The sequence below is a fragment of the Chenopodium album genome, chromosome 7 (genome assembly GCF_948465745.1).
Source record: "Chenopodium album chromosome 7, dcCheAlbu1.1, whole genome shotgun sequence".
In the NCBI taxonomy this organism is placed as follows: Eukaryota; Viridiplantae; Streptophyta; class Magnoliopsida; order Caryophyllales; family Amaranthaceae; genus Chenopodium; species Chenopodium album.
The window spans coordinates 77,553,084-77,775,654 of NC_137840.1; the positions used below are offsets into that span (position 1 = coordinate 77,553,084).

Genomic DNA, 222,571 nt, shown 5'->3' on the forward strand with positions numbered 1-222,571 from the left:
CTGATGATGGTTAAAAATGATTTTATAATAATGGTAAGTGCGTGCACTTCTTTTTTTTTTTTTACATAATTGAATGAAATTAACTTAAATTATACTCTTGGATTAGTTAAGAAATTCCATCCCTATATAAATAAAAAGCTAAAATAGGTTAAGAACTTTAATTTCATAAAGATTTGGATTACAAGTAGAAAGATATATATGTAGCCATATTTGTTTTTTGTTTGTTTTTATATATTGAAGTATTATATATAGTGGAATGTATCTTGAATTATATAATAGTGTTTTTTTTTCAAGTATAACTTAATTATACTTCATAGAATATATATATATATATATATATATATATATATATATATATATATATATATATATATATATATATATATATATATATATATATATATATATATATATATATATATACTTACCATATAATTATTTGTAACACGTACACCAATGATTTAAAATTTCTAAGAACAATAATATTTAGGAGACAATATAATGATACCGTGTTAATTAATATAATATAATGCATATATGAAGGAATAATCGGTTAAACTTTTCATTTTAGTGTACATTATTTTTCGCTTAGTATACTATTATCAAGTAAAGGATCCCTAAGCTACTCCAACTATGGAACACATAACTATTCCTTAAGATATGAATCACTACGTACTACTACTAAGAATAGTAATAGTATATATGATTATAAAATATAAATATAAATAAATTAAATGACTATATTAATAAGTGGGATAGATGGAAATATTTTGCTTTTAGCTAGGAATCTTCTATGTTTCTCAAATTCGACAAGCATAATCATAATATATATGGTCATAAAGTTATCACTTTCTTGACTAGTTGTTATTCACTGAGTGATCAACTTTATTTCTTTGTTTTGTTGTTTTAATTCTATTTTAATTTCTCTTATCATGGTCTCCATGTTTATAAATTATAATGTAATAGTACATGTTATTTTATTAAATAATTCTCTTGATCTAAAGATTTAAAATTAAAGGTACTTAGGTGTAAATAATTCACCAATTGCCGCCAATAATCACAGTTAGTTATACTCTTTATGGACTTGCTCATAGTGACGAACAAACTTTTAGGGCTGCTATACTGATCAAAGAACCGTAATTGAATTGCTTCACTCTTAATTTTACAAATATTTACCAAAATCTTGAGAAAGATTAATTCCCTAATTAAGCACAAAATGTGTCTTATAATATAATATTATCCCACTTCCACCCGATTGAAGCTCTAGGTACTAGAATCGTACATACATGACATAATTTTAATTTATTTTTATTAATTAAACTAATTTGATAAAATCGTAGTGAAACTTATATAAACTTGTTAAAAGTTATCATTAACTTAATTTTATGAAATAAGTAGTAGGTATGAAGGGAAGTGAGAATAGCTGAGTATTCAAGTATGATGCAACGTCAATTTAAGCTTGATTAAAAATTATGAAATTACAATATCATCCTTGGAACGATTCTTTGGCCAGCCTATATGTATGATGTTATCCGATTATGATGCATGCATGTCGCACGTGAATACGTGGGCAGTTCACTAAATTTACAACACTTTCCATAATAAGTTACAACCCCTCTATAAAAAAGAGTTCAACAAAATTGGATCGGATAAAAAAAATCAAACATACGAAGCATATTAGTATTATAGCATAATAAATTCGGAGAATTGGCCGACTAGTCAATAGTATTATTACTCACATACTCATATGCATGACGTACATCTCTTTTATGTTCTTCCTTGGATTGAGGTTCTATTGCAGAGGAACCCTCCTTTGTCAATTTATCGGGCAATAAAACGGTCAATTTACAAAATATCCAATTATCATAATATTTTTTTTAATATTCTAACTATTACAGGATGTATAATATATTATTGATTTATTTAAAGTTTTGTCACTTTAATAAACAAATTTTTTTAATTAAAGTAATAGCTTGTATTTTCACTATTATTGCATAAGCTTTGACTGTATATACAAAGTGGCCATAAACTTGAGAGTCTTGACCAATTTGAAAGATCTCCATGATCTTGAATTTGAAACTTTCTACACCAAAAATATTGTAAATTAACTTGAAATAGTTTTGGAAGCTAAGGGTTTGTTCTCATTGACTGAACTGAGTTGAACTGAACTGAATTGTACTTATTAGAGCTGAACTGAACTGTACTTATTAGAGCTGAACTGGACTGAAATGAAATGAATATTTTATAAGCAAAGGAAATTAGAAGCTGAAATGAACTGAACTGAACTTATTAGAGCTGAACTGAACTGAACTTATTAGAGCTGAACTGAACTGAACTGAACTTATTAGCGCTGAACTGAACTGAAAATAATCGTACGAGAACAGGCTCTAAGGGCCTGTTCAAATTTACTTTGAGCTGAACTGAACTGAACTGAACTGTTTGAAGCTGAGCTGAACTAAATTGAGTTGAAATGAATATTTTATGAGAGAAGAAAATTAGGAGTTGAAGTAAACTGAACTGATTGGAGCTGAACTAAACTGATTAGAGCTGAACTGAAATTAAGTAAATGTGAACAGAGACCCTAAGTCTGATCTTGGGAAGTGAAGAACCTCATAAGTCATAAGTGTTTAATGATACTAGCTAAACAAGATTGACCTATGACAAAAGACAAGAAGAGGATACTGTGGTGATAATCATATCTGACAATTCTAAGCGTCGGTAAAATTATATCATATTCTTAATTAAATACGATTTTTTTAGAGATATAGCTAAGCATTTGATCACAATTTCAGAATTGCATAGGCGTATAGCAATTAGCAACAGTATTTCTCAATTATTATACAGTTTTTCCTCAATTATTATACGGTGACTTGTATAAAACTATGTACGTAGCATGAGCGCGTTGCATGCATGTGATTTGACGACGTGGGCTCGCTGAATAAGGGCCACATTTCATACAATGATACAACTCAACAAATAAACTTCAATTAATATCTTGTAGTCCTGGGCATTACGATATTTTTATTTTTATGATACACACAATATATCGATTTGAGTAAATATAAACTTGGACCAAAAAAATATGGACCTTGGCCCATTAGGTTATATTAAAACATACATAAAATCTCATTTTCACGTTTCCGAATCCAACCACACACGTTTCTTGCCAGATGAATATCGATGAATGACACCAGCCCATTAATGTTTTGAAGGCCCAATTTACTAAATGCCTACTTAATGGGCCAAGAGTATGTATTCAATTGGGCTCTTACCTCTAAAATTGTAAATGAGCTCATTTCAAGAAATTGAACTTGACATCACCTTTATATGGATTGCCTCCTTGCATAATTGAATGGGTGTAGACGTATAGTCATGTATTTAACCTGGTTAATGTTGTCTTGTACTGGATTCACGTTACTTATTACTTGAAAAGTAAGTTAAGGTAAAGATAAATTCTGATAAGTTTACACAAATTTATATAATGTTCCTTATACCTTGTCCCAAAGAGAAAAAAAAAAAAAAAAAAAAAAGCAATGTAGCTTAAATAATAAATAAATACCACGTAAATTAAGACGTATAATTGTGTACAATTGTATTTTTTATGAACTAATTGTGAAAAAATGATTTAGAGTTTGCAATCCAAGTGATGCGCCTAGTTTATATACTACTTCTAGCTCATTTTAAATGTCCCATAATGTGATTGGCTTATTTTTTTTTCTGTGGGAGTACAACAAAAGATTTTATTTATTTATTTATTTATTTATTTATTTTTTTTTTTAAAGGTAAGAAAAAGAAAAGAAATTTTTTATTTGGTTTATACTTTTTGTTAGTGTATTTTTCCAATCATAACCATGCAAACTAATTTGGTATCTTAGAGTACAACATGCATGAGAAGCTGGAAGCATGTGATTGGTCCGATTTCTACCTCAAAATTATACATACGTTTTGTTCGAGTAATAAGGCATGTTTGGGCGATGGACATGGACCCCCTAGATTAAACATTCTTCAATTAATAACCATTTTTCCTACCCATAGTTAACTAAACTTTTAAGGAGTATAAAAATCAACTAACATAATTAGCTAGTAAGGGTATAATCTGATTTACTGAAGTAAAACTGAACTGAATTGATTGGAGCTGAAATGAACTAAGTTATACATTAGTGACACTGACAGCCAAAGTATGAGATCAATCGAATCTCGTGTACACATCTATCTTTCCCAAATCCATCTATTGGCCACAATCATTTATTTTGGATAATATGCATGTAATAAAAGCTAATCGTATACAGATGAGTGAGTAGTCATTCTGGTGATAGCTTAGTAACTTGGACACTTAACATATAATTATCAAGCTTCTTTTTTGGTACAACGACTACTCACTCCATACAAATTTTTTTTATTAACAATGTTAAATAAGGCATTGTTTAAGAACCATCTCAACTAAAAACTTAAATTATTGGTTAATATGATTAAATTCCAAGATTAATTATGTATACTATTATACTCTTTCAACTTTAAGCTGAAGTTGAACCCCAAGCTAAGGTTAATTTATATACTTTATCAGGATTCAGGTACACTATTTCACTAAAAGATCTATATATATTTAAGTAATATGTTGAGTTTTGTCACACAAAAAAATAATAATAAAAAAAATCCTTCTATTGCTACAAAGTTCAGCTTCTAATCTGATCCTTCATCCAATTAAATAAATAATTATATGTTAATGTATGGTATAGTTAACCTGTTATTAAAATTTGATTGCTAACAAGAAACTATAACCAAGTTGTAATTATGAATAAAATTTTAAAATAGTAATTCAATCTAATGTAGACTTTACACAATATCTGTAAAAAGACTTCTATAACAAATAGCACCTTCCCCAAAGCAGTATTATAAATTTGATTATATGTTGAGAGTGGATCTAACGTTTAATTAATCTCTGATATTAACGTAAAGAGCCACAAGAATAAAATGTTAGATAATATTCCTTATTTTATTTATTGAATTGATTAATTAAGCAAAGGACGAAACAAGTTAGGTAAGTGTAACATGGGTTCGTGCCTGGACTTCTAAAATTGGGGGTCATCTCATCATGTTGACTATCTTAGCTTTCAGTTCATAATGTATGTTGACATGCATGTTGTCATCTTTTATAACTCGTATACAATAATACCTCCGTTTTTTAATTACCATCGTGTCATACCTATGATATTTCTATTTAAAATTCTTTTATGTTGTTGAATGTGGAAATTTTACCATAAAGAAAATGAGTCAAACTTAATGATATGAATTGAATACAATTAGAGATGGCAATGGATCGGATTTGGATCGGGTGGAGCTTCACCCGCATCCATCCATTATCCTAATTGCTTCATCCACATCCATCCGTCATCCGCTTCACCCATCATCCATATTCGTCCGTCCATCATCCACGGATGAACCGGGTGGAGCGGATGACAAATGGATGAGTACTAAAATGAAAAAAAAACTCAGATAAACTTTAATTTTCGGTTATTTATATAATAATTTTTTTAATTTATTAATAAAAAAGAAACAATAACAACATATTGTTTGAAAAATTAATTTGCAACAAAAAAAAGACAAGTAATTTTCTTGCACATTCTATATTTTATTAGTAAAATTCTTTGATTAAAAATTTAATATATGTTAAACGGATGGGTGGATGGTTAGCGGGTGAAAAAATATCATCCACATCCGATCCGATCCATCATCCGCTTCATCCGTCACCCGCTTCTCATCCATTTAATTCGGGTTTTCGTCCATTTATTTTAAGCGAGTGGAGCGGGTTAGCGGATATCCACTTAATATTGCCATCTCTAAATACAATGCATGTCATGCTCATTTTGAATAAATAACAAAATATCTAAAAATTATTAAAGCAGTTTGTTAACGTGACACAATATGTAGTATCATCTACAAAAGATTGACATGTATGAACTCAATACAACGACAACATATTCTTAACCTTATTTCAGGCACAGTTAAATAGAGCTCGAGGCCCGCTAACACTACACAGTACATGGGTCTTGATAACCCGGCCCATGTCCAACTCTAGACAGGAGGGAGTAGTAAGTCGTACGTACAACTGTACAAGTACCCAAAAAAAAAAAAAAAAAAAAAAAAAAAAAAAAAAAAAAGGCCAATAAATGACGAAGGATATGGATATAATGAAAAGAAATAATAAAATAAAGATAGTAAAAGGGCCGACATATAAGGGAATGGGAAGAAGAAGACAAAGTTAGGTACACTATCTGAGCGTAACCCCAAGCTACCAACCATCACCCACCACTCTCGATCATCACTTCCAAATCTACTCTTCTACTATCATATTTCGTAGTACTTTTTTTTTTCGTACTTTTAAAATTAGAGTAGATTTTTTTAACGGGCAATTTTTATATAGTAGTATTACCTTTTGACTTTCTAAAGTGTTTGATTCTATGGAGACATGGAGTAGTATATTAACTAAGTATAGTATGGAGAGGTGGATCGAATGAGATTCAAATCCGTGATCTTTGTGTCATACTGACTCTTAAAATCATGTTAGTGGACTAAATCAACCAAAAGTTTAAGCTATTGGTTGAACGATTTATATACTCTATCACATTATTATATATTATTGAAAAAATAAGGAAAAGGTATATTTCAAAAATTAAGGATAAGTATTGTATCCAAAAAGCAAGAAATAGTTTATAAAAACGGTGTGTTTGAGGTGATAATACTAATATCAAATAGAGTTTATGCTGAGTTGGCTTTTAAATGTAAGAAAAGCCGATATATATCTTGGGTCTTGACTAGTAAGAGCTAAAAGCCTAAAGAAAATATTTTTAATTTCATCATCATATGCCTTTTAGCAGATTTCATGGGGTAATTACCTCTACAACATACAATTATTATGAAAAACAAATTTCGATCTGTTCAACTTACAGGTTTCGATCAAATCTTAGCTTGAATCATTCTTTCGGTGGCTCAAGTACACTAGTAGAGTTAATTTCCTTCGTTTGACGTGCATAAAATAGTTAAATTATTGACAAAAAATTGAAAAACTCCCTTAAATTTTAGCAATTTTTATGAACAAAAATAGTTAAGAAAGAATTCGAAGTTCATCAAATTTTATCAAATTCAACAACAACATAGTATATTTGATTCATTATTCATTTTAAGTGTATTCCCCATTGATACAAGCAAGGATGTACATGTCTTCTATAAAAGTTACATACCAGTACAGTCTCATAAAGTCATAAGATCTCTATCTCTATTCGAATCTAATAAATTTCAATCGAAAGAGTGCCTTGATAATATAGAAGGTGCCCTTCTTGTCACAGAAGGGGTAGGGCACAGAATGGGTAGGGGTGAGAATCAAACCCTGACCACACCAAGAGGAGATGGAGGGATCGGACTCACCATCCTTCCACTCCTTGATCCTCATCTTGGCCAACAAGATGTGTAATGAACTTAAATTAGGTAATTTAATTAAGAGTAATGCTATATGCAGCCCTTAGGGCTGCATATAAGCATATAATATACTTCCTTTTTAAGTATTAAGTTGGGAATTTTCTTTTCATTTTCACCTTCTTATATGCAGCTCTAAGGGCTGCATATATCTTTTTCCTTTAATTAAAAAGAACAAACAAACCCTTAAAAATTTTCGTGATTTGACTTTGTCATTTTCACCATGTGATATGCTCAGAGTCTTTAGTCTCTATACCAAGAATTAATTAGTTAATTAATTAATCATATTAGTCTCTTCACAAAGAATTTAATTAGCTCACAAACCAGATGCATGCATGCTAATAATTACAACCCTGAATTTGTCTTAAAATGTAAGATACTCCAAAGTCTATAAACTAATCTTAATTTTCTAGCTAGGCAAATGGGCAGTAGTAGACCGTATTAATAACCTTATTAGAGTTCATATTATTGGGCAGAAACTTCAAAAGAATTTAATTGCATATTGGTCCCACATGTCATATATATGAATGATAAGTTTTATCTAAAAATTACTTTATCTGTTTTAATTAATTGCTGATGTTTTGATTATGACTATTAACCAAACTAATTATCTGCATGCAGCTGTGTTTTGTATGTGAACATAATTGCTGGATTTTAATTAATTAACGCGGAGGGTTAAATTAAAGCAACATAAACAGTATAATGTAATCAAATAAAAATGAATGGTGATAATACATTTAAATTGCGGCTAGGAACTTGCATATTATATGGGATACATGTCATTGAACTTATCATGCAGCATAGTTTAATTTGTTGTTCTTAAAAGTCTAAAGGATGGCATCAATTTGATTCTCCAAAGCATGTTGCATGAATTGAGCTAAATGTCTCTATTAATGTTAAGAGTGATAACTATATACACTTCACTTTTCTTTTTGTAGTCTTTATCATCTTAGGGTCTGTTCTCATACGATTATTTTCAGTTCAGTTCAGCTCCTAATTTCCATCTCTTATAAAATATTTATTTCAGTTCAGCTCAGTTCAGTCTATGAGAACAGACCCTTAAAGTTTTCAAATTAGAGGGGTTCAACAATAATAGCCTAGACTTGAAAAGTGCAGGTTTAGACAATCTTAAAAGTGTATTTTTAGTCCAAAACTCGAGATTGGCCTATAAAGTCCGATTTAATTTGACAAATCCGTCACTATTGTGGATTTGGGCTTAAAATGTTATATATATGCCCGACCTAATTAGATCAAATCATATCATTTATTCCAGTTTATACCCAAAATGTTATTTTTAATTACCTACTCCATTTAATTACTAATATGCAAACTTAAATGTTATTTTTAATTATTAAATCTAATTAGATGATCGAACTTATTATAAAAACAGAGGAAGTAATCCGTAATTTTAAGTAGGTTAAGATAGCATTACCAATTAGTATGAGTAGTTGCAAGGAATCCAATTCCAGAATCCACACTGGAAATGCACATGACAAATGACAAATGACAATCTTTCTCTCTCGATCGATCCAAAAGGGTTTCCCTTAGTTGTGAGTGTTGGTACCCCACATTATTACACCATCTCATCTTTAACTAACCAACTGTATAGTATGCTTTCTTTCTTTCTTTCTTTGTTTCTCAATCATTCTTTTGTTTTATTTAAGAGCCCAGATTTGGTTACCTACCCTCCTAACATGTCACATGTTTCCTCCCTTCTCTATTCTCACCTCCCCTCTTTCCTCTTTTTTCATTGGAAGTTGCTTACTCCTTTTTTTAATCAATATCTTAACTACCTACCACCTTTTCTTATCATCAAATACCTTTTTATTACTAATTAAGGAGTAACCATTATGCCTTTTAATTACTAATTAAGGAGTAACCATTATGCATGCCTATGTTGTTACATTAATTAATTAATCGTGTCTTCGAATAATACCCTACCTTATTTCATTCTGCGTAAGAGAATACATTTCATCTTAACATAATGCAAATTAGTTCAGCTTATTTCTGGTTATAATAATTTATTACATTAGGCTGATTACCAATTATGCATGTCTAATAAATAACCGTGTCATCATTGTTACTTTTATTACTATAATCATGCAACATGTACAATAATAAATTACATATGGGCTTAAAGTCTCAAATGATCGATATTAGGTATCTTCAAAGCTACATAATTATGAGAAGAATTAACAATAATAACTTGTACTTAGGAATATCACTAATTAAAGTGAGAAGGTATAAAGTTAGGTAGAGAATAAGAGAAAGACCTGCCATTGTTTGTGTAAAATTAAATACTAACATATAAATAAAATTTATATAATAAGATTGAATATTTGATGCATGTGGAATTATATTGTAGGCAGATGAGATGGATAAAATTGAAGCTATAATTCTTATAAAGTTTGGTAAACAGACAGTTTTGATCAGAATTTGCTGGAGCTTCTCTGTCAATATTATTTTTGCTTTATTTTTCATTTTTTTGGGAGTTTACTGATGGAATTACTAGCTGATTAATTAATGCAAGAATAATTAAGATTGTTCAAACTAACTATAGACAACATAGGCACTAAACTCGATGTCAGGTGTCTACTTTCTTCAATCATTTATTGTCCAACTTTTTTGTTCGGTCAGTACTAAACTCTAGAGGTTTTAAATTTATTAGGCCGCTTATTAGTTGTTTAAATTTAATGTAGAGATAATAAGGGGTAGTACTTTTTATTAATCATTCATAATTTCATATATATTCTTTATATTTTTACTCTGTAATATACATTCGATCATGACCCTGATATATGTATCATTCTCTTGATTTCGTTTCAAAAAAATCATACTACTTGTATTAATCATTTATGGGTAATGTTATACATTGTCTTTAGGGCTATATATAAACATTAAAAATATTCTTGATAATTATAGATCAGTGTAATTAGTGTGTTTTTGTCATGATTTTTTAAATTTAAACAATTTTTAAGAGTGTTTTTAATGCTTATAGGTAACCCTAAGAGTTATGTACATTTTCCGTCATTTATATATACTTTGTATATATCTATTCTGTAATATACAATAATCCATCATGACCGTAAAGTCTGTTTATCGTTTTTGTATTGTAAAATAATATATAAAGAGAAAAAATCAAAATTGAATAAGCAACCGAAGCACACAATAATGCATAAGGTTACCAAATATACGGGGAATTCCAAATCCGAAACCAAGAGAAGTAAAATATTGATAGGTGGATCCCTAATAAAATAATAAATTGAATAATTCAAATAGTGTATTATTCACGCACGGTTGCTCTAATAAATAACCCCGTGTATAAAGTTAATAAACTATGGGACATGAATATCCGAAAGTAGTACGTAGTCATATTTATAACGGCATTCAACCTTAGAATACACAAGTGTGATACAACACATTAATTAGTGTTTACGTGAAATTAACATTGTAAATGTAATTTACGACTCAATTATTTACGGAGTAATTATTCATATCTAATTTATGACTCAATATTTATTTTATTTTCATCGTCACATTCGCTACATAACATTTTACAAGCTAGAATCCTTGATCCAAAAGTACAATTAATAAAGTAATTAAAGTTCGTTTAAGAAAAAGGTGTTAGTTTTACAATTCCATCAAAGCATAAAATTAAAAAAGTTTAAATACAAATACAGTCTTAGTTAAAACAAATACATTGGTTATATATTTTTGTTTTCTCTTTGTCTCTCTTTCTTTAATTATCAATTTTACTTTAGGAGGAAGGAATCAAGATTTCACACTTAATCTTCTTTGTTGAGTCAGCATAATCTGTTATCTTACGAATACTTATCTATCTTTGGATGAAAATCAAGCTAAATAGTATAGTAGTACTTCTATAATCTATTACCTTCTTTTTTGGACGAAAGCTAGTTACAAAAGTTATAATAATATTGAACTCATTTCTAGTCATTTGGGTCAAGATGATCCTTAAGCCAGATATGTATGTATGTTGTCTTTTATTTTCAATACTCTTCTAATAAGAGGTTTGCTTGCAATGTTAATTTTACCATATAATTTTTAAATTTAAAAAGGTGATACAAGGTACTGCATGACCAATCATAAAAAAAAATTAAAAAAACTTATGATTATAATTAAACATACTATAATTGGCAATACTATTCAATACATCACTCCATTAATATTGGAATGGGAAAATTGGTGATCTTACAAAAAAAATACAATATATAAGACATTATTTTCGAAAGAACATTATTCACATATATATCTCAACATAAGAGCATTGTTTAATGTCAAAATAGTGACATAAACTCGATTAAACATTAAGAACAATAGTTTAATCGTAATGTGTGTGAGTACACACCAGATCGAGAATTTTCTTATAATCAAACTACAACAAAACTCGATTCGACGTTCTAACGCCGCAGCGTCTACATCAACAACAATATATATATGGATAAGATAAAAACAAATTTTAAGAAAAACACAAAGATGTGAGTGAATAAAAGATTTTCTTGAATTCCCATTGTGATAAGACAAAAGATAAAAATCAAAAGATTTGGGACCCCCCAATTTAATACAATTTGGTAGGGGGAGTTAGTGAAAGCATTTATACCAAAACCTAAAAATTAAAAAGAAAAAAGGGGTACCCCTATTAATTCAATTCAATTTCTATGAACCCAACGGCCCAATGTACCTAGAATAAAAATACCCATTTTTTGTCTCACAATTACTACAACCTCTTCCATTATTTTTAACTACACCATTTATTTGAAACCCTAATTCACAACACGAACATTTTGTTTCCCCATTTTGCCCTTTATAAAAGAACTCAAACGGGCCCGAGACCGGGCCTGATCTCGGGCTTTGACCCGCCGCATTCGACTCCGCGCTACTCGCGGTAGAATTACGGGCCTCGCCCTGAAACTGTGTAAGCCCGATGGTCAGCTCCAGATCAATTCCATCCTGACCCAATCGGGCCTGACCCGAACCCGAAACCCGACCCGTTGGCCCGTCGTCCGTGGTGGTGCCACTGTTGCACGAATCACTCTTCTTCACCAAATTGTTATCAATCACGGCAAAATCTGGGCAAGGGTAACCTTTCTTGAAGTCAATCGTGTTAGAAATCGGTCCGAATTGCGTGATTATTGGCGGGATTTTAGCCACATTAAAACCCCGAATTACCGGCGAGTTTTTCACAGGCACGGTGGTTGTTGCGGCGGCAGAGCCACCGTCAACGGCGGCGGTTGAGTTCAACGGGCGGTGGGTAGTCGGGTCAAGGCCCCGGCTAATAAGTTTACGCTTAATATGGGTATTCCAGTAATTTTTAATCTCGTTATCTGTTCTTCCTGGTAATCTGCCAGCAATTAGGGACCACCTGTCACAAAAGAATTAAACTAAATATTGTTATTAAATTTATCCAAACAAAAATATAATGATAATTTTAATTTTGGGGTTAAATTTAATTAAAATATGGAGAAAAAGAAATAAAATGAGAAGTTGAATTATTACTTGTTGCCAAGCAAACTATGAAGTTTAATGATGAGTTCATCTTCTTCTTCAGTAAAATTGCCACGTTTTAGGTCGGGTCGAAGGTAATTTATCCACCGTAATCTGCAACTTTTACCGCATCTAAGCAAACCTGAAAATAAAAAGGTAATTCATTAAGGGCTTGTTCGTTATCATTTTTTTAAAAAAATCGTAGAAAAAAGTAGTTTTTAATTTTCTGTTGTCAATTTGTCATTAAGCGGTATTAAAGTGATAGATAGATAGATAGATAGAAAGGGACGTAGACGTACCGGCAGCTTTGGGGAGGGAGCGCCAACAGCCTTCGCCGTGGAGACGGATATAATCGATGAGACGTTGATCTTCTTCTTTGGTCCAAGCACCTTTGTTAGTGTGAGCTTTCTCACAACAAGGGGAGCGTCCCATATTTTAAGTTTGTTATAGGTTTTGTACGGTGTTTGTTTGTATATAAATTGGTGGGGAGAAGAAAGGGAAAGAAAAAGAGAGGGACTTATATAGTGAGGAAAGAGAGAGGGAGGAAAGAGAGGAGTAAGAAATGGAAGATGATTGGAGGGTAACCCAATACACTCGATTTTTAGGTATTTGACCACTTTTTGGTAATAATATTATTAAATATAAATTATTATTTAAAAAAATAAAATATATTTAATGGTTAATAAAACAACAAGAGGTAAAAGTAAAACAGTAAAAAAAATAGGAGTATAAATAAGGAAAGTAAAAAAGGAGGGATTTGGTAGGTAGGTCTAGTTTTACGTTGGATATGGACAAGTGGGGCACCATTTTAATGAAGTACTATTGTTGTAGTTAAATAATTGTTGTTAATTGTAGTTAGTTGGTTAATTAAATAGAGAATAATGTATGTTAAGGTAAGATAAGAGAGAGAAAAGGAGAGAGAGTCACATGTAAGATATAAAGATGCAGTAAGTGCATGTGGCATGAAGGTTGTCCCACAAGTTAAGGGGCACGTGGTATTATGTTTTTGGTCATCCTATCTTCTTTTGCTTCTTCCTTCCATCATCTCTATTACTCTAATCATAACATTATCATATTGGTTAAATAGGAAGTATAATATAATCCTCTTATGGAAATTATATTTTACTTTTCATATAGATAAATACTTGCATAATTTATTTAATTAGTTGGTGAATTGAATGATTCAATTGATCTAAGGGTCTATTCACATTAACTGAATTGAAATGAATATTTTATGAGAAAAGGAAATTACGAACTGAACTGAGTTGAAGTGAACTGAACTGAAATTAAGCTGAAATGAACAGACCATAAGAGAAACTTTAATGATGAATAAATTAGCTTATTATGTCAGCTAAGATTGCAAAACTAATCTTCCTTCTAGCTACCAATATGTTCGCAATGCCTCTAAGAGGCTAAGAATTGATATGGACTTATTGTAATATTTGAATTCATGACCTTGTAAAAATATATCGAGCAACTTCTCAATACAAATTAAATTGCATGCTCTTTGAATTTTCCTAATTTCAAATTAAACTAAAAGCAAGACTACCAACCAAGTACCAACACAACTTCTCAATTTGAATGAAATACAGTAATATCATCAATTCTAAACGGAAGTTTTAGTGGCAGGAGACATGTAACCCGCCCAAAAGGCGGTTCCTCGGGTTGGTGGAGGACAGGCTAGGCTGTGGAATCGCCAGGGCCTCTAGTAAAATAGTGGCGAAACTTAACCGTTTCGTCAGTTCGACCGGTATTCATGCATGTAAGGATCAATGATGCTTGGAGATGCTTCCAAAGTCAAAAAGACAATGCAAAAATTCCACAAAGTAACCGATTGCTAATTGATGACGATCAACAAATATTAGCGTAATTGCACAAGAAACGAAGAACTCTCTCTCCCATCAAGTGGTATACAGACAATACACTATTCTTGCCTTAAACCAAACCATGCATATAAATACACCCGCCGTTTATAAATCCTAACGTAGATAACTTTGTTCATACTCTGTAACAAATATAACACCATTACACCAATGCATACGAAGTCAAAGTTTAACATCAACTTTTCTTTCTTAAAATTCTCAATTTGTTAAAACATTGTATCTTTTGAACTTCATTACTTCTCACATAACAAAACTCATCAAACAAGTATAAGTGTATAACTAATCGTTTTATGAATACTAAGAAACTGAAGTTCATACAAACTCCGCATTATACATTGTCTATGCATATGATTATATAAAGTCATACTTATAAAAATAACTACTACGTATAAAAAATATACATTGGTTGCAAAAAAGAAATTCCTATAAGTTTTTTATGTCAGTAAAAAGTAATCAAGATGTCCCTAAAATAGAAAGAAGCAACTTTAACAATAAACACAACTATACCTAAATGAAGGGAAGTATTAAAGGCAATCTTACACCAAATTTTACCAACCTTAAACAGTGCCGATATAAAATGGAAAAGTACCAACATATTCTTTAACAATACAATAAAGGCCAAAAAATTGGTTAGATCAAGATTCAAGAGTCTATTTTCCACTTCTTTTAAAAAAAATAAAATAAAAATTGATTAAACAATTAATAATAATTCTGGAAAATGGTCACTCACTAAAAAGTTTAGTCAAATAGAGATTATAATTAAGACATAGGATAACAGACATAAATATTAGCAAGTTAATCAACATTATTAAAGTCAAAAAAACAACCCAAATATTAGTAGTTATTTAATCAATGTTATTTGTAAAAAGTCAAAAAAACAACCCAAAAACAGGGAGATTGAACAAGGTTTACAAAAATACACTGGGTTGGTAACCCACCTCTTAGCTAAGTGATAGTCATCCTCTTTTTATGGAAGTCCAAATAGCTAGATCATCTCTATTATCAATCAACTTTATTTATTTAATACGTGATAGCTGCCTAGTTTATAACAGTGAACTAATTTAAATTTTGAATAACAGATTCTTCGAGTAAAGGGATAATTTTTTTTTTATTTATTGGTAGAACATTGAACTACTTTGGATTATATTCTAATCAATAATTTCAACTGTATAACAATTTTAAAATTATGACATTTCATCTGTTTTATGAAACTGACACACTTCGTATTTGAACTTATTTGCATTATTTACATACGGAGTACTAAATGTGGCTAGATAGATTTCTATATATATATATATATATATATATATATATATATATATATATATATATATATATATATATATATATATATATATATATATATATATATATCAAAACAAGAGATATAATGCAAGTACTTCAAATAAACACTCAATTGGCTAGATAGATTTCTTTAATCGATCCATATTTTCATAAGATCAACTTTTTATAATTAATTAATTAAATACTTAATTAGAAATAAAAATGACTAACTTGTATACAGTATACTACAAAGTTTCCGTTCAAATTGTATCAATAATTTTGAAATGAAAAGAATACTTATTTTGTATGTATAGTATTTTTTTATTCTTGGACCTACCTTGTTATCCCTTGTAATAAGTTGATAACCCACAATTTTGAAGCATAGTAAAGCCAAGGAATAATGAAGGGGTAAAAACAAATAGTACTGTATTGTTAACCCCACTTAAATACTTAATAATAATAACAAATAAATAAAAATGGGGTGATTAGGTGTATTATTAGCAGAAGTATATTTTCAATGACAGTTGTTGGGCTATAATGATATAATTCTGTTTAGCACCGAATAATGTCAGAGTCATGGCTTTTTCTGAGATTCCATCTCACCAAAATCCAAAAAGGTTTATGGAAAGGAGACAATCTTCCACGAACATTTGACTTATAATTACAATGGAGAATCATGGTAGATTAAAAGTAGATAACTTTTTAAACAAACATAAATTTGAATTAATTAATAAATTAATTAATTTACATTGTAGCAGCTCGAATTTTACAAGGAATAATTCGAATTCTAGCACCTATATATCAAAGAATTAGTAGCTAATTTCTCATCTCAACTAAAGCAATTAGGTAACTTAGTTTAGTAAATTGAATGAAATTACTCGGCTAAAAAAATTAACTATATATTATCGAACCATATACAAAAATGTATGGCGATCATTTTGAATTCTTGGTAGAGTTGTAAGAATTGGTGTGGGTCAAAAAAATTTCAAGATAAACTAAGCGTACCATTTCCGTGCATTGCATTTGCATCAGCCTCCTGACACATACAATCTGGCATGGGGAATGTGTATAGTGATGCCGTAGGTTTTTTCATCTCACGTCCCTTTGAATCACTACGGTTCAGCATATCTTGCATCTGGTACTGAAAAGTTTCCCATCTGCATTAACATATTAAGTAGCATGTAAGCAAGCCGATTAAAAAATGATACATCATGTGATTACTGCAAGAAAATTCAGTTCATCAATCCTGTTTTTTGAACATTGTGGATTACTTTATAATCCCAAGAAGAACATTACGAATTAGTTTAAATGCCAAGAAGAGGGTATTCTGATCCAGAGTCCATTAACTCAGTTCCAAAGTCAATGTCCTAAACTTTAGATTTAAAAATATTTGCCTTTTTAGCTTCTTAATAACAGTAAAATCTTTTTACTGATATAGAAACTCCACCTATTATCCGATTGTCGGTCTGTCACAAACTGTATAGGATTATAAACAATAACAATGATTTTGCGATTACCTAACATCAGGGTTGTCAAACAATAGAACTAGTTTCCTTTTGTCAGGTATGATTGTCTTCGAATGCCCTCCATAGATATAACGCCGATGACCCATCAAAAAGTGGGGAAAATTTCCTCCCTGGGTAGTGATGAACACCTCGCTGTGAAGGCAAACCGTATAATCAAGGGCGGCCAACCTGGACAAGTGACCCTGCAATAAAAAGTTCTCATGCTTTCAACATGGCTATTCTACCAGACAGATTTCATACAGTAGTACCATATTAGTACCTGAAATGGGGCAAGTTCTTCAGGGGTTGCTAACGTATCTTTTGTCTCCAAAAGTGGGAAAAGCTTTCTAAGAGGTGCCATGAACTTATCCGCTTTATAAATCATCCCAGCAGCAACATACACTACAGTGGTATTGTCAAAACCCATACCTCTAAGCATCATTCCTACCTGAGCAAGAAGAGAGTACTATATTACAAATGATATTTCAAAAAGTAGGGAGAGAACCTAGCAAGAAAAAGAAAGAAAGAAATATATCTTTTTCACATTGTTGGTTTATAGTTAAGGAAGAAAGGGGAAATGTGTGGAATCAACAGACAGGTGTTTGTCATCAAACTGTGCCATACCTCTATTGGAGTTAGTGGGCATTTTCCATCCCTTCTTATTGCACCAGGCCTTATGACTCGACCCCTTCTACGAAATTTTCCTCTCCAGCCTTTTTCTCTAGCAATATCCATTTCCTGCTTTTCTTCTTTTCCTCCATCATATATACAGCAGGAAAATGCAACCATATCCTGGAAGAAGATAACTTTTAGATACAAATATGGAAGGAGCTTGATATATCATAAATTCACAAGGCATCTACTTTTCCTGACTTCAAGTATCAGAGACATTTTTAATGTCTGATCTTCTTGCCTACCTTTTCAAAGCGCAGATGCACTGAAACATACTTCCCCCCACTCCTTGAGCTTCGCTGAATCATTCTTTGAACCATGACCTCTGCCAGTGATCGTATAGGCTGAGAAAACCGCAGGGCTTCAAAATTTGCCAAGCATCGTAGCCCTTGAACCTCTGGAGGTACTGTGTTAGCCAATCTATTTGAAAATGGTGCTACACGTACAGCCCTGCAGAGAAGAACACAAATTAAGGCTTATGTAGGATAAAGTTATATATTCTGTAATTTTGTAGTAGAATGTTCAGAGGACAGCAGAAGAGAACAGTGCACTAGAGTAAATTCATACCCCAATGATAATAGTTTTGGTAGCACCTTTTGCAGGTAATATGTAGGACTTGACCAAGCCTTTAACCTCAGGTTCACAATGCTGCTAATATTATGGTTATACCGCTGGAGAATATCTTCTGGGAGCTGCCTTACTACATTCACCTTATTTCTAAGAGCATATATGAAGAAATCTTCATCGAATATTTCACCAAATTTGCTGAGATGAGGGAACAAATACATGAACAACAAAGATGATGAAAGCCTTAAATCATTCCAAGTTAAATGGTGACCACATAAAGTATAAATAAAACAGCTAATGATCAAAGTTTTGATGCTAACCCATAGCCTTGATGGGATCACTAACATCAAAAAACACAACCTGTATCTTTAATAAATGCTCAAGACTCATCAATTTATAAGGAAAAAAAATTATAGTTAAATGGAATTAAATGGAATCTTGTTAGATTCATCTCAATGTGAACTTTCATAGGTATAACTAGAACACAAGAAAAAGTTTTTGTGAGTATTATCTGGGAAGGAGGGAGAAAAACATTATTGGTTTACTACTTCAGCTTAATTATCGTTAAGAAACAAATATGATCAGCATCTCAATACAGGATAAATGGGTGCTCAATCTGTCCATACTGCCATCGATACAACTACAGTCATCCTTAAATTCCACAAAATTCTTGTATGAGCTGGTTGCACTTTTATACTCCAAAAGCTATCCTAGGGCTTCAGCACTAATAATTAATGCATCATAAATAAATTCCCAGATAACAAACTATCAGATTGAAAAAGGCATGCACCTCCAAATGGCAGTGCATTTTCCATTTATCCATAACTTAATCGTAAAGCACTTAGAGATGGTACCTGGAATCTCGCCAAACACTATTTAAATGAAATATTGGAATAACAAGAGTTGCATTCAACAGCCCTGCCACTGCTACTGCATCACAAATCTGAAATTTGAAATTACAGAGAATATAAGAAATAGCAACTAAAACTTTATGAAATTACAGAAAACATATTACAAATATTATCTACCAAGAAGCATTAAACCGAAACATCTAGGAATCATACATTTGTTTAATCATATATCACATATGCAACCGAATCAATAACATGCATGAATTAGATATGAGTTAAACCAATACCGTGACGAACATAACTTATGTGGAACATTATCAAATGGCATAGGCCTTTGGGTACTCCTTCCACGGCTCCATGGCCCACTTCCATGAGTTACTTTATTGGGTATACTTCACAAAGGAGGAGGTTCTATGAAGAGCTAAGAGGTACTTCTTTCTCTCCTTCACAGCACATTCATGGGCTTTAAAACATTGAAAACAAGGTTAACCAATAGGCATTGCCTATGGAGTCAATGTCGCTTTTTATCCCCCTTTGGAAATATTTCCGTCAATTCCATAAACTGCACAAGGGTCTATTATCTTTTTATCTCCTAACATCATCTACTTCAAAGGGGCTGATTAAATAACTCTTGGAGGTTGCTCAAGAACCACAGGTTTTCCTCATATTCCTATAGATTTTTCACAGGTGTCTAAAAAGGTCTCCTACACATAATCCTCGGCATAGCTTTCTTGGGAGCAATTCATGGGGATATGTTAGATGATTTGAGGTACTATTTGTTTAGGAAAGTCTTCCATCAACTGAAGGACTCATGCACATGAGCTATAGCTGCAATTCTTAGGGTGACCTTGGTAACCTTAGGAAGTCACTTAAAAATCAAAACACAATGCTAAAGAGCTTTGCCACCGGAAGAAGTCTCACAAGAATAAATTCTTGGCTTTTGCCAAGGGCTATTTTACTTTGACCTTTCCATTTTGTCTTAGTATCGTGTTAAGCTCTCAATAGTTTTCACTCTACATGCAGGAACACAGCTGATTTTGAATCAGTATATGACTCTTGACACGATTATGTCATAAGTGAGATAAAGGATTCCTTCTCATAGCATTTTCACATTCTAGTCGGTTCAGAGTTTGGTGCTCCACATGTCAGCCTTTGTCTATGTTTCCCTTCATCTTTTTGCTTAAGCTACCCTTATATTTCCTTGCTCTCTATCTACCTATGTGCACTTTTTTGCGTTTCTTACCTGTTTTGTTACTACTAGACTTCTCATATAGTCATACATATTTGGCATTCTGAAATTCTCTTCACCAAAGCAAGCTTACCTAATAATTTGTCCCCATTTTCTATTTGAAAACAAACAGTTTGTAATAGTGTAATTAGAGAAACTTTGCTAGCAAGTGAGATAATTTTCAAGTAAAACTGGACCATGGACAATTGTTTTCCAGCTAAAACACCATGTCATCTGAAAACATTCTGTTTTAAGGTTGTTAGTGTTTTAACATTGTACAGTTGTATTAGCCTATCAAACGTATTATATTCTATGTAAAGAAGCCATACATAATAATTAAAATAAATTACAAAGTGAGAAGCAAACATACCGAAAGACGTTGCTGATTAAGCCCACCATTTGCTTCAATTATAAAGTATCCATTAGATTTTGGCAATTCTGAAACAAAAGGAGTAGATGAGGTGGCAAGGGTGAGGCAAAAGTTCAGGGACTCAAAAGCAAAAGATAAAGGGGAGAATACTTAGGTTCTGTTCTCCACAACTTATTAATATAAGTTTCAGCAAAAATGAGCTAGTTCAACAAAAATAAGTCGGCTTTTAGAGGGGGGGAAGGCAAATCAAAGCGAAAAGTTAAGTTCAGAAAAAATAAGCTAAGGAGAACAAAGCCTAAATAAAAATTGGGATATTTGATGTCGCCTCAACTCATTAGCCATAAAATTAGGCAATGGAATTAGAGAATGCTGCATCATACACGTATTATTTGGTTTAAGTTGGAGGTACATACTACTGTGTACGTAGAAATAATGAGGAAAATCATTAATTTAGGCTTCATAAGGGCAGTGAAAGTCAAACCTGTTTCAACAGCACTGTTATTTGTGCAGGGTTTCCAGCCTCGCTGATATCTTGAAGGCCACACTGTTGTCAACTGCATTATTTTGACAAAGAAGCTCAAATATAACACACGCAACAGAGAAAGAATCAAGGGCCTGAAATATTTGAATATGCTGAATGGTGAAACAAAAAATGTACCTAGAATTCTAATTCGATAGATCAAAATTGAAACCAGGTAAATAGAACATAAACATTAAGTACATGCATTGATTATAGCAGAGTTTTTATGAACAACTGAGACTTCTATAGCCATAAATTATATTCCGTATTAGTTAAAACTTACATATGCTAAAACTAAAGGTCAGCCTTCAAAACAATCTCATGAATCAAATATCATCGCTCTCTCCAGTCTGTGAGGAGACAATCTGGCATGCAATCCACTGCATTTCCTACACGAGCCTCCCAGATTAACATGTTAAAGAAGGAAGTCAGCAGTCAATACATGCCCCTTATGATACTGATTTTGTCAGCAACTTAAAGCGTTGTCAGAGCATTATTGTTTTGGTTTTTTAAGAGTCTTTTTTTTAAAAAAAAAATAAAAAAAAATAAAAAAAAAATCCATCAACTTGGATAGTTATTGTTCTCAAAATTTGGTTGTTCAATTTACCATTAATACTCGATGAAAAATATTCTCTAGATAAGCTTCCTAACCTAAACTAATGCTGGGCGAGAAAATGAAAACTTTAATCATTATCCTACTTTAGAAAGCAGTATTTGCTTGGTGAATTGAAGCTTTGCTCCCCTACTTAATAGGTAAATCATATGAGCAACAGGACTAGACACTTGTATACTAGTTTAGCTCTTCATAATATGTTTGAGCTAGTATAGATGTTTCTCATAGTACAGAGGCTAGCAGCATGTATATAGTGCATTCCATCCCTCGAGGCTTGACAAAGATTCTTTCTTCATCCTAATAGTATCAAAGAAGAGGAAATCCCTAGCATAAAGATTTTGTTTATCCAAACCTCCCCTTGCTCCCACGACACTCATTTAATCCCATGCGTGATGCCATATAGTAATCTCATGAGTTTAAGGTACAAATCAAAGAGTTCAACTATTGGTCTACTGGAATTTAGACCATTACACCGAACCAAAAAGCTATACTTCCATTTACCCAATTTCTACCTCTTCATCATCTACTTAGAGAAAATACTTTACTAAGTACTTTGCAGTAATACTCTAATAGAGTACTATAAGCTAACTAAAAATCCAATATATTACCCAAGTGTTACAACTAACCTCTCATCCTTGCCCCTTAAATCTTTCTCGGGTTCACAAGAAATGCAGATATGGAGCCCAACAGACACTGAGATACCAACAAACTTAACTGATGTCCACATCCCACAAATACTTTGCTGATGAAGCTAGGTCCAAGTAACATAACCCACCTCCATGACTAATACGAGACCGCCTCACATTTTTTGAATGTGAGATAATGTGAGATAATAGTATAACTTCATAACTTTCATGGGTGTAATTAAATCAGTATGATCCACTCTCACCTAAACATTGCTCTAGCTAATATACTATCAACAAACTACACTAGTCACTAGTCAGTAATTGTCACCTTTTCAGTTTCAAGCTACACCAAACACTACACATATCTTTGCATAATAATTTCTACCAACCAAACTAAAAGCTAACTACTCATTACATAAACAAACCAAACAATTAAATGCACATTTAAAACCCAAATATTCATAAAAAAACAATAATTGTAAATGCAAAATTAAAGGTAGAGTATGAAGAACATACAGCATTAGAGGAGTGATTGCCTTGATCAGATTCCAGAAAAGGCCAAAGTCGCTCAAAAACCTCAGGACTTCTATACAAAGAACCCGGCAACCTCGGCTCATCAAGAACAAACCCACCACTATAATCAGAATTTCCCTTTTTAATCTTCAAACCCCCAATTCTCTCTCCTCCCCCAACTTTATTCTCCAAACTCAAAGAACCCATATACAGCAACATCCCAGTAATATACAATACAGGAGCAAACAACAACACCCCTTTTCTCCTAAAAACTGATGCAATCACAATGCACACCAACCGTTCGACGAAATTCCCAAGCTTCATCGACCCACCAACTCCTCCCCTTCCGATTCCTGGGCCGGAGATCAGCCCATTGGGCTTCATTCGGGACGGCCGGAATCGGGGGGACGACGGCGGAGAAGACGACGGCGATGATGGGTTGAAATTCGGCCCAAGTCGACTGTAACCGTGCATCAAATCAGGGGAAAGATTGGAACTTTTAATCTTTTTGGGGTGAATGATGAAATACCCAGAAAGATTAACAGGGTATTAATGATGAAATTAAATTGGTTAGCATAATTACCTTTAATGGTGTGAAATATGATGGGTTTTTTTGGTGATTGAGGAGAGAGAAAGTGAAGGTGAGTAACTATGGCGTTAAACAGGAGAGAGAGTGGAAGTGAGAGAGTGAAAAAAGGAAGAAGAAAGGGAGATACAGCGTGTGGGGACAGCCACCGACGAAGCAAAGTGGAATTGAAAGCTAAAAATGATTAAAAAGATTGATTTTGACAAAAACATAAAAACAAACCATCTTAGATTTTGTAGATTAAGATCCCTAATTTGGGTTTTAGAGAAGGATAATTGATTATTTAATGTGAATCTTACCATTGTTATGATTATCATGATTGATTGGTTTATTTGTTAGTTTTTTTGGGTCAAAGTTACTCATTCAACTTTAGTGTTTGGATGTTGGTAAAATTTGTTTCTTGTATTTGGAGGTAAGATTTCATGTAATATGCATGTGTGTTGTTTTTATGTGATATAATAAAGTATGTAATGGTTTAATTTAGTTTGATCGGTTTGATTCTAATCACACTATATTAAATGGAGTATAATGGGTAAAATTATGGTTAACTAAGTTTGAAATCGCTGGATATGGGTTATTACACGAAAATTGATGGAGTTTAGAATTAGTTGTTTACAATGTTGTGCTAGCAAAAGTAGAAAACTTGAAAATTGAAAATTATTGACATGATCTATAGTACTCGTAATATTTAAGTAGCTTTTAGTAGTTGGACCAACTCCTTAATATAATACGTAGTAGAAAAAATGAGGGATTGACAATGTAGTTGTGGAGGGCTTGTATAACACTTTACCCAAATTTTGACAAGATGACAAGTGAATGTATGTATATACTATATGAAGGGGAAATATAGGCACACAATCGGACACCAAAATGAGATGAAAATGATAGCATGAGAACCAAGTCTAGTGCATTGTTCGCTCTTCATAAACCTAAAATCATCTTAAGACATTTGTTTTTTTTTTTTTTTTGACAGAACATTTGATTTAACTTAATGCTAAATCTTCGAATTAGATTGCTCTTTACACGAACCAAACATTATTATAACTGCTTAAAAGTTAAAACACGACAAAGTTTCTTAATACAAAAATTCTCCATATAAGGTTCGTTTGGTTGCACATATAAAATAAGGGGAAATGCAAAAATGAAAAATTCTAAATACAGGAGAATTTCTCAATAATTTTTCCATGAATTTTATTTGCGAATTATTTATTCATTAAATTTTATGCACTATAAGAAATTTTTTTTTTTTTTTTTTTTTTGAGGAAAAAAAAAACTTTTTTTAACAGAAAAAAAAAAGAAAAAAATAGTTAGATTCAGTTGCTGGTGATGATTAACGGTTATAAATAATTTAATAATTTGACATAATAACAAATGCTCTTTTTCTTCCCCTTTTATCACTTTTTCATATTCAATTCAGACAAATTACGGTCTCAAGGAAATTCAAATCCACTTACTGTGAGTAATCTTCTTAACTTGGTATTTTGTTTATAAATTTTTCTTCTGATTTATATACTGTTGATTTATATTAAAAATAATTTTATATATGATTTCACCCAATTTGAATTGGAATAATTTAAACCTAATTCTGAAATTGAAATTGTTCATTATAGCATGAATTATACTGGGGTTGCGTTGAATCCCATTTCCCAGCTTTGAATTATTTGGGTATAATTGTTGATATGGGTGAGATTGATCAAATTTTAATTTCTAAAGATTGGATTTTTTTTTTTTGTTGGTTGATTAGTGGGGCAGGTTTAGGAGGAGTGATTGATGTTCAACTGGGTTTTGTTTCAGAAAATGGTGTTGAATTGATTTGAAATTTATGCTGCTTTAATGCTTTTTGTTATTCTGGAATTTGAATGACCAGAAAGTTTGGTTGTCACATTGGGTGTCTAATAATGAAATAATGTGCTAGACTATATATTATTTGTGTTTACTTTGTTACTTGGACTTGAGTACAAGGGTTAGACATGGCCCCACCCACGGGTTACATTGATAGTTCTATGGAGTATGGACACGGTCACACGGGTTAGTTTCAAGTGTCCATGTATTCTTGTGTTGTAGTTGTCTATTGTTGGTTATCTAACACGGGTAGATAATAGGCGAAATAGAGTAAAATTACATAAGTGATCAATGATCAGGTTGCTTCAATCGTTCTGTCTGCCCACGGAACTGATTACTCGTTTTGTTCTCTTTGAATTATCATTCCGGCCTTAGATTATGTAGCTTTTATTCATTTCATCGAGCAAACAGGGATGAAGTCATGGCAAGATTTATGTAAATGAAAGGGAATTTTTGAAAACATCAATATCTAGTCATGTATTTGTTACTCCACAAACCTTAACAGATTTTATAACATCCCTAAAGAGTTCTTGTAGGCTTGATACAAGTCAGGATTCTGGTAGTTTGAAGCCTTTATTGAATGAATTTGTAATTGAATTATATTTCGCGTATAAGTTGATCAGATTGGTCTGAAATTCTACAGGTCATATGCATATTATCTTCTTCTCAACTCTTGTCTTTTGTTGTTTCAGGTGAAGCTGTTGCAAATATGATTAAATTTACATTTTAGTGTGTGAACAATCTAGTGGTACAACAGCTTCTCCCGAATTGAAGAAATTCTTTGCATGATCATTGGTAAAAGATGATCATTCGTTAAGGATTCAATATAATATATAATCCAATGCAGGATTTCGCAGGTAAATTCACCTTATTAATCTGGAGTTTTTTACTGCTGAATTTAGTATGAAGAAAAAGGTTGAACTTCTTTTTTTCCTTTTTTCTATACTTTGAGTTAAATGTATATATGTTCTTCACAATGACGGTCTAAGGCTTTTTATGGACTATATACTACTTAGACTTGTCAAATGTGTTGGACTAGGGTATTTATTTTGCTTTCTTTTTCAAGGATTGTGTATGACTAAGATATCGTAAGGTAGGTGAAGGATCTGAGTTGCAATAGATTGGCATCTTTCTATTAAGTCGTTGCCAACACATCGAAATTTTCGAGTGTTCAATTTATGTCAACATCCATTAATAGGCAACTACGCCGGAATTTTTAGATAAAAGGGGTTTGAGAAATAATATTTGTCACCCCTTCTAATGTTGGCAGGTCATTTTTACTTAATTTTTTTTGGGAAATAGTACTTTTTTAGTTATTTGCATTGTTGTCTGTCTGTTTTTTGGTTGTAATGTTTGCTTAAGTACTTGCTATACATTGCAGATATCGAATACCCTATCTTGACTAGAGTCAGAACCCAAATTGAGGTATCACCAATTCTGAAGCTTACACGAAAACGATGGTGGATGTTAGTGGCAATCAATATTGCCTTTGTTCTTTTAGGCCAAACTGCAGCTGTTCTGCTAGGTAGATTTTACTATGCTGAAGGCGGAACAAGCATGTTTTTAGCAACTATTGTACAAACTGCAGGATTCCCCATACTCTGCATTCCACTGATCCTTATTCCATTACCGCCAAGTTCTTCACCTCCTCCTGATCCACGTACAAAGAAGCACATTGTTATGATCTATCTTTCTCTTGGTGTACTCCTAGCTGGTAACAATTTGCTTTATGCTGTAGGACTTTTGTTTCTCTCAGCCTCTACCTATTCTCTCATTTGTGCAACACAGCTAGCTTTCAATGCAGTCCTCTCGTACTTCATTAACAATCAGAAGTTCACCCCATTGATACTGAACTCGGTGGTTATTCTCTCCTTCTCTGCGGCTCTACTTGCTGTGAATGGTGATTCTGACTCACCAGCAGGGGTATCTAAACTGGAATATTCTATTGGATTTATATGCACTCTAGGCGCCTCAGCAGTGTATGCCCTTCTTCTGTCTCTGATGCAGCTTTCCTTTCAGAAAGTGTTGAAATCTGAAAGTTTTGCCGTAGTTATGAAGATGCAAATATACACTTCACTCGTAGCAACTATTGTTTCAATAAGCGGACTCTTTGCAAGTGGGCAATGGAGGACTTTACATGTAGAGATGGAAAATTTTAACTCAGGACCTCCGTCGTACTTTATGACCTTGGTTTGGACTGCTATATCTTGGCAAATTTGTTCAGTTGGTGTAGTTGGCTTGATCTTTTTGGTATCCTCTCTCTTTTCAAATGTTATTAGTACAGTAGCTCTCACTGCTGCTCCTATTGCATCACTGATAGTTTTCCGTGAAACATTGAATGGAGCAAAGGCAATCGCAATGCTTCTAGCATTATGGGGATTTGCTTCTTATTTGTTTCAGAACTATCTGGATGATAGTAGAACCATGGAAACCCAGAAATCCACAGAAACCGATAGTAGCAATGAGATCCGTAAGGAGTCTTCTTGCGTTGTATCTTTAGCATGAGTAAGCTAGTGGCAACATTCTTTCGGATTTATTCCCTCTGTTTCAAGATTTAAGTCACTGATTGAGTATCTGAGTGTAATCTTATACAGTATTATTTTACTTTATTTGAAATTATTGTAAACAGTGAGTGTCTTGTATAGTTGTATATTAATGAAACTGAGGGAGTAAATTAAACAGACAATTGTAGCGAGATCCCTAAGGGTTTTATCTTGCTGTATCTGTAACAGAATTGAATGATTGGTAACATTTTTACTTTGTTGCTTCAACCTTTGATTGTTAACACTTTATTATCTAAGGTGTCGTTTGGTTGCTATGGGAAATTACTTCCCATAGGAATTTGTATTTCATGGGAATTAAATTCCTACATCAAAATCATGGGAATTGTATAAAGTTGTTTGGTTGGCATGAGGGAAGTTGTAAATCATGGGAAGTTTGACTTACCTAGGGGGGGTTAGGTAATTAACTTCCATGTTTTGTGGGAAGTCACAATTCCCATGAATTTGCAATTCCCTCATTTACACTTTTTATTGTCAACCAAACAACTCATGTATTTTCAAATTCCCATGATTTTCCACTTCCCCCATTTTCTTTGTGTAACCAAACAAATCCTAAAACTTATCCCTTGTCTTATTTTTTTCGAACTTGAACATATTAGTCCTAGATGAATTTTCAAATAGGAATGCATGTTGGGTGTGGCCCCATTATTTTGACGGATAGAACAAAAAAAAAAAAAAAAAAATCAATAAAAGATGAATAGAATCATGAATGTCATGTACTTCCTCTGTTTTCTTTTACTTGCAACACTTCCCTAAAAAGGAAATGTCACAATACTTACAACATACTATAAAAGGAAAGTTACTTTAGGGAAAAACTATACTATTTCCCTTATTTAAAGCACATGGCCCACTAAATTACACTCCTAACAACCACTCATCCTATTTTAAAGTTTATTATATCATGTAAACCCCACATTTCTAAATTACCGCGCTAAAGGGTGTGTTGCATCTAAAAGAAAACGGAGGAAGTACAATATATGACAAGTTGACAGCCCATATATAGACAATTAGATATTGAAGTACAAGACAAACAAAAATTGTTGCAATTTTCCTCTCTTGATATCCTTGTATTGCATTTGAACCACAAAGTCTAAAGCAATGGCACAACCTCTAATTCAACAAGGCTGGATTTTCTCTCAAATCATCTTAATCCTATGGCCTCTACGGCATCTCCTCCATCTCCAGCTTCCCTCTTCGTCGTTGGTAGCATAATTGGTTATCCAACATGGAAGAACCAAACTAGTACCCTGATACAAAATAAAGCAACAACCAGGAGGAAAAACCATGCTAAACTCTGCGTTTTTGCCGCGACACAAGATTCCGGTAATTGGCAAAGACCACCCCCTGGTGTTGACACAAGGATTCATTGGGAGAATGATGATGAAGGTTGGGTTGGAGGAAGCAGTTCAAATGCTAAACAAGAGCCACTTAAACCTGAAACTGAGCAGAAGAATTTACTTGGTGAAAAATTTTCTGACCTGCTTTATTCTTCTGATTCTCATTATAAGTAAGTAGTATTACAGGTTTATGTACAAACGTTATCAACTCGACAACTCTCTAGTACGTATGTTTAATGTTTATTATGCATTTATGCTGATTAATTAGGATTTTCTGTTGTTAATCAGGTTCTTAGGAATACCACCAGATGCTGATTTAGAGGAGATAAAAGCAGCTTATAGAAGATTATCAAAAGAATATCACCCTGATACAACTTCGCTTCCTTTGAAAACAGCATCAGAGAAGTTCATGAGACTAAGAGAAATATACAATGTATTGAGTGATGATGAGACCCGGAGTTTCTATGATTGGACATTGGCTCAAGAGGCAGCTAGTCGCCGAGCAGAGAAGATGAGGATGAAGCTCGAAGACCCTTACGAGCAAGATGTTATGAACTATGAACCAGTCCCTGATATGGTGGATAGGCTTGGTGGGAGAAATTTAGAATTAAGTGATCAAGCAATGAGTGCTCTTACATTTGATGCTATCATACTTGTCTTCTCAATATGCTGCATTGTTTATGCTATATTCTTCAAGGAGTACTAATAGATGTAAATCAGTATTATACACTTGTACAAAAATTTAAGATATATTAGTCTTGATTATACAAAGTGGTTATTGTGTTACTGAGCAGAGTTCTCTGTTGTTGAATGGTTATAGTCTTGTCTCAATCTTTTGTGGTCTTTAGATATGTCAATTGAGAAACAAGAAGTGAGGAAGTCATCAGAATTATATGTTTTAGAATTTTAGCTTAAAACACGTCACAATGAGCTTCTAATAGTTTCATCTATATTTATTATGTCAAAACGATTGATCACTAGTTAATTTTAAAACTTGTTGAAAAATAAATTACACATATATCTAAACTATGAATGATATATTGATAAATTTAAATCACATAGATATTTAAAGAGTCATGGAATTATAGCAAAGGTCTAGCTCAAAATCCTTCTTTAGCTTTTGCTTCTTAGTTCTAATTTATTCTTCGTACTACATAGTACATACCAAGTACAAAGTGCTTATTCTTGACAAATTATAGGAGGGATTCAAATTAAAATACACCTCAAACCTCCATACCAGTAAAAGAATTTGGTAATATCAATGACAACAAAGTTAAGCCATAACATAATCCAATATTGCCTAAGTTGAATAAGTTATTACCTTGACCTAAATCAAACTGAACCGACACATTCGACATGTTCCTAAATCCACCACCCACAACATCGAACAAAAACTTTTTCATTAAAAAGAATAAAGAGAAAGTTTTTATGTTTCACAAATAATATTTCTATGTAAAAATGAGGGATAGCTAAAAAAAAACCTCCCGATTTAAGGATTCCGAGGAATATCCCTTAAAATCGATTCTCATCGCTCGTCCTTATAGCTCAGAATTAAATAAACGAAAACGAATGGGTCATTGATGTTGGGTCGAGTTAAAAAAGAAGACTAACCGAGGCCCAAGAAGAAATTAATACTAGGGTATACTAGCGCGTGAGAGATAATCTCTTGGTCCCTTACAGCTTTACTGGGTCTTTTCTTTCTCTCGTCTGCTAGAAATTTCAGCCATTTTTGTTTTCGATTCTCTCTCTTCATTTCTCTTTCTTTCTCTCTCTAAAGCCATGGCGTTGAACAATGGGTTGCGATCTTGTGCATCAAAGCTCATGAATTCTTCTGGGTCAATCTTATCTAAGCCAGGTTAGTCAGCCTTACAAATCTAGGGTTCTTGTAATTTCCCCAATTTCAAACGAATAAACTCTGAAATTATACGATTTTTTTTAGATCTGTTTGGTGGGTATTACTCATTTTTTATGTGTTTCACGCCCCTCTTCGTATTTTATTACTTAGCTTTTGTTGCATCTGGAAATTTGACTACTTTTGATTTATTAGGATATTGAATTGTATCTGTTTTTGATGTATGGTAATTAGATGTTGGATTTCTATAAATTTCTCTTGAAATTTTCAATTTTTAGAACTTGTAATTGAATGCTGCTTAAGTTTGATCATTTTTTTTTTGAAGGGAGCTTTATTTTGATCATGGCTTTATGCAGCTATATGAATTTTATTGATCATTAGAATGCAATCCTTTTTTTTTTTTTTTTTTTTTTGTTATAATGGCACATTCGTGTTGAGAATCTGTATTACAGTATAATTTACAATGGAGATTATGTAGGTTTATGGATAGGTGAACTCATTGTTTATTAATGGATTAGTTTATCTGATTTCTGGCTTGTGAGGGAGTTAAGGATTTAGATATGTGCATAACTTGGAGGTAGGTGAATGAGTTTGAAGTGTGAATTGGCGTATTAATCTACTGAGGTTATTCAGAGCTGAATTGAATGCGCTTTTATGGATAGTTAGACCAAGAATGGGAATGTAAAGTTGGTCGTATTTATCATGGAATAGGTTGTGCTAAAATATGGGGATATGGTGATTCCTGTTCCATCAAGGAATGATTTCATAACACATATGTTTAGTAAAAAAGTAATAGTTGATGGCTAACTTCTAGCAAGAGTTCACTGCCTTTTTGTGTGGATTAGAATGATTGATTAAATCTTTATTTATCGATGTTGCTTATTCTGTTGATAATTAGGTTAGAACCATATCTGAGATATTATTATAGGGTAAAGAAGTCTGAAGCTATTATTGTTTTTAAAGACAGCTATTTAAGGCTTAGGCAGTTTACGTGGCTGTTCCAATGTCCCATATATGGGGTATATTGCAGTATTGTCTGTTTTTAAAAAAAAATCCGTTGCTCTCTAAGTGCTACCAATAAGTCATACCTTATGCTGGTTGAAACAAGAAGGTTGAAGATGCTGTCAGGTTATTTGATCTTAAACCTGTTGGGGATGATTGTATGCCTAGATTTTGGATCAATTGGATGTTGTTGGAAGGAGGAAGTTTAGTGTCACTCATTTTTGTCTTCTTGGGGTGTTTTCCCTCTATATCTTTAATGTACGCAATACACCTTAGCATGTGAATTATTCTGAGTGCTGCAAAAGGCTGATTTGTACTTGTGATTGTTGTGAAGTCTGAAGCTGATGCAGTATTTTTTATGGACTGGAGCTGCCTGGCTGTCAGTTTAAGGCAGAGAGAGGTTTGGGTTTTGGGAGGGTGATTTCAAAGATCATTGCTTCCATGGGGTGCATGGTGGTGGAGGGTTGCCTCCATGAACCTTGGTCTCTAGTATTATGTTGTCAAGAGCAAGTATGGATGATGTCAAAAAGGGTGGGGTTGTGGAATTAAATTTCAATGGAGTTGCTTCTTCTCAAGATAAACAGTGTCAGTATCGTTTTGGGTTAATTCTGTTGGGGCTTTTTGGCTACATTCAATTGTAGAGATACAAAGAGTCTGGGTTAATATGGTTTTTGTGTTTCTTTATGAGGACATCTTGTCCTCTGGCCTCTGCTGTATCCTTCTGTTTGAGCTTTAATACAAAGTATGTTATTTTTAAAAAAAATAAAATAAAATAAAAAAAAAATTAAACAAAAAGCTTTGTACATGTGAACTACTGCTTCCTGAATGTGGAAGTGTACACCTCCTTCATTGGAGGATTGACCTGAAGTCCTGAATGCTTATTACTTTATTAGTGGTGTACCTTTGGTGGTTATGATGTCAACATGTTTTCAAACTTATTTTCAATAGTTTGTAGCTTTGTTTTCTTATAAAACAGAGGATTTGTGAGATTGTGTGAGATGGAGCTATCTAGCCTTTATGCAATTATTTTGGTGCTTGAATTTTGTGGAGTGTGATCAAGCTGGGTTAGCAAATAAGGTGCTAAGCACCACAAAGAGAGAGGGGAGGTGGGGTTATTAAGTCCAGACACTCCTGATTAGCCTCCAATTCTGCAACTCTTGAAACGTCATAGATGGTTGAGGATTTACTTTTTTTGTGCTGAATGAATAATCATGAAACCATGGGATATAATGGCACGAAAGTTGGATATTGTCTTATTTTAGTCATCCTATTGTAAATATGTGCTCTTTTAGTTTCTTTTGTTCTCTTAAAATTTTAATGTCTGATGGTACAAGAAATATTCAGTTTATCTAAGTTATGTGTTTTGTACTCACAGCAAGCAGAGAATTTCACTCAAGTGGGATGAAAATGATGGGAGGACATGGTCATGATGAGCCATTCTACCTTCATGCAAAACACATGTACAACTTGGACAGGATGAAGCACCAGAAGTTGAAGATGTCCCTTAGTGTATTGGCTGCCTTTAGCATCGGAGTCTTTGTCCCTGTTTATGCAGTTGTTTTCCAGCAAAAGAAGACTGCATCTTAACTTCATTTTAGCTCCTTTTTTCCTATTTTGTTGGAAGCTATACAGACTACCTGAGTTGGCCTTGTATTGTAAGATCATGATGGCTTTTTTCATATCACTTTCAGTTTTCTGCTTGGAATCTTACCTTTGCTAGAACTTGGAAAGGTACATTTGACAATAAAATTTTTGTAATGATTTCTGCCGAATCAGCTACCATATATCATTGATTGTTAAGGTTGTGGTTCAATGAAGTTCTTGTACATTGCATTTGTAAGATTTCACATTAGCCTTCTATATGCATTTTGGCAAGTTCTTCAATGTTGATGGCACGTCAAAAGATTGTAGTGGTAATAGGGTAGCGCATAATTTGGCCCATCTCCAACCTTGGGATCTTGGCCAAAGAGTGTGGTTTTCTGATTTTCCCAATCATGTTATTTCTGTAGCTTCTCTTGATTTAGTTAATTAATTCTCCCTTTGAGGAGTGTTTCCAAAAAAAAAAAAGATTGTATTGGAATTCAAGATGAGACGTAAATTGAGACAAATGACCCAACTTCCCAACACCTCACGAGGGTGGTTTTATATAGCTTGAAATATTGTGAGTTATATGCTTTAACTACTAAATAAAGATAACAATGATATGTAATGGCTGACTATAATGGCATCTCGAAACAAATCCATTTTGAAGCAATCTTAATCATAATTTAAATTTGGCTTTGATCGAAAAGCGAATGCAAAGGATTGAATACGCAGTATTAAAGCTCAAGTTTGTTGCAATACCATGCTGGTTTAATTTTATGACAAGAGCAGTCTTCACATTCTACGATTGATGTGGAAATTGCGAAAACATAACATAGAGCAACTAAATGCTTCGGAACTTGATTTCAACATTGGGAAGTAACCATTTGATTATGAAATTTGGAGGAAAAAAGAAGTTATTTGTGAAACAAGAAGCCAGCAGACACTATTGTACACAACCAGACCTTGCAATCAGTCCTGAGAACGGCAAGAAAATTGCCAAAGAATGAACATCGCCAGAATTACGATAACAATTACTTAGCATTTTTAAGCCTTGTATTTTTTTCAATACTACCTCCTACTATTTGCTTAGGCTCAGCACGTCCAAGAGGATGATCGCTTAATCAATGGTTTCATTAACTTGTCTTCTTCCAAGGAGATCATACCCAAGTGTGATGGATCTTCTAGCATCATTTTTGCCACAAGGTATCCAGCAATTGACCAAGTTTGGAATTTTCGTGCTTGTTTTCCAATGTATCTGCCTTGTTTACCATCATAGTATTCTGGCCAGCCGTCTTTGAGCAAACGGGACTCTGCCAGATCAATGGCTCGTCTTGCAATCTGTGGTCTACCAGTCTTGATGCACGCAGCCGTTAACAACCATAAAAGAACTGCAAGCAGCACAGAAGAAGAGATGGGAAAACAAGAGGAAAGAACATAACTGTTCAATTCTTCAAACACAAGGTAGATATAATAAATGTGATGCAGAGTTGCTATTTCATAGAAATGACCAATAACGATATCAGTAAGAAACTTGAGTAATTACTATTTTACTACTAATAAGAAATTCTGAGGCTTATAGAGGTGTCCTGACCCCGTGCAGCCAGGGCTGCTAGCCTGCTACTGAAGTATACTACTTCAGATAGAATAAAAATCCAGCGCAACCCTAACTGAAAATGGACTGCTAATTTGACCACTTTGTTTGGATAGGAAGAAATGAAAGGAAAAGAAGAGAAGAGAAATGAAGGGGGACAAAATCTCTTGTTTGGGTAAAAGATTGGGGGAAGGAAGGGGAAGGAGAGAGAGGGATCCATTTTCCCTCTCTCTATAATAACCATAATCTCTCCAAAATTGGAGAGATTTGGAGGGAAAATGAAGCTCACCTCCCCCTCCCTTTCTTTTCCCTTCCCTTCCTCCATTTTCCCTCCCCTTCTTTTCCTTCCTTCTTTGCTATCCAAACAAAGCGTATAAGAAAATCCCAAGCATTAGCCATTAATTCGAGTTTATTAAATCTCGTTCAACAAGTCAGAACTCACGACAGTGTACTGGTTAATAGCAAAATCACTAAAAGGTGCAAAAGAGAAATATTGAATGAATAGGCATGCCTCACACGGAGGCATAATTAAATTGCCAACCTATTCATTTGGTATGTCCTATTTATTTCTGTAAAGCAACCTCATGTAGCAGGTGTAAGGGATAATGCAAGTCATCAAAATACGAAGAGAAATTCTTTCTACATAACCATCAAGAAGAAAGCTAAAATAAACAAGAAAAAGGGCAAACCTGGCCAAGATCCTCCATTGTGGTAGCTCCATCTGGTATTCTTGGGATCACATCCTGTGACAATCCGCCATTCATGACTTTCTATGGCAGGATAAGAGATTTTTAGAGGCATTTCTCCCACCAACTCTTCCCAGCGCTCTTCAATGAGATCCATAATAGCCATAGATTGCTCTGGAGTTGCAAGAGAACAAAGGATGGCAACACAATTGCCCAACGCAAACCATCGGAAATCCATCCTTGCTGGACTGACGTTTCCAATGAAGTAACCACCACGTGTAGGCATGAAATCAAAAACCCAATCTGGTATTGAATCGGGAATGACATTAAACTTATTCACAGCTGTATGAGAATATTCTTCTGTTTTGTAGCGGTAGACATCATTTAGTTGACGGAAATCAAGCCAAAAATAGTTTCTCATGTGAAAACTCAATGCATGCAACCGCTTCACTATTCTTTCGATAAATTCCTTCCCTTCTCCATCATGTTTAAGCATAGCCAAAGCACATCTCAGTGACATGAAGAAGAGCGATTGAATTTCAATAGGATAGCCATAAATCCCCTGGAAGATGATCATGTCTCAGAATACAAATGTGGATATTAAGTCAACAGAACAATTTTAAAAGATTGTTATATGGTGAAACCAAAGACACAATGCTCAAGTCATATTAGCATGTAGTTTGACGAGTAGCAACAACCCTTGTCATCAGATTTCATATACAAGAGATGTATTGAAAACTATGTGAGATAAAAAGTCACGTTCATGCACAGTCATTAAAGAAATGATGATTTTAGGTTTGGTCATGTAAAAATATATCATTCTTTGGTAAACTTAGCATGGATTACTTACTTCTGTTTGAATCAAAGGAATGGGCAACCTTTATGGCGATTTGATCAATAGATTTTATCAGGCAACAACTCGTATATGGTGATGGAGCAAGTTAAACTATGACAGTAATGAATTAATGATGATACATATGGTGGGGTTGTACGTATCAATATCATTGGCCAAATCAAATCATACCAATTAAGAAATCAGCATAACAATAAAGATTCAACGACAAAAAAAGAAATAAGAATTTTTGGGATAACATAAAATTTTGAAATTGGAATTCCCTGCATGCATTTGACACATTTTATATGACAGTAGAACAGTCAAAGTCAATGCTCTCTTAAAACTGTAAAAGGACTTATATCCACTCAGTGACCTTTTTTTTATGGTAACCTTAAATTTTTGATGATGAATATCATATGAAAGAATCAGAAAATTTACAGCAGTAAAGAGTTATAGAGAACATCTTACCATTCTCCGATCAATCATTGAGCAACCATCTGCGCAAAGTAGGGTAGGAAATGTGTCAAACCCTTCCGACAAACACAGAGTCATTATAAGCCTCATCCCCCTCTGACATTCCGGCGACTCTGCCAAAGACATATCTCCAGTAGATTTTGTATATGCACGCAACAGAATAATCCACCAGAAACCTGAGTCAACAGGAGCTACCCTTCCGATGGCACTCTCACCAAAGTCCGCAACAACAGTATCTGATTTCCGAACAGGATCATGGAGCACCTTGAAGCTTGCTGGCATTGCCCCTTCCCCGAGCTTAAATCGGTCAACTCTCTTTTCCCAAGCCTGAAGTTGCAGGGTCTTCAACAGGAAATTCTTGACTATATCTGGCTCACCATTCATAAGAAAAGCTAGTGCACTAGGCACAAAATCCCTTACAAACACCTGCAAAAGGAAACATCGTCTCATATTGTTGGAATCAAAACAGTAACAGGTAATACGATAATAATTACAGCGATGTGAATTGTGAAATGAAGATACCTGATCATAATTCAAAACTTCCTCAGAAGCATGATCATAAGCAGCAATGGTACCCACGGGCTGACCTCTAAAGTACACCAAAGATCGTCGAAGAGCTTCCCAAGCTTCGGCAACCATAGGATGTGGCTCAAAAGAGTTCCTAGTCGATGAAGCAGGGGTATCGAAACCAGACCTTGCTCCAGGAGAGTACATGTGATCAAAGTTCTCTACACTCCCTTTATTCAGACCTACGGACAACTCACTCAACGATCTCTCATCGAATGATCTCTGCCTTTCAATATTGAGCCTAGGCTTATCAAGAAGCTTAGACAGGTCAAAATCATCCATCTCGGAAATCGAGCAATGAGAGCTCACTTTCCTTAGCCCAACTCCCTCCATTTCTTCCGGTACCGATAATTCAAACAAACACACACCACCCCCTTCAATAACAACAAAAAGTCCTACAAAAATCCAATTACTTGAAAATCAGAAAATAAGGCAATATATAGGGATCTCAAAGAAAATTCTCCGATAATAAAGACCTAAAATAAACCCTCCAAATTGGAAATACAAGATCTTCAAAGATTCTTTTATGTTAGCCCCCACTACCCCACATAAATATTATCCACAACTATGACTCTAAGAACACATGTATCATGTCTTCTTCACATATATCTTTATTTTTTATTTTATTTTTACAAAAATCAACCTAATCCATAAACATACCTCTAGCACACACTATATATAAGTTCTACAAAATCCGTGGATGTCAACTAACTTAGTTAGTATACTCGAGACCTTAGATCAAATCTCGTCTACAACACTACCCTTTAACTTCCTAAACTCCAACAAAAATTACCAAAACAATCTGCATAACATTAACAATTGCCATTAATTTTATCTAGTATAAACTATATGTAACTCACAAATATCACATTATAACAAAATAAAGCTCCTATATTACAGATTTTAAATAATATAATTAAATAAATTAGCTCATAAAAGCAGATCCATCACAAAATTAAAAAAAAAAAAAATTAAAAGAAAAGCTAAAAAATGGCACATTAAATCTAGCAGTAAAAAAGTACACTAATAAAAGCCTTAAAATCAAAGCAATAATAATAAAAAAATGATGAAAAAATAAGTGTTGGGAAGAGAAAAACATCAGATCTGAAAAGAAAAATGAGAGATCAGAGGAGAGAGAAAGTACCTGAGAGACGGAAAAGTAAAAGTTTCCGGCGAAATCGACGGTGAACGGCCGCCGGAAAATGGAGATGGACGGCGGAGAAGAGAGAGAAAAAAAGGAGAAGGAAAGGAAAAAAAAGAGCATTGTTAGGTGAAGCAGGGATATATAGTGATAATGGAACAGAAAACTAGGAGAGAGAAAATTATTATTTTTTTATTTTTTTAATTATTTGTGAGTGAGTAGAGTGAAGGGAGTGACCGGGAACAGGGGATAGCCGGTGAGAAATGGCGCACGAGGGAAATAAGGGAGACTGGGAGAGTAGGTTGAGGAGACAAAACGACACAGTTTCAGATGGGTTAATCCACTTGGTTTGGTTTTCTTTAGGGTGGTTGGGTCCGTTGACAGCCTGACACCTTAGCTGTTACTGCCATTTTTCGATTTATACTTTTTTGTTTCTAAATACTCCGTATATTCCTGTCCAAAAATATATATATATATACTCCGTATATTACTTCAAAAAAAAAAAAAGTATTGTATACAAAATACAAAGGAAAGTGTAATTAAAATACAGTATAATTATGGAGTATGTTTTCATTGATTATTTATTGATCGTGTTTAATATTACTTTGCAGGAGTTTAACGCGTATATTCTAAGGAGTATTTTCCTATATATTATACTACGTACTATATAATACGTATCTATAAGGTTGAATCTTTGATATAAAAGTAGTTCATTTGTTTATAAATAATTGTTTGTGTCTAACTAAATTTTCATTATTAAGAAAGAAATCGTGTAACATACATTTTCATGTTTAGCTTTAAAAAAATGCATAATACGACATAAAATAATTTAAACGTCAAATTTGTTACTCCGTAGTTGTTACCAAACTTGAAAATAAAATCAACATATTTTCATAGGAATTAAAAAGTACGGAGCAATTATTTCAAGCAAGTAATGTGTGGGCTCGTTTGGAGATTTGATATATCAAGCGAGTACCCACGCAAATAAATACTCAGTAGACAATAAAAGAAAAAAATGTTGTTAAATTGAACTCTACTAGCAATCAATGTCTATTTCATGTGAAGTATGATAATGCACGCCATACAAATGAGGATTTAATTTTGTTTGTTTACCTTTCTATTTTATTTTGGTTACTATTTATAGATATGTTGTTTAAAAATATATATATATAAAAGAAAACCTATTATGCATTGTGTATATATAATATTTATATGCATTGTGTATAATATTGTTGATTGATAGGCGAATGATATAATTTACGGGTTTAAAGTATTTGTGGTACTAGAGTAGATTAGTAATTTATATAATTACAATAATGTATGTATATCAAATAATTTCTCTTTAATTTCCTCATATTCTCAATTAGTGTTTAGCTAGCTCACTAAATTAAATACTAGATCAAGAAATTGTGAGTAAGTTGATACGTATATAGTACGTAGAACCATTAGATAAAGGTATAATATGGAGTGATAAAGAATAATAGTGTGATAAAATATCTATTTTTGGACTATGCACATAAAGTATGTGTTAGAACTTAGAAGATGTACAATAGTTTAAGTAGTATTATTCCTATAATGTGTCACATTTATTTTCCATGATGGAATATAAATAGCTAGCTAGCTAGTTTCGTTTTTAGAACGTAACTATAAAGTGAACTATTGAAGAATTTCATTATGCAATGTATGAATTGAAGAAGAATATGATCAACTTAGCTTGCAGACAAAATTGAATTTTGATATGAACTTTTTTTTCCTTTTGACGAAGATGTGAGTATCTAAAATAGAAGATTATGTTAAATGATTAATAAATATGCTTTGAAAATTAATAAGCAATCAATAGCGATAATATTATATATTGCATGGTAGACAGTTTACATAAAGTTGTTAATGGACGATATCGAACTAACTCCCATTATTTGAATATTTATTAGTGATTAGTAAAACTAATTATAGTTTTATATTTTGAGAATATTATTTGAAAAATAATTCTAACTACTTTTCACATTAAAAACATTTTTTTCTATATAATAATAAAGAAAATATGATCAAATGTGATACAATTAATTATTAAATTATATAGAAGTCGAAACTTTGCAACTTAAAGATAATGAGGATTTTTGTTTTTTTTTTTTATTTGTTCTTAAGATTATTTGTTCTTAAGATGTACACATCTTTCTCTTTCAAAAAAAATAAAATAAAATAAAATAAAATTGTACACATCTTTTTCAAAGTTGAAAGCAAAGGGAAAGATATAAGGTAAGACGAAAGAGAACTATGAAATTAAATATTGAAAGAATGAAAGGTAATACCACTACAAGAGTTTTGATGAAATTTTCACGTCATACATCAAAGGAAATGAATTCGTTGAAGCAGAAAAAAAAAAAAAAAAAAAAAAAAAAAAAAAAAAAAAAAACCATTTGCCTTCCAATTAGGAATCCTTCCTTAATCCTTGGCCCTTTGTTTAAAGTTGGATTGTTGGAGTCAATATTCCCACTCTATCTAATTAAACTTGACCTTGACTTATTAACACACAAGGTTTGCATGTTGCCTTTTTGTACTTTTCTTCACATCAATAGATATTATCAATCTATGAATAAAATCGATCATACGTAGGGCCTGTTCTCATTGACTGAACTCAGCTGAACAAAACTGGACTGAATTGAGCTGAACTGAACTGAACTGAAATGAATATTTTATAAGAGAAGGAAATTAGGAGCTGAGCTGAACTGAACTGGACTGAATTTCAACGTAAAAGAACAGACCCGTTGTATTTGTTATTGGTATAATTAATGATATTATTAATTTGTCATATTATTCTTAAGGCCGCATATATTTTTATTTTTATTTTTTAAAAAGAAAATATTTATGGAGTTCCGTCAAAAAAATAATAATAATAATATTTATGGAGTAAAATTTACATTGAACCCTTAAATAACGCATATCTGATCAATACCTACCGATCAATGTCATAATTCAGATTTCAGAGAATGTAATACTGTTGATATAGGGAAGCAATTATTCGTCCCTTCCCTTGTCATCTAAACATCTACCACAAAAGATTAGCTAGCACTGCATGCATGAATATTTGGTTTTTGTTTGATTATAGAATAAGACAATCAATGAATAGTCCGTAAAATGAGAGGTCCCAATACAAGATTCCGTGCCAAAAATCAGCAGAAAATTAAAAGTAAGGACTATTGAATATTGATGTGAAAAAGGGTCAACCATTGGATTATTCATTTATTTAAAGGCATAATGCGCCATACATCGTGGGTTAACATTACATTTTGTTGCACGGATCACTTCTCACGAGACCACCCCACTTGCTCGTATAGACAGACTACTAGAGTACTTTCTCAAAGTGATCGGATTTTTAATTCTACTTCCTATTTTTGATGTTTTTAATTAAGCTTGATTTTTTCAATTCAATAAAACTTTTTTTTTTAAAAAAAAATTTTAACAGTGAGAACAATAAATGAAAAACACAAACTTAAAAAGACCAACAAAGAAACTCCCGAACCCAAGCCTTCCCAGCCAACCAACGCGCTGCAGATACCCACTGCTTAGGAACTTTGCGAATGTTGCAGGCCTCAACATTAGTCAAAAGAGCTCGAATCAACCAGCAGAGAAAAATGTCGGCACGCTGTTGCCGGGCCAACATCAAACAAAGAGGTTCGCAATCTGAAAAAATAAGGATCTTACAAAAACCCTTTGCGTGGACATGATGTAACCCTCAGAAGCAAGCTTGTAACTTGGAATGGAGAGCTGAGGAGGAGAAGGAAGCACAAGCACCCCCCTCCTCCACACTACAAGCGAATCATACTCGAAAAATCCAACCCGCACCAGCCGAATTGTCCAAGGACGACCATGCCCCATCACAAATAAAAAAAATATCAAAAACTGAAGTAATATTCACACAAAACAGTGGCCGCAAGTCCGCAACACGTGAATTAAGCATCCTAGGCCATAAATCCCCCGAGAAAGGACGCCTACGGAAATTCTGAGCTTGTTGACTCCGCATAAACCACTGAGAAGCAAGAAGCATAACATCATCCGGAGAGACTACCTGTTGTCGAAACCTGACTTATTACACGAAAGCCAAATAGCCCACAAAAGAGCGAAAATTCGCACCAATTTTTTCTAGTCCTTATCCACCCTTAACAGTGAAATCATCGAGGAAAACCATTGAGAAAAAGGCAGGCGAAGAAGACCCTGACTATTAAACCGATGCAAAACGAATTACAGACCCATAAAGAGACAACAAAGTCTCAATCTCTGAACAAATGGTCCACCGTCTCCAGTTCCTTGTGGAAAAAAAACAAGCAGGATCAACAGAGAGGCCATGAACAACTAGAATTGCCGCTACCGAAAGACCAGGCTGAAAACTTTTTCAGCAAAAGATATTCCATTTAGGAAGGAGAGGAAGCCCCCAGAATTTCCCCCACTAGGAAGAGGGAATAAACCCCCCAATAAGGACGATTAGAAGTCTGCATAAGCAAGAGGGCATAATCAGACTTCGTAGAAAAGGAGTCGGTTTTATTAAATTTCCAATACACACAAATCGTCCATGAGCTTCAATGGACGATCCACATAAACTTAAAATCCGACTAGCTGTTGGACTATTATTGAAAACCCGATGGACCTTCGAGGGGTCCCACACACGCTTTAGAACGCGGATCAATTAAATTAGACACATGAATCGGTAGTTCCGACTGGGATAAACCATACTTAAACGAAACGGGAGCATCAAGAGCACAATCGTCAGCTATAATACGAACACTCTTACCACAACCTACCTTCCATCGGATAGGAGCTATCGCAGACAGCGCCAGCCGTAAGATTTCGTCTTCAGTTGCTTCCCAACTTGAAATTTAAAAGTACAATTGTTGCATATAGTGTACGTTAAGTCATTAATGGTACAATACAAGATTGATTTTTAGCTTTCAGGCAATTTAAATACTTCACCCCTTTTATAATAATTGATGTATCTAATTTTACTTCATAGTTTTAACTCTACATATTTACCATGTATTTTAAAATAAATCTAATAATAACTTGCTTATAATAACACTCCGTAGTAAAATAGATAGTCAAAGTTATGATTAAACAGTCATATTTAATTTTATGGAGCAGAAAAGAGTATATTCTACATGATATGATACAAGAATAATGACAGTTTTTATGCATTTGTTTATTTATTATCATAGTTACATAAACAGTCATAGTTACATTGTTGTTGCTGCAATGTAGTTTTAAAATCTTGTATGCGGTACTATAATATTTTTGATACGGAGTAGCTTTGATGATAACGTAAAGCTTGTTCTTAAAATTCCCACTACAAACAAACATCATTAAGTTGAGTTGAGAGTTAATTATTAGAAAGAATCAGAAGATAATAATTAAATAAATGAGTGAGAGGTGGAGGTCTTATCCGGGGAGAATATTGAAAATTTCGCACTCATGCATGCTGATGGCATTATTGTTGTTTGTCATCGCAACTATATTATTAAATAATTATTCTAAACAAATCACAGAAAATACAAATGTATTATACATTAATTACACATACCTGCTTAGCTTGGAATTTCATTGCAGCTCATGCCATGCCAATGCAAAAATGCCAGACTTTTTTTAAACACTTATTACTCAGATCCGTATTACTATAATAATGAACCATTGAAAAAAAAAAACCAATCACATACTCCGTATAAAATATATGAAATACTTCTTATCAAGATTCTCTGTGATATATTTAATTGTCCCTAAAGTATTTAAGTTTGCATGAACGATATTTGTTATATTAGTCTATTATCAATCATCTATATATCTCTATATTCGTTCGAGTATATACGTTATATTACATCATTTTGATCCTATCAAAAAAAAAAAAAATCATTTTGATAGTAAACTTTCTAAATTTGGTCAAAATATGATTTCAAAAATACAATACTAATTAGTAATGAGTCATTGATGTTAATGATGTACACTCTAATCATCTAATAGCCTAATGGGATATTATATTACTGAGTATCGTTTTTACTTTTACGAAGTATGGAGTATTATATAAGGTATTCTTAATCATCTTTCATAGATTAAATGAAAAATGCTTTGTATGGACTGTGGAGTACTGGAGTCCATCTTAAGTTTTCACCAGAAAAAAAAAGGAAAATAATGAAAGAATAAAGTCAAACATATAGATTTTGGAATTTAGTGCTAAATAGTTGGGCCATGGCCCATGGGCCCTTGGAGGCATATATCAGTACACCACAGCCATACGGTCATACGTACGGTTCACGTGACACATCAATTATTTTATATTCTTTAAATAATTATTGACAAAAATAAATGCAAATAAATATTTTTCAGAGAAAATAATATTTTAATACTACCTTCGTTACATGTTATGTGCAACGATTAAACATTTTCCTTCTCTACTTTATGTCAAATCGTTGCACATAATCTGTAACGGAGGTAGTAAATTCAAATCAAATATTTTTAAGAGAAAATGAATCTTTTATCAAAATTTAGCATAAGAAATCTATTGCAATAAGTTGACAATTGGTATATTTTAATTTGTAGATAACGATATTCCGGAAAATTAGTTGCGCAAAAAGTACCATGTGAATCACAATAACAAAGATTGCTTCAAAGCTTAGCTTAGCTTGATAAATAAAATAAAATAGGTGACCTTGATTATATTGGTAGGTCGGCTTAAATGAATAAGCTAAAAGAGCATGATTGTCGTAATAATTATGTTAATTATGTATTTAAAAATGAAAATGAAATCTCGACTGTAGTCTGTAGCTGTTTGTTTAATCATGCATGATTTTTGCTGTTAACTTACGCCAAACTAAACTCGATATACTTTTGAGCGTGTTCCGCACTTTAAGTTTTCGTGCTTCACCCTTTACTAGCCTATATTTATAAACTGTCTAATTTTTACATAATTTAGAATCAGATAATTTTTGGTGTAAATTTGTTTGTGTGTGGGAAAAATTAATTTATAATTATTCTTATAAACTACTCGTAGCTAGTTATCAAGATGTTAATATGTGACCTCGAGTTCAAAATGCATGCACTAATCATTAGGCCAGCTACTTGTGATAAAAGTATGATAACCATAATTTAATTTTGATTATACATTAAGTATATGGTAGAAGCTATATGTTACTCAGATCATGGTACTCTTATTGGATCATGGTACTCTTATTGGACATGCATGCTTCCAACTTGACTATTTGTAAAAATATAATACTACTTATATTGCATATTTTTGGCAAAGAATAATGGAAATGTTCAACTTCGGAGTTCATTATCCATTGCTATATATGATATAAGACTAATAAGAGTATTGAAGATAAATTGGTGTGGTATGATTTTTGAGGTACGGAGAATGGCAAATATATAGAGTAATAACAATTGCGGAGTACGTACTCTGTATAACATATAGTGTGGAGGCACATGCCCCAACTTGCTTAAGTTAAGAGTGGATTCACCAAATAATCCACATTTGATACAGACGTAAAATTTTAAAACTTTTGATTTTCACATACTTTATTTTTGACTTTTAAAATTTTCATAAAACGCTCATAGCGTATATAATGTTATCATAACCTATCTAGTATTATATGTATAGCATTATGACTTTTGTACGCAAAAATAACCATGCATGCAAATTACTTGTAATAAACAAAGAGATGTCATGTCATATTTTTTGGATAAATTTCAATATAATGTACAAATTAATAGAATCAAAATTACAAAGTTGTTCGATCGTAATATATATACTTGAATTGATATATAATTGAAATGCAATGGATTACATGCACATCATGGATGTCTTGGTTTATAATACATGTATGTATGTTTGTTTTAAGTTATTGTGCACTCATCACTTGAGCAGTATTATTGTTACCATTGCATGAACATGATTAAAAGTAAAAAGAAAATCATGATCACATTCTATGTGATAAAATATATGTGACAAAGGAAAAAAATGAGCATGAAATACATACTATAGGATCGGACCATATATATCATCATATTTCATACACGCTCAACAATATGTTCGACTATTTTATCGTGCCATAGCCCATACACAACGGCTAATATAATTAATTAACTAAAGATACATGCATGTTATATGTAATTTAGTTATTAGTTAATTGGATTAGATAGCATGCACTAAAGATTTTAGTTCTCTAAGAGTATGATGTATATCGATCATGACCTTTTATCCAAGGCGGCTATGATACGATTGAAGGTATACTCGTCACAAGGAAGCACAATCTTCTCTTGGCTACCAAATCCATACTCATCGGCGGAATTCTCTAACAACTGTTGAAAAATCGCGTTTCTTAAGAAGTATGTAGGCACGATGTATCTTGTCATCTTGTTTCCTACGTACACCACAAAGTGTCCCTTTGGTGCCCTTAAACTCCCTTCTGCCTCTACTCTTTTTGGCATAGTAATAGCAAATAAATTTTGGATTTCTTAAACAAACTATATAAGAGAAACTATATTGTTTTGAGGAGTGTGCCTAAATGATAGGTATATAAAACGTTATCATATGTTATATATATACGTAGTATATGACTAGTTAGATATATAGTGGTAATTTATATATATATGAAAGCTAAGATAAAAAGGCCGGTGCAGAAGGCAGGAGATGGAAGTAACGTGGAGATGTTCATGGCCATGCAAAAGTGCAGTGCATGAAGATTATTGAAGGGTAGTATGTATATAAGTAATTAAGGAGCTGAGATTTATTTAGAGATAGATAGAGAGGATATGATGTGGGTGATTCAATATTTATCCCAGGTTTCACATGTATAGTGGCAGGCCCAGGGCCCTTCCATACTTGTGAAATAAATCCATAACGACTTACCTTTCGTTGATTGACTTGTACATGTACAGTTTGTTCTATATTTACTCCCTCTATCCTGCTAGAATTGTGCCGTAATCCTTTTTTGGATGTCCTATTAATCTAAAAATTTTCAAGTAAGAGGGATGTACTACCACTTTTAGTTTACTAATTTTGGACCTCATCAAACTACTAAATTGGGACTATATATATAATTATTATATTTGGGACAAAGGGAGTACGGTATATGGCTATAGCCAGGCTACTAAGGTGTTGCGAAAGGTAGTGGAATTTAATTAGTTTTCACCAAACATATTGTGGGTATTTATGTTTGGAATATGTATGTATGTACTTCTACTAGAAGATGTACTCTGCTAGATAATACAAAGTACTGTAGGATTTAGAGTTGCTAGCTATAGTAAAGAGATAATTGACTACATATCTAGCTTCTTTCTATCATTGATAGGGTTCAATGAATACGCATGTGTTTGTATGGGCATGTATGCATGACTTCACAAATTAAGGGCCGATAGTGATTAGTTGAAATAAGGCCCCGTTCACTTTATCTTAGTTTTGTTGAATTGAAATTATTTTTACTGAAATAAAATTAAATTTGCTGAACTTAAATCAATTTTCATTGATTTTTTTTAATACTGATTGTCTATTATAATTCTTCTTAAAGAAAACTGAATTTTACTGAACTGAAATTAATTTTACTGAACTGAAATAATTTTTACTGAACTAAAATAATTTTTACTTAATATTATTTTTGTAAGGTGAAGTGAACAGGACCTAAGTAGTTACTCCGTCGTATATGAGGGTTTTAATTCTTTCAAAATTATAAACTAAATTATGCATGTTAGTTGTTATGAGAGTTAATTAATAGACTAAATTGTGAGTATAATTTAATTTTCACTTGATATACTTGGTCAAATATATATATATGGAATCTATTAATTACACTAATAAAAATATAAAAAAAAAATCAACAAATAAGAACACATATTTTACAAGCAATAATGAGTTAGCCACTACACATCGATGATGGACAAGTGCGAGGAGAGTTTTATTGACCATGATAAATTGCAATAGGTTAAAATCTATGGAGCTTATATAGTACTCCCAAAGCAGATTATAAAATGGGCAGAGATAATATAGTCTCAAAAGATTATGACCTACATAATAGATACCATATAAGCTCAAAAGTAAATGACGGATTCAAAATATTCTAATATTAATTATTTTTTTTAGTAAAAAAACTCTACATTTTCGGTTATCCGTTTGGATTATTCCCATTAGGAGTATGTGCATGATCATGACTTAAACTCAGGTCTGATTTGTGACGAACAAATTGATGAATTCATGTGTGAACTGCTGCTAATGCATAGGTTTAACCTCATATCATGCACTACATCAAATCAAATACTACCATAAAATTTAAAACCAACCAAAGCAATTGAGTTATTTATGATTCATATCAACATAGAAAGGGGAGTTGGGACCTAATCTAGACGATATGACACATATACTATACGTACGTACTACTATGTCCTTTGAAGCCATTCCTCACCCATAATATAGGCTTATTACTTAAATAATATTTACCACCCTAGACTATATACCACCCTAGTAGAAGGTGATATTTACGAGCGAGTAATATTTATGGTATCGAAGTGATATCTATCAATATATGCATGTCTATTGGCATGGAGCAAATTAAACTACAAGTTGTGCTATTACACAACTCTTAGAGTAGGGGTTGAGCTTTATAGAGTATAGCCATTTCTTTAGTTGGATGGCATGCCGATGAGGCATGAGACATGTATGGACATCACTTTCAAATTTGGGATGAGCTCGACGAATCGACACACTTATCAGTGACCGTTTTTCCATAATGTTCTATAAAATTCATCATGGGGCCTATTGAGTATTGACACATCACGTGTGTCAAGCTGTGCATAAACTTCTTTTTTTGTGAAAAATTGACAAGAGCCTTACGTGACACTACATTTCTTGTTCTGTTTTAGACATAAACCACTTAAACTTGAGACACGCTGATCTAATACATGACCCTACATGACACAGCCAGACAGTTTGTGCCAACCTTTGGATGGAAGTAGCTAAATCCAGGTCCAACTGAAAAAAAAGACTATAAGCCATAAGTTCATACTAATGTTTGCCTGTTTGGGCCGAATGTTAAACGGACATTTCGCATATAATTCTGCAAATTACTACGTACAAATAATACGAGTACTAATCAAGTGACCATTGAGTAAAAGAAATAGAAGACAGAGAAAAAAAACAAAAAAAAAGAAAAAGAAAAACAGCAGCAGAGACAGAAGAAAACTTGAAAATTCAGCATTACAGAAAACACAAGCTTTCTCTCTCTTCTCAAACTTCAAAAGTAAGGGAGGAGAGAGAAAACCTGGAGAATTTTTGTTCGTCATGCGCTCGAAACCTCTATTAAATCCAATTACCATAACAATTATGCTATCAATTTCAATCTTCTTCCTTCTCTTCTTTTCTGGATTCTTCCAATTTTCATCTTATGCTTCTTCTTCTCTTAATGACTTATCAATCAAATCAAGTAAACCCGACCCATTTACCGACTTGTTGAGTGCGTTCAGAAAATGGGATTCTGAAGTGGGTTGCCCGAAATTTAGGGAAAAGTTTGAGAATTGGGGTTTCTCCAATGTTTCAAATTCGTTGCAATTTAGTGATTTGGAAGGGGGAAATGGGTGTGGAAAAGAGTTGAAATTGAAGCATGTGAATGTGTTAGTTAAAGGGTGGACTTGGATTCCTGATAATTTGGAGAATTTGTATGAATGTAAATGTGGGTTAAGCTGTTTTTGGACTAAATCTTCTGTTCTTGCTGATCCTCCTGATGCCCTTTTGTTTGAAACCACTACTCCTCCTTTGCAGGTATACCTTTTCAAATTTTATTGTATAGTTTATTATGTTTATATTGTGATGATTGTATACATATTAATTTATAGTATTGGAAATGTATACCTTTTCAAATTTTATTGTATAGTTTATTATGTTTATATTGTGATGATTGTATACATATTAATTTATAGTATTGGAAATGTGTGTGGTTCTTGTGATTTGATGTTTATGAATGTGATTTGTTATGCATTTGGTGTTAAGAGGGGATTATCAAGTGTTGTGACAGGAATTTGGGATTGTATGGAAGATTTTTTTTCTGTCTTCGGATCGTGGGGCGGGAGAGAATGTTGTGTATGTTTGGTCTTGTTTAATCATGGTTGCATCAGGAGGTAGATATGAATATTGAGATATGGTATAGTGTGAATAGTTAGATAAACTATGATATAGTGATGTAATAATGAAAACGTTAGGCTTACTCCTTAGACTGCTCCTTTCTTTTGGGAATCAAATTAGCCTGTTGTTGTTAAAGCTGGCTAATGAAATTTATAGTGTCAAAGAGTGCAGTTCTATGGTAAGTAAAGGGTTTGATTTTTTATTGCAAAGAAATAAAATGACTGGTAACATTGATAAGCATACACGCTGACACGTTGTAATAGGACATAGACATTGAGTTTTTGTGGCTGTATCTATTCAGAGACAGTGAGATGCTTGGGATTTGGGAAAATTGTTGATTTGATTTGTGCTTTTGGGGAATTATTTGATGAAGAAGAAAGCATACCTGATACAATGTTGTAGTTAGTGTTTTGGTGTGTTGAATAGGTTTTGATACTGTTCTCTTAGTGCATCAATCTTTAGGGGAGAGGGACTTTAAAGTTGAACATATGTCTCATGCTGTTTGAATGCTCATCATACAATAATTACCGTTAGTGTTGATTTCTATTAGAGAAGAGACTTAAGGGTTAAGGCCTCTGTTATAGTGGTACTGTCGAATGGGCAATAGGTGTTCAGTTGTTCATTTAGGTGTGAATCATGTGATTCTAATGAAATCTGTTTTTAGAGATATTTTATTACCCGAACTTCTGTAGGTAATGTTGCTTTGTAAAGAATTGAATGTGAAAACACCAAATCAGGCTAATGATTCCAAATTTTGCTTTCCTTGTCTAGGCATTAGGTTACAATTTGACTTTGAGATAGGTTAATTTAATACTTACAAGGTGCGTCCCTTATCTTGCTGTGCTTATCCCCTGTTCTCCTTGTTAGAAATTGGCATGTTTTGGGAATTAACTTGCTAAATGTTAAATTGTTAAGGTGATAGCAAATGTTAGATGTGACCTTAGCAATATTGTGCATCTAGCTTGTGTCACCTTAGGAATGGTTGAATGGTATAAACCCCTTATTTTTGAACTTCTTTATTTTGAACCTTATTAGTGAAAAATGAGCTATTGTTCGGAAAATTAACCTTGGCAATGTGCACAAGTCAGGCTGAGTAGTGAATACATGACAGTTGTGCAGTAGGTGGGTTCAATCACTTAGAATTTTTTGACTGCAGAGAGCAATTATAATTTATAAACCATTACTTGTTGGGTGTTCAGTAAACTATACTGGTATGGTCTTCAGAGTTATAATTGGAGGAGTATGTAGTTTATGGGAGATTTGTCATTGAATGAGTGCTCCATATCTATGAATCTATCAGGCTTTTGGGATTTGATACAGTTGTGAACTTGTGGTATGCATAGCTTCTTATCAATAGTCTTTTGTTATAAGGGGAATGTTGGGTTTCAAAGGTACATTAAGCATGAGTTGTGACAGGAGTTAGATCTTGGGCCTTTTTGTATAACCAATTAAGAGGGCAAAAGATATCTAAGAAGGAGGATTGTTTCTGTAGTTTGATATGTGCTTGTGTTGGGTTATCTGAAGATGCTGCTGATAGATATCTAGGAAGTAAGATTGTTTCTTTAGTTTGATATGTGCTTGTATTGGGTTATTTGAAGATGCTGGCATGCTTCTGAGAACATATCTCTATTCAATATAGTACTTTGAGTTTCGGCATACACATGTTTTTATGCTCAACTCTCTGTTATTATGCTTTGGGGGTTCCAAGCTGGACAAATGTGCGGTGTTAGAAATTCATCATTATACCAAGGCCACCATAACATGTGGTTCTGTTTACGATTGTAGATGAGAATTAGAAGTTGGAAAGTTGATGATGCTATCATATGACTGCTGAAAGGCCAATAGGTATAGTTGTGATAAAATATGTATTTTTTACAAACATTGTAGTTCATCATTTGTGAGCTTGTGACTAAAGGCATTTGTAAATAGCAATCTGTGTATGTTCTGAATTTCTGAGTTTTCTGACAATCGAGTCACATGATTTTAAATTGACATTGATGTTGTGTGTTCACGGCATGATTCATCTAGCTTTTGTCATCCCAGGAACAAATGTTTAATGGACGTGTTAATGTGCCCTTGAGCAATGTTATTCATCAGCTTATATCAATTAAGAATAGATGTATTCTAGCCTTTATGTATGTACCTTGGGAGAGTTCGATATTAAAACGGTCATAATTCCTTTGTTTCTAGTTAAATTATGCGTGTGATACTGTGATATATTTAGCTCCCGAATTAAAAATCCTCCAAGTGGTTTTACTTTCAGCCATGAGTAATGAATAAGGTTCCATATCTCTGTTCTCTATCAACTAGATGCTATAAAGACTTGCTCATTTCTTCAGAGACGCATGGGCGACCCACTACGCATCTACATGGATCTTGAGGCTGGTAGGAGACGGTCAGGACGTGAGGATATTTTTATTAGCTATCATGCTGAGGATGATGTGCAGGCAACATATGCTGGAGGCCTTTTTCACAATAATCGTAATTACCAAGTGTCTTCTCAAAAGAAGAATGTAAGTCTTTTATTTTATTTTTTTTAGCAAAACTAAGGCCACCATATTTGATCCCCACCCCCTGCCCTTAAACTCTCTATTGCTTGCCTTTATGCTTTACGCCTTTACCTGATGTTGAGTCTCTGATTTCAGGACACTCTTGTATACTGGTCATCATCTCGTTGCCTTCCTGATAGAAATGACCGTGCCAAGAGACTTCTTGCTTTATTACCTCATCATTCTTTTGGGAAGTGCTTAAACAATGTTGGTGGCCTGGACAAGGCACTTTCTATGTATCCAGAATGTATGAAGGACCTTACCTCTGCTCCGAAATGGTGGGATCATTTACATTGTGCCATGTCTCACTACAAGTTTGTCCTTGCTATTGAGAACACTATGACTGAGAGCTATGTCACTGAGAAACTGTATTATGCCCTTGATGCTGGATCTGTTCCGATCTATTTTGGGGCACCAAATGTATGGGACTTTGTGCCCCCACATTCGATAATAGATGGTAGTAAGTTTAGTTCATTAGAGGAACTAGCGTCTTACATCAAGACACTTGCTAACGACCCTGTTGCTTATGCGGAATATCATGCTTGGAGAAGATGCGGTGTGCTTGGTAACTATGGAAAGACTCGTGCAACGAGCATTGATACGTTACCCTGCCGCTTATGTGAGGCCGTTAGTAGACAGGGTGGAAGGAGTGCCAAAGCTTAGTGATTTGCTTATCATCTCCAATGGTGGGGAGACACCTGCTGAATTTTTTCCTTGAAATTTTGGAATTTAGAATTTGCTGTAAATGTATGTCCATTTGTTAGGTGTTAAAGGGAATACGAATAGGTTGTATGATTTTGAGAAATACTATATTTATTATAGTGAGAATGAGAGTCACTAGATAAAATTTTTTTGGTTGTCTTTTTGGAATTTCTTCGCCTTCAATTACTTCACCTTATAATGGCCTATGTTTGGTGGCCTGACCTGTGTGTTGATTAGATTTGCCTTGTTTATAAGTTTGTAAGGTGTAACTATCTTGAAACAAACAGCTATGAATCAAGAACAAGTTTTGACATAAGCTGGCATGGTTGCTCAAATTTTTTTCCGATCTACTGTTGTAAAGCATATATGTTCAAAATCGTCCAAAACCTAGCCATTTACTAAAAACTTAGAAGTAACAGTGAAATGAACTTGTTTACTAACAAAACTTGACTTGATTTTTTTTATTATTTTTTTTTTTCTCTTTTCAAATTAACAGGTAAATCAACAGACGTTTATGTTTTAATGGTCTATTCTGTACACTCACTCTCTCGATGAGATAGAGGGCTAGCTCTCAGACTTTTTCTCGATGAGATAGAGGGTTAGCTCTCAGACTTTTAGGCATGACCGCAGAAGTTAAATTTCACCAAATTAATTTTAGGAGGGATTTTTCTAAAGTGTTCCCTTATGATATTCATCAACTGACGGTAATTAAACTCAGTATCGGTCGAGGATGGATCGGGTCCAAAAAATTCTCAAACAAGGGTTAAATATAAAACAATGCACTAATCTTCAGTATACATCAAACGGTCTACTGGTGAAAGGCTTGGCTATTTTAGACAAAAGGAGTGAAATCACAGAAAGCCAAAAATGGAGAAAGAATGATGAGAGTACTGGCGCCAAGTGCAAACCGGTTTATAAGCTACCCAAAATATTCATTCTCTCTCCTCCATCACCCTCTTCTTCTTCTTCCTCTGAAAACTCCATTTCTGTTGAACCCTCCTAAAACCCTACGTTGCAGAGCAACCATGGCGTCGGAACCCCACTTGCCAATCCAAGTCAAAGACCAAATTCATCTCACTGAGAAGGAGTCTCTCATTTTCCAACGCCTTAAAGGTGTCCTTCATCACTTCAATCTTGACACCCAGCTCCGTGTTGCTGGCGGTTGGGTCCGAGATAAGGTCTACTTTTTGTTTATATTTGATAGATTAACTGTTATTTTGCTCATAATTTGATGATTGTGTAATAATTTGTTGAGTTTTTTGGTAAATATTTATGGGTATTTTTGAAGAGTTAATTTTTATATTGTTCGGAATACTCGTGAAATTGAAGTAAGCATGTTAATTTATATGCTTTGTTTTCCATATAATGGTTGAGAACCCTTGGAGAATGTTTGGAGAACTGTTCAATTGGTGTATGGTTGATTGAATTGATTTTGATTGAGGGCTGTGAAGTTTATTAGTGGGTTGCAAAATTTTAATTTTGATTGAGGGCTGTGAATTTGCATCTTATATATTGGGAACGAAAGGAAAAGGCTCAAATGGGGTAGTTTTGATTTGAATGTATGCTCATTTTGGAGGGATTTTAGTTTAGATTGAGTATATTTTGGATGCTTTGTAGGCATGATGATCATCTGAAAGTAAGCCTGTTAATCTTTGATGAAATCAGGGCAAGCAAGTCTAGTACATTTGCTTGGTGAACTTTATTAATAGTAGATTTGTAGTGACTGCCATATCGTGTTGTTGTGCTCTCTCGATCCTACTTTGATTTTCTTTTGTTTATGAGGGTTAAATTTGGTGAATCTGGATGATTCTTGAGCTGCATATCATTGCAGAAGGTTAACGGGAATCGGGTCATAAAAAAACAGGTGATGGCCAAAGTAGGATATAACATATGTGGAGGGTAGTAGATTATCCTGTCTCTAATTCTCTATATTGTTCACTTGCATTGATTCTCACTTAATTGTTTTTATTTATTTATGCAGCTTCTAGGAAAAGATTGTTATGACATTGATGTTGCTATTGATAACATGTTGGGTAGAGAATTTTGTGAAAAGATCAATGAGTACCTATTGAAGACAGGTGAAGATGTTCAGGGAATTGGCGTGATTCAATGGTATGTGCATATACACTCATTTGATATCTTTTTTCTGTATCAGTTCTCTCTCTCTGTTTCTCCCCCCCTCCCCCCAATATGACCTCAGTTTCATCTTAGCTTTCCCTTATACCTCTTGCATTTTTCTCTGTTGCTTCAATTTTGCTTTCTTATTAGCTGGTACAATGTATTTTACTCCTTCCATGGGGATTTTTCTTTAGTAAATGGACTTTGAAAAGATGAATGCTAAGTGATACTGATGTAGTATATACATACCATGTCCAAACCTTTTCTTTTTCTCCTTTCTCTTTCTACAAGATATGCAAGATGCACAATCTTTACCAAGCTTTGTCAGATAATTTCAACTATTTATCAACAGTTATCTTCACTCTTAGGTAAAAATTTTATTGTCAGGAATAGCAATCTTTGCATAAATTGAAAGATAAGCAATCCATGCTTACTTACTTTATAAGGTAGGTGTGCAGCAGTACTGGTTTTGAGAAGAGATAATAATTCTTATAACTTAAAAAGTGATGGTTTCAAATTAGGGGATATATGTATGGAGCAAGTAAATATTATTCAAGGCTTTGAGAATATATGCTAATCCTCCCTTTATGAGTAAGCCAAATACCTGGAACTGGTTTCTGTTTGTAAATTAATTTGAGGTTCCAAATTTATTGAATTTGCCACCACCTTATAATGCAGTTACTGAAATTACCTCTTATTTGTAAACTTGTGATACATGGTCAATAGTTCAAAATACTTGCTGTATATTCACTGTTACATGTGTGTGTATGTGAATCGATGAAGATCTTTTCTTTGCAGTAACCCTGATCAATCCAAACACTTGGAAACTGCAAGGATGCGCCTTCTTGATCTTTGGATTGATTTTGTAAATTTAAGGGCTGAAGATTACTGTGAAAACAGCCGCATCCCTACCATGGTAAATGAAAATCGTTATACTACTTATTGAGACTATATTTCCGGTCATTCAACTATATGCTCAGCTCATAGGGAACTCACATGCGAGATTGTGCGGGGTTATATTTAGACTTCATACATCTATGATCATTTGAATTGTTCTAAATTGTGAGTTGTTGTTTCTCCCTTTGGATGAAACCTTACTTGAACTTGTATGTGGTTGGAAGTAACCACATATGTCTAGGTGTTGTTTCTCCCTTTGGATGAAACCTTACTTGGACCTGTATGTCGTTTTAATTCTCCTTTTCATGATTTATCCAAAGCCTTTTTATTTTTTGAAATTTTTTAATGAAATTGTCGTAGAAAGGTCAAGTTCTGTTCCATCCCCTCCCAAGTCCCAGCGACTGAACATTATCCTTTAGAGAGTTATAGTAATGCCATAATGCTATTAGATGACATTTTTACTGGAAGGTTGAGGTGGACATGGGCTAGCCTCAACTGGTTCAGGTGCATTATGGCCCTCACTGTAGCCGGTCTGAGGCAGGCCATGGTCCCGTTCAGTAGTTAATGACTAGAAACCCAGGTTCAGGTTCCGGGCCTTCTCATTTTATCATCAGTATTCAAAGTATTATTGATGGAAAATGTTAGATAAATGAACCATGCCAATTGGTAAAACTATAAATGTGGATCTGCAGCTCTTGGTAAGCCAGTTTGTTGCTTAGGTTTGGCCAGTTATGGATGGCTAATGTAGTTGTTTCTGATTGACTTTGGTTTAAATTACAGAGATTTGGCACCCCAGAAGAGGATGCGTATAGGAGGGATTTGACTATAAACAGGTAATTCATATTTTGCTTCAATTTTCTTTATTCAAGTTAAATTACGGAAGAAAAATGAACAATTACTTTGGTCAAAAAGTTGAATCTTCATTTCCTCTCACTGAGTATGCTTTGGTGTATGTTCTCTTGGGCTTTCTGAGACATTGGGAATATTTTGAAAGAGAAGAGTATATCTATCCAATCTAAAAAAAATTATAATTACATGTTGCTTCATCTTTAACCTTCGACATTTTGTAGGATGTGATTATGTGAACCATTATCAGAACTGTTCACAACTTCACATAATTTACGTTGAAATGCAATTTTACTTCTTTTCATTTAAAGGGGAATTTTTGTTGTAATAGCTTGTAAATTTCTATTCAGTAGTCAGCAAATATTGCATATATTCTCTGAAGAACTTGATCTTAATTGATGTCTTCATACGTGTCTCTTAAATCCTTTATTCCTGTATGCTAAGTCTACAATAAGAATTTGATCTTGTAAATTTCTTTTTATTTACATTGACATTTTTTTATGTGACAGCTTGTTCTACAATATCAATTCTGATTCTGTGGAAGATTTTACTGGAAGAGGTTAGTTTGGATGTATAAATTGTGGGGTTCACATATTCTAAGGAAGATTATACTCCCTTTTAACCATCTATCTATCTGATACTTTGTTTGCTGCATCTTATTCTGATGGCAGGCATTACAGATCTGAAGTCAGGAAAAATAGTCACTCCTCTGCCCCCAAAGGAGACATTTTTGGATGACCCATTGCGTGTTCTTCGAGCTATCCGCTTTGGTATGTATCTCTGATCAGATTGCTTTCTTCTAATATTTATGCTCTCGTATCTCGTCCTTGCATGTAATCATTTTTAATTGTTTTGATCATCTTTTAGGTGCAAGGTTTTCTTTTGTGCTAGATGAGGGACTAAAGGAAGCTGCAGCTTCTGATGAAGTTAGAGATGCCATCAAAGAGAAGATAAGCAGGGAAAGGATCGGTCATGAAGTATGTTTAAAAATATTTTTCTTGATGCAGAATGGTCCTTTGGCCTTCTGTTGCTCCTTTCACCTGTTCTGATCAACTAATTCATGTTTTCATATATTTTTGGCGTTTTGCAGGTAGATCTCATGATTGGGGGAAATGAACCTGTTAAAGCCGTGACCTATATCCGTGATTTGCAATTATTTTGGATTGTTTTTAATGTTCCTTCAAATGTCGAGCCTTCACTACCAGAAGAATGTGATAGGTTTGATCCATTCTATACTTCGCTAACCTCATCCTAAGTTAATTCATTAGCGTTAGAAGCTTTCAGCTCCTATTTACCAGAGCACATAATCTGGCTGAGATACTGTCATCAATATTGTTTGTTACTTAAAAAAGTTGTTATTGGCAACATCTTAATTGATTTATCTTGAAAACCCTTTGCTAGTGGCTAGTGCAGTTGTCTCCCTTTAGAATCCTTATCTTTGGATGTTTATAAATTCTCAAGTATTTATTTTCTTCAATCATCAACATGAAATTATTAAGCTGAATAAAGGGTATGTATTATTGGCGTGCACTAGAAATCAAAATAAAATGATTAAAATGACGTGAATGATTTTTTTTTTTTTTGGTTACTTATATTATATTGATATTATTATTATTAAAATAAATAAATTATTATTAACAAAAGCTTTGTTGTTGTTGTTGTATGCTCACCATCTCTTTGCCTACAGGTTCTGTCTTGCTTTTATGGATACAGCACTGAGACTTATTCAGTCACTGGAATCTCTTAACTTAAATGTCAGTTTACATTTATCACATCTCTTTCATGCTTATGTGATGTAAATCCTCTGTTTTTGATTATTAATGTTTCCTTTTGTATTATACTAGTAATAGATATCATTTTGGCCTATCTCGTGGTCGAGTGAATTATAGCAACTTATACAATATAATGATTTGGAAGGAATGGTGGAGCTTGACTTTCTAATTAAAGTATTAGGAGGGACATTTAAAGATTTAATTGGCCATGTTAATGAAAGCACAGCACAATCATTGATAACCTGAAATCCTGATTTCCCATTCTGGCAAATTTTTGCCTTGCCAGAAGCTCTCTCTCTCTCAGGATGAATGAAAACACCTCCAAAAGTTATCTTACCATAGACCTCACATGCAATATTTAAGGAAGAGATTAAATCAGACCAAATTACCATAACTTTTATTCTATGTTGTTTTAGGCTTTAACCTTACTAAACAATTTTCTGAAAGCTGATCTTGAAGAACAGTTTATTTGTTGTAACAATATACATATATTTGAAGGCTGCATGCATTTCTTGTGTGTTGTTAGGATGGTGGTGATTTTGGTTTGAATTGTTATGTCTTAATAATTTCAGGATGAACAGAGGCGGTTGTGCTTATATTCTGCTTTATTTCTTCCACTAAGGAGCATGGTGTACAGAGATAATAAGAAGAAAAAGGTAGCCTTTAGTTAATTAGCATCCCTGCCCCCTTTGTTCATAACACCCAGTTCTATGCTGTTCTCAAGAGGTGATGAAAGATTTTTTACCTGTTAAAAGGCTCTTTTGTCATACTTAATGCTTGTTTTGCTTTCTTAGATGTTAATGTTCAGTTTATGATTTTACCCTTAATATTACTTGTTAGTACTATTTTTTTTCCTGAAAATTATGCTCAACTGAAAAGTAAATATTTGGATAGGTGGAAATTTGGTTATATCGGCTTATGATAATATATCATCAGAAATTATCATGTAAAGATATATTTCATGCTTATAAATTATATTATTGGACTGTGTTGTCAACTGTCAAGTGATCAAAAGCTGATGATTTGTCATCTTCATGCCTGTAGTTTACTGTTTTTTTCCCCTGGTTTTGCAGGTCCCTGTGGTTGATTTCATTTTTCGAAATTCTCTCAAACTTAAATCTAAGGATGCTGAAACAGTTAGTTCTGATTCCTTGGGGCTCATGATATTGTTAAGGCTTTGTTACTTTGCTTTCTGGGCGACCTCCTTATGATATGATAATTTTCTTCCCTTATTAGGTTATAAGTGTACACCGTGCAGCCGAGAAATTTATTCCATTAATTTCTTGTATTACGTCTGAAAAGGATGTGCAACATGCTGAAGCTCACTGTGGGAAAATCCTTATTGATGTCCCTGAGACACTGAAATTACGGATATTAGCAGGTTTTATTTTTTCCTCTTCATTTTGTTTTTATTTTCCCCCAAAATCCAAGAGTTACCCCTGGTTGTATCTGTTTTCTGTAGTATAATTTTAGGAGCTGGGTAAGAAAAGGGATGTTTGCTTTTATTCCTGAAGGTGGTGAATAAACTGAACAAGGCTGTAGGATAGTTGGTTCTGGTCTTTCTGTGACAGTTGAGACTTGTTGCAAAATCTATTACATGGACAGAAATCTCTTAAATGTATTATCTGTTCTGCTCTCCCAGGCTTGCTTCTCCGAGAAATCAAAGACTTTTGGCCAGTTGCATTGCTTGTATCCACGTTATTATATCCTAATGGTGATTTATGTGAGTCATTAGCTGAGGACTTGAAGTTGGAGAAGAATAGAGCTTTGTTTAAGCAGGTGAAGGATGTTATTTTGAAACTAGGTAAGAATCTTACTAATCATTGAAATTTTACTGTTGTGATTGCTAGCTGTTTGCAACAAACTCATTGCTATGAACTTTTTATTTCAATCCATAGATTTGCCTCTTGACTATCTGCATCTCTGGAGTTTTGCAATCCTTTTTTTTTTTCCTTTCTTTCTTTTAACAGAGATATAAATTTATACGACTTATGCACAATTATGGTGTCTGAAATGTTTGATTGTGCAGATCTGGAAAATATTTGGGAGGCAAAGCCATTAGTCAATGGAAAGGACATTATGAGTATCTTAAACCTCAAAGCTGGACCAAATGTGAAAGAATGGGTGAGACATTCATCTCCTGGTATAATACTGGTTTTCTTTGAGATACTTGCCCCTAATTTATTTTCCTTTGTTATCTCCAGCAACAAAAGGTTATTGAATGGCAACTTGCCCATCCTACTGGAACTGCAGATGAATGCCAAGAGTGGCTTAGGGAAGCAGGTGCAAAACGTGCAAGGATGGACGATAATGTCTAAGCAATTGTTTTTTCTGCATTTTTGAGACATAGGTGTCTTATTTAAGAGTAAGTATGCTTCGCAATCTTGAAGTACTAACGCTCGGAATGATGTAGGATAACATTGCTAGACTTGGTGGAGCCTTGCTATCAGACATATCAGTCTTTCACTCTTTCATCTTTCATTGTCAACGATCATGCAGAGTTGGTCCGCTGAAGTTACAGAGTTTGAAGAGTTTTTCTTTCCCTTTTTTTATGACGGGGTGGCTTCGATGAAAAGATTTTGTGATTAACACAAAAATGATGCCAAATTTGTATGGATGTTTGTACAGTGCTTTGAACCTTAAAATGATTTATAGCTACCCTAACTATTTTTTTTGCTATGTGGTAATGAATTAATCGAAATTGTAGAGGAAAAAAAGTTGTAGATTTGGCATTTTTTTTTTAATTTTATTTTATTGTTTAGCTTATATTAATGAGTGATTAATTTTAATAAGAATTGAAAATTATGTCCCACACTCAAGACCATGATTTGTATCAGTATGTAATGGTTCCGGTTGGTAGATAACGGATTAATCCGACAGTTAGTTGAACATATACGTAGTATTTCAAAAATCATGAGCAATTACTGCAAAGTTACGAACATAGAAAACATTTACAAACATTAAGTTCATATAGTATGAACATGTACTTGCACAGAATTTGAAAACTAATAGGAATAACAATGTGCTTAGCAATCTCTGGTGTATGATACAACCATCTCGTTATAACTACCAAAATCCATCTAATTAAGTTTATAAGTCATTCATACTTCGTATACAAAGCACAAGTACCAAATTGTTATGAACTGAATCAATGATTGATAAGAAAATGCACAACCATTTCATTAATCTGCTGGCTACTGTTACTAGTAATTACTTGTATTTCGCCATTGATGCATAATTTCGCTGCATTACTGTGCAACCTCCTCATGAAATCTCGATTGTCTACATTTAATTAAGTACTCCCTCCGTTTCATATAAATATTCGAGTTAAAGACATAGTGCTATTCCACGATGATTTAGTGTTATAGTATTTTGATTAGTTTGTGGCTTTCATCTCCATTATGACCAAGTTATGCACTTCAAACCAAATCTTTCACCATTTTCTTTCAATTTACTACACAAACCCATCTCTCTGTTTTTCTACTGCACACAAAAATTCATCCCAGAAAACCCAAAACCTTTCATTCTCAAACAATGCATTGCACTTTTGCAATCATCTGCTTCTTCCAATCCCAAACTCAAACAAATTCATGCTTTTTCTATCAAACACGGTGTTCCATTAAACAACCCTCTTCTTGCAAAACACCTAATCTTCTTCTCTGTTTCTCTTTCCAAATCCATGGATTATGCCCAGAAAATCTTCTCCCAAATTCAAACCCCTAATATTTTCACCTGGAATACCATGATTAGAGGTTATGCTTTCAGTGAAAACCCTAAACCAGCCATTGATTTGTATACCCAGATGAGAGCAGTTCATCTTGTTGAGCCTGATACACATACTTATCCTTTTTTATTGAAGGCAATTTCTAAGTTATTGGATTTGAAGTTGGGGGAAAAGGTGCATTGTGTTGTAATTAAAACTGGGTTTGATTCTTTAGTTTTTGTGCAAAATGGGTTGGTGCATTTGTATGCTACTTGTGAATACCCTGATAGTGCATACAAGGTGTTTGATAAAATGCCTGTTAGAAATCTTGTGACTTGGAATTCTGTGATAAATGGGTTTGCTTTGAATGGTAAGCCTCATGAAGTTCTGGATTTTTTTAGGCAGATGACCTTGAAAGGTGTTGAACCTGATGGGTTTACAATGGTGAGCTTGTTATGTGCTTGTGCCGAGCTTGGTGCATTGGCATTGGGTAGGAGAGTACATGTTTACATGTTTAAGGTTGGCTTGATTGAGAATTTACACGCAGTGAACGCGCTTTTAGATTTTTATGCAAAATGTGGGAGAATTAGGGAAGCAGAAATGGTTTTCGATGAGATGAGAGAAAGAAGTGTGGTATCTTGGACGTCTTTGATTGTTGGGTTAGCTGTGAATGGGTTTGGAAGTGAAGCAATTCGGCTTTTCGAGGAGATGGAAGTGCAAGAACTGGCACCAACTGATATCACCTTAGTTGGAGTCTTGTATGCTTGTAGTCACTGTGGAATGGTGGATAAAGGATTTGATTATTTCAATCAGATGAAAGACAAGTATGGAATTACGCCGAGGATTGAGCATTATGGTTGTATGGTTGATCTACTTGGTAGAGCAGGAAAGGTGAAAGAAGCGTATGAATTCATTAAAGACATGCCAATGCAACCAAATGCTGTTATTTGGAGGACATTATTAGGTGCATGCTCACTGCATGGGCATCTAGCTCTTGCACAAACTGCAAGGTCTAAACTTTTAGAATTAGACCCTAAGCATTGTGGCGATTATGTGCTTCTCTCGAATCTCTATGCATCCGAGCATCGTTGGACTGATGTCCAGCAACTGAGGGCCAAAATGGTGGAGGAAGGAGTTAGGAAAACACCGGGATTCAGCCTTGTTGAGTTGAGGAATCGTGTTCATGAGTTTGTTATGGGAGATCGATCTCATCCTCAGGACAAAGAAATATACGCGATGTTAAGAGAGATCACAAAGGTCCTAAGATTGGAGGGCTATGTGCCTCACACAGTACATGTGCTAGCTGACATTGAAGAGGAAGAAAAAGAGACTGCCTTGACATATCACAGTGAAAAGATTGCTATTGCTTTTATGCTCATTAATACTTTGCCAGGAACTCCAATAACAATAATCAAGAACCTAAGGGTGTGTGCTGATTGCCACCTTGCTATTAAGCTCATATCCAAGATTTTCGACCGTGAAATCGTTGTTAGGGATCGAAGTAGATTCCATCATTTCAAACATGGATCTTGCTCTTGTAGAGATTATTGGTGATCATTTGTAAGACATGAAATTTTCAATATTACGTAGTAAAAATCTTGTGCTACTATTTTTTTTTTTTAATTATTATTTTCCCTTTTAGTTATATGGCAAATGTCAATAATCAATGTGGAATTATTCAATTGTAAAATTAGATCAAATAGGTTTAGGTCATATATGGACAATTCTTGTATTTTCTCTTGTTATATTTATTTCTTAATTGTGTAAGTTTAGAATTATTTTTTCTAAAATTTTAGATATGTACCAAAATTGTTAATCTACGATTTAGCAAAAACTTTCTATATTCTCGTGTAATACGAGTAATAGTAGTAGTCATACACTAATACTCGACATACTCAAAATTAGCTTTTAATAAGACGGTCTCATTCTAACCCATTACGAGACATTAAAAATATTTATTTTTCCGAGGATTATATTTAAATCCATAAACCCGAGTAAAGGAAACAAAACAAGAATCCGCGAACTTAAACTCCAGAAAAACAAACACAAACACAAACAGTTCGAAAAGAAGCAGCCATGCGAATACGATCAGTAGCAGTTCAACTTGTCATCTTCTCGATCATCTCTTTCTCTCTCCTCTCGATCTTCGCCGAAGAACAGCAATTCGACATTGATGGAAAAGTGATTGATTTGGACGATTCAAACTTTGATTCTGCGATTTCAACCTTCGATTATGTCTTCGTCGATTTCTACGCCCCTTGGTGTGGTCACTGCAAGCGTCTCTCTCCTGAGGTCCTCCTTCTCTCTCCTATTGTTTTTCTGCTTTTTTAGATCTTCTTATTGTACTCTATTATTTCCTTGATTTTTCTTAATTTAGTTATAATTGGTTTTTTTGAGTGTGTTTTGATAATTAGGGTTTTTTCTGTTTGATATCGAGTATAATTTTGTGGATAATTGGCGAAAAGTTTTTACTTTTTATTATTGTGTTTTTCTTTTACTGAATTTGATGCAAAATGTCGATTATACATGTCTGATTTGAGTGTAGTTGAGATCTATTAGGAGCAGAGGTTCTGTCTATTTGAGATAATCTTTATCAATCTTCAAATTTGTGTATCAGTAGTTTGTTTCGAGGCGATACGATTTGTTGCTTGAATTGTTCATGCTACCAATTGTTATATATTAGCAATTTCTAATGTTTTCTGTTTCCCTTTGAGTTTGGTAGAGTTTTGTGCTGATGTCGTAAATTCGAATAGTGCAACGATTGCAAGTGACATGATTCTACTTATGCTTAAGAAAGCTATCCTACTATACCGAAGTAGTAGTGATGAATAATGATTTAGGATGCCTAGATCAAAATTGTGAATGTTAATTAACTAGTTAGATTAATTAGCTATTTAAATTGATTGGACTTTTCAAGATATTCTTATTCTATATAAGTGATAGGGACCGGAGAATGTTGGAATGGAAACTTCAAATTTTATTATGGTTTTATATTAGAATTATGTCATATCCTTGATCATGGGTAAAATCAATAAGGGAACTTGTATATCTGTATGGAGGGGATAAATGGATCATATAGAAATAGAATATATACACTTTTTAATACTAATCGATCAATTCGATTTGAATGAGAATCATTTTGAACTTTAAGAAGAGTAATCTGTGGAAAAAATCTGTATGTTTGCAATTTCGCATTATAATTTACGGAGTATAACACTAGGTGAGTAGATGCACCTTTCTTCAATTCTTCTGTTTGTCCACCCCCAGCTTGCCCCAAATAACAAATAAATCTACAATTTGATTCTTAATCTGTGATAATAATTCTAACATATTCAATTTTGTCATGTACTCGTACCCAATTAATACTATTATGAAAACAGAAGTTGATCACTTAAACCAAAGATATTCATGTTTCTGAATTTTATATGCAGTTGGATGCAGCAGCTGCTGCCCTTGCTGGACTGGAGAAGCCCATTGTGATTGCTAAAATTGATGCTGACAAGTACAGACGTGTTGGTGATAAATATGAGATTGAGTATGTAATTGGTCTTTTTCAGATGAACACCTTATGTAATTTTTGAATTTAGTAGGGCTTATTGTACCGTTTACAACTTTACAATATGCAATTGCAAGTTGTATATTACTATTCCGTCCAAAAACTGTGTTTAATTCTCTGCTCTGGATCTGTCAGTGAATATTTCTGGGATAAGTTACTCCAGCTAATCTTGCATAATTAATTTATTAAGGTGATTTATTTGGTTAGTAATAATTCTGCTTTTCATTGTTATTCAGTGGCTTTCCAACTCTGAAGCTCTTCATGCATGGTGTTCCTGTTGATTATAATGGACCGAGGAAGGCTGATTTACTTGTCCGTTTTTTAAAGAAATTTGTTGCTCCGGATGTATCTATTCTCGATTCAGACACTGCTATTAGTAACTTTGTTGAAGAAGCTGGTTCTCATTTTCCCATCTATGTCGGCTTTGGAATGGATGAGTCTGTCATATCCAAGTTTGCCATCAAATACAAGAAACAGGCATGGTTTTCAGTGGCAAAGGATTTTTCAGATAGTGTTATGGAATCGTATGATTTTGACAAAGTACCAGCTCTAGTGTCTCTCCATCCAGCTTACGATGAGAAAAACATATTCTATGGGCCTTTTGACGGTAGGTTCTTATTCAGATCATCAAATTGACCAAATCTTTTTATTTTTGTTGGCAATATCCCTTGCTTTAAATAAGACCATGGAAACAGGAGCAAAATTGCTGAAAATTGTTGGAATTGCACATCAGTGATTGATCTGTGAAAATTGTTGGATTTGCACATCAGTGACTGATTTAATGCCTGATCTGTGATTTTGGTTGAGCACCTTTCAGATCCATTTTCCATCCCTTTTCTTTTGTTACAGTCTTTATAGCGTGCAGTGTTTAGGAATTGGGATTATAGGCTAGTAAAAAAAAAATATTTAAAAGAGTTTACTCTATAGGTGAAGGTGTTGTAGTTGTATTGTTTATTTGTTTGGTTCCATTAGCATCAGGTCCCTTTGTCTTACTTCTACAATTTGCAATTTGCATTTTAGGGGAAAAGAAAAAGAAAAAAAAAAAGGTTTGCTTTCTTGCTATGTGTAAACGTGGAGTTTTGGAACTAACAGATGTGAACTTTAATGTGTACATATCAAGAAAATGCTTAGTTGACCTGTTTATCATGTGCAGATCAATTCATGGAGGAGTTCATTAAGCAAAATGTATTGCCCTTGTGTTTGCCTATAAATTCTGACGCATTGAAGTTGTTGAGAGATGAAGATAGGAAAATTGTTTTGACTTTTGTGGAGGATGAGAATGATGATAAAACGAAACAGCTTGTAAAGTTATTGAAGGCTGCTGCTTCTGCTAATCGTGATTATTTATTTGCTTATGCTGGTCTTCAGCAGTTTCCGGACTTCGTTGAGACATTTGAGATCAGTAAAAAAACTAAATTTCCAAAAATGGTTGTTTGGGATGGAAATGAGGAGTATTTCAATGTAAGTTATCGTATAATCTCCCTTATCTGCATCTAGCCTTTGCAAAGATCATGCTTCTCAAAAAAAAAAAAAAATAATAAAAAAAAAATAATAATAAATAAATAAATGTCATGCTTCTCAAAATATAACAGCAATAATAGCTATTATAAACACTATTAATGGCTTGGTTGCAAGCTTACATAGTTACATTTACTTAGTTTGCGGGACAATTAGTGAGACTTACTATTCTTGTTATTATAGATTTTGGATTCGGGTGATGTAAGAGTGCAGAAATCCTAACACCTAATCCTTTTCTGTCCAGGTAATTGATTCAGAGAGTATCGGTGATGATGATCAGGGTTCCGCCATAACACACTTTCTCGAAGGATATAAAGAAGGAAGGACAGTATCAAAAAAGATTAGTGGCCCATCATTCATGCAGTTCCTGAATTCCATGATTGGCCTCAAATTAGTTTTCCTCATTGTTTTCCTGGTAGCTGTCATGATGATAATACAAACTCTTGGTAAAGAAGATGAAGATAATGCTAGTGCACAGCCTTTGAGACCTGATAGCAGTGAAGCACAAAGATCAGGTGACAAGGAAGACTAGGAAATATATGTAACTTCAAGATTATCTCTTCAATCGTGATTGGACTTAAAGTTGGAGCAGGATTGCTTAGAGAAAGACAGACGAGTTGCTAACAGCTTCACCTAGTGGTTCCTCGAGCTTTTGCCTTTGGTATCAGAATCTGCCATCACGTTTGGCGTCAAATTATGAGGTCACCCCCATTGTTGCTGCTAACTTATGGCGTCAAATTATAGGTCATCCCAGTGTTGCTGCTAACTTATTGTGCTTTGTAACATTTTTCTTGGTTTTACCTTTGTTCATTTTGTACGAAGTATCATTAATGGTTCTGCTTCCTTTTTTTTTTTTTTTTTTTTTTTTTTTTTTTTTTTTTTTTTTTTTTTTTTTTTAAATTACAGTATCAAATGCAAGTAAAGAAAAATGAAACAGAATTTTGATCCATCCAATGTTTAGATTTGTTGTATGAGTACTTAATAAAAGAATGAAGTTAAATCTATTAAGTAAATTATGCAATAAAGCACCGCTATATAATTGTATTCTACTTGCAAAGTTTAGCAGTTTTTTACTAGCAAAGTTGTGAGTTCGAACCAGTTTTGTGTGTTGGGACTAAGGAGGGAGTTCAATCCACAACCCATAAACTAAGTAGACCAGTTTAGAGTGGGTTGTATTTGGGGCAAATCCAAATAGTTGTGTAGGGCTTAGGCTGAGTCGAATTGAACCAGTGATCATATGTAGATTAGTAGATAAGATTATCAAATACTCCGAACGTTACCATTTGTATCTTTATCGAAACCTATGTTGGATCAATTTGCCACAAGATTACATCAAATTAGACCAGAAAAAGAAACAAATACTATTCGGAAGTTGTAATCTTAATTAAAAGCAACTAACTTATATTGGGTATTTAGAGGAGGTGGATCCCATAAACAAAAGTGGTCCAAGTTCAAGAGACATTTAGTTAACCAAATACATCTGCACAAAATCATTTATTTGTACAGATAATGTTGATGAGGTTTGAGGACCGAGAATAATCTAGTACTCAATTATTTCATTTTTTTATTTTGGGATAAACATGTTATTTTTTTTTTTATTTTTTATTTTTTTGAAAGAAAACTTGTTATCTCTGTATTCAATTGGCATCTTGGCATATTCATTATCCAATCATTATTTTAATTTGTACAAAATAATCCAATTTTCCCTCTAAAATAATAATAATTACAGTAAAAAAAAAAAAAAAAGACTCAAAATAATAATAATAAAAAAAAAACGGAAGCACATTGTTTTGTTTGTCTAGTGTCCTCTGTTTTCTTCCCTGTCTAAATCTTCAAAATCTGCAAACAATCTAAAAAATTCTGGCAATTCCCTTTTCAATTTGCAGATGGAAGCTGATGTTTCCATCCTTAGAAAACCTAATTTCCTTTCTTCCTAATTAGAGAATCTGCGGTTTAATTAGGTCAAAATTAGAGCTTTCCCTTTCTGGGTTTATTTGCAAGCTGATTCCTTTTAAGTTGACAATCCTGTTTTTTCTTATTTCTTGGAACCCGAGACTTGTGAGTCAACCTTTTTAAGTTAAACCCTCAAAAAAAATTCCTCAACTTTTCTGGGTTTCTTGTAAAAAAATCGTTACAAGATCAGATTTGGGTATTTTCTATTGAATAATAATTGATATGGGTCTTAAGATTTCAAGAGAAATCTTATTTTGTTGTATATATTTCATCATGATGCTGAGTTTCTCTTCTGCTTCTGTTGTTCTGATTGGAACAAATTTCACAGTCAAATTTGATGATATTGAAGCAAATTTTGGTGAGTTTTAAATCTTAATCCTTGCATTACAGTTCAAAATAAACAATTTTTTATTTTTATTATTTTTGGGTTTATTGATTTTATGTTAGGGAATTCTAGTTTGATTTGAAATTATGCTATCTGGGTAAGTTCTAATATCATGAATTTATGATTGGTAATTTCAGCACAACCTTTGGGGCTTACTGGTATGTGTGGAAGATTGTCCATGGCAGAGCCAATTAATGGTTGTTCACCATTGAAGAATAGTGTTGAGCTTGATGGAAATTGTTCATCTCCGATTGCATTGATTGTTAGAGGTGGATGTAGCTTTGAGAATAAGATTAGAAGGGCACAGAATGCAGGTTTTGAAGCTGTAATTATCTATGATAATGAGGATGGTGGTGGTTTGGTTGCAAGTAATTCTCTTTTTCTTTTGTCTAATTTAATTGAATCAGTTTTTATTGTGTTTGTTGTATGAATTACTTGCTCGAATCGAACTCGAAAACAATGGATTGGGGTTTTGTTGAATTTTGCTCCTGCTTATGTAGTTGATTTTGATGGCATAATTGAGTTTAGGAGGCTGAATTAACACATATTGATGTCGAATTTCCAACCATTGTTGATAGTTGGAATTGAATTGTGGGAGTCTTTGCTTATCTGAAACTAGGTAGAGTTAAAATACAGTAGTTGCATTGGTCTTCCGGATTATCGGTTCTTTGTTGTAATTTCCCTTTGGAATTGTGTATCGAGGACCGAGCTGCGAAGAGTATAAGAAAGTTTTGGAAATTATTGACTGGGATTTTCACTTTTATGCTTGTAAACCATATGTTTATGTTATGTATCTGTTTGTATATTTTATTATGTGATGGAAGATATTCTTCGGATATATTTTAGGGGTATATAAATGTATTTATGTAAGTAAATATTCGCTTTGATTTAGGTTTCCTAATGACTTGTGTTGTATGTCTTGTAAGTTATAACCCTACCTTTGTAACCCTATATATTGATGATCAATTGTTTACATTCCTCAAGGGAGTTTACACAATTTAACATTATGTTGCAACATTTTAACGAATTGTTTTCTGGCAATGCAGTGGCAGGAAATTCTGCTGGTATAAATATCCATGCTGTATTTGTTTCAAAAGCAACCGGACATAAGTTGAGGACCTATGCTGGCCCTGATGTGGAAGTGTGGATGTTTGCTAGCTATGAAAGTTCTGCGTGGTCGATAATGGCAATTTCTTTCATTTCTCTTCTGGCAATGTCTGCGGTGCTGGCTACTTGTTTCTTTGTTAGAAGGCACCGTGTTAGGCGGGAAAGACCTCAAGGTAGGGTTCGAGAATTCCATGGGATGAGTAGCCGTTTAGTTAAAGCTATGCCAAGCTTAGTATTCACATCTGTAACGGAGGAGAATTGCACAGCATCAACATGCGCTATCTGCCTTGAGGACTACAGAGTTGGAGACAAGCTCCGGATTCTGCCATGTCGCCACAGTAAGTTATGCCTATAAAGATGTTCCTTTGTATATGTCTTTGCTTGTGAGTATTTGCTTTAGGTATTATTGCACCCTAATTCTAATTCTTATGGAGATTCTGTATGGTATATGATACACCGTATATCACAACATCAATAAAAGCTAATTTGAGTATTTTCCACCACATTGATGCACAAGAAGCGAGAATTTGGGATGTATTTATAACTAATATTCTGTTAATCTTTAAAAACATAGCGCTACATGGTACCCTATAATTCCTTTGTCCAGTTCTATTCTACTTTTTTAAAAATGGGTTAGTATCGGAAGCTGTTTTTGCCTAATATGGTTCTTGTTACCCTATTAGGAATTCTCTTGAACGGTTATTCTGATTATTCTGTACCAATCATCAGTTCTGACTTTTCTGAGAGATGATGGAACGGGAACTTGTTTCCCTTGCTCATCATACTGAAAAGTTTTATGGGTTTGATGGTCGTAACACCAAGGTTCATAATAGGTCTTGTAAAATTACAGAGTGAAAAATTAAATTAAGCTGATTATGCTGATTTTACAACTTGAGTATGTTCTACGGCTACTACCAGATTCGTATGATAAATTGATAATAGGGTAATTTTACTTATTTGCTTGATTTGCTTTCAAGTATAAATGGTAGTTTTCTTTGGTGGTCACGGAGGATCTAACTGTGATGTTGTGAATTTTACAGAATTTCACACATTTTGTGTGGATGCTTGGCTCACTTCATGGAGAACATTTTGCCCGGTCTGCAAACGAGATGCAAGGACTAGCACTGGTGAACCTCCGGCGTCAGAATCTACACCATTGCTCTCGTCCAATCCATCATCTGCTGCTTCTTCACCGTTTTCTTCATTCAGGTCATCATCTGTGCGCTCCTCTGCTATACAAATAGCTTCACCAAGTCCAAGATCCCGTGCAACATCTCATTATCCTTCTGTTTCAAGTAGCCCTCAAATACCTCGTCCTCTTAACTCATATCATAACCAACAATCTCCTTCAATGAGTTTGAGTCGAAGTTCATTAGACCTTAGGAATATGTCCTCCCAAAGGTCATACGCCTCTCAGTATTATTCTCCAGGTTCTCTGGGCTATCCGTCTGTATCACCTCTCAATACTAGATATGTGTCTCCTTATGTTCCAAGTCCTAGTAATGCTTCATCAAGCTATCTTGGATCTTCTTCTATGAGATACCCGACTCCATTGCATTACAGTGAATCTGCAGCAAGTTTTTCACCATATAGTTCTGCACAATCCCTTCCTGGATGTTGATTTACGAGTGGTACGTGAAAGTAGTGTACTAGTTTGTGAATTCTGCCATGTAACTGTCATTTTAGATACTGAAACTGTGCAGATCTTTCTGACCTCTAACTTATACCTGTTTGATCCTTGCCATGGTGCTGAATTCTGTGTATATCGTAGCCTAGGGTAGAGTTGAGTTTTGCTCCCTTTTATTTTAATCCTTTTAGCCCCCGCTTGATGATGAGTTATCTTGTGTTGGTTTCCAGAGTTGAGGCTCCAATGTTTGCACAAACTATTATACAAATTACCATTAGTGAATGAAGATTATTATTTTGTTCATGTCTTTGTCGAATAAGCTCATTGATTACAGTGCTTGTATATGCTAAGCTCCGGACCAGCTTACTGTTTATTTTTATTTTGTTATTTTTAAGGTTCATGTTAGTCTTGTTCTGTAAACAACAGTTTTTTTGCAGTGTAATTGGAAATAATAAGGTACTGGATTTGGTGTTCTTTATTGTATTTCCAGTCTTTCCACATAACAGGTTAGATTGCTTCTATTCAGATTATTTTAAGTTAGCATTCTATTGCATTTAAAATCTTATGTTAACAATTTCGAGCAAGCAATCTGGGTTACACAGGCCGTGTTCCTGCGTGCATTTTTATATCTGAATTGACCATCATCAGTATAACAACAGTACATATGGTATGCATGAATGATGGATGATGCTTGGTGTCTGAGCTGATGAGATCCAAGCAGTCATTACTTTGTTTTTCATGGACATTTCAAGAGAGGAAGTAGGGTCTGTGATATTCTCATGGCTGTGATTTGTAGACGTAGAATGCTCGATTCACGAGCTGCTTCTGCTGCCTTGTGCTGCGCTTCTTGTTACTGACCCCTGAAGTGGGTGGTGTTGCTGCATTTTAGTGTCACATTCTTTCCCTGCTGGCTTTTAGGACCCCAAGAAACTTAACCATATATTTTTCAATCAACTTGGATTTAAAGTGGAAAACGACATAATTGGCTTCCTTTCTTTTGGACTCAGCACCATTAAGATAATTTTGTCTGAGAATGGTATATTTACTATTACTATATTAAAGTTTTACAGTTGATTTTTGTATGTCGGTCTCTATTGGGTTATTCACGCTTTTCCCAATTTTGGACTGAATGAGACTATTTGGTACTTGGTACCAAACTAGCAGTGTAGCACAAGTACCAAATAGTCTCATTCAGTCTCACAAGGTCAAGATATATTTTTTATTATTATTATTATTAAAAAAAAAAACCCCTACAAAGTCAATCAATTTACAAGAAATTGGTGGGGAGCCGAGATACAATCTGGGCCCCCACCCCTCTAGCTATAGCGAACCCGATCCTGCTGAAGATGTGAGCAGCTGCACGAGCACCAATATCCTTAGTTTTAGCGAACGCCTGAACCCAGCATCCTTCTCTAATTCACGATATCGGTCAATATTTTGAAGTTATGCATCGATGCAAATATAGCAAGATTTGATCAATAGGGATTGGTGAAATTTGTATCTGTAAATAATGTAAAAATCAACTAAAAATGGATTAAAGAGATTTTGTTTTAAAATTATTTCAAAATTCCAAAGAAACTGTTTGTTGTTATTATGATTAGTGAATTCAGATGATCATCTTATCACAAATATTAATTTTGCATTGGCCAGTAATAAATTATCCAAACAAATGCTTAGAATTGGAAATATGAGATAGTTTAGCCTCTTGAAATTGGGCCATATGAGATGGGCTACCCAAAAACGAGTTTCGCGCTATGGGCCATTGAATAGAGGCTATGATTGTGGGCTTGGACGGTTTGGACCCCATCCATTAAAACTTGATGCTTAGAGCCTTGTTTTAGTATAAGCGAATGGGCATGATTAGATGAGCAGACTTGAACACATTATATCTTTAGAGGAAATCACAAATTGCAAATATTATAGGCGAAATGTGATCGCATGTCTTTGATACCACCTCCATTACATTAACCCTACACGCTTATGTATATAATTAATGCTTAGTTGCATTGATTATATTACACATCAAGGTACAAACTTATCACTTTCTTTAATTTTATTTTGATGATATTTATAAAGAAATGAACTTTTACTTATAATGAACTTATGATAATATCAACAGTCTACAAGTAAACAAAAACTTAATGATGGAAGCATGGTTGGTAAGTGCTTGATGGTGAGGATGGACGTGAAACATTCATACGTGTATAATTCTCGTATTTAGTTGCGTATTTATTACTTTATGCCTTTTTCTTATTAAGGTGACAACGATTAATACAACCATTATGTATTTATTTATGTATTTATGTATGTATAAAATTATATTTCTTATTTGATTTTTATTGGTACGATGTTAAGTTTTTGTTGTCTCCTACTTCGTATTAAGTACGACTAGGAGCTCTGCCAATGTAGATGAAATCATGTACGTACTTATATTTTTTCTTTGCAAGTTTGTTGTAGGCTGCTATATTAGTTTATACCATACAATTAAGTAATATAATCAACAAATTAAGTTGATTAAATAAATGAATTCATATTTGTCCCTCTCAACTACACAACTCAACCTAGAGGAAGAAAATATATGATACAGATTTATATATAATTAACTTATCACCAATACTCACAAAACATTCATTTTTAAGCTTGCATACTCGTGTCTATATCATAGAAGAGTTTGATCAAATACAAGTCTTGATGCGGTCTAGTTTGGTAGTGGGTCGAATCTTATTTAAAGGCATGATAATTCATAGATTGATTTATAGATGTCTAATTTGGCTCTGTTTGAATACAAACTACCACTTATTTTATTTGAATTTATTTTGTTTAAACTCTTCACTTAATTTGAAATAAGTCAAATATAAGTTATAATAAGATGAAACAAATATGTCCAAATCAGCTATTGTAGTTCTTCTCATCAGATCAATGAGGCCGGCAACAATAGTAGGTTCTTAGTTAATAACATGATGATCAATTAGTTTAAATTAAAGACTAAAATTTTTTAGTCATATCTAAACTAAATCTAAGGTGGCACCTAACAGAAATACATACCTTATATATGAAGTATATAGTGTATTGGAATATAAGATTAGATATGGATTATTTAAACCAAGATGCCACTAATTAAGATACTCAATGTATAATATATATATAAATCTAATATTTTAAGCAAAATATTAGCTATAGTGTATGTATATATATATATATTGGTAAGAATATATATAGATACTCAATGTTTAATATATGATCGACAATTATAAATCTAATATTTTAAGCTTGATCTAGTGGCAAAAACAACTAAAGTTCCCGTACGATAATCAATATTACAAGTTCTACAAGTGGAAAAGTTATATTTGAATTGTTAAGTTGTTGCCCTTAGCTTGGTTGTTGACTTGATGAACAAAGTTTACAGTGACAAATTATATCTCGAGTAGGTATGCAATTTAGGTCACAATCAAAGATTAAAACGTACGTACGTAAATATATTTATTGAAAGAATCTTCAATATTAGGTCCATAATTTATGACGTTTACTAGCTGTACTGCATGTTTTATGAAGCAGTAAATTAATTAATGTTGTCTCCAATATAATATACGAGTATTATGTTGGGTTTTGTAGTGTGTGGAGAGTGGTTCAAGGAGGCAAAGGAGAGCATAGCTTTGGATGTTAAGCTATGGGTTGTTTGCTTGGTACAAAGCAACAACGAAAGGCAAGGGTTGACTTTAAATGGGCATATCTCAAGATCTAGAAATGATATTGAGATGATTCAAGTTGGAGGTGATAGCTCGTCTCAAGAGCTTTCCAACGACTGGTCATAAGCTAAATTTGGCCAAGAAACGAGGAAGATATGGCTGTTTTACGAGAAGCTGTCTTGCAGGGGAAATCGGAGCGGCCGCTCCTCTTTAGAGGAGCGCCCGCTCCGTAGAGGTTTTTTGCCATTTTCTTCCAGTTTAATGGTGCGTCCGCTCCTGTTCATTGGAGCGCCCGCTCCTGTCCAATGGAGCGCCCGCTCCTGCCCAATGGAGCGCCCGCTCCACTGGGTTTCACGGGGCTCTGTTTTTTCACGCTTGAGCCTTGGTTTTACGGTCTTGTTTTCTCCTTTGCTATTAACTTATAATCTTAGCCCTTGGATTATTTGCCTTGTATTTGGACTATATATACTCATGTATATCATTAATTAGAGGATGATGTTAGATTGAAGAGAGAGAAAAAGCCTCTTGAGATTAGTTCATCTTCTTAGGGTTTAAGAGAGTGAATTAAGAGAGGTGTGAGCTTTCATGGTGTATTGAGAGCTTGTAATCATCATCATCAAAGTTACTCCATAGTGGATTGGTGGGTTTCCTCCCGGCACTCGGGTTCCCACGGTAAATTCGTTCTTGTTTCTTTGCTTTACTTGTTTCTCGTTCTTCGTTGTTGTTGATTGTCGTTAATCATAAACTTGTTAGCACATTCGTAATCCTTTCAATTGGTATCAGAGCCAAGTTTAATTTGGTGGTGTTTTTGGATTAGTTTGTGTGGAATTGCTTGTTGTTTGTGATTGAAAATCCAAAATTTGATTCTTTGGTGTTAAAGTTTCAATTTTTGGTGTTGTGGGTGTTCAAAATTTGAGTGGTTTGTTGGAATTTCAATTGTTGTTATTGGAATTTGAAATCTTGAATTTTGGGATTGATTAACAATGGAAGACGGGAAAGTAAGGATTGAGAAGTTTGATGGAAAAGATTTTGGGTTTTGGAAGATGCAAATAGAGGATTATTTGCACCAAAGGGATCTTTATCAACCTCTTGAAGAAACAAAACCCTCCGGTATGAAGGAGGAGGATTGGAAGGTCTTAGACCGCAAGGCACTTGGAGTAGTGAGATTGTCATTGTCTAGGAATGTTGCCTACAATGTCAAGGATGAGAAGACAACGGCGGGTTTGATTAAAACTCTATCAAGTATGTATGAAAAGCCCTCGGCGGTGAACAAGGTTTACTTGATGCGCCGATTATTTGATTTGAAGATGAGCAATGGTAGCTCGGCCGCAGAACACATGAATGAGTTCAATTCGATATTGAGCCAATTGTCTTCGGTGGAGATTAAGTTCGATGATGAGGTGAAGGCATTGATTTTGTTGTCCTCCTTACCTACGTCGTGGGAAACGGTGGTGGCCGCTATTAGCAACTCTTCGGGGAAGACGAAGCTAAAGAGTGATGATGTGAGGGATTTGATTTTGAGTGAGAGCACTCGAAGAAGAGAATCCGGGGAGTCATCCGGTGAGGCATACGCGTTTGAGAGTAGGGGAAGGGGAAGACAACAATGTGGGAGTGCTAGTCATCATGGGAGGTCGAAGAGTAGAGGGCCGAGAAGATCGAATGCCAGTGTGTTGTGTTGGGGATGTGGCGGTGAGGGGCATGTGAAGAGAAGTTGCCCCAAGATTAAGAAGAAGGGGAAAGGCAAGAACCAAGGGAGTGATGAGGATGAGGATGCATCCACAAACTCGGTAGCGGAGTATGATTCAGATGCTTTGTGTGTAAGCACGGAGTGCTCCGTGGATGCTTGGGTTCTTGATTCCGGATCTTCGGTTCATTCCACTCCATGTAAGGAGTTGTTTCGGAGGTTCAAGTCCGAAAAGCTTAAGGATGTTCACCTTGCAAACGGTGAATGTGTTGAAGTCATGGGGAGTGGAGATGTGAGTGTGAAGCTCATGAATGGTGGCTTGTTGGAGTTGAAGGATGTTATGTACATCCCAAAGTTGAAGAAAAGTTTAATTTCCGTAAGCAAACTCGACAAAGCCGGCTACAAGGTTGTGTTTGAGAGAGGGTCTTGGAGGATTGTCAAGGGAGCTCTTGTTGAAGCTCATGGGACATTGAATGGTTCCTTGTACACCTCGGAGAACACATGTGTAGGTGTTGAAGAGGGATGTGTTTCATTGAAGATGGTGTCGTTTGTTGAAACGAGCCAAAAGAAGGGAGCTCACATGGGAGTTGTGAGTGATGTGAAGAAGTCACACAAGGATGTTGTGTGGGTAAAAAATGTGCACAAGGGTGTTGTGCATGAAAAGCAAGCTAAGGGTGTTGTGTTTGGGTGGGAGCATGGTCGGAATTCTCCACAAACAAAGGGAAAGGCCAAAAGCTCGTGTATTGTCATGGATGGTGTCAAGTTCGGGTGGGAGCATGGTAGGAGTGCTCGGAGAACAAAGAAAAATTCCATTGCTTGTGATGTTGAATTGGGGTTAGATGAGACCTCGGTTTTGCTTCCTTGGTAGAAAGGAAGTGTGGGTTGGTGCTTCCTCAGTTGAGAGGAAGTGATGGTGCTCTCTTGGTTGAAAGAGAGTGTGTTTTTTTTTGTGAAGAGAAAGTGTTTGTGTCAAGGTTGGTGTAGACCTTGGTGTTTTGTCCTTGGTGTAAAGGATGTGCCTAGCTTCCTTGGTATTTAGGAAGTAGATGGTGTGCTTTGGAGATTGATGATGATGATGATGTTGTGTCCATTGATTGTGTGTGATCTCTTGGAGATAACCATATTTCCGGGTTGGGAGATTGAAGGGTTATAGAGAGATGTTGTTAAAAAATTGAGGTGTTTTGAGCATATATGAAGTGCACACTTGAACCGATCTCCAGGTGGGAGATTGTTGGGTTTTGTAGTGTGTGGAGAGTGGTTCAAGGAGGCAAAGGAGAGCATAGCTTTGGATGTTAAGCTATGGGTTGTTTGCTTGGTACAAAGCAACAACGAAAGGCAAGGGTTGACTTTAAATGGGCATATCTCAAGATCTAGAAATGATATTGAGATGATTCAAGTTGGAGGTGATAGCTCGTCTCAAGAGCTTTCCAACGACTGGTCATAAGCTAAATTTGGCCAAGAAACGAGGAAGATATGGCTGTTTTACGAGAAGCTGTCTTGCAGGGGAAATCGGAGCGGCCGCTCCTCTTTAGAGGAGCGCCCGCTCCGTAGAGGTTTTTTGCCATTTTCTTCCAGTTTAATGGTGCGTCCGCTCCTGTTCATTGGAGCGCCCGCTCCTGTCCAATGGAGCGCCCGCTCCTGCCCAATGGAGCGCCCGCTCCACTGGGTTTCACGGGGCTCTGTTTTTTCACGCTTGAGCCTTGGTTTTACGGTCTTGTTTTCTCCTTTGCTATTAACTTATAATCTTAGCCCTTGGATTATTTGCCTTGTATTTGGACTATATATACTCATGTATATCATTAATTAGAGGATGATGTTAGATTGAAGAGAGAGAAAAAGCCTCTTGAGATTAGTTCATCTTCTTAGGGTTTAAGAGAGTGAATTAAGAGAGGTGTGAGCTTTCATGGTGTATTGAGAGCTTGTAATCATCATCATCAAAGTTACTCCATAGTGGATTGGTGGGTTTCCTCCCGGCACTCGGGTTCCCACGGTAAATTCGTTCTTGTTTCTTTGCTTTACTTGTTTCTCGTTCTTCGTTGTTGTTGATTGTCGTTAATCATAAACTTGTTAGCACATTCGTAATCCTTTCATATTAGTCTTAAGCAACTACTTACAGTGCACGGTACGCTGGTCTGAATTGAAGCTTTATTTAATTACTTTGCTTTACTAATAAAGTTGTTTTGGATTTCAATTTGGTAAAAGAAGATAAATTTTCTGAACCCTTTTTTATGTTATCGAGCCTAATATAGTTATATACCCTTTGGTTTAGTTGTGTTGTGTTAGTTAGTAGGAGACAATAAAGTTCATTGTTGTAAATGTTGAAATGATCTTGTATGGAGTTGTGTCGTGATTTTGATCCCATCTAAATGGGACAAATATTTAGGACAAAAAATGTTTAATCTAAAGGGATCGGGTCTATTAACCCTCGTTCAAATCTAATACTTCCTCCGTTCTATTAATATTGCAACAATGGACTTTTTGCACTATTCATCACTCTTGTTTGACCATATAATATGAGTTATACGTTAAGCAAAATATAGTCAAGTGAGATCTCGTTGGATTCGTCTCATAAAATACTTTCACAATATCAACTTTTTATAATTTTTACTCTTACACAATTATAGATATTTAGCATATAAAATGTGTTATGGGATGCGTAATTTCCTCCTTGTTGCAATATTAACAGAACGGAGGAAGTATATGGTTTAACTAGCTAGTCGATGGCTCGACTAAGAAATGGAATTAACCTAATAATAAAGAAATATATTAATCCGTCTAATTTAATTGATGGAATGAAAAAAGTAGAAAATATATATTGTCGAGTATAAAATAAAGAAAATATAAAGAGTTTAAAAAAATGAACATACATTAACGAAATTATGGAAAATAGGAAAATATTTGTGAAAGAGATGAAGTAGTGACATTTATTTGTAGGTCTACTGACTACTGTATGTGTATAGTACTAGTATAAAACGAATGACAATTAATGAATTATTGCTTCATGATTTATTTTTTCTTTGGTAGGTAGGTAGACACGTTATACTTTGAGGCGGCAAAGAAAATAGGCATGTATTTTTCTTCTACGAATACTTCCATTTTGTAACTAAATATTAATTTCAGTGACAGGTAATAGTTCCCTTTCGATCACAACACCAATTATATGATTAGAAGTTTAATGCACTAGTAGTATAATTTAATAGCTAGTTAGGGAAAAAAAAGTCTTTATATAGTGTTAAAAAATAAAAGTCTATACACAATAAGCCAAGCTTTCGAAATTTCCCTCTTATCCTTATTTGTAATTTATACAATAAGTTAGTATTCGAAATTTCTCTCCTATATATCCTTATTTGTAATTTGTAATGCTTGTTATTTATTCGTACCAAATTGGAAATAAATAATAGAGAAACCATAATTTAATTATACATCAGTAACGTATATGGTTGAACAATATATATATATAATTATATAAGTGTTGCCTTTTTGCATTATGCAAGATACCCCTTTATATAATTGAACAAAATACACATGTAACAATGTAACATATATAACTATAGAGGAGTGGATTTTGGAAAAAAAAAAATGCAATTACAATATGTTATCAGATCAACTCATCCATCAATAATAAAATGAAAATGATATAAAGATTAAAGAAGGAAGAGAAGAGTAGTAACAAGTCAATTTAGTACTAGCGATTTAGGCCTACAATGCAACCATCAACAGTCTATTTTTGTGAGCTTGACAAACACTCTCTTTCATATAATTTTTTTTTTTTTTTTCTCTAAGAAAAATTGATGAAATTTGACAATTCAGAATGAATGAATTAATTACTGCTAATAATGATTTTGGAGTCCCTGAAAAAAAAAATTCCTCTAAAATAAATAAAATTCAAAATTAATAAAGTCCCTTAGATATAAATTTGCGTCGTCTATGAATTGATGTTGATACATTTGTTAAAATTTTAGTCATTTTTAATCAAAATTTTAGTTTCATTTTCATTTTAGTTTGTCTCATTTGTTATCCCTATCATATGATACAAGTATAAGGATTAAGGAGTACATTCTTGACTTAGTATACATAATGTACCCAATAGGTAGATTACCTCCTTATCTTGCTATGCTCCCAATTCTTACAAAGAGCATTTATGTGTTTTTTTTTTTCCTTATTTTTTTTTGGGAGATATTTTTGCATGCTTTACCTACTTTAACTTAATATTTATTGACCCTTGTTGAGAAATAAATTGACAAAGACATTTTCACATCACGAGGTGAAGAATGTTTAGTGGCCTTATATGGGCTCATGTCGACCATGTTGTGTTTAATATTCAATCTGTCCGTTTCACAATAATCAACCCATTGTCTTAGAGATCGAACAGTAAGTTAAGATAACAAAATGAGTTGTTTTGATATAATTAGTTTATACCATTAAAAAACGAGGACATATATGTGAGTGTGGGAAAAGTTAGTGGGTTATGTGAGTATTCTACGCATGTGTGGTAAAAACTCCGTATAATTTAAAAGTGATGGTCTTTTGTCATTTATGATAGTATACCGATTATTATGAAATAGGGGGAGAGACTGAGAGAGGTTAAGTCATAGCTTTCACAAGGCTATCCTGCCTTTGCTAACTAAAAAGCTAAGCGACTCTAGTGTCGTCGGCGTGTATGGGTATAATAGCTACAAAGGGTAATCAACGATATTCATGAGAACTTTAATTAATCCCACGTCACTTTTTTATTGGAAAAACCCTACAAAAGAAAGTTAAAATAGGGGCATATAGTACGTGAAGTCATAAATTATTTACTTTATTTTTTGTATAATGGAGTAATTATTTTGATTAGTACTTCGTATATAATTATACTGTATACATTAATACATGTACTTCCTAGTTACTTACTCTTTACTGAACCTCCTTATATAGTTATATGCACTCTTTAACCCTTTATTTATAGATTTTAGTAAAATAAATAAATAAATAAATCGACCCTTTTTTTATTGTTAGTGCAATTGTAGATTAATACTCGGTAGTATTTGCTATAGCCAAATGGGGATTTGTAGATTAATGGCCTAGTTAGAATTTTTTTTTTTTTTATTTTTTTATATATATATGCAAAATTTGAAAGTAATAATAATACTTGTAGTGTACACATACATATATCTTTTAAGCGACAAATCATATAAGTTAAGCCTTAGTGCGTGTTCGGCAAAATATAGCTGTGAAGGTAGCTTTTAGCTGTGTAGGTAGCTTTTAGATGTCAACAAGCTGTAGCTGTGAAAATAGAGCTTTCCTCTAAAAAAATTCCCATACGGATTACTCCGTAGTATATTTCGTGTATCTTCTTGATGCTTTGTAAATGAAAGGTGCCATTATTAATTATTTGATACAAAAATCATATTTAACATATTTTGTGGGGAAGAATGATTAAATAAAACACACGCTAGCTTTAGTAACTTTCATAATCATTTTCAGAGGCCGAATTTGGGAGCCACTTTGGCTCGAAACAAGGAATTTGTGATCCATTATTGGGCTACAACTTTAATGAACAATGTGGCTCATTGTACTATGTTTCCCTTGTTTTACAAGATTGTTCATTTCTAATCATTACTTTGAATCATAGTAGTAGATGATTTTTTTTTTTTTTTTTTTTTTTTGAGGCAGATTACACTATAGTTTATACTACTATATTATAAAGGTGAAAATAATCCATTCTTTCCATAATGGCTTGTCTATCTTCCTCGATTAGTCCTAATTTTGACCTATACGACTATAATCTATATATTTTATGATAAAAATTTTAAAGTTTGAAACATAAGTACTATATTATGCTTAATTAATTTAGTAATTTTTGTTGCTATTCAAAAAATAAAGTAATTTTTGTATAGACTATCATTACCTTTGTCTCAAGATATATGGTAATCCATAATTAAAGTGGTGAATGATGAAAGGTTTTCTTAGGCCTTGAATTAGAGATGCGCACCTCCTCTCCCACTACTAATTGCTTTAATAGTCTATTTCGAGACTTTATTTACTAGTACTTTAATAACATGTTTATTTAAATTGTGTGTACTGTGTAATAACGGGTTACATACTACATACTATATACTAAAAGAGAAAAAAAAAAAAAAAAAAGAACCTTTTCTTATAAATTAAACATTACTGTAATTTATTTATGTGTCTTGTATGAAATTACTAATATAATAGAGAGTAAAGGATATTTAAATGGTTAGGATCGATTCAATTCTATCTCATCCCTGTCCTTTGTGACTTTCTAAACAGCAAAAAAAAAAAAAAAAAAAAAACAACAACAAAAATTACTAGTATAATAAATCACGAGTGTGCGTGATTAATTATGTATAAACAAAAACCCTTGCACTTTGGATAAGAATCACATAATAGAGGCCATATATATGTAGTGGGATGGGGGTATATGTTACATCATCACTTGCTTGTTTGGCCTAAACAATTGCCTTGGGAGTTAGGAGTTGTCACAAGCTTTCTGTAGCTCGTGCATTAGAAGACAATACTACATATTAAAACTGATTTGATGGATGAATAGACTAATTTCGAAGCTATTAGCTCATACATGTAGGTGATCTGATTTATACATAAGAAAAAAAAATTATTACAGAGTATATTCAAAATTTGATCAGCACAATTTTGACAATTAATATCGACACAAATTGCATTACTTGCTCGCATTGATGATTGTTTACATAGCATCCAGGTTCGTCATAATTAACCAATATAATCGAAGTAAGGAAACTCATATAGCCATGGTTGTTTAATTACATACACCTCGCTCTACCTAGGCGGCTGCTTGCTGTATCTAGCAATTAAGCATGCTTCATGAAAAAACCATGATATATATAGTCAAAGAAAACATGAATACATAAATTTATCATAATAATAATCTAGAAAACTACAAGTTAACAGCTATTGTACGTGATATAGAATAATAGATAGTGGTCCAAACAAATATATAAGGAGTAGTACATACATTATCAAGTAAGGAGCAAGAATATATATATGCTTCATGCACGAAATTATGATAATATAGAAGCAATAAGATAGAATGATGTGCAATAATTTATAATATGGTACAACTTGTGAATAAAATTGTGATCATATTTATATAAAATGTCGAAGAATATTAATGTTAAATTATTGGCCTCAACTAAGACAAAAATATGAAAAGATATGTCTGCTTGCTCAATTGTTGTTGCTTCGAGACGTAATTAACTCATTTGTTACTCTTTATCAGTTATCACTAGACCTGGCAAATGGGTCATTCGGGTCGGGTATGGGTCGGGTCATTTCAGGTCGGGTCAATTTCGGGTCAAAAAGTTATCGGGTCAAGTTCGGGTCGGGTCGGGTCATTTCGGGTTTCGGGTTGATTTCGGGTCGACTGATAATCGGGTCGGGTCGGGTATCGGGTCAACACTTCGGGTCGAGATCGGGTCGGGTCGAGTTTGGGTCGGGTGAGTTCGGGTCGGGTCAATTTTCGGGTCGGGTCAGTTCGGGTCGGGTCAATTTTCGGGTCCAAAATTCGGGTCAACTTCGGGTCGGGTCATATTCGGGTCGATGCATTGGGTTAAATTCAACTCTGTATATATATTTATTTATTTTTTGACGAGAAACTCACTATATTTATTATTTACTATTTAGTAAGGCTACTTTTTTCATGGAATATACCAATATAGTAATTGTTAGACTTTTATTGACGTTTTTTTTTTTTGGTGTTTAGATTGAGAATCAATTTCAGGATCTCCTGAAACTAAGAGGGATGCTCTAACTAATTGAGTTATACCTCACTCTCTTATTGACCTTAGTTTTAATACTCTTATTATCATTGTCACTGTTGTAATAATTTCTTTGTATTATTCTTATAATAATCTATAATATAATCTATGTTTTTTAAGTGCTCCATTAATTTTAACTGGACATACATTGATACATGTATGCAGGCATGCCAGTGCAGGAAATTGATCAATAATGGACTTCCTATTATAATTATCAGTAATTTACATTATAAAATTTTACCAATTGAATATTCTTAAAATATTTATTGTGGTGGCGATTTCAACAAGTACACACAATGACACAAGAGTGACAAGACTATATTTTTTCTAATAAAGACTTAAAGAGTAGTAGCGTGGATGGACACCAAGTACACTTACTCGCGTTGTGAACTTTTCTTAACCAATTCGATCAGATATATGTTATGACATGCTTCGTTTGAAATTAAATTTACTGCTAAATTGCAAATTAGGAGGTCAAACCAGCCAACATATACTCAATTTTATTTTTGTGACCGATTCAATCAAAAATAGGTTATAACATGCTTCGTTTGATAAAAAATTTATTGTTAATTAGGAATTCAAGTCAACTTAAACTCAGTTGTAATTAGTTCTTAAAATTACATGCTTTAATGTATAATAATATATGTGATCAAGTACTTAAACATAAGGGTGGAAAACGACACAAAATTTAATTATAAAGTTGATTAACAACATTATTGTAAACATATCCGATTCCAATCAATTTTTTTCAAACGAAACTCATAACAAGGTTTTTCCTGTTCAAGGTAATTTGATCTCAAATTCAAACTTGATAAGATTAGATTAAAGCTTTTTCGGGCTACTTAATAGCTCAGTCTCCGACTCTCCGGTCTAAATTACTTCATAGGATGTCTCATCACTATTAGTCTATTATGAATTAATGAATTATGAAGTATTGCAGTTATCAGTTATGCAACTATGCTTGTATCTATCTACTAGTCTACTACTCAATTAAACAACTAAACTAATGTAATAAATGAATATTACTTTTTGATTGAATATAAGATTTATCGTGCATTATATATTGATGTTTATATTTATAAAAAGAAAAAATTTATTAAATTATAAACTTATAATGACTGAGTGTTGGGTAATTGGTGCACAGTTGGCCAGTTGCACATAATATGATACTTCCTCTGTTTCTTTTTAGTTGACACGTTTCTTTAGTCATGTTTGCTGATGCATAACTTCAACCATTTATATCCTTAATCACCGATAATAAAAAATTATGAAAAGTTGATATTTTGAAAATAAATATCGTGACGAATGTTACAAGATCCCACATACTATATTTTTCATTACATATAAAACACAAAATACGGTCAAAGAGGAGTGTGTGAATAAAGTCAAAACGTGTCAACTAAAAAAAACGAAGGTATTATTAATTAAGTGAAATATTCTCATATTCAGATAATCATATGTAAGATTACGAACACACTGTTGATCAATTAAAAATTTTCAAAATTTCAATTTTAACAAAGTTACAACTTAAAAGTGAAAATTTAAGAGGGAAACAAAAATAAACATTTAACTTGGTTAAAAATTGTGGGAAATTCTTCCCCCCCAAATGGCTAAAACTCTAAAAGTATTTCATTATGAGGATAATTGGTAAATTATAAGCGGGAATACTCCCTCCAAATTTCCACGAGTGAAAGGATAATTGGTAAAGTGACGAAATTAAGTAAATTCTAAAATACAAAAAACAAAAATAAAGTAAAACAATAAGAAAGAAAAAAAAATCTACAGCCCTAGAATCTTCCTCACTTCCTCAGCCGTTTTCATTTTTCATTCCATCCATTACTCCATTGAAGTCCAATCTCTCTCTTTTGTGTTCACTGACTTCACTCTTCTCTAATCTCTATTCTCTACACACTTAATCTCATTTTCCATTCAAGCGTTTTTTACTCAAGTGGCCTAGAAGATTTCGTATTCCCAGAATCTCAGGTAATTTACTTCTATTTCTTAGATCTGATATAATGTATATTGAATTAATCTCTGATGATTCGGAAAATAGTTTATCTGCTTAGGTTGACTGCTTTACTTTTAATTTAGAGATTAATGATCAAATCCTTTCAATTCTTTCATTATCTTTGTTTAACTATGCAAAGCATAAGTATCTCTGTGCTCACCTAGCTCCTGATCACCAAAAAGGCGAGGTGACAGCTTTTTATGGTTGTAGCTTGTAGGTTTGCTGTAATTTAGAAGATGTGAATTGGAATCTGAGATTTTTGAGCTTTCTTCTGAATGTGTAGGAATGGCGTACAACAAATTAGTTTTTTTAAAAAAAAAAAAATTCAATTGGGGGTTTCTATGGGATAAATCTTAATGCATTAGATAAATTCTGACGGTATTTCTCTCTTATTCTAAATTTATTGAGTTTTATAAGAATGAATCATATTAATTTGTATTGCATTTTGTTTATTATATATAAATCTGTGCTTTATTTTTTGGGGTTAACTTATTTTTGTGTTAGATATGTTTTAGAGTGATTAATGAGATAGAAATTGATGTAATGATTGATGGGGTTTTGAGCTTATTTCAATTGTCCATTATGTGGTTTGGTATGCAAATGGAAGAGTCCATTCGATTGATTAAACAACTAAACTGCAAGCAAGCTGCATTCTAACAAACAAATATCTTTTATAAGTGTGTTGACATGGCCTTAATTTGAATGTATATAAAAACAGAAGGTTGATTTTCCCTTTTTGATTGGTTTAGATATTATTATTTTGTCTCCACTGCAACATTTCAAATTCTGTGTGGATATTAGTTTCAGAATTATGATTCAAATATTTGAACATTATTGGATAAGAGATGCTACACCTTATCTTAATCTGACAATAACTAATGATATTATTCTTGCTTATTTTGCAGCAATGGATGATCATATTATTTATGACGAGCCTATTATTTCACCAGAGGGTACAGAGGATGAGTGTACACCAGAGGAAGGAGCCAATGTTCGTACACAAGAGGAAGAAGACGGTGATCCTGAACTTACAGTTGAAAACAACAATGTGAGCACTATGGAATCTGGATTTCAAGCTGTAGAAAAGAAACGGAGTCTAGTTTGGCTGGAATTCCTCACGTTTGACAAGACGGAATCTAGTGATGGGAAACAGAGGTCAATTTGCAAACATTGCCAGAAAGCATCCTTCATAACCGACCCCCATTATGGAACCCAAAATATGCAAAGACATCTCAGAAAATGCAGTGCATATGAGAAATATATGAAAAACCAAGGAGGAAACGCTTCAAACAAAGGTAAAATCTTTAACCAAATTGTGTACAGAAATCTGGTAGCTAAAGCAATAATAAAACATGGGTATGCTTTCTCTTGGGTTGAGCATGATGGTAATAGAGAAATTCATGCATATTTAAGTGATGATGTAAAATTCATTTGTAGGAACACTGCTAAAGCTGATTGTTTAAAAATGCATAAAACTTTGAAGGCCCAGTTAAAGGAAACTCTAAGTAAAGTCTCTAGTCGTATCTCATTAACATGTGATATGTGGACCTCTTGTCAAACAGAGGGATATTTGTGTCTGACAGCTCACTATGTGGATGATAATTGGAAATTAATTAGTACAGTGCTTAACTTTAGTCATATTGATTCACCACACACTGGAAAGACCATGTATTCTGCTGTGTTGTCCATGCTTCAAGATTGGGGTATTGATGATAAGATTTTTTGCTTCACATTAGACAATGCCTCTAGTAATGATAGAATGCAAGACTATTTGAAGGAAACTCTACTTGCACGAGATGCTTTATTGTATAATGGTGAGTTTTTTCATGTACGATGTGCTGCACATGTATTAAATCTCATTGTTAAAGATGGACTTAAGGTCATTGAACATATAGTTGAGAAAGTAAGACATTGTGTGAAGAAGGTAAAATATTCTGAAACAAGAAAAAACACTTTTCGATCTTGTGTAAGTCTAGCTAAGATAAAAGAAACAAAATCATTGTGGCTTGATGTTCCTACGAGGTGGAATTCTACATACATGATGCTTGATAGGGCTATCTTATATCGTGAGGCTTTTAGGGAGATGTCTGAAGTTCAAAAATGGTGTCCTACCTCTGAAGAGTGGGATGTTCTTGAGAAGATTCGAGATGTTTTAGAACCCTTTTATGAGATAACTAAGATGTTTTCGGGAAGTGAGTATCCTACCTCAAATCTTTATTTTGGGAATGTTTGGAAGATTCTCATGCTTTTGATAGAGTTGGAGCACGATGATGATGATGTTTTGAGGACAATGGCAATAGAAATGAAGAGCAAGTTTGATAAGTATTGGTTTAACTCAGAACAAGATGATTATGGCATGTTATTTGCGTTTGCTATGATTCTTGATCCTCGTTGCAAATTATCAGTGCTAAAGTTTTGTTATGAAAACATATTTGGAGATGTTGAGGCTACCTTGAGAGTTAGTGATCTCCATCTTAAGTTGGAGAAATTTTATAAGCTATATGCCCAAACTGGAACATCATCAACATTGAACAACAACACTGATATGGCACATGCCTCACATTCCAGAGCCTCCATAAGCAGCACTTCAACTGGAAACCGCAAGCGAAAATTCGACTATTTTGCGGTAATTGTAATTGTTCTTCTGTTTTTTTAATCCTTTTGATTATCCTTCATTCTTAATCTATTGATTAGACTTTTTTTACATATTTGGATTCTGTTTTTCTTGTGTTTACTTTATTTAATCTGTCAATTATAATCCTTTTGATTATCCTTCATTCTTAATCTATTGATTAGACTGTTTTTTACATGTTTGCCTTCTGTTTTTCTTGTGTTTACTTTATTTTTTCTGTCAATTATAATCCTTTTGATTATCTTTCATTCTTAATCTATTGACTAGACTGTTTTTTTTTACATATTTGCCTTCTGTTTTTCTTGTGTTTACTTTATTTTTTCTGTCAATTACTGGTTTTTTTTAAGATTATAAGTTAAGTTTATGTTATAAGTTAAGTAGTTGTTATTAAGATTATAAGTTAAGTTTATGTTATAAGTTAAGTAGTTGTTATTAAGATTATAAGTTAAGTTTATGTTGTTTTGTTTGGTGATGTGTTTTATGGTTTGTCGTTGACTCGTTGTGTTGAATACAGGAATATGACGATAAAGAGGCCTCATCTTCTTTTGGTGAGAGGTCAATATTGGATGTTTACCTTGAGGACCCTAAACTAGATCGGAAAGCGGAGCTTGACATATTAGCTTTTTGGAAAGAAAATGAGCATCGATATAAAGGCCTTTCTCATTTGGCTAGAGATATTTTGGCCGTGCCCTTGACAACCGTCGCTTCCGAATCAACTTTCAGCATTGGGAGTCGAGTATTGAATAAATGGAAAAGTTCATCAATTCCTGAAAATGTGGAGGCTTTAATAACAACTCGTAGTTGGATGTACTCTTTTGAAAGTAAGTATTTTATTATATTTTTTTAAAATATGTATATTCATGTTCCTACATTTTTCAGAGTTGTACATTCTTGTTTCTTTATTTTTGCATTTATAGTGTATTACTGTATTTGCTTATATTATTGTTTTTATATTTATGTAGCAAATGAGGATGATGGATTTTTTGGTTCTTATGTGGATTGGGCGGCGACTCCAAGTGTTAAATGTCAACAATTTCAAGAGTCGAATATTGGAGTATAATTATTTAGAATATTTTGTAATTTCATTTGGTATTGAACATTATGTTATGTACGCATTATTATTGTACTATTTTTTTTCTCTAGACTGGTGAGAATTGTGACTTTTATTTCAAGCTTTAGTAAATTTTTTCTTAATTTTATGGACAAACTCCGTAGAATAGTCGTTAAATTTCAATCTTTTTACGAATTTTTAATAACTTATAAAGAGAATAGGCCGAAGAAATCGAGAAAAGTAATGCTCAAAATATGTAAATTACTTACACTGTTACACATTACAGATTAATAAAAAAAAATTAAGTCAGTTTAATTGCGGTTATTTTCTATTTCGGTTTGCTCAGGTCAAGTCTTTAGCTTAAATAGATTCTGGTCATTTCAGGTATAAGGTAATTTTAGTTAGGGTCACTTTGGGTTTCGAGTCTATTTGGGTCAATTAATTCAAGTTAAAGGTCGGGTCACTTTGGGTATCGGGTCAACTTCGGGTCGGGTCAACTTCGGGTCTCGGGTCACTTCGGGTCTCGGGTCAACTTCGGGTCGGGTTATTTCGGGTCTCGGGTCAACTTCGGGTCGGGTCATTTCGGGTCGGGTCGTTTCGGGTCGGGTCACTTCGGGTTTCGGGTCAAGGTCGGGTCAATTCCACTTCGGGTCGGGTATGGGTCGGGTCGGGTTGATTTCGGGTTTCGGGTCAATTTCGGGTCACTGTTTTCGGGTCGATTTCGGGTCATGGGTCGGGTCATTCGGGTCGGGTCATCGGGTCTGGGTCAGGATTGCCAGGTCTAGTTATCACGGCTGCTTTAATTCACGGAGCTGATGAGGTACTACTAATTTTTGTTTTTTTTTTTGGGGCAAAATTTATGTGCTTATTAGACAAAATTTATGTACTTATTAGATACGAAGTACTTTGTATACACTAGTCAATTTATTCTATGCTATGCGTGCATGAATATTTTTTCTAAAAAAAAACCTGTATGATACAAGATTAAAAGTAACTTACGATAAAATTTCAAAAGTTAGTATGAATAAAAGAAGAAATTCATGACAAAAACACGCGTAAATCAGTGTTATTAGTGTTTATATTTTGATGATTTCTTAACTTTTTACGATTTTCAAGTGAAAATTTAATGCTTATATGTAGCCCTAAGGGCTATGTATAACATTTTCCTAAAAATAAATATAGTCAAGTTATTATGTATAAATGGATTTCGAGGATATCTTATACAACTACTTGGTATGTAAATAAAGATGTTTTCTATTTTGAGTACTAATAACCCTGAGAGTGATTAGCTTTTAGATATAGTAACATATACCATCGAGTAGTGAGAACAACTAAAGATCGAGAAAATAATACAGTACTGTGGGCCTGTTCTCTTCAGCTTAATTTCAGTTCAGTTCAGTTCCAATCATTTCGGCTCTGTTCAGTTCAGCTTATAATTTCCTTCTTTCATTAACAATTCAGTTCACTTCAGCTCTAATCAATTGAGTTCATTTCAATAAATTTAAACATATTATGAAATACTAGATACAAATATACATTCACCATTATTATTATACTGAAAAAGTCAACCTTGAAGGTTTTTTATTAAAAAAAAAGGGTGGGAGAAGAGCAATTGGTCTATTTTCTTGGTGGTGTTATAAAATAGTGGTCCAAGACGTTATTATTTAGATCTCACATGGAAGGTCACCAAACCTTTGGGTTATGTCCCCTAAACATCAAATTATATGGGTACAAAATATCCCTTTACTTAGATACTTGGCAATTGGTATTTGTATTTTTATTACTTTAATACTTGCCCAAAAGCCCTACACCAATCCTGATTAATATATAATAGTAGTGTCAAGTACATAAGAACAACCTGTATTTGGTAACGAATTTTCTCCTCTAGTAAGGAGAGAGACAAAGAAAATACTTCGTATAGAGGTTACCGCCTAAGATAACTGACACCTAGCTATGACTAAAACTGACACCTAGCTATGACTAAATGAGAAAAGTATTTGTGTTGGAATTTTTTTCGTTTCCAAAGAAAAGTTTGTGAGTTCGATTTAGGAATAAAATTCATACCAATTATATTCAATTAGTCATCTTTGGCCTACATTATTGTTTAAGTAGGTTCCTTCTCAAGAAATTTAGGTAGGTTGTATATCCGACAAATAAATTATGCAAAAATTGATTAATTAGTAATGGTAGAGACTACTTCACTGCTATAGTTCTATTCAACATAATGTCTATTGTGAGTAACTTATGGTTCAAAATTTCAAATATGGTATAATTTACCAACAATAGTCAATTTAATAATCACAATAGTATTGATGAATTATCTAATGTAACCTTGATAATGTAATTTATTCATTCAATTGTTTCAACTATACACCATCTAATGTAACCTTTGTAACATAATACTCCGTAATATGTATGATCACAATACTGCAAAACAACAAAAGTCTAAAATTGAAGCAAAAAATGATCCAAATAAATAACGAACATAGACACTAATCACACTATATATTCACAAACATTTAACATATAAGATTACCAATTACCATCATCAAAACAAGAATTAATCGATAATACGGAGTAATTATTTTTCCTTCTAAAGACATACATTAATAATTAAAGGGATGAAATTTACAAAATCTAAACACATTGGATAGAGATACCCTAACTCCGTTTAATAATATATACAATACCATTTTCAAACTTGAATTCTCAATTTTCCACACATCTCAATATAAAAAAAAAGAGATTAAAAAACTTACAATTAAGCAAAAACCATGCAATTTTTAACAATAACCTAGGGTAACAAAATAGTAATAATAATAATATAGTAGTAAAATTACCTTTTTGCCCCTAAGCTCAAGATTATTTCCCAACATCTAATTTAATTTAACCCTGACCGTTTTTTAACCAAACCGTAAGAAATTCTCCTAGGCTGCTCTCTTGGAAGAAAAACCAAAGACTCAGTAACAGAGCAACTATTTTTACATGACAAATTCACAAACCCAAATCTATGACTTAAATTCTTGGCAGGTTCTTTCCAAATGCTGCGATACACGTCTTTGTCGTCGTCGTTGTCGTTGTCGTTATCGTCGTCTTTCGAGCACTCGACTAGGGCAGCAAAGAAAGGATCTTTCCTACTAATAATGTGATGTTTTTTGTAACTTGATTTAGTAGTGCCTGAAACAGGGGCAGCTGCAGGAGGCAGGGGAAGATAATTCGATTTCCTCGAAGAATCGAGTCGTTTGATGATTTGGTGTTTAGGGATTCCTGGGATCGATTCCCATGAAAATGGGATTCTTTGAGGAGGTGTTGGAGTTGGAGGTGGAGAATCATCTTCTTCATGGGAGAAAGATCTAAAAGAAGAAGATGAATTTGATGAAACTGAAGGAGAAGAAGAAAGTGAAGGAGTTCTTCTTGAAGAAGAAGAAGAAGAAGACCATTTTGGAGTTGTAAAAATGGTGGTTTTTGTGTTTATTGTGACATTTTTGTTGGGTGTTCTTGGCTCTAAGATTGAGCTCATTCTTTTTTTAGAAATAATTTTTTTATTTTGTGGATTTTTGAAGATAGAGAAATGAAATGTGGTTGTTTGATGTGGGTTTTAAATGGGATGCTCTGTTATTGTTGTTGGAAGTGGGGTTTTTGGAAGTAAAATGTTATAAATAGGAGATCAAATTAGAGCCTAATTTGCACTCAACTATGGGTCCATTGTGTTGAGGAAGGAAATTATTTGTATATGAAGTTAATGGGCCCATTTTACTCTTCTTTTTGTCATTTGTGTGGTTTTTGTCTAGTTACAAAAAAGATTTGCCTTAATTGTTTGAGCAGTTTTTACATATTTTTACTGTTTAAAAATAATTGCAATATTTATTGAAATTTTTTTATGTTTACGAATTCTAGTGCATCACTTTAACTGTTGATATCTACAACTATAAAGTATTGGTGAAATACGATTAACCGATAAATCTGATTTGGAACTTAGTTGGAGTGGATAAACTATTTTGCATACGAGATTTAAATAAAGTGTTCCTTTTCTAGCGAGGCTACAACCTCCCTACTAACCGGTGACCTATCTCCTTTTTATTACCACTTAGGATGATAAGTTACAATGCAAGCTGCTAAATCCTATCCTCAACCCTGAAATGAGGTTAACCCACGGCTAACTATAGGACTAATAGGAGTGCCTTGATGCTACTAAAACACTTCAATATCATCTTTAATACAAAAAAACTTTTGTAAGGATCGATTACCTTTTTAGTTTCCATTCACTTTCTTCTTGAACGTTTTATTGCATCCAATAGTTTTACTAGCGATATAGTGGTCAGATACGAAGTATTTTAGACAAGAAATTAGAACTTCAAATCTTGACCTTAATTACTTTTGTCCAAGATCCATTATTAATTTAATTTGTAATGCACGTGTAATGAAAAATATTGATACTGATTACTGAGTACACATTTAATTTATATCCCCTTCATGGGCATCGAACAACATGATTAGTAGCGTATACGATGTTAACATCATCACTTAGGTTAAATGGTTATGTTACATAGCAAGTTAGCAACACATATACACTAGTTCGTACGTACCATGAATGTTGACGTGAATAAAGAAGTATAGCTACCACAATTAAGACGTGAAAATTGATTGGAAAAAAATGTAGAAGAAAGAAAGAGACCTTTTTGGGCAAATTCAGATGGATATTCATATTGGCGGTGTGCGATCATAATGGGGAACATCAGAATATTTAGTTTTTATTCGCATTTATTTTAGGTGAAGGGTGAGTTATACTCTTTCTTTTCTTACTTACCAATTATTAATGTCATACACTTGTTTCTTCCTAAGCTAAAGTTTTTTTTATACCTTCTCCCCGTGATACCAAAACTTTTATTTATTCTAAAAGTGTATATACAATTCAACCTTTTATTTTTACATTATTGTGGTTGAGAAATCCAACTTATTAATGCGGAAAATTGAGAAAGGAAAAAAAAAAATTGTCCTTTGATTGATTACATCAAATTAAACTCGGTCTCTTAATATAAATTGAACATTTAACATTTACTACTCAATCTGTAGTTTGTATCTTATTGTTGTGTAGAGATAAATTACTCGAATGAGTCGTATCTGAAACTATATGACAAATTAGGGAGAAGAGAGAATGAATGTCTTTTGTATTACTTGATTATTATTCATCAATAGGTAGAGTAATTATACAAAACATATGCTCATAGGATAGTAAACAGGTGAATAATATCTTAACATAAAATAAACCTAAATATATTATTCCTTAATGATATTTACGGAAAATATCACACATATATTTTCCGATAACACATATCTCTAACTTTATATCACTGAATGATTAGTTTTTAGTACTTTGTCACTCTGTGTATGATACCAAAAAACGGGGAGTTTAGAGAGGGTTTGGTTCCCTTTTGTGGGTAGACAAAGTATGGGAACTATAGATATCAATCAGCCGCGTTAAAATATTAATGGAAGATTTGATGCGAAGCTTCATACAAACCTCACAAACAACAATTCACCAAGTACAATTTCTCTATTCCAACATTTTAAGATTTGATGGTCTTTTATTTGTGTTTTGATAATTCTACCGTCGGTGACAATGTCTTTCTCTAAAAAGTTGGCTTTTAAAAGGACAAAAGGACATTCTTTCTCTCAATCAACACCAATAACATATTTTCCAATATAATGATGTCCTGTTGTTTATGTTTAGAAATATACTTCGTTTATTGGAATTATGCTTCATTTGATGTTTATACATATAATTTGTGAAAAATTGGTTTTAATAATTCCAACTTTGATCGATTTTCTTTAGATATCCTAATTTTTTATTATTATGAAATAATTCCAGAATAATCCGAAGTGTTATCTTTGTTGCTGATTCATTGTATATAACAAAAATAAAAGTTTTTCTTAAAAAAAAAGTTTAGATTATTATAAGAAAATACGTATATAAGTTAGGATTATTCCTGAATAATAAAAAGTTGAGATTATTTATAGAGAGTTGGTCAAAATTGAATTATTAAAACTAATTTTGCCTATAATTTAACAAATAAAAAATTAACAAGAACTCCTCCTTCAGTTTGAGCGTAAAAAGACCATGTGGCAAATAATTCTGATTAAAGTATTTCATAAAACCTAAATATATAGATATGATGAGAGAGCAATTTTATTATTAAGCAATATTGTATACTATTGACTTTTACATAAATAATAGAGATGAGAGTCCATGAGACTAAAAGGTTATTATTACTATGATAAATATTGGATTTTTTATTATTTTTTTTTTAATAGAAACAAGTATATTTCCTGAACAAAAGAATTAATAAGGGAGGACAAAAAACATTGAAGAATAGCTTAGACAGGTAGAAAAAGATTGATAATCACGTGCAACAATACTCGTGAATTCAAAGATAATCTGAGATGATGAATTGAAGCACCCTACCCTTTTCCTCCATATTTAGAACTGCATGTGAAGCTGTGGTGGAACCCTTACTGTATTTTAATCTTGTACTTGTAGATCAGACTATTATATACTTCATCAACTTATAATAGAATGAATACTATCTTCTTATCAACTTGCCATTCAATATGTTCCCCAATTAATAATAATAAAATGTGATTTGAAATGTGTGTTTGTAAAAGGGAGTCGTATGACCAAAGATATAAAAGGGAACCGATATTTTGATCCCAGGGTTTTGGTATCAATCCTTACAACTTTAAGCAACTAAGCTTGTTGACATTCGCTATTTTCAAATTTTTATAATTAAAAAATTACAAACCTCAATGTCTATGCGGTAACAGATCTATAGATTATAATTTTTTTTGAAAACTAGATTATATTTAATGGGAGCAAAATAAATATAATTAATTTTTATTGGGGTCACATATTCCATATTATGCGAAAATTTCCAAATAAAATCTCAAGTTTTATCCATTATATTTCCAAATTTACATAGTTAAATGGGTAAATTGACATATTGACATCGTATAAGCGAAAGCATCAACTAATATTTGGTTTCTGTTTCACTTGTTAAATATAGTGTGTGTTATTTTCCCATTGGGCCATGTAAATATAAAAAAAGCTTGGTGGAGCAAATTGTGGGCTGAAATAATATTATTGGACCTCATTCATCAAACTGAATACGGCCCATTGATATTATAAGCTAAAACAATTTTGTTGGACCTCAATCACCTATCCATCAAATTGATTATGGCCCATTGATATTAGCAGCCTTATTTTCAACTGATTAGAGTTTAGAGCACATCCACTTGACAAGTTCGCACCTTCAAAGTTCACTTTCTCTGAGTTTATATGTTCAACGACTTATTTATATCTGTTACATTACTACAAAGAAAAATATTGGCATTTGGCAAATACAACATAATGCTCAAGCATATAAGACAATTGCGAGCACATACTTACAACAATTACGCACTAACTCAATTTTTTTGATTCAGTATTTATGTGCCAGACACTTAAAAGTGAGGGTGAAATCCAGAATAAGGGATCCTCAACCCCTCCCCCCCTCCCTCTTCCCCCAAAGTACCAAAACTAGTTGAGAGAATTAAATTTTGTGATCTCGAGGTTACAAAGTGATTTCCTCACCAATTACATTGACATGAATTTACTATTGTACAACCTATGAAGTAGACTACATATTCCTCATGCAATAGATTGTGCTGGTGCACTTAAAGCAAAGCTTGATTGCTAGCTGTAATATATAGTTAAGACAATAATTGTGACCTAATCTTCAACAAAAAAATAGGGTTAAGGTCCTTAAGGACCTAAGCTTGTTTTGTTTGTTTATGATTGGCATATTATAAATATAAGCTTTTTTTTTAAAAAAAAAAAAAAAAAAACAAACAAAATATGAATAGGAAGGATATACAATAGTTCATATCTTTAAAAAAAATGATAAAAAAAATTCCATTAAGACTATTATTTTTTGGTGCAAAATCCATTAAGAATATAGTAGTATATATATTTTGTACTATTAACTTCAATGTGATATCCAGTTTAGCATCTTATAAATTTCAGGGTAGGAGTGGAGTTAACGGTCCAATGGATGCCTAACACATCGTTAAGGTCAAATAACAACAACTTCCTCGTATAAAAAGCCTGCATCCTTCTCCAACAGTAAACGCCCATAACTAAAGTTGTAACCTTCGGTTGCATAGGAAAAGGGGAAAAAAAAAATATTTTTTATTAGATAATCTAACATGACTTAAATCCAATTAGGCCTAACAACCTAATTATTTTAACTATTTATACTCAAAGATAATTACATTATTATTGATCGAAGTAATGCGTTGGAAAATGTACATATTTATATTAGATAGCACATTATTATTTAGTACTCCATTGACTATGGAATACATGTTGACCTAATATCACATACAAAAGTATTTAAAACTGACCTAATTCAAAGGTAATCCAGTCTAAAATTCGATATAATTAACACAATAATTTAACATGACTTAAACCCAACTAGGCCTAACAACCTAATAAGTCTCGACCCGAACCCACCAAGTGACTTAAATTGACACCTAGCTCTCATTCACAGTCCACGCAGTCACGCACCATGCATGTGAGAGTAGAGAAGCAAGCCTCTGAAACGGCTCAAAATGTAGAAAGAAAGAAAGAAACATAGTTAAGTGGAGAAAAAGAGTGTGATTAGTGTTAAAATAGTAGGATATTTTGTGGACTCCCACTTTGAAAAATAATGAAACATGAAATAATATGGTCAGACCACTTGAATTAATCATATTTGCCACGCGTCAATCGTTGTACGTTTGATGGTCTTTCCCCCTCCCATCATGCAATGGTTTGCCAATGCCAGTAGCCTCCCACTACTCCATGACGGCCCATCAGATACAATATGGAATTAGTCAATCGATAGATGTTCAGTCAGATTTTTCATACTCCTTACCATAATTATACTATACATATATTCAATGTTAAATATAAAATGATCATTTAATTAATGTGTATTTTACAAATTATTATATATATTTTCAAATAATAATACAAGTATATAGTATGTACTCCGTATTTGTTTTTATTTGTAAATGCAAGCACGTGGCGATAGGCTACGTGTTTATCAAATTCCTCCACCCTATTTATAATTAGTAATTTTACATCACCTTTTTTGATCGATTCATTCGAAGTACATGTATTATAGAAGTTCAGATTGTTAAAATTAAATCATTTTAGTTCAATTCTTACTGGAGGTCTCTTACTCGTCATATCACCAATCACATAAATATAATGTGTATATAGATCATGCACAAATTGTGTACCCTATAATCCTATATCACATAAATGGTTTATTAATGGACACAATTGTCTTATTGTGAAGTTATTTAAAAAGAGATTAAAAAAAAGTAGTTTAATATATTGTAGATTTTATTAGATATTTTTTTAGTAATGTTATTGTTTAGTGTAGGTTAAGTTGTTGTAAATGTTAAATTAATTCTGTTAAAGGCTGTTGTTAGCACTTCATGAGAGAAAGGGTGGCAGGTGGGATATTAGAAGGCTCTAGTAATTTGGAATTAGCACTTAATCTAAACACTCAATTTTTAAACTAGCTTAGAGTTAATGGTGTCCACTTATTATAAGACTATTATGTAGATTAAATGGTTAATTTATCGCTCGTTCATTCAACTTGATGATTTCCATTCAAAAGTGTGGTGTATTAAATTAGTTAGTATATATCCTTTGTAATAAGAGGTAATCATCGATCCATTTTCAAGTTGTTTTATTAATCATCAATCATTTCAAACTATATTAATTAATTAGCAAAAAAATTCTGCATTACAATTAATTAATTAGCTGGTATAGATCTCAAATTGTTATTACTAGTGGTATTTTGATTACCATCGATTATAGATTTAATGTTTATTTAATAAAAAATAATAATAATAATAAGTGGTAGATGTGAAATGTTGCTATCTTGCCCTAGCATTATGAAATATTTTCAAAATCTAAATCATTCTCACGTAAATATATAACCTAGTCAAATCATATTCTTTTTCACTTACTTTATGTATATTTCAAATCATATTCTTGATCTTCAATATATGCTTCATATATCCTGTCAAACATAAATAGTATTAATTAAAGTATATTTCGTATAATCTATGCAATATCAATAATATATCATTACATGATACTAGTACATTGAATCCATTTCATGTATTATTACACCATAGAACATTGTATATAGCATTGGAAATCAATTGATGGAAGTTCTAGATAGTACTTATAAGCTTGTGTGATTTAATTTCAATCATGTTATTTTAACATACACAAAAATTGATATAAAATGTTTCAATTCCATTACATGATGGTGTAATTAATACTCCATACTATATCTTGTGATCTTGTCCAAAGAAGATGAAGAAAAAAAAACTCACTCAATAATCCAATCAATGTCAAATTTGATTGTGTCACAAACTATAATTAGCTTTCAAAGAGGATCGAATTCAATTTGTTACTAGCTCAATAATCTCAGTATGGCCAAATACTATCCTTTCCTGAGAAGACTTTTCAATGACTACTAAAAAATTATATCGATCCAGTACACCCTTTGATATAATTATTATTTCAAAACTACAAATACCTAATTATAAACAATGTAATGTGATTTATTAAAATATAATAAAAGAAGTGATTGACCTAAGAAAAAGTAAAATTTAACCAGCAGCATGTAAATGAGATGGGACCATGATTACAAAATCCGACATTAAGTAGTGCAGTTTCAGGCATTGACTCTTACCCATACATAAGATAGAAAACTATTTAAACTTGCATTACAACAGTTAGTTGGACTGTACTAATGCACTAATTATGACCCTTAGTTTACCACAACATCATCTTCGTATTATAATTTCAAACCAAATTTTAATTCAATCAATCAATTTTCCCACTTAAGGTTAAAAGTGTCAACAATTTCAGCCCTTTTATATTTGGTTCTTCAATTCATTCAAATCTTGTTATACCTAAAAATGCATGTTTTGTACGAACAAATTGAATGTGGTCTTTAATATTGATATATCATTCTTTTTTGGAGTGTCATTTACGAATTTTGATGGTAAAGTTTTGGAAAGTGAGATGGAAAAAATCAAAGTTCAACTCTATATCTGCATTATGAATTACTTATTCGAGAGGGAGTTTTAGATATTATTACTCCGCATGGTTTTCAATTGTTTCACACTTAGATAGTAACGCACAAACCCCTAATTAGGGTGGAGTGTTACAAATAGCATTAGAGCTAACTAACTACGACTACATGGTAATCCTGTGGGCGGAGTGGTAATTACTTTATAGATTTATATATATGTTGGCATATTATTATTAATTACGGATGTATATATAATTTAATTTCATGATAATTTCACTATATAATTAGAGATAAAAAGAGCTAAATGCAACATGTACAGGTGTGAACTAACGAGTGCTATATATACAAATGTGAACGGAGTGTTATATGAAATTAATTATATGTTACAAGTAAAAGAGAACGAAGAAATTACTGTATAATTTTGTGTTATCATGTGGTGTTTTGTTAAATTATAATGAAAACATGTTACACGTACATGTGTGAACGAGTGCTTTTTAACACTATACTACCAAGTGTAGCCACGTGAGACCTTTGCTTGCATTGTTAGATTATATGGAAAATAAATTGATAAGAAGTACTGAAGATCATCCTTTAACGAAAGAAAGAAAGAAGTAGTGTCTAGTTTTGCTTCTATCAAAGAAAATTAGCAACTCTTTACAATTCAATCATCCTTTAAACAAAAGAAAGAAAAACTCTAGATCCAAAAAAGACATGCATGCATGTTTTGTGGTTGGTAGTGATCTAGCAGCTGATATCGATCTCCTTCTTTTCAATGCTTTCGGCTTTTGCTTTAATTTTCTCCTGTGCTAGCTATCTTTTACTATCTATATATGCTACTTTTTCTTCCATATATAAGAAAGAGCTACATAATATACATACAATATGTAACACTACTAACAATGAGACGTCGAAATTGATCGATCGAGTAAGTGTTTAATAGAATAGACTAGAGTATGTATTAGTACCACTGCTAGGAATGAAGCATCCACACCCAAAGTCTGCGGCTGCTAATACATGGGATCGAAAGCATATACATTTATAATATAATTCATCTGTTGTTGACTTGTTGGCTTAATTATAATACACGACCTTAATTAGTTAATTAAGAAGTTGCATTGTTGAACTAACACGTTAGACTATGCGTGAACAAATGTGGTACTCGAGTGTAGTGTATCCCATTGACCCCAGTATTCCATGCGGCCATGCATGCATGCATTCGTGCTGGCATCATGCATGCCATATATGCCGAGCTATATATGAAAATTCTATCGTAGTCATTTGAAATATTGTATAGGATTTGTTTACAATCCACCCAAACACCCACTAGGTTGATGGATTGTTTGTCAAAGTCTCGTGTTAATTAATAATTTAATACGAATCAGCTATTTGGGTCAGCACTTTATTTTCTTAAAAGAATTGACCCAAAAAAATGATTTAACTAGATTAGGTGCAGCCCGGCCCATTTCGCAAGCAATTAATAGTAAGTCTGACTAATTCAAAATTGATGAAATGAGAAAGATCCACCAGTCCCAATCCCAATTCCTAACCAACTTGTAACCAATTAGCCATATGAGTTATGACCACATCTAGGATCGATGGAGATGCCAATTAACTAGTAAGACTGAGTAAATAAATATATAGGTGATGTTACAAAAAGCTTGCTAGTTGTAAATAAGTGTTTATATTAAAGAAGAAAAAAATTAGTAGGTACGTAATTGCTATTATAAGCAATTTTTTACATCTCAAAATCTTACTATGTTGTTTGTTTTGTAGTCATTTCTAGTAAATATTCATACTACCCACTAACCATATACAGTAAGCTAGCTAACGTAACCCGCATGTTTGTTATAGGGGAAATGAATCCAGCACTAAGCACTAAATATTAGGCTTCCACTTCCAGGCCCTAACTTATCTTGTTGATGTACAAAGTAATGTGTCTCCATATGAGGGGCATCGTCCTCGACATAAAATATTTTTGAATTGTATTGTGTCGTGTTGTATTTCAGACTGATATTACCTAGATTTAGCTCAATAAAAGGGAGTAATATGAGTAGCAAATTAAAATACTATCTAATTTAAAAATTCTATTATGATTAAATCCAAACAAAATGCTTGCTCCATCTTTCACAAATTCACAATATGTATTGTTGCCCAAAGCACAAATCCCACACGCATGTATAGGGCATATATATATATATATATATATATATATATAGCGTACAAGTATTGCCAATGCTTTCTATAATTGGTTAATTGAAATTCTACCAAATAATAATATTGAACTTAATTCTTTCCACGTTAAGTAATTGAGTTCAATTATAATGCCGCACTTTATTTTATTCATATATTTCAACTACTTCACGCTTTAACTCTTATACTATTTTAAGTAATCTTTTAACTAAATATTGATCATGTTATTAGAACACGAGTCATCAATTGTGCCGTTTGACAAAATTTGTGAATATGTAAGAGAATCTCTTATTCATCACTTTCGATGGCCTCGTGTCAAGGGTCGAGCAATATTAATGTAACATATCGACATGTTTTATGCCAATACGACCCACTATCATCTTTACATATAAGTAAGCAAGCTAAGGGCAAACAAGTTATATTCTAAAATTCTACAATTAGAATTAAGAACCAAAATAAAAAGTTAAATGATTCTACACTTAGAGATATTTAGTTACCATGAACGGCGCTCAATTGGGCAGTTGCCTCAAAAAAAAAAAAGTAAAAGGGACCCACCAACACTTTTAACACAGTGCCAGATGGCACTTGAATCCTCCACGTTGCACTCCTCTACAGTTTGGTTTCCCGCTAATGACGTGGCAACCATCATCTCTTAATCTCTTACTTAATTCCTTTAATTGTCTCATGACTTCATAAATACCATAGATTATTCTTTTTTTTGTAAAAAAATAAAAATAAAAAAAAATCAACTTTACCAAAATAAAAATATAAAAATATAAAATCAGCTCTAATATTATTAACCCTCTTGGACCCACCACCCAAATTTAAATTAATAAATAGACCCCTCCTCTTCATTTCCTCACTTCTCTACATCTTCCCTTCATAAACTCTTTCTCTCTCTAAACAATACTACTTGTCTACTTCACACAAACTTTCTCTCTCTAGAAAATATTTCGTATTTCATAATTTGAACCAAACCAAACCAAACAAGCCCTTAAGAAAAAAAAAATGTCAGTATTTTATGAAGACAAACCCCCAAACCAATTCAATGGCAATACGCAAACACAATGTAATGATTTCCAAAGTCAATCACCATCTTTATTATGCTCTTCTTATCCTATCACTCTCAAGGTATGTTAATTGATGTACCAACCATTTTTTTTTTAATTACTTCCTTCATACGTTGTCAATTTTTTGTTGACTTGCTTGGACTTTGTTGTTCTTACTACTTCAAAGTCTACTTTCACCATAAATTATAATGTGTATTTTGTCTGTTTTATACCTAGAGCGGATTTTAAAACGTACTTCTAGAGGTCATAGGGTAGATCGTGTTATAGAGATATGATATGTAATCAATAATGGAAATAAAAAATGTTTTATTTTTTAATATATTATTCGATATTGATTAAATAGCATATCTTTAATAACAGATCAAAAGTAGAGATGAATAACCTAACCTAACAAAGTAATCACTTTTTGATAATGAGGTTGAGATTTATAGGATCCAAATTAATCAGGAATAGAGCTGATCATAAGTCTGGTCGAAAAAAATAATTATTGTACGTACATAATAACTAGTGTAATTGTAACAAAGTAAAATTATTTACGAATTAACAAATTTATTTATGTACAGTTTATGGACATAAGCTACAAGGTGAAGGTTGAATCAAATGAAGGGGGGAGTAACATGAAAACACTAATATGTGGCGGCGGAAGCTCAACAACAACATCATCATCATCTGAGACGACAACCACAATGATTGAAGAAAGAACGATCTTGAACGAAATAAGTGGAATAGCGTCACCAGGAGAGATCGTAGCCGTGCTAGGACCATCAGGGAGCGGGAAATCAACGCTCCTAAATGCACTAGCAGGAAGAATCCGTGGACACGCACTCACCGGATCAATCCTAGCGAATGACAAGAAACTCACAAAACAAATTCAAAAAAGAACCGGATTTGTAACCCAAGATGACGTGCTTTACCCTCACCTTACAGTCCGAGAAACACTCCTCTACTGCGCACTCCTCCGCTTACCAAACACCCTCACCAAAAACGACAAAATCAACGTCGTTGAGTCTGTTATGGGAGAGTTAGGATTGCATAAGTGCGGGGACACCATAATAGGGAACACATTCATACGTGGGGTCTCGGGGGGCGAGAGAAAGCGCGTGTGCATCGCACATGAGATGCTTGTTAACCCGAGTTTATTAATTTTAGACGAGCCTACTTCTGGTTTAGACTCAACCGCGGCTCACCGCTTGGTCTTAACCTTACAAGGGTTGGCTAGAAAAGGAGGCAAAACAATTATTACTTCGATTCACCAGCCTTCTAGCCGGGTTTACCAAATGTTCGACTCGGTTCTAGTTTTGTGTGATGGTAGACCCATTTATTTCGGAAAGGGTCATGACTCGATGTCGTATTTTCAGTCGGTTGGGTTCGAGCCGTCTTTTCCTATGAACCCCGCGGATTTTCTCCTTGATCTCGCTAATGGTACGTCATTTCTTCCTTGTTACACTCACTTTGATTTTTTTTTGACGTGATTAATTAAACTACTTTATCTTGTTTTTTGAGTCGTATATAATGACGTGTTCGGTGTGTGCGTGAAATTTTAGAATTAGATGAGTGTAGTTTATATATTATAGAATGATTGACTGATTGTTCATCTGTTTATGTTGATGTATGTGGTTATGTTAAATTAAATCACTTGCACGAGCTGCATGCATTCTTATAAGTTTTCCAAAGGTATTTTATTATAAAATGGTTATTTACCGGTTTATGTGATGTGATCATACATGCTACATAGATTTTAAGTTAGACCGCTTGCAAAATTGCATCTTTATAAGTTTTCTCTCGTCTTTTTAGTAAGTGTTATCCAGCTAACATGGCAAATTGATAAAGTTACTATATTCGATATTTGAGTATATGCATTTTTAAAAGAGGTTTATCCAACTTGATTAATCTTTGCGAAATAAGGGAATAAAAGTCACTTAAATGGCAATAAAATTTGTCCATAAATAGTACTAACCTATATATTAGGGAATTATACATACTGACATAACTAATTAAATTATTAAAGGAGAAAAATGTCGTGAGCGAAATTTGCTAGTTGTTTTTTAATTTTATTTGATGGATTAGATTCGAATGATGAGTGAAATGATCATATAATTACGAGTAGTTTGATAAGTCAAAATGATGTTTTGTAAACAAGAACAAAAAAATAAACAAGTTGTTGCTTGTTCAATTGGAAGCGAGATTTTGATTGGAAGTTTGGAACCCCGCAAGTTGATAAATTTCTGGCACTAGCTAAAAAATGATAGTGATGGAATTTATTGAAGAAGCAATATGTCGTATTGATTAGTCTTTTAATATGTCGGATCATCGTACAATCGACAGCATTAAAATTATTGAATTATAATTAAGATTTTTCTAAAAATTTGATTTCATAAAATATTACAAAGTGACACTCTTCAACTCACACTCGAGGATTGTAATCAAATACAAACCACAAATAATCAGTTCGTATATATATATACTTCCTCTATCCTTTAAAATTGTAGCCTTTCTCTTTTAGAACATGGTCGTGCAAAGCTACTACCCCACTTACGGTTATAAACTATATATAGCTCATACTTCTTACCTGCCTACCATTATTGAATATTCTGTTTTGTTACACCTTAAGTTCATTTATAGGTGTAGCTTATTATTTATGAAGTGCAATAAGTTAAGTTTAAAGATTCACTCACTTCCATACTTGGGCATGAAAAAGAGGGGGGAAATAATGCCGACTCAATTTTTAGAATCACGTACTCGATTCGTTGTAAAAGTACTAGAAATGTACCATCAATTATTTCCGAGTATAAGCCAAAATCATATCTTAAATTTTGTAACAAAATCACGTAACTTTAAATATTTCAGGCTAAGTTTGTTTCACAAATACGCCAATACAGCCAAATAATTTAATAAAATACTACGTATAATTATTGAGGCGGTTAATATAAACAGATAATTGCAATATAAAAATTTATAAAGTAATGGTTTATAAATAGCCATTATATGTATTGCGATTTGGGAATATGCATTGTGACAGAAAAATTGTTTTACAAAAAATGTTCAATTTCTGCATACCTGAATTTCTCCAACCATCTTATTTTATTAGTTTGTACACATTTTTATTTTAAAATGCTTGTATATATCTTCTGACCCTAACAAAGAGATCAGAATTGTAGGTAAATTACTTTGTAAGATTTTATCCTTTTTCCCCCACTCATCAAGATTCCTAATTGATGTGTTAATACCTAATTAAACAGCGTATACAACTAATATAGGTTGACAACCTTAGACACAATACGCGACGTGCATGTAAATCGCCTAACCTAAAGCCTATAAATAAGGTATATGAGTAAGTAACAACTCAACTTATTTAGAAAAAACAAATTACTCGATAAAAGTAACATGTCTATTTGTTTCACTTAGTCTAGCTAGACCTAGAAAATGTCACGACACTAGTACAACGTAATATGTAATAAGCTTTAATTTACCTTTATATGATTATATCCTCCTATAGCTTTCTCTACCCCAATAATTAAAATAAAAGTGTACACACACAAAATGGTACCTAATTAAAGAAAGATCGGAGATGATGAACAAAATATATATAGCCAACATGCACGACAGAGAAAGTGTGGTAGTGTTGGAGGTGGTGGGAGCAAATAGCAATTGTCCTAAATTGATAAAAATTAGGATTGTTTTGCAATTGCAATTATTTTTCTTTGAATATTTCTAAGAACATGGGAAAGTTGGTGCCTTTTCTTTTCCTTTTTCTTTTTGTGTTGGATAATACTTATACAAATTTAATAATTTTACGTACCTTCTTGCCAGATGTCGCCTTTTGCTTCATCTTAGCTTTCTCTTTCACACTCCTTTTCAGTCTTCAGTCCACTAATATTTTTTTCTTTATTTTTGACTCCTTTTCCTTTATTTTTCTTCCTTTTTTCATCCCTTTTTTTTTTTTTTTTTTTTTTTAAATTTTTTTTTAAATTTTTTATTATTTGCCTTAACTTTAACCGCCCACCCACAACTTTTTTTATGTTTTGCAAAAGAGTAAGCTCAATAATTTTGGGAATTATTCTAGCAACTTTCTTTTTTTCAGTCCTTGGAAAAGTCATTACCATTTTTGCTTACATTTTACTTTACTTTAGAATTATGTAGGATAAAGTTACTATTCACCTATTCATTTTGTGTGTGTGTGTTCTTAAAAATATTATGTTTAAATGTCCCAAAAAATCTAATCATTGCCAATAACTAAAATATCATCTCAAAAATTGGTGAAAACGACTGTAAGGGTTATGGATCGATGATCAATATATGGAGTGTAAGAAATTGAAAGCAAAAATTCAACTCATATATAATGAGCTACGTATTCAAATCTTATACACTTTCATTAATAAGTCACCTCTTGAATAGTAGTTTTGCATTAAAAAATAAATAATAAAAAAACTCTTAAATAGTAGTTTGTTTTTCACCCTAAAATTAAAATTTTCTTATTGGATGTATATAATCTCTTAAATGATTGTCATATATAATCTTTCGTATGCTTGCAATTATATTGTCGAGCAATTATTGAAAAAAGTTTGTATTGTATTCTAGGAAACTTCCTATTCTTAAATTGGAAAAAAAAAAAAAAACGTTTTATTAGAAAACGGAAACCTTAGTGATAAAAGAATATACTTATTAGAGTTGATATACAACGCACCGCATAATTAATTCATTATATAATTAATTGATAAAATCTCGACACAAATATATGCTGATTCCACCGTGCTTAGCTTTAATAAAATTGTTTTAACAACTCATTAGCCCATTAAATCATGCTTTTTAATGATGCTAAAATATTAATAATATTTCATTATCATGCTTTTGTATGATAAGATAGCATAATTGTTTAATCCCAATATTCCAAATTCTGAGGCTTCTTATACTCGTACGTTTCTAAGAATCTTTTAGTTATAGAAACTATACATCAAACTTTTACGGAGTAATATTTAAGTGTTTTTTATATCACAATTATAAGGTATATTAAGCATCCAATAATTAATGACACGTATCAACAAAATAAAATAAAAAAGAAGTTAATTTCAACTTTAAATAAATATTAACAAAAAATAATATTGCTTACAAGAATTATGCTTTAAGACACCCTTTAAATTTGGAAATTAAATTAGAAAAACAATCTCTTTCCTACAATTCCTTGTAGGGCAAAGACGAAGATTATCTAAGTCTGAATTGTCAAGCATTTGGGCCACCATTGCCTGATTACTGTGTTTAGAATCATTCTACTGGTTCAGAATTCATGCTTTTTCATAAATTCTTTTCAAAGAAAAGGGACACTCCTTATGCGACTTAATTTCTTATTTGCGTGTACGGATTCTGGTTGTCTCTAATTAATAGGTCAAATTTCTATTTTAAACCGTATATTTGACCTTTAAATATACCTATATTATTGAAATATAAATCTTTGTATTAAAGTGATTTTGAGAATTTTCGAAAAAAATATCTTATTTAATTTATTGAAAATGTGACCCCGTACCAAATTAGTTATGTTATCTCATGATGGAAAGAACGTTTTTCCTTGTGTGAATAAAAGACTTACAATTAATTTCTTCAATCAAATGGTCCAATATAGATAAAAAAAATCATACTGTATCATATCATAGGCCATGCAAATTAATCTCCATACTGATAGTGACACATTATAGTTTCCCATATTATTAATGGACTTTGATCATTGCTTTATTATCTTTTATTTACTCTATTTTATCTCCTTTTAAAAAGGATAGTATAAAAAATGAACTCATATAGTCATATTAATCTTATTTATCATGATTTTTTGTGATTTCGACCTAATAAAGATTTTGTCCAACATAATGTATAAACTGTTAGAGTTTGAATATACATCTTTTTATCCCACTAATTAACATATCCCATATTTAGTCAAGAAAATACCTATTCTAGAAAAATGCTCGTGTTTATGTGTCACGTACGAATCTAAGCCTAGTGCACCCTCTTTAAACTCATAATAAAACAAAAATGTCTATTTCTTGCTAACATAATATAGCTGGATGGCAATATTTTTTTTTTAAGAGTTATTTTTATTTAAATTGGTTAGTACTATGTATGTGGATTATATTCCTATATAGTATGTCCTATTTGGCTCTTTATCTTTGTTACTTTTTTTTTGGTTGTTGCGGGAGACATGTCTCAATACTCTTAAAACAAAGTACACCAATATAGTAATTTGTAAATTGAATGATATTTCATAAAATTATATTTTTATAACTTTTGTGTCTTTTAAGCTTCTTTACATTACGATATCCCATTATCTTTTTTAAAGATATTGTTCACCTTTGATGAATTGATGGTGTCTTCCTACCCTAGCCTAGAAAAGCAAAAAATTGATAAATCTTTTTCCATAAATATAAAGTTTCGTATATTAATTGCATAGTTCAAAGTAAGAATGATGTGATAACATGTAATTATATATCATAGATTTGTTGATAACTACTGATTAACAGACTAAACTTTCAGTACTTAATACTAGTGGGCAGCTTAATCTACTTGGATGTTATTCTATTTCATAATTAATGAAATTCTAAAACTCTATATACTTGTATAAGAAGTGAAAATGAAATTGTGAATATGTCTTAGCAAAATATCTTTTTTTAAAAAGTCTAATTTAAATAAGTTCAAATTAACTGGTTTCGCAACTAACATATATATATATATATATATATATATATATATATATATATATATATATATAACTGCTTTACAAAAAATCTTTTACGTAATTAGTAGTAGTATCACTAATATATACGATTTAAATCCTATAATCAAAGTCTAAGCGACATATAAAACAAACAATGCTTTAATATTAATGCACTTTTGACTAGGCATATACCATTCATAGTCTAGTTTAATGGATGGTTGAGGTCATGGCTAATATTTGCAATGATTCACTACAATACATAGTCTTTTTGCAAACTATTACGTTCTTAGACACCATTATGAAGACAAGTATCAAGTTGGAGTATTTGATGATATGTGACGACATCAAGTACGTATGATAGCATATTAGCATATCCATAATATTAATGGAAAGTACCAAATGATTTTTGACCCCTTTTTTCTATTGGATAAGCTAAATGTGTGAAAAATAATTTTTTAAAAAAATAGGAATTTACCACTAGTTCTTCAATGTTAGAGGTGCGAATCTTGCTAGTGCAATAGGCCTCCAATATTCTTGTTTTTTTGATAGGTATTTTGAATATTGGATTATATTTTCAAAATCATGCTAGATATTGTTCGTACTATTGGTTCAAAATTTTCTCAATAAAATCATTTCTCGAATATATAGTTAGTTCAATGTACTAATTTATTATCAATCGTTTTCTTAAGACTGTACATAGTTTGTTTGTTCTTTTGTTATTTTATTTTCAACTATTCAACATTTCAATTTTTCAATAGTGAGTTTAAAATTAATTTCTAACAAATGTTTCAATAATAATAATAATAATCATCGAATATTGTGCATGTTAGCCTTTAATGTGTTTAAGTATGTGCTTAGACATTTTAGAATCATTTTCTCACTTCTCATACTAGTCTATGGTGTATATAACAATAATGCGTTAATAGTATGTAGATAAGCTATCATATATAACAAACATGTTAATTTTGATAGTTGTTCTCCAATAATATATTTCTCCATCAAAATAAAAGCTAAGATAAAGTGTGATCCTCACGTGGGTAGGGTTCTTCCTCTCTCTCTTTTTATTTATTTATTTTTTTAATTTTTTTATTATTTTTTTTTTTACTTTCACCACTTTGCTGCTAAGCATCTTTAATAATGTATCATGTCATTTCCAAGCACAATTATAGAGTAAATAACGCTCCATGATAGTAATACATGGCCATATCATGTAAATGGAGTACTTTCCTAAGCTGATCTTGGACCTTTAATTTGTATATACTTTATACTATAAATCATGTAGCATCATCCAATTAACACATATTGTATGATAGTTTCAATATCATGAGCATAATACACTTTACCATACTTTGTGCACATTTAATTAATATAAACAATCAAGTCAACTAGATAAATTGTCACATTGTTAAAATTAGTATTTTTTTAATAGTCATCTCAGTTCCACCATACCTTGATCATTCATATTAACGGATATGTTTATACAGGGTCAGATTATATCCGGATAAACATCTTATCAAACTTTATTTTTATCAAACTTACCATGTTACTCCCTTTCCTTTTTCCTAAACCTTTATTTTAGGTTGATTTAATGTTATCAATAAAAGTATGGAATATTTATTAGAAAGTATGAACACGTGTGAGGCTACTTAGAGGGTGCTTACGCATTCAATAACGTAAACAAAAGAGCTTTTATTTTTGGTTAAATTGATGAGTGAGCACCTAAAGCTTTAATGGAGTCCCACCATACTCCACCAACATTGGCCTCCTTTTATTCTTACCTTTCTTATTGCTTCCTCTTTAGGTAGTGACACTATCTCATCACTAATCTTAATTTTATATACTCTTTTAAGTTTTAATATTTGCACTATTCTATTACCACTATACTTTAATGTGATTGTAATTTGATCATAGTATTTTAAGTTACGTATTGATAATTGTATGTTGGACCTACTAATAATTGTACTATTACGAGTTATGTTTAGTCGTGAACATAATTAGTGTTACGAGTTGTATACATGCTTATTGTTCGTTGTATACATCTTGCTAGAAAATGAACATGTTATGTTATTCCTACGTGATTATTAAGCAATTGGATTGTGTAATGACCTTCATGAAATCGATTTATATGCAGGCATTTCTCATCAACCAGATGGAGTGAACGAGAGTAATAAGGCAAACACAAAGCAAGCACTTGTTACAGCATACAACACTGTGTTAGCTCCTAGAGTAAAAACAGCCTGCTTAGACAACACAAGCAATAACAAGAACACTTTGCCAAAAAACACGGTTGTTGGTAGTAGAAGAAGCGCGAAGCAATACATAAAAAACGGCATTTTCTCATGGTTCAGCCAGTTTAGCATCCTTCTCCAAAGGAGCCTTAAAGAGCGAAGGCACGAGTCTTTTAACTCCCTTAGAGTATCTCAGGTAATCGCGGCAGCACTTCTAGCAGGGATGATGTGGTGGAAATCAGACTATCGAGATGTACAAGATAGGTTAGGTTTGCTCTACTTCATCTCGATTTTTTGGGGTGTGTTTCCTTCTTTTAATGCTGTGTTCGCGTTCCCTCAAGACCGGTCTATCTTTGTTAAGGAGCGTGCATCTGGAATGTATTCCTTGTCTTCTTACTTCATGGCTCGAATCATAGGTGATCTTCCCTTGGAGCTAATTCTACCATCAATTTTTCTTACATTGGTGTATTGGATGACCGGCTTAAGGCCTGAACTTTGGACATTCCTACAGTCCTTGGGTGTTATTATAGGGTATGTGCTCGTTGCACAAGGCCTTGGGCTTGCTCTAGGCGCGATTATAATGGATGCCAAACGAGCTTCTACGATTGTTACAATCATTATGTTGGCTTGTGTTTTGACCGGAGGATTCTATGTGCATAAATTGCCAAGGTGTTTGAGTTGGATTAAGTATGCTTCACTTACATTTTATTGCTATCGTCTACTGATCGATGTGCAATATAATGGGGGAGAAAGAATTTCGCGCTTCTTTGGTTGCTCGAGCCATCATTCGATGAACGTGGCTAGTTGCAAGTTCATCGAAGAAGACATTGTAGGGCAGATCAGTCCCCTAGCAAGTGTAGGAGTGATGTTGATCATGTTTGTTGGGTTCAGGTTATTGGCTTACATTGCATTAAGGCGTATGAAGGTTTGAACGTTTTTTTTTTATAATAACCACGTTATTAGTAAGTTACTATTACTCCCTCTGTCCGGAATTAATTATCACGTTGACATGCATGGGTACGTAACAACTAAATCCTTACAGCGGGAGTACATATATATGATCCGATCCATAATCATCTTTCAATCCCGAGATGATTATGGTTCGAGCTTTCGTGTTTATGATGATGGTCTGATCAAGTTGTGGAACAGCTAGCCTTGTGGGAAGCTGCATGGTGTACTAGGAAGCTAACAAATTCCAGTTTTCCCCCTTTTATTTTGAAATGCAATTTGTAAAGATTTTTAGCAAAGAGGCATAACTGAACCCCTCCTTCATAATTGGAGTTGTATTTTTTTCCCCAAGTTTGTTAAATGTATATATACGGTATTTATACTAGTATTTATTAATGGTAATAAAGAGGATTATATTTCACTTTGAAAGTGGGCATTTGCTTGACTCTTTTTCTACTTTTTGTTAGCATAATTTTTCAAGTTTCACATCATTAAAGTGAAATTATCCACACCATTTGAGAAATTAAGATGATGACTTTTCACATAATTGAAAAGTCATAATAATGTAAACAGCTAATTATACACAACAGGTGAAATAAACTTTGAAACACATCAATAAGTTAAAATTCCTTGGAAAAAACACAATTATAGATTGATTTATACAAACAAATGTGTAGTATGTGATCTCAAAATTCCTTGGACATATAGAGTATGTAGTATGTTATAGTATGATATATTAAAACAATTAGTCAAATATGAGTTTTAGAACTGATAACCTTTATGAATAACCTTTCTATTACGATTTTAAAAAGATGAAATACAGTAGATAACATTGGCTTTGTATTGACCATCTCATACTAACCCATCTAAGGCCATACGAGTATACCACCTACAAACCATTCTAATCTCATAAGCCTATATGAATTGACATGTAATTGACTTCAAATGTAATCCTTGATGCTCCTAAAAGACGGCATATTAAATGACACTTAAGTTTCCGCTTATTACAATCCAAGTTCATAGTTGATGTTATGAAAATACTTGTACTCCGTATAAGAAACCTCCTTTTCATAATTATATACGCATTTATTAATTTACGCAGCAAATAGCCAAATATATATAATATATTTATTGACAATGTCATAAAATACAATGAATTATCTTTAAAGAACGGAAGCAGTACTCGTAAAATCAGTGTATTAGTGTTGTATGAGGTTGAAATGTTTAAGTATTGGGCTTACTTCCTAAGCATAAATTGGGCTAAATAAAAAGTAATTATAGATCACTAATATACGAATTCAGTCCATATCCTGAAAGCCCAAATATCTTCTCTTGCAAGTTTCTTCAACCCAAAACCCCGAAATTAGCAATTTCTGAAAATCAAGTATTCAACAATCAACACTCAGAAAATTCCAGAAAATCCAGAAACACCAATTTTAAATTGTTGGATGAAGCAATCATAATCATTTGAAGCTGAAATCAATGGAGAAATTAAGCAATTCAAGCTCAAGAGAGATGCAATGCATCGGAAAATTGGAAATTGCGAGCCCTAAAAAACCAGTTGGATTTCTGTGTGGTTCAATTCCTGTTCCTACTGATAATTCCTTCCACTCTTTCAGCTCTGACCTCGTTCCTTCTTCTTCAACGTAACCATTTTCTCTCTCCTATTTCAGTTAATTTTTTCTGGTTTTGATTAATTTTTTGAATTGTTTTGTTGATTTTTGTTGTTGAAATTGAATTAGGGTGAGTGCACCGAGATATCGAATGCTTCCGACAGAAACTGATCTTAATAATCCGCCATTGACGACTACTAGTGCTCCTAATACGCGAACTTCTCCTCCTACTGAAGGTTAGATTATTATTATTACTTCTCTTTTTAGTATACTTTATATACTGCTATAGTATTAATTGTTGTGATTTTTGTGTTTGTAACTTAATGGATGTTATAAGTACTTTAAGCTGTAGATATCTCATTTCTATTGTTGTTTGGAGGTAATAGTTATACAGAATACTATTTTGGAATGTTCGGGAAATGATATAATGTTTTGTGAAATTGTACTGATAAAGTGTTCTTGCATAAAAGAAATGAACTGTATATTGATGAATTGAATTCCGTTAAGTATTTATGTCGGTTCCATTTGCGTAGGTTACCCACGGGGTAGATGACTAGGTGATGATATTTCCTGATTGTGAATATGGAACAAATATTATAAATCCAAAAAAACAAATAAAAGATTGTGTTCATAAAACTAGCGAGTACTTTTGGAATGTACGGGAGAAGAAATTATGTTTTGTTAATTGGTCGAGATTATTTATCACCTGTTTTTCCTAGGTGATCTTCATCCTATATGAAATATACTCCAGTGAAGTATTTATCGGAGAGTAAATTCCAAAGTATTAATGTCGGTTTAGTATGAGGGAAGATTACCATTGGGTTAGATGAAAATATATCTAGGGCATTTCTAGGATTTTAATAGGTGAGTAAGTATATGGTAGATAGAGCCTTGTTGATCACTGGTTAATGTTTTTAATTCATGTTGGGTTTTGGGTGAGTTGCGGCCTTGCGGGTGACAGTTGGTTCATATATTAGGTACTCACTACAACATCTGTTTTTCCTCCTCCATGTCCATCACATATGAAATTGAGAGAAACTGGTCAAAAAACTAAGAAGCTGCTTGCTAAGGAAGCTATCTTATGTTCTGAAAAGGAAAACCATGTTGCTAAATTTGGAATGTGGTTTGGTGATATAAAGAGAATAAAGATCTCCATTGTTTGAGGTTGGAGATGAGATATACTAGTGCATAAGATAGTGGGATATGCTGTATCAATGTTCCGGAGAGCAGCCATGTTTCCTCAAACTCATACTGAATAGAATATTTTTATTGCATTTTTTTAGATGCTGAATGCTGACGATTCGTTTCTAAGTGAACATTGTGTCCTGTCTTGATGTTCTATACCTCACATTGAGCATTTTCCCATAACCTTGCTGCATGTTTCTATCATGCTTTAGATGCAGACCTTAAAAAACGCCACTACCTTCATTCCTTAATGTGTTAAGTGTTTTAGTAATTTTCACGCTTTCCAAAACCATTAATTTTTCTAATTATGTATTTGTGAACAGGAAAATTTGTTAGGAACTACACGCTTAATAGGGGTATTTGGAAACAACTACCCACTAAAAAATTTTATCAAAAAAACTACCCCCTAAATTTAAAAAGTTAGAGTAGCACTATCCATTTGCATTTTCCGGCGAGAATGTCCGGTGCATGGGCCCATTTTTTCAATTTTTCTCTGAAAAGACACGATGCAATGACAAATTGAACCTTAATTCGTAACCCTAAGATAACCAATTTGAATTAAAAGCAACAAATTCAACCAATTTCAAATTATCCCCAATTTCTAAGAACCCTAATTTTTCTAATCGTTACACCCTTACATCAAAATTCATAATTAATGGATTAAAAGAGATAGATTACCTATGAATTACATACCCTACTTTTTTTCACTTCTTCAATTAGGAATTTTTAGAAGAAAAATTGAAAAAGTGGGCCCCACACGCTGGACTTTCTCGCCGAAAAATGCAAATGGGTAGTGCTACTCTAACTTTTTAAATTTAGGGGGTAGTTTTTTTGATAAAATTTTTTAGTGGGTAGTTGTTTCCAAATACCCCTATTTAGCATGTAGTTCCTGACAATTTTTCCTTGTGAAAATTATAATAAGTTGATATGCCGAAAGTACACATTCAGAGTTTCAAACGAATTTACAAAGACTCCACATTCATGATTTTCCATACATATAAATTACAAACAGTAGTCAAAGTGTAATTAGTGAATTGTGTTAAAAATCAAGGAACGAAGGTAGTATATTATAGTGTAATTCTGGTGATCATATGTCAATATTGCTGTTCTAAGTTAATATGATGCTTCTTAGGAAAATGTTTTCATTATGAATAGAGTTTTCATGCTAATGATTAATTAGTTTAATGATTAATACTTTAGCAGGTGTATCCTGGGATGATGGAGCTGTTACATCTAACTTAGCTAGGAAGGGTGAGGCCCTTGCTGTATCTGGTTTGGTGGAGTATGGTGATGAGATAGATGTCATTGCTCCTGCAGACATCCTAAAGCAGATTTTTAAGATTCCATACACTAAGGCTCGGCTATCAATCGCTGTACACCGCGTTGGGCAAACTCTTATCCTGAATGCAGGGTCAGTTTGTTTTTCTCTGCTTTGTGTACTCATGATGGTTTTTTGGTAGTATGTTTCGGTGATTTCATTAGTTTTATCTTTATCAGGCCTGATGTGGAAGAGGGAGAAAGATTCGTAAGGAGAAATCAGCCAAAATGCTCAGATGAATCACTCTTTCTCAATTTCGCAAAGCATTCAGTTCGAATGGAGGCTTGTGATTGCCCACCCACTCATTCCACCGCCGCAGAAGGACAATCTAAATCTTCTGTTCTCCCAGACCCATTTGATCCTACGAGTACCTCCTTCAAATCTTCTGAATTTTTGACTCCTAACATTTCTGATAATGAAGGCACTGATGGACATTCTGATTATTCTAAAGCCAAACAAGATAGATTGTATTGGGAAAGTAAGAAGAACAGAAACAAGGCACGTGATCCCATAAAAAAGGCTACCCGTATTGGTGAGAAACCCAGAGGCCCAGTGCAGGAATCCGAAAAGTATAGATGTAGTAATGATGAGTTTTTGAGAGTCCTGTTTTGGCAATTTCACAACTTCCGTGTTCTGCTTGGCAGTGATTTGCTCCTATTTAGTAATGATAAGTATGTATCTGTGAGCTTGCATCTATGGGATGTTTCTAGACAGGTGTGTATCACACTGTTTGTTTCTCTCTTCCGCATTATGCTCATGTCATACTTCTTACTATCTCTGTGTTTTCACTCAATTTTCAGGTCACGCCATTAACATGGCTTGAAGCTTGGTTGGATAATATCATGGCAAGTGTTCCAGAGTTAGCCATCTGTTATCATAGAAATGGTGTAGTTAAAGGTTATGAACTTTTGAAAACGGATGACATATTTCTTCTGAAGGGCATGTCTGAAGATGGCACACCAGCATTTCATCCATATGTTGTTCAGCAAAATGGACTCTCAGTTTTGAGATTTCTCCAGGCAAATTGCAAGCAAGATCCTGGTGCTTACTGGGTACCATGTCACCTTTCTTTTGACTGGCTTCACTCCCTCTTTAGTTTGCTTCATTAAATTACTTAATAATTATAGTATTTCATTATCTAATTCTTGCTTTCTAACTTATTTTCTCTCAGCTATATAAAAATGCTGGAGAAGATGTGATTCAACTTTTTGATCTCTCTGTCATTCCCCAAAACCATCCACCTGATACTGATGATGGTTGCTCGAGCTCTTTGCCATCGTTGATCCAGAGAGGAAGATCTGACTCTTTATTGTCGCTTGGAACTCTCCTTTACCGTACCGCTCATAGGCTGTCGCTTTCCATGGTAACTCTAGGACACTACATCACTCTGTTTTTCTTGTTTCTATTTCATACTTCCACTTTCCCTTGCTCATATGACTTTGGGTGGGTTTCTGTGTTGACTTCTCGTTTCAGGCTCCCGAAAGTAGGTTCAGGTGTGCTCGGTTTGTCCGAAAATGTTTGGAGCTGTTGGATGAACCTGACCATCTGGTAAAATCCTCATCCTTTTGCTGCTGTTCTGTGAGCAAAAAAAAAAAGGCTTATTGTTGCTTTTCATTGTTCTTAATTCAAAAAATTTATATTTGCTTAGCTAGTTATGATTTGTTCTTGATAGGTTGTCCGTGCATTTGCACATGAACAATTTGCAAGGCTTATCTTGAATAATGATGAAGAGATCGACTTAGCTGCTGAAGTTTTCCCCCTCGCAGCGGAGGTGATTGTCACTGATCAAGAAGAAGAGTCCTTGGATATTGTTAGTATTATATCAGAATCTAGTGTCCAGGAGTCATCAAATAGTGAGCATAATAACTCTCAGGAGACAGTTTCTGAGGCTTCTGGAAGTGATATTCAGGATATAAATATTTCGGAATCTAATGGCTTCAGTGCATCTGATCTTGTGGATGCCAAGAGCTCTGGGTTTCTGCAGGATCATAGAGCTAGTGAAGGCTACAACTTGCACACTGTGACCTCAACTCCTGCAGATGTAATTCGGACTATTGCTGATCCGATTTCCTCAAAGCTTGCTGCTGTACATCATGTTTCTCAAGCTATCAAGTCACTGAGATGGACACGGCAACTGCAAGGCGCTGAATCAGAGTTTGTTAACGATGAAACAACTCGGCCCCCACCTATACCTGAAAATTTTTCTGTTTGTGCTTGTGGGGACACGGACTGCATTGAAGTTTGTGACATTCGGGAGTGGCTCCCAACATCAAAGCTGGACCACAAACTGTGGAAATTAATTCTTTTGCTTGGAGAATCTTATTTGTCTTTGGGACAAGCCTACCGGGAGAATGGACAATTGCTGCAAACATTAAAAGTAGTTGAAGTTGCATGTTCTGTTTATGGGTCAGTGCCTCAATATCTTCAAGATGCGAAATTTATTTCCTCTATGGGTAATGGTCCAGTCTGGCAGAATAGACCCAGCAATAGAGAGGTGCAAAGACCAATAATCAGAGATGAAAGGAGACCATGCATGAGCTCTTATGATGACAGTATTAATCCTGCGGATTTCTCTTCAACTTACCTCTTTTGGGCCAAAGCCTGGATGTTAGTTGGGGATATTTATGTTGATTTTCTCACTTTACAAGGCAAAGAGACCTCTCCACCTTCAGCTCAAACAAGTGCTTCTCAGGAATTAAAAATGTCATCCGAAGTTGTAAAGGAACTCATTAGGCTTAAAAAGAAGCTGGGTCAGGATGTAGAGAATTGCAGCACATGTTCCCTTGTAAACTGCAGCTGTCAGAATGATAGGGCGAGCAGTGGCATAAGTGCCAGTAGCAGCAATGGAGACACTGCCCCATTTGTTCATAGCAAAAGACAGAGTAGGAGATCGCATTTGAGAAATACAGGCACCTCTCTCTCTGCTAACCCAGAAAATCACCGTCCCCATTGTAAAGCAGATATGGGAAGAAATTCTGTAGGGACAGTGGACGAAAGGGATAGTGATTCAACTCTAGATGAGAATAACATGACTACAAATGTCAACAGGGATGATGACCATGTGGAAGAAACTATAGGTTCTGTTACCATGGAACGCACTGGGGATGCATCAGATAATGCTGATGCTGACTCTTCTTTTGACAGTTTAATTGAAACATCATCTGAAGAATCCCCAAAATTCAGAAGTGGTGGTATATTTAAGTATCTGCAAGGTCCTGGAAGTACTGATACGGATAGCATTCTTTCATCGGCATTAATATGTTATGAGTCAGCTAGTAAGTCTTTGGTTGAGCTTTCTAATGTTTCGCATGAGTTGCAGTCTGTGCTTAAGAAGATAGGATGGGTGTGCAATGAACTTGGAAGACTCAGACTTGAAAAAAAGAATCTGGCCAAAGCTGAAGTTGCTTTTGCTAAGGCGATAGATGCATTTAGAGAAGTTTCTGATTATACCAATATTATATTAATTAACTGTAATTTGGGTCATGGTAAACGAGCATTGGCTGAGGAAATGGTATCAAAGATGGAGTATTTCAAATCAAAATCAATTCTCCGTGATGCATACATGCAAGCCTTAGAAGCTGCTAAAGTGGAATATGGGAAGTCACTTAGGTTTTATGGAGCTGCAAAGTCGGAACTAAGCAACAACAGTATCGAGGCAGATGATTTGTTAAATAACCTGAGAAGTGAAGTATATACTCAGTTTGCTCATACTTATTTAAGGCTTGGCATGTTATTGGCTAGGGAAGATACAGTAGCCAATGTTCATATAAATGGAGCTCTGGAAGACAAACCGATGGGGTCTCAAGGTCTTGGTGAAAAAAGGACAAAGAAAGGACATAAGAAGAGTCAGATTTCAGCCAATGATGCCATTAGGGAAGCGTTGTCCATTTATGAATCTTTGGGTGATGTACGAAAACAGGAAGCTGCATATGCTTATTTCCAGCTAGCTTGTTATCAGAGGGATAGTTGCTTGAAGTTTTCAAATTTAAGCCACAGAAGCAGCAATCAATCAAAAAATGAAAATGGCATTCTCCAAAGGGTAAAGCAGTATCTTTCCTTAGCTGAGAGGAACTGGCAGAAGGCTGTTGAATACTACAGTGCAAAGAGACATCCTACCATGTATCTAACCATATTAATTGAGAGAGCAGCTCTATTATCAAATCTTCATAGTGTTTATAACTCATATGTGGTACGTTTCCTTGCTAAGATGTTCAAATTTTTTTCTTCACATATTTAGGCAGGAGTTGGAATTGTATTAGTATCTGTTTGGTGGTATGGTCATGTAATAGTATTATGATCTTATCCCTACCCAACACCTCATAGTGTATGCCTGTAGGAAAAATCTGGGTGGATTTATTTTGGCTATTGAGATGGATTTAGAGAAGTGAGAATATAAGAGTTCACTAGTAAACCACTAGGGAAAGAGGATTGGATGGGCCTTTTCTGAGTTCTGTGGTAAGGTGTTCTTTTTTATTATTCCATTGAGTGATACACATGATGGTTAAGAATGGCCTATGGGTATTGAATTAAGTTTTCTAGAAAGTTGCGGATCCAGGGTATATATCTTATGTAACAAGTAGTTACTAGACATGTCACACAAGGCTGTCGTTACTGAATGCTTGTTGACTTAGCTATATTCTACTGTGAAGTTTGACGTTGCTAACTATCTGTTAATTGTACAGATGCTAGAAACTGCCTTGACTTGCCTGCTTGAAGGACGTTACGTCTCAGCGAAAGTGCATTCAGATTCCTCCTCGAGTGACAAGTCAGATGTCTTTGCTAAATTCTGGAGGCAATTGCAGATGCTATTGAAGAAGATGTTGGCCTCTTCTCTATCAGCAGGTCCAAACAAAACGGCTGTTGCTTCACAGGCACCAACTCCATCATCAAAGAGGTTTGGAGATTCTGAGAAATTGAAAGAGCTTTATAAGATGTCCCTCAAATCCCAAGATTTCCACCAGTTGCAATCTATGACCAATTTATGGGCTGGCATCACTTTACAGGATGATCAAACTAACTCAACTGGCAGTGACTAACATCCCAGACTGAAAGCACGGCATGATTTCGGCATCTTATGTGTGTGTAGTGCTTCATAATACTGTCTGGTAACTAGTGGTTGTGGCTGCTCTTGTGTCCTAAATACAGCGTACAATACGCGCAGCTCAACTAGATGCAGACATAATTACCATTGCACCACCTTTGGTTCAGCTATTTGTATCTATATAAATACTACTCTGGTGCGCTGGAAGGCTTGCACCTGTGTATATAATTGTGCAAAGGTTTCCAAATATCACATGATGTAACCGTGTTAGTGAATCCTATACTGTATGTATAATAGCTCCCAGTAAGTCAGAAATAGTGTAGTGACCTGAGTTGGTAAGGAATAGTCACACTCTAGTTTTCTTGTGCTCTAGATAGTTATATGGTTTGAACATTGGAGTTATGGCTTCAACTGGTTACTTTGTATAAATGAAATGCTTGAATATTTCTAATACAATTCAAATTTTTTTTCTTTATTTTTGGTGCAAAAAAATCAAGCCTAACTCATACATAAACTTGTTTTTCAATATACTTGTATAATCTAAACTAACCGCATTTTATTTAAACTAAGCGTGTCGTTTTTAAACCATGTTGTAACCTTTTTCGACTCAATCAGTTGAAACAAATGTCCAAATTCTACTAGACCGCTGGTGAGCACATTGTATGAGGAAAGATAATAAACTTTCTAATTAAGTTATCAATTTATTAAGTTTATCCAAAAACACAAATAATTCCATCATCAAAATAGAAATTCGGTTCTTTAAAAAATGAGTGCTGACACGAACCCATAGGAAACGCGCACACACAAAAACTCCTTCCTAATTTCCTATATAAATACAAGATGAAAATGCAAATTAATCTTTCCACCATAATTCTGCTCTTTCTAATAACATTCACAAACTCAAATCTCCAGAAAAAATCATCAATGGCTGAAACTGCTCCACCTTCATCATCTGCTCCTGCCGATGTTTACATCGTTTACACTGAACAGCCTTCTGATGGCGCTGATCATGAATCCTCCCATCTTCGCACCCTTTCTTCTGTTGTTGGCAGGTTTCACTTCTTCTTGATTATTTCAAATCATTATTGATTTCTGTAATTTGTTCTTTTTTTGACTTCTTTTTGTTGATTTGTAATTGGGATTTGCTTGTTATGATTGCAATACCAGATTTTTAGGGTTTGATTCTTTGATTGAAGTTGAATGGATTTGATGATTCTTGGGTATTTGGTTTCTTTTTCATGTAATTGTGTGGCAATTGCGAAATGAAATGGATTTGTAAATGATGAGTTTTGTCATTTGTGCTTGCTAATGATGGAAATTGTACCATGGCAGAATACTTTTCAGAATTCATTAGGTTGTATCTGCTGGATTATTTCTTAAGAATTAAGTTTGTTGGTGATTGTTTTTCAGACAATTCATTGGGGAAAAGTTGGTTTTTTGAGCAATTTTTGTGGATGTTGTCTGTTTGATGATCGATTAATCTGTCCACAATTAAGCTTCCTAGAAAAATGTAATCTTTTATTCTTTTTATCTGATGCAGCAGATTTATTTTCAAGATGTTTGGTTTGTATTTGAATTTAGATACAAGTGAGTATAATGTGAGTCATAATGATTTTCGAGCTGTGAAAGCTTCTGGTCTTATTAAGTTATGCAGAAGAAAGTGGATTAAATGGGAAATTTAGCTGCAAATGTATTCTTACTTGCTGTTGCTGTTGAACTTTTTGAGTTTCTTGTGATCTTAAATGCATATCCCTTGTTTCTGTAGTGAAGAAGCAGCCAAGGAATCCTTGATTTACGTTTACAAGAGCGCAGCTACTGGATTCTCGGCCAAGCTGACTCCTGAGCAAGTTTCGCAGCTCGAAAGTATGTTTTTTTGCTTTGTTTCTAGATCAATAGTGTGATTAGTGATGATAGAGTTCTGCAGATATTACTCGTGCCTTTTATCTAACATATTTTTTTCAGTATTGTATAGATTTGGTATGATTTGTACTTGAGAATTAGGATGATTACAGACATACTACTTGTGCTTTTATTGATGGTTTTGACTTGTTATATTTGATAAAGTGTAGAGCATGTTTGGTGTGAAGATTTATAGGGCTGGAATGAAAAGTATTCCTGTTATAGGTTGTTTAGTTTGAAGGGTATGGCAAAATTGTCCCTTTTGGGAAATTGATTTCACCCATCTATCCCCAATTGGTGGTAACACATCAGAGTAAATATAAAAGTTGGGTACTAAAGTATGGCAATTGTTGCAAATTGGGTACCATTACCTGCCTGAGCTTCGTTTTCCGGCCATTTACCTGCTGCAACGGTTTATTATAAGTAATTGAATTAAAAAGAAAAAAAATTAAATGCAAAAGTCTGCCCAAAATGTAATGATGATTAATTTTGGGGAACACATTGTGCCTTCACACCTCCCCAAGAAGCAAAAGGGCGAGAAAATGGACAATTGATCCTGAGTTTAACTCCAGTAGCAGCAACCACTAGACAATTGTGTGATCAGTGGAACAATGATTCCAAAGTATCCATCGATCACCACCCACAAAGAATGGAACATCAAGATATTGTGGATTTTCTACCACCCACTGCATCAGTGAGTTCAGAAAATTAAGCTTTCTTTGTTTTAGTCATGTTTACCAGCTTAAATCTAGTGGCATCATCTCAGTTTAATATAAAATATTATCAGTATTTTCTAGCTTTGACAGTGTAGGATAATAAGTACAGATAATCTGGCAAGAAAATCATGCCTACAAGTCCACCTACATCAAAAATTGATAAATTTCATCTGCTGCTTTTGTGTCTGAGCTCGGCCGTCCTTCTTGAGTTGTTGAGTTAGAGAAGCCTGTGTCCACCTGGTGAATCTAGAAATATTATGCTAGCACTCTGCATATACAACACTCATTCCCGTTTTTGTACTTTTCAGAAAAGAATATTAGCTTTTTTTTTTTTTTTTTTTTTGAGGAATTAGGTTTTGAAGATAGAAGTTGGCAACTCAGTCTTTACTTCATAACTATCTGTTTTCCTTTTTCCTCCTTACCTTGGTCCAAGAATGTTCATAAGATCTCAATTGAGGAAGAACACCTTCTAAAGATGCATCAAGGTCAAATTCTATTGGTCCTGCCAAATTGCATGCATGCAAAAACAAACTTAGCTTACATACTAATGACAAATAATCCATTTACTACTATGACAACTAAGAAATTATTATCATATTATGCATCTCATTTCTAGTGGTTGTTGCTGCTGCTGTGTTGCTGCTACTGGAGTTAAACGCAGGAACAAGAATTTCAAGAATTATCTGTAGTAGCATAACAAAATCATAAAGCTTTTGATCACAAACAACTTATTATATGGTTGAAGGCTTGAAGCATTGTAATGGCCACTTTTTTAACTGTCTGACATTGTTGTACCTTCCAATGCAGATAAATTATTTTGCCTTTAAATTTGTTAACTAGTTGTAACCGGTTTTCATAGGTAAACTTTCAGGCAGTCCAAACTTTATTACCCAATTTGCAACATCCCAAAGTTTGGTACCCAACCTGTAACAATTCCCATACTTTAGTACCCAACTTTTACATTTACTTAACACATCATGTTAACCTCCTCCCTCTTTGATTTGAATTTATTCCTTTTTAATACAAAACAATCCATATAAGTATTGGTTATCATGCCATTACTCTTTCCTTCTCTCATTCTGTTCCCATTCCATTTCCTCCATTTATACCAAACACAACCTAAGTATCAACCTGGGGTAGTGAGGAAGAGTGTATTATGTGCTATAGTTCATACAAATTTTGTGCTGCTACAATGCTGCCTTTATGATAACAATCCTGACAAGCCAAACAATTACATATTTAGGTCTGTTTTGTTTTCACTGCTACTGTTGATCTGTATCAAGTTTGCATATTATGGTTGAGAGCTTCAAACTTCAATAAAGCATCCATATGCTGTTTTGGTCCTAATTTTAATCTATTTTGTGTTCTTGCCCCTCTTTTTAGTGCAAATTTGCACAACCATGATTTTTGTTCAGAGTTGGCCATTCTTGTAATATCCTTGCTGAATGCCTTGAAAATGATCTGTTTTCTTTTCCTTTAAATATATATGGGAATGATGTAATTTTGTGCATCTACTTAGAACCAGTCGCCTTTTATGACCTGGCAAAAAAATGAGAACTAATTTTGAGGTTCAAACAGCGATATTTTTTAACTTTTTGTCAATAGTTTTTTGACTTAAAATTTTCTGTTAACAGAGCAACCCGGAGTACTTCAGGTTGTGGTGAGCAAAACTGTTCAGCTTCATCCGGTCGGTGGTGGTGGGGCGGGAAATAATATGATGGTTTGATGCTCTCACCTCTGTGTTACCTACATGGGCTTAAATACAGTCTACAGTGGTGTTTGTATACTCATTAACACCAATGTACAGTGTTTGTTACCCATAAATAAAAATTTTCTACTTATAGACATGTAGAAGTTATAGTAACAGTATGGAAGTAATGTTTAATGCATGTAGTTCTTGCAAGCATTGTATTATAATCCAGCACAGTGGATGCTATAAATATGATGTTGGTTGTGTTGAGTGACCAATCCGGCCACCCTAATCCCAACCCCAATATTACTACGGAGTATATAGTAATATTGCGTATTTTAAAGTAATCAATGATATTGATCCAAATTCATATACTTGAGAGTTTAGAAACCTATTGGTAAGCATTTTGTGATTCTAAACCAACTTTAATGATCTAGGGAGACACCGAGACACCCTCCACATTTAGTATAATTTTGGAAAATTTTCCCGAAATTGATTCAAAATCGTGAATTATTGCCTTTAATTTTTTTAAATTTTGACTTTTTTTAAACTAGGAAAAATAGTAGTTTGAGGTGCTTCCCATGAAGCCCATGATACCTCGAGAAGCTAATTTGGTGGTTTGAATCATCCACTTGTCCCGGTAACTATCATTTTAGCTAGTTACAACTTACAAACAGCCTCTCATGGCCACTTTAGGCCATTAGGTGACCTAGGGTGGCCAATTACTTGGCTTATATAATTTCAAACTACTTGGAGTATATAATTTCAAGGGATCTTCTGTCTCCCTGAGATGCATATAACCTATGATGCCAAATCCCGAAAATGGACCGACTTCTAAACGTATAACATTAGTTTTTAAACCTTAGGCTACGTATATAACCGAAACCTCCAAAATTTCTCAAAAATCGTGGATATTAGCCTTCAATTTTAGAATTTTTTGACTTTTTTTCACCTGAAAATAAAAATTGTCGAAATATTTACCATGGTCCCTATTACCCTCCGAAAGTCCAATTGGCTAGGTGGAAGTGTGGAACCATCCAATTTGCCTTTAAACGACCAATTTACCGGTTTACAACTTGCACCGATTTCATTAATTCAAGCTTACCACGAACATTTATGACAACATATAATGATCATATATGGATCCAAACGGCATTATATGACCCCGTGATGTATCCCCTAAAATCTCAATAGTTTTCGACACCGGGCCCCGAAACATTCGAAATTTCTCAAAAAGCGTGGATATTAGCCTTCAATTTTGGAATTTTTTTATTTTATTTCGCCCGGATATAAAAATTGCTGAAATGTTCACCATGGTCCCAAATACCCTCCGAGAGTCCAATTGGGTGGGTGGGAACCATCCAATTTGCCATAAAAAGACTAATTTACCGATTTACAACTTACACCGATTTCATTGATTCAAGCATACCACGAACATTTATGATAACAAATAATGATCATATATGGTTCCAAACGACATTATATGACCCCGAGATGTATTCCCTAGAATTTCAAGACTTTTCGACACCGGGCCCCGAAGACTCCAAAAATTCTGCAAAAGAATGGATATTAGCCTTCAATTTTGGAATTTTTTAACTTTTTTTCGCCGGTAAATAAAAATTGCCAAAATGTTTACCATGATCCCACATACCCTCCGGAGTCCAAATAGGTGAGTGGAACCATCCGGTTTGCCTTAAAACGATCAATTTACCAATCCGCAACTTGCACCGATTTTGTGAACTCAAGCCTACCGCAGACATTTATGACATCATTTAATGGTCATATATGGTTCCAAACGGCATTATATGACCCTAAGATGTATTTCATAGGGTCTTAACACATTTCGCCACCGGGTCCCTTAACCTCAAAAATTCCTCAAAAAACGTGGATAATAGCCTTCAATTTTGGAATTTTTTTACTTAATTTTCGCCCGGAAATAAAAATTGCCGAGATGTTTACCATGGTCCCTAATACCCTCCGGAGGTCCAAATAGGTGAGTGGAACCATCCGGTTTGCCTTAAAACGATCAATTTACCAATCCGCAACTAACTTGCACCGATTTTGTGAACTCAAGCCTACCGCAGACATTTATGACATCCTTTAATGGTCATATATGGTTCCAAACGACATTATATGACCCTAAGATGTATTGCATAGGGTCTTAACACATTTCGCCACTGTGCCCCTTAACCTCAAAAATTCCTCAAAAAGCGTGGATAATAGCCTTCAATTTTGGAATTTTTTGACCTTTTTTTGCCCGGAAATAAAAATTGCCGAGATTTTTACCATGGTCCCTAATAACCTCCGGGAATTCAATTAGGTGGGTGGAACCATCTAATTTGCCTTAAAACGGTCAATTTACCAATTCGCAACTTGCACCGATTTTGTGAACTCAAGCCTACCACGAACATTTATGACATCATTTAATGGTCATATATGGTTCCAAACGGCATTATATGACCCTAAGATGTATCCCCTAGGGTCTCAACACTTTTCGCCACCGGCCCCAATAACCTTAAAAATTCCTCAAAAAGCGTAGATAATAGCCTTTAATTTTGGAATTTTTTGACCTTTTTTCGATCGGAAATAAAAATTGTCAAGATGTTTACTATGGTCCCTAATATCTTCCGGGAGTCCAATTGAGTGGGTGGTACCATCCAATTTGCCTTAAAACGATCAATTTACCAATTCGCTTCTCACCGATTTTGTGAACTCAAGCCTACCACGGACATTTAAGACATCATATAATGGTCATATATGGTTCCAAACGGCATTATATGACCCTAAGATTTATTGCCTAGGGTCTTAACACATTTCGCCACCGGGTCCCTTAATCTCAAAAATTCCTCGAAAAACGTGGATAATAGCCTTCAATTTTGGAATTTTTTGACTTTTTTTCGCCCGGAAATAAAAATTGCCGAGATGTTTACCATGGTCCCTAATATCCTCCGGGAGTCCAAACAGGTGAGTGGAACCATCCAATTTGCCTTAAAACGATCAATTTACCAATCCGCAACTTAAACCGATTTTATGAACTCAATCCTACCGCAGACATTTATGACATCATTTAATGGTCATATATGGTTCCAAACGGCATTATATGACCCTAAGATGTATTGCATAGGGTCTCAACACTTTTCGCCATCGGGCCCCGTAACCTCAAAAATTCCTCAAAAAGCGTGGATAATAGCCTTCAATTTTGGAATTTTTTGACCTTTTTTTGCCCGGAAATAAAAATTGCCGAGATGTTTACCATGGTCCCTAATACCCTTCGGGAATCCAATTAGGTGGGTGGAACCATCTAATTTGCCTTAAAACGGTCAATTTACCAATCCGCAACTTGCCTTGATTTTCTGAACTCAATCCTACCGCAGACATTTATGACATCATTAAATGGTCATATATGGTTCCAAACGGCATTATATGACCCTAAGATGGATCCCCTAGGGTCTCAACACTTTTCGCCACCGGGCCCCGTAACCTCCAAAATTCCTCAAAAAGCGTTGATAATAGTCTTCAATTTTGGAATTTTTTGACCTTTTTTCGCCCAAATATAAAAATTGCCGAGATGTTTACCATGGTCTCTAATATTTTCTTGGAGTCCAATTGAGTGGGTGGAACCATCCAATTTGCCTTAAAATGATCAATTTACCATTTCGCAACTTGCACCGATTTTGTGAACTCAAACCTACCACGGACATTTATTAAAAAGCATGGATAATTTTAAGGCCAATTTTTGAGGAATTATAATTAGGCGTGGGGAACTCAAACACTTTTTGACAACGGGCCCTGTAACCTCAAAAATTCCTTAAAAAGCATGGATAATTTTCGATTTTGGAAATTTTTGACATTTTTTCGCCTGAAAATAAAAATTACCGAGATGTTTATGATGGTCCCTAATACCCTCCGGGAGTCCAATTGGGTGGGTGGAACCATCTAATTTGCTTTAAAACGATCAATTTACACGTTTTCGCACACTCCTCCTGTATTGGCTATAAGCTTTCACGGGGCTTGTACGTAGTCGAATAATGGTTTTATATGGGTCGAAACAATATTATATGTCTTCGGGATGCATCCCGTAATGTTCCGTGAAATTCCCACACCAGGTCTCGACACATCCTAAATTGTTCCGATTTCGTGTTTTATAGCCTTCATATTTGGCTTCCGTATATCATTTTTTTACCCGGCGAGATTATGCATCTAAGTACTTCCTTGGGTTCCCAAAGGCCCTTGGGAGTCATAAACAGTGTCCGAAACCATCTAATTCAACCTTAAACTTCATGTCTTTAGGGCCTTGGGAGTCGTAAATAGTGCTCGGAACCCGGTATGCCTTGTCCTTGGGTGCACATGTCTTATGCACATGCCACACGGCCCCTTGCCCACTTGTACCATCCAACATCCCAACACTTAGGCTTTGTGACACCTCTTAATCCCGTACTTAGCCTTTTTTAGCATACGAGATGCATCGCTAACCTCGTTTTCTAAAATATAGGTGTTTTTAGGGAATAGGGTGGGGGGAGGGACGAATCGAAGTGACATAAGGCTGAATCTCAGTATCCACCGTGCGAGCTTAGCCTACGACACGTGCCGAAACCCCTACTGTAGGACGACATCGGGCGGTGGGCGCATGCATCGCTTCTGGCCCGGATTTTGACTTAGAGGCGTTCAGTCATAATCCAGCACACGGTAGTTTCGCGCCACTGGCTTTTCAACCAGGCGACGCATGCGCCACACGACCCCTTGCCCACGCCCAAGGAAGAAACCCCACGCCGAAGCTCAAACCCCACGCCCAAGGAAGAAACCCACGCCCATCATGAAACCCAACGCCCTAGGAGAAACCCCACGCCGAAGCTCAAACCCCACGCCCATCATGAAACCCCACTCCCTAGGAGAAACCCCACGCCTACTGTACAACCCCTACGCCCAAAACTCAAACCCCACGCCTACTGTATCAACCTCACGCCCAATGAAGAACCCCACGCCCTAGAAAGAAACGACCAATGAAGAAACTCCACGCCCAAGGTCAAACCCCACGCTCAAGATGAAACCCCACGCCCTAGGAGAAACCCCACGCCGAAGCTCAAACCCCACGCCCAAGGAAGAACCCCACGCCCATCATGAAACCCCACGCCCTAGGAGAAACCCCACGCCTAATGTATCAACCCTACGCCCAAAACTCAAACCCCACGTCGAAACTCACCCCACGCCATAGGAAGAAACCCCACGCCCAAGGAAGAACCCCACGCCCATCATGAAACCCAACGCCCTAGGAGAAACCCTACGCCTATTGTATCAACCCTACGCCCAAAACTCAAACCCCACGCCTACTGTATCAACCCCACGCCCAATGAAGAACCCCATGCCCTAGAAAGAAACCCCACGCCCAATGAAGAAACTTCACGCCCAAGGTCAAACCCCACGCCCAAGCTTAAACTCCACGCCCAAGATGAAACCCCACGCTCAAACTCTAACCCCACGCCTAATCTCATACCCCACGCCCTAGGAAGAAACCCCACGTCGTTACTCAAACCCCAAGCCTAAAGAGAGGACCCCACGCTCAAGGAAGAACCCCACGCCTAAGAGGGACCCCACACCTAAACTCAAACCCCACGCCCAAGGAATAACCCTACGCCCATCCTGATACCCCACGCCTAATGTATCAACCCTACGCCCATCCTGAAACCCCACACCTAAGCTCAAAACCCACGCTTAAAAAGGGACCCCACGACCAAGGAAGAACCCCACTCCCAAGGAAGAAACCCCACGCCCATCTTGAAACCCCACGCCCAAGGAAGAACCCCACGCCCAAGGAGAAACCCTAAACGAACCAACCCCACGTCCTAGGACCAACCCCACGCCAACAAACCAACCCCACGCCCAACCAACCGACCCCTCGCCCAACTAATAAGCCCCACGCCTTAGGGAGGACCCCATGCCCAAGGACACCACGCTTATATAGGGGCGGGGCCAACGCCCAAGGAAACCCCACGCTTATAGAGGGACCCCACACCTAAGGAAACCCCACGCTCATAGAGGGACCCTACGCAATACTTCTTTTGGGGTGCTCAAAGTTTCCGAGGATAGTAATCTTCATGCCTTAGATGAACAGAACAATATCTTTTGGTCATCAAATATATCTAATGATCAGGCAAATAATTCAATAGCTCAGCTTTTAGATATTCTTCTTTCAAATGCTATTAGGGAGACAATCTAGCAGAGTTTGGAACATCCTTCACACAACTTTTAGATATTCTGCTTTCAAATGCTATTGGGGAGACAATCTAGCAGAGTTTGGAACATCCTTCACACTCATTGTTGCCATCAATGCATGTTGATGTGCATAGTAGCTCAGCTTTTAGATATTGGAAATCTTATTCTTCTTTCAAATGCTACTGGGGAGACAATCTGGCAGAGTTTGGAACTTCGGCTTAGGTACTCTTTCTCGAAACCTTCCTGAATTTTTCACTTTAGATGGTGATACCAGCTATAAGAGCAAACTCAATTTTCCTCCAATGTGTCTGCAAATTCCTGATTAGACTTCAATTTTTGAATTTTTAGACTTTTATTCGCCGAGAAATAATAATTGCCGAAATGTTTATCATGGTCCCTAATATTTTCGCGAGTCCAATTGGGTGGGTGAAACCATCCAATTCGCCTTTAAACGGCCAATTTATCGATTTACAACTTGCACCGATTTCATTAACTCAAGTCTACCATGAACATTTATGACAGCATATAATGATCAAATAAGGTTCCAAATGGCAATATATGACCCCGAGATGTATTCCGTAAAATCTCAAGGTTTTTCGACACCGTACCCAACCTAAAAATTTTCTCAAAAAGCGTGGATATAAGCCTTCAATTTTGGAATTTTTTTTACTTTTTTCGACCGGAAATAAAAATTGTCGAAATTTTTACCATGGTCCCTAATAGGGGTGCTCATAAATCGGTCCGGACCAAAAAAATGGACCGGACCACCCCAGACCGGACCGGACCGAATTAATCGGTCCGGTCTTCAGGTCTTGAAATTCATTTTTCCGATCTTCGGTCCAGTCCGGTCCAAAACCCTATAAAAACCGGTTTTGGACCGGACCGATGTTTTTTATTAAAAATATGTGTGAAACCTTAAATTATGGTTTAAATTAACCTTAATAAGCTTAGAAAACTTTAAATTTATAAGCTTTTTTGCACTAAACATACAAAAAAAGACGTAAAAATGACGTTACAATATAGTATTTCCAATACTTTTTGTGTGCTTTCCTAAACTTAATAAAAAATTTAGTATTCTTTTTAAAAAAATTCTTAAATTGGTCCAAAGCGGTCCGGTCTGGGTTTTGGACCGATTCTTTCGGTCCGATCCGGGTTCGGTCCTAACTTAATCGGTCCGTTCTTCGGTTCTTAAAATTCTAATTTTCGGTCTTCGGTCCAATCCGGGTCGGTCCGGTCCGGTCTTGGACCGATGAACAGCCCTAGTCCCTAATACCTTTCGAGAGTCCAATTGGGTGAGTGTATCCATCCCATTTGCCTTTAAACGGCCAATTTACCGGTTTACAACTTGCACCGATTTCATTAAATCAAGTCTACCACGAACATTTATGACAATATATAATGATCATAAATGATTCCAAACGTCATTATATGGCCCCGAGATTCATCCCCTAAAATTTCAACGTTTTACGACACCGGGCCTCGACAAAATATCTCATAAAGCATGGATCTTAAGCCTACAATTTTTTGAATTTTTTGACTTTTTTTCGCTCGAAAATTAAAATTGCGGAAATTTTTACTATGGTCCCTAATACCCTCCGGGAGTCCAATTGGGGAGGTGGAACCATCCAATTTGCCTTTAAATGACCAATTTACTGGTTTACAATTTGCACCGATTTCATTAACTTAAGCCTACCACTAACATTTATGACAACATATAATGATCATATAAATATGGTTCCAAACAACATTATATATTTATATGACCCCTAAATGTATTCCCTAAATTTTCAAGACTTTGCGACATCTGGCCATGAAACCTTCAAAATTTCTCAATAAGCGTGGACATTAGCCTTTAATTTTGGAAATTTTGACCTTTTTTTGCCAGATAATAAAAAATTGCCGAAATGTTTAACCTAGTCCCTAATACCCTCCGGTAGTCCAATTGGGTGGGTGGAACCATTCAATTTGCCTTTAAACGACCAATTTACCGGTTTACAACTTCCACCGATTTCATTAACTCAAGCCTACCACGAATATTTATGACAATAAATAGTGATCATATATAGTTCCAAACGACATTATTTGACCCCGAGATGTATTCCCTAAAATATCAAGAATTTTCGATACCGGGCCTAGAAACCTCAAAAATTTCTTAAAAAGCGTGGATATTAACCTTTAATTTTGGAATTTTAAGACTTTTTTTCGCCCGGAAATAATAATTGCCGTAATGTTTACCATGGTCCCTAATACCTTCCGGGAGTCCTATTGGGTGGGTGGAACCATCCTATTTGTCTTTAAACGACCAATTTACCGGTTTACTACTTGCACCGATTTCATTAACTCAAGCATACCACGAACATTTATGACAACAAATAATGATCATATATGGTTCCAAACAGCATTATATGACCCCGAGATGTATCCCCTATAATTTCAAGACTTTTCGACACCTGGTCCCAAAACCTCCAAATTATCTCAAAAAGTGTGGATATTAGCCTTCAATTTTGGAATTTTTTGTTTTTTTTTTCTCCCGAAAATAAAAATTGCCGAAATGTTTACCATGGTCCTTAATACCCTCCGGGAGTCCATTGGGTCGGTGGAACCATCCAATTTGCCTTTAAACGACCAATTTACCGGTTTACAACTTGCACCGATTTCATTTATTCAAGCCTACCATGAACATTTATAACAACAATTAATGATCATATATGGTTCCAAACGGCATTATATGACCCCGAGATGAATCCCATAGAATTTAAAGACTTTTCGACACCGGGCTCCGAAACCTCCAAAATTTCTTAAAAAGAGTGGATTAAATTTTGGAATTTTTTGACTTTTTTTTGGAATTTTTTGACTTTTTTTCGCCCGGAATTAAAAATTGCCGAAATGTTTACCATGGTCCCTAATACTCTCCGGGAGTCTAATTGGGTGTGTGGAACCATTTTATTTTTTAAACGTCCATTTTACCGGTTTACAACGGCCAATTTAATCAACTTACACTGAACCCGACTTGAACCAAAATTGACTCAAACTCGTCAAAACCCGAATTTAACCCCACTTGTTACTAACCTGACCTGAATTCAACTCGACCTGAATTTAACCCAACCTGTTACAAACCCGACCCGAAATCAACCCGACTTGTTATTGACCCGTCCCGAATTTTACCAGGACTATTACTAACCCAACCCAAAAATTTAACTCGATCTGTTACTAACCCGACTCGAAATTAACACGACTTGTTATTGACCCGACCTAAATTTAACCCAAATTGTTTCCGACCCGATTTCAAATCACCTTAAATGCAATTTAGACCACCTTATTATTGTTGATCAAAGCATTTTGTCTTGGGAGACCAAGTCGGTCCAGGCCAGCAAAAGAAAGGAGCATCATCCTCAAATTTAAGAGTTAAATATAGTATATATTTGTTGTATGGTCAAAGGAGATAATTATCTTCCTAAATTATAGACTATAGTTCCCTAGTATATTGCCATATATATTATAGTCAAAGGAAATAATTAGCTTGATAAAAATGATATTATCTATTTATAGTTAGTTGAATCCGAATATGACCTTATTTGGAAATGACCCAACTTGATTGTAACCTGCAAATTATTCACTCGAACATAACCCGACTTGGAAATGACCCAATCTGATTATAACCCGCAAATTATAGACTTGAACCGAACCCGACTTGAACCCAAGAATGACCCGACTTGAAAATGACAGACTGATTATAATCCGCAAATTATTGATTTGAACCGAACCCGACTCAAACCCGAGAATGACCCGACTTGATTCTAACCCGCAAATTATTGACTTAAACCGAACCCGGCTCGAACCCGAGAATTACCCTAACCCGTTTTAACCCGAATTAAACTTGACCTATTGTTCACCCGACCCAATTGTATCCCGACCTGTTATTAACCGGACCTAAACCCGATAAGAAGTATGGCCCGACTCAAGCATGACCCAACCCAAACCCGACCCGCATAGGTTATGGAATTAATTTGAATCGACCCGGTCCAAGTTGACCCGTCCCACTCTTACCCGACCCAAACCCGACTCGTTTACCCGAATTGACGGCCCTACGTATATGATATTTCAGAAAATAATTTTATAAAAAAAATTGTAATTGAACTAAAAATAGTACTGCTATAATCACGCCAAGTTTTGCTTCATTAAATTAAAATCATTTTAGTCCATACCTAGTACAACATTTTTAGTAGGTAAGGAGAATTGGAGAAAGCCTTATTACGTACGAAGTAGTATATTAAAATCTAAACAGGTAGATTAATCCAACAAATCTTATTTGTACTTATGATCCAGTACCTGTAAATAAAATGTGAGCCCATATCCACAATAACCTTACGTCAAAAAAATCTTATTAAAGTCACCATTTTTAAGGTGTATGAAAAAACGTGGTAGAAAAAACAAGAAAGTCCCAGAAAAATCCCGCCCCTTTTAATTGTAACAGTTCTCGACAATCCCATACTCTTCTCTTCCTTTCCAACTCCACATCTTTCTTCCTTTCTCTCGATCCTTCACTTTTACCGCCATTTATTTCCATCTCTTTCCTTGAACTATATATAACATTGCCCACCTCATTACTCATTCAATCAACGCAAAAAACACACACAATCAAACAACAAGATCTTCAATAACCCTCTCTTTACTTACAACAAAAACAACACAAGCTCTGTTTTCTTGATTGTTTTCTTTGCATTCATATTATCATCATGTCAGCCAGCGCGAAAGCTGAAGGTAAAGCTATTGGTATCGACCTCGGTACAACCTACAGTTGTGTGGGTGTGTGGCAAAATGATCGAGTTGAAATCATTCCCAATGATCAAGGCAACCGTACCACCCCCTCGTATGTCGCCTTTACCGACACTGAGCGGCTTATTGGTGACGCTGCTAAGAATCAGGTTGCCATGAACCCTCAGAATACTGTCTTTGACGCTAAGCGTCTTATTGGTCGACGTTTCTCTGATGCTACTGTTCAGGCCGACATGAAGCACTGGCCTTTTAAGGTTGTTCCTGGACCGGCAGACAAGCCTATGATTGTTGTCAACTATAAGGGGGAAGAAAAACAGTTTGCCCCTGAAGAGATTTCTTCTATGGTTCTGACAAAGATGAAGGAAGTTGCTGAAGCTTATTTGGGACAGACTGTTAAAAACTCTGTTATTACCGTCCCTGCGTATTTTAATGATTCTCAGAGGCAGGCTACAAAGGATGCCGGGTCGATTTCCGGGATGAATGTCATGAGGATCATTAACGAGCCTACTGCGGCTGCCATTGCTTATGGTTTGGATAAGAAGGCGTCGAGGACAGGGGAGAAGAACGTCCTCATTTTTGACCTTGGTGGCGGGACCTTTGATGTGTCCCTTCTTACAATTGAGGAAGGGATCTTTGAAGTGAAGGCCACTGCAGGTGATACTCATCTCGGAGGTGAAGATTTTGATAATAGATTGGTGAATCATTTTGTTGCTGATTTTAAGAGGAAGCATAAGAAGGATATTTCTGGAAATGCTCGGGCGTTGAGGAGGTTGAGGACTGCCTGTGAGAGAGCAAAGAGGACTCTCTCGTCGACTACTCAGACGACGATTGAGATTGATTCCTTGTATGAAGGGATTGATTTCTATTCTACCATCACGAGGGCGAGGTTTGAGGAGTTGTGTATGGATATGTTCAGGAAGTGTATGGATCCTGTGGAGAAGTGTTTAAGGGATGCAAAGATTGACAAGTCCAAAGTGGATGATGTTGTTTTGGTAGGAGGGTCCACGAGGATTCCTAAGGTACAGCAACTTCTGCAAGACTTCTTTAACGGGAAAGAGCTCTGTAAGAGCATTAACCCGGATGAGGCAGTCGCGTATGGAGCTGCTGTGCAGGCTGCTATTCTGTCAGGTGAAGGTGATCAGAAGGTTCAGGAACTGCTCTTGCTTGATGTTACCCCGTTGTCTCTAGGAATTGAGACAGCAGGAGGTGTGATGACTGTGCTCATTCCAAGGAATACTACAATTCCAGCGAAGAAGGAGCAGATTTTCTCTACTTATTCTGATAATCAGCCAAGTGTGCTGATCAAGGTGTACGAAGGAGAGCGTCCTATGACCAAGGACAACAACTTGTTGGGTACCTTTGAGCTTAAAGGAATCCCTCCGGCCCCTAGGGGAGTCCCACAGATTAATGTTTGCTTCGACATTGATGCAAATGGTATCCTGAATGTTTCTGCAGAGGATAAGACTGCAGGGGTGAAAAACAAGATTACCATCACTAATGATAAGGGGAGGTTGAGCAAGGAAGAGATTGAACGAATGGTGAAGGAAGCAGAGCAGTACAAGGCCGAAGATGAGGCTGTGAAGAAAAAGGTGGATGCTAAGAACTCCCTCGAGAACTATGCATACAACATGAGGAACACTATTAAGAATGATAAAATTGGAGGGAAGTTGGATGCTTCGGATAAGCAGAGGATTGAGAAGGCTGTTGATGAGGCAATTGAGTGGTTGGATAAGAATCAGTTGGCTGAAGTAGAGGAGTTTGAGGATAAACAGAAGGAGTTAGAGGATTTGTGTAATCCTATAATCGCGAAAATGTATGGTGATGGTGCTGCTGGTGCAGGGATGGATATGGGTGGTGACATGCCAGGTGGTGGTGCTTCAGGCGGTATGGGCGGAGGTAGTGGTGGTGCTGGGCCTAAGATTGAGGAGGTCGATTAAAAGAGTTATGTTTTATGAGCATGATATAGGATTTCCTCTGTTATTATCAAATTGTTCTTGACTTGTGATTTTGTATTTTGGGGTTTTTCTAGGGGGGAAAGGGGGGCCAGGTATATTGAGGAATAAAGCTTAGCTTATGTTTTAGCATTGTAACTTTGATGGTTGTAATTAATATTATCATATGACATAAAATATATTTTGTTATAATTCAAATCCAGTTATGTTGTGCATTGCATATCTAGTGCATGAAGTATTACCTTGATTTGACATTGTTTAACATGTTTGATTCAAAAAACATTAAGCAGTAGGTAAAATATATAATGGAGGGGCAAAATTTCTACTTATAATGATTCATTTAGGCTTTAGCTATCAATGAAAATAATGTAAAATATTAATTGATACTCCGTAATCATTTATTATAATAGGTAAAACACAACAGTCACTTCTATTTCAGAAAGAAAACAAAAGCTTATTTCCGCTTAGCCTAATTATGTAGGAAGTTAAGTTAAAAATGGATTTTTATACTAAGATTTCTTATAAGGAACTATTGACCAATTTAAATTGGTTCAATCAGGGTGATTTCTTTCTATGATTCCCAGTTTTATATATAAAAAATAAAAATATGAAGAATATAAATAAAATCAGTGTTCTTTGTATAGAAACTCCATTTTCCTTACAGAACAGTATAAACTCTTTTTCAGCTTCATTCTATGGGCAGAATAATGCAGCAAGCTAACTTAGCTAAGATTCATAATTCCATAGCCTATGTAGGAGTTGAACCTACATCATAGTGCGAATTGCACATAGCTCTACCAATTGAGCTAATAGGCTTTAATTGGTTTTCGGAGGAAAAAAACATGTTAAGCATTTTGTAATAAGAATACAAAACTTGGCCCAAACTAACACAACTGATGCAATAAAACTACCCAGACATACAACATGCTCATTTCAGCTAAAACAGAGCAACAAAGAGATACCACTCTGAACTGCATTACACATTCAGCTTAACTGTATTGATTAATTTTGCAGTCACACTGTGAGGGGTAAAACCTTGCGCCAACATTAGTTCACTGTTTAATGACTTTACAAACAAATCTCAGATTCCTAAAAACCCAAACAACACAGATCAACATCCCTCAAAAAATAGACATAAACACCTCCAAAAACCATCCCAACAATTACAAAATCAACTAGTATATTCACAATTACCTCAAGAGACTAGCATTAACTTGACCTTATATCATAAAATCTACACTTCCAAACCAACAAGGAAAAATCAATATACCAACAAGGAAAAATCAAAATACCAACAATGAACAATCAATATAACAACAATGAACAATCAATATCTCAAGCTTTATCTCAATTCAAATTCCTCCACCCCACTGAGACTCTGAGAGAATATAAACTGAAAACATACCCACACACTCCAAAGCCCTCTCTCAAAACCTAGAAGACTCACTGAAATAAGATTGAGAAACTCAAGAAGACCTCTGCATTTATAAAGATTGAGAAACTCAAGATTAAGAACTCCGCCAGTGGGTTTCCCGCTGCCAGTCCCAAGCCTGGATAAAGGAGGAGGGTTACGGTAGGCCAGTGACAGCCAGTATAAAACTTCGTCACATCCCATGACATGAGCCAAACAGATATTTTCGTGGGGGCGTTCCCTACTCAGCGACGCGCTGCACTTCCTAGACCCGGGTGTAGTGATAAGTATGCAAGGGTTGCTAGGTCGTCGCCCAGAAGCGACGCGCCACATTGCCCGAGTGTGGTGTCAAATGAGCAAGGGCGTGCCATTGGGGCGTTCCCTACTGAGCGACGCGCTGCACTTCCCAGACCCGGGTGCAGTGATAAGTATGTAAGGGTTGCTAGGTCGTCGCCCAGAAGCGACGCGCCATATTGCCCAATTGTGGTGTCAAATAATCAAGGACTTGGAGTTGGGATCAGGAGGGAGCGTGGGAGAAAAGAATTTAGTTTGCGGATTGGTTCTTGGAATGTGGGGTCTCTTACGGGAAAATCAGCAGAATTGGTAGAAGTAATGAAAAGACGACGCGTGAACATCATGTGCCTCCAAGAGACAAGATGGACAGGAGAAGGAGCTCGAGGCTTGGTTTTGGGGTATAAGGTATGGTATGTTGGGCAAGAAACGAGCCACAGAACAAGGAATGGTGGAGCTAGGAACGGAGTTGGTGTGGTTCTCGATGAGAGGTTGGCAAAAGAGGTGATCGAGGTCTATCGGAAGAACGATAGGTTGATAAGGCTGAAGTTGCTATGTGGCAAGGAGATTGTGAATGTTATCAGTGCTTATGCTCCCCAAGTGGGTTTAGATGCAGAAGAGAAACGACAATTTTGGGAGGACCTAGACGAGGTGGTGCAGGGTGTCCACCACTCAGAGAAGTTATATATTGGAGGGGATCTAAATGGGCACGTTGGGGCGAGCCGAGATGGCTATGAGAGTGTCCATGGAGGCTTTGGGTATGGGCAGAGGGACGCCGGTGGTGAAGCTATTATGGATTTTGCCCAATCATATGATTTAATTTTGGCTAATACTTGGTTTAAGAAGAGGGATTCACACTTGATAACTTTTCGGAATGGAGCAAATGCAACTCAAATAGACTTCCTGCTCACAAGGAGCATAGATAGACAAAGTTGCATAAACTGTAAGGTTATCCCAGGGGAGAGTGTGGTCACCCAACACCGGCTATTGGTAATGACTATTCGTCTGAAAGAGAAGGCGAAGAAAAAAGTTAGACAAGAAGAACCAAGGATAAGATGGTGGACCCTAAGGGATGCAAAAGCTAAGGTTTTTACAGAAAAGGTAATTGAAGAAGCGGATTGGGATGGAGAGGTGGATCCGGACATGACCTGGTTACGAATGAAGAACTGTTTCCTAAGAGTGGCCAAAGAGGTCTTAGGGGAAGTAAGGGGAAGAACTTCGGTACAGAGAGATACTTCGTGGTGGAATGAAGAGGTGAAAGCAGTAATTAAGCAAAAAAGGGAATGCTATCAAGCCTTAGGAAAATGTAGGAGTGATGAAACCTTTGCAGCGTATAAGGAGGCTAAGAGTAAGGCAAAGGCAGCTGTTCGCCAAGCAAAAGAAAAGGCATATCAGGAGGTTTATGAAAAGCTTGATTCCAAGGAGGGAGAAAGGATCATTTATAAGATGGCAAAGAGAAGACAAGAGGCAAGGAAGGATATTGGCATGGTGAAGTGTGTCAAAGATAAGAACCAAATGGTCCTAGTGCAAGAGGAGGGCATCAAGGACAGGTGGAAGGGGTACTTCGATGAATTATTTAATGGAAGTAATGGAGTTGTGATAGGAGATACCTCTATGAGTGATGAAGAAATCAACATGGAGTATGTGCGAAGGATTAGGAGAGTAGAGGTGGAGATTGCACTGAGGAAGATGAAACCTAAGAAGGCGGTTGGCCCTGATGGGGTACCGATAGAGGTGTGGAGGTGTTTGGGTAAGATTGGTATTGATTGGTTAACAAACCTTTTCAACAAGATATGGACGGCTACAAGGATCCCACAAGATTGGAGGAAGAGCACCTTGGTCCCGGTTTATAAAAACAAAGGAGACGCTCAAGATTGTTCTAACTATCGAGGAATTAAGCTTATGAGCCATACTATGAAGTTGTGGGAAAGGGTGATTGAACAAAGGTTGAGGGCATGCACAAGCATTTCAGATAACCAATTTGGTTTTATGCCTGGGAGATCTACTATGGAGGCAATCCATTTGATAAGACAAATGATGGAGTTTTATAGGGTAAAGAAGAAAGATCTTCATATGGTCTTTATTGATTTAGAGAAGGCATATGACAAGGTGCCAAGAGAGATACTTTGGTGGGCAATGTTGAAGAAAGGTATCCCACGAAGGTACGTAGACCTAGTTAAGGATATGTATCGGGATGTGTCAACAAATGTGAGGACATGCGGAGGGTTGACAAAAGATTTCCCTATTACAATCGGATTGCATCAAGGGTCTGCATTAAGCCCTTTTCTTTTTGCAACGGTTCTAGACGAATTAACTAGACCAATTCAAGATGAGGTTCCATGGTGTATGCTGTTCGCAGATGATATCGTTTTGGTGGATGAGACTAAGGATGGGGTTAATGTCAAGTTGAAGCAATGGAGGCAAAGGTTGGAATCTAGAGGGTTTAAGCTAAGTCGGAGTAAGACTGAATATTTGGTATGTCGTTTTGGCACTCAGAGGGGGACAAGCAATGAAGTGGTGAGTTTGGATGGAAAGGATTTGACCATGAGTGAATGTTTTAAGTACCTAGGGTCGATCATCCAGAAGAATGGTGACATTGATCAAGACGTGACCCACAGGATTAAGTCAGGGTGGCTTAAATGGAGAGCGGCCACGGGAGTGCTATGCGACCGCAGCATTCCCTTAAAGTTGAAGGGAAAATTCTACAGGACTGCCATAAGACCAGTGTTGCTCTATGGTACAGAATGTTGGGCTTCTAAGAAAGAGCATATTAAAAAGATGGAGGTTACGGAAATGCGCATGTTAAGGTGGATGTGTGGAAACACTTTAAGAGATAGAATCAGAAATGAGGTTATTCGCAAGAAAGTAGGTGTGGCGGGCATTGTAGATAAATTAAGGGAAAATCGTCTGCGTTGGTTTGGACATGTAAGACGGAGACCCGAGGGTGCACCGGTGCGAAGAGTGGAAGAGTGGGACCATGGAGGGATTAAACGAGGAAGAGGGAGACCAAAAATGACTTGGTTGGAAGGAGTGAGGAAGGATATGAAGTGCATGGATTTACGTGAGGATGAAGTTTTGGATCGTAAGGGATGGAGGAGAAAGATTTATGTTGATGACTACACGGAATAATCAAATTTGGTTCATGTTAGCCGACCCCACTTTTGGGATTAAGGCTTTGATTGATTGATTGATTGATATAAACTGTATACACAATATACACAGTTAAATACTTCCTCCTAACCCATATCAAGCATGATACACTAAAACAAGACACCAAATAATGTTATGCCATATCACACTACGAGCATTAGTTTGAAATTGTATTCCATCCTCAAAATCAACGGCCCTTGTCAATCACAGCATATAAAAACACTTCGTATAAATCATGAAGTAGCTCACGTCCCTCTAACTATCGATAAGAACAAACCTAACCTTGACACCAGCATTTTGCAATACATTATACATATATTAATACTAATCATCAAAACAGATACTAACTAAAATCCTCTCCAAAGTCATCCAACCAATTCATAAATGTCTTTCTATTCCTAAATGCCTAAACACCATTAGACGGTTAAAGCCTTAACCCATAACATCAACTCAGGAAAAATATCAGATCACAAAACAAATTTGAATATTGAAAACCATACAAACTTCTAACAAAGTTAAAACCAATCAAAATTAACTCAATTTTCTGTAAACTTACATCACATTAAAATTAACATACATATTCAGTGCAATGAATCAAGTCACATATAATAAACAAAAAAACAGACGATAATTCCACAACACAAGTAGAAAATTACAGTAACATTTACCAGATTAGTTGATTGCGAGGTTCGGGTGGTGTTGACATTAGAAGTTTCCCAAAATGTTGACTGGAGTTGAGCGATTTGGAGGAGAGAGAATCAGCTCCGATGAAACCCTAATATACCGAACTCAAACACAATTAGAACTAATTTTAATCTAACAAGTGATGGGATGTTACAATTACCAAAAAAATTCCCCAATTTGAAGATTTAATCGATGATTTACGTAATCGGAGTGTGAGTTTAGACGAACAGATGGAATCGGAAACATCGTCTGAGGTTAGGGTTAGGGTTTTGATCGGAATAGATAGGTTTCCGACGAGGAAACTGAAAGCAGAGAGAAATTTTACACATTTACCGATTTACGGAGTACGATTACAATTTTATACTGTGAACTTATTGCACTTGTGAACTTGTTGACTTATTGACCTTGTTTGACAATTAACATGATTATTTACTGTATTGAGCTGAAAAAGTTAATTATATTGGTTGTATAATTGAATTAATGGACTACTCGGTATTTTACAATGACTTCCTAAATTTTGCACAATTGTAATTTTTAAATCATGAATGAGTATAATTGAATTAATTTACCTTAATTAAATGTCAATAATTAATGAGTTAATAATTTGACCTTTGATTCACATAACATTCAACATGGCACTTAGGGCCTATTCTGAATATTTTATGAGAGAAAAAAAAAAATTAAGTGAATTGAACTTAATTGAAAATTTTTGAAAAGAATAGGTCCTTAATTAAAATTTTTGTGCCTATACTCCTACAGTGACCAACAAGCTAAGATATTTAGGGTATCATTGAGGGATTTTTCAAGAGATTACCATAAAATGTTCTTTGGACTCGTATTCAATCCATTTTTTAAATGTTACACACTTATACTTCTTTATATTGACAAACACTACAATTTAATGTTATATTTCTCCTATATAAGTCGAGTCTACACTTATCATGTCCACGAATTAAGGTGTCTTGGAATTTGAGCCTCGGTCAACTCTTGAGAACCTGCTTGAGAGTTTGTGTTGGGGGTATTTTGGTAGTTTCATTTATTCACTAGAGTTGCATAAAGAGCCACAATTGTCGTTACTAGAATGTACAAAGAGCATTATCTTCCTTGGCATCAAGCATCAAGCACCTATAATGTTGATGGCAAGCCTCACCGACGTCAAAACCATTAAAAATAATGACAAGTCCATTGGTCAATCCAAAACATTATTAAAGATGATAGATATTAATCAATTGTTTTGAAATTAATTGGCGAATTAATCACAATCCCTCACATCCTCCCCTTCTATATCGGCTCACATCTTGTACGTGTACTTGTGTAGTGATTGTTCCTTTCTAATCATTCGTTCATTCATTTGTAAGGATGAGTTAGATTGTTAATATGGTAAAAAATAGTCTAATTTTTTATAATTATTATCCATTTTTTAAAAACACCCACCCACATGACCCATGTAATGTGGAGAAATCAAGATTTTAATTTTTGATTTTATACCCCATAAGATACAATTAATTACTGTAATTAATGGCATATACTCTATGCCGTATTTACACAAGAGCATGTTTTTAAGACAAGATAATTAAATACCATTACTGTACTCCGTATTGATTAAAGACAAAGATGATTACAGAATTAATTAACGACAGAGATCTGTGTAATTACTGAACAAAGAGTACAAAAGCTAGAGCACAGTATTAAATCAACGACAAAATAGCAGCAGTATAAATTGTCGGAATTTATGTATTATTATCAGCCAATTCACTGCAATTTCCCTCGTGGTTTAACCTGCAACTTGCCATTTTTTTTTTTTTTGGATTTTGATTTAACTTGCCAAATGAAATTATTTGACAGTAAAATTATGGAATAATTGCAGTAAATCAAAGAAAAAGACTGTTTATTCCCACCGTCGATTTAACGAAATCACGATGATTTGGATATTTAGTGGTCTCCAACCAATCACCCACGATCTTACACAGTCATCAAAGATGCACCACTGATTCTTTCCTTATTCCATTTTTATAATAAAGTTTTTATTTTTATAATTTTATGAGAGAGAAAGAATGATCGATCTATGCTATCCATGATTCTTTCATACCTTAATTTAGCGTCATTATATTGAAAAATTAAGGAATACCCTGTTTCTATTTTTTTCACAGATCCCAAAGAAATTAACCCCAGAAAAAGACTTGTCTAAATTCTTTGAATTTCACGAATTGATCGTACACCCATTTGAGAAGGTAGAAAAACAAACAATACCCAGAAATTTCACGTTTTCTTGGCTTGATTTGACACCCTTTTGAGGAGAGAGAAAATCGGAAAGAATGTCGGAAAATAAGCATGGTGGTGGTGGTGGTGGTGGTGGTGGTGGGTCACCGGGAGCGCCGGTAAGAAAGCTGATTACAACATCGGCGACGAAACCGACATCGTCGGTATTACCGTATCAAACCCCAAGATTAAGGGACCATTATTTGATCGGAAAGAAATTGGGTCAAGGTCAATTTGGTACAACATATTCATGCACAGAGAAATCAAGCGGAAATCTTTACGCTTGTAAATCAATTCCAAAAAGAAAACTTTTATGTAAGGAAGATTATGAAGATGTTTGGAGAGAGATTCAGATAATGCACCATTTGTCAGAACACCCAAATGTGGTTAGAATTAAAGGGACTTATGAAGATTCAGTTTTTGTGCATTTGGTTATGGAATTATGTGCAGGTGGTGAATTGTTTGATAGGATTGTTGCAAAAGGTCAATATAGTGAAAAACAAGCTGTTGAATTGATTAAAACTATTGTTGGGGTTGTTCAGGCTTGTCATTCTCTTGGTGTTATGCATAGAGATCTTAAGCCTGAGAATTTCCTCTTTGATACACCTTCTGAAGATGCTAAGCTTAAGGCTACTGATTTTGGTCTTTCTGTCTTTTATAAGCCTGGTTAGTCTTCTGATTTTCGGGTTTCGTTTTCGTATTTATTTTATGATTTGTGTAATTGATATTTGTGGGTCTGAATTATGATCTTGTTTTGTTAGTAAATTTGAGGTGAATGATGATGATTTTGGTTTTGTTTTGCTTTGGTATGAATTGTGATGTAATGTTCACTTTTTGACATAAGTGTTTGTTTTTTGAATGTTGCATATATGAATGAACCTGAGTGCTAGTAATGTACTTTCTTGTAGGCGTGTCAATGATGTGTATCTCAAAATTGTCATCATATATAGCACAGAATCTAGTTGTATATTAGGTTTCAAAAAAAAATCTAGTTGTATATTATATTGTCATGCCCTTCCCTTTTGTTAGTGATTAAGGCTGTAATGTGACACCATTATTCAATTGTATGAATAAATACCAAATGCAAATTCTTTGTATGTAGTTCTTTGTAAGTAGCACAAGGAATAAGTCTTTTGTTTGTAAAGGTGGCTAGTGGTCCTTAAAGTTAAATTCCTACTAACCTAAGCATGTTGAGTTGTTGACAATCCCACCAATACTCAGGTTTAACCTTCACCTGTTTTCAAATTTGCAGGACAATATTTTAGCGACGTAGTTGGGAGCCCCTACTATGTTGCACCTGAGGTATTGTGCAAGCGTTATGGACCTGAAATAGATGTTTGGAGTGCTGGTGTCATTCTCTACATTTTATTAAGTGGAGTTCCACCATTTTGGGCTGGTAAATTCTCTAGTTAACATCTTTACAGTTTGAGGTATAGTATGTCATTTCTTCATCTCCAAGAAGCTCATAATTAATTGTTTATTAACCTCCTTTGCAGAAACTGAGTCTGGAATCTTCAGACAGATTCTCCATGGGAAGTTAGACTTCGAGTCTGAACCATGGCCAAATATTTCAGACAGTGCAAAGGATCTGATTCGTAAAATGCTTGAGAGGGATCCAAGGAGGCGAATAACAGCTTATGAAGCTCTATGTGAGTCATATTTCTGAAAATAATGGTGACAAAATAATGTCTTAACTGCTTGAGAATTTTGCGCCTAATTTTCTGCCCTGAATTGGTATTTTTGCCTGCAGGTCACCCATGGATTGTTGATGACACTGTTGCACCTGATAAACCTTTGGACTCTGCTGTTTTATCACGTTTGAAGCATTTTTCAGCTATGAACAAAGTTAAAAAGATGGCATTACGTGTATGTTATTATAACTTTTAGTTATAGAGTCATGTGTTTGCTAAATATGGAGGTGATTATCTTTTTGTTTGTCCATCTCTCACAAGAATCAGATTGTCCCACATGTTCTGTAGTGTTATTTCTTGATATTAATAGGCATTTGACTGCACTACGTTAATTAACGTTATCAAGAGAGAAATCAAGTAACAGAACATATTTTCTGATTTCCAAATGTGATATCTTCATCTGATAACATTCTCTCCTGTCCTGTAAACATTGTGTATACCAAGAGCAATTAGGGAAACAATGTGATTTCAAAAAGTGAATTTGTGGTTCTATTCCTGCATGGCAAAGAGCAAACTTTTTTTTTACACCCTGTAATTACTTATTGCGTCAACTTTATGTCCAAAACTTCCTGCAGGTAATAGCAGAAAGTCTTTCAGAAGAAGAAATTGGTGGTTTAAGAGAGTTGTTCAAGATGATTGACACAGATAACAGTGGAACCATAACATTTGAAGAATTGAAAGTTGGGCTGAAGAAAGTGGGTTCGGAAATGATGGAGTCGGACATCAAAGCTCTTATGGATGCTGTAAGTCTACATGTCCAAGGAAAATTGATGTTTTAAGGCTTGAATTGAAATCTCTTTTTTAGTGTTCTGATTTCTTACCTTATGATTGATTGTCAGGCTGATATCGATAACAACGGAACCATTGACTATGGTGAGTTCCTTGCTGCTACCCTTCATGTGAACAAGATGGAGAGGGAGGAAAACTTGATAGCAGCTTTTAAATATTTTGATAAAGATGGTAGTGGCTACATAACAATTGACGAGCTTCAACAAGCCTGCAAAGAGTTTGGTCTAGGTGATGGTCATCTGGATGAAACAATCAAGGAAATAGACCTGGATAACGTGAGTTTTTTTTCCTCTCTCCTTTGTTTTTCTTTCCAATGATCATAGAATTTCTGTCTTTTGATTGCCTGTCCAATGTTAAATTTTCTACGTAGTAGTATTATGACATTTACATAGATAGTCACGTATACAGTCTTCAAGCATTTTTTTTCCTGATATATGAGATCAGTAGTAGTCTCTCTGTTTTTTATTTAATTTTATTTAGATATATGAACTCTTGGTGAATTGTGGCGCTCTAGAAATAGTAGCTCTGCTAAAAACTGACACGGTAAAAGCACTCCTGGTTCAAACTAATAGCTGGACACTTTTAGACTTTTGTAATTGTGCTTTCTCTTCATTGATCTTTTAATATTACCATTGTCTTGCAATAAATCTGTGGAATGAAAATGGATGAAGTTACTTCTCGATATAAATTTTGGAATATGTACACATTGCAACTGTAAATGTTGAGAAATTTATGGACAATGTTGGTGAGGTTTGACCATTAAGATTGAATGTATTGAGATGAAGATATAAGCAATTTTGCGAGTCTTCTTTTTGATCCAGAGAAACTGGCGCATCAGCTCTGTATGTAGAGCACCGTATGTTTCACAGATCCTGATAGCTCTAACAATCAACTGTTAATATGGCTTCATCTATTGTTTTTCTATATTTTCTTCACGCTGTTATTTAAAGTTTCCACCCCTTGACTTGGCCTATTTATTAGTTGAGTTCTTCTGGAAATCATTGTTGTGAAGGAGTAGAATTGACATTATTGACCTGGTCATTTCAAAACTTTAAACTGCAAAGCAAGTTATCACGGGAATCAGAAATTCACTTGCTTCTAGCTAAAATTGTATGAGATTTTGGTGACTGATATCTTTTTACTGATTATTATGGTCAGATGTCTACTGTTGCTAATTCATGGATGATATGGTTTGAGTTACCATGTCGTTACACTTTCTAACTGAATTGAGTAGCATGGAAACTTTTGCGTTAGTATCTTGTAGTTGTGTCCCTTATACCTTGAAATTAGCTTAAGCAGTGTAAATAACATAGACTTAACCTCGGTGATTTGAATAGTTCAAATTACGCCTCCATATATCTCAAAAAGGCCTTCCCTTCCTTTCTACAGCTCGACATTTCCCCTATCAAGACTTTATAAGTCATTGATCTGTTGATCACCTCCCATGTACTCTCAGACAGACGCATCCACATCTTAGGGATGTCATTATCAAATGCATGTATGAATTTCCTGGTGTAAGATCTCTGCTGACAGTATCACTGTTTAAAATTGACAGGATGGCCGCATCGATTTTGGGGAGTTTGCTGCGATGATGAAGAAAGGTGACTCAGGAGACGGCGGAAGAACCATGAGGGGAAATTTGAATTTCAACCTGGCTGAGGCATTGGGAGTAACCCCTGCTGAGGCATTGAAAGTAAACCCTGCTGAGGCGTTGGGAGTAAACCCGGCTGAGGCATTGGGAGTAAAAGACTCCGCTTCAGATTCTAGCTAAATGTTTTGTCTGCTGTACTGTATAGCTCTGAAGGATAGTGACTGGCAATAATGAAGCTGCTGATCTGTTGAACCTTCACTTATATGTTGCTTTACATAGATTGGATTTGATGTAATCCAGTTTTTTGAGATTTTGAATATGGGAAAACTTCCATTTACCTCAGATGAATGTGTAGAGTAGTGAACACAACTTTGTTTAACTTGTATAAGAATAATATTTAAGTTATTTACTGAGTTTTCATCAGGCTACAATTTATAGAGGATCAAGGAGAATCCCCTCCACTCCCCCCTGGTGTGACCGGGGTTCGATCCTCACCCCCACCCCTCCTGTGATAGGAGGGGCACCCCGTATCTTACTGAGAAAATAAAAATAAAAACACATAAAAAAATTAAAGCTGATGATGCAGAGCTCACTTCTTTATTAAGGAGTATTCATCTACATTTTTGCTCAAACTTTGAGCGTTTCCCATTTTCTCATGAGCTTTTTTTTTTTTACCCCGTATCTACATTTTGTGTTATTTTCCACGCCAATAGTCACCAAAATACCATTAGATAGACATAAATTGTGTATCAATAAGATGAACGGAGGCTCCCTCATTACTACACTTGGTAACTTGAATGCGGTCCATATCAAAGTTCTTAAGGAATAATCCACATCCTAAGTTCCTAACCCATCAAAGAAAAAGGTTTAAGCACACCACGTGTTTGTAGAAATGCCTAAACTAAAATACAATGGTCTCTGGTACTAAGACGGAGTAGTCCTTGTTAGGGCTTTTTTAAACTCGGGCCAGTTTCAAAGGTTCGTTTATTCAGAATGCATGTTTCAATTATATTACTATCTCCGTTACATATTATCTGCAACGATTAGACATTTTTCTCTCTATTTATGTCAAATCGTTGCAAATAATAGGTAACGGAGGTAGTATGTTATGAATTATGACGCTTATCAACTTATAATTAAATGTTATAATACCTTCAAATTTTATTACTTCATCTTGTACATGCACGAAGCATTTATCAATGTTTAAGATAAAATAGAGAATGATAATCATAAAATGTTAGAATTTTAGTTTGAAATGTACTAAGTCGTGCAACTGGTATACATGCTTACAGAGTTTTTGGTTATTTCATATACGGTATATAATATCTTAGGATCTGGATGAAATTATACTTGGTACGGAGTATCATTTATACTAATTTCAATTAAGATTTAGTATTAATTTTTGCTACTTAATTAGGAAGTCAGAAATCTCAGCAATAGTGAATTTAAGGCTGTTAATGGCCAGATTAATTAGCATAATGATCTGTTACTTACAATTGTCCATATTCTATGATCGTTTTAATTCATTGCCATAGTGGAAATTCATCCTTATTTAATTCCTCATAATATTTCACCAAAAAATCTTTCCTTTATAATTTCATATGTTTTTCTTTTTTTTTTTTTTTAATCAAAAGTTCTCATCTTCAAATCTGCAACGAATGATACATCTAAAACACTGGTAGAAAAAAAAAAAAAAAAAATCAACTATGAATTTGTTGGACTTCCATAATTTCAATACATGGAACTTTGATATGAATATCCTATATGTTGTGTTAGGAATTGTTTTCTTTTTGGTCTCCGTTTTCGTCTTCTTCAGGTGGAATTCTGCTTCTGTGAAGGCAATGGGTGATGAGGGTGAACTGCAGGAATCTCTTTTAACTTCAGAAGTAGATGGTCAGACCAGCCATCAGGGGATAATTAGTCCTTATTCGAAAGCCGGATTCTTCAGCAAGGCCACCTTTTATTGGGTAGGCTCCTTAATAACAAAGGGTAATCATAAAACTAGTCTAGACCTTGATGATGTTCCTCCTCTTCCTCTTGATAACAATGCTAGTGAATTGTTTGTAATGTTTAGTAAGTCTTTAGAGCATGCTAATGGTAAGGTTACTAGTATGCAGCTTTTTAAGTCTATGATCATAATGTCATGGGCTAATATATTGTGGACATTTGTTCTTAATTTGGTTGAAACATTAGCCATCTAAATGGGGTGAAGGTGTCGTCAACAGCTAGAACCGGGTATGTTCTGATTTCTGCATTCGTGGTTGCAAAGCTTGTGGCGTGTGTCTCGGAGAAGCATTCAAACTTTAGGGTTGAGATAATTACGCTCAAAACAAGAGCTGCCCTTATTCAGAGCATCTATACTAAGGCCTTGACCCTCCCCTGCACATCTAAGGAAGAAGGTCGTACAACGGGTGAGCTGATCAATGTCATGTCGGTTGATGCAGAAAGAGTTGCGCAATTTGGTGCCTACGTGCACGATCCATGGGTGATCGTCCTGCAGCTTGTATTAGCCTTCAATCTTGTATGCAACTCTTGGGCTTGCCTCAATCGCGGCATTTGTTTCAACCGTGTTGGTGATGCTGGCTTACTATCCTGTGTCAAAGTTGTTTGATAAGAATTATAAGAATTTAATGCAATCCAAAGACAAAAGAATGCAGGTTACAGCTGAGATACTAAGGAACATGAAAATTCTGAAGCTTCAAGCTTGGGATATGAAATTCTTGAACAAAATCCTTGGCTTAAGAGATGTGGAGAATGAATGGTTGAAGAAAACTGCTACTTGTTTGGCAGTAACAGCTTGTGTATTCTGGATCGCCCCAACATTCGTGTCTTTGGTTACTTTCAGCACATGCTTGCTCATTGGTGTTCCTCTAGAATCTGGGAAGGTCTTATCTGCTATTGCAACATTCAAAATTCTTCAAAGTGCCATCATAAACCTGCCACACTTAATATCTTCTGTAACACAAACAAGAGTTTCTCTTTCAAGAATTGCTTCATTCCTATCCCTTGATGAGTTGAGTCCAGATGCTGTGATGAAGCTTCCTGCAGCATCTAGGATAAATGATCAGGTAGTCATTGAAATTAGAGAAGGAAACTTTACCTGGGATCACTTAGCTCCAAGCCCTACATTGAAGGATATCAACATTAAAGTTGAGCGAGGAATGAGGGTAGCAATCTGTGGTACAGTTGGTTCTGGTAAATCAACCTTGCTCTCGTGCATACTTGGAGAAGTGCCAAAAGTCTCTGGTGTCTTAAGCTTAGGGGGGTCTACTGCTTATGTTCCTCAAACCGCTTGGATACAAAGTGGAAGTATAGCCGATAATATCTTGTTTGGAAAGGAAATGCATGTAGAGAAATACAACAGGGTCCTAGAGGCATGCTCTTTGAGAAAAGATCTCGAGGTCTTGCCCTTTGGAGATCAAACAATCATTGGTGAGCGAGGCATAAATTTGAGTGGTGGACAGAAGCAAAGGATACAAATTGCTCGAGCAGTATACCATGATGCTGACATTTATCTTTTAGATGATCCTTTTAGTGCAGTTGATGCTCACACTGGAACTCATCTCTTTAAGGTTAGAATTTTTATTTCATACAAGTAATTATAAGAGTATAACATCAAACTAGCAGTGAAATTGTAGTTATTCATATGTTAACAGCAAACAACAAAGTAGCAGTATAAAGTTATATTTAATTCTTTTCACCTTCTTTGGTACAGGATTGCATTCTAGAGCTCTTAGAATCCAAAACAGTGATGTATGTCACCCACCAAGTAGAGTTCTTACGTGCAGCTGATCTGATTCTGGTGAGTTTTGAAGATTAAATTCTTGAAAATTGAATGAACAAATTCATGGATGTCCTAATTAATGAATGCTTTATCTTATTAAAGGTCATGAAAGAAGGAAATATACAGCAAGCTGGTAAGTACGAGGATATTTTAAATTCAGGCACTGATCTCAGGGAACTTGTGGTAGCTCATGAAGAAGCCTTATCCTCATTTGATTCAATTGGAACTTCAACAAACATAGCTAGGACTGATGAAGAAGCATCGAAGGAGGAGACTGATGATGATGAAGGTGAAGCTGATGATGAAGACATGAGGCCGAAAGGACAACTTGTGCAAGAAGAAGAAAGAGAGAAAGGAAGAGTTAAGATCCTCTTGTATTGGAAGTATATCACAGCAGCATACAGGGGAGGTTTAGTGCCCTTCATATTAGTGTCTCAGATTCTTTTTCAGTTTCTTCAAATCTGAAGCAATTATTGGATAGCTTGGGCAACTCCAGTTTCATACGATGCCAAACATGTTGTACAAGGGAAAACTTTACTGACTGTGTATGTTGCTTTGTCGGTTGGAAGTTCCTTATCCATTCTGGTGAGATCATGGTTTCTTCTGATAGTTGGGTACAAGACAGCATCTTTGCTCTTCTACAAGATGCATTCCTCGATTTTTCGTGCTCCAATGTCATTTTTTGATGCAACCCCTAGTGGACGGATCTTAAGCAGGGTATGATCTGATCTAGCCTCAGTTCCCCTCTTGTTTGGTAAAAGAAATTGGCTTCTTTTTTTATTTTATTTTATTTTATTTTTTTTTATTTTATCGTAGTCTCATTCAAACCTTGCTTCATTTATCCTTACATAAAAATGGTTCGATGGATGATACATAGTGATGATTTACCTTAGTTTTATTTAAAGTGATATATTATGAAATCATTTATTAAGATTAATCATGTAATGCTACCTGTTTCAGGTGTCTACAGATCAAAGCGATGTGGATATGTCTGTCCCAAATAGAGTTGGTGGTTTCGCGTTCTCTGTTATCAGTCTTTTAGGGGCTATTGGAGTAATGTCACTGGTTGTATGGCAGGTTTACATGATTTTCATTCCAGTTATTGCTGTCTCTCTGTGGTATCAGGTAAATATATACGACGACTTAAACCTTAGATGATCGTGGACACTGCAACAGATAATGACATCCAGCAGACCCTAAGGGAACACTTCTCAGATTCAACGTTAATTATAGTTGAACATCGGATTACTTCTGTCATCAGTAGTGATCAAGTGATCGTTCTAAGCCAGGGAACAGTTGAAGAATGTGACAGACCTTCAAGTTTGCTACAAAATCCTACCTCGTCTTTTTTGAGGCTTGTTAATGAGTATACAGCAAGATCAAATTCCAAGAAAATGGATCCAAGATCAAGAAAACAGAACTCATAAACCGATCAAATTGGCTAATCAAATATTTTAATTTTCAGCATGTTAAAAATAGCCATTAAAATGAATTGGACCAGGATTCTATATTGTTTTGTAAATAGCTCAGTGTTATTGAAATGAAGTAGGTTCGTTATGATACTAATGGCTTTTTTTTTACAAGAATTTGGATCCATTGCACTCTGACTCTCTCCTCTAATTCAGCAGTTTACTTCCAGCATGGTCTTAGAGGATTATTGGCTCTAATTTCCAATATGGACACCTAGAAATGGAGTACGTGTTACAACAAAGTTTAAGCTCCTATTCTCTAAATAGACTAGAAATACATCTTGTCTTTCTATTGCTGTCTGTTTGTATGGTGACATTGTCATGATTTGCTTATATTCATTGCAAACTTTGTTTTTATGCTTAAAGAGAAGCATAGCTGTTTCAATATCGATTTTAAAAAAGGATTTTCTTAGATCCAGTTCTTTGCTTGCAGAATCAGCTTTACAAACTGATGCAACAATTGGAAGCTACCACTACTGGTCTTAGTCTTAATCCGCGGATTACTTATAAAAGACTTGAGATTGTGGCAATTATACTTTGGATGTCTTCGGACTATACAATAGTAATCTGCCCATATTCCTTTTACTACGTACATTAGATGGTGGTTCTAACCATTGTATGAATCAATATGTTGGTTGTACACTTGTACGTAGCATTTGCTATACTTTATAACATACGTAAACTGTAAACATAATTGATTTTGGATGTATGGCCTTGATCCAGTAACATATATTAGTAGTAAAAACACTTTTGAAAATTTTATAATGTTAGGAACTCATACCAAAAACACGCTTAAATCAGTGTAATTAGTGTATTTTTGTCATGACTTTGTAAATTTAAACAATTTTTAGAAGTGTTTTTAATCTTGAATTGTTTTAAAGAGTAGTTTTTGATATTGTAAAAAAAAAAACAAACAAACAAACAAAAAAAAAATATTGTTTGCAACGATTAGACATTTTCCCTCTCTGCTTTATATTAAATTGTTGTAAATAATATATAACTGATGTAGTAGTTTTGGACAAATTTTCTTAAATAAATCCGCAAATTGAACTAAAAAAACTGCACGAAGGGCTATAATTGTCATTTGAGCCAAACTGGATAGGATAGAGTGATAAACCCCCGATTCCAGAAGAAAGGAAGACGAAAGATAGAAGTTCTCTCTCTCTCACAGAGTATAGAGTTGAACCAACAATGGCGTCTGCATTCTCTGCAACTTTGGCATTTTCATGCGCAACTCTTAAACCCAATCAAAACCCACTTTCTTTGAATGCTCCTCTTTCTAAACCCTTTTCAAGCTTCGCTTCACCCCTTTCTCTTTCTCCTCAAAGACTCTCACTTTTCACTGTTGCAGCCAAAAGGCGCAGATTGCCTGAAATCCCAGATGAATTGAAGGATGAATATGAAAAAATGAGGGATGAATTTGAAGAATTCAAAAGACCCCCTAATCAAAAACCTCAACTTTCTGATATTTTGCCTGAAGATTTTCAACCTCCTGAGCCTGGTTCTCCTGAATACGAAGCAATTCTTGAGAAGTATCTGCCCAAAAGACAACCTCCTCCTCCTCGTGAAGAGATTTTTGCTGTTGTTGTGGTGGGTTTTCTTTTAATTTTTTAATTCTGGGATTTTGATTGCTTAATCATTTTATATAACGCCCTAGTGATTAATTCGATATTAAGTATTTGTTCATTGGTTTTGTTAATTATGATTGTTTTTGGTGCAAATTAATTGGGTTTTTTGGTTTTTTGAATTAGAGTAAAAGATTGGTATATTGTCACTGATTTGATGTGCAATTCAGTAGATTATTATTATTATTTGGGGGAAAAATGAGCAAAATTATCAGATTACTGTCTTTTCTGTGATTAATTTTGATGTGTTATGTTCTGTTCTTATAGGTTGGTTCTAGGCAGTACATTGTCATTCCTGGACGATGGATTTACACCCAGAGACTCAAAGGTGCTAATGTCAATGATAAGGTAAGGTTTTGGCTTGAGTGTCTATTGATTTGGAGACCACCTTTCCAGATTATTCCTATTACTACTATGTAGTGGAATGTTTACTCTAGGACATCCATTACTTATTACAAATCTACAGTGCAATTGTTGGTGGCTTCATGGCTTGAATTGATGTGTTCTTCTTATCTTCTAGGCTGTTATGCAAGATAGTGTGGCTTACTATAAGAACTGGAAGATAAAAGAATTGGGTGGCTGTAATCTGCTCTAGCCTTATGTTGAATGTGACTGTTTTGGTGATATTTTTTGAGTTATTAAGTAAAATTGGGAATTCTCCTGGATCTGTGTGTGCAAATTTGATGAATGTAGCATGTGATGATGATTTATGGTAGTGGAAATGGAACTGGAACATTTAGTGGATCATAATGATGATATTTAGTTTTGAAATGGTCCCTTTTTTTTAATATAGGTTTGTGTTTGTTGAGAATAAGTAGGCTGTTTGTATCTCTGAGGCTGAGAAATTAGTTGGGTGCAGGTTCTTGTACTGTGTCTGAGGTATAAAAGGATCTTAAAAATTGATTTCCTATAACACACGGAGTCGAGCTAGTATAGTGTTCTGTATAATTCTGTATGTACTAGCAAGATCAGCTATATCTTCTTTTCAAGGCCGAAGAGAAAACAAAAAAAGGAGACCATACAAAGCTGCTCCCATTGTCTTTCTGTCTGTTTCTTGCTTGGATATGAACAGGAGCTCTTCCAATTTCTTATAGTACTTAATAGCATTAGAAGTGTGAGAGCATGGATGTGGTTATAATTGGTAGTTTCTTTATTGTGTGTATTTTTCAAGCAAAGTCATATTGTATAGCTAGAGTGTTATGTTCATTGTGAGGGTATGGATGTGGTTATCTAAATATCTAATTGTATATAGCATTGTTCTAAGCTCCCGTGAGCTGTTCATTGTGTTCCCTGCTTGCTTTCTTAACTACTGTCTCTGTGAGAATTTGCTTTGCCTCGTGACTTCCTTATCAGTGCTTTATGTCGTATGCAGGGCATTGGCTCAGAAATCTTGTATAACCCCAAACCCATGAAAAAGTGTTATTTGAAATTTGCAAATTACAGAGCCAATGTCCTGTAAATTTGATAAGCCAACATGGAAAATAGATGTTCAACATGGCTTTATGAGCGTATCACTTATCAGTTATTATCTGTTTTCAGTCTCTTAATGGAGTCAGTGAGTTCAAATCTTCTGTCCCATTATATGTACTGCTTAAATCTATCCTCTCTCTAACAAATCACCTAACTTCTTATGAAAATAGGAATCATTACACAAAATTGAACCAAATTGGTGTATGAACGAGAGCTCATCCAATGTTCTATAGTACCTGATAGCATTAAAAGTGTGAGGGTACGGATGTGACAGTAATGGATAGTTTCTTTCTTTTGTGCATTTCTCAAGTGAAATCATAGCATATAGCTAGTGTTATATTGTTTGTTTAATTGTATAACGTTGTTCTAAGCTCCCTTGAGTTACTTATTGTGTTTCCCGCTTGGTTCGTAAGTATTTGCCTCTATCAAAATCTGCTTTGTCTCATGTCTCTTTTACTAGTGCTCTAAGCATTGCACCTCTGGTAACCTCCCAGTCTCCAATATCAACTATCAACTTTCATATTTGTTAATTGAAGAGGCTTCTTAAAGCTAAAGTTCACTATTTTGCAGATTGTTCTGAACAAAGTTTTGCTAGTGGGAACTAAATCTAGCACCTACATAGGAATGCCCATCGTCACAAATGCTGCAGTACATGCTGTTGTAGAAGAACAGGTAGCGTAATGTCTTCTTTTATCTTCTTCCACCAATTAATCACCAATAAAATCATGAAATCCTCAACATTACTGGTGCTGTTGTTCCTGCAGTTGCTTGATGACAAAGTTATTGTCTTCAAATATAAGAAGAAGAAGAACTACAGAAGAAATATTGGTCATAGACAGGTATCAAAGTTATTTCCTATTTGACTAAAATATCAGTTATCAGCATTTTCTAGTAATTAATTTACATTTTGGCTTCTGTATGCAGCCCATCACTCGTATTAAGATAACAGGAATCACTGGTTATGAAGATTACCCAGCTTCTACTCTAGAAGCCGAAGCAGAGGCAGAGTCAAAGGCAGAGGCTGTTTCAAGCTAAGTAACAAATCTGCTGCATACTGCCCTTTTTTTTCTTTTTCTTTTTTTTTTTTTAATTTATTCCACCAGTAGGTTTTTGATTCTTGCAGTGTCATCTTTTTGCCGAAGTTTAGGCTGTTTGTAAGGTTTAATTTGATAGGATCGATATTGGAAGAACTATGGTTGGCCAGAGTTTACTGTATATTTCTCCAACTGAAGGAGCATGATGTAAATTAATGCATCCAAATGAAAGTATTAAATTTTGCAGTGAAGGCTTCAATACTGTAGAGCTGATCATGTAAGCCCGAAGCAATTTGTTTGATTTAGACTCGGTTTGAACCCAGCTGATTGACTGGGCATTCATTTGCTGGCGTGTTAAGGTCTGAACTTTTAATATACATTTCCTATAAGTTTTAATTACTTAGGCACACTCAGCCCGAGTTTACTGGGTACGATGAGCTTCACTCGTGAAATAAAAGTTAAGATGCTTTAGAAAAACACAGAAAACTTCACTATTGTGCAAATTTTTGACTCAGCTCCAACATCTAATTAACAGAAACTATGTGCTTCCTCTTGTATCATGGATTCCTTTTGGAACATTATACAAAACCTGTTTGCAAATTCATGGATTTTTGTTGGATCACAGTACAGAAGTTCATCACACAAATCAATAAGTTCTCTCTCTCTCTTTTTTTTTTTTTTTTTTTTTTTTTTTTTTTTTTTTTTTTTTTTTTTTTTTTTTTAGGAAATCATGTTGTGAATATTTATTTACTGTGATAATTTTCACTCACAGTAAATTATTACGAGTATTATTTTGTAAAGATATCTTTTTTGTTAAAACATAAATGATATACTTTCTATTTTGTAAAGATATTATTTATGTTAAGATATGATTTCGTGAATAATATCTTTATACAATTGATATCTTTTATTATCGTTAGGAATTTCTAAGGTGCTGGAATTGTTTCTTAATAATTTAATCAAGTTGAATTCTTTTTCTTATAAAAACAAGCAACCAAGTTCTAAGGCTACTTGTATAAATACCTCGTTTATTCAATATAAGTGGTGGGTTAAACGTAGGATTAAAAAAAAAAAAAAAAAGAGTTATCAATCAATTATGAATAGATTGTACAAAAAGTATTATGTGAGACGGAGTCATAAATTAAAACAAAAGCGGTCCCAATTTGAAGAAATCCCGATACCAATAATTTGGGATATTTTGTCAAAACTTCCTACAAGAACATGCTTGATTTGTAAGCTTGTATGCAAAGATTGGTATAACATCATCAGCGATCCTGAATTTGCCGATTTACGGCGTTCTCAGGGCTGCTATATCTCTCTATTGCTTCGCGATATATCCCATAAAAGTGATACTATTATGCTGGTTGACATAGAAAAAACCTCAACAAGTATTGTCGATGAGATGGGTAATCTTAATACTAATAATATCGATTCAGTTATGGAGCTGAAACCCCTATTAGTGAAGAAACTTACTATGATTAATGAATTTAATGGTGTTATCTTATTTGCTAGGCATAAATCTAATGGCTGTTTTTATGTCGTATGCAACTTGTTAACCGGACAACTTGCATCCATCAACCATACCCGTACACAAGGTTGTTATAATGTATATATGGTAGGGATTGGATGCTGCCCTGTGTCACGCAAATTGAAACTGCTTAGAGTTGTATTCCACATAGAAAAGCGAAGAAGAAAGGTTGCGCAAGTTAAAACACTCGGTACTAATGAATGGAGGAATGTTGATAAAAGAACACCACTTCCACGCGAGTTTTATAAAAGTGGGTATACTGATATTCCAGTTTACTTGAACGACTCGATTCATATGTACTCCAGTGAGGATAATTGTATATGGTCATTTCATTTTGGAACTGAGAAATTTTCGGCTATTCCATTACCTGATGGTATGAGGGCAGGGACACGGGTTTGTCTGTGTGTTTTAGATTCTTGCCTCTGTTTGAATACAATGGACAAATGGGGTGCAACGGCAATGGTGGAACTTAATATTTGTTCTCACAACATATGGATTATGAAGGATTATGGGGTGAAAGATTCTTGGGTTAAACAATTCGTAGTGTTTCATCCAGATCAATTTTATTCTTTGCCTTTATGGTATAATGATAAGGAGAAAGTGTTGGTTTCTTGTGGTTATACAGGTATTAGGGTATATGATGTTGGTTCTAAAACTAGTGAAAAGGTACATGTTCTTGGATTTTCTCATGTTGAAGCAACTGTATTCAATCCGATGTTTAACAAGTTACAATGGTCAGATGGTACAGCTTCGGAAGAGGAAGAGGAAGAGGAATTGAATGAAGTAGAAATTGAAAGAGCAGTCAGAAGAGAGCAGTCGGAAGAGGAAGAGGAAGAGGAAGAGGAAGATGATGAATTGTAGTCAAGTTTTTTTAGTTGAGGATATCGTTTAGCTGCTGGCTTCACAAGATTTGTTAAGGAGAAGGCTGAGTATGCTAGGCGCGTACTCAACGTACTCTACTGTATTTTTTTGATAAATTAAATTATAAAATAATATTTAAAAATTGTTTAAAAGATCTTAGACAAAATTGAAGTATTTGATAAAATAATGAAATATTACGTTAATTTTTTATTTTTGTAAGGAAAGATAGAAATCTATATTTTCATTTTAAGGAAAGGTAGCATGAGCATTTTATTAATTGACATCAAGTTTGTGGAAATCATATCCGAGTTAGCAACTAAAGCCCTGTTCCAGCTCTGCTCTGTTGAAATCTATTCTGCTCTACTTTGTCCTGCTTTGCCCTGTCAGAAGCTCAAAAGAACTAAGGCCTAAGTGAGCTACGACTTACACGTCCGACTAGCATGAGAAAAAGGCACAATTATCAAAGAGTAAGCAATCCTAAGGCATAAAAAAATCATGCTCACCTTAATAAATTTCAACTCTCTATATGAGTAGTCCGTAAAAAAATCAATTTTATATAGTGGAATTGATTCATTACATTAATCTACGGTTTACTAATATTATGAGAAAATTAAAACATATTATACTGGACTAATCTATTAGCTATTACGGAAAATTAAAACAAAACATTGCTGACATCATTTTTTTTTCAAAATTGTATACATGTTGCTTTTTTTTCAAAATTGTATACATGTCGCTTTTTTATGAAATTTTTTCCCGCCTAAAACCATTGATGATGTCATTTTATTTATTTATTTATTTAATTTTTTTTTTTTTTGTAATACTTTATAAACAAACTAAGTAAATTATTTCAACAACTTTAATCTAGAAAATCAAAGTATAATAAATTGAATATCAACTATATTCCTTCCAATAAATTTATGATAAAATTTAAAGATTCATTGTAAATACAAGTTATACACTGCAATTTTTTTTGTAGATGTTTATTTTATATATAACTTTTTTTTTTGAAGCCATATTTTATATATAACTAGGTTAGGTTCCGTGCCATGCACGGTAATTTTTAATAACTATTTTTAAATTAACAATGAATTTTTCTTTCCTAAAAAAAACAATGAATTTTTCTAAAGTATTATACGGAGTAATGAATTTATTATAAAAGACCCTATAATTAATTATTATAAAATAGCCTATTAGCCAGATACCTATTTTTAAGACGCATTTGACAATATGTGTATTACTATATATTTAGTTTTATCAAATATTGGTTTAATTTTCTTGTTAACCAAATGGATTTCTTAAAACGTTGTAAATTACACTCTATAGTCATTATGTATGTCACAAATTATGTTAAAAACCTGATTTTTTTTTCTCTTAAATTTGTAGTTGTTAATAATTTGTAGAAGGATACATCAAATTTTTTATTTTATTTATTTTTTTAATATTTGAAATTCAAATTACTTTCTTAGAGATTTTTAACATATAATTAATAATTAAATAAAATAAATAAAATTATTGTTGTAATACGTAGTACATAACATTATGGCACAATTATGTTAAAAATCTAATTTACTTTTTTTTTTTTACTTAAGTTTATATATTTGTCAATGTACTCCACTTCTCTATATATATATTATGGAAAGACATATCAAATCTCTTATTTATATATTATTTTGCTATCTTTTTATATATGTATAAGATTTGTCAAATCTTTTCTTTATGTATTATTTTGCTATCTTTTTATTTATGTATAAGATTTGTCAAATCTTTTCTTTATGTATTATTTTGCTATCTTTTTATTTATGTATTAGATTTGTTTACGAAAGATTTAAAAAAAAAAAAAAAAACTAAAGGACACACCAGAAAATGACACGTGTCATTGCTGGTGTGTCTTTTAGTATATACTAGTATAGTGCCCGTGCGATGCACGGTTTATAAATCAAATTATTAAACCCGTAGGAAAAATAAAAATAAAAACAAAGGTAAAACTATTAAAGGACTTGGTTACTAATGGTCAATAAAAAAAATTAAAGGAACGTTATTTGAAAAGTATTTTATGTTATTTGAATTTCTTTTAATTTTTTATAATAATATTTTATTGATTGAAAAATAATTGAATAATACTCCACATAGCTATATAAGAAGTGGACTAATTTATTTATATCTCCTGTTGAGAAAAAACTAAAATTTTCTTATCATACCATCCGCATCAGTAGCTACAATCAATCTAATATATACATGTTTTATTTACCCGTCGCACTCATTAAATTTATAGACACAATAATAACCTTATATTTGACCTACCAGAACATATATTTTCCTAAGTTAACCATTGTACCAAAAACTATATATTATATAATAGTCACATATATAACCAACAACTGATTAAATATAGTATACAACACAAATACTTCGTATATAGGTTGGATACTAATAATTTTATATATTTTTACATATATTTTCCCCCATTTAGTTTTAAAAGCCTTAAAATTGTCTCTTGAATATAATTCGCTAAATTGATTTAGAAGGTTATGTTTATTTCAATATTTAAAGTCATTTACTATTTTCATTTCCTTTTGTTTTAATTTTTCTATTTAGAATTTATTAGACTATTAGGTTTCAAGATCAAAGTCAATATCTTTTTACTGTACAATCACTAAATCAAAGTCGCTCAACTAAAGTTTTGGACATTGCATAGCTACACAACATCCAACACATTTAATGATTACATGCAAATAATTTTAATAACACTACGCATTCGATATAATAAGTTATTAAAAAATTTAACTATATATATACATTTTGATAGGTTTATATCTTTCATACTAACAAAAATTTACAAATGTTATTATTATATTTTGAAAAAAAAAAATAGACTTTGGAGTTTTGTATAAGATAGATAAAGGATAAGTTAATTCCTGTCATATATGCATTGAGTTTTGGGTGTTATATCCGGTTCACCCTTTGGGCTAATCCAGATTTGAGGATCAATTCTAGGTTATTAGGTTTTATTCCCCTTTCGATTGTTGTTGCAGGGGAACGATCACAGGTCCTCGCTACCTAGTGTAGTCTCAGTCACCACTACACCAACAACCAATTGGTGTAGTGGTGATTGAGCTGAGACTACACTTGGCATGAAGGACACGTGTTATAAAATATTATATTATATACATATACTTTTTTATATTATAAAAATAATTATATTATATACACATACTATGATAGTATATCTAGTATAGTACATGAGCAATGCACGATTTTTAAATTAAAATGTTAGTTTTTTTTTAAAAAAAAAAAAATCATAAGTAATAGCATTGTTATTACGAATATTACAATTTAAAACACGAGTAATTGATATGTCTATTTTATATAGTGTTTTATCCCCGTCCCTTGGTCGTTATTAGTAGTGTTTTTGGCTCTTTCGGGCCATTTAAGAGAGACCAAATAAGAAAAATCACTAAACAAAAAGAGAGACCACTTAAGAAAGAATCATTATTTAAGAAAACAAGAAAAAATAGCTTAGGAGAAAGAGTTACTAAATTACAAACATCACGACATCATTTTGATCTAACATCACGCCCACGATTTTCACAAATTACATATCAAAACGATGTACATAATTTCCACTAATTACATATCAAAATGATAAAACATAACAAGTGATTACAAAACTTCCTTTATTTAACACATACTCTTGAATACAATGAATATTTTTGTTGGTTAGCATGAGTAGTTACGATGTACCGCTATATTGGATGATATACATGTTATAGGTTTGAAATATTTTAAGGGGAGAGAGAGAGAGAGAGAGAGAGAGAGAGAGAGAGAGAGAGAGAAAGGAGAGAGAGATCATTTAAGAAAGAGAGAGATAGACAACTTAATTAAGAACATTGCTTAAGAAAATCAATTCAATTAGTTTAGGGGGAGAAAGAGACCACTTAAGAAAGATTACTTAAGAAAATTAGATTAATTAGCTAAACAACATTGATTAAAATTATCCATTACTCTTTATCTTGTTGTACGATTAAAATCACCCATCTTCAGCTATTAGAAGGAGATAGATAAAGTTCGTTGTTAAATTGTTATATTGTTTGGGTGATGCTCGCTGCTTTCCCTATTCTTGCTTAATATTGCCATTGTCGTTGTTGTTCCTGCTGTATATTGCTGCTGATGTTCTTGTTGTGGAGTATTATTTTTGCTAAATTGAAGACTATGGCAGCTCTCTCTAGATTTAAAAACTTGGTAGGGTTTTTTTTTTTTTTTTTTTTTTTTTTAAATTTTTTTATTTAGTGATATTCAAATTGTAATTTTCCCTAAGGGCAACGATGTACCCTCAATTTATATTAATGAAATTTACATAAATGTTGCACATTATGCATTATTTCATCGACAACTCAAATTGTTGCAAATATAAGCTTTAAAACCATTAAGGTATTGATTGGTTGACTTAAATTCATATGGGTATTGGACTTCTTGTTTGGTTGACACAAAAAAGTGAAAATGAGAGCAATGCCAATTTATGGGAATTTTTTACCTTTCTCAAAACATGAAAATTTACTTGCCTAAAGTTAAATTTATTTCCTCCATTTCCACCAATCAAACAAGTTTGATAAATTCCGATAATTTTGATGAAGGAATTTAATTCCTACAACTTGAAATTTCATATGAATTTTCATTTCCCTAATATACCAAACGACAACTCACTAAAATGAAGAAATAAGAAGAAACAGAAGAAAATGAGAGAGTGTATGTGGGGAAATTTAAGGTGGGAGAATACTTTTTAGGGTGTAATTGTGTAAGGAGATGAAAGTACTTTTTAGAAAAAAAAAGAGATATTATGTGTGATGTTGTAAAGATGAGAGATTGAGAGAGAATTAATCTCTGTACATTATTCTATATGATAAGGTGTATATATACATACAATATATTAGGGTTTAATTGGATACGAATATCTTCTAAAAAAAAAAAAATTGGATAAGAATATAAACCTTATATCTAGATTGTTTCGGATGATACAAAGGAGGATAATGGATATCCACACAATATTTATAACATGTGAAACATAAAAAAATTCATTTGTTGCAAATAAAAAAAAAAATAATAATATTAATTAATCAACGAGATTCCATAACAATTATCTAGATAGTTTGAAAGAGAGAATACAACCCTAATAATGTTCAAGTAGAAGTTTTTTTTTTAAATCGTAACAAACATGTGTCAAAACTCAAAAGCGTTTTACTTTAATATTTTTTACGTACCCACAACTAGTTCAGCTAAAAGAGCTTTGACATGAAACAGGTAGAGAAGGGTTTCATGATCATCTTTTCCTTGTTTTTTCCTCTAAACCTCTAAAACCCTTCCGCCGATATTGTAATTTATTCCCTTTTGAAGATGGATCAAACAGAGGTATTCCAATAATTTCCTCCGTCGAAGCTTTAGTCTATAATATCTTGAATTTTGGTATCTGAATGAATTTGTAGGTAGCAACGGACTGTGTAAAGGAGGTTGAATTCGGCGTAATGACGGACGAAGAAGTTCAGAAGCTCAGCGTTCTCAACATTACAAACCGCAACTTGTTTGACAATGTTGGCTGCCCTGTGCCTGGTGGCCTCTATGATCCTCTGTTGGGTCCCATGAATGATTATACTCCGTAACTTACCTTTCTTTCCTTTTTTATTCGAAATATTTAATATTGTAGTTCCAATTATTATACTGTGTAGAAAAATTCATGGAATTCTAATAATTAATTCTTCAACTTTAGATAATTAATATAAATATTTATAAAAGCCTGATAAACTTATATTTTCTCTATTGTTGAATTAAATCTTCCGATTATCAACCATTAATAGGGGTAAAACCCATTTGGCCGTAAATGGTATATTCAAGCTTTTTAATGGGGAGGGATGCCATTAAGCTTGTTGATTTTTTTCCTCTTATTTTCATTGATTGCTTAAGAATGTACAGATTATTCGTTTGATCGTTAATTAAAGACTTTTTTTTTTGTTTTTGTTACAGCTGTAAAACATGTGGTCTTCGTGACCATCATTGCCCCGGACATTGTGGTCATATAGATCTTGTGGTACCGGTTTACCACCCTTTATTGTTCGATAGGCTCGTACGTGTTCTACAGAACACCTGTTTGGTTTGTTACCATTTCAAGGCATCTCGAGAGGAGGTATACTTGTTAACTAAGGAGTTTCATGATCATCTTTTCCCTTTCTTCAATTCTTGCTTGTATGGTTGTGTTGTATATCAACTTGGACTTCCCCGTTGGTTTTTTAAATGCAGGTCGAAATGTGCATCTCTAAGTTAAATCTCATACTGAAGGGTGATGTTTCTGGGGCTAGAGAGTTAGATGATCTTGTTTTAATAAACAATGATAGTAGGCTTCATTTGGATGGTCCCATTTCTCAATATGGCTGGACCTCTTTTCAGCTTTCTGAAGCACTTTTAACCTTGGATAGTTTCATGATGAAGAAGAGGACCAAGTGTCATTGTGGGGTCAAGAATCCTCCCATTACTAAACCTACCATTGGTTTGATTCACATGGTAAGTATATATACTACATAAGAAGCTGCAAATTGTGATTACTTTTCCCTTTTGGTTGTGTTAGTCTGTACTCATGTGTTTGAAAATTATTATTTTGTGATTTTGGTCATTCTGCTATCATTATATTTAGCTCAAGAGATCGATAAATCTTTAAAATGTTGGTTTCTATATCTCAATTCAGTCTTTAGTAACGAGTAAGGTGGCTTGTAGAATGAGTAGTAGAGACTCTTGGTTTCTATATCTCAATTCGGACTTTAGTAGAATGGGGATTATCTCCTCCAGTTTTTCACAAGCTTATTGATCTCCGTTTCCTCCAATAGAAAGAAACAGAAACTTTTGAGGCATACTAGACTACTAGTTTCTAGTCCGGTATCATTCATCATGTCTTCTTTATGCTGCACCCTTCTCTAGCTGTTTTATCTTCATTCTTTTTTTTCCTATTAGTAGTTTCTATCTTGCACAATTAAGTGTTTGAATATGTTGTTAATGCGCACAATCACAATTATAGGTATTTTCACTATGCATAATAAGATCATACTGTTTAAGTAGTCTTTTTTCACCTTATTCTGGAAAAATTGGAGAAAGTTGCTATTATAAGATACTTTGTGTGAAACAATTGTATGTTTGAACACATCAAGGGTTTCCTGTTGGAAAATCTCAGTTTCTTATTACCATTTTGTAAGCTGGCAGATTGAGCTGAGTGAATTTCTGATTTCTCCTTGGAAATTTTTTCTCAAGTAAACCGCGGCTTCTTATTTATTCCATTATAGTTTCTTCGTGCTTGGATTTCCATCTAGTTAATTATCATAAAGTTTATCACCAAAAAAATTATCATATGTAAATTTTTAAAGTCACCTTAGCCTGATTTTGACTTATTGTAGGTCTTACACGTGATTGAAACGTGTGCATTTTCTATTTCTTCATTATACATCCAAATGGATTATTGCAAGATCTAATGATTGACATCACCTACTTTTCTTCATTTCCTTGTGACACAAGTCACACAACTTTTTACAATTATCATAAGATTGGGTGAGCAAAATTTGAAGATGGACAGTCGTAATTTAAGGAATGCTTTTCCCTCTTCTACTCCCTTTGTTCGGTTGTGAACTGCAACTGCTTTAGAATGTGTCGCTTTGACCTATGCATTCGGGTAAACATATGTACTAGTGTATGGAGGAATTCCAAGAATGCTTGGAGTCTAACCTATGAGTTATAAGAAGTACTAGGAATCTATCCTGGAGTTATAAAGAATGCATTTACACAGTAATTAATGATGATTATTGGTTTCTTTCTTTCTAAGTTGATATGTATATACTTGCTCTTTTTTAGGGGGGCTTGAATGACGACAGCATAAAGGCAAATATTATCAGAGGGCACAAGTTAAATGAACATATGGCTGAAAGAGATGTTGATATGTCTGAAGTAGAAATTGCTGAAGGTGCATCAAACAGGCAAAGGAAAAAAAATGATTATATAAAGTGGAAAAAACCACGTTCTCTATTGCCAACAGAAGTATGTTATTTCTCTTTTCTAGATCATATATCATAAGGATTGTTCAAACTGTGGCTCAAGCTTTTCTAGTTTTATGTATGTTTTTGATGCTTTTGCAAGAGTTATTACATAAATACTCAGATGGACATGATGCAATTAACTTGATACCTGCAGGTTAGAGGGATATTAGAGCGTCTTTGGAAAAATGAGGCTCAGTTATGCTCATTTATTTCTGATGTTCGGCAACATCACAACACATCTCAGAAGAAATCAGCTTTTACGATGTACTTCTTAAAAACTATTCTTGTGCCTCCAACAAAGTTTCGTAAGCCTTCGAAAGGAGGTGAATTAGTAAGTTTCAACTGTATTCTCTTTTGTACACCCCCAACTTAACTGCGGAGATTTCATTGTGTGTGTGTGTGTGTGTGTGTGTGTGTGTGTGTGTGTGTGTGTGTGTGCTTCATGGAGATTGTCTATTTCAAGATTGTTAAGCTGGTTAACTATTTGTCATTGTGACTTTCTTTTTTCAAAAAAATAAAAATAAAAATTATTCGGCCATTGACACTAGAGAGAAGGCATGAATTGTTTCAAATTTATGTCTACTTGTTTGCATTCTAGTTTTCTTCGGAGCATGAAGTTCAAAGTATATTCTAGTATCATAGAGTAATTCTGTATTGATGATCCACTTTTTCTTTTGTGCATTATTTCATGTAGTAATGGCTAATAAGGAAATAGAAAACTATGTGAACTAATTCTGGAACTTCTTTGGGATGTGGAAGTGCTTGGACTTGAGATAACATTAAGGACATTAGTATGATTCAATTTTAGAGACAGGGATTAGTTAGATCAGGACTTTGAGAGAATAATACCTTTTATTAGATGCAAGTAGTGATCTTTGTTTAAAAGAGAAGGGGACTGCAAAGTTTTGGTGTTGGCTACAAGCTGACTAACTGGTATAATAGTTGTCCATTTGAAGAGTAATGACATTTCATTGGCATTACCATTTTCATTGTTACTGCTGTTGACTTTTTGGCCGTATTACATCTATACACACTCATTATGACGGGGGTATGATTGTTGTTCTTTTAGGTTATGGAGCATCAGCGAACTGTTCTGTTGGGCAAGATTTTGGATTCTAATATGTCCTTGGCTAATGCTTATGAGCAGCATGCTGAGACTGATATTATTCTTAGTAGGTGGATGAATCTTCAACAATCTATAAATGTTCATTTTAACAGCAAGACTGCAGCAGGTGATAGTTTGCATCCTTGTTTATTCACCTTCTTGTCCATGATATTCAAATAATGACCTTGTTCAAACATGTGATAGAGATTTATGTTACGTTACAGTAGAAATTCAATTCCATAATCTACTGATACTGAATCTTCATGAGCTCTAGGACTTTTGTTATGTCTTGTTATAATTCGATTCATAGTTTCAGTAACTCTAACAAGTATAGTTGTTGTTCCAATTAGTATCCTAATATTACTTATATTGTTTAGGAAGTTTCATATGTTCTGAGTTCTTTTAGCTAATATATACACCTAAGCTTTTAAGGTTATATTGAAGCGAATTAAATAGGGTTTGTGATGAGCTATTATTAGAAGTAGCTTAGTTTGCTTAGATTTTCTTGATCCCTGGCATTTAACCTTTTTTTTTTTTGCTGTTGTGAACCATCTTTTGGCTGAATCCTAGCAAATATGTCTAGTTTGTATTCAGCCATCCAAATTTGTTTTGTAAACATAGTTTTAAGAAGTGCAAGGTGCACTTAAGTGTATGGGAGAAGTTTGCACATCACACAAGGCACATGTCTACAACAATGCTTATCAGTTACTTACATGTTATGTTTTCTTCGTAGAATACTTTATTTACAGGTTTGAATCTTTAAACATTGTCACTTTTGGAATCATTCACTCAAAATTTGTAAGTTTCATTCTATATATATTGCAACATGTAGAGATTTGCGCTTCCCATCACACAAATTTGGTCAGTAATATCTTTAAATTCTAAATAAATATAATCGCAAAAAGTTAATAATATCTTTAATTGATAGTTTAAATCGAGACAAATTCCACAAGATCTTTCATATGAATCACAATATATGGTCAAAGGAGATGGGGTAAATAGTGTATGAATCCAGATGTTGCAGTTTTTTGTTTTTGTTTTTTTTTTTTTTTTTTTTTTTTTTTGAGCAAAGAGGTATACTTTTATTTATTTTGATATATATATTTATCGATTAAAATTCCAAGTATATTGGATGTTATTGTATGGAAAAAAACCTTTTAGCTTGCTCATTAATTCATTATTCAATAGAAATACTTCCTCTGTATTTTTAAGTTTCATTGCAACCTATTTTACAACTTTCTGTTTTGTTGAGCCCGGCTTTGGTCTCTGGTTTGTCCCGCGCTTTGGCTTAGTTGTCTAAGTGTCGGTTTTTCAATGTCGTTTCATGATTTACATGACTATTAACTTAAGTTGAAGCATGATAAATTTTACCCTTAACATCGTGTTTGGCCATCCACTTTAGAGAGAAAGGTTGTAACACCACTGTGCATTTTACTCATGAGAATCAGAGGGGAGTGAACAAAGTAATTGGAGAAGTTGTTTGATAGTTGTTCAAAGGGACTCTTGGATTCCTCCTGGATAGGTTATTAGTTGGTTTAGATAATTTGTCTTGTCTTTGTTAGGCTAAAATTTGGTGAAGCTGAACATGTGTAACTGGATGTTGTCGTGTGCATAGAATAAGAGTGTAGCAACGAGTTGCAGCCTCAATCAGGCTATTCTGATTACCGCTGAATTTATGCACATTGCCAGGTCTAGGACAAGCAAATATGGTTTCTGGAATTTGTCAAACGCTGGAAAAAAAGGAAGGCATGTTCCGGCAACTTATGATGGGGAAGAGAGTCAATTATGCTTGTCGCTCTGTTATATCACCTGATCCGTATTTAGCTGTCAATGAGATTGGTATTCCTCTTGTTTTTGCATTAAAGTTGACCTATCCAGAGGTGAGATTCATCTCTTTAATTAAGCTTTTGCAACCTTTGATTTTGACAATAAGGTTGTGGTTTCTATTCAAGTTTTATGTTGTTGATGCAGAGAGTGACACCTTGGAATTTGGCAAACTTACGAGATGCCATTCTCAACGGGCCTGAGATTCACCCTGGTGCCACACATTATGCGGATAAAAATTCAAATTATATACTACCAAATAGTAGGAAATCTCGGATACCTTTCATTAGAAAATTGCCATCTTCAAGAGGAGTCACAACAAAATTAGGGAAGACTTTCAGTAATGATTACGAAGAGAAGGTTGTACAGCGTCACCTCCGCAATGGGGACATAGTTCTGGTGAATCGCCAGGTATGAAGAGAGAACACATTACTTCTGCCTTAATGCCTTTTTAGTAGTCCCTGATATTTTGTAAATGCAGCCATCTCTCCATAAACCAAGTATAATTGCACTTACTGTTCGTGTCTTGCCTGGAGAGAGGACTCTTCGGTTTCATTATGCTAACTGCGAGTATGTTCCTCCCCTACAATACTTCTTTGATATATAGTTCTGTAAAGTTCTTGATGCTAACACTTGTCACTACTTGGTGATTGTTTTAATTCAGCTCCTTCAATGCTGATTTTGACGGTGATGAAATAAATGTTCACCTTCCACAAGATGAGATTTCCCGGGCTGAAGCTTACAATATTGTCAATGCTAATAACCAGTATATCGTTCCTACTCGTGGTGACCCTAAAAGAGGCTTAATTCAGGTTTTAATATTAACTGAGGGTCAATATGTTTTATTACTATTTTTTTCAATGTGTCTCATGTATCCATACTTGTGAATAGGATCACATTGTAGGTGCTGTACTTCTCACAAAAAGGGATACATTTCTTACCATGGAAGAATTTAATCAACTTATTTGTATGTCCGGTGTGTGTTCTTTTGGTGTCCCCTCTCTCAATGCCAAGAAATTATCTGTTTTGGATTCAGAGAATGTGATACAGACTTATCCACCGGTTATAATTAGACCAAAGAGGCTTTGGACTGGGAAACAGGTTCGAATGAATGTTTGTCTATAGCACTACAGCAATCATTTGTATATTTTAGTGTTACGAATCTAATCTTTTGACCTTCTCTGTAGACTTTGACAGTCTTCAATCACTCCTGTGCAGGTCATAACTGCGATCTTAAGTCAAATCACAACAGGATATTTACCGTTCACTGCTAAAAAGCGTGCAAAAATTGCACGTGAATATTTTGGGATGGATGAATCTAAGAAGAATGGGGGAAGTGTTAAAACAATTGATGAGGTTTCTGGAAAGTTAAAAAAGATCCCCAATTCTAAGAATACGAGTGTTGGAAATTCCGCAAAAAGCAGGGAAAAAGATTGTTGGAGATTCGGCCAAAAACATTCAGAAAGTGGTATGGAAAGAAGAATGTCTGGGAATTCTAGTCACAGCATTGATGAAGATGTTGTGTTTGTTTACAAAAATGAACTAATTCAAGGGGTTATTGACAAGGAGCAGTTTGGAAAGTATGGATTAGTTCACTCAGTGCAGGAGATGTATGGGTCTAATGCTGCAGGAAACTTGCTTACTGCATTGGGTCGTGTTTTGATTGCTTTTCTACAGGTGGCTATCCTGCTTTCTCATTGATTTGCCTTCCACTTATTGCTTAATGATCTGTTTTTTTAATTCGATATTCCAATGTTGCATGTGACTTGCATTGATAAATTATTTGCTTATGCTTTAGATGATGAATGGTTTTACTTGTGGAGTTCACGATCTTCTCCTAGTACGACCTTGTGACAACCAGAGGAAAAAGTTGCTTGATGCTTGCCTTAACTGTGGCAGTGGTGTTCACCAACAATTCATTGGCCGTGAGAAAGAACATATAGGTATGTGATAATTCTTGTATGTAGAATTCTTGCCTTCATTAACTTGACAAGAGCTAGTAGCTTTTATATTGATTTATCTGTCACTTTAGGATTCATCATGATTTCTACAAAAATTTGTTCATGATGTAATAGATTCAGCACATCAAACTCACACAAACAGCATAAATTATTATGAATACAGTAATATTTGAGGAGAAAGATTGAAGCTTTACTGAAATGATGATTCTACTGCTTGTAAAAGGAAATATAGCTGAAAACTTTAGTCTTAATTGATCGAAATAAACAAGGTTTCTTACAAAATAGTAGGTTTAGCCTACAACTCTCCAATAGTGAGTTTAGATTACAACACTCTCATGAGTTTAGGCCATAACTCTCTCATGAGTTCACATCGAATTTCTGCCTACTATCCCAATACCTCTAGCCCTAGGATGATTCTAGACTTAGCTTTTGTCTCATGTGCACTGGTGGCATCTCTTGGTTAATTGCATATTCCATTATGTACTACAGTTGGTGACTACTAACATACAAAACTACCCAAAATACCCCTCCCCTAAGTCGGTTCATTATACATGATAGCTATTTACTTTCAACTAACGCTTTTCCAAATCTTTTCTCTCCCTTTATGTCCTTGTAAGGCTCTTTGGAGGTGCAAATTGGAATAGAGAAAGCAATTCGGGCTAATGGAGAATCTGCAATAATGCTACTTGATGGGATGATGAGAAGTAAGCTGAATACATTGAGCTCAGCTGTCACTAAGCTATTTCCTGAAGGTCTAGTTAAGCCTTTTCGGAAGAACGCTCTTTCTCTCATGACACTCTCTGGAGCTAAAGGTGGTAGTGTAAGTTCTCGACTTTTGTAACTGCTTGTTGCTTTATTATTCTTCATGTTTGGACATTGTAGTTTGTTGTCCAATGACTCCAAGCAAAATGATCAGATGCTATATTGTGAATGGTCACACATAAATGGTAATTTTGTTAACAAGTGAAAGCATATAAGTTCTTTACAAAAACATGCTTAAAAGTAGCATAATATAATATTAATATGATAATATAATAATTATGATCAAAACAACATGAATGCTTTGACGTTTATTGTTTCTCATTCGACTAGTAATTCCTATGCTCTCTTAAATTGCTGGTTTGTACACTTGCTACAGTCGGGGTGCAATCTCATGTTGACCTCACTGGTATTCGTGTTTTCTATACATTTGGCAGTTCAACTTCCAACAAATTTCTCTCTTCTTGGGTCAACAAGAGCTGGAAGGGAAGCGTGTACCTCGGATGGTTTCTGGGAAGACATTACCGTGTTTTGCCCCTTGGGACAGTTCAGCTCGAGCAGGAGGATTTATCAGTGACCGTTATCTCACTGGCCTCCGCCCCCAAGAGTTTTATTTCCACTGCATGGCTGGTCGCGAAGGGTATGCACTCTGTTCAGTCTTAATATATATATATACATATATACTCTTTTAATCGATAAGAATAAAACTTAATATTCACCCTTTTTTGTTTATAGATTAGTCGATACAGCCGTCAAAACATCTCGCAGTGGATACCTTCAAAGATGTTTGATTAAAAATTTGGAGTGTCTCAGTGTTAATTATGACTACACAGTTCGTGATGCGGATGGGTCCATCATCCAGTTCCGCTATGGAGAAGATGGGGTTGATGTTCATAAGATGAACTATATGCGAGAATTTGAAGCATTAGCATTGGTAAGTGTCTTATCCTGCCAGGGTTGCTTTTAAATTCCATGTTATTAGACTTTCTATATTTGATTTACGATTTGTATTTCAGAATCAACAACTGATTGTTAGCAGAAATCCTGTTGGTCAAAATGATGATGAGTGCTTATCCAAATATGTTGAAGAAGATAATGAAGTTCCGAATCAACTTGCTAAGGAAGCTAAAGAATTTTTAAATAATCATGCATCAGCAGTGAATTCTCGACATACACATCCCAAGGATCGTTCAAACTTTATGAAATTGGTTAAGAACAAATACTACATGAGTCTTGCCCATCCAGGGGAGCCTGTTGGAATCATTGCTGCTCAGTCCATTGGGGAACCATCCACTCAAATGACGTGAGTCTTCATTCTCCCTTGTACTTTGTAAATGTTAAGTTTTTGTTGTAATTTGCAGCAGGAGGACTGTAAATGTGATTATGAAATTTCAGATTGAATACATTCCATCATGCTGGTCGAGGAGAGATGAATGTTACGCTGGGAATTCCACGTCTGCTGGAGATATTAAAGGATGCATCAAAGACCATTAAGACTCCTACTATGACATGCCCTTTGCTGAAATGCAAGGCAAAGTGAGTTCTGTTTTCTTTCTCTTACTTTGATCAAAATTCTCTATGCGTTTAGTTGAAAATTAGAGACAGGAAGGTATCTTTGCTGAATTGTTTGGACCTAGAGTTAGAAACTAGAAGAAATATTGTTTGCGCAATTGCAGGGATGATGCACAGGAGCTTGCTGCAAAGTTGAATAGGATTACGGTTGCGGACTTGATAGAAAACATGGAAGTTAGTGTTGTGCCATTTGCCATTAAGGAACATGAAATCTGCAGTATTTACAAGCTGAAATTAAAGCTCTATGATCCTGAACTTTATCCTCGTCACACTGATATAACTTTAGAAGATTGTCAAAATACCCTGCTGGGTGAATACTTGAAGAAAATGGAAGCGATGATATCAAGTCATTTGCTTTTGCTTTCAAGGATAAGTGGTATTAAATCGGAATCCAAGCCAGTAGATGGTTCAAATGAGATGAGAAAAGATGGCTTTGAGAGTAGTGAGTCAGAAACAGAAGAAGTAGAAGATAGTGATAATGAGAAAGGGGATAATTCTATCAGCTCAAAGGCTCGGAAAATGAAAGGACAAGCTGCAGATGAGATGGAATATGAGGACAACGACTCTGAAGAGGAAGTTGAGGAGGAGGTAGAACTGAATGAGCAAGATGTACTAAAAGCCTCCTCTGACCCAGAGCAAAAGGAAAAATCAGAAGCTAGTCAACGAAAAACATCAGATAAAGAAAGAGCAATACATGTTGCTTGTGATGGACTGTGTTTTGAAGTCCATTTCAAGTTAACCAATGAACCACATATATTGCTGGCACAGGTATGCTGGTATTGAAAATATTTGTTTCCATTGATTTTCATTATCTCGTAGACAGTTTGTTTATTTATGGTTGTGTTTGTGTGACCATTGTTTGACTTTGAATATAGCTACAATTTAAACCATACCTTCATGACTCGATTAGAGAAACTTGATTGATTTTATGTGATGATGAAGTATATATCATGGATTGAAAGGATATATACTACGGGATTGCTCGTAGTTCAAAAGCATATACTTGCATTTTCCTTGTGTTTGTACTCTTGTCAGCAATAAAACCTTAAGAGTGCAATTAGGGGGCATTTAATTCGCAAACTGGTTTTGGATTGGAATCAAGAATAAAACCATAGTGGTATGGGTTTGGAACTTGATTATTATTACCATGTTTGGTTTGATTATGGAATGAAGTTCTTTTTTTCTTTTAATTGATACCTAAGAGTATTGGTATGGGTTTGGAACTCTTAAAATTATAAAACAAACATAAGGCATGAGTTTAAACCATTCTAAACCCATACCATACCCAATACCTAAATTTTGTGTAACCCTTAGCATGTTTCCTTGGATCTTATAAAGCTATATTGTCTCACTCAAGGTTTTGTGCAGATTGCTGAGAAGACAGCTGAGAAAGTTTATGTTAAGAACGCTGGCAAGATTGAGAATTGTAAAGCCGTGGAGTTTGATTTGGATGACTCTGGAAATGAAGGGTTCCCGATGCTAATTAGAAAAAGTAAAAATTCCCGTCCCGCTCTGCAGACTGCCGGTGTGGATTTTGTTGCCTTTTGGAATATGCAAGATGAGCTTGATGTCAGGTTCATTATTTCCAATGACATACAAGCGATGCTCGATACTTATGGGGTTGAAGCAGCAAGAGCGACCATTATAGCTGAGATATTTACAGTATTTGGCCACTATGGAGTGACAGTGGACATGCGACACTTGACCTTAATTGCTGATTACATGACTCTTACAGGCAAGTATAGGCCACTAAACAGATATGGAGGCTTAGCTGAATCAATATCTCCATTTAGCAAGATCGCCTTTGAGACTGCTGCTAAGTTTATCACTCAAGCAGCAGTTCAGGGTGAAGTTGACAACTTACAAACTCCTACTGCGAGAATTTGTCTTGGCTTGCCTGCTAAAGTTGGCACGGGATGTTTTGACTTGAACCAAAATTTAGATGTGTAGTACTTATATGTAACTGGATCCGTAATAGACTCACCTTTAAGATTGGTATCTTTTAAGTAAACTAAAAACGAGGAATGTAAAAATGTTTTGGAATATAATTGTTAAATTTAGCTTAATACTTGTCTAATTTTTGTTTTCTGCATCAAGTAAACAATTTATTTACTTCATTAGTTCTTAAAATTGCACCTCTTTGCAAATTGCAGACTCTTATACATCTTTTTGGAGATTTAGATAGAGAGAACAAAAAAAGAAACTCAATCCAAGCAGTATTACAATCAAATTTTAAGTTTAATTGCCTTTTTTTTTTTTTTTTTGCATAGTCCATAATATAGCATCGGAAAGAATAAGACCTTTTAATTTTTCTGTTTAGTACATCATTTTAATGACATAAATTAAACCTCCATGATTGATTGAAGTGTGGAGTATTATGATTTAGCCTCCCATTGTTTTGAGCGGATATCAGAAATAAAATTTCTAGAATATACTTACCCCATTTAGGGTGTGTTCTATTCACGTGATTTTTACTTATCTGAACGTATCTGATCTTAATAGAAATTATTTGAACTTATTAGCCCTTAATCCTTATTAGAATTTATTTTAGTTATAAATTGAACTTGGGTAGCCCTGATTAACCTTTATCACAACTTATTTGAACCTATTTTTCCCGAACTTATCTTATCTGAATTTATCATAACCTATTCACCCTGATTTGCACTTATCTGAACTTATTTTTTTTTCGAAATAAGTGAAAATAAGGTGAATAGAACAGGGCCTTAATACATTGAATACTACAATTCTAACTAGACAATCAAAGCCTTAATCCCATTAGAGGGGTCGGCTACATGAACCAAACATGATTATTTCGCATAGTCATCCACAAAAATCTTCCTCCTCCATCCTTTACGATCAAATACCTCATTCTCATACAAATCCATATGCTTCATGTCCTTCCTAACCCCTTCCAACCAAGTCATTTTTAGTCTCCCTCTATCTCGCTTAAGCTCTCTTTGATCCAACTCTTCCACTTTTTGTATCGACACACCTTGTGGACTCCGTCTTACATGCCCGAACCACCGCAAACCAATTTCCCTGAGCTTGTTTGCAGCACCCAACTTCTTGCGAATAGCTTAATTTCTGATTCCATCTCTTAGAGTGTTCCCGCACATCCATCTTCAGTGGCGGACCCGGCGTTGTTCACGTTGGGTCACGCGACCCGGGAAATTTAAGGGATATGAATAAATGAAAGCAAACGTATCAAGTAGCAGCTCAGTGGTTTAGCGGTAAATGCTTTGAGTGAAAGTCTTTTTTACATTATTGGTAGAGGATCAAAACCTATACCTTAGATTTTGGAAATTTTGACATTTGCTACCAACGAAAGCATCTTGCTTCACATATCCTACCGCTTTAATTTTTTTATTTTATTTTACTACCACCCAAAACCCAAAATTATATATATCACTACCTTTAGCCTTGTGCCATAACCATTTCCGCTAATGGGGCCCAACCACCTCACTGCAAACTTCCAGCCACCACTCCATCTTCAACCACCCTCATTACCACCGTCCAACCTCCATTTCCTCATCAACGCCGGCACGTAAATGACCTCCGGCGCCGGCGACCTCACCCATCCATTTCCCCCATCAACATTGCCCCAAAACCACCATGACCAACCTGTCTAATCCACACCACCACACCACTGCAAAAACGGTGACAGACGCAAGCGGCGGCGGCCGCGCATGGAATCCTCCCAAGGAAAAATTAATAAGGTAGTTATTTACAAAATGGGTTATCCATGATATTAAATATTAAAAAATGGATTTTTTTTTTTTTTGAAAAAACCACCCCTCAAATCACCCTATTTTGAAATAAGGACCTCTTTTTTCGAATATTTAAAATAATCACCCCATTAAAAAAATTAAGTTAGAATTCACCACCCCATTGCCCAAATCCGACCAATTTTCCGTCAAATAAGCCCACCTAACGACTATTTTTTTCATTTTATATACTACGTACTCAAGAGTCAAGAGCCTCTATTTTATTTTCCTCAATTCATTATTGTCATTTTCACCAACAACAGTATTAAAAATAAATAAATAAATAAATAAAAATTCAAAAAAATAAAAATTCAAAAATCATTGAAAAATCTTTAAATTCTCTTAAATTCTTTTGCAAATCAACAAAATTTAACAAAGGAAGCCCTGATTAATGAGCAACAATCTATTTGTTGTTGTTCGAGTAATTGTTACTAATTATATGTTCAATTATTGACTCAATTGTTTAATTGTTGTCTACGACAATGAATTTCGCCAAAAATTAAGTTTCAAGGTTTATGAAAATGAAAAAATGAAGTGAGGAAAAAAGAATCGAGGCTGAAAGTACAAAAAATAGTTGTTAGGTGGGCCCACTTAATCAGTGGGCGGTGAATTCTAATTTTATTTTTTAAATGGGTGGTTGTTTTAAATATTCGAAAAATGGGTGGTTATTTCAAAATAGGGTGAGTTAAGCGCAAATTCTATGCTACTCTTGGAGCACCGTGTGCATGGTACTCTAGGTTTATAAAATTTATGTTATTTTAATATGAACTTCTTGTTATTTTAATTTATATACATGTTATTTTATATTTGCATGTTTTTTTTTCAATATTATCATTTCACTGTCCTCTACATTTATTAAATTCATATTATTTCAGTTTTTATTTATAGGGTATGGAGTATATAGGGTATGGAGTATATAATAATATAATACTAATTGTGATTTGAGGGATGGTTATTTCAAAAAAAACCCTTAAAAATTGGGTTATCCATAATATTGAATATTAAAAAATAAAAATAAAAAATAATAAGCTCACTGAATTTCATGATATTCAAGGGAAATTGAAAAATGCTAATGATATTCACAAGTATGACTGGACTCTGGAGGACGTACGTCCAAAGTAAACTATGTTTACAATCTTTACATATACTATAAAGTATTGCAAATGCTACAACCAACATATTGATTCATACAATGGTTAGAAGAAGTCCTAGAACCATTTTCTAAGGTAAAAGGAACATGGGCAGATTACAGACATCCAAAGTATAATTGCACCACCAATCTTACTCTTCTACAAGTAATCCACGGATTAAGACTAAAACCTCTAGGTCAATCAAATGTTATATGCGTGATTGTGTCAATCAAATCTTATGGTCCACAATGACCACAAGTCGACATTTACCTCGTCAACCGTAAAATCATACGTAACAAACAGAGGGTTGTCATCAGGTTCTGTTGGAGCCATGAGGGTCATCAGGTTCTGCTAGACTGTTAGAGCCATGAGGGTCATCAACCGTAAAATCACAAGTAACAATTACCTCACTTATTCATAGGTTCTCTTCCTCTTCAGAACAGCAGGACATATAATGACAGAACCTATCAGAAAAAGCACAGCCAGTGTTTTGAAATCATACAGATCTTTCACAGACTTCAGCTCCCCAAGCGCAAGGCCAGCCTGATATTAGGACAAAATATATATGAGAACAAACTAGAAACCAGGAGTTGAACACTGACAGCACTCCATGACGACAAGCAAACCCATTAAACAATCATGAGATCAAAGCTAAAGAGAAAAGTTTGGTAATTCACACAGTGAAAATATATAGCTGCCAAAGCACCTAAACCATGAACCATTACCGCACTTGGCTCTAAGCTAGTTAGCTCAAATGCTCAATATGTATACAGATTAAATCTATAAGATACTAACCACTTCGGAACCTGGACTCTAACCATCATGAATGGCCTCAGTAATTGTTACTAAATCTAAAGCTAGAAAGCAAAGAAACTTATGGGACTTGAGATTATCCAGATTCCGAAAACCCCAACATTTCTATGCTAATGAAACACATAAATGGAACTTGAGGTTTTCAAGTTTCTGAAATGTTACCATTTCAGAAACCCAAACCATATCTCTGCTACATACTGCTAGGAACTGACATGGCTTACAGCACTAATAATGGCAGAAAATAAGAAGAAAATGGAGAGTATTTTAAGAAGAGAAGAATCACAGTAAATCACTTTCAAAGAGGTGAATTCTCTCCTAAGTACTTCCTCCGTTCTTTTTTAAATGCAACACTTTGACTTTTGCACTATTCATATACTCCACTTTGACTAGTTTTATTTATTTATAGTTAAGAAAAGATATAGTCATGTGAGATCTTGTTAGATTCGTCTCGGTTTAGCTTATTAATTTCTAATTGTTATAATTTCTCCATATTAAGTATTAAAGATATTAACAATTGGAATAACGCATTGGCAAGCATGTAATGAGAAATGTTGCATTTAAAAGAGAATAGAGGAAATATGAGCTTTCGAGAGGCTCATTCTCTCCCAATGACAAACCGCACAATATTCAACATGTCTCCTTTCCTCTTAAAGAAACCTATTTATAGAAAATCCCTCATAACAAACCTCTAGCTTATTGCCCAAGTTACTACTAATAGACTATAACTAACATAACCTTCCTTAAATATTGATTCCTTGCACATACTATCCAAGAATGGATAGCTTTGATTTGAGGTACAACAATGAATGTATCTAGTTAAAATACTCAAAAGTCATTCTCTTTAGATGTCAGATGATCAACTGCTCATGCTACTTACGAATCCAAATGATCATCCACCTGTACAGTTTATAAATATCCTTACTAGGGTAGGAGGTTGAGAATCTATGCTACCATGGCCTAGAAATTAACCAATGGCCACTACTTATCAAGTAATTAACCAAACCCCATTGCACTATAAATTCCCCCTGATTGTGAAACAATCCACAACAAAACTTGTATGTAAAGCCTGACTTAAAGATTTAGAGGTAAGCAAAACATAACTTAAAAACAACGCAAAAATCAGCCATAATAAATGGACTACCTCATCGAGTCAAGGAAGACACAGAATTACGCAGTGCCAGTGCCAACCATATAGAGAGGCAAAAATTACAGATGCGGATGGTTATATTAACATCAAAAGCAACAAGGTCTTTTCTTGATTTGACATTTGTTTATGCAAAATGACCAGTTATAACATTGACATATTGTGGGGGTAGGTAGTTGTGGTAGGGTTTGTCTTTATGAGAGTATAATTGTCATTTCACCTTATATTACAATAATTGAATAAGCTAATGAAAAAGCAGCTCCAAGCAACTTATTACGTAGAAATTAGCTTATTGGGTCAAATCAAATCAGTTGACCACCAAACATCCTATGACCCTATTTAACTCATTGTATAGGCCAATCACCTAAAATTGGCCAAATCCTCTAATTTTGCCCCAATAAGATCACCACAAAACACCCGCACTATCTTTGCTATCTCTCATTCGTCAATAGTTAGTGAGGACAGAGAACATAAGAACAGAATATCAACACACATAATAAATTAACCTTTAAAGCACAATAGCCCAGAATTTTTAAAGAACCAGCAGCAGCAGCTATACATAAAGAGGATGCACTTACCCTTACAGTGATAAATGAGGCAGGAATAAGACCAACAATTGTAGCTAGAAAAAAGACATGAAATGGTACATCCACTATGGGAGACGCCAAGTTGATAAAAAGATTAGGCAGGGTTGGGGTGACCCTCAAGAAAAGCATGTAATTCATCAACTTCTCCCTACGCTTTGCAGTCTGTAATATTATACAGAAAAATGTCACTAATAGGGAAGACCAGAGTCCAAGGTCATCGAAGAAAGCACAAATCAGAGCATAAGGCATTAGTTGAAATCAAACATGCTATAAAATATACCTCTCCTTGGAAAAATCTCAACTTTTCAGGCCATAACCAGTTAACTATAGGCCTCCCAATCAGCTTAGACAGAAAATAACAACATGATGCTCCAGCAGTTGCATTAAACACAACCAAGAGAAGGCCTCTAAAAACACCAAAGAGAGCACCAGCAAGCAAAGACATAAAGATAGTCCCAGGAATCATGAAAGTCTGCATGAAGATATATACTGAGCAGTAACCAAGAATGAATTGTGCTGGATGGTCATTTGCGTATATTGCAAGGTTATCTCTGAAGAAGTTGCAAAGAGAAAAGTAAGAAAACGCCAGAAACAGAATGCACACAAGACGGATTGTATTTGATGCACAAAGAGTAGGGGAAAAACTTACTTTGTAAAATATCTACGGAATTCAAGTTAGTGGTCAAAAAATCATTCTTTCTTGTTAAAAGCAACAGTGCGAAGGTAACAAATCGTATACCCATAGAACTTCAAATGGGTAAATAGTCAATCTAAGCTGAATTCAAGTGACTTGTGCGCAAATAATTTAGGTAGTAAGAATTCCAAGAACCATCTATGAGTTTATCAATTAGAATTAGGAAAATCACACAGCTTGACATCATCTCCCATGTTGATCATATTACTTGTATCATGCAGTAGGCATTATAACTCATAAACTCCATAAATCACAATACATGGATAACTGTAATCAAATCAGTGCATGATTCTTATCTCCAAACTTATCCTATATATAAAGCGAAAGGGGGTTTTGGGTGATAAATTTCACTTTCCCAAAATACTCCTTTCATTTTTGTCTTACTTTTTAAAAATAAAACAACCATCTTAAAAAAAATAAACTAACATCTGAAAAAAAAAAAATAATAAAAAATAAAAACCATCCATTTGATAAAAAACAGAGAACTAAACTTGATATATTGAATTTTCATGCGTCTCTTATCTTGTCACATTAAAACCACTACACCAACTCCTACAGATCCTCCCTTAAGTGGGGTGAACCCCCCCCCCCCCCCAACCTAAATAAAACACCAAGATCCGCCAACCACTTACCACTTAATTCGAAGGGGTGGCATGGGTGGTTTTGTGGGTCTGGGTGGCTCGTGGGGGTGGCGTGGGTGGTTCTGGGTTTGATTTCGTTGGTCTGTTGGGTATGGTATTGTGGGTCTGGGCTTGTGGGGGTAGCGTGGCTGGGTTAGTAGGTGGTGGTGAAGGCGGTGTGGGTGGTTGTTGATGGGTCTTGGTGGTGACGGTGGGTTAGCTTGGTTGGTTATCAAAAACAAAAACCAATTTTGCACTCCCTCCACTACTTATTACTAAACCTCCTAAGCAGTTATTTTAGCAAATCCCCTTGTTCAATGGGACAATCTCAAAACTAGTCAAAACTTGAAAATCCATTCCAAAAACAAAATGCTAATTTACAATTAAACAACTCATACAGTAATATAGTTCTAATAAAGAAGCTTGAAGAAGAATCTTCCATCAAAACAAATAATAACATTCAAATTATAAACATGGAACCAACTCCAATCAATATAGCATTTCCACCTAAAGAATCACAGAAAGAAGGGAAGGAGAGGGGAGAGAAATAATACTTGAGCAATCGAAGATCAGAGATGGTGCGAGGAACCTTAATCTTGCCATACTCAGCAGCAGGCATTTTCATGAAAATGAAGAACAACCCGATGACGAAGACGGAGAACACCGTCATAGCAACAGCTAGCTCCCACCTCGTCAATGGAAACCTACCGTCTAATCTCGTCTTCTTGCTCGACGGCGAATCCTCCATTTTCGCACTCTCTTCGTCTCTCAATTTCCCTTCATCTCCTCCTCCTCCTCCAATCAAAATCCTAGATGCCACCATTATTTCCTCCTTAATTAACTCCGCAAAATTTCATTCCTGATGCAATTTACAGAAGAAAAAAACCCTAATTGCATCTGAAATTTAAGCCTCAATTGCAAACATTTACCAATTGAATCGAAAATTCAAGATCAAGCCAGCCCTAAATATTTGGGGATTAATTGAAGACCGTATAATGCGTTGATTCCTCTCTCTCGCTTTCCACTTTTGAATTCAGATCTTCAATAATCGAGAGTGGAGAGAGAAAGGAAGATTTGCAGCCTTGCAGGGTTGGAGATTACCCGTAATTAATACGGCGTACTTCGTATATACTAGTACTAAAGTCTTGTTTGGTAAAACTACCGTGGAGCCAAGGAGCGTTTTAACAATCGAGTAGCGGATAGGTGTTAGAATTGATGAGTAGTTGTCAATTAATAACGGTAGGGGTGTTCAATTTCGGATATCAAATTGGAGAAATCTCAATCTGAATCATATTCAACATTTTCGGATATCCGGATTTCAGATCATGGGATTTTCGGATCAGATTGTTAAAATTTTCGAAAAATTATCAATCCGTATTCGATTCGAAATATACAAAACATGAAAAACCGGATGGGATACTCGAAATTTCAAGTCGATTCGGATTTTCAAATAGGATATTTCGGGTCGGATTTTTTTGAACGCCTTTAGTTGCGGGAAGCATTTTTGAATCTGTATGAGTTCTACATACGATCTTACCCGCTAGGGATTTACGCTCTATCAATCCGAAAAAATGCTCATGGCAATGCAAGGATTTATCTAAGTTTGTAAGTTCACCCAACTATGGAGTCAGGTTTTACCCGCGGAATTTCACCCATAATGCCTGCCCCTCATAGGTAGGCCAAGGCCACCATGCTATGCGTCCAAATTCTTAACCATGAACCCCTCTTTTGACACCAGTTATCAAATTGACCATAGTTTGAACATAGAGCCTTGGTCATATTACGAAATTCATTGCATCATTTATGACTAAATGATTACGTGTGTATAACTTATATGTTGAACTAGCCTTTGATCTTTTTTTGAACTTGATTATCCGGACTTTTGTACACTTACGCTTCGCCAATGGACTTTGGCCTTGTTTGACAAATGGCTGTTGGCGGTTGGTTGATAGACACTATCTATCATAGTTGTTATTTCTCATGTAGTAGTACTGATTTTGATGATGACTCCATGCTTCATATCCTTACTTGTGACTTGGACTTGGTTTCTTGAATGCTCGGCATACCACCCATCCTTCTTCCTGCAACATTTAATCCTCTTTGTATCCAACCGGTTTGAGGAACATAAGTAGTAGACCCCCCTAAGCTTACACCAGAGACTTTTCGCTCTTCTCCAAGTATGCATTGTTTTATATTTTATGATTACATTTTTTATTTTTTATTTTTTATATTTTATGATTATATTTTATATTTTATATTTTATATTTTATGATTATATATTTTATATTTTATGATGTGCAATTTTATTTATTTATTTTTTTTTTTGACGAGGTACAATTTGCATAAAGTTTTTTTTGACAAGTTTAAGAAATACTCCCTAACTTTTTTTTTTTTTTTAAACCTAACACTTAGAATTACACTCTCAAATCTCATTCACTAATTAACTTATTTGGCATTGATTTTTAAATCTAAATAAAATATATATATATATTTTCATTGGATAAAATCAAGTCTTTGTATACAATCTCCCATCCATAGGATTTTAGGAGTAATTATTAATGGGAAAAGATAATTTAAGATAAAGTAAATTTTATTTGTGCAATACAATTTAACCTGGTTGATGTGGATCTACAAGAGAGTTATAAGAGATAGATAGATGAGAAAAGAAATGAGTGTTGTAGGTGGTGGACAAATTAAATGATCAAATTCTATAATTCACTTCTTAAATGTTGCATTTGTGAGGCCTTTTATTGACATTACAAATTAAACTATATGATAGATAAACTTTTACCTTCATAAGAAAAAAAATAATAGTATTAAATATGCTTAAAACACGAAAAACCTATTCAAGTGAATGGTAAAAACGTGTAAGCTAAATTATAAGTATAGTAAAATACTAATCTATTTCTGATTGACTGGACTGAGCTGAGCTGAAGTGAATATTTTATCTGAGAAGAAAATTAAGAACTAAACTGAACTGAAAATAATTTGAAAAGAATAGGCCCTAAGTAAGTAAGATGATAACCCTTGAATTGATTGCATGCCCACGCAGCAGATAGTCTTTGTCAAACACTCAAATACCAAAGGAAGTCATTCGAATGCAGAAAATGGCATATAGGAGTCCTCGGGGGAACTCCTAATGCATGGAATATTCGGATTCCATTTCGATGGGTCGTTGTAGCATATAACTATTGCAGTAAAATTGACCTAGATAAATCAGAGAGAAGAAGTAGAATAGAATGGCTTGATTATCATTCATCAATAGGTTGAGTATTTATACTAAATCTAAGCTCATAAGATAGGAAACAATCTTCCTAAAAGATATACGTTTAACCATAAATCCTAAAGATATAATCTCAAAATAATATCTTAACATAAATATCCTAATTAAATATATTAGTCTCTTAAATGATATCTACGGAAAATATATCACACATATATTTTCCGATATCTCTAACAGAACTCATCTTGCTTTTGAGTTGAGTTTCACAGAGAAATAATTTGGAGTTGAAAGGGGGTAAATTGTTTTAAGTAGGGAATTTTGTGGTGATTCCTTCCAACATTTTTAGTTGGAGGGTAATGTTAAAACCAACATGGAGATGCTTTAAAAGAATAAATCTCGACTTTAGAAACTCATAATTGATAATGTGGCCATGGCCATGACCACCACCGCCATTACCGTGACCACCACCACCATTTCCGTCACCGTCATCAAAACCATCACGATCATTATGACAATGACTTGCTGAACCCTCATAATCTTGGATTACCACTTCATCTGAGTTAACCCAAGTATTCTTATTGGACATATAATAAGAAGATACTGATTCAGGTAAAGCACTTAAAAGTGCATTAGGTATGGTATTATGATTGGGCATTTTTATTGACTCCAAATATTTTTGGGAGGAAACAGCTTGTCCCATGACATAGTCAATGAGGAACAAAAGTGCAATAAAACATAAATAGAAGGGTGTCATTTGCTTCTGAATTTTCATAAGGGAACAATCGAATACTGAACGCAATAGCTAAGGGCATGTTCTGATTGACTGAACTGAATTGAGCTGAACTGAATATTTTATGTGAGAATGAAATTAAGATAAGAATTGAAATGAAAATAAGGCGAAGAGAACATACTCTAAGTTTGTACTTAGAATGCAATATTTTTGGGTCAAAAATCAAAGTCTTTTATACTGTTCACTTTGCTGTAATATACACAAATCACACTTTTTGCTTGACGTTTTATACGGTCACCCACTGGCCACTGACCCACTCACACTCTTTATATTTTGCCCAATTCCCCCACTTTTTAAGAAAAAAAAATATTGACAAATGAAAGGAGTTAGTCTAGTGGTTGTTAAGTTTGCAATATTGAATAGATGGTCATGGGTTCAATACTTCAATCCCTTAAACTAACATTTTTTTTTGTTATTTAACAACTTTCTTAATTTTTTGTTGTTGTTGTTGAGTTGATCTTTCTACCCTATTGATTCATTTTATCATCACATCAAGGCAACAAAGATGTTATAATTTTTTCCCTCAAAAAAAAAAAACAAAAAAAAGATGTTATAATTTTTGACATAAATAAATAAAAAATAATTAGTATAATGATAATAGTTTTAAGGATAACTACAATAGATTGTTTAGATATATGTGCGCATCGATTATTAGCAGAGCACGTAAGCCATTTCACTAATCACATTAGAAACTTGGATAAATTTTTAGGGGATTGATGAGTTCAAGAAACCCTACCAATTAACTTTACATGAGAATACAATTAGTTAAAAAAAAGTAGAAAGAGATCGAAGTTACATTTGGAATAATATATAGCATGCCTTGTTAACATGCACATGAAACACACATGAAAATATGTCTAAAACATAAAGTATATATTTATATCAATATATATTTTTTTGTTTTTTTTCCTTTTTTTTTTGTTGGTAGTTGAAATATTATGGTTGCATTGAGCTTTGCTATAAGTTCGGAAAGCATTCGAGAAAACTTCCAAGTTGATTCTGAACCTCTAGTTCATAATCATGAGGAACTAAGTGCATGTTTGGTAGATCATTATTAGAAAATGATGATGAATTTCCTAGCAAATTATCCAATATTTCCCACTTGTTGTTGCTACTCTCATGGTCATTATTATGATGATGTTCCTCATTAACTATTCCACCATTTTGTTGATGATTTTCATATGCTTCTTTTGTTGCAAAGCTTGTCGAAAGAGACGGACTATCCAATCGAGGGAGGTCGATGATCAATTGGTTTTCGATGATCAATTCCGGGTTGAAATTAGTGTAAGGAAGCTGCTGCATAGGATGTGATTGAGGGTTGTGGAAGTTTGTGTGACATTGGTTTATAGAGTCGGATGGATCGGTGTTAGGGCTTGATGTATCAGGAATTGATGGTGAACCAATGTGTCTATCGTAGTTGTTATTTCTCATGTAGTAGTACTGATTTTGATGATGACTCCATGCTTCATATCCTTGCTTGTGACTTGGACTTGGTTTCTTGAATGCTCGGCATACCACCCATCCTTCTTCCTGCAACATTTAATCCTCTTTTTATTAGCCATACTCAGTATAGTACTCAAGGAGTTTAAATGTAACTACTTTTATTAACGCGTATATGTTGCACCTAGAAGTTCGTACATAGGATTGTGTGTGCTCCAAGTCTAACATGTGCACAACTTAGCTTGAAAATGAATATTGTGCACATACTAAACCCAGAGCACCATCTTGGATACTCCCAGATGCATGAAATAATTTGAGTAGCTATTAATTTATAAAGATTAATAAATGCGACTCTTTTTTAATATATATATATATATATGTACATATTTTTACCTAATACTTATGGTAGGTTATTAAATTATACGTTACGTAGTAAGTAAGTCGTATAATGTAATTTTTGCTAAGCAATAAAAATCACAAGGACTTGCCTGAGGAGGAGCATGTTCAGAAGTTTGAAGACGATATTCATGCATGATCCAATCAGTTTTCCTGCCATTAGGGGCACGGCCTTTATAGAAGACAAGGGTCTTTCTCATCCCTATGATGTTATTCTTGGATAACACCGCCTTATCTCTCCCTGTCGCCTTCCAAAATCCGGCCGCTGTGGCCCTATTTGTACGAGATCCGGTTGGGTACTTCCTGTCTTTGTGGCTGAAGAAGTACCATTCATTACGTTCATCATATCCCAACTTGCATTTATCTGCACCATAAAATAACGGTCCAAATGAAACACTATGATCAAAAGTACTACTATTACTATTAAAGTTAAGTGCCTACACAAATGAAATTAAGTCACATAGTGATTAATATCGAGGGTCTGAATATATACTAAGCTCTATTACATGTATTTAAGGACAAGCAAGTTAACTCGGAAAAATAAATTTAAGATAGCTATGTCGATCCTCCTAGAGATAATTGAATAATGATATAGTCACTTTAACTAAGTAAAGACATTATGCAAGTAACGTGAGTAGAACAAAAAAAAACAGAAGGAGAACATCTTAAATTATCGAGTACATATATATTAAGAGTATATAGGAAGTCAAAACATACCTTGGATGTCCCAAGGTTCCATCCTGTAAAGATCAATTTCAATGATGACATCTCGATCGAATTTGAGGGAGTTGACCTTTCCCTTGAGATAGTACCCCACTAATTCTTCTTCTGTGGGATGAAATCTAAATCCCGGTGGAACACATAATTCGGTATGATTCATTTCCAATTATTCTTCTGTAAATCAAATCCAATATATAATTAATAAGATAATCATGTAACAAAACTATGATTTGCTATTCATCAAGGATATTAATAATTACATTGCATCAATATATTACTACTAGTCTACTACTACTATGATAAAGTAAAACAACCATTTTGCTTATAATAAATAATTCTCCATAAATAAAAACACGCTAATAGTCTCTCATCCTATTAATAGAATCGATATATGATACAAATATATAAATTATTGTACATTGAGTTAGTTACTTTTTAAATTAGCCCTATCAACTAATAATTCCTGAATTCGGCCTCATATATGTCTATCTTTACAATAACCAAATGTATATATATATATGCGATAATAGAAAAAAGATGAATCATGAAGATTCTCCAGGCCAATACATGTTATATAAAATTATTCAAGGCATGCAAATTTAATTCGTTTATTGTTGAGCCCATGAGAAACCCACATGTGAGTGAAAGTGTTGTCCCACATTGAAAGAATATAAAAGTGAAGAGAAATATTGGGAAGTATATCCCACATTGAAGAAAAAAAAGAAAGTCGTGTTCACTTTATAAGGCTAAGGGGCTACTCCCCTCATTGCCATATGGTTTTGAGGTGGAACCTCCTTGGTCGTATAAAATGGACAGTTGTGACGGGTGTGGCCCAGACCCGTTTATCATGGTATCAGAGCCAGGTTGGGTTGTGTTGTGATCTAGGCCAGTATTATGGACAACTCACATGTGAGGGGGAGTGTTGAGCCCGTGAGAAACCCACATGTGAGTGAAAGTGTTGTCCCACATTGAAAGAATATAAAAGTGAAGAGAAATATTGGGATGTGTATCCCACATTGAAGAAAAAGAGAAAGTCGTGTCCACTTTATAAGGCTAAGGGGCTACTCCCCTCATTGCCATATGGTTTTGAGGTGGAACCTCTTTGGTCGTATAAAATGGACCCCGTTTATCATTTATCATACAATCTATATTATACATCGTATATAAATTAAAGTAACTATATAAAAAAAAGGCATAAAATAAAATAGGACAACATGCTTAGCTTGACCTTAAGAAAGTGGAAAGAACTATTGCAACACATGAAATTCTCATGCATGGTAAATATACAATCATGATATCATATGCAGTTTGGTTATAAATGCACTTTCAGTGGACCAAATTCATTATAATGGTCCTATACCTAAGTTTATAGCCAATCAACAAATTTGTATGACCTACCAATTAAAAAATAAATTATATACATATATATTTGAAATAAATTATATTTTTGGAGGATTTAATTTTATTCAAGTAGAGTAGTATATGCATGAGGGTTAAAATAAAAAAATTAAAAAAAAAAAAAAAAAAAAAAGCCGAAAATATTGACTTTGGCAGAAACACTGAAGCATTAAGCACGCACGTTGAGTTGTCTTTTGAGTAGAGTGCACTACATTCATATACGCTGCCAATAATAGCTTTAATTTTTATTTTTATTTGTTTAGTATATCTTTATTATTACCATAATATTCATATATACATACATATACATCATTTACCCACCACCTTTCTCTTTCAAAAATCTATCGTATGTGTACAAGTCAATGTCAAAAATAATTACTGTAATCTAGTTTGAGCCATGCAGTGCACCAATAAAAATCTGCATAAGATTGATGGACAATAAAGTATGAAGTATTTTCCGTCTAAATTATATTATCGCGTACATTTAGTTATTTCTTGGGAGTAAAAGATAATCGTCTCTAAACTTTGAGTTAATACAAATATGTAATAAGTAACTTAGGAAAGTGGTCAAGTGTGAACAATGAACAGGTTTATGTTATGTATTACCAAGTAGTGAAGGCCATATCAAACTACTAGACGTAAATGTATGTATGTTGATCTCACATACCTAGCTAAATCTAACCAAAAATCACTCCGTTTTCATACAATTCAAATTTCAAATTTTTACAAATTAATGAAACTAGTAATTAAGTAAACCTTATACATATAAGGAGGATCATTTTACTTTAGCTATCACCAATTTCAAAGCCTCACTTAGCCAATCTACTATCTCAAAATGTAAATGTTTACTATATCTCTGATATGAAGTATCTTATTATATGGTTAATAATGGTAATTCATAACTAAATGCCTCTTATTGACTCAAAGAGAGTATATCATCAACTTCTTTGTCAAAATATTGCTTGTATTTACAAGCTAATTGAATTTAACACCCCATATTATATAATCTAACCTCCATCATCATCCTTGAATAGGTCTTAATGATCTATTCCCTAGAGAATCATGCTTAGAGACGATCAACTTAATACCCTCAAAAGACTAACTAAGGAAAGAACAAAGCTAATTAAATAGTTATCAAGTAATGAAGAAATGAGAACTAACCAAAGATTTGAATTGAATGAGAATAGTATATGTTGTACGTCCTAGCTTAGACTAATCTTGTCTTTCTTCTTCCTCCTCTTCTTCTCTATTTGAATCGCGGTGAATGATTATGATGATCTAATTAACTCCGTTATTCCGACTTGATCAATATATGTGAGAGCAAGGTACCTAGCTAGCAAGCTTAGCTTAGCTTAGAGTAGAGATGATGAATAAAAATATGTCTTGGAGAAAAAGAACAATGTATATATATATATAAACGTGGAGGATAGGTTTATAAGTAGTAAAAAAGAGGAAGGTGAAAGAGATGAGGTGTAGTTATCAATTACGCATGGGGTTAGCAGATTACTCTAAGCCTTTTACTTATATATTTTGGACGGCGTCTCACCCTAATCTTTTTCACGCCACCCCCCTTTCTCTCTCTCTCTCCAAATTGCCTTTCTTTTAACTTCCACCGTAAATTTTGTGTTACAATACTATACATCCGATCATATACTGATATACACACTCCCTCCTATCAACATCTTATGTTACCAGATAGAATATAACGCAGTGGAAAGATTTGCATCTCACAACCATTAAACATTTAAACTACTATATATATACATCAAACATTATTATAATGGACATGTCTTGTTAACTCGAATTAGATTAACTTGTGTGAGGTTCTGTTTCGATAAGACTTACACCTTAATTACCTTTAAGATAAATCAACATCGATGAATCCTATATTATCTTAACAAAACCATTGAAATAAAGGTTAAAAAGGATTAAAAAGAAAACAATAAAACTAAACTTTAAAACTATCCAATAGTTTCTTCTCCTTTTGGCCACCCCCCCTCCTTTATTTCATTAACAAACAGTATATGTTCCAACTCTTGTTTGTCTGTTTGGTGCGCCGCCCTTTGCTTACTTGTCACCCTCGGTCGATAGCCACGTGGAGGACATGTCAGATATTCTTACCTGGCCTGTCCACATCATGCAACTAATGATTAGTAATTTTGTCATCTTCATAAATATATTTTTTAATGTTATTTTCTCTATGTTTTGTAGACATTACCTCATATGAGTCCAAGAGAAGTTATAAAACCTTCTTTTGCCCTGGATTTTGGGTTTGTCATCTACTATACTTCGAAAGGTTGGTATAATATTAAGTATTTTATTAGGGTACCGTACCCTCTTGGCCTATGTCTTAATCCTTTATCCATATTTGTTACTTTCGACCTTGAAAATTATATAAGAAAAGTGTTAGTGGTATTATTCATTTAATTTTCTTACAATTTGTATCTTAAAGTGACAAATAATATCATTCTTTGAAAGAGATTTGTATTATTCCCTTTAATTTGTATCATAAAGTGATTGGTAATATTATTTTTGATAGCTATATCCATATTACTTACTTACAGAGAGTCCCAAGTTATATGAAACTATTTGTAATAAAAATGTTTATTGCGGCAATATCATAAATGGTTAGCTATAAGAGAAAATTTAAAGTAGCTCGATCACCAGATTTATATATTAGTCATCTTAATAATTTCACCTTTTTCAAGAATTTTTCTTGACAATTTTATCCATTGTAAAAAGAACCGGTTTAGATAAAATCCATGGCAAATGAATTCATTTATTTTCCTCTGAAATAACAAATTTTGCTTTATTTTTTTAATAAAAGAGTTCATTTACTAATTGTGATCAAGAGAAAATTAAAGAGTGTAATATCTTTAACTTTCAAGAGTGGACAACATTAAAAAGTTATAAATTATTAAGAGAGACAACAATTATAAGTTTCTTCTGTAATCTATGCCTAAGAATCATGTTCTTGTGCGCCTCCAATATTATTGTGATCACATGAAGTAATGGATTATGTCATTTCCTAAATCTTTTTATTTGCTTCAATATAAGTTTCAATACCTAGAACCTTTTGATCAAAGCATAGCGCAATATTGTATAATTGTATATACAATTGTATCATGAAACAGGTGGAGTATATTATTTAGTTTCGTATGTATCTTAACCATTGTAAAATTAATATGTTGTTCAACGACGACCAACAATTTGGTTAACATTATTTATAAACATGTAAAGACATTTATGTCTAGTTTTCATTAAAAAAAATTAGGTACTTATTTTCAGTTGGGGTTATTAATTTTGAGTCTCGGATCAATCTGTACCAATTCAAAAACTATGCGCATTATTGTTGAGTTTTACAAATTTGTTGAAGAGATTATGACCGCCGCATTTTTGAGGAAGCATCATCACTAGCATTCAAATGCACTTTCCGTTATAAGAAAACGAGTTTTGATTAATGGAAATCATTTCATGTTTGCTCAAGTAACAAGATAGTGCGCAAAATAGTAAACTATCATTAATTCTTTCAAAAAAAATTAAAAAAAAAAATTATTATGCCAAATATTACTATTAGTATTGTGTCCTTTCTTTTTATTTGATTTTTGTCAAATTCATGGTATGTCAAAATATCTTCATCTGGCCGGTTCGTCACTAATCTCGTGGGCCTCTAGATTTGATTTGGCACTAATTCTCTAATTACCTAGGGTTTGACTTTTTTTTTTCGTTCTATTTTGTGATAAGACACTTACAATATATTGGTCGGTCAATTGTTCTTGATAAAATTAAGCTCTAATTCATGTACAATTATAAATTTTACAGTAACACTATACAAAGCATAAGATTAAAATAAATATTTTGTGTTTGATCTCTCATTACACTTAATCCTTATATTATGCACACTATTGTTAACCTATGCTTTCAAGTGTATTATATAATTATACGAACGAAGATGATTGATTATGTTATAACTTGATCAATATATTTTCCAAGTTTAAACTTTGGATTCCCATATAATTTGTTAGGAAAAATTGTAGTTTAATTACCATCTAAGTAGACAAAGTGGAGAGTTTGTAACAACTTAGTTATGGCTCATCCTTCAATTCAACAAACAAGCTCCTGGAGTGGTCCTACCACATCATAGAGACCAAAAAAGAAAAACACAAAAATAATCTTCCATAATCATTACAATCTTCCTTAACCAACCGTCCAAGTTTCTTTGCAATATACTAATATTAGTAAGCAATTAACATCCTTAATATATTTGAAAAAGACATTAACATATATGAGTGAATCCTATCCTTAAATTTATCTATGATTACAATCAAATCGGTGTATATACACCATTATTGAAGCTTGTTTACGATATAGGTCACATGTTCAAATTCCCCCTCGTTTATTTGTATTTTGATGATTAAGGATGATCAATGAGATGGTTCCGGGCACTATCTATGACTCACAAGGCACTTTGTGAACCCATGAAAGTACGTAAATGTTTAATCTTGTTGGGTGAAAAAATGATGTACGAAAGCCAAATTTGAAGGTTATAATACACGAAATCGGAGCATTTTAGGAGGTGTCGGAACCCGGTGTCAGAAATTTGCGGAATTTTACATGATGTATCGTAGGGTCATATAATGGTGTTTGGACTCATATACGACCATAAGTCGGCTACATAAAGGCCCCAAGAAAGCTTATAGCCAATACAAGAAACGTGTACGAAAACGGGTCAATTGGATGCTTAAAGGAAAATTGGATGGTCCCACTCACCCAATTGGACTCCCAGGGGTATTAGGGTCTATAGGTAGCTTCTCGGCAATTTTTGTTTTCGGTAAAAAAATTTCGAAAATTGAAGGCTATATTACACACTTTTTGGCCAATTTCTCAGGTTTCGGGACCAGATGTCAAAAAGTCTCAAGATAGAAGAGGATACATCCCGGGGTTATATAATGTTGTTTGGAACCATATATGATCATTATATGTTGTCATAATTATCCGTAATAGACTCGAATTTATGATATCGGTGCAAGTTGTAAACGGATAAATTGACAGTTTAAAGGCATATTGGATGGTTTTACCCACCCAAATGGGCTCCCGGGGTGTATTAGGGTTCATGGGAAGCATCTCGACAATTTTGGTTTCCGGGTCCAAAATAGTGAAAATTTGTCTATAATTGAAGGCTATAATACACGATTTCGAATCAATTTTTGACATTTTTTCAAAAAATAAACCGAATGCGTGGGGTGACTCCTGTGGTCATATAAGATGGTTTGAAACCATAACACACCTTTAAAGATGTTTTTTTGGAAAGTTAGTACCCAATAACTTAATGAACTTAATCAAATGGACCCCCTTTTGATCTATTATTGTTCATTGAAAAGAACATATAAATTAATTAAAGGCTATATAAAATAACAAAAAGAACCAATTGAATATTAATGAAGTAAGAACAATAAAAATAAATGTAGTAATCACCAAGAAAGACAATAAATGGCCAAAAATTAGTCCTAAAAGTGAGGGTTGTCACTTTTTTACTATTTTATTTTAAAAAATAAATAAGGAGATGTCACATACATAATCTTACATCATTGTCTTATTTTTGGTTGTATGAAGAAATTCGAGACATCGCGTGTTTAAAGGTTTATCATAGGATCTAGCGCAAGATTCAGCTATAAACTTAACTAAACGTAAAAGTAATACTCCATTTATATTTTTTACAGAATTATTAACTAACTAATTAATTAATTCTATTGATTTAATCATATATTAACATGAAAAAGAAATTTACCCAATTTTTATTAAATTTTTTTATTGGTGTTGTGGTCTATTTTACTACACGTGGCAGGTTGCTGTTACCATCTATTATACATCTAAAAATGTATTTCTGATTGTAATATACTACAAGTATGCTTACAATTTTATTTATTTTAAATAAGTTGCTAAATTAATTAATTCTTAAATTTGGTGCAGTGTATCATACATTAATTTAATGATATATATTAAAAAAATTTATTAAGGTTGTGGATGGATAATATTGCTCCAAATGGCAGGGTATACTATGTTGGGTATACCTAAATAAGTATAATGAAATTAAGATATGATTTCACCCACTTACAAGGGTTAAAATATGATAAAAACTTGCTTAGCTGAAAAAAATGAAGAATTAAGAACTATACTTCAGAGCACAGGTCATTCAATTAGGTTAATATTGCACTGTACTACTTTCAGATAAGGTTTAAGGAGTGTTTATCTAGCAACCTTTATTTAAGTTGGCATTTGTCAATTAAGTTACTTTTCTAAAGATATAATATATGGTTTTGATTAATTAGTATCTTCAACAATCTATAATCTTTAATTATTTGGAAATTTAGTAAAGGCAATGATCAAGCGCGTGTACAACATGCATGCACATATGCCAGGTTAAAAATCTGTAATATAATGTTAGAAACTTGAAATGTGGCCTAATACAATGTTACATATTTATTAAATCGGCCCTAGGGTAGAGAACTAGGCAAGACTCACTCTACTTGAAAGAGAAAAAGTGAATTAACTCATAGTTGTAACTTCGATTTGGCTAGCAAACTCATACATAGTTACATATATAGCTAGTTAGTTGTTAGTCTATAAAAGAACTGATCGAATGATCATAATCTCACTTACCCTTAAAAATAATATGTACATTCTCATTATTTTTCCAAAATAACTCCACATGTTTTTTGAGGTATTTGATGCATAAACTAAAAATGGTCTCAATAAAATAAATTAAAGGAACTTAACTTATTGAAATAAGAGACAACAGCGCGCTTTGTCTCAATAGCATGGAAATTATTTACACCAATCAATATAAATATAAGAATAAGGCATTTCCTTCATTTTATAATTTAGAACTATTTTTCATTTTTTATAATCAAATATTTTTAATATATAAGTACTACGTATTATATAATGACTATTTTGTGAAACTACCTACAAATGTAAAGTAATAAGGTTGTGGCACAATAATCATATACACAATTATATAAAATGTTAAATGTACTCTCTGATTTAAAATTAAGGATACTATCTTTTATTTCTTTTAATTGCATTTTATAATTGATATGTGATACTTGTGAGACATTTTTGTATGATCACAATACATAATTTTACAATATCACTTCTTCTTTTTTATATTTATGGTGAAAATACTAGAGATATTTCTCCGTTTTTAATACTACCTCCGTTAATAATTATCTGCAACTTTGGAATATTTTATCTCTCACAAATAATACCCCAAAGTTGCAGATAACTATTAACGGAGGTAGTAGATGGATCAATTTTTGTAATTTCTCTATCACTCGAATTTAATACAAGTATATGGTTATTGATAGCTTAGACTATTACTACTTAAAAAAATATGACAATTTTGTTCGAATGTCTTATAGTCTATACTCTATGTTAATTAGTAAGGACCCTAAATGTAACAATTGAATATAGGTTCAAAGGGTCGTATTATTAGAATTGTAAACGTGATAAATGAAACGTATCAAAATGAAACGTATCAAGTAACAATACGCGTAGGAAGTTTATTTGCAAAGAGGAAATAAATTGAAAGGAGAAGCTAGGAAAAGTGAGGCAGCTTTTTAGGCGGACAAAGATATAGTATAAACCAAGCTTAAGTAAAGTGGTGTGTGATTTTCGTTTTGTCTTTCTTTTTTGGGCGGTTTATATTATGGGACTCTTGATACACTCATAAGGTCATACTTATCCTATACTATTGTGTCTTGTAAATTAATTAAATAAATAAATGTAACCTCATTCATTAATTAATAATATATATATAATATTATAATATATGCTTTGCTCTAACAAACAAACATAATGTATTATGTATAAATTTTCAACCTCTTCCATCATAACCAAATCTATTCTTTTTCAATTCTTTGTTGTTCAACAACAAACTTCTAGAATGTAGCAATTTTACTAGCTTTCTTTGATTATGACCTTCAACACCTCTTAGCTAGTGAGAGAAGAACAGATTGAGAGAGGATGGTCAGCCATTTTTTAACTAAATTTGATAATGACATTTATGTTGATAAAACCCTAGCAAAACTTTTTTTTTTTTTCTTTAATTCAAACTAAACATGTTTTCCTTAATTCAATATATTCTCCTTCTAGTACTAAACATTTTTTCATTAATTTAACATATGCTAATTCTTGTAATTATTATTGTCCTTAATTTATCGAAAATATTAGTCCCTCTATTGCTTTACACAAGTGTTTCATAGCTGGTTCAAGGTATGATTATGTGAATATGTACAACAATTGATCAAGCCTACGATATCTATAAAATTTTAATTTACTCGGTTTTTCTTGCACTTGACCACCTTTCCTAGAAATAATAACGAGTTACGATATATCTGATTAGAGGTGTGATTGTGTGAATATATACATACAATATTTAATCAAGCCTGTGATATCTACAGATTTTCACTCAATAAAATTTTTTGCACCCATCCTCTTTTCCTAAAAATTAATAGAAATCTACGATAAATGAGTACCGTACATCAAAAGAAAACGGACCGATCCGAGTACAAGTTCCGTAACTTCATACTATTAATAATTATTCAAGAAACAAACAATATATATGAGGCCAGGCTTGCTTTGATCATCTAGTGATGTCTCATGTATGTGTGGGAAAGAAGCCATTGGTGGAAAAGGTGCCAGCTTAGAAATAAACAATGTTTGTAATTTTTCAAGTATTAAATGCTCACTTTTTGGTTGTTATGATGAGCTGATGAATTTACCAAAGTATTTTATTCATCTCTGATTACTTTGATTCCAAGACTATCATCCCAAGTGTTTTAGAACATGGTTTACAGGTAAAGGCCACCATCATATGAAGCATTTGTTTTATATGTGCATATATTTTTTAATACTACTTAACTATAGTTTTAATTAGAAAGTTTACATACTTTCTGCACCAATATTTATTTTATATTTTCTGCTGCCATTTATTTTTCAATGTAGTTTTATTACCTAGGTTATGATTTATATATATGGAATATCAAAACTACAGATCAATTTTACTTATAGAAAATATAATGCATGGTTATATACAAGCGCATGATCTTATTATTTTTTTAAAAAAAATAAGCGCATGATCTTATAAAACTGTAACAAAACTAGTTATGCAGTACAAACATGAAACATCATTAATATTTTTCTAATGGTCAAGGTCTCAAGGAGTACATACATAGGAAATTTAATACTCCATAATCTGTAGATGGTAATAAGGTTGTGTTTCTACTTTCTAGTCGAGTGATCACATAAAAAATACCATAGTTTGTAATTTGGGTGACCACAATTAACTAGTTAAGCTCGATCATTATTAATAATAAATATATATAAGCGCAGTATGATAACATATTTATATTAGTTAGTAGAGTTTTAAAAAATTGATCCCTTAGCCACCTCTATGTTTTACTTATTAAGTGGTGAATGTAACATAATTTGAATTCACAATGACGTGTTGCTTGCATTTTCATAACAACATGACACACTTATAGTGTTTTATTGTAAATATGTGATTGGTGTTTAGTGTCATCAATCCATGCAGGAAAAAGCCTTTTGGGGTAAATCATTAGAAATGTTACACATAAAATTTAGAGCCAAGAATAATTGGAGATGAAAAATACACATAATAGATTGAGGTTACCCTACTTAAAACCAGTATAATCATAGTAATAATTTCAAATGACTTAAAAACAATAATAAGTATGATTGATATATTTGGTGAAAAAATCAAGTTATTTACTATTTAAAACTTTTTCAATTGAGGTGAATTTGAGTACAAACACGTGCAAACGCAAAAGAAACAAAAAGTAAGAAATCAATTTCACAAAATATATGGCAAATTATTACTGTAATTTGCAGGGCCACATTGCTATTATAAAGCATGCACTCCCAATTGAATTTCACATCAATTAGTTATCAACAAAATTCAATTTAAAATTATAATATTAATTTTTTGCTGTACTTTCGGTATTTAATTTATTTTGCACAAAAAAATGATTGATTGAATTTATAGAATATGAATTTGTTAATTTCGCCAATTTACATTTGGATGATGAAATAGATAGGCGTTATAATTGAATAAGCTCCTTTGTCGGGCCTTTCTAGCATAGGCCACTCATATTGAAGTTGCACGATATATAAACACAATGTGAACATACTAAGATGCTCATTTACAGTACCCACTAGAGAATCTCTAAATTTCAGTTGTATTCACATTTATGCACTACTTGTTGTAGGTATCACTAACACAGCTGTCAATTCGGGTAAACGTATCAGGTTTGGGTCGGATCAACTCGGGTCGGGTCAATTCGGATTAATTCCATAACCTATGCGGGTCGGGTTTGGGTTGGGTCATGCTTGAATTGGGTCACGTCGGGTCATACTTTTTATCGGGTTCGGGTCGGATTAGTAACATGTCGGGTTACATTCGGGTCGGATGAACAATAGGTCGGTTTAATTCGAGTTAAAACTGGTTAAAACGGGTTAGGGTAATTCTCGAGTCAAGTTCAGTTCAAGTCAATAATTTGCGGGTTAGAATCAGGTCGAGTCATTCTCGTGTTTGAGTCGGGTTCGGTTCAAGTCAATAATTTGCGAATTATAATCAGGTTGGGTCATTCTCGGGTTCAAGTCGGGTTTGGTTCAAATCAATATTTGCGGGTTATAATCAAGTTGGGTCATTTCCAAGTCGGGTCATTCTCGAATTCAAGTCGGGTTATATTAAAGTCAATAATTTGCCGGTTACAATCAGGTTGGGTCATTTCCAATTCAGGTTATATTCGGGTTTAACTAACTATAAATAGATAATTATCATTTTCTTCAAGCTAATTATTTCCTTCGACTATAATATATATGACAATATATTAGGGAACTATAGTCTATAATTTAGGAATATAATTAACTCCTTTGACCATACAATAAAATAATTTAGGAATTTTTTGACATTTTTTTGCCCGGAAATAAAAAATTGTCGAGTTGTTTACCATGGTCCCTACTATCCTCCAGGAGTCCGATTGAGTGGGTGGAACCATCCAATTTGCCTTAAAACGGTCAATTTATTAATTCGCAACTTGCACCGATTTTGTGAACTCAAGCCTATCACGGACATTTATGACATCATTTAATGGTTATATATGGTTCCAAACGGCATTATATGACCCTAAGATGTATTTACTGAGGTCTCAACACTTTTCGCCACCAGGCCCCGTAACCTCAAAAATTCCTTAACAAGCTTGAATAATAGCCTTCAATTTTGAAATTTTTTGACTTTTTTCGCCCGGAAATAAAAAGTCCCGAGATGCTTACCATGGTCCCTATTATCCACCGGGAGTCCAATTGGGTGGGTGGAACCATCCAATTTGCCTTAAAACAGTCAATTTACCAATTCGCAACTTGCACCGATTTTGTGAACTCAAGCCGACCACGGACATTTATAACGTCATTTAATGGTCATATATGGTTCCAAAGGGCATTATATGACCCTAAGATGCATCCCTAGGGTCTCAACACTTTTCGCCACCGGGCGTCGTAACTTCAAAAATTCCTCAAAAAGCATGGATAATAGCCTTCAATTTTGGAAATTTTTTGAATTTTTTCTTTCGGAAATAAAAATTGCCGAGATGTTTACCATGGTCCCTAATACCCTCGGGAAGTCCAATTGGGTGGGTGGAACCATCCAAATTACCTTGAAACGGTCAATTTACCAATTCGCAACTTGCACCGATTTTGTAAACTCAAGCCTACCACGGACATTTATGAGATCATTTAATGGTATTATAGGTTCCAAACATAATTATATGACCCTAAAATGTATCCCTTAGGGTCCCAACACTTTTCGCCACCGGGCCTCGTAACCTCAAAAATTCCTCAAAAAGGGTAGATAGCCTTCAATTTTGGAATTTTTTGACTTTTTTTTCCCCCCGAAATAAAAATTGCCGAGATGTTTAAAATGGTCCCTAATACCTTTCGGGAGTCCAATTGGGTGGGAGAAACCATCCAATTTGCCTTAAAACGATCAATTTACCAATTCGCAACTTGCACCGATTTTGTGAACTCAAGCCTACCACGGACATTTATGACATAAATTAATGGTCATATATGGTTCCAAACGGCATTAGATGACCCAATGAAGTATCCCATAGGGTCTCAAAACTTTTCGCCACTGGTCCCATAACGTAAAAAATTCCACAAAAAACGTGGATAATAGCCTTCAATTTGGAATTTTTTGACTTTTTTCGCCCAGAATCAAAAACTGTTGAGATATTCACCATGGTCCCTAATACCCTCCGAGAGTCCAATTAGGTGGGTGAAACCATCCAATTTGACATAAAACAGTCAATTTACCAATTCGCAACTTGCACCGATTTTGTAAACTCAAGCCTACCATAGGCATTTATGACATCATTTAATGGTCATATATGGTTCCAAACGACATTATATGACCCTAATATATATTCCCTAGAGTCTCAACACTTTTCGCCACCGGACCCCGTAACCTCAAAAATTCCCCAAAAAGTGTGGATAATAGCCTTCAATTTTGAAATTTTTTTACCTTTTTTTGCCCGAAAAAAAAAATTGCCGAGATATTTACCATAGTCCCTAATATCCTTCGGGAGTCTAATTAGGTGAGTGGAACCATCCAATTTGCCTTAAAACGGTCAATTTACCAATTTGTAACTTGCACCGATTTTGTGAACTAGAGCCTACCACGGACATTTATGACTTCATTTAATGGTCATATATGGTTCCAAACGGCATTATATGACCCTAAGATGTATCCCCTAGGGTCTCAACACTTTTCGCCACCGGCCCCAATAACCTTAAAAATTCCTTAAAAAGCGTGGATAAATAGCCTTCAATTTTGGAATTTTTTTACCTTTTTTCGTCCGGAAATAAAAATTGCCGAGATGTTTACTATGGTCCCTAATATCCTGCGGGAGTCCAATTGAGTGGGTGGAACCATCCAATTTGCCTTAAAACGATCAATTTACCAATTCATAACTCTTACCGATTTTGTGAACTCAGGCCTACCACGGACATTTAAGACATCATATAATGGTCATATACGCTTCCAAACGGCATTATATGACCCTAAGATGTATCCCCTAGGGTCTTAATACTTTTTTCCACCGGGCCCCTTAACCTCAAAAATTCCTCAAAAAGCGTGGTATTTAGCCTTCAATTTTGGAATTTTTTGACTTTTTTTCGCCCGGAAATAAAAATTGCCGAGATGTTTACCATGGTCCCTAATATCCTCCGAGAGTCCAATTAGGTGGGTGGAACCATCCAATTTTCCTTAAAACGATGAATTTACCAATCCGCAACTTGCAACGATTTTGTGAACTCAAGCCTACCACAAACATTTATGACATCATTTAATGGTCATATATGGTTCCAAACGGCATTATATGACCCTAAGATGTATCCCATAGGGTTTCAAAACTTTTTGCCACCGGGCCCCGTAATCTCAAAAATTCCTCAAAAAGCGTGGATAATAGCCTTCAATTTTGGAATTTTTTAACCTTTTTTTGCCCGGAAATAAAAATTGCCGAGATGTTTACCATATTCCCTAATACCCTCCAGGAGTCTAATTAGGTGAGTGGAACCATCCAATTTGCCTTAAAAGTCAATTTACCAATTTGCAACTTGCACCGATTTTGTGAGCTCGAGCCTACCACGGACATTTATGACTTCATTTAATGGTCATATATGGTTCCAAACGGCATTATATGACCCTAAGATGTATCCCCTAGGGCCTCAACACTTTTCGCCACTAGCCCTAATAACCTTAAAAATTCCTTAAAAAGCGTGGATAATAGCCTTCAATTTTGGAATTTTTTTACCTTTTTTCGCCCGGAAATAAAAATTGTTGAGTTGTTCACTATGGTCCCTAATATCCTCCGGGAGTCCAATTGAGTGGGTGGAACCATCCAATTTGCCTTAAAACGATCAATTTACCAATTCGCAACTTTTACTGATTTTGTGAACTCGAGCTTACCACGGACATTTAAGACATCATATAATGGTCATATATGCTTCCAAACGGCATAATATGACCCTAAGATGTATCCCCTAGGGTCTTAATACTTTTCGCCACCGGGCCCCTTAACCTCAAAAATTCCTCAAAAAGCGTGGATAATAGCCTTCAATTTTGGAATTTTTTGACCTTTTTTCGCCCGGAAATAAAAATTGCCGAGTCGTTTATTATGGTCCCAAATATCCTGTGGGAGTCCAATTGAGTGGGTGGAACCATCCAATTTGCCTTAAAACGGTCAATTTACAAATTCGCAACTTGCAACGATTTTGTGAACTCAAGCCTACCACAGACATTTATGACATCATTTAATGGTCATATATGGTTCCAAACGGCATTATATGACCCTAAGATGTATCCCATAGGGTCTCAACACTTTTTGCCACCGGGCCCCGTAACCTCAAAAATTCCTCAAAAAGCGTGGATTTTCAATTTTGGAATTTTTTGACCTTTTTTTGCCCGGAAATAAAAATTGCCAGGATGTTTACCATAATCCCTAATACCCTCCGGGAGTCTAATTAGGTGAGTAGAACCATCCAATTTGCCTTAAAACGATCAATTTACCAATTTGCAACTTGCACCGATTTTGTGAGCTCGAGCCTACCACGGACATTTATGACTTCATTTAATGGTCATATATGGTTCCCAACGGCATTATATGACCCTAAGATGTATCCCATAGGGTCTCAACACCTTTCGCCACTGGCCCTAATAACCTTAAAAATTCCTTAAAAAGCGTGGATAGCCTTCAATTTTGGAATTTTTTGACCTTTTTTTGCCCGGAAATAAAAATTGCCGAGATGTTTACCATAGTCCCTAATACCCTCCGGGAGTCTAATTAGGTGAGTGGAACCATCCAATTTGCCTTAAAACGGTCAATTTACCAATTTGCAACTTGCATCGATTTTGTGAGCTCGAGCCTACCACAGACATTTATGACTTCATTTAATGGTCATATATAGTTCCAAACGGCATTATATGACCCTAAGATGTATCCCCTAGGGTCTCAACACTTTTCGCTACCGGCCCCAATAACCTTAAAAATTCCTTAAAAATCGTGGATAATAGCCTTCAATTTTGGAATTTTTTGAACTTTTTTCGCCCGGAAATAAAAATTGACGAGATGTTTACTATGATCCCTAATATCCTCCGGGAGTCAAATTGAGTGGGTGGAACCATCCAATTTGTCTTAAAACGATCAATTTACCAATTCGCAACTCCTACCGATTTTTTAACTCGAGCCTACCACGGACATTTAAGACATCATATAATGGTCATATATGTTTCCAAACGGCATTATATGACCCTAAGATGTATCCCCTAGGGTCTCAACACTTTTCGCCACCGGGCCCCGTAACCTTAAAAATTCCTTAAAAATCGTGGATAATAGCCTTCAATTTTGGAATTTTTTGACCTTTTTTTGCCCGAATATAAAAATTGTCGAGTTGATTACCATAGTCCCTAATACCCTCCGGGGGTCTTATTAGGTGAGTGGAACCATCCAATTTGCCTTAAAATGTTCAATTTACCAATTTACAACTTGCACTGATTTTGTGAGCTCGAGCCTACCACGGATATTTATGACTTCATTTAATGGTCATATATAGTTCCAAACGGCATTATATGACCCTAAGATGTATTCCCTAGGGTCTCAACACTTTTCGCCACCGGCCCCAATAACCTTAAAAATTCCTTAAAAAGCGTGGATAATAGCCTTCAATTTTGTAATTTTTTGACTTTTTTCGCCCAGAAATAAAAATTGCCGAGATATTTACTATGGTCCCTAATATCCTCCGGGAGTCCAATTGAGTGGGTGGAACCATCCAATTTGCCTTAAAACAATCAATTTACCAATTCGCAACTCTTACCGATTTTGTGAACTCGAGCCTACCACAGACATTTAAGACATCATATAATGGGCATATATGTTTCCAAACGGCATTATATGACCCTAAGATGTATCCTCTAGGGTCTCAATACTTTTCTCCACCGGGCCCCTTAACTTTAAAAATTCCTCAAAAAGCGTGGATAAATTGCCTTCAATTTTGGAATTTTTTTACCTTTTTACGCCCGGAAGTAAAAATTGCCGAGATGTTTACCATGGTCCCTAATATCCTCCGAGAGTCCAATTAGGTGGGTGGAACCATCCAATTTTTCTTAAAACGATCAATTTACCAATCCGCAACTTGCATTGATTTTGGGAGCTCGAGCCTACCACGGACATTTATAAAATCATTTAATGGTCATATATAGTTCCAAACGGCATTATATGACCCTAAGATGTATCCCCTAGGGTCCCAACACTTTTCGCCATCGGCTCCAATAACCTTAAAAATTCCTTAAAAAGCGTGGATAATAGCCTTCAATTTTGGAATTTTTTGACCTTTTTTCGCCCGGAAATAAAAATTTCCGAGATGTTTACTATGGTCCCTAATATTCTCTGGGAGTCCAATTGAGTGGGTGGAACCATCCAATTTGCCTTAAAATGATCAATTTACCAATTCGCAACTTTTACTGATTTTGTGAACTCGAGCTTACCACGGACATTTAAGACATCATATAATGGTCATATATGCTTCCAAACGGCATAATATGACCCTAAGATGTATCCCCTAGGGTCTTAATACTTTTCGCCACCGGGCCCCTTAACCTCAAAAATTCCTCAAAAAGCGTGGATAATAGCCTTCAATTTTGGAATTTTTTGACTTGTTTTCGCCCGGAAATAAAAATTTCCGAGATTTTTACCATGGTCCCTAATATCCTCTGAGAGTCCAATTAGGTGGGTGGACCCATCCAATTTTCCTTAAAACGATCAATTTACCAATCCGCAACTTGCACCGATTTTGTGAACTCAAGCCTACCACAGACATTTATGACATCATTTAATGGTCATATATGGTTCCAAACGGCATTATATGACCTTAAGATGTATCCCATAGGGTTTCAACACTTTTCGCCACCGGGCCCTGTAACCTCAAAAATTCCTCAAAAAGCGGAGATAATAGCCTTCAATTTTGGAATTTTTTGACCTTTTTTTGCCCGGATATAAAAATTGCCGTGATGTTTACCATAGTCCCTAATACCCTCCGGGAGTCTAATTAGGTGAGTGGAACCATCCAATTTGCCTTAAAACGGTCAATTTACCAATTTGCAACTTGCACCGATTTTGTGAGCTCGAGCCTACCACGGACATTTATGACTTCATTTAATGGCCATATATGGTTCCAAACGGCATTATATGACCCTAAGATGTATCCCCTAGGGTCTCAACACTTTTCGCCACCGGCCCCAATAACCTTCAAAATTCCTCAAAAAGCGTGGATAATAACCTTCAATTTTGGAATTTTTTGACATTTTTTTGCCCGGAAATCAAAATTTTTGTGTTGTTTACCATGGTACCTAATACCCTCCGGGAGTCCAATTGAGTGGGTGGAACCATCCAATTTGCCTTAAAACGGTCAATTTATTAATTCGCAACTTGCACCGATTTTGTGAAATCAAGCCTACCTCGGACATTTATGACATCATTTAATGGTTATATATGGTTCCAAACGGCATTATATGACCCTAAGATGTATCCCTTAGGGTCTCAACACTCTTTGACACCGGGTCCCGTAACCTCCAAAATTTCTTTAAAAGCGTGGATAATAGCTTTCAATTATGGAAAATTTTGACATTTTTTCGCCTGAAAATAAAAATTACTGAGATGTTTATAATGGTCCCTAATACCCTCCGGGAGTCCAATTGGGTGGGTGGAACCATCCAATTTGCTTTAAAATGATCAAGTTACACGTTTTCGCACACTCCTCCTATATTAGCTATAAGCTTTCACGGGGCTTGTACGTAGCTGAATAATGGTTATATATGGGTCGAAACAATATTATATGTCCCCGGGATGCATCCCGTAATGTTCCGTGAAATTCCCACACCAGGTCCCGACACATCCTAAATTGTTCCGATTTCGTGTTTTATACCCTTCATATTTGGCTTTAGTATATCATTTTTTCACCCGGCGAGATTATGCATCTAAGTATTCCCTTGGGTTCCCAAAGGCCCTTGGGAGTCATAAACAGAGTCCGAAACCATCTAATTCATCCTTAAACTTCATGTCTTAAGGGCCTTGGGAGTCGTAAATAGTGCTCGGAACTCGGTATGTCTTGTCCTTGGGTGCAAATGTCTTATGCACATGCCACACGGCCCCTTGCCCACTTGTACCATCCAACATCCCAACACTTAAGCTTTGTGACACCTCTTAATCCCGTACTTAGCCTTTTTTAGCATATGAAATGCATCGCTAACCTCGTTTCCTAAAATATAGGTGTTTTTAGGAAATAGGGTGAGGGGAGGGACGAATCGAAGTGACATAGGGCTGAATCTCAGTATCCACCGCGCGAGCTTAGCCTACGACACGTGCCGAAACCCCAACTGTAGGACGACATCGGGTGGTGGGCGCATGCGTCGCTTCTGGCTCGGATTTTGACTTAGAGGCGTTCACTCATAATCCAGCACACGGTAGTTTCACGCCACTGGCTTTTCAACCAGGCGACATATGCGCCACACGGCCCCTTGCCCACGCCCAAGGAAGAAACCCCACGCCCTAGGAGAAACCCCACGCCGAAGATCAAACCCCACGCCCAAGGAAGAAACCCACGCCCATCATGAAACCCCACGTCGAAGCTCAAACCCCACGCCCAAGGAAGAACCCCACGCCCATCATGAATTCCCACGCCCTAGGAGAAAGTCCACGCCTACTATATCAACCCTACGCCCAAAACTCAAACCCCACGCCTACTGTATCAACCCCACGCCCAATGAAGAACCCCACGCCCTAGAAAGAAACCCCACGCCCAATGAAGAAACTCCATGCCCATGGTCAAACCCCACGCCCAAGATGAAACCCCACGCCCTAGGAGAAACCCCATGCCGAAGCTCAAACCCCATGCCCAAGGAAGAACCCCACGCCCATCATGAAACCCCACGCCTTAGGAGAAACCCCACGCCTACTGTATCAACCCAACGCCCAAAAATCAAACCCCACGCCTACTGTATCAACCCCACGCCCAATGAAGAACCCCACGCCCTATAAAGAAACCCCACGCCTAATGAAGAAACCCCACGCCCTAGGAGAAACAACACGCCGAAGCTCAAACCCCACGCCCAAGGAAGAACCCCACACCCATCATGAAACCCCAAGCCTAATGTATCAACCCTACGCCCAAAACTCAAACCCCACGCCGAAGCTCACCCCACGCCATAGGAAGAAACCCCACGCCCAAGGAAGAACCCCACGCCCATCATGAAACCCCACGCCCTAGGAGAAACCCCTACGCCTACTGTATCAAACCTACGCCCAAAACTCAAACCCCACGCCTACTGTATCAACCCCACGCCCAATGAAGAAACTCCAGGCCAAAGGTCAAACCCCACGCCCAAGCTCAAACCCCACGCTAAAGATGAAACCCCATGCCCAAAGTCCAACCCCACGCCTAATCTCATACCCCATGCCCTAGGAGGAAACCCCACGCCGTTACTCAAACCCCAAGCCTAAAGAGAGGACCCCACGCCCAAGGAAGAACCCCACGCCTAAGAGGGACCCCATGCCTAAATTCTAACCCCACGCCCAAGGAATAACCCCACGCCCATCCTGATACCCCACGCCTAATGTATCAACCCTACGCCCATCCTGAAACCCCACGCCTAAGCTCAAAACCCACGCTTAAAGAGGGACCCCACTGAGTTAATGAAATCCGTGGAAGTTGTGAATGGTAAATTAGCCGTTTAAAGGCAAATTGGATGGTTCCACCAACCCAATTGGACTCCCAGAGGATATTAGGGACCATGATAAACATTTCCGCAATTTTTATTTCCGGAAGAAAAAAAATTCAAAAAATTCCAAAATTGAAGACTAATATCCATGCTTTTTGTGAAATTTTGGAGGTTTCGGGTCTCGGTGTCAAAAAGTCTTGAAATTCTAGGGGATACATCTCGGGGTAATATAATGTCGTTTGGAACTATATATGATCATTAATTAATGTAATAAATTTTCGTGGTAGGCTTGAGTTAATGAAATCGGTGCAAGTTGCAAACCGTTAAATTGGTCGTTTAAAGGCAAATTGGATGGTTCCACCAACCCAATTGGACTCCCGGAGGATATTAGGGACCAGGGTAAACATTTTTGCAATTTTATTTCCGGGCGAAAAAAAGTCAAAAAATTCCAAAATCGAAGACTAATATCCACGCTTTTTGAGAAATTTCGGAGGTTTCGAGGCCCGGTGTCAAAAAGTCTTGAAATTATATGGGATACATCTCGGGGTCATATAATGCCGTTTGGAACCATATATGATCATTATATGTTGTCATAAATGTTCGTTGTATACTTGAGTTAATGAAATCCGTGCAAGTTGTAAACCGGTAAATTGGCCGTTTAAAGGAAAATTGGATGGTTCCACCCACCCAATTAGACTCCCATAGGGTATTAGGAACAATGGTAACCATGTCAGTAATTTTTATTTCCGGATGAAAAAAAGTCAAAAAATTCCAAAATTGAAGACTAATATCCACGCTTTTTGCGAAATTTTGGAGGTTTCGAGGTCCGGTGTCGAAAAGTCTTGAAATTCTAGGGGATACATATCGGGGTCATATAATGCCATTTGGAACCATATATGATCATTATTTCTTGTCATAAATTTTTGTGGTAGGCTTGATCGAGTTAATGAAATCGGTGCAAGTTGTAAACCGGTAAATTGGTCGTTTAAAAGAAAATTGGTTGGTTCCATCCACCCAATTGGACTCTCAGAGGGTATTAGGGACCATGATAAACATTTGGCAATTTTTATTTTCAAGCAAAAAAAAGTCAAAAAAAATTCAAAAATTGAAGGCTAATATCCATCTTTTTGAGAAATTTTAGAGTGTTCGGAGCCTAGTGTCAAAAAGTCTTGAAATTTTAGGGAATACATCTCGGGGTCATATAATGTCGTTTGGAACCATATATAATCTTTATTGGTTGTCATAAATGTTCGTGGTAGGCTTGAGTTAATGAACTTAGTGCAAGTTGTAAACCGGTAAATTGGTCGTTTAAAGGCAAATTAGATGGTTCCATCCACCGAATTGGACTCCTGGAGAGTATTAGGGACCATGGTAAAAATTTCGGCAATTTTTATTTCCCGACAAAAAAAAGTCAAAAAATTCTTAAATTGAAGGCTAATATTCACTTTTTTGAGAAATTTCGAAGGTTTCGAGGCTCGGTGTAGAAAAATCTTGATATTTTAGGGGATACATATCTGGGTCATATAATGCTGTTTGGAACCATATATGATCATAATATGTTTTCATAAATGTTCGTAGTAGGCTTGAGTTAATGAAATCTGTGCAAGTTGTAAACCGGTAAATTGGCCGTTTAAAGGCAAATTGGATGGTTCCACCAAACCAATTGGACGCCAGGAGGGTATTCGGGAACATAGTAAAAATTTTGGAAATTTTTATTTCCGGGGGAAAATAAGTCAAAAAATTCCAAAATTAAAGGCTAATTTCCACGCTTTTTGAGTAATTTTTGAGGTTTTGGGGGCCCGGTGTCGAAAAGGCTTAAGATTTTAGGGGATACATCTCGGGGTCAAATATGTTGTTTAGAAATACATATGATCATTTTTTGTTATCATAAATGTTCGTGGTAGGCTTGAGTTAATGAAATCGATGCAAGTTGTAAAACGGTAAATTGGTCGTTTAAAGGCAAATTGGATGGTCCACTCACCCAATTAGACTCTCGGAGGGTATTAGAGACCGTGGTAAACATTCAGCAATTTTTATTTCCTGGCGAAAAAAGTAAAAAAAATTCATAAATTGATGGCTATATCCACTCTTTTTGAGAATTTTTGGAGTTTTCAGGGCCCGGTGTCGAAAAGTTTTGAAATTCTAAGGAATACATCTCGGGGTCATATAGTATCATTTGGAACCATATCTGATCATTATTTGTTGTCATAAATGTTCTTATTAGGCTTGAATTAATGTAATCGGGGCAAGTTGTAAACCGGTAAATTGGTCGTTTAAAGGCAAATTGGATGGTTCCACCCACCCAATTGGACTCCCGGAGAGTATTAGGGACCATGGTAAATAATTCGTTAATTTTTATATCCGGGTGAAAAAAAGTCAAAAAATTCGAAAACTGAAGGCTAATTATCCACGCTTTTTGAGAAATTTCGAATGTTTCAAGGCCCGGTGTCGAAAAGCATTGAGATTTTAAGGGATACATCTCGGGGTCATATAATGCCATTTGGAATCATGTATGATCATTATATGTTGTCATAAATGTTCGTGGTAGGCTTGAGTTAATGAAATTGGTGCAAGTTGTAAACCGGTAAATTGGTCGTTTAAAGGCAAATTGGATGGTTCTACCTAGCCAATTGGACTCCTGAAGGGTATAAGGGACCATGGTAAACATTTCAACAATTTTTATTTCCAAGTGAAAAAAAGTCAAAATTTTCCAAAATTAAAGGCTAATATCCACGCTTTTTGAGAAATTTTGGAGGCTTCGACATCACTAGTTTCAGACTTCGGTGCTAACGGGTTGATAATCAAAATTCGTCTACTTCAATACTTTAAGTAAACATACATCAAAAAAAAGTCAGTTAAAGTAAAATATAGTCTTATTATCAAAGAATCTAAGATTAAAAAAAATATAATAATAATAAGAGGGGAAAAAAATTGTCTACTGAAGTTTGTAAATGTAGTCTACACCGTGACGCTTGAATAAATTTGCTTGCGAAAAATTAGCATAAGCA

General features: G+C 34.4%; 20 protein-coding genes and 3 pseudogenes across 23 annotated transcripts; 17 read left to right on the plus strand and 6 right to left on the minus strand.

Annotated features, from left to right (window-relative positions):
• Positions 1-11,967: 11,967 nt before the first annotated feature.
• LOC145639754 (uncharacterized) lies at positions 11,968-13,533 on the minus strand. Its single transcript, XM_081691078.1, has 3 exons — positions 13,272-13,533; positions 12,985-13,114; positions 11,968-12,850 (listed from the first exon to the last, which is right to left on the minus strand). Exons 1-3 carry the CDS (start codon positions 13,402-13,404, stop codon positions 12,145-12,147), a joined length of 969 nt encoding a protein of 322 aa, XP_081547204.1. The 5' UTR covers positions 13,405-13,533; the 3' UTR covers positions 11,968-12,144.
• Positions 13,534-16,838: 3,305 nt separating this feature from the next.
• Positions 16,839-24,361, minus strand: LOC145639753 (O-fucosyltransferase 9-like). Its single transcript, XM_081691077.1, has 10 exons — positions 23,608-24,361; positions 21,814-21,886; positions 21,333-21,400; positions 19,738-19,826; positions 18,884-19,081; positions 18,562-18,766; positions 18,269-18,436; positions 17,925-18,092; positions 17,657-17,847; positions 16,839-17,296 (listed from the first exon to the last, which is right to left on the minus strand). The coding sequence occupies exons 1-10, from the start codon at positions 24,076-24,078 to the stop codon at positions 17,125-17,127; spliced, it is 1,803 nt and encodes a 600-aa protein (XP_081547203.1). The 5' UTR covers positions 24,079-24,361; the 3' UTR covers positions 16,839-17,124.
• Positions 24,362-25,492: 1,131 nt separating this feature from the next.
• Positions 25,493-28,803, plus strand: LOC145638680 (putative purine permease 11). Its single transcript, XM_081689668.1, has 3 exons — positions 25,493-25,645; positions 26,725-26,889; positions 27,414-28,803. The coding sequence occupies exons 2-3, from the start codon at positions 26,874-26,876 to the stop codon at positions 28,535-28,537; spliced, it is 1,140 nt and encodes a 379-aa protein (XP_081545794.1). The 5' UTR covers positions 25,493-25,645; positions 26,725-26,873; the 3' UTR covers positions 28,538-28,803.
• An 857-nt stretch (positions 28,804-29,660) lies between these two features.
• On the plus strand, positions 29,661-30,716 carry LOC145638681 (NAD(P)H-quinone oxidoreductase subunit T, chloroplastic-like). The gene is made up of 2 exons (XM_081689669.1): positions 29,661-30,100; positions 30,219-30,716. The coding sequence occupies exons 1-2, from the start codon at positions 29,748-29,750 to the stop codon at positions 30,634-30,636; spliced, it is 771 nt and encodes a 256-aa protein (XP_081545795.1). The 5' UTR covers positions 29,661-29,747; the 3' UTR covers positions 30,637-30,716.
• An 894-nt stretch (positions 30,717-31,610) lies between these two features.
• LOC145638683 (uncharacterized) lies at positions 31,611-34,597 on the plus strand. The gene is made up of 2 exons (XM_081689670.1): positions 31,611-31,785; positions 34,160-34,597. Exons 1-2 carry the CDS (start codon positions 31,710-31,712, stop codon positions 34,369-34,371), a joined length of 288 nt encoding a protein of 95 aa, XP_081545796.1. The 5' UTR covers positions 31,611-31,709; the 3' UTR covers positions 34,372-34,597.
• Positions 34,598-35,225: 628 nt separating this feature from the next.
• On the minus strand, positions 35,226-39,819 carry LOC145639757 (putative alkaline/neutral invertase D). The gene is made up of 5 exons (XM_081691080.1): positions 39,666-39,819; positions 38,477-38,916; positions 37,949-38,380; positions 36,649-37,207; positions 35,226-35,756 (listed from the first exon to the last, which is right to left on the minus strand). Exons 2-5 carry the CDS (start codon positions 38,852-38,854, stop codon positions 35,461-35,463), a joined length of 1,665 nt encoding a protein of 554 aa, XP_081547206.1. The 5' UTR covers positions 38,855-38,916; positions 39,666-39,819; the 3' UTR covers positions 35,226-35,460.
• Positions 39,820-50,831: 11,012 nt separating this feature from the next.
• On the plus strand, positions 50,832-55,374 carry LOC145639758 (alpha-(1,4)-fucosyltransferase-like). Its single transcript, XM_081691081.1, has 3 exons — positions 50,832-51,447; positions 54,147-54,320; positions 54,453-55,374. The coding sequence occupies exons 1-3, from the start codon at positions 50,971-50,973 to the stop codon at positions 55,017-55,019; spliced, it is 1,218 nt and encodes a 405-aa protein (XP_081547207.1). The 5' UTR covers positions 50,832-50,970; the 3' UTR covers positions 55,020-55,374.
• A 505-nt stretch (positions 55,375-55,879) lies between these two features.
• LOC145639767 (tRNA nucleotidyltransferase cca2-like) lies at positions 55,880-63,457 on the plus strand. Of its 2 annotated transcripts, XM_081691091.1 has the most exons (16): positions 55,880-56,236; positions 57,040-57,170; positions 57,975-58,092; positions 58,854-58,906; positions 59,429-59,478; positions 59,591-59,689; positions 59,787-59,896; positions 60,010-60,137; positions 60,607-60,673; positions 61,264-61,347; positions 61,765-61,827; positions 61,928-62,072; positions 62,334-62,495; positions 62,721-62,815; positions 62,896-62,974; positions 63,105-63,457. In XM_081691091.1, the coding sequence occupies exons 1-16, from the start codon at positions 55,937-55,939 to the stop codon at positions 63,107-63,109; spliced, it is 1,689 nt and encodes a 562-aa protein (XP_081547217.1). In that variant the 5' UTR covers positions 55,880-55,936; the 3' UTR covers positions 63,110-63,457. The 2 variants fall into 2 exon arrangements, with proteins under 2 accessions (XP_081547217.1, XP_081547216.1); XM_081691090.1 differs by having other exon boundaries at positions 55,881-56,236; positions 62,896-63,457.
• On the plus strand, positions 57,218-165,568 carry LOC145639768 (large ribosomal subunit protein bL21c-like). The gene is made up of 6 exons (XM_081691092.1): positions 57,218-57,223; positions 162,362-162,783; positions 163,086-163,166; positions 164,859-164,960; positions 165,053-165,127; positions 165,213-165,568. The coding sequence occupies exons 2-6, from the start codon at positions 162,385-162,387 to the stop codon at positions 165,321-165,323; spliced, it is 768 nt and encodes a 255-aa protein (XP_081547218.1). The 5' UTR covers positions 57,218-57,223; positions 162,362-162,384; the 3' UTR covers positions 165,324-165,568.
• Positions 64,056-66,161, plus strand: LOC145638684 (pentatricopeptide repeat-containing protein At4g21065 pseudogene; annotated as a pseudogene).
• LOC145639760 (protein disulfide-isomerase 5-2-like) lies at positions 66,386-70,320 on the plus strand. Its single transcript, XM_081691084.1, has 5 exons — positions 66,386-66,686; positions 67,826-67,929; positions 68,187-68,557; positions 69,104-69,411; positions 69,713-70,320. Exons 1-5 carry the CDS (start codon positions 66,471-66,473, stop codon positions 69,998-70,000), a joined length of 1,287 nt encoding a protein of 428 aa, XP_081547210.1. The 5' UTR covers positions 66,386-66,470; the 3' UTR covers positions 70,001-70,320.
• On the plus strand, positions 71,070-75,018 carry LOC145639759 (receptor homology region, transmembrane domain- and RING domain-containing protein 2-like). The gene is made up of 4 exons (XM_081691082.1): positions 71,070-71,779; positions 71,944-72,174; positions 72,853-73,251; positions 73,954-75,018. Exons 1-4 carry the CDS (start codon positions 71,644-71,646, stop codon positions 74,532-74,534), a joined length of 1,347 nt encoding a protein of 448 aa, XP_081547208.1. The 5' UTR covers positions 71,070-71,643; the 3' UTR covers positions 74,535-75,018.
• Positions 96,202-97,137, minus strand: LOC145638685 (uncharacterized). Its single transcript, XM_081689671.1, has one exon. The coding sequence runs from the start codon at positions 96,915-96,917 to the stop codon at positions 96,279-96,281; it is 639 nt and encodes a 212-aa protein (XP_081545797.1). The 5' UTR covers positions 96,918-97,137; the 3' UTR covers positions 96,202-96,278.
• Positions 107,595-118,103, plus strand: LOC145639761 (ABC transporter G family member 25-like). Its single transcript, XM_081691085.1, has 3 exons — positions 107,595-107,862; positions 108,365-109,223; positions 116,630-118,103. Exons 1-3 carry the CDS (start codon positions 107,740-107,742, stop codon positions 117,655-117,657), a joined length of 2,010 nt encoding a protein of 669 aa, XP_081547211.1. The 5' UTR covers positions 107,595-107,739; the 3' UTR covers positions 117,658-118,103.
• On the plus strand, positions 119,017-127,306 carry LOC145639762 (uncharacterized). 2 transcript variants are annotated; one of them, XM_081691086.1, is made up of 9 exons: positions 119,017-119,320; positions 119,417-119,523; positions 121,673-121,883; positions 121,970-122,504; positions 122,591-122,842; positions 122,962-123,153; positions 123,264-123,338; positions 123,463-125,979; positions 126,473-127,306. In XM_081691086.1, exons 1-9 carry the CDS (start codon positions 119,157-119,159, stop codon positions 126,824-126,826), a joined length of 4,407 nt encoding a protein of 1,468 aa, XP_081547212.1. In that variant the 5' UTR covers positions 119,017-119,156; the 3' UTR covers positions 126,827-127,306. The 2 variants fall into 2 exon arrangements, with proteins under 2 accessions (XP_081547212.1, XP_081547213.1); XM_081691087.1 differs by having other exon boundaries at positions 121,676-121,883.
• Positions 127,565-131,414, plus strand: LOC145639763 (subtilisin-like protease SBT5.6). Its single transcript, XM_081691088.1, has 3 exons — positions 127,565-127,883; positions 128,597-128,694; positions 131,081-131,414. Exons 1-3 carry the CDS (start codon positions 127,672-127,674, stop codon positions 131,170-131,172), a joined length of 402 nt encoding a protein of 133 aa, XP_081547214.1. The 5' UTR covers positions 127,565-127,671; the 3' UTR covers positions 131,173-131,414.
• On the plus strand, positions 142,083-144,260 carry LOC145640723 (heat shock 70 kDa protein-like). The gene has a single exon (XM_081691953.1). The coding sequence runs from the start codon at positions 142,083-142,085 to the stop codon at positions 144,057-144,059; it is 1,977 nt and encodes a 658-aa protein (XP_081548079.1). The 3' UTR covers positions 144,060-144,260.
• On the plus strand, positions 151,571-156,356 carry LOC145639764 (calcium-dependent protein kinase 11-like). Its single transcript, XM_081691089.1, has 7 exons — positions 151,571-152,535; positions 153,122-153,265; positions 153,366-153,518; positions 153,620-153,735; positions 154,136-154,303; positions 154,400-154,624; positions 155,905-156,356. Exons 1-7 carry the CDS (start codon positions 151,926-151,928, stop codon positions 156,118-156,120), a joined length of 1,632 nt encoding a protein of 543 aa, XP_081547215.1. The 5' UTR covers positions 151,571-151,925; the 3' UTR covers positions 156,121-156,356.
• On the plus strand, positions 157,647-161,679 carry LOC145640724 (ABC transporter C family member 3-like; annotated as a pseudogene).
• An 850-nt stretch (positions 165,569-166,418) lies between the features above and the next one.
• Positions 166,419-167,711, plus strand: LOC145640725 (F-box protein CPR1-like). The gene has a single exon (XM_081691954.1). It carries the CDS (start codon positions 166,419-166,421, stop codon positions 167,709-167,711), a length of 1,293 nt encoding a protein of 430 aa, XP_081548080.1.
• Positions 167,712-173,179: 5,468 nt separating this feature from the next.
• LOC145638686 (DNA-directed RNA polymerase I subunit 1-like) lies at positions 173,180-185,055 on the plus strand (annotated as a pseudogene). Its single transcript, XR_014114686.1, has 20 exons — positions 173,180-173,361; positions 173,727-173,886; positions 174,000-174,260; positions 175,593-175,775; positions 175,929-176,105; positions 176,844-177,006; positions 178,569-178,759; positions 178,851-179,114; positions 179,185-179,273; positions 179,368-179,515; positions 179,595-179,804; positions 179,922-180,380; positions 180,502-180,646; positions 181,282-181,484; positions 181,861-182,063; positions 182,159-182,357; positions 182,440-182,726; positions 182,819-182,959; positions 183,100-183,763; positions 184,364-185,055. The product of XR_014114686.1 is annotated as a DNA-directed RNA polymerase I subunit 1-like (transcript).
• A 2,719-nt stretch (positions 185,056-187,774) lies between these two features.
• LOC145639769 (putative membrane protein At4g09580) lies at positions 187,775-192,905 on the minus strand. Its single transcript, XM_081691094.1, has 4 exons — positions 192,302-192,905; positions 190,714-190,984; positions 190,425-190,595; positions 187,775-188,432 (listed from the first exon to the last, which is right to left on the minus strand). Exons 1-4 carry the CDS (start codon positions 192,568-192,570, stop codon positions 188,301-188,303), a joined length of 843 nt encoding a protein of 280 aa, XP_081547220.1. The 5' UTR covers positions 192,571-192,905; the 3' UTR covers positions 187,775-188,300.
• A 3,452-nt stretch (positions 192,906-196,357) lies between these two features.
• LOC145638687 (NAC domain-containing protein 30-like) lies at positions 196,358-201,227 on the minus strand. Its single transcript, XM_081689673.1, has 4 exons — positions 200,876-201,227; positions 198,314-198,490; positions 197,689-197,960; positions 196,358-197,290 (listed from the first exon to the last, which is right to left on the minus strand). The coding sequence occupies exons 2-4, from the start codon at positions 198,474-198,476 to the stop codon at positions 196,718-196,720; spliced, it is 1,008 nt and encodes a 335-aa protein (XP_081545799.1). The 5' UTR covers positions 198,477-198,490; positions 200,876-201,227; the 3' UTR covers positions 196,358-196,717.
• Positions 201,228-222,571: the final 21,344 nt, after the last annotated feature.

Excerpts from the sequence above, each read along its gene's own strand:
- LOC145639754 (XM_081691078.1), bottom strand. The coding sequence starts at position 13,404 with ATGGGACGCTCCCCTTGTTGTGAGAAAGCTCACACTAACAAAGGTGCT. Across the intron at positions 13,115-13,271 it reads CTCCCTCCCCAAAGCTGCCG|GTTTGCTTAGATGCGGTAAA; the intron begins GTACGTCTACGT and ends TTTTATTTTCAG. Across the intron at positions 12,851-12,984 it reads CATAGTTTGCTTGGCAACAA|GTGGTCCCTAATTGCTGGCA; the intron begins GTAATAATTCAA and ends CTTTTGTGACAG.
- LOC145639753 (XM_081691077.1), bottom strand. The coding sequence starts at position 24,078 with ATGCACGGTTACAGTCGACTTGGGCCGAATTTCAACCCATCATCGCCG. Across the intron at positions 18,437-18,561 it reads TGCATCTGCGCTTTGAAAAG|GATATGGTTGCATTTTCCTG; the intron begins GTAGGCAAGAAG and ends ATCTTCTTCCAG. Across the intron at positions 17,848-17,924 it reads AAGAACTTGCCCCATTTCAG|GGTCACTTGTCCAGGTTGGC; the intron begins GTACTAATATGG and ends TTTTTATTGCAG.
- LOC145638681 (XM_081689669.1), top strand. The coding sequence starts at position 29,748 with ATGGCCTCTACGGCATCTCCTCCATCTCCAGCTTCCCTCTTCGTCGTT. Across the intron at positions 30,101-30,218 it reads TCTTCTGATTCTCATTATAA|GTTCTTAGGAATACCACCAG; the intron begins GTAAGTAGTATT and ends GTTGTTAATCAG.
- LOC145638683 (XM_081689670.1), top strand. The coding sequence starts at position 31,710 with ATGGCGTTGAACAATGGGTTGCGATCTTGTGCATCAAAGCTCATGAAT. Across the intron at positions 31,786-34,159 it reads GTCAATCTTATCTAAGCCAG|CAAGCAGAGAATTTCACTCA; the intron begins GTTAGTCAGCCT and ends TTGTACTCACAG.
- LOC145639757 (XM_081691080.1), bottom strand. The coding sequence starts at position 38,854 with ATGGAGGGAGTTGGGCTAAGGAAAGTGAGCTCTCATTGCTCGATTTCC. Across the intron at positions 38,381-38,476 it reads AAGTTTTGAATTATGATCAG|GTGTTTGTAAGGGATTTTGT; the intron begins GTATCTTCATTT and ends TTCCTTTTGCAG. Across the intron at positions 35,757-36,648 it reads CAATGGAGGATCTTGGCCAG|TTCTTTTATGGTTGTTAACG; the intron begins GTTTGCCCTTTT and ends TGCTGCTTGCAG.
- LOC145639758 (XM_081691081.1), top strand. The coding sequence starts at position 50,971 with ATGCGCTCGAAACCTCTATTAAATCCAATTACCATAACAATTATGCTA. Across the intron at positions 51,448-54,146 it reads CCACTACTCCTCCTTTGCAG|AGACGCATGGGCGACCCACT; the intron begins GTATACCTTTTC and ends TCATTTCTTCAG. Across the intron at positions 54,321-54,452 it reads TGTCTTCTCAAAAGAAGAAT|GACACTCTTGTATACTGGTC; the intron begins GTAAGTCTTTTA and ends CTCTGATTTCAG.
- LOC145639767 (XM_081691090.1), top strand. The coding sequence starts at position 55,937 with ATGATGAGAGTACTGGCGCCAAGTGCAAACCGGTTTATAAGCTACCCA. Across the intron at positions 57,171-57,974 it reads GGAATTGGCGTGATTCAATG|TAACCCTGATCAATCCAAAC; the intron begins GTATGTGCATAT and ends TTTTCTTTGCAG. Across the intron at positions 59,479-59,590 it reads GGAAGATTTTACTGGAAGAG|GCATTACAGATCTGAAGTCA; the intron begins GTTAGTTTGGAT and ends TTCTGATGGCAG.
- LOC145639760 (XM_081691084.1), top strand. The coding sequence starts at position 66,471 with ATGCGAATACGATCAGTAGCAGTTCAACTTGTCATCTTCTCGATCATC. Across the intron at positions 67,930-68,186 it reads GGTGATAAATATGAGATTGA|TGGCTTTCCAACTCTGAAGC; the intron begins GTATGTAATTGG and ends ATTGTTATTCAG. Across the intron at positions 68,558-69,103 it reads ATTCTATGGGCCTTTTGACG|ATCAATTCATGGAGGAGTTC; the intron begins GTAGGTTCTTAT and ends TATCATGTGCAG.
- LOC145639759 (XM_081691082.1), top strand. The coding sequence starts at position 71,644 with ATGGGTCTTAAGATTTCAAGAGAAATCTTATTTTGTTGTATATATTTC. Across the intron at positions 71,780-71,943 it reads TGATATTGAAGCAAATTTTG|CACAACCTTTGGGGCTTACT; the intron begins GTGAGTTTTAAA and ends TGGTAATTTCAG. Across the intron at positions 73,252-73,953 it reads GATTCTGCCATGTCGCCACA|AATTTCACACATTTTGTGTG; the intron begins GTAAGTTATGCC and ends TGAATTTTACAG.
- LOC145638685 (XM_081689671.1), bottom strand. The coding sequence starts at position 96,917 with ATGAGCTCAATCTTAGAGCCAAGAACACCCAACAAAAATGTCACAATA.
- LOC145639761 (XM_081691085.1), top strand. The coding sequence starts at position 107,740 with ATGTCAGTATTTTATGAAGACAAACCCCCAAACCAATTCAATGGCAAT. Across the intron at positions 107,863-108,364 it reads CTTATCCTATCACTCTCAAG|TTTATGGACATAAGCTACAA; the intron begins GTATGTTAATTG and ends ATTTATGTACAG. Across the intron at positions 109,224-116,629 it reads TCTCCTTGATCTCGCTAATG|GCATTTCTCATCAACCAGAT; the intron begins GTACGTCATTTC and ends ATTTATATGCAG.
- LOC145639762 (XM_081691086.1), top strand. The coding sequence starts at position 119,157 with ATGGAGAAATTAAGCAATTCAAGCTCAAGAGAGATGCAATGCATCGGA. Across the intron at positions 119,524-121,672 it reads AACTTCTCCTCCTACTGAAG|CAGGTGTATCCTGGGATGAT; the intron begins GTTAGATTATTA and ends TTAATACTTTAG. Across the intron at positions 125,980-126,472 it reads GTGTTTATAACTCATATGTG|ATGCTAGAAACTGCCTTGAC; the intron begins GTACGTTTCCTT and ends TTAATTGTACAG.
- LOC145639763 (XM_081691088.1), top strand. The coding sequence starts at position 127,672 with ATGAAAATGCAAATTAATCTTTCCACCATAATTCTGCTCTTTCTAATA. Across the intron at positions 127,884-128,596 it reads CTTTCTTCTGTTGTTGGCAG|TGAAGAAGCAGCCAAGGAAT; the intron begins GTTTCACTTCTT and ends TTGTTTCTGTAG. Across the intron at positions 128,695-131,080 it reads GCAAGTTTCGCAGCTCGAAA|AGCAACCCGGAGTACTTCAG; the intron begins GTATGTTTTTTT and ends TTCTGTTAACAG.
- LOC145640723 (XM_081691953.1), top strand. The coding sequence starts at position 142,083 with ATGTCAGCCAGCGCGAAAGCTGAAGGTAAAGCTATTGGTATCGACCTC.
- LOC145639764 (XM_081691089.1), top strand. The coding sequence starts at position 151,926 with ATGTCGGAAAATAAGCATGGTGGTGGTGGTGGTGGTGGTGGTGGTGGG. Across the intron at positions 153,519-153,619 it reads AACAGCTTATGAAGCTCTAT|GTCACCCATGGATTGTTGAT; the intron begins GTGAGTCATATT and ends TTTTGCCTGCAG. Across the intron at positions 154,304-154,399 it reads TCAAAGCTCTTATGGATGCT|GCTGATATCGATAACAACGG; the intron begins GTAAGTCTACAT and ends ATTGATTGTCAG.
- LOC145639768 (XM_081691092.1), top strand. The coding sequence starts at position 162,385 with ATGGCGTCTGCATTCTCTGCAACTTTGGCATTTTCATGCGCAACTCTT. Across the intron at positions 164,961-165,052 it reads ATGCTGTTGTAGAAGAACAG|TTGCTTGATGACAAAGTTAT; the intron begins GTAGCGTAATGT and ends TTGTTCCTGCAG. Across the intron at positions 165,128-165,212 it reads GAAATATTGGTCATAGACAG|CCCATCACTCGTATTAAGAT; the intron begins GTATCAAAGTTA and ends TTCTGTATGCAG.
- LOC145640725 (XM_081691954.1), top strand. The coding sequence starts at position 166,419 with ATGAATAGATTGTACAAAAAGTATTATGTGAGACGGAGTCATAAATTA.
- LOC145639769 (XM_081691094.1), bottom strand. The coding sequence starts at position 192,570 with ATGGTGGCATCTAGGATTTTGATTGGAGGAGGAGGAGGAGATGAAGGG. Across the intron at positions 190,985-192,301 it reads TCTGATCTTCGATTGCTCAA|AGATAACCTTGCAATATACG; the intron begins GTATTATTTCTC and ends CAACTTCTTCAG. Across the intron at positions 190,596-190,713 it reads TGAGATTTTTCCAAGGAGAG|ACTGCAAAGCGTAGGGAGAA; the intron begins GTATATTTTATA and ends ATAATATTACAG.
- LOC145638687 (XM_081689673.1), bottom strand. The coding sequence starts at position 198,476 with ATGAATCATACCGAATTATGTGTTCCACCGGGATTTAGATTTCATCCC. Across the intron at positions 197,961-198,313 it reads GGAACCTTGGGACATCCAAG|ATAAATGCAAGTTGGGATAT; the intron begins GTATGTTTTGAC and ends TTTATGGTGCAG. Across the intron at positions 197,291-197,688 it reads CTGAACATGCTCCTCCTCAG|GAAGAAGGATGGGTGGTATG; the intron begins GCAAGTCCTTGT and ends TAAATGTTGCAG.